The sequence below is a fragment of the Ictidomys tridecemlineatus genome, unplaced genomic scaffold (genome assembly GCF_052094955.1).
Source record: "Ictidomys tridecemlineatus isolate mIctTri1 unplaced genomic scaffold, mIctTri1.hap1 Scaffold_382, whole genome shotgun sequence".
Lineage (NCBI taxonomy): Eukaryota > Metazoa > Chordata > Mammalia > Rodentia > Sciuridae > Ictidomys > Ictidomys tridecemlineatus.
Window position 1 is genome coordinate 20,646 of NW_027522518.1, and position 288,358 is coordinate 309,003.

General features: G+C 40.5%; 2 protein-coding genes and 1 pseudogene across 8 annotated transcripts; 1 reads left to right on the forward strand and 2 right to left on the reverse strand.

The window, feature by feature from the left end:
* Positions 1–26,912: 26,912 nt before the first annotated feature.
* LOC144373393 (uncharacterized) lies at positions 26,913–86,246 on the reverse strand. Of its 7 annotated transcripts, XM_078036484.1 has the most exons (17): positions 86,121–86,246; positions 85,569–85,711; positions 65,641–65,796; positions 65,131–65,205; positions 62,606–63,509; positions 62,039–62,132; positions 50,204–50,325; positions 49,555–49,694; positions 48,933–49,102; positions 48,393–48,498; positions 38,125–38,362; positions 36,411–36,442; positions 35,826–35,930; positions 33,183–33,420; positions 31,467–31,498; positions 30,879–30,983; positions 26,913–27,076 (listed from the first exon to the last, which is right to left on the reverse strand). In XM_078036484.1, exons 5-16 carry the CDS (start codon positions 62,619–62,621, stop codon positions 30,897–30,899), a joined length of 1,380 nt encoding a protein of 459 aa, XP_077892610.1. In that variant the 5' UTR covers positions 62,622–63,509; positions 65,131–65,205; positions 65,641–65,796; positions 85,569–85,711; positions 86,121–86,246; the 3' UTR covers positions 26,913–27,076; positions 30,879–30,896. The 7 variants fall into 7 exon arrangements, with proteins under 7 accessions (XP_077892610.1, XP_077892612.1, XP_077892611.1 ...); XM_078036486.1 differs by having other exon boundaries at positions 62,606–62,939; positions 85,569–86,222; XM_078036485.1 differs by having other exon boundaries at positions 62,606–63,460; positions 85,569–86,222.
* Positions 86,247–97,805: 11,559 nt separating this feature from the next.
* LOC144373394 (uncharacterized) lies at positions 97,806–174,174 on the reverse strand. The gene is given in 8 exon segments (XM_078036489.1): positions 97,806–98,017; positions 98,122–98,314; positions 100,171–100,325; positions 103,366–103,461; positions 158,236–158,330; positions 171,786–172,294; positions 172,296–172,694; positions 174,142–174,174. Coding segments are annotated over 8 exon segments (1,692 nt in total).
* Positions 174,175–203,736: 29,562 nt separating this feature from the next.
* Positions 203,737–267,759, forward strand: LOC144373395 (growth factor receptor-bound protein 14-like; annotated as a pseudogene).
* Positions 267,760–288,358: the final 20,599 nt, after the last annotated feature.

Here is a 288,358-nt window from a genome sequence, read left to right on the forward strand (position 1 = left end):
AAAAATAGCCTCAAAAGGAAAAGTTCTTTAGCAGGAAGATCAAGCTAGAAGTGCTGCTATAATCTAGGAAAGAGATGACAGATTTAGAAGCCACTGAAGAAGCCATGGGAAAGTGCTGGATATAATTTAGGATGTGTTTATAGATACTGTAGGAGGCTGAATAACATTTATCCAAAATATCAGCTCTTAATCCTTGAAACCTGCTATATTATTTGAAAAAAAGGATCTTTTGCAGATCTGGTTGAAAATTTTGAGGAAAAAAAGATAATCTTGCTTTATTGGTGTGGGCCCTAAATGCCATCACAGTGTGATAAGAAAGGTACAGGGAGCCTCAACATGAAAACAGAAAAAGTGAAGGCAATGCCACCACCGAAGTAGAGGTTGATTCTAAGTCAGAAGTCAAGGAATGCAAGGACTCACCCGAAGAGACAAGGAACAGATTCTCCTCCAGATCATCTGGCACCTTAATTGGTCTGTTAAACTAATTTTGGACTTCTAGACTCCAGAACTGTTAGAGAATAAATTTTAAGGCAGTAATCTTTTGAGATACCTGGTAACAGCAGGCTCACAAAACTAACAAAGGCTTGATGTCACATGTGAAAGGAAAAGAAGAGCCAGAGAAAACTGGAGGCAATTTTGTTTAAGTGAAGACATGGTGTTTCCAATTCCTGAGATGGAGACCTTTGGGACAGTAACAACGTTAGAGGAGAAAAATAAAATTATAGTTTAGACATGTTATGTTTAAGATTATTATCAGCATTTAAAGGTAGCAAATCAGAAGACTGTGAGTCTGGAATTGAAAGGACGATTCAGGGCTGGAGGTGGAGATTAGAGTTATTAACAACATCAAAAAAAGAGTCATTAGCAGTGTATAAGTAGTAATTAATGTCATAGTACAGAATGAGCTCACTTAGGAAGCACTGGAGACAGGGAATGTGTTCAATGACATAGTTCAGAAACTTCCTCATTCGGACATCAAGAAAATCAGGAGGACCTAGCAAAAGACATGGAGAGTAAACTGTGATTAATCTGTGAAAAGAACCAAGAGAAGATGGTGATCTAAATTCCAAATAAAGATGATTTATCACAATGCTGGGAGCAATTCTGTCAAATGCTGTGGAAAGAATATAGGATGGGGAAGTTTAGACAGCTAATAGGAATTTTGGGGGAGTGGAGCTATAAGTGAAAGGAAATAGGGAAAATAACAGAGTATCAGGTAGGAGTATGTTTTTAAGATGAAAATTGTCCTAGCAATAACATATGGTCTTAACAGGGTCAATGATCAGAGGATGATGAGCATATGAGCTGAGTCAAAGAGGATTATGAACATAATGTTGGGAATGTATTCTGCAATAGGGAGAATCTAGTCTTTGAAATCTAAGAAGATAAATCAAGTCTTGACATGAAAACAAGTATATATATATATGCATATGAACACAATATCTTTATATTATTTATTTATTTTTATGTGGTTCTGAGGATTGAACCCAGTGCCTCACACATGCAAGGCAAGCTTTCTACTCATGAGCCACAGCTACAGCCCCTAAAAGAAGTTTTTTTTTTAAAAAAAATATATTTGAGAAGGATGACATGATAACCGGTTTAACAACAATAAAAATAAAGTTAAGAAAATATATGTTTATATAATAAATTAATTTGTAAGGTCTTTCCTATGCATTATCTTTTTCTGTTCTTACAACTTCCATGTGATGTTAAGTGGTAGTAACCACATTTGATAGAAGAGTGAACTGGTTGAAGTGATTTGCACAAGACCTAGGAAGCTAGTAAGCCATGACATGAAAATGTTTAAAGAAAAACAGTTTTGAGTTAATGTAGCACATAGGTCATTAGGAGAGAATAATAAATAGAAAAAGGAAAAGAGAACATAATAATCCAAATAGAATATATTAAAGATCCAATAAAGACAGTGGGTGCCAAAATGAGCAGAGTGTGTTTATGCATATATGTGTGCAAGTGCATGCACTTATTTTTATAGTCTTGGGCCATGGTATATTACTGGAGTGTGATTTTGCATCACCACTATCACAATAATACACTCCCTTTCAATCTACATTTTGTTCCAAATTTCTTTCATATTTATTACTTCATTTTACAGTTGTATCTAAAATGAGCTGTAGATCACTGATATCTTATTGATATGAGAATCCAATTTTCACAATGTACAACTTGACCAAAATTATGAGACTGGAATATAAATGAAAAGTTACTCAAAATTCAAATTTATAACTCTAGACCCAACCTAATGTGTTTTCTTAAATGAGGAAAATAGAAGAAGAAGGAAGAGAAGAATTAAATTAGACTGGAGAGGTCCAGGAGAATTACACAATAATGAATCTGGGATCATACTTACCAATTAGGTCAAAATATTATTGGAAATAATATCCTTAAGTAGCAACTAGATGTACTTAAGTAGATCTATCCCAGAGAAAATTCCTGGATTTTTGACATATATATCCACTGTATGTGAAATGCACTGTAGCATCTTGAAATCAGCATGCCCTAAATTCCCTTCCCAATCATGCTTATCTTTTTGGATTCCCCATTGGGATAAATGTTAATCCAACAGAAGTCTGACACAGAAATCTTAGAGTTATCTCCAGCTTTCCTTTCCTTACTCTCTGTATCTAATCAATTATGAACACCTATGAAATGTATACCTCCATTTCTCTTGTCTGAATCCTCATTGCTACTCTTTATTTATAACATCTGTCTTTCTTGCTTCCTTTCTGCAGTTTCCTCCAATTTGTTCTCTTTGCTGCTGGTCTTTTTATACTACAGTAAAATCTCCACATTGATATACTTGTAATTCTAAATTGAAAATAATATCATATCACTCTCTCAACTTAAACTTTTCAGAATATTTTTTACAATCTATGGTTCAAGCTCAAACCCATCACACAATATACATAAACTTGTTATCTTACTGCTATCTACACTTCATCTCCTTTCAATTCATGTAAACATTGCATAATGTTCAAATCAGGTTAAATATATTATCACCTCATTTATCATTTCTTTATGGTAAAAAATTCAAGTCTTTCTTCTAGTTTTTGAAATATACAGTACATTTTTGTTATCTATAGTTGCACTACTGTGCAAAAACAGCATACTAGAATTTCTTACCCTTAAGTAACTTCAACTTGGTACCCATTGATCAACCTTTCCCAAACTTCTGCTTTCTCCAGCCTCTTACAACCACCATTCTACTCTCAACTTCTATGAGATCAACTTTTTAAAAGTCTGCATATGAGTGAGATTGTGTGGTACTTGGCTTTCTGTGCATGGCTTATTTCTCTTAACATGATCACCTTCAGTTCCACTTGTATTGCTTCAAATAAAAGGATTTCATTCTTTTTATGAATACTATTCCACTGTATAGATACACCACCTTTTCTTTATCTATTCATCAGATGATGTTTAGATTTTTTCCATTTCTTGGCTATTGCAAACAGTGCTGTAATAATCATGGGAGCACAGGTGTCTCTTTAACATACAGATTTCATTTCATTTGATATAAGTACCCAGTGGTGGGATTGTAGCTCTACTTACAATTTTTTGAGACACCCTAAGATGTCTTTGATAAGGTTTGTACTAATTTACATTTTCACCAACAATGTACAAGAGTTCCCTTTTCTCCACCAGTTCTCATCACTACTTGCTATCTTTAGTGTTTTTGATGAAAGCCATTTTTACCAGAGTAAGGTAATATCTTATTGTGGTTTTTATTTGTAGTTCCCTGATGATTAGTTTTTTTTTAAAATATATACATGGCCTTTTTTATATCTTCTTTTGAGAAATGTCTATTTAGGTTTATTGCTCACTTAAAATTTTTCTTTTTTTGGCATCGAGTTTTTGTAATTCCTTACACATTGCAGATGTCAACCATTGTCAGATATAATCCCACTTGCTTAAATATAGCAACTTTTTAAATGTTCTGTTGGGTTTGCAGTTATTGTTTTTTCTTCACCATGTTATTAAACTCCTTGAGTTCAAAGGTTCTCTTATATATCTCTCTTTGTATCTCCAGTAGGCTTGGCACATTGTATGTCCTAAAAAACTAACTGATAAAGAATGGAAAATGATATATTAATGGAATGCAATGCCTGAAGAACTGAAACTCAGAAGAATGAGATCAACTCAACTTACAGCATAAATCTGGATATCTTTCTTTTATTTTTAGACCTTGGTTTTCCTATCTTTAAAATCATGCCTCTTGACTAAATACTCTCAGAGGCCCCTTCAGCTCTCCAATGTTCCAAGCATGTCTGTTTGAAATTGGGTTATGTTAATGTAGTTCTATTTTTTCTGCGAAGTCCCAAAGCATGCCAAACCCTCTAGCTACCTGAGAAAGTCAATTGTTTTCCAAACAGTGAACAATTTATTTCCTAACCATTGGCTGAAACACTGCAATCTTTTATAAAAAAGAAATCTTCCAGTAATATAAACATAATAGTTTGAACCCAGAGATTGAGATTTTGGAAAATATGAACAGCTCTCTCATCTCCTTTGGAAGATGAATATGATTTTGAGAGGTTTCATCTGAAGTCAGCTTGTACATGAAAATCACACTTTGGATGTAAATGGCACTTATGCTTGGATTCATTCTACTTAATCTCTAAAGTCCTTTGCTAAGTTAAAAAATATTTAGCAAAGTAAGGATTTTTTGATAGAATCTGTGTTTCTCTAATGGCATTTGGAACTAAAAATTCTTCTTGCTTATGCTTATGATACCCTGGGTGCTGTGGCTGTGTGGGGAGCTTCCCCGCAACACACAGGTTTGAGAGGCCTGCCCACTAGAGGGGGGAGTGCCTCTCTACCCTGGGTGCTTTGGCCATGTGGGGAACTCCCCAGACACCCAGGGGAGAGGGACCTCCCCACTCGAGGGGGGAGTGCCCCTCTACCCTGGGTAAGCTGGTGGTGTGGGAAGCTACCACCAAAACCCAGGTGAGAAGGGCCTCCCCCTGTGAGGGGGAAGTGCCCCTCGACCCTGGGTGTGGTGGCAGTGTTGGTAGCTCCCCACCTACAACCAGGTGAGAGAGGCCCCCCCTGGAGGGGGGAGTGCCCCTCTACCCTGGATGTGGTGGCAGTGTGGGGAGCTCCTCCTCACCCCTAGGTTAGAGGGACCTTTCCCTGGAGGGGGTAGTGCTCCTCTGCACTGGTGCGGTGGCGGTGTGGGGAGCTCTACCCCACCACACCCAGGTTAGAGGGGCCTCCCCGCTAGATGGGGGAGTGCCCTCTATCCTGGGTGCAGTAGTGCAGTGGGGAACTCCCCACACACACCCAGGGTAGAGGGGACCCACCCTAGAGGGAGAAGAGGCCTCCTACACTGGATGCAGAGGGCAGATCCCCCAAACACTCAGGGTAGAGGTGCCTGGACTCATAGTGGGAGGGAGTGCTCCTGTACCCGGATCGCGGTGGGGAGGTCCTCCTTGACACCCAGGGTAGAGGGGCCTGAGCCCTAGAGAGGGGAGTACCCTCCTACCCTGGGTACAGTGAGTTGTCCCCCCCCAGACACCCAGGGTAGAGGGGCCTGCCACTTAGAGGGGGGAGTGCCCCCTACCCTGAGTGCTGTGGGGAGCTCCTCCAACACCCAGGATAGAGAGGTCTCTCCCCTAGTTGGGGGAGTGCTCCTTTAACCTGGGTGCTGTGGCGGTGTGGGGAGCTCCTCCCCTCAAACCTTGGTTAGAGGGGCCTCCCCCTAGAGGGGGGGAAAGTCCCTCTTCCCTGGGTGTGGTGGCGGTGTGGGGAGCTCCCCCCACACACATTCAGGTGAGAGGGGCTTCCACCCTGGAGGGGGGAGTGCCCCTATACCAGGGGTGCAGTGGTGGTGTGGCAGTGTGGGAAGCTCCCCCCATCTCCCAAGATAGAGGGGCCTCCTCCCTGGAGGGGGGATTGCCCTTCTACCCTGGGTGCAATGGAGGTGTGGGGAGCTCCACCCCTCCACACCCAGGTTAGAGGGGCCTCCCCCCTCGAAGGGGGAGTGCCCTTTTACGCTGGGTGTGGTGGTGGTGTGGGGAGCGCCTCCCACACACACCCAGGTTTGAGAGGCCTACCCCCTCAACCAGGGAGTGCCCTCTACCCTGGGTGCAGTAGTTCTGTGGGGAGCTCTTCCCCACACCCTGGGTGTGGCGTCGGTGTGGGGAGCTCCCCCCTGACAACCAGGTGAGAGGGGCCTCTCTCTGGAGGGGGGAATCCCCCTCGATCCTGGGTGTACTGGTGGTATGGAGAGCCCCCCGCCATGCTCAGGTGAGAGTGGCCTCCCCCTGGAGGAGGAAGTGCCCCTCTACCCTGGGTGAGATGGTGGTGTGGGGAGCTACCCCCAGACACCCAGGATAGAGGGGCCTCACCCCTCAAGGGGGGAGAGCCCCTCTACCCTTGGTGGGGTAGTGGTGTGGGGAGCTCCACCCTGACACCCAGGTTAGAGGACCTTCCCCCCTAGAGGGGGGAGTGCACTCTACCCTGGGTGAGGAAGTGAGGTGGGGAGCTCCCCCCAACATCCAGGTTAGAGGGGCCTCCCTCATACAGCAGGGAGTGCCCTCTACCCTGCGTGAGATGGCGATGTGGGGAGCTCCCCCTTGACACCCAGGTGAGAGGGGCCTCCCCCCTAGAGGGGGGAGTGCCCCTCTTCCCTGGGTGCTGTGGTGGTGCAGGGAGCTCCCCCCCACACACACACACAGGTTCGAGGGGCATCCCTCTGGAGGGAGAGTGCTGCTTACCTGGGTACAGTGGTGGTGTGGGGAGCTTCCCCGGACACCCGGTTAAGGTTAAAGGGGCCTCCCCACTTGAGGGGAGAGTGCCCCTCCACCATGGGTGTGGTGGGAATCTCCCCATGCCACCCAGGTACGAGGGGCCTAGGGGCGAGTGCCCCTCTGCCTTGGATGCTGTGGTGAGCTCTACCAGACACCCAGGTTCGAAAGGGCCTCCCCTCTGGATGGGGGACTGTCCCTCTGCCCTGGGTCCGGTGGGGAGCTCTACCCAACACCCAGGTTTGAGGGGCCTCCCTCCTCTGAGGGGAGTGCCCCTCTACTTTAAGTGCTATGGTCCTGTGGGGAGCTACACCTGAAAACCAGGTTCAAAGGGCATCCCCCTCGAGGTGGGAGTGCCACTGTACCCTGGGTGCAGTGGAGAGCTTCACCTAACACCCAGGTTTGAGGGGCCTCACCCCTGTAGGTTGGAGTGCCCCTCTACCCTGGGTGCATTGGGGAGCTCCATCCTATACCCAGATTGGAGGGGCATCCCCCCTGGAGGGGGGAGTGCCCTTCTGCCTTGGGTGCCTTTTGGAGCTCCTCTGGACACCTTGGTTGGAGGCTTCTCCCCGCTGGAGGCGGGAGTGCCCCTCTGCCCTGCTTCCCCCTCGAGGGGGAAGACCCATCAAACCTGGGTGTTGGGGGGAGATCCCCACACCACCACTGTACCCAGGGTAGAGAGGCACTCCCCCCTTGAAGTGGGAGGCACCTCGAACCTGGGTGTCAGGGAGAGCTCCCCACAGCACCCAGGGCAGAGGGGCAGTCCCCCCTCCTTGGGGGAGGCTCATCTAACCTGGGTGTCGGGAGGAGCTCCCCACACCACTACAGCAACCAGGGTAGAGGCCACTCCCCCCTCCAGGGGCAGGTCCCCTCTGACATGGATGTGTTGGGGGGAGCTCCCCACATCACTACCACAAGGAAGGTAGAGGGTAGTCCCTTGCCAGTACAGAGGCCCCTGTAACCTGGGTGTCCAGAGGGAGCTCCCCACACAAGTACTGCACCCAGGCTAGAGACCACACCCTGCTGGGGGGGGAATCTCCTCTAACCTGGGTGTCAGGGGAGAGCTCCCTACCCTACTATGGCACCCCGGGTAGAGGCCACTACCCCATCTAGTGGGGAGGCCCCTCTAACCTGTGTGTGGATGGGGAGTTACCCACACCAATAGCTCACCCATGGTAGAGACTACTCTTTCCTCCGGGGGGGAGGCCCCTCTAACCTGGGTGTGGTGGGGAGATTCCCACACCACTATCCCACCCAGGGTTGAGGACACTCCCCCCCTCCCCCTCGAGGGGGTAGGTCTCTCTAACCTTGGTGTTGGGGGAATCTCCACACACCAATACTGCACCAAGTGTAGAGGCCACTCGCCAGTCTAGTGGGGAGGCCCCTCTAACTAGTGTGTGTGTGTGGGGAATTACCCACACTAATACTGCACCCATGGTAGAGACTACTCCTTCCTCCAGGGAGAGGCCTCTCTAACCTGGGTGTGGCTGGGAGCTCCCCATCCCACTATGACACAGAGGTTAGAGGCCACTCCCCAATTAGGGGGAGGCCCCTCTAACCTGGGTGTATGGAGGAGAGCTCCCTACAAAACTAGTGCACACAGGATAGAGGCCACTCCCCCCTCCAGGGGGAAGCTCCTCTAACTTGTGTGTTCGGGGAGCTCCCCACCCCACTACTGCACCCAGGGTAGAGGACATTCCCCCCTCCAGGGGGGGCCACCCCTCTAACGACTACTGCACCCAGGGTAGAGGCCACTCCCCTTCCACAGCGCAGGCCCCTCTAACCTGGGTGCTGTAGGGGAGCTCCCCACAACACTACTGCACCCAGGGTAGAGAACACTCCCCGCTCCAGGAGGGAGGCCCCTCTAACCTGTGTGTCAGCGGGAGCTTCACATACTGCTACTGCTCCCAGGGTAGAGGCCACAACCCGCTACAGGGGGAGGCCCCTCTAATCTGGGCACTGGTGGGGAGCTCCCCACCTCACCCAGGACAGAGGGGGAGTCCCCCCTCCTGGGGGGAGGCTCATCTAACCTTGGTGTCCAGGGAGCTCCCCACACCACTATCACAACCAGGGAAGAGGCCACTCCCCCCTCCAGGGGTGAGGCCCCTCTAAACTGGGTGTCATGGGGGAGTTCCCCACACCAATACTGCACCCAGGGTAGAGGACACTCTCCTCTCCAGGGTTGAGGCCCCTCTAACATGGATGTTGGTGGGGAGATCCCCAAACCCCTAAAGCACTCATGCTTTTGGCCACTCCCCCTCAAGGAGAGAGGACCCTCTAACCTAGATGTGGAGTGGAAGCTCCCCACATCACTACCTCACCCATGATAGAGACCTCTCCCCCCTCCAGGGGGGAGGCCCCTCTAACTTGGCTGTCCAGGGGGCGCTCCCCACACCACTACCACACCTAGGTTAGAGGCCACTCCAACCTCCAGAGGGGAGGCCCCTTGAACCTGGATGTCGGGGGGAGCTCCCCACAGAACTACCACACCCAGGATAGAGGCCACTCTCCCCTCCAGGTGGGAGGCCCCTCTAACCTTGGTGTTGTGGGGGAGCTCCCCACACCACTACTGCACCAAGGGTAGAGGCCCCTATAACCTGAGTGTCAGGATGAATTCCCGCAACCACTACTGCACCCAGGGTTGAGGCCACTCCCCGCTCCAGGGGTAGGCCCCTCTAACCTGGGTGTCCAGAGAGAGCTCCCCACACCACTAAGACACCCAAGGTACACACCACTCCCCCCTCCAGGGAGATGACCCCTCTAACCTGGGTCTCGGGGCGGGGAGGAGCTCCCAACATCACTACCACAACCAGTGTAGAGGGTAGTCTTCCAGCCAGTAGAGAGCCCCTCTAACCTGGGTGTCCAGGGGAAGCCTCCCACACCACTAATGCACCCAGGGTAGAGGGCACTCCCTCCTCCAGGGGAGGCCCCCCCTAACCTGATTGTGAAGTGGGAGTTCCCTGAACCAATACCACACCCAGGGTAGAGACCACTCCCCACTAAAGGGGAGAGGCCCCTCTAACCTGGGTGTCGGGGAGGAGCTCCCCAAACCACTACCTCACACAGGGTAGAGGACACTCCCACCTCCAGGGGGGAAGTGGAATCTTTTCTATGATGGAAGGCAAGTTTGACATTTAAAATCAATCAATTTAATCACATAAGCAAGCTAAATATGAATATCAAGTGATTACATAAAGTGAAACAGAAGGAGAATTTGATAAAATCCAACAATAATTCACGACTAAAACTCTTCATACATGTAAACAAATTGGGCTAGTTCATTAATTAAAGCATACCTACAATTATACTTAGTATCCCAGCTAATACCCTATCTAAAGCTGAGAGATTGTATACGTTCCCTTCAAGTATTGTTTGCACTACTCTGTTCACCTAGAAGTTCTAGTCCTTGCAGTAAAAGTAGGGAAAGAAATGCAAGGCATTATCAATTGGAAAGTAAAAATAAAATTATCCTCATTTACATATATAATTGTCTATATGAAAAATCTTAAGGATTCTATTTTCACAAAGACAGAATTTCCTTCTTTTTAAAGGCTATGTAGTTTTCATTGTACACACACATATCACATTTAAAAAATGTTTATGCATTAATTGTATGCTTTAATGGGGTTCAGTGTCATATTTTAACACCTGTATACCAGAAAAACTGATCAAATCTACTTTTCTTTATCTATGCTACCCCTACAACCTTCCCAATCTCTCATGATTACTATTGTATTTTTAAAAATCATAAAACTGTTAAGTGAGTTCAACAAAATTTCAGGGTATACAAATAAATTACAAAAATCAACTACACTTTTATGTACTAGAAATAAAATTTGAGACACAATTGACAATAGCTTAAAAACATAAAAGGAAACATTATTAAGCAAAAGTCTAATATAACAGAGGATTTGCATCCTACAAATTACAAAATGAGATTGGAAGAAATAGAGAACCTATATAGAGGAAGAGGCATAGAATGTTTATGGGGTATAGAACTCAATAAAGATGTCAATTTTCTCTGAATTTTTCTCTAGGTTTAATGCATCTCTTTAAAACAAAATGTGCATTGAAGATATACTTGACATTTAGGCAGTGTTAAGGTTTATATATAAAGTGTTCCCCCCAAAGCTCCTGTGTTAATACAGGAGTGCTTGGAGGTGAAATGATTGGATTGGGGGAGCTGTAACCTAATCAGTTTATCTTAGTTTGAATGGACTGACTGGGTGATAACTGAAGGCAAGTGGGGTGTCGCTGGAGGAGGTGAGTCACTGAGGGTGTGCCCTAGAATGATGCATCTTTCCCATGTGCAAGCTTCCCCTCTCTCCAGTTTTCTCTCCCCCTCTCCCTCCCCCACCCCTCTACCTCTCTTTCCTGACCTTGCCTTGTGTTGAGCAGCATTTCTCTGCTGGGCGTCTTCCCCCATGATGTACTGCCTCATCTTGGGTCCAGAGCAATGGTCAGCTACCAATGGACTAGATCTCTGAAACCCTGAGTCCCAAATAAACTTTTCCTCCTCTAAGTTGTTCTTATCAGGTGTTTTGGTCACAGATGAAAAAGCTGAATAAAACAGACCAGCTTATATGCTGTACTTGCATTATAGAGAGTGATAAGTACTTACCTAAGTTTTCATGGTTTAGCCTTATTACCATTTAGTAAACTTCTTTATACATCTCACACAAGTTATGTCTAAAAAATTTACTTTTTCTTAAATTCAAGGTTTTAATATAAATCATCATTTGAGTTAAAGTGTTTTTTTTTTCATTTTTGATTGATTTCCAACTTATTGAATTTCTAAAAATGTTATTTAACAATACTTTTCATGTTGTAGATTCTGATATTTATTTCTTCAGCTTTTATTTAACAATATATGACAAACAAATGGCAGAAAGCAGTGATCAATGAATGAGAGGTCTTTGGCTAGGTAAGTTGGGAAGGGTCCTTGTCTCATTCTTCTCTCCTGATAGTAGATCTGGAGTTTATTGCCTTGTGATTTTTTTCCAACAAATGGAAAAAGCATTTATCTTTAAATGTTTGGAATGACCTAGTCTTCATCTGACCTTCAACATTTATATTAAGAAATCTAGGTCTTTGAAATAAAATATGTCCAAAAAGCTGCCAACAGTAAAAGATGAAATCTGAATTTAGTTTATTTGGATTATATCTCTTTACTGGATGACTATCGTCTTTAAAATTTCCCTCTATTTAAATTTAAAATACTACTAACTTTTTGGCTTGCATGAGAAAATGGTTCCTATTTACTTAACTCAATTTATTCTTACTAATGTTCTGGAATGTGAGATAATCAGTTAAGTGAGGTAATCAATTAAAGTAACATAGCAACGTTATTACTATAATAAATTTATGTGTATTATTTTTCCAAGTCCCTGAGTTCTTGAGGGCATAAATTACATTTGAGCTAATGTCTCATTTTGTGACTCAGTAAATCAGGAGATGATTTCATATTCAAGCCCATTCCAAAAAGAAAAGGAAGTTCATTATTTCACATAAGTGTTAATTCCAGGGATCTCTATGGCTTCAGGGAATATTGAATGAATGATGCCAACAGAAGTTCATCGCAGCTCTGTTGTCTTCTGTGCTGGTTCTCTACCCTAGGAAAGTTTCACCACACCTCAGCCTCTGGCAACACTGAGTTTATATTCTATAGCTCTGCAGGCCTGACAGAGAGATTGCTCCTCTTATCAAATTAATCCAGTAAAATTTCTAGGATTGAATATTAATAATGGTGCCATTTAATGATCCCTAATCCATTTACTATAAACAGAGTATGTGGGACCCTGATAAGATATACATGTATTACCCCCACCTAAATTCCTAGATGGAGTGTGATATTAGGGCAAGGGAAATAGAGAATGTATTATTTAAAAATAAAAAAGTGTTAGGCTGGCCCAGAAAAGAGGTATCCACTGCAACCTTGCAAACATAACACTTTCAATACAAATATGTTAAATGAAATAATTAAAACAAATTATTTTAAAATTAATTAGAAAACACTGGGGTTGTATTTAAAAAATCAGTATAGGTGTTACAGTTCTGCCATGTTTAAGCCCTATAGACTTCAGTGAATGACAATATCTGTGAACTTTATTTTCTGCGTTTTTAAAATTATTTTTTAAGAATGAGCAAAAATTTTATGAGCTACTGTTGAGATAATTGTGCACAAATAAAAATCCAAACATATTTTTACAAATTAGAATTTATGTAAAAGTTCCGCAAGTTATTGGGATTTATCCAAGACAATAAAATTAAACAAAACTTTATGCTTTAGCAAGAGTTCAAGACTGGATTTTGGAAAGCATTTCATCTAAAATAACATTATTGATATCAAGCATGTAGGAATAAAACTCCCATTAGTGTGTATAAAACCTACCGACAAAGTCAGGTTTATTGGTTATAATTCAAATATGATAGAATTATTTTTTTTCTGAGTTCAGTTCTATAATTTTTAAGACATGCACACAGCCATACAAGAACTGTCAAAATTAAGAGAATAAAACTTTAAAATTTATATTTTTAGTTATACATGAATCCATTTTGGCATAATTATGAAAGCATGGAATATATCTTGTTCTAATTCAGTCCCCAGTGTCTCTCCTTCCCCATCCCTCCTCCCACCCCTGTTCCCTTCCCTCTTCTGATCTTTCTGCCACTTACCCATAGTGATTTTTTTAAAATTAATTTCTTGTGGATGTATACATAGTGAGATTCACCATGGTATTTTTCACTTATGTACATGGGAATGTTATGTCAGATTCATTCCACTCTTTCCTTTTCCCATCTCCCCTCCCTTCTCTCATTCCCCTTTGCCTACTCAACTGAATTCTATTCTTTTTTATCCCTCTACTTTTATTGTGGGTTAGCTTCCGCATATGAGAGAAAACAGAGAATGAATATTCATATCACCCCACAAATTACCACATGGTCTTTTGTAGTCAATCTACTTCCTTCACATTTAGTCCTTTGGCTAAACTGTTTTCTTATAGTTGTAACTTTTCCAGGACATAACATGAATGGAATAATACAATTTGTAGCCTTTTGAATCAGTCTTATTTTACTTAGCATGATGAATGTGCAGTTCGTCCATGAAACTGCATGAATTAGTAATTACTTGTGTTACTGCTAAACAGCATTTCAATGCATGTATTCCATAGTTTATCTAGTCAACAGTTTTTTGGCATTTGAGTTGTTTCGAGATTTTAGCCATTATAAATAAAGCTGCAATAAACTTTGCCACCCAAGTTTTTTTAAAATAAATACATACTTCATTTCTCCACTTATATCAAATTATCAACAAAATTGCAAATAACCAAACTGATTTCTTAAATGTCTATCAATTTGCATTCCATTAATAACATATACATATTCTAGTTGCTCTACACTCTCACAGGTACTTGATATTATCAGTCATTTTACTTTTAGCTATTTTAATAAATGCATAATGATAGCTCATTTGTTGATAATACATTACACACTCATTAACATACACTGCTAGATTATGTTTGCTTAACTTATTCAATATAGTTACATTTATGTAGACAAAACAAAGTTATTCTATAATTTTCTTACATTGTCCTTATTTCTTTTTAATATCAAGTTATACTAGACTTATAAAGTAAGCCAAACATTTTCCTCTATTTTGCTTCTCTGAAATATTCTGTCTAAATGATAGCAAATAATTTGATTGTATCAATTTATACTTTTATCTTTATAATATCCTTTCTTCTGTGTACTTTACAAAATAACTCTATGTGCATGCAGAAATACACCACAATGAATTCCAGCTATATGTATATCTATGAAGCCTCATTAAAAATAAATAAGTGAGTGGAAGGTAGATCAGTAGAATAGAGGAAGGGGAGGGAGAAGGGGAGAGAAAGGAGAAGCAAGCATAGGGGACAGAAATGGAGTAAAGTCAATTTCATGCATGTATGATCATATCAAAATGAACCCAACTATTATGCACAACTACAATGCACTAATAAATGCAAAGAATAAAATTTTTAAAAAGTAATAGCAAAGATTGGAAGCAAAATGTCTATTTAAAAGACTGTATGAAAAAAATATAATTTATTTCCAAAATTAGAGATAGAGTGCTAAACAATAGTTAAGCTTAATTATAGATTCCGTAAATATAATGTTGAACATAGAAATTTCCTTTTTTAAAAGGAAATGCATAGAGCAAAATAATTAAAATTTAAAACAGAGTAAACTATATTATATATTCTAAAAAGAAACATGTATATCTGGCTAAAAGGATGAAAAATTTGCCAAGTTATGATGATGTTTACTTCTGGAAGAGTAGGGAAGAGGTAAATTGTGCTGTGGTAAAAACAGAAAGGATTCTGACTTTTCCATAATCTTTAATTTTACTTTAAAAATCCATATTATGCATATGTGGGGAGCACTGATGATAATTTTATAAATTGTACAATTATAGATTATAATTATAATTATATTTATATTATAAATTTATGTTTGCATTATAAATTAGAATCTTATATAATCCTGTGCATTTCCCTGTGATTTTAAAGATTTTGAACTAAAACAATATTTTCCATTTTTGTTAAGATCAAGGTAACCTAATAAAGGTAAAACTCTTCATAAAATTGCATGCATACTAAAAACATTACAACCCTTATTCGATCAAAGTTTAAACTAATGTCATGCACCCATCTCCCACAAATGGTTGCTTGATAAATGAATGAGCTTTTAAAATGCTTCAAATCTTTTCATCATGTGTCATGTCGTTGGTAATTATTAAGTGAATAACAAGCCAATGACCAACTTCAAAGTGCCAAGAAACATGACAATACTAAAATGAAGGAACCAGATGGAGGTGGGAGGGGGAATGTGCAGAAATGAATGCCTTTCCAATATTCCACACCAGGCTTAGCACACTGTCAATATTCAATAAATGTTAAACAACAATTGTAATGATGAGTACCATCTGCATGCCAAATTTAGAGTGGTAGAAACATACAGGATTGACAGCCCAAAGGCCAGAGTCCACTTTCTGAATAGGCCCAGTGTGTACAACATTTTTCTTAGTGCAGTTAATAGCACAAATATTCTTTCAGTCACTCAGAAAAATAGTTCCAATTATCCCTAACTCTGCTCTCTGCATTTTCATTCACAAACCCTTTTTGAAAAATAACCGTCTTCATTTTGTCCCTCCTAAGTCATGCTTAACATTTCTGTCAATTGTTTCTATAAAAATTTCAAGTCTATGTATTATTTCATACTCAGAAAACCTCTGACCATGCTATTTTATCTACAATGACAAAAACTTAATTTTTTAGTTCTATTTGTAAAATTTTGTAAGGCTTTAATTCATGTTAGCAACATAATGTTACATGATGTAAGAACTCCATTTATCTATCTATCTATCTAACTGTCTGTCTTATGTCTGAACAAGGAAAAATGACAATCATATTTTTTTTCAGTCTTTGGTTCCCATGAATAGAGACTAAATAGGCCTTGGAATTCTCTAGTTATAAGCTGTTTTCCCCATGAGAATGATTAATAGCCATTTTGTGTTTCCTATCTGCAAGCTGAAGGTTGAAACTGCTCTAAAGATATTCTCAAGATGCACAAGTTCTTTGGAAGCCTAAGATCTTTGAGAATGTAAGGACAAATTATCCAGAAGGAAACCCTGGGGACTGTACAAAAAGAAGGTAGCCCTAGAATCTGGTTTGGTGTGCTTTTCCTCAAAACTAAAAAGAGCAACCATATGGAGGGGTGACATCAGCAAGACTACTGATTAGAGATGTCTGGTGCACTTCCCTCCAAAGCAGAAGAAAAACACACAAATAAAAATAACACATATTCCACTGAAGCATTTGAAGGAGAGTGCCAGAGTACACTAGGAATGTGACAGAAATGCTATGGAGAACAGAGTCCCAGGACAGCCTTGTAAAGAAGGGAATAAACCCAGAACATCTACCATCTTAACTGCCTAGTTGAGATAAACCCCCAAATACAAGAGATTTAATACAGGAATCCGTAATCAGGAGGTCCTCAGCAGCCTTCACTAACATAATGAGCAACTGACATATTTGCCGCTAGAGAGACCTAAAGTCCTCACAGCTCCTGCGTTAAAAGTTGGGGTGCTTCTAAGGAATTCAAGCTGCTACATTACCCAAGAGAAAGGGGTCAACCTATGCTGTATCCTCTCCCACTAAGTTCCTGCTACATGAACCATTTTGGAATTCTACCAACCCATGGTCCCAAGAAGCAGGCCAACCTGCCCCCCTATACATGGACCTAAAATGTACTGAGGGGGCTTTCTTTGAGTATCACAGCCCACAGAGGCCCTGAAAAACTAGAAAACAGCCTGAATTACCTACTCACAACTGAAGGAATAACCAAGAGACCTGTGAGTGGCATAACCAAAGGCAATCAGCACAAACAAAGGCAATCAACACAGTCCTCTGACACTGACAGGCTCCTTCTGAGCACACTGGTGAGGTTGGGTCCCTACGCTGTCCTCTGACAAAGACAAATACACCATCCCCACTGTTGGGGGCACTGTTTCATGCTACCCAGGGCCATGAGAGTGATCTGGCTCCATTCAGTCCTCAGACATCAGTGGGTACCCATCCCCTACTACCATACACACAGTGCCAAACCCACCTGGGCCTTCCAGAACAGCCCCTCAACCCATGGGTTTATTAGTAATCGACAATTTCTTGCTTCTGTTGTCACACCAGCCACATGGCACATGCCTAGGCCTACCAGAGTTGCCCCATTCCTACATGACCTACAGAAACTCCAAGTACCTTTCACCTACGGCTGCAGATACTGTGTCCAGAGCCACCAGAAAACCTGCCCTTCATAAGAAAGCTGAATCCCAGATCACAAAGCAATTCTGTAAACCACCCAGACATCCACAAGCATCACTAGCCTGATTCTAGCTGGAAACACTACATAGAGACCAAACTGCTGTGCCCACCTAGAATTAAAGTGACAAAAAAATATGAAAAACCAACACAATGTTATGCTTCTAAAGGACAAAATAATTCTAATGACAGATCTCAGGGAAAGGGAAATTAATAAATTACCTGAAAAATAATTTGAAATGGTGATTTAAAGGAAACTCAATGAGAATCAACACAAACTAGACATCTCTTTTTTTAAATTTTTAATATTTATTTTTTAGTTTTTGGCTGACACAACATCTTTCTTTGTATGTGGTGCTGAGGCTCGAACCCGGGCCACACGCATGCCAGACGAGTGCGCTACCACTTGAGCCACATCCCCAGCCCTAGACATCTTAACTAGAAAATCAGCTCATGCTTTCAGTAAGAAAATTCAGCAGAGATCAGATCCAAACAGAAATCTCAGAACTAAAGCAGTCAACAAATTGCATTAAAAAATGTAGTCGAATGCCTCAACAATAGACTAGATCAAGCAGAATAACAACAAAAAAATTCTCAGCTTCAAGACACTTCTTTGAAATGTCTTCAAATATCTTTTGAAATATCTTTTTTATTCAGATGAACAAGTTAAAAAAAAGTAAAAAGGAATAAGGAAAGACTATGACACTTATGGGATAATACTAAGCAAATACCTGCATTATTATGTTCCAGACAAAGAGGAGAAGAAATAGTTATAGAAAGCCTACTTAACATAATAATAACTGAAATCATCAAAATGTTAAGAAAAATGTGAAAATCTAAGCCCATGGAGTCCAAAAAAACCCAAACAGATTTTCCAAAATAAAAGTCTTCTTTGAGGCATAATATAGTCAAAGTGTTAGAAGTCTAAGAGAGAATTTTAAAAGCAGAAAGAGAAAAGCATCAGGACATATATAAATGAAAAGGTGATTTCTCAGAAGAAACTGTAAAGATAAGGAAAGATTGGGATAAGGTATTTAAAGTCAAAACATAAGGAAGGGAAGAAGGCAGGCAGGCAGGCATACTAACATTTAGAATTAAAAGAAAAATCTTTTCCAAGATAAGCAAAAATTGAGAAAACTTGCCACCAGACCAGCCTTAAAAGAAATGCTTACCACAATGTGGAGATTCCTTTGAAAACTTGGAATGAAACCACCATTTGACTCAGCTATTCCACTCCTTGGTCTATACCCAAAGGACTTAAAATCAGCATACTTTAGTGACACAGCCACAGCAATGTTTATTTATAGCAGCTCAACTCACAATAGCTAAATTGTGGAAGCAGTCTAGATGCCCTTTAATAGATGAATAGATAAAGAAACTGTGGCATATATACACAATGGAATATTGATTACTCAGCATTAAAAGAGAGTAAAATTATGGCATTTGCAGGTAAATGGATGAAGTTAAAGAATATCTTGCTAAGCGAAGTCAGCCAATCCCAAAATACCAAAGGCCAACTATTATTTCTGATAAGTGAATGCTGATCCATAATGGGAGAGGGGTGGGCATGGGGAAAATGAAAGAAATTTAGGCAAAAGGGAGGAAGTGGTGGGGAGGGGACATGGGATCAAGAAAGACAGTGAAATGAGATAGACATCATTACCCTAGGTACATGTATGATTACACATATGGTACAATGCTACATTGTGTACAACAAGATAAATGAAAAGTTGTGCTGAAATTGTGTACAATGAATCAAAATGCATTCTGCTGTCATATGTACCTAATTATAATAAATAAATAAATTCTTATCAGAGTCCTATTTCCAGATGTAAAGGCTTTGTCATTAAAACATGTAAAACTACAAAACTCACTAGGACAGCAGATATACAAAAGAGAAAAAGAATCACCTTATCCATACAGAAATCACCAAATCAAGGATAAATAAGAAAGTAAGAAACAAATGAAATAAAATGAAAGCAACCAGGAAAAAATTAATGATTTAATAGCAATATGTTCTTAACTATACAAAAGTTGAATGTAAATAAAACTACCCAATTAGAAGATTAAGACTGGCAGAATGAATAATAAAACAAAATGTACTGTTATGCTGCTACAGTTCATGTGTTTTTAACTGTGCAGTAAAAACTTGTGAATTGAGGGATGAAGGAAGCTATTTCATGCAAACAGAAATTTAGGGGGTAGAAATAGCTATACTTATATTAGATAAACAGACTTTTAAAAGTAAAAATCTATTAAAAGAGACAAAGATGGGCCTATAAAATGATTAAAGGACAATAATAATTATGAAAAATGAAAATATCAAAAGCTTTAAAATTTAGCATTTAAAACATAATCTTATCACCTGGGACATGCTGGCACAAACTGTAATCCCAGTGACTGAGAGACTGAGACAGAAGGATGGAAATTTCAAAGTCAGCCTCAGCAACTCTCATAATAAAAAATAAAAAGGGCTTTAGGAGTACCTCAGTGATAAGCACCCCTGGGTTCAGTCTCCTTTACCAAAAATACCCTGGTACAAAGAAGATTGGAGTGTAGCTGGCCATGGTGGGGCATGCCTATAAATCCAGTGACTCTGGAGGCTGAGAAAGGAGAATCACAAGTTCAAAGCCAACCTCAGTAACTTAGGTCCTCTGCAACTTAATGAGACCCTGTCTCTAATAAAAAGTAAAAAGACCTGGGGATGAAACTCAGTGGTAAAGCATCCCTAGGTTAAACCCCTAGCACACAACCTCCTCCCCAAAAAATGTCATATAGGTGATAGTCTGATGCATTATTTGGGGAGATGACCAAGACTGACCCCAACATCATGCAGGATCTCACCTTATTGAGCACATGCTCAGGAAATGAATGCAAGATACACGTCAGACTACATCTCATCAGATCATTGCAAAAATTGACAATATTGGTAATCACACGGTTGGAGAAAAGCACTCCAGACTCCATAATTTAGGCTAGGGTGGAAGAGTTTGGAAACAAAAATCGGATATTGCCACACAGAAGAGTTGAAGGTTGCTAGTAGTTTACCCTGAAATTTGGAACACTATTTTCCTAAACTAAGAATGGTTTCTTGCAGCTAACTACTATGTGTAGAAAGATTTTATATTATAAGGTGCATTCTTATGACATACCATGTAGTGAGTTTATGGAGTGATTTTCCCCCCAGTTTCTTGAATATAGTATCTTAAAGTCTTGACCCTGGTCTTAATTATTATTAAACACTAACTTGGAATAAAGCCAATTATCTAGTACACTATACATTAATAGTGAAGGAAAAACTCAACATAATCATTTGATGCAGAAAAACATTTGAAAAAATCTAATATCTTTCCATACTTCAAATACACACACAAAACAAAAACAAAAGAAAACTTCTTCAACATGATGAAGGGCATTTATGAAAAACTAACATATTTATTAAAAGTTACAGCCAAAGAAATTAGGCAAGAAAAAAATTAAATACCTGATTGGAAAAAAAAGGAGAAAAATTATCTATTGGCAGATAGCAAGATCTTACATATAGCAAATCCTAAGCCAGTTATGACACTGAATTCCTGCAAAGTCTTGGGAGGCTGTGTGGGAGGCTAAGAAAAGAGGACCACAAGTTGAAGGCCAGCCTGGTCAATTTAGTGAGACCATGTCTGAAAATAAAAAAGAGCTGGGACTGCTGTAGCTCAGTGGTACAGTGCATGCCTACCATGCAAAAGACCCTGGGTTGGATTTGATCTCCAGTACCACACATAATGACTCTTCTCTCTCTCTCTCTCTCTCTCTCTCTCACACACACACACACACACACACACACACACACTCCTAAAGAATACACACAATTAAAACTAATAATAAGTTTTATTTCTGTGTTTGAGGTACATTTGGTATTATCCTGGATGATTTGTTTTCTCTCCTCTCATCTCCAGCCCTTGCCAGGAAGCAAGCCATGTCAGTCACTGTGATTATTACTGTCGCCATATTTTAAGGATGAGAGAAATGTTAAGTGTCTTGCCCAAGGTCAAAGAGCCAGACAGTGTTGGTTCCTGAGCTTGGGTCTCCAGAGAGCTAGGATCTCCCCTTCCAGGAGGGCTCTGTCCCAGCCCCTCAGAGCCTCCCCATACCCTCAGGAAACAGGTTTCTCTGAATGTAGAATAGACAGGCAGGCCAGGGTTAAATAATATATATTATTTATGAAGGTGAAAACATCATGAGGGAGTGGGTGAGGACTCAGGACCCAGAGGCCTCCATGTGGAAAGTTGGATTGTGAGAGTTGTAGCCTACTCAAGTAGATGAATCCACTGATATGAATTAACCCAGTGATATCTGTAGAGAGATGGGTCAACTAGGGGCATGCCTTGGGGCTTGTATTTTTGTTCCTGGTGAACTGAAGTGCTTCTCTCTCTCTCTCTCTCTCTCTCTCTCTCTCTCTCTCTCTCTCTCTCTCTCTCTCTCTTTCCTGGCTGTCATGTTCTGAGCTTCTTTCTTCTGCCACCTTCTGCCCTCATGTTCTGACTCAGCTTGAGCCCAGCACTATGGAATCAGCTGACCATGGACTGAACCTCTATAAATGTGAGCTAAAATAAATTTTTCCTCCTCTAAATTGTTTCTTGTTGGGTATTTTGGTCACAGTGATGCAAAAGCTGACTAAAACAGTGAAATTATTCTTCAAAAGTGAAGCAGAAATAGAGTTTCTCACATAAACAAAAACAAAGGGTATTTATCACCAGCAACCTGCTCTGAGCCAACGTTCAAACAAGTTCTTCAAGGAGAAGAAAAATGATGTAACCTGGATCTACATAAAGAAAATGAGAGCACTGGCGAAGAAATAAATGTGAAATGCCATCTTTCTTTGTCTTATTCCTGATATAAAATATAACCATGTGTTTAGAGCGGTAACAGTAACCATATATTGGGTGATTATAGCATAGGAAAAAGTGAAATTAATGAGAGCAATATCATAGAGTACCTGCCCTACACGTGAAAGGGTGGAGTATTATTTGAGGATGTTCTTATATTCTTATGATGTACATTGCTCTGGGGCAACTACTAAACATCTGATAAAGGAGGATAGTTGATATTCTAAGAGAGGGAATAAATGAAATCATATAAAATGCTCATATAACCAGAGAAATGGGAAAATGCGTAAAGAACAAAGGCAATATAGAGAAAGAAGTTATAAATACAATAAATACTACTCCAACTCTACCAATAATCACTCTAAATGTGACTACTCTAAATATGCCAATTAAAAGAACAAAGTGTCAAACGGAATAAGAAACAAGACTCTACCATATATTGTCTGTAAAAAAAGCCACTTTGATTAGGAAGACCCAGTTACAATTAGAGCCAAATGATGGACAGAGATGCACTATACCAACTAATCAGTGGGCATCTGCAATAGCTATATTGATTTTAAATAAAGTACATTTCAGAATATGGAAAATTATCAGCAATAAAGAAGGACAAACTCCAAGAAGACATAGCAATTCTAAATATGTAAGAATTTAGCAACAGAAATCTAAATATGTGACACCAAAACTGATATAACTAAAAAAGAAATTGACAAAATTTACTACTATATAGTTGGAAACTTCCAAAAACTTCTGTCAGGGCTTGATAGATGAAGCAGGCAGAAAATCAATAAGGATATAGTTGACCAGAATGGCACTGTCAATCAACCTGATCTTATTGGAATTCTGAAATACTCTCCCCCAAAAGAATAGAGTACACATTCTTTTCAAGTTTACATAAAATTCAGAAAGGCACACTGTGTCCTGTATCATAAAATAGTCGTCAATAAATTGAAGAGATTGAAAATCAAATATATTCTTATATCACAACGAAATTAAGCTGAAAATCACCAATAGAAAAAGAACTGAAAAATCCACAAATATTTGGGAATTCAATAATACATTTGTAAATAACAAATGAGTAAAAATAGTCCCAAGGGAAATTTTTAAATATTTTTGAATTCAACAAAAGAAATTACAATTTATCAAAATTAACAATTTATCCAATGAACTCTGTAAGCATTTAGTACACTTAGTGGAATTTATAGCACTGAAGACACAGATGAGAGAAGAAGAGTGGGCTAAACTCAGTAATCTAGCTTTTAAAAGCCAAAGCCAAAAGAGCAATTTAAGCCTAAAGCAAGCAAAAAGAAAAATCAATAAAATTAAAAACTATAGAAAGTTACTACAAACCACTTTATGTCCACAAATTTGATATCTCAGCTAAAATAGATGGGTTCCTTGACAAACTAAACTACTCACACTCACACAGGGAGAAATAGACAATCTGAATAGGTCTGTTTCTATTAAGGAAAATAAATAAAAAGCCCACAACCTTCTAAAAGAGAAAACATCAGGTTTCTTTGGCTTTGCTGGTGAATTCTATGAAAAATTTGAAAAACTAAATGACCTCAGTGGTGTACTATTTCTCCATCATCTCTCCAGAATATACTGGTTCATCAATTCTAATAAGTGTGCCATATTAACAAAAGGTATAATAATAAGGACAGCTGGGTGTAGAGCATAGGAGAACTATGTCTTTATTTCCATGCAATTTTTCTTTAAATAAAAAACTATTCTAGGAATAGTTTAATTTTTTAAACAAGAGCTGAAAGGAAAAATTGTCAAACTAAAATTCTATATCAAGCCAAAAAAACCAAATAACTTCATAAACATGAATACACATAATGTGTGTATATATGTATATACTTTATATATGTATACACTTTGTATATTGAAATCAATATATAAAGTATTAAGAGAAAATGGAGACAATTCTGATAAAGAAAAGCTGGCAGAACCCATCACCAGCAGACCTGTACTCCAAGAAACACTAAATGAAGGTCTCTGGATGAAAGTAAAGTGGTACCAGTAGATGATCAGATCCTCAGAAAGATATGAGTGCCAGAAATGGTAACTATGTAAATTATGCAGGAGTATAGTTTCAAACTATCACATTTTCTCTTAATTCATTTAAAAAATATCCTACAGTTTAAAGAAAAATGACAGCATTGTATGGTGGGATTTATCAGGTATGGAACTGGAATTTTTCTCAGAACTGTGGCATATAATAGGAGGTTAAAATTAGTATGGACTGGGCGAGTGTGGTGGCACATGTCTGCAATCCCAATGACTCAGGCTGAGGCAGGAGTATCAAAGCTAGCTTCAGCAACTTAGCAAGGCCATAAAAACTGTACTGAGACCCAGTCTCTAAAAATTTAAAAAAGGGGGGCTGGAGATGTGGCTCAGTGATTAAGTGCCCCTAGGTACGCCCCTGGTACCAAAAAAATAATATAAAGTAATAGTGTATGGACTTAGAAGGTTTTTACATTTTAAATAAAGACATTAATTCTAAGTTGATGGTTAAAATTTAAGACTGCAGAAAAGTAAGAACAGAAGAGCAGAGGTCAGATGGTACAAACAGGAAACAAAGAGCAAAATATGAGGCCTAAGTCCAAATATATCAGTAGTACATTGGACAGAATGAATTAAACACCTAGTTAAAAGGCAGAGATTATCAGAATGGGTTAAAAAATCAAGACTTAATCATGGCTACAAGAGATGTGCTTAAAATCTAAAGATACAGATAGACTGAAAGTTAAAAAGTCAGGAAAATAATAATGCAAAAATAAAGAACGAAAAGTTGGAACTGCTGTATTAATATAAGATAAAATAAACTGCAAAAGTATTAGCATAAATAGAAATCCTGAAGAAAGATATGACAAAAATTAATGCTCTTGCACTAAGTAACAGAGCTTCAAAATATATAAAACAAAAATCAACAGAATGAAAGAGAGAAACAGTTACCAACCATTGAGGGAGATTTTGATACGTGCCTCTCAGTAAATACATTAAATGGGTAAATAGAAGGATGGAGGAACAGTATCAACTACCTCAGCCTAACTGATGTTATATAATACAACACCCAACAACTACAGAACTCCCGTTCCCTTTAAGGGCACTTCATAAATTAATTGAAACAGATCATATTCTGGGCCATAAAATGATATTCCTTACCAATGAATGGGATGGATTCAAACTCAGAAGCTTCTTCTCAGCAAAGGGAATGATCAACAATGTGAAGAGAGAGCCCACAGAGTAGCAGAACATCTTTACTACACACATATCAGATAGAGCACTAACTTCCAGGATATATAAAGATTTCAAAAATCTTAACATCCCCGAACCAAATAACCCAATCAATAAATGGTCTAAGGAACTGAGCAGACAATTCTCAGAAGATGTATGTTCATCAACAAATATGTGAAAAAATTTTCAACATCTCTAGCAATTCAAGAAATACAAATCAAAACTACTCTCAGATTTCATTTCACTTCAGTCAGAATGGCAATTATCAAGAAGACAAGCAAAAATAAATGTTGGTGAGGATGTAGGGGAAAAGACCCACTCATAGATTGCTGGTAGAACTGCAAATTGATGTAATCATCATGGAAAGCAGTATGGAGATTCCTCAGAAAACTTGGAATGAAACCACCAATTGACCCAGTTATCCCACTTCTCAGTCTATTTCCAATAGACTTAAAATCAGCATACTACAGTGATGCAGCCACATCAATGCTATAAAGTAGCTCAACTCACAAGAGTTTTACTATGGAACCAACCTGAGTGTCCTTCAACACAGGAACAGATAAAGAAAATGTGGTCAATATGCACAATGGAATATTATTCAGTTTTAAAGAAGAACAAAGTGATGGCATCTGCCAGTAAATGAGTGGAAGTTAAGAATATCATAGTAAGCAAAATAGGCCAATTCCAAAAACCACAGTTTAAATGTTTTCTCTGATATTTGACACTAATTCACAATAAGGAGTGTGGCTATGGAAGAATGAAGTTACTTTGGATTAGGCAGAGGAGAGGGAAAGGAGGGGAGCCAGGTATGGGGTGGGAAGAAGAGTAGACATTATTGCCCTAGGTGCATGTGTGACCACATGACTGATGTGATTCTACATCACGTACAACCAGAAACATGAGAAACTATACTCCATTTGTGTATGATGTGTGAAAGTGCCTTCTACTGCCATGTATAACTAATTAGAACAAATAAAAGAAAAGAAAAAAGAATAATGGCAGCCAGGGGTGGAGGAGGAGGAATGGGAGTTCTTACTTACATGGTGGTAGAACTTCTGTTTGGAGGGACAAAAGTGTGCTGGAAACAGAAGGTTGTACAATATTGTGAGTGTAATTAATGCCTCTGAGTTGTCCACTTAATAGGGCTAAAATGGCAAATTTAATGCTACCAGTCCTTTAAAACAATGAACCCTTTAATTATTAAAATTTTTAACATTTTCCTTTCCAGAAAATTAAAAGAGTAGGATGCCATTCATAGTTTTTTTCTTGAGAACCTCCTTGGCTCCCAAGATGTGAGGCATTAACTTGTGAGCCATTTCACCATGTTCAGGAGTGGGTACTGCAAAGAGAAAATAAAAAGTGCATAATTTAGAAGCAAAACATTTTATGTACTTTCAACTAAGGCCTGAAGACTACTTATGAATACAGTTGACTTAAACAACCCATATTTTAATACCTGCCCCAAACCTCTCTTAGTCACAACCATAACTTTTATAAGCTGTTTGGAAAACAGTTGTTTTTAATTGTTCTAAATTCTGAAAGTCAACAGTTAAACAGACCATTAATACACTTATGTCAGTATCAAAAGGACACGATATTTGATCGAACCCATGGTGGCTTTACCAGTGAACTACATCCCTAAACCTTCTTTTAAATTTTTCAGATAGGGTCTACCCCACTTCTTAAGGCTGGACTTAAACTTGTGATCCTCCTTCTTTAGGCTCCCCAGTCACTGGGATCACAGGTGTACAACCATTGAGTATAGCATTTATGACATTTATAAGGTAGCTAAACAAGTTATAATATAATTTATCAAGTTACTGGAACTATTTTGAGTGTGTGTGTGTGTGTGTGTATGTGTGTGTGTGTGTGTGTGGTGTTAGAACCAAACTCAGGGCCTTGTGCATGCTGGCAAAGCACTCTACCACTGAACAACATCTCTAGCCCCTCTGCATTCTACAAAGAAAATCACTATAAATACTACAGTGAGTAAAATGAGATTATCATTCTCTCTTCCTGCTTGAATTTTGTATCCTCCCGCCTTCCCCTTCCTTTATTGTTTCTCCTCCTCCTCTTCCTTCTCCTCCTCCTCCTCTTCTTCCTCCTCCTTCTCCTCCTTCTTCAACTTCCCTCCTTTCCTCCCTCAATTCTTTCTTCACCAACTCCCCCCACCACTGCCCTTTCTTTGTAGGAGGTGGTGCAGGAACTGAACCCAGGAATATGCTAGGCAAATAAGTGCTCTCCCACTGAGCTATACACCAGCCCTCTTTTCACTTTATTTGGAGACAGGGTATCTCTAAGTGGCCCAGGCAGGCTCCAATTTGAGATCCTCCTGCCTGAGCCTCTCCAGAAGATGAGATTACAGGTGTGTGCCCCCAAGGCCTGGCAGCTTCATCTTTTCTGGGTTAAGTATAAATACAATACATTTGCTTAAAGAAAACAAAATCAACCTGGGATGCATAAAAGTATTAAGAAAAATGATGACAATCCTTCTATCAACATGGACTATCCTGTTAAAACTTCACAAGCTTTTTAAAAGTCACATTTCAAAATGATTTGGATATACTGACACTCTCTTCCTTCAAAAGCTATATGCCAGTTACATCATTCCTAAGAACTGACCATAAAATGATTCTAATGGCTAAATTGAATAGTGCCTTAATATGGGTGTTAATAACCAATCCCCTTTATAAAATCTTTGTATTCTTTAATTTTTGATTATTACCTTTAAGTTTCTAGAAGTGAAATTATTTCTAATTAATGGATTTCTTAGTATAAATTTTAGGTTTAAAAGTGAGCAGACAATAGGGACCCTCGCTAAGTTGCCTCTGACACAGGAAGGACACTTAAGGGATCCCGCTGACCTTCTCCAAAACTGAAAAGACAACTAGATAGCCTTGCAAATGCTTTTTCCAAATGCATACTGGGTCTTAAAATGTGGATCCTGAAATTTTCCCATGTTGGCCCCTCATTTTCTTATTGATATCTTGCATTACAGTGCAGTATACTTACTACAATGATACCTATTGTGGATACATATCTATATATTAATACAATTTTGTTGATTTTTGGAGGTGCTGGGGCTTGAACCATGGGGACTCGTATATGTCGGGCAAGCACTCTACCACAAATGAACAAATACGAACTTACGTCTATTAATCCAAAGCTAACACTTGACATTAGAGTTCACTCTTTCTATTGGGTTATATAATTCAATGGGATTTGAAAAATGAATATCGTCCTGTGTATCTACCATTATAACATCATACTAAATAAATTCACTGCCCTAAAAACCTACTACTCATCCTCTTCACACCCCTGAATCCCTGCAATCAATGATTTTTTAAAACTCCTCATACTTCAGATGTCCTAAATTACATGCTAGGCAAGTACCCTACCATGGATTGAACACTTCTAGCCCACACGCTACACTTGGAATTGGAGAGCATCTAGCCCCTTTAGATGGAAGGGCAACACTAAGCACTATGCTCTTAAAGATCTTTCAGAGAATAATATGCCCACACCATAGGCATGTAGTCAATTATCCAAGTTATTTCCCTGTTATAAATAAAGAGATAAGATAAAATTCTTTCATGCCTTTTGGTGTTATGATATCTCAGTTTTAATCCATGAATACTATTCTACTGTATGGATGTAGCACATACATTGGATTTCTTTTGTTTATATTGTGGTGCTGAGGATGGAATCCAGGGCCTCAGCAGGCTAGCCATGTGCTCTACCACTGAACTGCACACACTCCTCACATTCACTTTTTGAAACACATCTTGTTCCAGATTTAGCAAATATGAATAAAGATGCTATAAAAATTTTTCACAGGTTTATGTGTGGACACATCTCAATGCATGGGGGTAAATACCTAGAAATACATTGCTGGGTTATGTGGTAAGGTCATGTTTCATTTTGTGGGAAACTGAAAAAACCCTCTTCTGGAGTGGAGCCTCCCATTAGCAATGCAGGAGCATTCCTGTTGCTCCATCTCTCATTTTTCACTTTTTTATTCTTTCTTTCCTTAGTGATTAGCTAAGACTCCATCTTATTATTGAATGTTTGCATCTTTCAATGATCACACTCGACTATCACATGACACACCATGTCACACAGAACAAGAATCTTAGGGTGGTTGTTCTTGGCCCAGATGCTCTTATTGTCATTTTACTTATGCATACCTCCTGCCTCCACTGTTACTATTTTTATTTAAATGGTTTTATCTTTTAAAGATACTTTTATAACAGACAGACAATTATTTGTTCAGGTAGGTAGAAGTACTTTTGACTTTACTTTATTTGAGGAAGCTATTATTTAGCTTTTGGGACATACATTTCTGGGCTAGTTTTTTCTATCAGAAATTCAATACACATGATGAAAACCCTTGAAACTGTCTCACAGCTTACTGATGCTATTGCATTTAAAAGTTTTCATTTCTATCTTTATGTTTCACTGTGGTAGTTTCCACTAAAATAATCTATCATTAATCAAGTCTCAAAATATTTTAACAAATATAATGCCTACCCCTCCCTTTCACTTCAAAAAGCCAGTTGTAAGGAATATAGAAAACACAGCCTTCTGTCATGAGATGGGAATCCAATGGCAGTCCTCAGAGCCACCACATCACAGTCCAGCCCCCTTACTACTTCTCTCCCTGGCTCCACCTGAGCTCATTACTGTTGAAATTCTCCTCAGCTGGGGAGGAATTTCACTCTCAAATGTCTTTCAAATGCCATCAAGGCTTTGAGAGAAATGTCAAAATGAGAAATAGAGTACATAATCTGGGGAAGAGGAAAGATCTACGTTTTAGGTAGAAGAGTTACCCACATTATGAAACAGAGAAAAAACAGAGCAATAGATGACCTCTCTGGAAAAGAGGACAAAACATAAAAAGAAAAAAGCAGTGATTAAGTATTCTAACTTTTAAAGAAGCCATCGATTTTTATTTTTCAAAAAAGTGGTTTTTGATGAGTACTCTTTAGGTGAAAACTTTAATTTAATCTTAAATTAATCTTCTCAGAGTAAAATATTTCAAACTTGAAGCTTTTTGAAATTATCTCTGAAAGTCAAATGCAAACAGCAGTTTTTTCAACACACATGCACAGATGTGCACACCAGGGTCATTAGTCACTCACTTGTCTTGTATGGCCATGTCATGGGACAGTGAAAGGCTGCACCTCTCCATCACCATCATCTTCCTCCATTACTATTGCTAATGTTTCCGGCACCTTGGTGTTCAGCTGTGTTCAGGAGCAAAGGAAGACAAGCCAGGAAAAGACAAAGATTAACATGTGACCAGGTCTCCTTTTATTAAACAAACTTTAAGAAGTTATTTTTCCATAGCTAATTTTTAAATGACTAAACCTCACTGGTTACAATATATTCAATTAAAAAATAAAGATGATTTTCTGAAATATGGAAAAGTAAATAAGCATATATGATAAATATTCTTGAGTGCTATTTAGAAACATTAAATATTTCTTTACTTCATTTTATTTTTTTAAATATTTTTTTAAAGTTGTTGATGAACCTTTATTTTATTTATTTGTATGTGGTGCTGAGAATCGAACCCAGTGCCTCATGCATGCCAGGCAAGCACACTACGACTAAGCCACAACCTCAGTCCAACCTCTTATTTTAGAAATTTTAAAAAAATTAAAAACAGGTTTCTTTTGGTAACCTTAATTAAAGCAAGAACTATAAGAAATACATCATCAACTTACTGCAGGTGTTCCAGAAGGGAAGCAATCCTTCTCTGAAAATGAAAGAGAAAGGAATGTTAACAACTTACCACAGAAAACGTTTCTATGACAAAAAGAAAAATAATATAAAAAAGGAGCATGTGAAATGTGTTAAAACCGATTTCATTTTAAGCAGAATTACTTCTCTAGAAATATGATAGTAATAGTAACTTAAAAATAAAATTTATATAAGACTCAGCTACTAACTCTTTAATCTTAATGAAACCTTAAAAACACATTTTGAAAAACCTGAATTGATCATTCAAATGACTGGATTTCATGGAATGTAAATTATACTTCAATCAAGTTATTAAAATGTAATGGAGTCCTGGCCTGGTAATTCCATGCCTATAATCCAAGGGGCTCAAGAGGCAGAGACAGGAGGATCTTGTGTTCCAAGCCAGCCTCAGCAATTTAGCTAGGTGCTTAGAAACTCAATGTGACCCTGCCTCTACATAAGATACAAAATAGAGCTGGGGATGTGGTTCAGGGATTGAGTGCCCCTGGGTTCAATCCCTGGTACCCTGCCCCCACCAAAGTGTAATGAAAACCATACCCACCCAAGTTGTATTAAAATAAAACATTTCTTGTTTAAGATACTTTCTTAAGCAGTAAACGTGATTTGATAAATATTCTTGAGTACGAAGGAGCAAGGGATATAAAGCCACCAAACATGGCAACTGGGAAAAGAATTATATTTGACATGGTTTGTTTCTTTGTAAAATGCAACTTACTAGTTGACACAGAAGTTCCAGGTAAAAGTAAGATGTTTTCCTAAGGATACCAGGTAAGTTTTTAATAGAAAAAGTCAAGATCAGTATTACTTGAAAAGAAGTCTACTTCTTTTTTAAACATAGCCTTTATCTCTGTGATGATGTAAACATATTAAATACAATTAATCCAACCACATTTGATTTTTGCATACTTAAGATTATTTTTTAAAACTATATATATATGACTTTAGAGGCGGAAAACATATTAAATAAAAATTATGAATCTTGGGGTTGTTATGGGCAAAATCTACCCAGAGAGAAATTGGAGAAATGATTTTGCATCTTTTAATGTATAGTACAAAGAAGTGAAAGCAGGAGAACCAGCGTGGAGAAGGAGAGTCTAAATAAATCTCCAAAGATATTCCAGGGATCAGTCAACCAACTGCACCACGTAGACTTCATTCTGATGCGGCCTTACACAAACTGTTTTTAAAAATCCAGTATACTTCAACTCTTACCCACTTAGATTCTATTTCTGAGGAATAAGTATTTCTTTGAGGTAAGGTATTTATTTTATGTATTTGAATGTAATTTTTGAATAGAAAATGATTTTATTTCAAGGTCTATGCATTTATAAACAAGAATTCCTTCTAGGCCAATGACAAAAAACATATCTCTAGCATAAACCATAAACATGTCTAGAAATCCACAATTTTTCTTTCTCAACTAAAAATCATTTAAACCCATGAGGAGGAAAAGAAAACCCCAAGTAAATGTAACAACATGGAACAATTGTGAATCCCACTATCATGTTGAATTATAATGTATAAGAAATATGGAGAAAAATGTAACAGATCCAATTCCATTTGTAACAAAATTATGAGATCAATGAAATCCTCAATTTCCAGATGATGTTCAAGAGCCTTTCCGAGAGTTGACAAAAAGCAGTATCTATGTAGGAGAAAGTAGGAACAATACAGTTTACCTTTTATTTTTCCAGAAATGATCTTTTTATCTATCAGTGCTTCACAAGTTTCCATGGGATTCAGTCTTTTACCACTGTCTGAGGTCTCACCAGTAGACGGAAATCTGAGATTTTTCTTCTTCAAGGTGCTGGCGTTATAATACTTGTTGACACCCCGCACAGCTAGAGGATGCTCCGTTGGCTTTCCTTTGAGGACCCTGAAGGTTTGTGGCAACTGAGCCCCCTGCTCTGGCATGCCCTAACAAAGAGAAATTGAGACATGAGTTGTGGTTTGAATTGCTCTAATACCATCAATTTTCAGACATAAATATCAACATACATAAAACAAACCCATACACATAATTTTAGATTTGACTAAATTCTAAATGGTTTCCTTTTCTAAAACTCTACTTTTCCATATTTATTTTGCAAATCAACAGGAAAGGTCCAAACAGAGGAATGGGAATGGAGTGCTGGGTTTGTTTGGGGAGAGGGACAGAACTGTCAAACCTGTATTTCCCCTGTTCATCACCCACCAGAGTAGCTCCTAATTGAAAAGCCTTAAGCCAAGAGTACAAGTCAGGGGACAGAAAACAGGAAGAAGGATGCTTGGTTATGTCTGGTTCTGCTCTAGCTTTACACAGATAGAGAACACAGGGAGGCAGCCCATTCCAACTTCAGCAATTCAGGGAATACAAATGTAGGGATTTGAAACCAAGAACCCACTTTATACAGTTTTTAGTGTTTCAGATCTTTTTAGGTGGGAGGAGGAGGAGTACCAGGGATTGAATTCAGGGGCACTCAACCACTCAGCCATACCCTCAGCCTTTTTATTTTTTGAGACAGGGTCCCACTAAATTGCTTAGTTCCTGGCTTAGTTGCTGAGTCTGGCTTTGAACTTGCAAACCTCCTAAATCAGCCTCACTAGCTTCTGCGATTACAGTCATGCTCCACTGAACCCAGCAATACATTACATCTTTTTTGTTTCCCTTAAATTCATTTGAAATAATCTAGTAGTACATTAAATGGTCATGCCATATTTTTAATTAATTTACTACTAATGATATTTGAGTTGACTTTTTGCTACATTTTGCTATCAAAATAATGGGACACAAACCATAGTCTATGCTGTTCCATGGTTTCCCTAGGACACACATGCTAAAAATTACATTTCTAGGTCAAAAGGTATGTAGGTGAAAGTAACATATTCATTTGTGATTTGCAATAGATACATGAAGGGATTTTTTTTTAAAGTGAGAGTGAGAGAGGAGAGAGAGAGAGGAGAGAGAGAGAGAGAAAGAGAGAGAAAGAGAGAGAGAGAGAGAGAGAGAGAGAGAGAGAGAGAGAGAATTTTAAATATTTATTTTTTAGTTCTCGGCGGACACAACATCTTTGTTGGTATGTGGTGCTGAGGATCGAACCCGGGCCTCACGCATGCCAGGCGAGCACGCTACTGCTTGAGCCACATCCCCAGCCCCCACATGAAAGGATTTTTAAACACATTTTTTTTATTTTTTCTTTTTTGTTGTTTGGTGGTTGGGATTAAACCAAGGCCTTAAGGTGCTTAGTGATTAGGTAACGCTCCCTCTTATTTTTGAATGTTTGCATCTTTGAATGATCACACTCCACCATCATGTGACACCCCATGTCACACAGGACAATAATCTTAGGGTTGTTGTTCTTGGCCTGGAAGCTCTAATTGTCATTTTACAAGCATATCTCCTGCCTTCACTGTTATTATTTTTAGTTAAATGGTTTTATCTTTTAAAGATACTTTTATAAGAGACAAGACATTTACTTATTCAGGTTGGTAGAGGTGCTTTTGACTTTACTTTATTTGACGAAGCTGTTAATAGCTTTTGGGAGATAGACTTTTGGGTTGTTTTTTTCTATCAGAACTTCATTACACATCATGAAAACCCTTGAAACTGTCTCACAGCTCACTGATGCTATTGCATTTAAAAGTTGTTTTCAATTGTATCTTTATGTTTCACTGTGGTAGTTTCCACTACAATAATCTATCATTAATCCAGTCTCAAAACATTTTATACAAATATATTGCCTACCTTCCCTTTCACTTCAAAGAGCCAGTTGTAAGGAATATAGAAAACACAGCCTTCTGTCATGAGATGGGAATCCAATGGCAGTCCTCAGAGCCACCACATCACAGTCCAGCCCTCTTACTATTTCTCTCCCTGGCTCCATCTGAGCTCATTATTACTGAAATTCTCCCTCATCAGGTGAGGAATTTAACTCTCAACTGTCTTTAAAATGCCATCAAGGCTTTGAGAGAAATGTCAAAATGAGAAATAGAGTACATAATCTGGGGAAGACGAAAGATCTACGTTTTAGGTAGAAGAGTTACCCACAATATGAAACACAGAAAAAACAGAGCAACAGATGATCTCTCTGGAAAACGGGACAAAACATGGAAAGAAAAAAGCAGTGAGTTAAGTATTCTAACTTTTAAAGAAGCCATCGATTTTTATTTTTCAAAAAAATGGTTTTTGATGATTATTCTTTAGGCAAAAACTTTAATATTAAATTAATCTTCTCAGAGTAAAATATTTTAAACTTGAAGCTTTTTGAAATTATCCCTGAAAGTCAAATGCAAACAGCTGTTTTTCGAACACAGATGTGCACACTAGGTCATTAGTCACTCACTGGTCTTGTGTGGCCATGTCCTGGGGCAGTGAAAGGCCGCACCTCTCCATCACCATCATTTTCCTCCATTATTATTGTTAATGTATCTGGCACCTTGGTGTTCAGCTGTGTTCAGGAGCAAAGGAAGACAAGCCAGGAAAAGACAAAGATTAACATGTGACCAGGTCTCCTTTTATTAAACAAACTTTAAGAAGTTATTTTTTCCATAGCTAATTTTTAAATGACTAAACCTCACTGGTTACAATATTTTCAATTAAAAAATAAAGATGATTTTCTGAAATATGGAAAAGTAAATAAGCATATATGATAAATATTCTTGAGTGCTATTTAGAAACATTAAATATTTCTTTACTTCATTTTATTTTTTTAAACATTTTTATAAAGTTGTTGATGAACCTTTATTTTATTTATTTGTATGTGGTGCTGAGAATCGAACCCAGTGCCTCATGCATGCCAGGCAAGCACACTACTAAGCCACAACCCCAGCCCTACCTTTTATTTTAGAAATTTAAAAAAATGAAAAACAGATTTCTTTTGGTAACCTTAATCAGAGCAAGAACTATAAGAAATACATCATCAACTTACTGCAGGTGTTCCAGAAGGGAAGCAATCCTTCTCTGAAAATGAAAGAGAAAGGAATGTTAACAATTTACCACAGAAACCATTTCTATGACAAAAAGAAAAATAATATAAAAAAGGAGCATGTGAAATGTGTTAAAACCAATTTCATTTTAAGCAGAATTACTTATCTAGAAATATGATAGTAATAGTAACTTAAAAATAAAATTTATATAAGACTCAGCTACTAACTCTTTAATCTTAATGAAACCTTAAAAACACATTTTGAAAAACCTGAGTTGATCATTCAAATAACTGGATTTCATGGTATGTAAATTATACTTCAATCAAGTTATTAAAATGTAATGAGTCCTGGCCTGGTAATTCCAAGTCTATAATCCAAGGGGCTCAAGAGGCAGAGACAGGAGGATCTTGTGTTCCAAGCCAGCCTCAGCAATTTAGCTAGGTGCTTAGAAACTCAATGTGACCCTGCCTCTACATAAGATACAAAATAGAGCTGGGGATGTGGTTCAGGGATTGAGTGCCCCTGGGTTCAATCCCCGGTACCCTGCCCCCACCAAAGTGTAATGAAAACCATACCCACCCAAGTTGTATTAAAATAAAACATTTCTTGTTTAAGATACTTTCTTAAGCAGTAAACGTGATATGATAAATATTCTTGAGTACGAAGGAGCAAGGGGATATAAAGCCACCAAACATGGCAACTGGGAAAAGAATTATATTTGACATGGTTTGTTTCTTTGTAAAATGCAACTTACTAGTTGACACAGAAGTTCCAGGTAAAAGTAAGATGTTTTCCTAAGGATACCAGGTAAGTTTTTTATAGAAAAAGTCAAGATCAGTATTACTTGAAAAGAAGTCTACTTCTTTTTTAAACATAGCCTTTATCTCTGTGATGATGTAAACACATTAAACATAATTAATCCAACCACATATGATTTTTGCATACTTAGATTATTTTTTAAAAATATATATATGACTTTAGAGATGGAAAACATATTAAATAAAAATTATGAATCTTGGGGTTGTTATGGGCAAAATCTACCCAGAGAGAAATTGGAGAAATGATTTTGCATCTTTTAATGTATAGTGCAAAGAAGTGAAAGCAGGAGAACCAGCATGGGGAAGGAGAGTCTAAATAAATCTCCAAAGACATACCAGGGATCAGTCAACCAACTGCACCATGTGGACTTCATTCCAATGCTGCCTTACACAAACTGTTTTTAAAAATCCAGTATACTTCAACTCTTACCCACTTAGATTCTATTTCTGAGGAATAAATACTTCTTTGAGGTAAGGTATTTATTTTTATGTATTTGAATGTAATTTTTGAATAGAAAATGATTTTATTTCAAGGTCTATGCATTTATAAACAAGAATTCCTTCTAGGCCAATGACAAAAAACATATCTCTAGCATAAACCATAAACATGTCTAGAAATCCACAATTTTTCTTTCTCAACTAAAAATCATTTAAACCCATGAGGAGGAAAAGAAAACCCCAAGTAAATGTAACAACATGGAACAATTGTGAATCCCACTATCATGTTGAATTATAATGTATAAGAAATATGGAGAAAAATGTAACAGATCCAATTCCATTTGTAACAAAATTATGAGATCAATGAAATCCTCAATCTCCAGATGATGTTCAAGAGCCTTCCCGAGAGTTGACAAAAAGCAGTATCTATGTAGGAGAAAGTAGGAACAATACAGTTTACCTTTTATTTTTCCAGAAATGATCTTTTTATCTATCAGTGCTTCACAAGTTTCCATGGGATTCAGTCTTTTACCACTGTCTGAGGTCTCACCAGTAGACGGAAATCTGAGATTTTTCTTCTTCAAGGTGCTGGCGTTATAATACTTGTTGACACCCCGCACAGCTAGAGGATGCTCCGTTGGCTTTCCTTTGAGGACCCTGAAGGTTTGTGGCAACTGAGCCCCCTGCTCTGGCATGCCCTAACAAAGGGAAATTCAGACATGAGTTGTGGTTTGAATTGCTCTAATACCATCAATTTTCAGACACAAATATCAACATACATAAAACAAACCCATACACATAATTTTAGATTTGACTAAATTCTAAATGGTCTCCTTTTCTAAAACTCTACTTTTCCATACTTATTTTGCAAATCAACAGGAAAGGTCCAAACAGAGGAATGGGAATGGAGTGCTGGGTTTGTTTGGGGAGAGGGACAGAACTGTCAAACCTGTATTTCCCCTTGTTCATCACGCACCAGAGTAGCTCCTAATTGAAAAGGCTTAAGCCATGAGCAAAAGTCAGGAGACAGCAGACAGAAAGAAGGATCCTTTCTTATATCTGGTTCTTCCCTAGGCTTAAACAGAGAACCTAGGACGGCATGTCCATTCCAACCTCAGCAATTCAGGGAATACAAATGTAGGGATTTGAAACCAAGAACCCACTTTATACAGTGATTACTGTTTCAGATCTTTTTTGGTGGGGAGGAGGAGGAGTACCAGGGATTGAATTCAGGGGCACTCAACCACTCAGCCATACCTTCAGCCTTTTTATTTTTTGAGACAGGGTCTCAGTAAATTGCTTAGTTCCTCGCTTAGTTGCTGAGTCTGGCTTTGAACTTGCAAACCTCCTAAATCAGTCTCACAAGCTGCTGGGATTACAATCATGCCCTACTGAACCCAGGAAAACATTACAAAATTTTTCCCCTAAATTCATTTCAAATAATCTTGTAGTACATTACATGGTCATGCCATATTTTTAACCAATTTACTACTAATGATATTTGAGTTGATTTTGAATACATTTTGCTAGCTAAATAATGGGACAAAACCATAATATGTGCTGTTCTCTGGTTCCCCAGAGACACACATGCTAAACATTCCATTTCTGAGTCAAAATGTATGTATGTGAAAAAGTACGATATTCATTTGTGATTTGGGATATACACATAAAGGATTTTTAATTTTTTTTTTTTTTTTTTTGCTGTTTGGTATTTGGGATTAAACCCAGGGCATCAAGCTGGTAAGCACCTGCTAAACATTACCACAAATTACCTGTAGTCCCAAGTTCTTAATGTTATGGAGTCAAATTGGCTTTTTTCCTCCCCCATCTGCTGGACTGGGGACTGCATCCAGGGGTGTTTTAACACTGAGCTTCATCCCCAGTCCCTCTACCCTTTTGCAAATTTGGGACAAGAGTCTTGTTAAGACACCTGCATCAAACCTGTGATCATCCTACCACTACCTGGAGCCTCTGGGATTACAAGGGTGAACCAACCAACGTGCTTGGCTACACAAGTTATTATTATGATGATTATTATTACTATTATTATTCGGGATTTACGGTCTCACCATTTTCCCCAGGCTTATCTCAAACTCATGGACTCAAGTTATCTTTTTGTATCAGTCTGCAGAGTAGCTGGAAATACAGGCATGTGCCAAAAAGCCAAGCTTTCATGTTTATTTTTAATAAAAATATTAGTTGTAGATGGACACAATACCTTTATTTTATTTATTTTTATGTAGTACTAATGCTCTAACCCAGGGCTTCATGCCTGCTGGGCAAGCACTGTAACAGTGAGCCACATCCCCAGCCATAATGTTTTTATTCTTTAATTTGCTTTTGGAAGTACTAGGTATTGAAGCCAGGAGCATTATACCACTGAGCTACATTCCCAGCCCTTTTTACTTTGAGATAGGGTCTTGCTAAAACTGCCCAGGCTGGTCTCTAACTTATGATCCTTCTCCCTAAGCCTCCTGAGCTACTGGGATGATGGGCAGACATCACTATGCCCAGTCATCTTAAATTGCTCTTTTTTATTCTGGGATTCCTATCCCATGTAAAATGTCTTATCAATATGAGATTGTACAGCCAAGTGTGGTGGCATGCACCTGTAATCCCCCCTGCTCAGAAATCAGGAGCAGGAGAGTCACTGCATCCTACAAATTTGAGACCAGTCTGAGCATCAGAGGAAGCCCCACCTCATACCACAAAAAAATGGAAAAAAAAAAAAGAGATAAAAGTGGGGTACTCTAATAACTAACAGTGAGAAAATAACCCAAATTTAAATGTAAGGTCTCTGGTGTGGCTCAATGGTAGAGCTCTTGCCTAGCATGCTCAAGGACATGAGTTTTCATGCTTATTCATACTAGCCCCAAAGCAGAAATCTAAAATCTCCTAATCCTCCTATATAATGAAATATATATATATATATATATATATATATATATATATATATATATGTGTGTGTGTGTGTGTGCGCGCGCGCGCGCGCGCGTGTGTGTATGTGTTTGTACACTTTCCCCCAGCACTGGGGGGTTGAGCCTAAGGACATCCTACCACTTGGCTTTATCCCTAGCTGTTCTTATTTTGAGATACAGTCTTGCTAATTGCAGAGGCTGGCCTAAAGCTGCCTGAGTTCCTGAGTTGCTGGAATTAGTCATGTGCCACCAAACCCAGTTTACAATCCCTTTTCTAGCCAGTCCAGTGGTACACACCTGCCTTCCAGGACTCAGCACACTTACATAGGAGGTTTGCTTGAACTCAGAAGTTCAAGACTGGCCTGGCCAACATACTGGGAACTTCACCTCAAACAAACAGAAAACCCACAAAACTGATGGTCAATTTTTCTTTCCTTTTCCACATCTGAGGATTGAATTCAGGGGTGTGTTACCATTGACCTACATCCCCAAAACTTTTTTTTTGATAAAGAACACAATTCTCTTTAAGTTACTGATCCTTGACTTGTGATCCTCCTGCCTCAGTTTCTTGAGTAGCTGAGCTTATAGATGGGCACTCCTGTGCCCAACTGTATTATCACTTTTCAAGTGTGCAGTAAATTAACTGGAACAACCTTATTGACCATTATATCTCCAAAACTTACTCATGTTTAACTGAAACTTTGTAATTTCTGACTAATCTAATAGCCTATTAGGACTCATAATAAACAAGTTCCCTTCCTATTATATGGAATCCTTTCCGGCCAAGAGTCAGGCAGTGTTGGTTCATGAGCTTGAGTCTCCAGAGAGCAAGGATCTTCCCTTCCAGGAGGGCTCTGTCCCAGCCCCTCAGAGCCTCCACCCACACTTCCCTGAACCTAGGACACATAGGCACAGCTGCCATAGGAAGCAGCACCAAACATGTGTATATAACAGACATGGGGTTCTTGGCACTCTCAACAGGGGAGTGAGGGCTCAGGAACAAGAGACCCCCACATGGGGCTCAGGAGATGAACTTCTGGTGCTTGTCCTGGCATTGCTGGGTGTGAAGGGAGAATAGGAGGCCAAGCCTCCCTTGGAAGCCTCCCAATGCACCACTGGGCTGATCAGAAGGTAAACACAGAGTCAGTACATGGGGGATCTCCCTACCCTCCACCCCACAACTCACAGTCAAGTCCCTTGGTGCCAAGAGTCAAGACAAGGGAGAGGGCTGGCACCACATTACTGCAAGAGACCATGGGGGACACTGTGGGTTACCCACCCCACTGTACACCTAATGCTCCACACAAATGTTTCACATTGTATGTCAAAAATTTCCATAAATAAAGAATCTGGAGTGCTGGGGTTGTGGCTCTGGGGTAGAGTGCTTGCCTCGCATGCATGAGGAACTAGGTTCAATCCATGGCATCACATAAAAATAAACAAATAAAATAAATATATGTGTCCATCTACAACTGATATTTATACATGTACATACATACACACATGCACACATACACCACACATACACAAACACATATAAAAGAAACAGAATTTTCTTTAAAACATAAACTACTAGATTAGTCTCAGTCCTCATTAATAGATGAGGAAACTGGGGACCAAAAAAGTAAGGACTGGCACCAAGCCAACCATAAAGTGTGTTTCAGTCTTTTCTCTTTCTCTATCCAGGGACACCTGGGTGTGCTCTGAAGCCCTGTGACCTGGACCCTGCACCCTCCAGGTCCATAATCCCACTCCTTATGCTCCAAGTGCTTCAGCTTCAGGGCCAGCCCTACATCCGGGGCTTCCCCCAACACATGTGCAACCACAGATCCTCATGATTCAAAGCACACCCGATACTCCTTTCCTTCTGTACAGGTGCAGCCTTGTCACTCCTTGGGGGGGCCTGAGTGGTGCACCTGGGCCAAAGGAGGTCTTTAAGGTGTTCTTTTGGCCCCCAGTTGGTCCCCTGGTCCACCTGAATGCAGACCGCCTCGGACATGTACCTGGGAAGCAACAGGCCAAATGCAAGGAGTCACTACCCACCTTGGCCTGGACTCCCTGACCACTCTCACCCTCAGCTGGGAAAGCACAGAGCCCAGGAGCCTTATCCAGGCTGCCATTCCCCTCAAGCACATTTCTTGGGGCAAGAACCTACAACACCAAGGAAGAGTGAAATTCCCAGAAACTCCCAGAGTGCCCTGGAGAAAACCCCAAAGGAAAGGAACAGGAGTGTTAAGGCTGGGAGCTGAGGACAGGGACCAGGGAACTAGACCAAGCTTCACTCCCCCCACCAGCCCCAGGGTCCACCACTTGAGCCCTTGGTTTACCAACTTAGGTCCCAAGGGTGCACAGAGTGCGATGTAACAGTTTGTTGGGCAGCCCACATTGAATGCCTTGTCATACTGGAGGGAGATGAGGAAGGGAAGAGGAGCTCAGAATCAGCAGGACTGGGTACGGCCATCTCCCAGGGACACTTGCTAAGTTGGTCAGTCAATCCAGGGCTCAACCTGGGCCTGTGGCCAGGCTCTAGGTACAGGAGTGCCCTAGAGTGACCCAGGGCCTCCTGTCTTCCCAAGCTCCCAGGAAGCGTGACCTCCCTTGACCCACTTGTGAGCAGCTGTCCCCAGACAGTGCTGACCGAGCACCCACCTCTCCTGCCTTCTCAGGGCTCTCAACCCCTAGTGCTTCCCTTTGCAGGATCCTTGCTCTGTCTCCATTGGCCTCACCTGTCCTCTCACCTCATCCTTCCAGGTACCTTTTAAGGTCTGTCTCCTGGTGTTCTGCTCAACTGATCCAAAGATCATGTCACCACCCCACTCCCACTTGACTGTCTTACCACTCGATTTTTCTAAAAATCTACCTTCATTGAGTTTCACTATCTGGGAGACCAGTGGCAGCAGGGGATGCCCAGACATATTTCCCTAGTCAAAAATCAGATTTTCCAAGAAAATCTGAGCTGAAGACCTTCAGTACACAAAGCAGGAAAGGCCAAGCTCAAAGATCATGTCCTTCCCAGGACTCTGACTGGCTTCTCCTCTCCCTTATTCTACTTTCTCTTTCCCCTGAGTCCATCCATCAGCCTCGACCACTCCTCCTTTCAGAACAGGTTGAGTTTCACCCCAACTTCATGAGCTTTAGGTAGAAAATACTCTGTTATAGTAGAAAGTGGTCCAGCAGCACCTCTATCCACCCCAAGTCTCCAATGGCCTACACATGAAGACTTTCATCTTCAACACTCTCCTCTGCCAAAGGAAAGATGATTCCACATCAGAACAGCTCTGGAATATGTCCAAAAAAGCAACTCGAATCAATGTCCTCTATGAGGTTCTGCTTCCTTTAAGGTGTTCACAGCACATAAGAAATGAGTATACCACCAGGTACAGTGGCACACACCTGTAACCCCAGGGAATTGGGATTTTGAGGCTGGAGGATCACAAGTTCAAGGCCAGCCTCAACAACTTAGCAAGGCCCTCAACAATTTAGTGACACCCTATCTCAAAACAAAATAGAGCAAGGATTAGGGATGCAGCTTTGGTGGTAAAGCACCTGTGGGTTCAATCCCTAGTACCAGAAGAAATAAACTAATAGCAGAGCATTAAAAAATTACAGAATCTTTAAACTTTGAGAAAGAATATTTGATTAGATATATATCATGTGTAGAAAATATTGATTGTACATAAAGTATAGAAAATGTTTAAGGAATGATAGTAAATTTGTAAGAACTGAGTAGTAAATGTGAATACCGTCCTCCCCCCACATGGGACCCTATCACACACAACTGGAATCCAACAGCTCTGAGGCACCCAGACAAGCCTCTCTCACTGGCTCCACTCTTGGGGCTCCTGTTCCAATTCTGTGTCTCAAACACCCTCACACTCCACAGGACCAAAATTCAGCAGCATCTTCTTCTTGCCCCATCTTCTGCCCAACTTCCTGTTGTCTCTCCTTCTTCTCCTTATCCTGGGGGGTCAGGACACAATTCTTCTCTCTGTTCCTTTCCTCTTTCCTTCTATCCCCAAATGTTGGTTCTTCTGTTTGATGGTTCACTCATTGATTCAGATGTCTTTTCTCTGTGTGCTGGGGACTGAAGAATTCAGGGCCTTGCACATGCTAAGCACACACTCTACCACGGAGATGCACCCCCATCAGAAATATTTCAGGGCATCAAAAATGCTTGGGTCCAACCAGGAAGGGTGGCACACACCTGTAATCCCAGTGATTTGGGAAACTAAGGCAGGTTTGAGACCAGCCTCAGCAACTTAGTGAGACCCTGATTCATAATAAAAAGTAGCAGGGACTGGGAATGTAGCTCAGTGGTAAAGTGCCCCTGGGTTTAATACCGAGTAGCAAAAAAACAAAGCCCCGTCACTGCACTGGGGATGGAAAGCACACCGCAAACAGCATGGCCAGGCTACTTTCAGTGGGTGAGGGCAGCTGCAACCTGAGGCCCTGTGCACCAAGGGGAGTGGAAAGGGTAGAGCATAGAGAGAGTATCATGGGAACCATGTAGGCAACCCAGCTCACACCACCCAGGTACATGCAGAGGAGAAGCCCAGAGAGTTAAGTGCTGAGACAGCGACTTCTGGTTTCAGAGGCTGTGTCTAGACCAGAAAGAGTAGTCTGAAGATGTCTGCTGAATTTGGCCATTAATGAGAGCATCATCCTGACAGCAAGGGCTGGGCTGAGCTGGGCCAGAAAGTGAAGGGGGAGCTAGTGAACAAGATCAACTCTTTCAGGAAATAAGGCCCAGAAGGTACAACAGGTGGAGTGGAGGCCTGGGATGTTAAGGCTGGGACTTGTATGACTTTTAAGATGAGCACAAACATGTGTAGATGACCATGGGAAGGAATGGTAGTGATGTAACAGCAGCACACAGGGCACTCTCTGGTGCCATCCACTCTTCTATGAGGTTTACATGAATTAACCCACAATTCCCTGTTTTACAGATAGGGAAATTGAGTGACCAGGAGCTGAGTAGCATACCCCAGGTCTCCCTGCTGCTCAGTTCTAGAGCTCCGATTTGAACTTATGTGGTCTTCACCAGAGTCTTTGCCACCAACCACCAAGCAAGTGAGTCTAGGAGGAGTTGCAGTCAGGGAATGGAGTATGCTGGGAGTGAAAGCTGGAGCATGAAATCAGTGCCTGAAATTAGTGCTGCCATTAATAGAAAGGAGCCCTGTCTAGTGAATCTTAGAGGGCAGACCACATTTAGGTCCCTTGAGACTTGGGGATCCTGGACATGGAAGGCCTCACTCTGAGCAGAGGAGGAAGAGCAATGGACTAAGGCCTGACCTAGGGCAGGAAAAACCACAGGATGGAGGAATGGAACAGGCTGCCAGGAAAAGTCAATGATGATACTAGAAGCTGGAGAGAGGAGAAGACAGGCAGACCACAGGGCTGAGGAATAAGGGCCAAGCACAGGAGTCACAGCTGGGAGGGAACCACATATGGCAGTGGTGGATGGGAGGTGATGAGCAGACAGGCTCCTCTGTCTGTTCAGCTATCTCAGGGTCTGAAGCTTCCCCTCCCCCACTGATGCCGCCCACCAGTCTTCCTGAAAGAGCCTTTAGTTAAGAGATTGCCATACTAAAGGAATCCCAGGGCAAAGATGCCCACTATATCATTCCTAGTGGATGCTCAAAGAAAAAGCAATAAAGACACAGATGGGGAAGAAAGCAAAGAAACTGCTCCACAGGACATGAGGTTCCTTTTAGAGTGAACAACAACGAATGCTGGGGAAGAAGCTCAGTGATCGAGCACCCCTGGTAAGATCCTCAGTGCTGGAAAAACATCAACACTAAGGACTCCTGCTCTTTGGAAGATGCGATGAAGAAAATAAAATGTCAAGCCATGAATTGCAAGAAAAGATTTGCAACACATACATCTGAATCCAGTATAGAGAACTCCTGAAACTCAATAAGAAAACAACACAGTTTTTTTAAAAATGGGCAAAGTTTGGAGCAAACACTTCACCATCAATATACCCATGGCTTATAAGACACAAAAATATGCTCAACACCATTAGTCATTAGGAAAATACAGAGTGGAGCCCTAGTGATATACCACTACTCATTTATTAGACAGGCTACAATTTGAAAACAAAAAAGAATAGTGACCAATGACAGTATCAAATGCTAGTGAGGATGTGGAGCAACTGGAATTCTCATTCATTGCTGGTACAAAATAGAAACATTAGAGTTGTTTTCTAAAATGTCCCATAAGTTTATCTCATGACTCAGCAATGCCACCCTTAACAATTTACCCAACAGAAATGAAAACTTATGTCCACATGTCTATGCATCAATGGTTGTTGTATCAGCTTTATTTATAACTGCCTGAAACTGGCTGGGCACAGTTCCCCATGACTTTAATGGCTTGGGAGGCTAAGGCAAGTGGGTGACAAGTTCAAAGCCTCAGTAACTTAGGAAGGCTTTAAGCAACTTAGTAAGACCCTTTCTCAAAATTTTAAAAATTTTTCAAAAAGAAAACATAAGGGTGCTGGTTGTGGGGTGGGTGAGGCTGGGATTGTTGCTCAGTGGTTAAGCACCTCTGGGTTCAATCCCTGGTACAAAAACAAAACAAAAATTCTGCCAAAACCTAGATGCAAAGAAAAAATACTTCAATTGGTGAATGTACAAATAGTCTGTAGGGAAATACATACTACAAGAAACAAAAGAAAATAAACTACTGATATGAGCAACTACATAGATGAATCTCAAATGCATCGTGCTCAGTGAATGAAGCCAGACTAGAAAGCCCAAAACACCATTGATGCATGATTCTGGAAAGAGAAAAACCACAAGGACTCAGGGAGAGAAAATGACAACAAGAGATGAAAGGATTTTCTGGGGTAGTGAAACTGGTTAACCTTGATCTTGATGGAGAGTACACAATGTCATTTGTCAAAATCCCTAACTATAGATGAAAAAGGGTGAATTTACTGTTTCTAATTACCCCTCAATGAATGACATTTTCACAAAATTTTTCATGGCTCCCAGGTTTCCAGTTCTTCCAAACAAAATTCCAAGCTTGGCTTTCTGGGCCTTTCTAATCTTGACCCCCATAGGGTCAACCTCATTGCCCATGTCACCTTGTCCTTGAACTAGGATCCATTTCTTCATCATTCTGTTAACACCCTACTTTCAGATTTCTGTGCCTTTCTACAAAATTGTACCTCTCACAGTCAATGCCCTCCTGTCTGCCTCTCCAAAAGCACACCTAGGACACAAAGAGTGGCATGTTCTCCTCTACAGCCTGGGCTTCGCCAAACTCCCAGTCTCTTCCAGTTGGCTACACCACTCAGGACTGACCCCTTGCTCAGAGTGTTCCTGGTGTCTCCCAGTGTTATTCTGATGGCAGGTTGCTTATCAACACAAGGGCATGATGTACTTACTCACCCCTACACCCATCCCTCAAATAACTACCACCTAGAACACCCAGCACACAGTAGGCTTTCTTTTTTTTAAGAATTTTTTAATATTTACTTTTTAGTTCTTGGCAGACACAACATCTTTGTTTGTATGTGGTGCTGAGGATTGAACCCTGGCCGCACGCATGCTAGGCGAGCGCACTACCACTTAAGCCACATCCCCAGCCCACACAGTAGGCTTTCAATGCAATGCACCCAGGAGGCAAAATGGCCCCAAGCTCCAGGGTATAGAAATATCTGAGCTGCATCTTCAGAGGTGGGTCTGGAAGGACTCATGAGGCATCATCAAGGCCAAGGGCAGTGGAGAAAGTGCACAAAGTGTCTAATTGAAGAGGTGCAAGATGCCTCACACAGCCAAGGGCACACACACTCACCACTTACCTTCTCCTCATAGGGTCGCCTTGCGGTGCCCACCGCCACTGCCTTGATGAACAATTGCAGGATGAGCGGGACCAGGAGGGCCCCAGTGGGTACAGCCACTAGGATGCTGTGCACAGGCTAAGAATGGAAGCCATGGAAGAGCTCCTCCCTGGTCCGCTTTCGACCCCACTGCTCCCTCCTTACCTCCCACTCCAGGTAGCACTGCCCATGGCTCTCCCTCCATGGACTGGACAGTTAGTCCAGTACAACCAAGGGAAACCTCCCTCCACCACACTGTCCTCCCACCTGTCCCTTTTCAACTTTCATTACCCTACTCTGAGGGCCCCTAGATTCTTAACTCCACAGGCATCCTATCTCGTCCATGTTCCTGACTCCACTGGCCTTCCAAATGTCCTTCACAGGTCCTGCCAAGTGACTTCTCCCTCTAGCCCCGCCCACATCAGCCCCTCCCCTGTCACCCTGACCCTACTGGGCTGTTTGCCCCTCCCTCCCCACCACATCAGCACTTCCCAGTGTGCGCCCTTGGGAGTGTGTGGATACGTCATGATTTTGTCCAAAAACGCCACGTTCCTCCTGCATATGATGAAAACCACGCAGGTGGCCAGCACGGTACCCAGATAGAGGCACAGGGACACGAGGAGTAGCAGGTAGAGCCGGATGTTTCGGCGCCCCACGCAGTTATTCACCCACCTGCAATGGTGGTCGAACTCCTAGGGGAGAGGAGACAGGTCTGAGGGTCCTTCTGGAATGGCTTCCATCACTCCCTAATCCTGGGGCCTCCCCTAACGCAGCCCTCTAGGCCGCCTGCTGTTGACCTTACATAAGGGTTCCCATCTCAGTGAGAGCACAGTTAGGACCCCATGGCTCATCAAGTCACCTGTCCTGAGTGAGGTCTTTAGAGACAAGACCTGCCTGGTGTCACGTGGACCAGGACATGAAAACTCTGGGCCTCCATTTCCTCAAGTACTGGAAAAGGATGAAAAAAATGCCCTTCCACTACCGGCTGTCTGCTCTTGTGAACCATGTTCCCAGAGTGCCACATGAAGCACTCTGGGAATATGGTCTGATACCCCCACCTGGCCCACTCATGATGTGAGGTTCCTGGTCCTGGCCAGGTGCAAGGAGATAGGTTGGTGAGTGGACAGGGAGGAGGAGCACTCACCTCCACACAGATGTCACACCTTTTGCAGTGGAAGGTTCGGGGCAGGCGGTGAAAATAACACGTGGGACACCACGGCATGTGGTACAACCTGCCATTCACTCGTGCCATGTATACAGTCTCAGGGTCCTGCTTGAAGGCGCCTGGCAGGGAGAGAGGTGTGGGAATGGAGGAGGCCCTTGTATTACTCTGATGCTCAGGGCAGCCCCATAGCATCACTGGGCATCAAGAAGGTGGGGAGGAGGAGGGCAGGGGAACCCCAGTGCCTGTTGAGCAAGCTGACCACTCAGATGGGTGGCAGTCAGAGAGAAGGGCTGTCCAGCACAGGAGCTCTACATGGAGCTCCCCCTGTGGAATAGTGATCAGTGCTTGGAGTTGGATGTGAAATGGGAAGGAGGAAGGGGGAACTGCGTGGTTGGAAGAGCCTGCTGCCTCTCTTGGCCCGTCCTCCCTTCTAAAGCAACTGGAAAACCTCCAGGATTCTGTTTTTCACACTTCAGTGGCTTGGGAAATGAAGTGCCAGGGCCCAAGTAATAGTGACAGGGTAAGAAGGGATCCTGAGGCCACAGGTGGGGTCAGCCCTTTACAAATGACCCCTGTAGGCACCAGCCTTGGGGTGCCACCTCCCTCTCCCAGGAGTCCGAGGCCTTACCTCTGTTCAAGATTCCTGGGTCTGAAAAATTCATGCCAATGAGGCTATACAAACTCAGGAGGCAGAAAAGTCCGGAGACCACTGGGTAGGCCCACTCTCCATTTTGCGCCAGTGCTCGGCCTCTGAAATCAGAGCCAGACTCCGTTCTAGTCGGGGGCAACCCAGAGCCCCCATGAGGCCCGGCTCACCTGAGGTCAGACCCACACACCTTAAGGACAGATCTGAATATCCAGGCTAGAGACAGACCCCATTCCCTCCACCAAATGTCACCAGCATTACCAGCCTCCAACAGTCCCCCCAAATCCTCAGGCTCCCCACATCTCTGTGCTTCCCACTAAATATCCTCCTTCCCCTCTTGGCCTCCCTCCACCTCCCTGCCTCTGCACTCTCACTGTCTATTTCCCTTCTGTCTCTTTTTGAGAACCCACAGCTGGCCCGGAGACTCACGGAAATATAAAGAACACAGCACTTAGATACACCAGGGCTGCCACAGTGAAACAAGCCCAGAGGCTTGAGAATAGCCAGGATCTGGCTGGGGGTCGGGGTGGGGACAATAAATCGTTTGATACAGTCATGCTGCGATGCCTGCTCTCAAACAAATGAGAGCCAACTGCTCCTTCTCCTGGCTTGGCACCCAGAGTACCATGACTACAAATGTGACATCAGAGAGGTTCCGGAATGGGGGCTCTGGCTGCTTCCTGTGCCCACTGATATCAACCTTCCCCTGGCCTCAGATACACACTTCTGGACGGGGACATCCTGCTCTTACAATGTGGCTTTGTTGGAGCTTGTGAGGATGGATGTAGTTTATCCCCCAAAGGTTCTTAGGCTGGAGGCTAGGTCCTCGGTGTGGCAGTGTTGAGGGGGTAGAACCTGCAAGAGGTAAGGCCTAGTGGGAGGTAATTTGGCCACTGGGGATGAGGCCCTTGGAAGGGAGTAATGAACTTCTCATGGGTCCCTGTTAGTTCCTGTGAGAGGGGGTGTTATAAAATGAACAAGACTCATCCTCCCCAGTTTCTGGCCATTCAGTCTCGACCCCTTGCATGTCTTCCCACCATGATGCCATTCACCATGTTGTAATCACTCTCACCAAAGATCAGTCTCAGGGGCTACCAAATGTTGCATTCTGTGCTAAATAAACCTCATCTCTTTATAAAGTACCCATTCTTGGGTATTTTGTTAGAGCAACAGAAAGCATCTAATACAGAGACCATGTCATATGGTTTATGGGGAGAAGTTTGGTGATGGTTAGTTATCCCCCTTTCAGGCCCAGTGCTAATGGAAGTAGGCATAAGTGCTCCTCGCTTATCCTAGTGCCACTTCTTCCTTTCTGTTGTAACAAAGCTCCATTTTGGGGAGGAGGTAGCAAGCTACCAACTAAATATCTTCCCAGTTTCCTTCACTTCCAGGGTGGGTTTTATGACATACTTCTGTCTCAACATAAAACATAAAATGGGCTGGGGACGTGACTCAATGGTTAAGCAACCCTCCGTACAATCCCTGATGATGATGATGATGATAACATAATGATAATAATTTGTACATATTTATGGCATAAAACATATTTTGAAACATGTATACATATACATTATTTCATATTCTTTTTTGTGTTGAGAACCCTTGAAATCTATTCTCTGAGTCATTTTCCAGTATATATAACATTATCAACTGTACTCATTCTGTTATATGTTATTATTAACTGTAGTCATCTTATTGTACAATAGATCCCTTAAACTCATCCCCCTCATCTAAGTGCAATTTGGCTTCCTGGGACCAGCATCTCCCCCATCCACAGCCCAGCCACTCCTGGGCCCCTGGCAGTCACCATTCTGCTCTCTGTTTCTATGAGTTCAACTTTTATAGATTCCACATGTAGGTGAGATCATGTGATAGTTGTCCTATGCCTGGCTTATTTCCCCCAGTAAAATGTCCTTTGGCCTCCCTCATTCAATGCCACAAGTGACAGGACTTCCTAATTTTATTTAAAGACTAAATAGTGTCCCCTTATATTACTAAACCACATTTTTTATATCAACTCACCCACTGATAGACACAGCTTTTCCCATTTCTAGGTTCTGAGAATATTACTGCAATGAACATGGGGTGCAGATATCTATTAATACACTGATGCCATTTCCTTTGGATATATACCAAGTAGTTGGATGTCTGGACTGTAGGGTAATTTTTTTTTTTTTTTTTTTTTTTTTGGTGCTGGGGATTGAACCCAGGGCCTTGTCCATGCATGGCAAGCACTCTACCAACTGAGCTCTATTTTCGATTTTTAAAGAAACTTCCCATATTGATTTTCCTAATGACTAGACTAATTTAAATTCCACCAAACATTCTACAAGAATTCTAGTTTCTCCCTATCCAGACCAGTACTTAATATCTTTTGTCTTTCTTTTTCTTTTATTTATACTCAAGTTGAACCCAGGGGTACATTACCCAGATACACAACTGCAGACCTTTTTAAGTTTTATTCTGAGATCAGGTCTCACTAAGTTGCTGAGGTTTACCTTGAATTTATAATCCTCCCACCTCAGCCTCTTGAGTTACTGGTATTAAGGCATGTGCCGCTGGTTCTTTGGTCTTTTTGATAATAGTCATTCTAATAGGTGTGGGAGGGTATCTCATTATGATTCTAACTTGCATTTCTCTAAGGATTAGTAATGTTGAACATTTTTTTCAGCTTTCTCTTGGTCAATTGTGTTTCTACTGAGAATGCAATGATGTTTGAGTCACAGTCTACCTTCAAATTTTATGTCGATTTCTGTTTTAGCACAAGAAGGGATGACATGCATTGGGTCATGGAAAAAGGTCAGGAGTGGTTCTAGAATCATAAATACCAGGTCTATTGAGCTTTGTAGCAGACCATGCTAGCCTTAGGTTTTCTTTTTTTGTTTGTTTTTTGGTTTTTTAAATTAGTTATATATAACAGCACAATGCATTTTATTTCATTGTACACAACTGTAGCGCAACTTTACATTTCTATGCTTGTACCTGATGTAGCATCACACCATATGTGCATTCATACATGTACTTAGGGTAATGATGTCCATCTCATTCCACCAACTTTCCTATCCCCATGCCCCATCCTCACCTCTGCCTCCCCTTTGCCTCATCAAACTTCCTCCATTTTTTTCTTATCAGAGAGAACATTCAGCCTTTGGTTTTTGAGGATTGGCTTACTTCAATTAGCATGATATTCTCTAACTCCATTCATTTACCTGCACATAATTTTATTTTCTTTTAATGCTGAGTAGTAATATTCCATTAGGTATATATATACCACAGTTTCTCTATCCATTCATCTATTCACAGGCATCCAGGCTGTTTCCACAGTTTAGTTATTGTGTACTGAGCTTCTATAAACATGGATGTGGCTGTGTCTCTGTAATATGCTGATTTTAAGTCATTTGGAAATAGACCTAGGAGAGAGATAGTTGGGTCAAATGGTGGTTCCATTTAAAGTTTTCTAAGGAATCTCCATACTGCTTTCCAGATTGGTTACACCAATTTGCAGTCCCACCAGCAGTGTATGAGTGTACCTTTCCCCCCACATCCTCATCCACCAACATTTATTGTGGTCTGTATTCAACACACAGGGCACTTTCTGGTACAGCCACTGTTCTATGTGGTTTACATGAATTATACCACAATCTCTGTTTTACAGATAGGGAAGTTGACTGACCAGGGGCTAAGTAGTTACCTAAGGTCTCCCTGCTGGTTAGTTCTAGAGCTGTGATTTGGACTTATGAGGTCTGGCTCGAGAGACCTTGCCACCAACCACCAAGCAAGGGACTCCAGGAGGAGTTGCAGTCAGGGGGCAGAGTAGAAAGGGAGTGAAGTTGGAGCATGGGATCAATGCCTGAGATGGGTGCTTCCAATAATAGAAAGGAACCCTGACTGGGGAATCCCAGAGGGCAGACCACATTTAGGTCCCTTGAGAATAGTGATCCTGGACATGGAGGGCCTCATTCTGAGCAGAGGAGGAAGGGCCTATGGCCTGACCTGGGGCTGGAAGAACCACAGGATGGAGGAAGGGAAAAGGCTGCCAGGCAAACTCAATGATGGAGTGAAGCTGGACAGAGGAGAAGACAGGCAGACCACAGGGCTGAGGAAAAAGGGCCAAGCTCAAGAGTCACAGGTGGGAGGGAACCACATATGGCAGTGGTGGGGTGCTGAATAAAAGGATGGGAGGTGATGAGCAGACAGGATCCTCTGTCTTTTCAGTTGTCTCAGAGTCTGCAGCTTCACCTCCCCCCACTGATGCTACCCACCAGTCTTCCTGAAAGAGCCTTTAATCAAGCGATTGCCATACTAAAGGAATCTCATGGCAGAGATGCCCACTCCTATCATTCCTAGTCAACACTAAGAAGAAAAAAAAATAAAAACACACATGTTGGAAAGAAGAAAATAAAACTGTTCCTCACAGAGGACATGATTTTCCAAGTAGAATAAATAACAACACTCAGTGGCAGAGCACCTCGATTCAAACTCCAGAACTGGAAAAACAACACCACTAAGAACTTCTGTTCTTCGAAAGATGCTATGAAGAAAACTGAATGAAAAGCCACAGATTGCAAGAAAAATTTGGAAAACATAGATCTCAACCCAGTGTACACAACCCTTATAACTTAGTAAGGAAAGAAAACAATATTTTTTAAAAGAGAAGTAGATTGGAGCCAACACTTTGCCAAAGACCTACCAATGGACAAGAAGACATAAAAATAAGCTCAACATCATTGCTCATTAGGAAAACATAACCTGGAGCTTAAATGAGATGCCACTACTCATTTATTAGAAAGGCTTCAATAAAAAGAGAAAACAAAACAAGAACAAATGACAGTGTGAAATGTTGGTAAGGATGTGGAGCAACTGGAATTTTCATACTTTGCTGGTAGAAATTAGGAATGGTACAGTGATTTTGAAAGAAAAATGGCCATTTTCTACAGAGTTCCACCTACAGTTACCTTATGACTCAGCAATACCACCCTTAAGAATTGACCCAACAGAAATGAAAACTTAGGTTCGCATGCCTGTACACCAATGTTTGTAGCAGCTTTCTTTATAGCTGTGAAAAACTAGCTAGGCACAGTGGCGTGTGCCTAAGTTCTAGCCACTTGGGAGGCTAAGACTGAAGGATTGCAAGTTCAAAGCCAGCCTCAGCAAATTAGCAAGGTTCTAAGCAATTCAATGAGACCCTGACTCAAAAGAAAAAAAAAACTTTAAGAAAAATAAAGGGGGCAGATGGATCAGAGATGCAGCTCAGTGGTTAAGCACCCCTGGGTTCAATCCCTGGTACAAACAAAAGAAAACTAAAACACTGTGGAAAAACTAGATACAATGAACAATCCTTCAATTGGTGAATGTATAAATACTCTATAGGAATGCTATTCCCAGTGTGGGCCCTTGGGACTGTGTGGCTAGCAATGGCTTTGTCCAAGGATAATGACATCACTGTGGTGGCCACAAGGAAGACGATGCACATCACCAGAAGGGCACCCAGGTACAGGCAAAGGGACACAAGTAGCAGCAGGAAATGCCAGATGTTCAGATACCTCAAGCTGTTGCTCACCTGCCCACAGTGGTGGTCCAACTCCTAGGGGAGAGGAGGCAGACCTCAAGGGTCTATCTGACCTGACTTCCATCACCCCCAAATGCTCAGGTCTTCCCCAACTCAGCCCCCTAGGCTTCCTGCTCTTGGCCCTACACACAGGTTTTCATCTCAAGGACAACCTGGCATTTCCATGGTTAGGGCACAGTTAGCCCCATAGCACATCAGGTCACCTGTTCTGAGCGAGATTTTTAGAGACAAGATCCGCCTGGTGTCACTTGGAGCAGGACATAAAAACTCTGGGCCTCTGTTTTCTCAGATACTGGATGAGGATGAAAAAACACCCTTGCCCAACCAGCCGTCTGCACTTGTGAACCAGAGTAGGGTGGGCACATCAGACAAACACACTCAGAACCAGGAAACCCTACAACTAGGACACCCAGACCAAGGCATGCAATGATCCCCAGGACCAGGCAGCAGTCAGCAAAAAAGGCTGGGAATCTAGTATCAGCAAGCCAGGGGAGGGCACAGTCACTGCCTTTCCTCCCCCTGACTCCACCAGGCTCAGCACAGAGGGGATGCCCTTTGCATGTCAGCACCTGTGCAAGCAAGGCCAGCCTCCCAGGACAGGTGCAGAACTGGAGGCAATAACAGATGGAAGTGAGCAAGAGTAGCAGGGAGCCACTTTTAGCAGACTGGGAAGATGGTCTCATACCCACCTGTGGCCCACTTATGCTGTGAGTTTCCTGGTCCTGACCAGGTGTCCAGGGATGGGTTGGTGAGCGGACAGGGAGGTGGAACACTATGTCCACAAAGATGTTACAACAGGGACAGTGGAAGGTCTTGGGTAGGCAGTGGGAGGAGCAATGTGGGCGCCAGGGCATTTGAAAGGTCCTTCGATACATCCAGGCCACATATGATGCCCTCAGGGTTCTGTTTGATGGAGCCTGGCATGGGAAAAGTTTTGGGCAATGACAAGATCCCCTTCTATCACTCTGCCGCTCAGGGCAGCACCATAGCTGGAATGCAGGCATTATCTTCTTCTAGGATTATCTTCTATGTTGATAATATATATATATATATATATATATATATATATATATATATATATATATATATATTGTTAGAGAGGGACCTACCTTTGCTACTGAAATTTATTTCTTCATACTGTGCCTGGTCTTACCATGAAACCATGATATTAGTAGCAGGAAGAACTCTGGTAGCTCTTGTGCTATTTAGCTCCAACATAAGTGTAAAGAGTTTTGAGAACATTTGATTTTTAATTGATATTCTTCCCAGGGTAAATAAACCCTTTCTAGTCAGTGCCACAGAGATGTTGTCAAGAGTAAAATTATACAATTTGATGTTGTCTGGGATGGACTGTTGAAATATATATATTTACATTGCTATAAAGAAGCTCAAATGAAAACAATGAAATAATAAAATTGAGGGAAGAATTCACAACCCTGGGTACTGGCCTCCAAATACTTCACCACTTTGAAGATGGAAGAAAATATTCTTAGTAACATACTGACTTTTCCAGGTGAAACTGGACTATACAAACAAAATTTGAATGTGTGATTTCACTTAAAATGTTTGTCCTGTCTCAGAGACCTGATACAAAACCAACCAATTCAATCAAATGCATAATCCTTCTCTTGGATTGCTTTACGAATAAGAGAGGACAGATTTTTTTAATAGAACAAGAATTTTATGCAAAATCTGAGCTTTACTATTCTTCATTGAGTGGGAGGAAAGGAGTGGAGGGAGTTTAGAAGGCTCTTTGAAGGAGAAGCCAAGTTATTAGAGCAAGCTCCAGGTTCTTTGAGACTCGTCTTCCTGTCTTTCACTGGGCACAGTCAGTACTTCCACAGCCTGTGCACCTGGGAGGAAGGCAAAGCATGGAGAGATGGCAGAGGGGGGAGACAGGCAACTGAGCATTTGAACATATGTGCTTGCTCTGAGTGGAGTGCATGGGTGTATGATTGGCAAATGGGGAATAGACTGATAACATTTGACTTTGAAAATGACTTTGAGCCCTGCTACACTAAAACTTGCTTTACCAGCTTGGAAGACAAATATGCCCGCATCTGTTTGTAAAGTTCTAACTAATCACTGTGCCACCCCACAAGCAAGTTCACAGGAAATGTTGTTTCCTTCAGGACTTCCCACTGGGTTTGCCCAAGAATTCTCTCCAGCTCTCTTTGCCTTTAGGAGCTTGGTGCTGGCAAAAGAGGGGAAGGAAGAAACCCATAGGGTCCTGCCTGAGGAGACTCCCTGCTTCCCCTCAGTCTTTCACACCAACCAGTGCAGGGAGCCCACACTTGGGGAAGAATGGGGTCCTTTTGTTTTCTGACTGCATATGCTGCTTCTCCTGGCCTCTCCATGGGAGCTTGTAGGGAGGTGGAAGGAGCTACTTGGAGTGCTTTCCTGCCAGCTGACCCCACACTTGGTCATCTCAGCCCACCAGAGAACTTCCAACATGTGAATTTTCAAAAGGAAGAAATCAGGATTGCTTTTGACCTCCCTGACTTCTGCAAATTTGCCAGCCCTGTCCCTCAGGTAGGGCAGTGGGGTGCAGGAGGGACACACACCTGGCTAAGAAAATCTCCATGTGGTAAACAATCCTAGGTGTAACTCTTCTCCTTGGCTATGGAGAATTCTGTCTGTGGTACAAAGCTTCCACAAGACATAGTGGACCTGTGATGTTTCACTGTTTTACTTCCCAAAGATTTTTGAGGCTTGAGGCAAGGGCTAGTAAGAGGCAAAGCAATTTACCTTGACCTCAGAGCACTGCCCCAAGTAGAAGAGCCATCTGGTAGAAGCAAAGTTAGTTTTAGAATGTGTGCTTAGGTAGGTGCAACTAACTCAGACTATGTAGAACTTTGTCTAACACTGTTTTTTTTTCCCATTAAAATGCTATTTTAAAATGTTTAATCCTATAGGAAAGTTTCAAGAACAGTAAAATAATGTGCACCATAATCTGTATACTTTTCTATATGTAAATGAGGTTAAGCAAAAATGAAGATTAGCATGACACCAATATGTATTCAGCTAAATTCATCAATTTTAATATTTTGGTATGTATAGGAAAATTTTCTTGTACCACCATACTAATATCACTTTGAGGAAATTTGATATTGATATGAAACTACTATCAAGGTATATATTCCATATTCAAATTTTCCTAAATCCATTATAGCTGGATTTTTTAAATATACAGGATATGATCAAGGATCACATGTTGCATTTTGTTGTCATTTTTCTTTAGAATCCTGTAATCTATAATGGTTTTCTGACATTTTTTATACAGCACTGACATTGTGGAAGTGTCCTGAACAGTTGTTCTGCAGAATTTGAATGTTTCTGATTGCCTCCTCATGATCTGTTTTAGGCAAAACATTTCTACAAGAATTGGACAGATGATACTTATTTCATGGAGTAGGGGGTGGGAAACTTAACATCTGTTGTCAAGTACAGTTAATGTTGAACTTTGATCATTCAGCATGATGCTGTTTGATTGAGAAGGTAAAGTGTTGTCATTCTGGTTTCTCCTAACTTACTGCATATGCAAAAATAAATGTTGGTGAGGATGTGGGGGAAAAGACACACTCATAGATTGCTGGTTGGACTGCAAATTGATGTAATCATCATGGAAAGCAGTATGGAGATTCCTCAGAAAACTTGGAATGAAACCATCAGTTGACCCAGCTATCCCACTTCTCAGTCTATTTCCAATAGACTTAAAATCAGCAAACTACAGTGATGCAGCCACATCAATGCTATAAAGTAGCTCAACTCACAAAAGAGTTTTACTATGGAACCAACCTAGGTGTCCTTCAACAGACGAACAGATAAAGAAAATGTGGTCAATATGCACAATGGAATATTACTCAGTTTTAAAGAAGAACAAAGTGATGACATATGCCAGTAAATGAGTGGAAGTTAAGAATATCAGACAAAAACAACTGATAATTAAATTTCCATGAAGCTTGAGTAAGACACACTGGACAAAATACACATCAAAGTATTTCAGAATGAAATACTTTGCACAGCAAAAAGGGAAATGCCAATGGATGAGTAATTGTACTTACTGGGAAATAGTGAACTAAAAAGCAAAGTAAATGAGGACTTACAAAAATGGTTTCCATAAAAATGATTGATTTAAAATATGAAAGTCATTGATATATAAACAATGAATCATTACAAATCACCTAATTGTAATAAAATAAAAGGTACAAGAAAAACACATAAATTATATGTACAGAATGTAGAGAATAGACTTACACTGAAAACTTGTAATTTACTCTTTTGGGGGGACAAACAAAAGAAAACACTGGCAGATAAAGTTTAGAACACAGCTTTTAAAATGATACACCATATGCACAACTTTAAAAATGATACATGCATACTCCCATTTAAACCAGGTGTTCCTCTTTCTCCCTTCAACATCCCCCCATTCAGGTTAGCCCCCAACCAAAGTTTCCCTTCACACTTACTCCCCCAACAAGGCCCCACTATTGAAGCCAGGTACCAGCCCTAAAACCTCTACCACACAAACTCAGCTGCCTCCAGGAGCACCCAGGAACAGCACCCAAGTGCCTCTGCCCCACTGCCCTGCAACCTCTGCCACACCCACTCAGCTCATGTCAAGAGCACCCAGGAACAGCACACTAACTCCTATGCCACACTTCCCCACCTCAACAGGCCTTAGCACTAATGCCCCCTCCAGGCACTCACTCAGAGCAGGCAGCCACTACCCCACATAGCTGCCAGTCCCTCTGCACCTCTCCAGCCAGGGTGGCGCCCCCAGAGGCCTCACCACCTGTGTCTGCTCCAGTCATCACCTTGCAGCCACAGGCACTGAGTGCCCCCTCCCCACACACTAACCCACCTAGCCTCTGGTCCCAGGACACCTCTCCTGCAAGGGTCCAACCCCCACAGGCCTCAGAAAGAGGCCCCTCTCAAGGGGCCAGCACAGCATGCCCCCTCCACACACACTACCCCACCCAGCTCTAACTCATCTAGCTCCAATCCCCAATGCCTCTCCAGCCAGGGCTGTGCGCCCCCTCCAGACCTCAGCATGAGCGCCCCCTCAAGTAACTGCCTCGCAGAGACAGGCACAGTGTGCCCCATCACCACACATTACCCACCAAACTCCTTCACCACCCAGCTCCGGTCCCCTAAAACCTCTCCACCCAGGGCCATATGCCACATACCACTGGGGACACTGGAGTCCTCACTACCTGAGACTGTCCTCATAAGTCCACAAGGACCAACAGGAGGTGGTGGTGAGGGCCATGCTGCCCCTGTGGGAGGCCCAACATCCTCACCAGGAACCATAAATGAGAAAGGACGGCAAGGACACCTTCCCAGAGGGTGACATAGTCTAGGGGCAAGACTGGAGCAGCCCAGGCAGCCATCAGTAGAAAGGATCTCTGTGATTTGAAGGCCCTAGCTTCTCCACAATCTGCAGTATACTTTTAGGCTGCCCAGAAATCCACTGTGCAGATGCAGTTTGGAATAAGTTCCTGCATGAATCAGTGAATGTGTGCAAACTGCATGCACATGTGTGTCAATGGCGGGAATATGTGCTGGGATGTTCCCAGGCCCTACCTCACAGTTATAAAAACAGTTCAGCCCTCCCAAGGTACTACCTCACCCAGCTCTGGTCCCCTAAGACCTCTCCAGCCAGGGTTGTGCCCCTACAAACCTCAGGAAAACTGCCCCCTCCAGCTAACCCCTAGCAAGAACAGGCACAGTGCACCTCTCCCCACAAAAGTTCCTACCCCACCAAGCTCCACCCCATTCACTCTGGTCTCCCAATAACTCTCCAGCCAGGACTGCACCCCCACAAGCCTCAGCACAAGCACCCACTGTAGGCATTGCATTGCAGTGACAGGCTCAGCAAGTACCCTCCCCATGTACTACCCCATCCAGTTCCTGGTGCCCTAACACCTCCCCAGTGAGGGCCTTGTACCCACAGGCCTCAGCAAGAGCGCCCCCTCCAGGCATCTCCTCACAGATACAAACACAGTGTGCCCCTCCCCACCAACTACCTCACCCAGCTCCGTTCCCCTGAAGCCTCTTCAGCCAGGGCGGTGCCCCCAAAGGCCTCAGCATGAGCTTCCTCTCCAGGCAACACTTTACAGAAACAGTGTGCCCCCTCGTCACACACTACCACACCTAGCACCTACCCCATCCAGTCTGGTCCCCCAACACCTCTCCAGCCAGGGCCATACACAACACATTGCTGAGGACACTGGAGGTCTCCCTACCTTGGCTCTGCTCCCAGTTTCAGCAGGAAGGATCTCAGGTACTTGAGGAACATGCTTCTCCACTGTCTACTGGCCACTTCTGGATGCCTGGAAACTCAGAGCACAGAAACAGCTTGCAATATGCCCGCCCAAGCTTGTGTGCCTCACGCACTCGCCTGTGTGTTGAGGGTGGGACTTTGCCCAGGAATGTTACAAGGTAATGTCTAGCAACAACAGGCACAGTGCGCCTTCTCCCCAGACACTACCCCACCCAGCTCGGGTCCCCTAAGATCTCCAGCCAGGACCCTTCCCCCACAAGCCTCAGCATGGTCACCCCTTCAGTCACTGCCTCCCATGGATAGCACAGAGCACACCCTCCCCTGCACTATCCCACCCAGCTCCTACCCCACGGAGCTCCTACCTCACCCACCTCTACCCCTCCCACCTCGTACCCCACCCTGCTTCTGGTTCCCTAAGAACTATCCAGCAAGGTTCCTATCCCATATAGGACTCAGCAGGGTCCGCGCATCCATGAACCACCTTACAGGGAGAGAGACACACTCTGCCTCCTCCTCATGCATTACTTACCCAGCTCTGGTCCCATGACGCCGCTCCAGCCAGTGCTGCACCCCACAAACTGCTGGACACACTGGTGCCCTCTCTACCTGAGGCTCTCCACTGGGATGCACAATGTCCAACAGGAGCACAGTGGTGAGTGCCAGGCTGCCTTTGTGGGAAGCCTCACATCCTCACCAGGAACCGCAAAGTTGAAAGCTAGAAGGGACTTCATCCCAGAGGGCGACAAAGCTTCTTGGCCAGGAGCAGAGCAGGCCAGGCAGCCTTGCAAAGGTAGGTCCTCAGCTACTTGAAGACACGCGCTTCTCCACCATCTGCCTGAAACTTCTAGGCCGCAGGAAACCCACTGCACAGAAGTAGTTAGCAGTGCGTCTGTGCATGCGTGCGTGCGTGTGTGTGTGCATGCATGTGCGCGTGGAGCATGACCGCGTCTTGCATTCGTTCGTGTGCGCATCATGCATTCACTTATGAGTTGAGGGCAGGGCTGTGCCCAACAATATAGGGGTGGGGCCACATGATGTGCAGGGAGGGCGAGCGGGAAGTAGAGTTCCCGGGAAGATGGGGAGGATGGCTTGTGTTGCAGGAGGGGGCGCTGCAGAACTTGCCCAGGAGGTGGCGTAGGGTGCCGGTTCCTTGTCTGGGCCACAGTATAGGAGGCAGTGCAGGAATGTTGTGTCGTACCCCCGCTCCCCTGCAGTAGCGCTTGAGGTTGGGGTCCATGCACAACTTTTGCTGTTTGGAGCCAAGGTAGTTCTCACAGCCCTCCTGGCTTCAACTTCTGGGAGGACTGGAGTTCTGGCCAATGCGGTGCTCAGCACTAAATAACTCTGGCCAAACATGGAAACCTGCCGGTGCCAATCCAGGGACCTGGTAGTGATGATGCAATTGCTTGGCTGCACAAGACTGCTGAGGTCTCCTGTCAGATATATATATGTATATATACATACACACACGTACATATCTGAACCAGTAAGCACAGCTAGCACTCACAGGTACATATACACCTGATCACATGGATTTATGTAAAATTGGTTAATATGTAGAGGTAAGGTTAGGGTTAATATGAAATTTTGGTTTGAGTTAGTGGTAGGGTTAAAGATTAACATGTGTATGTGAAAATATGAACAGTCCTAAGTATTTACATTAAAAATGTACTGAAACATATATAAATATACATGTTATAACACAGAGAAGAATACAATATGAGTAATGTGATTATACATGTTGTATATAAGTGGAGGTGAGGATATAACCTATAAATTACATATATTAGTATAGATGCATATTTATCATTAAACAATTAAAATAGAAGTCAAAATACAATTTAAAATTTATTGGAAAACATGGATTCAAGTCAAACTGGATTTAGATAGAAAGGTAATGTAAAGATAATAAAAAATTTGGTTTGAGTTAGGATTAGGGTTAAAGAATGGACATGTATACTGGGAAATATCTGTATTCATAAGATGAATGTGTGAAAATATGTTAAAAATACATAAAAAACATGCATGGTATGACATTAGGGAGACTGTTATATGAATCATATGATGAGACATTTTGTAAATAGGGAGTTTCAAGGATATACCCTATAAATTATATACAGTGATATGTATGTGAATTTAATATTGATCATTGAAAATAAAAGTCAAAATACACTTTAAAATTCTTATTGGTGTACAAGGATTGAAGTAAAATTTGCCTTTCTTATAGAAGTAACATAAAGGTCAATATAAAATTTTGGATTGTGTTAGGGTTTTAGTGTAAGAATGAATATGTGAATTGGGAAATATCAATATTCATAAGAATATACTGTGAAATTATGTATGAAAGCATATATAAAACCACATGTTGATACAGGCATAAGTAAAATGTGAGTCATGTGATTACAAATTTGGTAAACATGGGGATGAAGAATATATCCTATAAACAATATATACCAGTATATATGCAAATTTAATATTGATAATTGAACATATAAGTCAAAATGCACATAAAATTTTATCATAGTGCACATGCTTTTAATAAAATTTAGTTCAGTTACTTATTTGAGGAGAACTGATAATGCAAGTTATATAATAGAAAGTATTTTCAGGGTAACAAATTTTTACCATGACAGTAGGATACCTGGTCATTGAATCTATACCTAGAAGCATTGCTTAAAAAACTATGCTTATATTTTAATGTAAATTTTTTTCCCAAAACATACTAAACGTTTCTAACTATGATGTGTCAGTACTCTTGGGAAGGAGGTTAACAAATGTCAACCTGACATTGAATAAGGAAAAACAAGAGACCAAACAGGGAAAGTCCTCCAGGTATAATTCCAGAACTGAAATGTTGATTTTGTGCCAGTTTTAGACTCTAATCCCTACTCCTGGGGGGAGTAAGGGAAGGAGAATTCATTTCATGAAATAAATTTGGGAAATGAGGTCAAAGAATCTGATCTCTTTCATAGAGCATTCTAATTAAATCTATTCCTCAACTGTCATGGAAATTCTTTTTCAGTACTGACACAGAGTGGAGTCAAGGTGTCATACCTGGGCTGGATGGCCCCTCAGGAGAGCTTGTTTCCAAAGCACTGTCTGGAGGAATCCCATCTACTAACTGCAGGGCTGAAAGGAACAACACAATTTATAAACAAGCCTCATACATAAAGCACCTTTACAGCTTCACTGTAGCTTTTTTATATATAATCCAGAAAGAATTGAGCCTTGACCTTGCTAAAAGTCATTTTACTACCCAACTGTGAAATGACAAAATTCCACTTAGATTCATTTCTCTCACTATATAAGTCAATCCTGGAGTGGCAATGTTTTCTAAATAAGTTTACAAATTACAATCTGCTCATTTTCGGATAATGAAGCCATATAATTTTGTCATTTTATTTTGTGTTGCAGATTCATAGAAAGTAGTCAAGTGAGAATAATCAGGGACTATTTATAAATCCTAAATATCATTATTTAATAAAAAGACAAACATATCATTTCTGTTTGTATTAAGCAGAACATAATACAAATGAAAGTGTTAATGTGGAAAAGTAACATTACCAGTCACTTGGCCATTTCCATCACTTGAATGCTGAGCTGCTTTGGAGGGTGGGGAAGGTGCTTTTCACTTTGTTCTCCTCAAAGATGAAGTTCCCCAATGGAGGAGCTACTGAGCCGCAGTGAGCCTGTTCTCACTATGCTTGCTTCACAGGGCCTCTGTAAAAAACAAAACCACCAAACACAATCCTATGAATAGAAATTAATTGCAAACCTTATGAAGACACTGATCTTTAAAACAAATCCATCATCTACCAAAATGAAGCACAATAGTAATTTATTAAAAAAAATAGTTTTGGAACAAAGAAAATCTGTGCAGAAGTAAGGTAAAATATAAGGAAAAATAAAATATATCCCTCCCCAATTAACTTAGACTAGGACAGGGGACAAATATGAAAATAACAAATTGAAATTTAAAAGGCTTTTGAGAAATACAGTTAAAAACTAACTTTTACAGAAGAATCAGAGAAATTATTGAATGTAAAGTAAGGTTTTAAAAGGAGAAGAGTACTGGTACACTAATAGCTGTCTTAGTTAATCTATCTCTTTTTAGCACCAGTGTATCAGTGGAAAATGTTTCAAGAATTTATATTTGCCCAAGATAAGGTCCTTGAGGTCACAGACTACAAGTGGCTACTGCTCACATTCCTGGCAGGTGAATGTCTGCAGAACCTAGGACTATCCTGCCTCCTCAGGCAGATTGATGCCTCCTGGCCAACTGCCACACCATCTTTGCTCTTTGACTTATAACAAAACTTAGAATTGTTCATACTTTATTTCTGCAATTTCTCTTTTCCCACTTGAGTTTCCCAATTAAATTTTTACCAACCCTTGACCCATTAACACTTTTCCTATCAAAATCACCAATGACCTTGACCACAAATAAATCAGTGGTCATTTCTCTCAGAACTCTTTTTTTTTGGACCTGTTAGCAGCAATAAACACACATGACCTCCCTTCTGCAGTGCTTTTTCTTACCCAGAACACCACATTTCTCACTCTCAACAGATCCATACTCTGGTTGCTCTGCTTTTTTGGTGCATTAGTTTTCATCTTCTGACCAACATTGGTGTCACCAGAACTCTGGCCATATTCTTGTTAATATCTATACTCACACTTTCTTGATGATTTGTTACCTGTAAGTTTTATATACATGCTGATGATTGTAAACTCATGTCTACTCCATCTGATGACCTGTTTTGGTCTCCACGGCAAGGCCACTTCAACTTAGCACGTCTAAACCTGAAATCTTAGCAGTCATTCCTTTTCTTCCTTCTACCCAAACCCTGTACTTCTCATGGTCTTTATCTCAGCAAAGAGCAAGTCATTTTTCTATTTGCTGTCATTTCCTCTCTCATCATCCATAACAAATCTACCCTGTTGGCTCCTCCCTTAAAAGACACTGAGCATCAGCTTGACTTCTACCATAGAGTCTGAATCATTGACAACACTCTAACAGGGCTCTGCTTGTACACTGAATGTCTACTGTCTTTCCTCAACATAGCAGGAAGAAAAGATCCTGTTAAAGTGTGTAAGTTACTTTAGGATGTTTTGTTCAAAACCTTCTAGTATTTTCCCAATTGGCACAGAAAATCTAAGTCCTTTTAATTGATGTCCTGGTTCCTATATGTCTCTGACCATCTGCAAGGACAGAATAGCTCACTCCAGTCACAATGGCTTTTTTGCTGCCTCTCATGGTGCCTGGAGAGTTCCTGGGATGGCTACCCTGGCTGTTCCTATACCTAGAACATTCTTCCTTCTGATAGCTTAATGTTTCTCTCCCTCATTTCCTTCTGGTTATTTCTCACATGTCACCTTTCAATGCCTTCCTCCCTGACTCCAAAATTTTCTATCCCATTTCCAAGCTTTACTTTTTTACTATAAGCCTTTAACAGCTTTTGGCTTATTTACTGGTTTATTATCTGCTTCCACTGAAATTGGCTATAAGGGCAGGAACTTGTTTTTCTATTTTGCTCATTGCTGTAATTCTGGAACAATTGTTTGGCATACAGAAGTTTCTCAATAAATATTTAAGTGAGTGGAAAATGAATTCTGTATTTTCTTCTTCATGGGTAAGAAGTCTTGATAAACGTGGACTAGATGTTTGTGTAAATTTGGGTCATTCCACTCTTACAGGACCATGTATGTACATCCAAGCAAAATAGTCCAATACATAAGAAGTTCCCTGTCTTTGTGCTTTGCTACACATCCAGAAAAAAGTGACGAATTTACTATTTCATAACTTTCTAATACTTCTGCCAGAGGAAAAAAACCTGCCCCAAAAGAAAAAAAATGATTTAAAAACTATCATCATTGCCAACTGTGTGAGATACTAAAGACAACGATGGATCACTACAGAGACAGAAACACAAGCCTACATGGCAGATTCTATACTATACAAACCCCTCATTCATAATTCCTCTTAAGGAAGGAGAGATAAGGTGGCTGGTGATCTCATCATCCCCCCAAATATTAAACTTCTACCATATCAGTTGATATATAGTTATAGCTAGCCCTTGCCATCATATTACGCTGTTCCTTCTTTCAGAACTCAAACCTCTAATAATCTAGCAAGAAAAGAAAACCTGCCACTCAAACTCATATTTTGATTCTGAACCACTAAAGTCAATTCTAATTAACTATCGTGATCATCCCCCACTGGGAGGTCATGGGATGGATCCCCAACAGACCTCTAAAATAATTCAAGAGAAGGATCCTCAGTAATAAAGAGATGATATAGAACATAGTGAGGAATTAGCAGTAAATACTGATTTGAGTAGATTATAATGCCTCTGTGGTCTGAAACTTTCACTTGATCTCTCATAGTATTAGCAAATTCAGAGAAACTCAAGGAGTGGTTAAATGCTAAAAGAACATTTTAAAATATTTCTCTAAAAATCTAAAGATGTTATTTCTTGAGAAACTGACTTCAGTTTAGCCTTATTCAAGCATCACTATCACTGCAGACCTGGTTTATTAGTAACAATGCAGTAAAAGCACACCAAGGAATGACATCTTTGATCTTCCTCCTTAGTTTCATCTTTCTCATGTTTTGACTGATTGCTTTCATGAGGTATATAATAAAAATACTTCCACCTTAGGCCATATTCTCAATCACTGTCACTTATGAATCTCACCTATTACATGCTAAAAGCAGTCATGATATGAACTTCACAGACAATAGTGTTTAAGAGCTAAAGACTTTCATAATACAGTAAAGCAGACAGCATAGAAATTTTAAAAATAGAGGAATTTTTATACTCACAAATTCATGTAAACATATCCATAACTCAAATACAGAATACCCACATATTCATATATTTATCAGTCTAGAGATCCTAAAATAAGCTAGCATTTTTGTACAGAATATGTATATTTCTATGAACAAGGAATTTAAAACTTGTCAGAATAAATAAATAGCATTTATGAAGACAATTGAGGGAATGCAAAGCTATGGATACCTTGGGAAGCATATATGTTATAGTCATTCTACAAAACACTGGTATAAATTGGCGTACATTTCTAGAGTTGCAGTTTGAACCACAGACCCTCAGAACAAGGACATTAGGAGAGACATGATTCTTACTAATTGATATGAGGTAGAACTTGTGCCTGTCATAACTAGATTCCATCTTATAATTAATAGTGAAAACTTGCTAAATAAAGAGACAAAATATAAATGTAACAATTAGTATAAGATGATCCAAAAGCAGGAGTTCTGAATTAATAAGAATTGTGAGATTAGTTAATCAACACAAGATTAATAATAGAAATGTAAATTTTGAGATGTAACACCAGTAATAGCATTTAAAAATAGCTTTATATTTTCAGTCGTCCTATGGGATACAGAAGAGGTTAGTTGTTTTTATAAAAAGAGACTCTCAGAAAAGAGCTTCAGTCAGCCAAGGTAACAGCCAAACAAAGTTACTAAAAGTCAAATTTGAAGTTTTTTGAGGTTGACTAAAATATCACTACTAAGAAAACCTGGAGGAGTACTTGGTCTTGAGGAAAAGATGGTCTGTATCTACTGAACATATCCTCTTCTTGGGTGAAAGTCTGCAGGAAAAATGGAGTATTTACATTAAAACCCTTTAGTACTTCTTGGTTAGATTGTAGCCAAGAAAGTAGACTTCCTAAATTACGACAGTTCTTTAAGTAATACACAAGTTTCCATTTAGAATATATTCTCCTGTGTCCTTCAGGATGTGCTTCCAATAGTCTCCAAGTAACTGTACTTTTGCACTGATCAGAATTCAATCACCTAGTGTGAACCAGAGGGAGGTTCATAGAAGTTTTTTTTTTTTTTTATGTTGGAAGATAGCTCACCATAATGGTGATCCCCAAAATGGACTATGGGGTCAACACTAGGGGGAGAACCAAGAAATGTGTCATTTACTGTCTCTGTGACCTTCAGTCTCCTCATCTATAAAAAGTAACCATATCTATGTTAAAAGGTGCTGTGATCCTTAAATGATCTCAGCATATATAAAATGGTGCCTAGTACACAGTACATGTTCCATATTTATCAGCTGTTATTACATGACATGTGAATGTATTCCGTAAACAAAATAAAAACATGATAGTTATTAAGGTTAAAGTGAAAAGTATGGATATTTAAAAAAGGAAATATTTATGACTGCCTTTCTCTTTGGTGAAAGTGAAATTGGGGGTCCTATTGGAATCAATCTCAGTTATGATCAACTTTAAAACCCAACAGTGTTCAATATTCAGGAACCTGTGCTTAGTCTGCTGCATAAGCCGAATTCGCTGTTCTAAAATTCTCCACCTTTAATCACCTCAAGTTATTTCATCATACCATGAAGGACTTTAATAAAAGTTAAATAATTAACACTAGTTTGTTAAATGCTGGTGATGAGTACGTGAATATGCATTAGAGTATATAAATCTGAACAATCTAACAGGTGAAGTTTACATGAAGAATTAATTAAAGAATAATTTATAAATGTTTACCTTTTATAACCAGGATACATTTCCTTTGGTCAAATTATATATGTGTGTGTGTATATATATATATATATATATATATATATATATATATATACACACATACATACACACATATATATTTAACAGTGGTTAAAATTTAATTATTTTAAGTCTAAAGGGTTTACAATATGAGAAAATAGGTTTCTATTTACCAGGAGAAACTGTTATGGTTAATCATTAGAGATATTCAATTATTTAATTTAGTTAAAGCTACTGATAAGTCTGTCTGCCATTAGTGACCACTGCACCTGTAATAGAAACACACATCACCAAACCGTGTGCTCTGTGAAAAGGGAAACACTACAAGGAAAAAACAGAATCCTCTAGCAAAAAGGGCAACGTCAGGTTGAAAACCAGGCCAGATCGTTAATGTCCCACAATTCTCATCCAAATCAAAATTCACTGGTTCAAATGAAACTAAATAAAAGTTGAAAACAGAATTAAATAATGTTCAAAAGACTGATGACTAGCTGAGGACTAGCTTTGCACTAGTTACTAGGTCACTTATTAATCATTAGGTGAATCATAAGATGTGGGTCACTGGAATCAATGCATTCTAGAAAAGAACACAAAAAGAAAAAAATCAATTAAGGCATATAAACAGTAGCCTAATTTTAATAATGTTATTTAATGTATCTATTAGGAGTTTTTTTATTATCTGTTTACAATATTATTTTCACATGTGGGGAGGATCGGGGTAAATAGAGAGAACCTAAGAAATCCTGTAAAATTATTATAAATTATATATATATATATTTTAAGGTACAGATCAACATTATTCTTTGCCAGCTATATATTCCTTGTAAATACTATGAGATAGTATGAAATATTAAAGTTCATTAACTTGAATATCTAAGCAACTTCATTAACTTGAACACATCTTCATGAAACTAAGTCTTTGAGCACTTTTTAGTGATACCCACGTGGTCCTTCAGGAGTCCAGGGAGAAAGATGTCCATTATTCAATGTCTTAAGTTGTTTCTGTAGTTTAGGTTTCATAAATCCTCACAGAGTTGAAGTAGGCATCACCATCTCATTACCACTGATCAAAGCTTCCCACAACAAAGCCCTTTCATCCAATTTTAAAAGACAATAAAAGGATCAAAATAATTTTACAATACTAGAGCTGGAAGACACTTTGATGAACACAGTTACAAAACCTTATTCTACAGAGAAGAAAACCAAGCCACAGAGAAATTCAATGAAGATGATGATGGAAAAGAAAATGACAAGGACAAAAAAAAAAATCATAGGCCCAAGAATAGAATGTAACCATACTCCAAACCACGACAATTCCTGTTCTGCCACAATATACTTCTTTTTTCCAGCCCTTCTCTATGCAAAGAAGAAATAAATTACAAATTTTTCAACTTGTGTTATGACCTGAAAATGTTTTTACACTTCTCTTGAACAACATGCACTTTCATTTCATAAGCCCTACAATTTTGTGTGATAGCATACAACCAATTCTTGTTATTGAGAAACCTTTGCTTATTACATTTTGTTAAAGACCAAAGATGAGGGCCTCTCTCAATAGTATATCTTGTGGGGAAAAGACAGGATGAACCAGAAGAGCGCAGAACCCATGATCAAGCTTAAAGATAGGGAATGGTGTTAACTCTAGTCTTCTGTTATCATTTTAGCAGAAGTCTTTCTAGGGACAGGGTAGGGGAATATGCAACACCAACAGGTAAACAAACTGGGGCCAATTCAGTTGATTCCAAAAAATGCACCAAAGATGTATAGCTGGCTTCATTCCAGACAGTGCCCCACCTCTATAAGCTTATCACCATCATTCTAGGAAAGATGCCCACTTCTCTCTGCCCTGGCCTCTGTTATCACAAACCAATTACCACTGAAAGGTGAATCTCTCCCATGGCAGACAGGCTAAGCGAACTTTGAACCATAAGGATTGGTCAAGAAAGCCTCCTAACACTGATGGTTTTCAATATGGTTTTATGAATATCTTGTGCAATTTTAGAGAGAAACAACTTTTTTGCATATTAATAGATAAGGAAGAGAAATCCACATTAATCCCACAACCCATTGTTCTTTGAATAATATTTTTATCTAAAATTTAAATTTATAATAAGCATAGTTTTTTTTTTTACATTTCGGTCAGAAGTAAACTGGGCAGAAAACTAAAAAGTAGTGATACAGAGGGTTATTGTGGACATTAACTGGGTAATATTCTTTAAACTTGATATGTAATATTAATAGTCAATAATATAAGCATTCACCATTGCTTTTGTTATTCTGACCCTTGAAATGAACCTTATGAAAACCACAATAACAAAATATGCTTTATATCTGGGAAAGATTAAATATATTGTGCCAGTGCATTTCTCTACTGAAACCAGTCATATTTTTGGAAGTACAGACAGCTGTATTTGATGTATCAAACTGCAAATGCCATGGTAACCACTGTTCCTAGGCAATTGTAGAATGATGTGTGTGGTCCACTTTCCATATGATAAGAGGAGAGTGGAGGGGAAAATAAAATGTTACCCGATGATCTGGATTAAAAAACAGTATATTTCTTAAAGACTACAAATACAAACTTTATATATAGAAGAGTACAACCTTAATTACTCTGTTGAAAAGTAGGATTAAAATCAATTAAGTAAAATGAAAACAAATATATACCTACTCATACAAGCAGATACATCATCTGCTTGTAAGCCATTGATATAAAAGTGAGTAAAAGATGAAGACAGCACATATTTTGAAAAAATTAAGTTACTTATTAAAAATGAATACTCTAGGTATTAAATTTCACTTGCATAATACTAGATGTCAAAAGTCTCAATTGCTCAATCTTTGAGTGTTTGTAGCAGAATGCAAAAGGAGACAAAATGAAATATCCACTAGAGATTATTCTGACTGTGTTTTCAGTCACAACTCAATATCCCAAGAAAATGGCATATCATGTTAGTGGTCAGTGGAAAAGCTGGTGGGTGTTGTGTACACATAGCTCTAAGCCGCAAAGACACACCAAATATGTCAAATGAAAAATTCTCCCAAAGGTTCTATGAATTCTGAGTCAAGATTATCCACAAATTCAACTTTTTTACCTCTTCTTCTAATGTAATAAATCTAGTTTCTGCACATACAGTGCAGAAACTAGATTTCTGAACTTAGTTTTAGTTCCAGAATTATAAGTCACTTTCAATTTAAGTCAAGTCACTGCATTTCTGACTTCCTGTTTCACACATGTTGGTCTTACTATATACAACTGTATATATTTTCTATACTAATGCATGGGATATGGTTTGCATAAATAAGAGAATGAGTCAAATATTTTATATTTTGTCACAGAATTGACATTTTGAATCATTAGAAGCACAAAATGCCCCAAAAGTTCCATTAAAAACTGCCAGAAAAATTCTAATTGGAAAGTTTTTCTTTTCAAATGAACATTTTTGTAGATAGGAATATCTCCACCTTTATAGGGAAAATGACATGAAGCCTGAAATAATGGGAAAAAAGTACAGAAAAATTTAAGGACATGAAATTGACAGTGAAATATATATTCTATAAAATACAGTCTTAAATGGGGAAAATTTTAGGTACAGACCTATTCCAAGAAAAATTTAGACTATTTTACTAATTTTAAACTTTTATGAATTCTTTTTGGAAACTGCACAATCAGTTTCCAAAATCAGCTCAGAAAATCAACAGCCTGTAATGTGAATAATTTCAGTATAATTTCTAAAAACACAATCCAAATATCTTAATTTGTCGATATTGAGAAATGTCTTAGAGGAATTAGGCAAATTATTAAATACGGGCAGCCAAAAAAATATATAAGAGATATGTTTGACAATTTTTTTCAAGATACAGTTGAACTAACTTATTGGTAAGCCTTGATTGTGGGAAACATAGTATTAGTGACTTTAAAAGAACACTAAAATGAACTCAAAGCTCAAAATGGATAAAACTGCTAATTATAAATCACTGTCAGACATTACTGGTATTTATCTCTCTTACTTATTTTCTGTCACTTTACTCATACAAAGTAAGCATTTGTATTTCTAATATCACATAAATATTTCCAATATTTGCTTTCTGCTTTAGTATAGTTTGGAAGAAAAAAAATGGAAAAGATTGCAACACTGTACTTCTGTTAAACAGTGCACCCTTGTAGCTTATTTTGCATCACAGACAATGAAAATCATAGGACATAAGTGTATCTAAAATTCTCTGCATACTTAAGAACAGATTTGTACAAATATTTTTTCTTCCAGTTACATTTTCCCCAACATGCCTGTACTTTCAATCACATAAAATAGTGACTTGTTAAAATTCAAAGTTCAGCCAGGAGTGGTGGCATCTGTAATCCTAGTAACTCAGGGGGCTGAGGCAGGAGAATTGCAAGTTCAAGACCAGCCTCAGCAAGTAATCAGTAAACTAAGTAATTGATATGCTTTGCTGAATTTTCTGAATGTCTGTATATAAGTAATGTCAATCCAATGGTTAATTATATTTATATGCACAGTGTAATATATAATATAATGTTTTAGGTGTTCATCCTTGATTTTAAAATATAAGGTTGTCAAAATTCTGGATTTTCTATAAAAGCCTAAGAAAACATTTCTAAAAGCCACGTGGTCCAGTTACCATAAAACTAAATATAAGCAACCTATGTTACCCAAGTGTTTCAGAAAATTCAACAAATACAAAACTGAAATAAATACTAAAATTTTGTGATATGACAAATTCTCATTGTATATAATATACTTGGATATGTGGAAGCTCTACTTATTAATGTTTGTCAATTCTCTGTACTATACCACCAATTCTCTTGAATACCTACAGTGTTTTAGGATTTTGCTGGAGAATACAATTCCTGCCCTATAGCTGGAAGAGGACAAAAGGAAAATTTAACAGAGCTTTACGCTTTAAACAATAACAATTTAACCCTAATATTTATCTTTAGATGACAGGGTAAGTAAATCCTGTTATATCCATCAATGTAATATTATTCAATCTTTAAACAAGGGAAGCCCTCTATGTTCTAATAAGGATATCCAAAATGAATCATTAAGTACCAAAAGTGAGGAATAACATGGTATAGGTAGCACATGACCAAGGGAAAAGAACAATAGGTAGTATGAGTATTGACTTGAATTTGCATACATTCATTAGCTCTTGAAAGGGACTTGAACTGTCAATATTGGTTGCCTTGGGCAGAAGAATTTAGTTGAGGACAAAGCAGAAAATGATGATTCTCACTGTATTCCCCTTTTTATCTTTAGCATTATGTAATATATGAACATGCTACCTAAACATATACATAAAAAAATAAAAAGGCACAGGGAGACATGTTAAGAGAAAGTAAAAAGTATTCTATGATAAAATCTGAAAAAAAAATTCTTCATTAAGTTAAAAAAAAAAAAAACAGGATCCACTGAATGGGATAGTAGGAATGAATGTAAGGAAAAGACACTGAGATGCCTAGGCAACCAAGAATTCATGTGTGTGCATACATGCACTTTTGTACCTGCAATCGGGCCATTCAATTATGAAAGGAAAGGAAGCAGGATTTCACATGAGAGATAGTAAGTCAAATCTTGTGGTCAGAGTTAAAAGCATCCTGAAAATGATGAGGATTAAAAGTTTAAAAGTTATGATCAGTCTGTAAAGAAACTTGAGACCCAGAAAATCAATCACAGCAAACTGAGGTTTCTGAACTGGGAAATGATAATTAACAAATAGAAATGTGGCAGCTTGCTCCATTTAGAGCATCCTGAGGATAAGTTCAATACTATTTCTCACCTTACTCTGCCTGTATTTTCCTAGGAATTACTTCAGCAAAGGAAATGGAGGACATTATGAAGGGTGACTATGTGAAGAATTGGTTTCTAAGTAGATGTGAAAGAATAAGGAAAAAACTAAAAAATGATCTTTAGCTTTTCAGTCTAGGAGGGAAAAAATGATTTTGGTTTTAAATATGTTGATTTATTCGTGTAATGAGTCACTAAGTAACAGTGAGGTCAAGGTACAACCAGAAGAATACCAGGATTGGAGTTACAATTGGAGTTACTGATATATTGGTTTCCTATAACTGCTATAACAAATTACCATGACTGAGTAGCTTAGATCAACCCAAAGTTCTTCTTTCATGGTTTCTAAGGCCAGAAATCTGAAATCAAGGAAATCAAGGAGTTGGAAAGGCCATGATCCCATGGCTTCTGCTGGCTGCTGGTGCTCCTTAGCTGCATGCAGCAGCATGACATCACCTTTGCTTTGTCTTCACCTTATGTGCCCTCTCTGTGGACTCATCATTGGCATACTCACCTGTGGATTTGGGTCTAACTTAAAATTAAGATGCTCTCATCTCTACACCCATAAGTACATCCACAAAACACTAGTTTAAATATGACTTCATTTATTTAAGACCTGGACCTAGGGGGACACTATTAAAATCACATAGTGAAAATTATCAGCCCATGGATTTAACAAAAGAACAGATGTGCTGCCTCTTAAAGAGTAGAGTGAACATAGTGAATCATGAATTCAGGTATCTCCAATTCAGACAATGGGTAAAAGAGTGACAACAAGGAAAATAAAAATGGGATGTGGTTAAAGTATAAGAAGTTGGTTCCTAGCAGGGTACCATGGTATACACCTGTAATCCCAGGGACTCAGGCAGGAAGACTGCAAGTCCAAAGCCAGCCTCAACAACTTAGCGAGACTCTGTCTCAAAATTAAAAATAAAAGACCTTTTGATGTTGCTCAGTGATAAAGCATCACTGGTTCAATCCCCATCTAAAAAAAAACAACAACAACAAAAACTGACTCCTCCTGGATCTGTGCAAGGTACGGAGGTACACAGTGAGATGCAGCAGAAGATAAAAAATCAGGACCAAAGGGTGACTATTCACATCAAATATGGCCAGGAATGTAAGGAAAAGGCACTAAGATGCCTAGGCAAACCAAGAATTCACGTGTGTGCATACATGCACTTTTGTAATGAATAAATAAAAAATGGTTCTTCAGCTTCTCTAGGGAAAAACAAATAAAATTCTGGGTTCTGCTGAACAATACACCAAAGAACTATCCAGATGTCCAGATCAAAAGAAAAAATAATCAAAAATTGTATAAAGATGTGTAGTTTGCCAAAGGCAACATACTAAAAAAAGATTACTTAACAGAGGGCACCAAGTGGTCATAGAGCAGAGGGCGAGAATCAAAAGAAATAGCTTTCAGTAAGGTCACTGGTAGCACAGTCCAGAATTTTAAGAGACAACCTAGACCTCCTGGGGATCCAAGTACAAAGGAACTTCACTGGAATGGATTAAATGAGGAAATCCAGAAGAAAGATTTATAAGCAGGGGCTATGATGATTTCTATATACAGAAAAAGATGCTTTGGTAACTACTTGAGAGTATAATAACTTACACACTTAGGATGTAATTTTAGGGTAAATACAAGTATAAAAAAACCCTGAAAATGCTTTTGCTATGAAGAAATGCAAAGAAGCTACAAGCACAAAATGAAGTCTCTGACCCTAACTTGGTTCTAGATTTCCTTGCTGGTTCAATCTGATCCTTGCACACACCCAGGCAAGCTATTGTATTCAGGAACTGAATCTCTGGACAGGGTCCTCCACCTGACCGATGGACTCCCACACTCATTTCAAGACTGAACTCAATGATCACCTTTTTTGCAAAGCTTCACTCAACTACCAAGCAGTAACTCTGGAAAAGTTTGTCAGAAAAATGACTCCATCACAGAAAAAAATTCTTGATTTATGAGATTTTACACCACAAACATTAAATTAGACGTCTTAATAGAAATAAGAGAGTTGATTTTCTAAGTAACAACTTCATTAAGCATTTCTTTAAAGATGTGTTTCTATTCAAATTGCTATGTTCTAAAGACACACATGATAGTTTACAAAAAAAAAACTATAATCAAGTTGCTGGGTTTTTTTTTTAAATTAAGAAAGTACCCAAATGCATATTAGGTGATGGGAAGAGTTCATTTCTTGAGGCTAGAATTTACTAAATTTCTGAGGAGGAAATAAAATCCTTCAACCATATATGAGAAGACCACCTGTTGTATTGAATACTTCAAAATAAAAATTGCTCTCAAAGTCATTAAAATCATTGTGTGATTACAAGCAACATAATACATCATCTTATGTTCAATCACATTTACTTGAAAAATCATCTACCTTCCACATGAATAAAGCAAGAATGTTCAGATTGCTTAGTCATAAAAAGCTGTTTGCTAATAGATTCCCAAATTTAGGATTAAAGGGAACCAATAATAATTGGGGGAGTAAAAATAAGACAATAAAGAAAAAGAATAAAAATAAAATTTAAAGGAAAAGGTACACATAGAACAATGCTTTGAACATAAGAACACATAAAGGTAATCACAATATGTTCTATTAAAAGGCTCATTTTAAAAAATAGAGTATTGATTTTAGGTACACACCAGTATTTCCTCTGCAGAATCTCAAAATTAGGTAAAGAAGACATACAAATTAGAAGCCCATGAATTAGCACAAAGACTGTTGTTTAAAAACATTTTCATTTGAAAATAAGCATTTTCATCTGTAATATATGCATTAAGTAAGACTTAATGTTTATAGACCAGCTATTTGCTTGAAAAAAAAAAGCTCCTTAAAATAGCAACTTATTCTTCATTGCATCAAACTACATATAATCTTTTCCCAGTACCAATTTTAGTTAAGTACTTATTAATAACTGTTACTAACTTTCTTGGGGGTCTAAGTTACGTAACCTTGTCTCATCCTGTAAAACAAAACAAATCTACCCACCTTATCAGTCTCCTCCACACTTGTGGATTTCAGCACACAAGAAGCTGGCCTCTCCTGTATGTTTGTAAGATCCTGAGGGGCACTCTGAGATGCTGCCATTGGAGGCAGTGGAGCACACCTCCTCTTGGGTGCATCCGATGGCAGGATGTTTGAAACATGTGGTTTGGAAATAGCATTGGACCTCAAAAAAGTTGGGTGGTGCTTATTTATTAGAGGGGTTGCAGGAGCACTTGCAGTCTTATAAGAAAAAGACAGTGTCTATATGCAATTTCAAAATAAAAACCACTTATTTTATACAAGAATAGAAAGGATCAATTAAACTAAAAGGTGGTTCTTTGAAAAGATAAACAAAATTGAGAAATACTTAGCTACTAAAAAACCAAAAAAAAAAAACCAAACAAATAAAGAGATGAAAAAAGGATAATATGACACATATCACTGAAATTCATAGGATCATTAGCAATATTGAGTAAAACTATATACCAATACACTGGAAATTCTAGAAAAAATTAACAAATTTCTGGGCCCAGATGACCTACCATAATCGAACCAATAGGACATTAAAAAATCTAAATAGATCAATAATAAGCAATGAGATTGAAGCAGTAATAAATAGTTTCCCAACAAAAAAGTTTAAGAACCAGACAGATTCATTGATGAATTTTTACCAGATTTTTAAAGAACGACCACCAATGCTCCTCAAACTATTCCATGAATTAAAATGGAAAGAAACCCTTTCAAACTCATTCTGCAATATATCACCCAGTTACCAAAACTTGATGAGGATACAACAACAACAACAAAAAACTATAGACCAATGTCCCTGATGAACATAGATAATATATATCCTCAATAAAATACTTTCAAATGGAATTCAACAGCCCATTAAAAAGAGCATATATCATGATCAAGTTGGTTTCATTCCTAGGATGCAATGATGGCTCAATATATATGAATCAATAAATGTAATACAGCATACAGCACATAAATAGAATCAAGAATAAACATCACATGATCATCTCAATAGATGCAGAAAAAGTCCTTGGTAAAATTCAACAGTCCTTCATGATTAAGTTCTGAATAATTAGATATAGAAAGAAGATACCTTATTATGATAAAAGCTATATATGATAAAACTATATCCATCATCATTCTGAATGGGGAAAAACTGAAAGCATTTCCTCTAAAATCAGGAAATAGAGTATCTATTCTCAACCTTTTCATTCAGTACATTGCTTGAAATTTTAGCCAGAGCAATTAGGTAAGAAAAATATTTAAAGTGACATAAATATGAGAGGAGGAAGTTGAATTATCTCTATTTGCAGATAATACAATTATATTCTGAGAAAATCCTGAAGATTCCACCAAAGGACTCAAAACTGATAAATAAATTCAGCAAAGTAGTAGGGATACAATATCAATATACAAAAATCAATAGCTTTTCTATATATCAGTAATGAATGGACTGAGAAAGAAATCAGTGTTTCTTGAACAAGGAGTCGAAAGATTACTACAGTGAAAATTGGAAAGTAGTGAAGAAAGAGATTAGAGAGTAGAAGATGTAAAGATCCTCCATGTTCATGGATTGGAAGAATTAATATTGTTAAGACAGCCATAGTACTGAAAGTGATCTATGGATTCAATGCAATCACAATCAAAATACCAATGACATCTTTCACAGTTCTTCACAGAAATAGAAAAAAAATCCTAAAATTCATCTGGAATGAACAAAGACCACAAATAATCAAAATCATTCTGAGCAAAAGGACTAAGGATGTAGGCATTGTAATCCTTTATTTTAAAATATACTATAGAGACCCTCATCAGTATACAAAATATGAGATGTGAATTTGGTGTCAACATACCTTATATACAATCAAAAATATGATAAATTATGGTATAAAGGTGTATTAAGAATTGTAATGCTAAAATTAAATAAACAAATGACTAAACAAGCAAATAAATAAAGTATACTACAGAGCTATTTAATTAAAAAAAACCTGGTATAGACATAAAAACAGATATCCATGGATACAAAAAAAAAGAATATAAAGGGGCTGGAGTTATGGCTTAGCAGCAAAGTACTTGCCTAGCACAAATGTGAGGCCCTGGGTTTGATCCTCACTACCACATTAAAATAAAGGTATTATGTAAAACTACAACTAAAAAAATAAATATTAAAAAAAGAATATAAACATAAATAAGATATATCTCCCTATTTACAGATAATACAATTTTCATTACAATCTCTCTCTCTCTCTCTCTCTCTCTCTCTCTCTCTCTCTATATATATATATATATATATATATATATATATATATATATATATATATAAATGAATTGAGGACCCAGAAATAAACCCATGTATCTTCAGACAGCTGATCTCAATAAAGTTCCAAAAGTCATATACTGGAGAAAAGCCTTTTCAACAAATGGTACTAAGACAACTGGATATCCACATGCAGATGACTGAAACTAGATTTCAATCACCCTGAAGAAAAATCAACTCAAAATGGATCAAAATCTTAATTTAAGACTTTGAAACTACTGGAAGAAAACATATAGGAAACACTTCAAAATACTGGAACATGCAATGATTTCCTGAATAGTACTTTGATATCTCAGGAAACAAAAGCAACAATTGACAAATAGGATTACAATAAATCAAAACTCTGCTGCACAGCAAAGTAAACCACCAAGAGAGTGAAGAGAAAATCTATAGAATGGGGAAAAATCTTTGCCAGCTATTCATCTGACAGAGAATTAATCTTCAGAAAGAACAAATATTCCAATCAGTAACTGGACCAATGATCTGAACAGACATTTCTCAAAAGAATACAAATACAAGACAACAAATATATGTAAAAATAATATCTTTAGCCTTAATAAATCACAAAAAACTACATGGAGATTCCTGTCACCCTATTCAGAATGGCTCTTGTCATATAAATAAACAAACCAAAGCAAAAGCAAAAAATAAAATAACAAATGCTAGTTGAAATGTGGAAAAAATATGAATCTGTATAAACTGTTGATGAAAATGTAAATTAGTATAGCTGGTATGGAAAACCGTTTACAGATTCTTCAAAAAACTAAAAATAGATTTACCATAAAATCCAACTAGAGCTGGGCATAGTGGTGCATACCTGTAATCCCAGCAGTTTGGGAGGCTGAAGTAGGAGCACCAAAAGTTCAAGGCCAGCCTCAGCAACTAAGCAAGGCCCTATCAACTGAGTGAGACCCTGTCTCAAAGTAAAAATAAATAGGGGATGTCAATGGCTAAGTACCCCTGGCTTCAATCCCTAGTTCCCCCCTCCCCACCACCACCACAAAAAAAAAAATCCAAATAGACCATTCCTTAGTGTTTTTTCAAAGGGTAAAAAGTGGGAAGGAGATGAATTGAAGTAGAAAAAAAATTATTGGGAAGGGGGAAGGATACTGGGGGGTGGGCAAAGAGCAAGAGAAAGTAGAATGGAGGGTAGACATGATCAAAATATGATACATGTATATATGGAAATGTCAGAGTAAAACCCAATACTTTTATAATATATATTGATAATAATAATAGTAATAAAAATGCACAAGATGATCTTGAAACAATTAAGAAAACTATGAAAATATATTGGAGTTTATGTTAGAAGGACTCAGGATGGTTTCTAATGCAAAAATCTGAACAAATTTGGTGTCATGATTCCATAATTGAAACAATCACATAAGTTTCATTCTGTGCTTTCATAATGATACTAAGAAAAGAACGCTTCATCATGTTCATGCTAGAGAACAAGTCCATTATTTAAAAAAAAAAACATCCAGTAAAGAGAAAGAAATTATCCCATTTTCATATGACCTCTTCTGACTGAATTTGATCTGGGGAGTCAAATTGCTGATATGAGTGCGTTTGTTTTATAGAAATATCTCAACAAACAGTTAAAAGTAATGTTTACATACACTCTTGTCCTTTATCAATTACTGTTTAAGATGCAGACAATAATTGTTGATGGCTAACATTAGAAAAGATGATAACATGTTACTGTCAGTTAATGGTAACACAAAAATAATACCTATGAAGTTTTCTTTCTTTTTTCTCTATTTTTTTGGAGGCAGAGTCTCCCTGTGTTGTACAGGCTGACTCCTGGGCTCAACCAATCCTCGTACCTCAGCGTCCAGCATAGCTGAAACTACAGGCAAGTTACACCATGCCTGGCTACTATATTCTTGCCAGAGATGTGTCACTAAAACCTGATTAAGGCTCTAGATTTAATAGTCAAATTTCAGGAAATAGAGGGGACAAAGAAACATGTGACAAGGATACATTACCAAAATTTTGAGTAAGACAAACTATAAAACAAATGACCTGGTTTTGTCAACAAACCAATTGCAAATTAAAAAAAAATAGGACAGGAATAAATTTCAAAAGCATTCTTTTACAAAAAACAAGGGTTTTATAGCAAATCACAATGTAATTTCAATGACATTGAAAACAAAGCACTGTGTGTCAAAATTTGATATAGCTAAAGCAGAGCATAGCAAATATACATTCTTAAATGTTTATTTAAAATAAATGTTCAATAAATTAAATAAATCATGATAATGTAGGGACTTCTCTAGGAAGGGAAAGATAGTACCAATAAATATTAATGCAATATGTCTTGATAGCATTAAAGAAAAACTATATTCCACAAATTAAAACTCATATCTGATAATCCAAATATTAATTAAGTAGCATGCATTCTACATGAAAAGCCTAACAATAGTAACAATTAATAATGATGAACAGGTGGATAGGACTTTATGTTTAAAGAATTTTTCATAGGCACATTTTACTTCTTGGAACATCTTTTTGAAGGAGTTATCAACAGTTATAATTCTAAGCCCTTCTTATTTGAGTAATGCCAGAATTTACTCTATAGATATAAAGAAATATAAGCAATGTTATCACTCGAATTCACATCCAAGGAGCCAGGTGATCAGAGATTTGAATAAATTGCACAAAGATACACAGGTTATACATGGTAAAACTAAAACCAATATCTATTTAAAGACTTTCTGTAATACTTGTGGTTTTTCCTTTTTATGCCGCTATTTCATTTTAAGATAGAATCCCCTAATAGATAAATATATAAACATACACACAATTAAGTTTAGTTAGAAGAACAGGTGGAAAATTCATATGGCAGCACAATAAATAATATAACCAGAGTGCCAAGCATGGTGGCACATGCCTGCAATCCTAGCTATGGAGGAGGCTGAGGCAGGAGGATCACAAATTCAAGGCCAACTTGGGCAATGTAGCAAGACCATGCCTCAAAATAAAGCAATTCTTACAAGGGCTGGGGATGTAGCTCAGTGAAGAGCACCCTTAAGTTCAATCCCTAATACTGGGAGAATATTTATTTATTTATCTGGAGAGTATTTCAAATAATGATTTTTCCAGACATCTTGTCATCCTCTGCACTAGTTAACCCATCTTCCCTAAAGTTCTAAGTAGGTATCACTACAAGTCAAAGTGAAACACTAAGACAAGTGAAAATTTGAGCCTATTTTAAAAAACAACTCCATACTATAGTTTTCAATGATACCAAACAACCTAAGAGCTGAGGACACTTACAGCACTTTGGATTGACCTGTAGACACTGTAAAAAAAAAAAAAAAAAAGCTTTCTTAATCTTATTCAGAGCATTCAGTCATCTGTAAAATCACATACTTCCACTGCTGGAAGGTGTAGTAGCAATCTATACATTCAACACCTTTAAAATGAGGTACAGGGGCTGGGGATGTGGCTCAAGCGGTAGCGCGCTCGCCTAGCATGCGTGCGGCCCGGGGTTCGATCCTCAGCAGCACCACATACCAACAAAGATGTTGTGTCCGCCAAGAACTAAGAAAAAAATAAATAAATGTTAAAATTCTCTCTCTCTCTCTGTCCCCCTCTCTCACTCTCTCTTTAAAAAAAAATAAAATAAAATGAGGTACAAAAGATTATGAAGTTTGCTTAGGGTTAAATACATACAGAGTAGCAAAGTTAGGAGCAGAAGCCAAGTGCAAGTAACAGTGCTGTTTCTGGAAGGAACACAGAAACCATTTTTTTCCAATTTTTGTGCGTAAAGGCAGACGTGGGGGAGGGGGCGCTTACCTCCAGCCCTTCAAAAGGGACAAAGCTGGTCCTGGCAAACCCATTGATGATGTCCTCTTTGGCCAAGGTGGACTCGCTCCGCTTCCTCCGCGGGGGTCTGGGCAGGACCAGGCGGAGGACAGGGGCTTCCCATTGTCTTCCTCCTAGGAGCCCGACGACAAAGCCAGCGAGGGCGCCGGAGTCCAGCCGGCCCCACCGCCCGACGAGCCAACCCCCAGACGGACCCGGGAGCGCATCTCCCGGTCTCGCTGCGACTGTGACCGCAGCTTTTTGCAGAGTCCAAGGCCCCGATCCGGTCCATCCATGGCTCTGCCACGCTGGGGTCCCCGCGCTCACCGCCCACGCGCCACAGACTCCGGCCGCGGTTGGTGCCAGAAAAAAATTGACACGGAGCTCTCCCTCCCGCAGCACGGCGTCCCTCCGCCCCGCGCAGACGCTTACCGCCCGCACCCGCCGGCGAGCCCGCAAAGGTCGCAGCAAAGTGGGGGCGCGGAACGTCGCCCGCCCCTGCGCGGGAGAACGCCCCCGCCGCTGCTCACGCAGGAAACTCACCGCCCGGCCGCAAGAGGTCCAAGCGGTGCAGCCAGTGGCGGCTGGGACCTGACAGCAGCCAACAGGATCACAGGGGCGGCTGGGGGCCAGCAGCGCTCCCGAGCCCAGGGCATGCGCGCTGGGGCGGCCGGGCCTGCGCAATGGGGGTAGCGGGGCGCCCGCGGGGGGGGGGTGCGGGGGCCGCGAGGGAGGGGCGGGGGGAGCGGGGGGGGGGCGAGGGCCGCGGGGGGGGGGGCCCGAGGGCCGCGCGGGGGGGGGGCGGGGGGGGCGGGGGAGGGGCGAGGGCCGCGCGGAGGGGGGGTGAGGGCGCGGGGGGGGGGGTGAGGGCGCGGGGGGCGGGGGCCAGGGCCACGCGGGGCCTGCCCTCCGGAGCGCCCCGCCACGCGCCCCGACCCTCCGCACTAACCGTGGGTCTTCCTGGGACCCTTGCTCCTCCACCCGCCTGAGGAACCCCAAGGTGTTTCCCCCAGGCGACCCTTGGGGTCGGAGGAGGAGGCTCGGGGCCAGGACGCCGCCGGGCGCTCTGGCCTGGGCATGACCAGGCGCCGCAGAGGGAGCGGGCGTCAGGTCGCGCGAGGCCCCGCAGCGCTCCTGCAAACTTTTCCTCTCATGGCGCCACTGAGCGAGGCCGAGCCTCCACTTACAAATTAATCATACTCTTTCATGGGCTCCAGATGCTTTCTAAGTGTTGGCTTTGCTAAATACCCAATGAACTTAGCCTTTAGGATATTTACAATGGCTCTTAATGAACTTGTATTCCAAGTAAGCCTTTTCTCTATTTTTTTTCTTTTGAAGCGACAGCACATTCACAGAAAAGTTGCATAAATAACACATAAACTCCTATATATTTGGTCAGTAATTTGTTTTTAACATTTTGCCACAAACTTCATCATTCTTGTGCACCATTTTACTCCTTTTAAGAGTAGTTTTTGACACTTTCCAGTTCCTTGGAGAAGAACAGGAAATATTTCTGATTGCTTTTGAGATCATTTTTGGAATACATGAAAAAATCAAATGTATCACAAATTTTCAAATATTTGATATTTGATATTGACTCCTTTAATATTTCAGTGGTATATTTTAGAATAAGTATTTTCTTTCTTTCTTTTCTTCCTTCCTTACTTTCTTTTATCTTTTTTTTTGCAGAAGCTCAGTACAGTGATACATTTCAGGAAATTAGATATTGATAAAATCTATTACCTAATCTACATTTCATATTCCAGTTCTGTCAGTATTCCCAGTAACATTTTTAGGATATTTTTCCCCATTATAAGATCTAGTCAGAATTTTACTACATTCTCCCATTTCAATTTGCAATATAAATAGTTCTTCAGTATTTATCTTTCATGACTTATTCAAATAACTAAGGTCAAACACACTTAACTAGGTAAATCATTATTCATCCAACAAATTCACATGAATTTTTATCTGATTGCTCTATGCAGATTTAGTGAGATCTACCATGGTGGTCTCATAATATTACTTGTATTAACCACTTATATTGTAATTCAGTGTTCTTCATTAAAATGTAAACACCTTAAAATATAGTTTTTCTATTGATTTTTACTAGAGTTCCTACACATGGGAAGTACCCCCCCAAAAAAAACCTGGCAGAATTTACTAAAATAAATGACATATTTTATAAACACTTAAAAATTAGATATTAAACCAAAGAAAGATTACTATTTTGTATTTCTCTGTCCATGTTCTCTCATGTATTATCTTATTAATCTTTATTACATCCCTGTAAGATAAGCCTTTTTATCATAAACATGGCACAAATAAAGGAAGTAAAGCACAGAGAAGTGAAGAATGTGCCTAAAAGGTTTAGGAGGTGTAACAATACACCTTCCCCTGAAGCTTTAAACTAGAGACCTCCTAAAAAAAGGAAACAATACTTTCTCTAAATTTGCTGAAGTCAGAGAGTACATATGTCTTTAGCAATGAAGGACAGAATGATATTTTCATGTGAATGTAAAATTATATCATAAAGAATTTGTGAATTGGGAAATGAGATTATTTTCTTCTTCCTATTAATGATTGAAGAATGTTTTAAAAACTAAAATTCATCTTTATAAAGAGTAGTTCATATGAATTAATATGAGGAAAAAATGAAAAACAAGATTTATAATCAACCATGTGAGGGGACCGATTTGTAAAGTGCAAAAAAGAAAAATGTTTTCTACAAAAAGAACTTTAAAATACTGCTATCACTAACAGCAATTCAGCAATATATTTGAAAATAAATTTTAGGCAACTGTGTATGTATGATATCTAACAATTTCTCATTATATAAATGTTTTTCCATCTGACCATATAATGTATGTGCTTTGGGGAAACAAAATTCAAAAACTATTTAAATACTAAGTTCACAAATAGATTTTTCTTGTCACTGAAGTAGATAGCCACTTTAAATTAAAACAGCGGCTTAAATCTACTCTGATATTGTGTTTTATATTCCTAAAGAAAGTGATAACCTTAAGTCACACTAGTCCAGCCTTATTTCTTATGATTCTCATTCCAAAGTATCAGGAAACTGAACTTATTTTGAATGAGTACTAATTAGTATTAAAATACTAAATAGTATCATGGAAATCATGTCTCCAATACATGTCCTGAATGTATAAAGAATTTCTATTTATAAATTATTTAAAAATTCTGGTTAGAGAATGGGCACAGGACTTACATAGATATTTTTTCAAAAAAAGGGCCAAAAAGGTACTTAACACCACTAATCCTTAGGGAATGAGATGTGCAAGGTAGCCAAAAGGTGGAAGGAATCCCAAGAATTCGTCAATAGATGAGCAGATAAACAAAATGTGGTACATATATAAAAAAGAATATTGTCATCTCTCAAAGTTATGTATGTAAGCATCACTGATAATGGTGTTTGTTGTACTAAATTTTCTTCCAGTTTTCTGCATAAGACGTAATTTATTTTTTTATGGTTGAATTTTTTTTTTGCTTTTATTATATTTTATTTTTATGTGGTGCTGAGGATCAAACCCAGAGCCTCACACTTGCTAGGTGAGAACTCTACAAGTGAGCCACAACCCCAGCCCAACAATGTTTTTCTATTACTGATAAAACTTGCTATTATGAACATTCTTTTGTGTAAATTATTTTAACAATATTTATTGAACACCTACTATGTGCCAGGTACTGTGGGTTTTTTTTTTGTCCTAACTGGTTTTACATGACAGTAAAGCAGAATTCATTTTGACACAATGTACACAAATGGAGCATACATTCTCATTCCTCTGGTTGTACATGGTGCTGAGTCACACCAGTACTGTAATTATACATGTATATAAGCTAATAGTATCTGTTTAATTGTAATGTCCTTCCCATCCTCAATGCCTCACCCTCCCCTCACTCTCCTTTGCACTATCCAAAGGCCCTTCATTCTTCCCTACCCCCACTCCCACTGTGGATCAGCATCCATTTATCAGAGAATACATTCAGCCTTTGGTTTCTTGGAATTGGTTTATATCATTTAGCATGATATTTTCTAGTTCCAACATTACACTTGCAAATGACATAATTTTATTCTTGTGCATGTCTCTTGGTACACTTATGCAGTTAATTACTCTGTAGTACATATTCAGGGATAAAAATGTTTTGTCATCAAGTATGTATATCTTCAAGTTTAAGAAATAATACTAAGCAGTTTTCCAAACTAGTACAGATTTCACTGCTACTAGAATACATAAAAGATCATGTTGCTCTTTATACATATTTTCAATTATTAAGTTCTGTCATATGTGTGTATGTAATGGTATCTTGTGGTTTTAATTTGTATTTCCTTGAGTAGTAATAATGAGCTTGAATATATGTTCACTGGCCATTTGGATAATCTTTTGTGGAGTTATTAAAATTTTTCCCGTTTTAAGTATTTTCTCTTGGCTTATCCTTCCATTTTACACTTCTATTTGTTTTTCAAATCTGCCATGCTTGAATTAAAACTAATGATATTCCATATTTATGCCAAGGATTACAGTTTTGTTGATTACACATGGGTGGTTTCCTTGTAAAAATTATTTAAAACTTTAAAGTACCTAGTAAGAGAGAGTAACTGCTCTTTGCATCTGCCTTTGGAACTGGTTCACCCGGGTGTGGATGCCACTGCACTGCAACACAGGACCTGGGACTGCCGTTGGTCCTCATTCCCACTTGCCACACATACCCTTTAGGCCAGTTCCCACGGGGAGTCTCAGGACGGGAGAGTTAAGAGGTGCTGCTGGGTATGGCACCAGAGTCCTCCCACTTCTGAAGGTCAGGCTTAGTTCCAGGGACAGTTGTCACTTGGAAAGGTTCCACAATGCCTGGGACAACTCACCACCTAGAAAATACACATTCCCATAAAAACAAAACTCCAAACTGTCATTATGCTATTATTCAACTATTGCAAAACTGGATTTTTATCTAGCTCAAATGATGTGTTATAATTTGATAAATTTTTATCTTTACATATTGAACAATTTCTTATTAAAGGAAAGTTGAAAATATGATAGATATAATCTAATTATAATATCTAATTACAGGATGAAATAAATCACTAAAACCAGCTTAATGAGTCTTAAATACTAATTAATATTCAGACAAGAAGCAGGAATTGTGACATTGCTGTCAGCGGAGGAAACACAGGCGCACCTGAGCGAGCAGGTCGTCTGTCATGTGGATCTGAAGTGCCCACTCCCTCTGCATCATGCCAGGGACACCAGAGTCAGGAAGCTCCTGCTAATGACAGGCGGCCATGAGCGCCACTCATCAGGCGGACATGCTGAGGGGAGACCGTCTTGCTAAAATCAGCTGGGGAGTCTGGACGGGAGCTGACCAGTCATGTTGCAAAGAGCGACAGTTTCCAGAATGAGTAGGAGTGCGGGTCTGCTAGAGGCAGGTGGCTGTGACAGGTGTGCAGGCAAAGTGGGTTACAGTGTGCACACTGGCACGCTCTTCAACACAAAGGGGCAAACCGGGTAGACCTGGCCAGACTGCCCCACTTGAGTGCCCGTCCCACCACCAGCAGGAATCTGGGGACTCGGCCACCTCTCCCTACAGTGCTGTCCTCTCGCACAGGGTCATCCACTTGTGTGTGAGGTCAGCTGGGCTCTCTCCAGGTAGCGCAAAGGGTTCCTGGGTGTGTTCAGTGCCCATTAGTCCCTTGTCCAGCTGCACTCTCCCAGCTCAGGAGGCCCAGGCTCTCCCTTCAGGGCTCTGTCGGCCCAACTCTGACATGGGTGACACCATTGCATTCCAGGTCCACAGAGAAGAGAGCCAGCACCAAGCACAGTGACAGCGCACAGAGCCAGCACTGAGTGCAGTGACAGATAGGGAGCCAGCACCAAGTGCAGTGGCAGAGTAGGGAGCCAGCACCAAGCACAGTGGCAGTGGAGGGAGCCAGCACCAAGTACAGTGGCAGTGGAGGGAGCCAGCACAGAGCGCAGTGACAGAGTAGAGAGCCAGCACTGAGTGCAGTGGCAGTGTAGGGAGCCAGCACTGAGTGCAGTGGCAGAGTAGGGAGCCAGCATTGAGTGCAGTGATAGAGTAGGGAGCCAGCACTGAGTGCAGTGACAGCAGCACGGGGAACAGCAGAACAGGGAGCGCAGCACCTCCTCGTCACCCCCTGGCCATGATGGGATTCAGGCAGCAGGGGGTGACAGGGCAGCCGCCACCACCTCCAAGCCACACCACCCTGGCTGACCTGCCAGGAGAGAGTGCTCCGTGCTCCTCGAGCTTATCAAGAACGTCAGAGAGCAGCTCCTTGGACTCTTGTCCCCATGGCAAAACAGCTGCACTCCCATGGCCCCCATGTGCTGTCTTCAACAGCCCCTCCAGACCAAGACTGCACAGAGAGTGTCCCTGTACCAGTGCCACCTGCAGCAAGCTGAGGCACCACGGCCTAGGCTGACCCTCTGGAGGGCATCTGTACCAAAAGAACCTCTCACGTGACAGGTGACTCGTCCACCTTGATGAGGTCTGTGAAGGGCCACAGTCTAAGGGCATGAGTGTGGAAGGAGCTTCAGAGAGCAGGGACAGCCCCCTGTGGCTTCCTGGGCATCTCTCCAGGTGCTGTCCAGAGGAGCTGCCGGGCCCTCATGGAGCTCCACTTCTGGGATGCACGCTCCTCTTCAGAGCCCAGAGCAGGACCGCAGACCCCTTCTAACTCTCCATCCCGCTTGCCGACCTTGTCCTTAAGGAATGTCAAGTCATGGCTCCTGGCCATCACTTCCAGAGCTACCCTCCAGGCCACGGGCCTCACATCCTGGGAGGAGCCGGTGGGCTGCCCCTGCTCCCAGGGCTGCCTCTGCTGGCTCCCTCTTTGCTGGCTGTCTCCATTCCATTCCAGACTCTCCTCTGGGGGGTCTTCTCCCCATCCCCTCTCCCTTCCCTAGGTTCTCAGGTTTGCCCAGCACTTCAAGCCCCACTCACAGGCTGCACACCTCAGCGTTCATCTCTGTTCCAGAGGCTGTCACAGTTCCAGACCCTCTGAGCATCCTCAAGGAGCTCCACCTGAGCAGCCCAAGCCTTCAGACACGTGGGTTGGAAGTCACTGCACTCCTGACTCTGACCTCCTGCATGCACACAGGAACACGCTGCTGAACGCACCCTCAGATCAGAGACCAGGAGCCAGGCCTCAGCCTCTGCCTTCCTCCTGTGCAATGATGCACAGAGCCTTGATCCTTCAGTCCTGGGGGCCACGCTGCCAAGGGGCACACTTCTTTGCCTTGGGGTCTTGCTGCTGAGGCCCCTTCCTGGACCTGAGCACCCCCCTGCACAGGGGCTCCTTAGAGGGGTCCCCACCCCTGCTCCCTCTCCCCCCCAGTGGCCCTCCACAGAGCAGCGAAGGAAACTCAGGACGCTCCCACCTGACTACAGAGCTCCATCCTGCACCTTCCTCTACACCTTCCAGGAGAACGCGAGGACTGCGCATGGAGGCTCCAGGACAGTCCCCGGCATGACCCCTGCCCTGCTCCTGCCGCTGTCTCAGTGACCAGCCCCTCCTGCCACCTGGGCTCCCTGAGCCAGATCCTTCCCTGCCCCCTGCAGGGTCCAGGAGCCTGCACTCATCCCCTGCCAAGGACCCATGGAAGGTCATCAGCAAGGGACAAAGGAACACAAGGATAAAACAGGGCGTTTTAGAAAAAGAACGAATGGGCCTCACTCATTCACAACGGTGTTGAGGCCTGTTGTGTGTCACACGCTGTGAAAGTAGGCCCAGGCACAGGGTGACTCTGTCCTCCTGGAGGTCCCGTTCTGAGGGGATAGAGGACAGGGAAAAGGCAGGTGGAGACAGAAATGAGTTACATGGTCTGTTTGACGCTGAAACTGCTACCGGAAAAAAAAAGTTGGGCAAAAGTGGATTAGGAACATTGAGAAAGGATTCGAGCGTCTGAGTGGTCAGGGCAACCCTCGTCTAGAAGGTGACATCTGAGGATCTGGGAGCCCAAGTGACGATGTGGTACAGGAGGAGGAGCTACCTGGCAGAGATGCCTGGAGGAGGCCATGTCCACTCCAAAGGCTGAGGGCGGAGACCCTGGTCAGGGGCCTGAAGAGTGCAGGGCCAGCCTGGGGCTGTGGGGCATCGTCCAGAGCTGCCATGAGATGGGTGGAACACGGAGCCCACTGGCCAGGAACTGGCCAGATTCCAGAGCGTGGAAGGAAGCAGCGATGACAGAGCATGCTCAGTGACAGAAGAGAAGGGCTAATCCACAGACACCGAGGATCCCAGAGTGAACGCAGGAGCAGGTCAGAAACTGGAAAGAGACAACTTAAAATTGACGTGATGCCCAGTGTTGGAAACCACTTGCAGAAATGAATTCTGGCATATTTGTAAGATCAAATCCTCATAAGCAGTGACCAGGCACACTGTAAAAGAAAATCTAGCCCAAGAGCAAGGTTCACCATGTGACCTGAAGTGGCTAAGTGGGGCTCTTCAGCACTCACAGCAATGCCAGTGTCCAGCTGAAGTGGAGCACACACGCATTACAGACACCAGGCATCATGAACAGATGCCAGTTTCTGGTTTTCTTAGGTACTTTGTTATATTTTGCAAATTTGTGAAAATATGTGTAAGTTTAATATCAAAAATGATAACAATGACATTTTTAAGAGACAGAAATCTGAAACAGAATGCAACATATATTTTTTTAAAAAATCGTTTCACGTATAATTGGGTAAAAATTCATTGTTCAATAATTTCTCCTGTTGAAATTGGAATTATTTGAAATAAAACAAATGAATAAGATGCAGCTCCTCCCTCACACCACATGTTGAGGCCACAAAACAAACAAACAAACAAAACACCTAAAGAAAAACAGTTTAAAATCCCTGACTGAGGGCATAGCTCAGTGATAAAGCCTGAGCTCAAATGCCCACACCAGAAAACTGTATATCCACACTGAAGAATAACTAGAACACTCTCTCTCAGCCTCCACACAGATCAACTCAAGTGGGTCAATGATCTCAGAACCACAACAGAAGCTTTGCACGAAACCAGAGGTCGACCCTCCAACACGTAGGGGTGGGCAATGACCTCCTGGATAACACTCCTAGAACTCAGGAAATAATCAATAAATTATTGGGATTAATGAATTGTTGGGGTTAATTTATTATGAACTAATAAAAGAGATATCATCAAATTTAAAAACTTCAGCCCAGCCAAGAAAAGTACAATCTATTCCCTATCTGTGTCTTCAAAGGACTTACTAAAGACTTCCTTAGAGACAGATGAAAAAGTTTAATTTTTATACAAAAGATAAAAAATTTAAGATCAGAATGGAAGAAAGCTTTGCTAGCTTCTCTTCCAACTGAGGATTAACATCCAGTATATATAAAGAAGTCCACAACAACACTAAAGAAAAAAAAAAACAAGTGAGCAAGTGAACTAACAGACATTTCTGAAAAGGAGAATTAAAAACGGCCAACCAATAAATTTTAAAACATCCAACATCGTTAGTTGTCAGAAAAATGCAAATCAAAACTACATTTTGATGTCATCTCCCTGCATTGAGAATGGAAATCATCAAAAATACAAATAACAGTAATTGCTGATGAGGACGTGGGGGAAAGTTACACTGATACACGATTGGTGGGGCTGTCATTTATATGATCACAGTGGAAAAGACGGTGGGGGTTCCTCGCACATCCAGGAATGCAGCCACCACATGACCCAGCTCTACCATTCCTCAGGATTTCCCCGAGAGACTTAAAGTTGCCAAACTGCAGCCACGAATGTCCACCCCTGGCTATAGCAGCACAGTGCACAAGGGTCACAGTATGAAGCCAGGCCTGGCACCTATAAACAGCTAAAGAGAATGTGGTATTTGTATACACAATGGAGTTTTATTCAGCCTTAAAGAAAAACAAAGTATGTCGCAGGCAGGAAAACAGATGGAACTTTTTATGTTAAGTGGAAAAGGCCAAATGCAGAGCAGGAGGAGGGGAATGAATGGAAGTGATGGGGAATAAAATGAACTGAGTCATGTTGTGGGCATGTACGAATCTATAACAAGGAACCCCTCCAACACATATTATCACAGTGAACCAATAGAAAGGAAACAGATACTTCACATTGAAAAATGAAACAGAATAATAATGCGATTGTCTTCTGGTTGACGCTGGGGACTGACAACATACCTTTGCACTTTATGCTTCCTAAAATAGTGGGAGATTTAAAAGTCTATAAATCCATAACAACGAATGATAAATGGGACCTGTGTATGAAGAAGTCATGATTTATTAACAGAGAAGGCAATATAAGGAAAATATCTGCATAGGGTGATATGAAAGAGAGTCTGCCAAACAGCTCCGGTGAAGCTTGAAGAAATCATTGGAATCATTAATAATGCTGGGTAATGAGAAAAACAGGTGCATTGCCTCATGCAGAAGGCGCATAACTGCCATAATCACATTCCCAGAGGCCTGTCCACAATCTAGAGCATAGACATGGGTTTATGTCATGATATTACAAGGAGGCGAGATGAGAGGCTGAGAACAAGGTTGTCTTTGAATATGATATTATGACAGCTCATAAGACGATTAACTATTCAGTTCCTAGGATCCCTGTACCGAGCAGAAGCTGGAGTGTTAATCTCTGTGAAACTACATCATCCCAATTTCACCCTTGGGCATTCAAGGTCCTGAGATGAAATGGCTGCTCAGCCTGACCAATCTGTAATAACGTCCAGCCATCTACCCAGCTCACCCACACACTGTGAGCTCCCAGTCTGTGTGCTCCCACATCGTTCACACATATAAATAGGGGTCACTTAACATCGGAAAGGAAAAATGTAATTGAGACAAATAAAAGAATTGAGTATGGAGGAAAGGGAGATACTGCAAAAAGGGAAAGAAAATCAGAATTCTAAAACTTATATCATACCTATAAAATAAGAGCAGGATGCTCTGCACAGGACCATTCATATGACCGTAAAATGCCACTAAAACTAGGAAAATAAAAATGAAAATTAAAAATATATTCCCTATCTGTGTCTACTAAGGACTTACTAAAGACTTCCTAAGAGACAGATGAAAAAGTTCAAAAAAAAACCTGATCCAGTATGAGTGGTGTCTTTACAAAATCAGAGAAAACAAAGACACAGAAAGAAAACAACCTGTAATGACACACATAGGGACCAGTGTTGTGAAACACCAGACCACCAGAACCTTGTGAGAGGCAAAGATCTTAAAATCCTGTGCACTTGGAGGGAGCACGGCCCTGCAGACCCCAACTTTGGGCCTCCGGCATGCAGACTGAGTTAACAGATGCCACGTAGTCTGCGGCACTTTGTCACAACAGCCCTGGGACACCAACACATAATGTAGTCACTATTTATTAATTTAAAGAATCATTGTTGTAGCTGGGTTAGTAGGGAGACCGGGGACAGCAATATAAAACCTCTACTTGTTTATCAAGAACAACATAAATTTGCAATGACCAAATTTAATAAACTAAGAATTAGCAGTCTAATCATATTAAAGAGCCCTTATGGAGCATCCACAAAGTATATGTACCATATTTATGTGGAGACATGCTAACTCATGCATTGATTTAGTAACTTATGAAGCATTCTTCATGTTAAGAAACTAAGAAGTGTTAAAAACTAAGTGACAGCTTGCACACTCGGGGCCAGTGTCCCTGCTGGTGACCCCACAGCAGCTTGCCTCCCGGGTCCTTGGTGAGCGTGTGCAACAAATGGGACGTACATCTCCTTCAAAGCAGGTGGTATGGCTCTGGGTCGGTGGAGGCTCTCACGAGTCGAAGGTTGTGTGGCTGCTGCAGGAAACCACGGGCATTGCCGATTACTTTCATGTGTGCACGAGAAGTGGGCACGCAGGGGCACCAGACTCAGAAAGCACAGTGGACAGATAAGCAGGGGCCTTCATAACATGCCACACTACACAGCAGATGGAGTAAGTGCTACAACCCTGCTGGGACAATCAGAACACACGTTGGAAAGCCTGCAGTATGCACAGGGAACTATGCACCTACGAACTCAGCAAATTCTCAGAACCAGGCACCGGCTCCCACAGGAAGGAGGAGAGTAGTCATAAGAGAACTGAACTTATTAGAACAAAATTGCACTCCACCACCCTCCTTCCAAAGTAGAAGAGGTAGACCTGGCTGGGGTCACTCTACAGCTAACTGCCGCGGAGGGGGACACACAGGGACTAGGAGGAATGTCACAATGAGATGTTCACAGTGAAGCAGCGAGAGGGGCAGCGGCGCCGACCCAGGACTTCCTGTTCACAGATGTGTATTAAGGGCTCTGTTCTTTCAGAAATGGGCCTGGCGGCTGCCTTCAAACCAAAAGAAGCCACAGGAAATGTGCAGGGCGAGTGGGTGGCTGGGGGCTGCTTGGATTCTCTTTCTTGACCCTGGTGCTGCCGGCTTCCTGGGTGGAATAATCGAGCATTATTCCTTGAACTTTGTGCAAAGACTCTTGGGGTTTATACATGTACACTAAGCTGCAGCTTGAGAATGGACGGCGAGCACTACCTTCCCAGGCACCCAGAGGAGAGCTCGCGCAGGGCAGAAACAGGCGCTGGGAGAAGGCCCTGGAGATGGCCGTTGCGGTTGAAGATGGAGGCAGAGGCGGGACTGAGTCCTCACCCCACATCGCCTCCTGCACGAGGTTCATGGCCTCAGTTTCCTCATCCACCTGGGGTGGGGGCACCACGTCATGGGGTTTCTGGGAGCATCAGAAGAGGCATCGAGTGCCACATGGCCATCAGGGACCTCTGCAGAGCAGGTACTCAGAATGGCCCGAGGATTCGGGGACAAAAGCCTGCAGCCCAAGGCAGAGAGCTCCCAGCTGGAGAGTGCACCAAGGGTGAGACGTGGCAGCAGCCAGCTTTCAGGAAGAGCCTGCTCCTGGGCAGCCTCAGGGTTTCATTTCCCACCAGGAGAGAGTCACTGGGTGGCAGCCAGGGAGAGAGGGCAGGACAGCGGTGCCCACTCACAGGTCTAGCTGTTTCTGTTCCATGGTAGTGTGGATGCTGTTCCTGATGGCTGAAGCTGAGCTATTGCACTCTTGTCAGAAGAAGGCAGGCTCAACTCTGGCAGCTTCTGAACAACTCCAGCAGTCAGAAAGGTCAGGGCAGGAACAGGCGAAGGGAGGAGTCTAGGTGGCAGCCACACTGGTAACTGGCTTGGCCCCTGGACACAGGACTCAGTCAAGGCCAGCTCCATGCCACTCACAGGTTGTCCCCCAAGGCTGGGCTCATCCTTGTTTCTGAGGTGTCACTCTGGGCTATCTACCCAGCGTCCTGCCCTCGTCTTCCTGGTTTTGCTAGCTGTGTCTGTCCACCCTGATTTAAGCCATCCCTGGTCTTCTCAGTCCCCTCTACTGAAGGGCCCAGGCTGGGCATCTGGGCGGTCCTGGGCAAGCAGATCCAAGAGGAGGCCGATGGATGTGGTTGCACAGGCTCTGGCCTCCTTCTGGCTTAGGGGTCAGCACGCCTGGGCCCTCCTTCCTGCCCAGATGCAGTGTCTGGAGTGACTGTCATCATGAGCCATGATGTGGCCAGTGAGTGGACACACAGCAGTGGGGGAGGGCCTCCCTGAACTGGAAGCACTGGGGCCCCAAGCCAAGTGTTCACCCTAGTGTGGGGAGCTCATCTGAGAACAGGCTTGCACTGCTGTGAGCTGGGATTCAGTACTCGTCCTGCACGGAGCTTTACCCGCAGCCTGGCCTTTTGGGTCAATGAGTGACAAGCCGTCCCTGTCACACTTCATCACAATCCTCCATCAAGGATCACACCCAACCCAACGTGCGTTCCAACATCCTCATCAATGTGACCCTTAGATGGGAAGAGCTGGAAAAACAAATGGTCAGTCCTGAAACTTGACACACGTGTACTAGGTGTTAATAGCATCTTCATCACTTGTGGCTCACATTTGTACGCTGTTTTAGAAATTATAGATTAATTTCATATCAATTTGAAAATTTTAATCAGATTAATTTATACACAGCACTGTGCCAGATGCTAAGGGAATTTAAGAAAAATACGAAATTGGCCTATTTGAAATAAAGCCAAACACGAGTTTTATTGAAAAGTTTTACTCAGAGTCAAGCACCGGCAGTGTCAGGGCCTACTCCAGCCTCTCTCCACAGGCGCCCTGGCTGGCGCACGGGGGCCAGGGGCGCCTGGTTTTATGTGTAGCTTCGCAGCATGATTCCCAGTCTCCCACTTGCCTGAGGTGTCACTGTCAAGCAAAAATTAGACACATTTAGGATGTTCACGTGGAATTTTCCCACATGCGTACTGTGTGAAATGATCACCTGTGGCAGCTGGGCAGAAACTCCATTAGACTAGCATATTAGATTTTTAGTAAACAATTTTACATTTTTTTTCCCAAAGACATCAGTTGAGAAAATGATCTGCCATAGGAGAAAACAGAACCCTTGGGAGACCATGGGATACACAACATGCTGATCCTGATTTAGAATCTGCAGTGGCATCAAGCAAATGTGTCCCCTGAACTTGGCATGTTCCAGAGAGTGGTCATGTGGAACATGGGCTCCAGTCAGGCCGCCGTTCCCACCTGTGACACACCGGGCTGGGATGACCTCCTCTCGTCCCACTTGTGCCGATTTGTAAGGTGAAAACAAACGCTGTCTGCACTATGGAGTGAAAATCCTTCACAGCCAACCAAGGCAGAACACGCTAAAGGCTCGTGCCCAACCACCATGTGGGATCCTGGGACACAAGACAGTCTCAACACGCGTACACATAACGCTCTAATGCATCCTATCAATAGAGCAAAGGACACGTGAGACGTGCTTACAAAACAGATGGGAAGTATAACAAAATGCTCCCCCTCCGTGACAGAGGACTTACCCAGGGGCTTGGCAGGGACTTGCTCAAACTTGGTGAAGGCATGTGTGAAAGCGCTCAACTAGCATCATTCGTGGTAACAAACAACTGCTTTTTAGTAAATCAGGAGTCACTCGAGTTCCTACATGGCAGCTGTCAAGGTCACAGGGACGGCGTGATGTAAGGCAGACTGCTTTCTTCCAACATCAGGAGGGTCTCAAGGGGGCAAGGGGAAAGAGTTTCTGAGGGCGCCAAGGGCCAGATCCTTAGTTATGAAGACTGAGCCTCTGCTGACTCACGACTAGCCTCCCACGTCATTATGAAAGCCTGAGTTCCTTCCACGGATACCAGGAGCCAGTGAAATAGGGAATACCAAGAGCCCCCTGGCAGCCTCACTCCTAATGATGCAGGACAAGTGCTCCTTCTCACACCAGCAGCCACACACCTTGGAGAAGCAACCCTGCGATATCTCAGACTAGCACTGTACACAGGTCAGAGAGACTGAGCACTGTCTGGTAACTTCAGGAACAGCTTAGCCTGGTCATGGGCATTTCTAAAAGGTGACAACACCCATCTTAGCTAATTACGGAACAGTACTTTCTGCTAACATCAGATACAACTCATGGTGGTAAAGGGCATCTGTAAAGGTTCTCAGGAACCTGGCATAATCGTGAGACTGAGTATTTTCTTGAAACCTCAGGAGCAGCTGACTTGGTGAAGAACATCTGTGAAGCTTATCACTAGCACCTTCTTAAGTATGAAGGATCGAGTCCTTCCTACTAACATCAGGAATCACTCAACTTGGTAAAGGGTATCTGTCCAAACTCACAACTAACATAATACTTAATTATGAAAAGCTGAGTAGGTTCTGCGGAAATCAGGAGCAACTCAACTGGGTAAAGGGCATCTGTAACAGCTCACGACTAGCATCACACATAATTATGATATACTGAGTACTTGCTACCTACGCCAGGAACAAAGCCATTTGTTAACTGTCCTGGGTAAGAGCTCACAACTAGCATTGTACTTCATTATGTACCTCATGTGCAGGTCAACTTTGTAATGGGCATCTGTAAAGGTAGACAATTAGCGTCATGCTTAAATATAAAATCGTGTGTGCTTTCTACCTACATCAGGAATGACTTCAGTGCATCTGGGCTTCCCAGCTCCTATCACCTTGTACTGGAGGTCTGGCCAAGGTCACCTGACAGTACAGGAAAATCTGGACGAGAAGGGGGTACAGTAGCAGTCTATCTATTTTTACCTTGCTTAATTATATGTATGTAATCCCAAGAAAACAGCTAAAAATTCATCAGAATAAAGATGTTTGATGAAATCAACATACAAAATCAATTATATTTCTACACACATCAACAAAAATCAAGAAATTAAGAAAACAATTCTATTCACACTACTATTGAAAAGAACAAAATCATTAAAAATAAACTTAACAAAATAATTATAAAACTTATACTCTGAAGATTATAACTGTTGAATTAATTTGAGGAAGCCTTTATGAATGAAAATGTCATTTGATCATAGATCAGAAGACTCAGCATCGTTAAGATGACAATATGTCCAAAATGGACCCGCATAGTCAACACAATACCTATTAATATCCCAGATCCCATTTTTTGCAGAAATTGCCAAAATGATTCTAAAATTTGCATGAAAATTCAAGGAATACAAAATATTTAAAGCAGCCTTTAAAGAAAAACAAAACAAGCCAGATGCATTGGCACATGCCTATAATCCTGAGGCAGGAGGATTGCTACTTTGAGGCCAGGAAGACCTTAAGAAACATAGTGAGACTCTGTCTCAAAAAGTAAAAATGGTTGGGAATGTGGTTCAGTGGTTAAGCACCCCTGGTTCAATCCTCTGTAAAAAAAAAAAATGAATAAACAAATAAAAACAAACTTTAAGGACTCATGTTTATCATTCCAAAATATGCTATATGCTAAGTAATTAAGACTAATAACTGAGTCAGCTGGAAAATAGAGACACTAATAAAAAGAGAAATAAAATAGAAAGAAAAATACAAATATTAAGTGTTAATCATAAAAGGTTCACAGTCGCTGGCATTCCACTGTGGCCGCAGCCAGTCCAGAGTGGGAGCAGCCTGGGACAGCCACTCTGGACCCATTTTATGTGATTTATTTCGTCGATATTTTCTGGTTAAATGAAAAACTGTGTGAGTCATCTTAACCTATCCCGTGTCAAGGCTGTAGCAACTGTCACCGCGGAGACATGGGAAGAGGGCGATTTAGGTCAGACAGACACCCTGAGCTGCAGTGTGGTGGGAGGGGGAGGGGGAGATTCAGTGTTGGAGGACTGCAGAGAGAAAGTAGTTCTTCTGCGGAAAAATAGAGGCCAAAGGTCTCGTCCTAGTGAGGGAAGGGAGAAAGCTCTTCCTAGTAGCTCTGGAGGGCAGGAGGAGGGAGACAGACTGGGCTCAGTATTCAGGGGGAGGGCACGGTCCTCACTGTTCCCCAGGACTGGCCCTCAGGAGTGTGCACCAGAGGCCCCTATTCCAGGATGGCCTCGGTTCAAAATGACTCCAGCTGCACTGCCTCTTTTCCCAACAGGGTCACATCCTGAGGAAGAGGGGCTGGGGTGGGAGGGGCCTTTCAAGCCCCCGCCCACTCCCTGGCCTTTAGTCCAAGAGCAGGAACTGGGCTACATCCTGTTCCTAACTGTCCAAAGTCACGCTTTCCCTTTAAAAATGACACACCTGTCTTAAATGAGTCTCAAGATCACTTGCAGATCTGAAATGTCAGTTTTCTACCATGAACTGTTTTCGTGCCAGAATTAAATCCGTCAGATACTCTGGTGCCTTAGCTTGTAATCCCTGCAGAACAGGATGGAAACCTGAGGTCAGCAGCTGTCCTGTGCAGCAGGATTCCCAGGCTCCCAACCTACCTACCTTCGAAGAGGCACAGAGGAGACAGAAAAGTGATTAGCACATGAGCCGGAGGGGGCGAGAACAGGACGGGCTTCAGGAGGAACCTGACCAAGAACCCTGAAAGACGGCACCAGACCTGAGCGTTTATCAGCGTTCAATGAACATCTGCTGTGATTGTTCAAACCAACAAAGAAATGCTAATTTAAGGAAAGATGAGTTGGGAAAAGAGAAAGAAACTAGTGAAGGTTCAGAAATACAAGTCCCGAGTCCCTCCAAAAAGACCGCAGCCCCCACCCAGGTAGGCAAGGGCGAAGCACATCAGACAGGGAGACTCCTGCGTGGAGCCAGCTCCTCCCAGGAGAGTAGAACCCAGAGCTTCACGGTGTACAGACCCTAGCTCACCACAGGCCATCACTGCATCATGGATAGAAAGGAAATAATTATCAGAAAGTGTGCTCCTCCTTAAGGAAAGGGTGCTCCAGCGACACCCAGGATGCCCGTCTGCCTCCGATGCCACCTGCGCCCTCCCCAGTGCAGTCGAGCTACTGACAGCGCTAACCCTGTCCTCAACTCCCAGTCTTTCTCCTTGCCCTCCTGCAAAAGGCACGTGTGGGGCGGCATTCAAGGGAGGTCCCGGAGCACCCTTCCACAGGAGCGTGGAGTGGCGTCCTAGGTTGGTACTAAGCACCCTTTTACAGGAGTGCAGGACCATCCAGAGCACCCTTCCACAGGAGTGTGGGGCAGTGCCCGAGGGTGGTCCTGAGCACCCTTCCACAGGAGTGCAGGACCACCCAGAGCACCCTTTTACAGGAGCGTGGGGTGGCATCTGAGGGTGGTCCTGAGCACCCTTCAGCAGATGCTGGCTTTGTTGTCCAGCAAAGGCCAGCCCTGCTCAGCCAGGAGTTCCCAGAGACTTCAGCTTTGACTCCATTCCTGTCCTCAAAGGAATCGGTGGCCTGTGGTCGTGCCGTGTGTCTTCAGTACTGTGGTGTTTTCCAGGGCTCCTTAGGACTCCATTTATCTGCTCCCTCCTTGGGGGCTCCCTGCGTCAGTGAACACAATCCATCACACAGAAGGGAAGCGGTCAGCCTGGAGTGTGCTGACTGGTTTTCCCAGGACTTTGGACCTAGCTTAAGCCTCCCTTGGATGCTGCTGCTCTTGATAACAGCATGTGGGACAGAGGGTCCTGGTGGCTGTTGGTGGCCCACACGCCCACCCTGGCTTGGGGGTGAGGGTTCTACAGTAAGTGCACTCTAAAGGCTCAGCTCCCCTCTAATCCAGAGCCTGAGTTTGGGGAGGGTCACACAGTGACTGACCTGGCCAGGACATGTCTGTCCTACAGACCTTTATCAGGCTCACAGAAGACCCAGACCCGTATGGCGCCCAGGCAGACAGCAGGGGTCTATATACAATTGAATACACAGCCTGATTCAATCTAGCATCATCCAGTCACAGCAATTATAGACAGCTTAACTTAATTATCATCATCTTAATGGCTCTCCTCTCAACCATTACTTCTGACAAGCTGGGGGGCGGGTTGAAAACCCTCATGAGGCTTGAGACAAGAACTCTGGTGTGTGCGGCTTTGGGCGAGTGGGGTTTTGCAAAAGCAGCGTAGTCGTAGTCGAGATTCAAGTCCCAAAACAACATGTCGTTGACCCATGTAGAGTGCAGTTCAGTGGGCTTTGGCATTCCATGGTGATGCACAACCCACAGCACTGCCAGTTTTAGAATCTAATTTCCTCAGGAAGAAATCCCATCCACTTTGTCATCACTTCCAGTGGGGCAGAGTGCCCACACCCCACTCTGGCAGCCACCACAGTGCTTCATGTCTCTATAACACCTGCTCCAGGGGTTTCTCTGAACCACAGCGTACTGTGCTACAGGCTCTTATAACTGGCTTCTCCTGCTTAACGTGTTCTCAGAGCTCATCCACATCGAGGCAGATGTCAGTTCTTCATTTCATTTTGTAGCCAAATGAGATCCCACTGCCTGGTATGATACATTCTTTATTCACCTGTCAAATAACAAACTTTTGGTCGTTTCCACCTTTTGGAATAATGGTGCTATAAACATCCGTGTGGCAGTGTGTGTGCATGTGTTTTCACTCCTCATGGAACGTGTCTGGGAGAACTTCTGGGTCACACAGTAGCTAACTTCGTGTTCATAAGTGAGGAAATGCACAGGTGTGTTCCAAAGCAGCTGTACCCTGTGCACTCCCTCCCGCACATGAGGTTCCTGACCTTCCAGGAACTGACAGTTCATCCAGCCCTTCAGGTCTAGCCATCCTGCTGGGTGGAAGTGCTGCTCACTGTGCTGTGCTTGAACCTGACTTGTGAGTAACAACGTCCAGAGTCCTTATCTATATGCTGACTGTGGGATCTGGGTTGTGGACCTCAGCAGAGCCCCCAGCACCAGTTTCAAAGGAGGAGGCCCATGGAGCAGGGACTGAACCTGACGCTGGGCAGCAGGCTGCTCTCCGGTGCCAGGACCACCTGGTTTAAAGGGAGTGTACGTAGACACTGGGCCTGCAAATCTGTGGAGCTCTGGACAGACGGCACGTCTCTGCTTCTTCTCTCTGTAACCCCTGGAGTTAACAGGTTGTGCTCCTGGTGAGGGAGAGTAGAAGTTGTGATGTGACACACCGCTAAGCCAAGTTCACAATAATGCACCATTTTTTACTCCAGAACTCATAATGCAGTATGTTTTTTGGTACTGAGAATTGAATCCAGGAGTGCTGGACCACTGAGCCACATCACCACCCTTTTAATTTTTTATTTTGAAGCAGGGTCTTGCTAAGTTGCTGAGGCTGGCCTTCAACTTGCAGCCCTGGGCCTCAGCATCCTGAGTTGCTGGGCTTACAGGGGGCACCCTCACATCTGACTTATACTGTGATTTCTAATATGGTATTTCATGTCACGGTGGCAGTGACCTCTCCAGGTTGGTATTCCATCTTCTTTCAAGTGGAACTGACGTAATAGGAGATGACTCAGTCTCCCCAAACTGCTGGTGTTGGATGAACTGAAATGACAGGTTCTGGGTATTCTCTCACCTTGGTCTCCCCAGGAGCCAGGGTGTGCCCTTGGGGAGTCCACAGGTGGTAGAAATGAAGTGGACATGCCACTCTCCTGTCCCTGAGGCTGTCTGACTGGAGATGGACCTGGGGAGCTAGCACCTGGCATTGTCAGCAGAGCTAAGTGTGTTCCAAGAGCAACGTGAAGTGGGGCAGGAGCAAGCCCTTGGTCAGACCCTGCAGTAGACCCACACCCTGTTGGATAGGAGTGTGACCTCTCCTCTGTGTGTTGAAGCAGAATCACTAGCTGTGTCTTGTGTAGCTTGCACAGGTCACGTACACCACTGTGTCCCAAAACTAGTTTCACAAAGTCTAGTGCTTAGACTTAACAAAGCAACTGCCCAGTGAATTAGCATCCATTTCCCTTGGCTGGTGGTAGATTAATTAAGCCTAGTGAACTGGCTTGGCATCAGACTGATGAGGATTCCAACTCTCCATTTATCTGTCTACATCTATTCAAGAAGGTTTGATCTATGCAGGCCACAGTTTTCACAACTGACATGCACAGGCCATTGTGACATGGAGACAAGGACTCCTTCTGGATGAAACATCTAATAAGGTGTCTGGCAAGGTCAGTTCTTGGTAAGGACAGACAAAATACTAGTATAAAGTAAGTGCTTCCCAGCCTGAGTGTGCAGGAGGTCAGCTTGGCAGAGCTCACACTTGGCACCTGAAGGAGAGTAACCATGTCTAAACAGAAAAGGAATCCAGTGATGGGGGGACTGATATGTAAGACCATCTTCCAACCATCGCCGAAGTCACCAGAGCAAAGCCCAGGTTGTCAAACTCATCAAATATATATCATGTTGGTCCCCTGAAGGAATGAGAAAGAAATAATCAATAGTTATGGCAAATGGGTTGATTTTGGATAGGAGACCATCCAAAAGTAAGACTGTCTTTAGTTAGGTGTTAGATTATAGCAGTGATCATATCCGCTATATAGAAGCTTAGTGCCCCTAATCCCCAGAGTGTGGATAATTCGTGTGTGCGCATGCTGACAGTTTGTCTCACTAGTCACTTTTCAAAAGTTAAGAGGGCATCTACATACATGTATTCTTCTATCCATCAACCCAGCTATGTTTTCATTTACCTATCTACATATCATCCATCCATCCATCCATCTATCCATCCATCCATCTATCCCACCAACCATTTTTTTCCATCATTCCATCCATCTTACATTCATCCACTAATCCATCAGTATACCCTCTCATTCATGTACCCTTCTATCCATGCATACACTCATCCAACCAATTCACCCAGCCCAATGTTTATTAAGCACCTACCTATGCCAAGGCAGATATTAGGCATGAACAGTCCTGACCCTGTACAATCCCCCTTGTAATCAAATAGGCAGATGTCAAAAAACAATTACAATAATCAAGCACACATAGAATCTGTCAACAAGGAAATAAGTACCTACAAAGAGTGGGTCTGACAATCTACCCTCAGGATAACAATAACTATTTTGTGTGTGTACCAAGGATTGAAACCAGGAGTGTTTAACCGCTGAGTCACATCCCCAACCCCTTTTTAATTTTTTTTTTATTTTAGACAGGATCTCATTAAGTTGCTGAGGCTGCTTTGAACTTGTGATCCTCCTGCCTCAGCCTCCTGAGTTGCTGGGATTACAGGCGTGTGCCACCATGCCCAGCAGCAATAAGTTTTGAATTCCCAATAAAACCAACGTTTCTGAGCCACGTTCTTACCTAGGTGGTCTGGGGCATGTGATGGCTGTTCAGTTCTCCCACGATGAGAGGTGTGGATGATATTCTCATTATTGAAGGCTTGCTCCAAATCCTAATTGCTGACTGATTGCCCTATCCTTCACTCTTAGGTTGTTTCCTTGAAGCCACCTCAAGTTGTGAAGCTTGAATTTTCTCATGCAGGTTAATAATCTTTTTTCATTTCATTTTGGCACATTCAAGAGAATCATTTTTTTCAGCCCTCATGCATCAAAACTGCCTGTCATAGGCAGAGGGAGTGGCAGAAGTGGAGGAGGGCTGTGGCTGCAGGATGCACTCGACTACAGCAGGCCCAAGGGTCAGAAGGCAGGCCGAGCGCTGTTGGCACCTCTAGCCACCGTGTGCAGGTTCAGAGATCTGCAGGGCTGTGGTCCCTCGGCAAGCTGCCCATGAGCTGCACAGGGAGTCGCTATGAGGAGGGGGAAGGGAGTCCAGGGAGCACTGAGTCCAGCCTTCCTGTTGTTCCTCAAGGCAAGGAAGGCCCTGTGTACCAAAGAGAACAGAGGACCAGAGTGTCCCTTGCAGAGGAGCCCCTGGCCTAGTGCCATGGAGAGGGTGGCCTGGGAGCAGTGGTATCAGGGTCAGCACTGTGAGGAGTGCAGTCAGTGGCCAACAAAGCTCCAGACCGGACAGCAGATGTCCTGGGTTGCTCTGGAGGCAAGGGAGCTGAGCCCTGATAGCCCTGCAGTGGCCAGCCGTTGCTGAGGATGTCCCATGAAGGGCAGTGAGGTGGGAAAGAGCTCTCTGCAACCAGGGCACTGCCCAGGAGGGACTCAGGCTGCAGCAACAGGTGGCTGGGTGGAGGGGTGGGTGGCTCCCAGACACGGCCTCTCTTCACCTGTTAAGAACAGGTGAGTGCAGTTCAGGAGCATCCTGACCTCAGCTCCACCTGGCTGCCCCTCCGCCCCGCCCCACGAAGGTGTGCCTTCTGGGAGAGCTCTTCCCACTCCCCTGGGTTTTTTCCAGGCTGGTCTCTGTCCCCCTGACCCAGTCACCACTCTTCCAAGCTGAAGGACGGCTCTTGGGTACTCACCACAGTGGAGAACCCTAGTCCTCAGCAGACAAAGCCAGCCATGTCCTCAGCAGACACCCTCCCTCGTGCTCCTGTGGCTCCCCAGTCCTTCCCACACTATCCCCGGTCCCTTGGAAAGTGTCCTGGCCAGGCTCCCCAGACTTGTGCCCTGTGGGTCTGTTCTCTGTCTCTTGGTGGTGCTGCTGGTGACATTTCCCCTTGGTCCATGAGATTATTTAATTCAAACCTGACATTCCCCTTCTGCTGGGAGCTCTGTGTGTAAAGGCAGTCCAGACCCAGAGCTTGGTAAATACTGCTGGGGTGGGTAGATGGAGGGTGGGTGAACTCTTAACTAAATCCACGGAGAGGCAGAACACAGACTCAGGAGCCAACGCACAGCTTTCAGGACCAGGGTTCACTTTGGTGTTGAAGGCGTGGAGCTTGAGAAGTCTCCCGACAACCCTGACCACATGCTTGAGTAGGTGGCCGAGAGGTCTGGAGAGGGCACGAGTGGGCAGAGAGGAGAGCCGGGATGGGACCCAGAGTGCCACCAGGCAGGGAAGCAGGTCTCACAAAGGAGCCTGACAGTGCTGGGCTGAGTTGTGTCTCCCCCAGAGCATATGTTTAAGCAGCAGCCCCAGCACCCCAGAATGTGAAAAGAGAACATTTATAGAGACTATGAAGCTGAAATATTCTGGGGGGAAGATGTGTCCCCCTGGCCAGAACCTCCAGATTTTCCTCTCAGCCTCTGGCCTTCCCTGGCCTCCCAGTCTGCTCTGGGTCCTGCTCGCTGGCTTCCTCTGGGAAGGCCACTCAGGACCCGGTGGCCTGGAGCCCCTTCATCGGGGGTTGTTGGACCCCAGCAGCACCGCGGGAAGTCCTGATTCCCAGGCCGTGGTCAGCCTCCCGGGAGCTCCCAGGGATGCTCCTGCTCCTCAAGGAGTCCTGCCCTGGCCTGGCGGGCCCTGCAGAGCCTGCTGCTACCCGGCAGAAGTCCTCTTTCCCCTCTTTGAAAACGTCGCTGAGCAGACATGCTCTCTGCTCACAGGAAATCTCTCAACTCAGTGCTTTCCTGCTGACTTGGTGAAACCCCTGGAGATGTGGAGGGCAGGCCCTGGGCAGGCTGGTGGGCCGGGCTCCGCAGCTGGCGACCTCCCGGGCTGCGACCTGCGGGCTGCTGAGTGGGGTGCTGCCCACCCGAGTCTCATAAAGAGGGTGCAGGGGTGGGTGCCAGGGAGCTAGCCACCAATTGGAGACCCAGCTGCCATTCCCATGGAGATTCTGCACTGAGCCCTTGCCCTCCACACTTACCTTCTCCCATGCACCGTAACCTCCATTAAGCAGAAACAAAAGATTAATACGGCAGAAGCCATTTAATGAGCTCGTGCTGGCAGAGGATGGCTCTTTCCTGCAGTGGATTCCTGGAACAGCAAAGCAGAGGCCTCCCGCCTCTTCCAGGAGAGCACCAGGCCTTCCCGGGCCTGATACGCCCTGCAGCAGATGCACAGCTGGCCTCTGGCCTGGGGAGACCCTCTCCTTTTCCTCTGTGTAAGGTCAGAGCAGATGACGATGAAGGAGACCTTCCTCCAACAGGGCCGGGGCAGGTGGGGAGCCAGCACCTGTAGGTCTCCGGCAGGAGATCAGACCCCAGGGACCCAGGGATCTCATCCTCTGGACGTGGCACGAGGAGATGGAGTGAGCTTCTCATGCTGCCCACTGGGACACAGAGTGACGTCTGACCTCTGAGCCACAGGGAGGGGTCCAGGGATGCTGCAGAGTCCCTTCACAGAGGCAGGTTGAGGGGAACCGGGGAGATCTGCACCTGCTTCCTGTGTCTCTCCAACCCTTTCTCCTTTCATGTCCCCCACACTCAGCAGCATGGGGTGGCCTCTCTGGAGGTCCTCCGAGTGCTCAGCGCTCCTTCTGCTTCCCGAGCACGTGCCCACCCAGCAGTGGATCTCTGAGGATCTCTGGATGCCTTGCTCTTCTGGAAGATGTAGCCCAGCCTCAGGCGATGGAGCTGGCATAGAAATCTGTGGCTCTGGGGCACAGGCCCCGGTGATGCAGCACTGAGAACCTCCTTTCTGGACAACTCAGAGGCTCTGCGGGGCCCTTCTCAGCGGAGCACAACACAATGAGCAGGGCTCCTCTCAGGGGTACTGCAGAGACTGAGCTGGAGGCCAGTTAGGACCTGGAGCACACAGCGCTGCCTCTCAGCCGATTTACCAAGAGTCTCCCTCATTAGAAGTACAGGGTCCCACCTCACCCCTGGCCTGTGCGGGCCCTAGGAAGTGGGATTTCTTCGAATTCCCTGTATTTGGGATGTGAGGCCCTCGGGGCATTGCCAGGTTATTAGGTCAGGTCTCTGCCCTGTCTCAGCCTCGGCCCTTGATTCCACTGGGCCTGGCAAAGCCATGGCCTCTCTCATGGCCCTACCACTTTTCTCTGCAGGAGCCCTGGATGTGGGCAGCACCAGGGCTGCCTGAACACCTAGTCACTTGTGGGCTGCTTCCCAGGGCACCAACACCAGCATCTCTCCAGCTACAGCCCTGGGTGGTGGCTGGTCAGACAGTGGGGGACAGCATCCAAACAAGCCAAGTGTGGCCAGGAGGAGGGCAAGGGTGAGCTCAGGCCCTGATCCCGAGAGGCAGGCTCCTCCCCGAGACCCTTGCTTGCTGGTTGGGCTACCAGGTGAGCCCAGGGGTCTCAGCAGGGCTCAGAGGAGAAGAGGAAGGAGGCCTTGCCCCCCCTCCCCCCAGGTGGCCGTGGTCCAGTGCTTCCAGTGCAAACTCAACTCCCTATGAGCACTTTAAGTCACATAAGAGCTTCACATTTTTTCATGGAACATGGCTGTTTGTTGAGTTAAGAGTGTTGGGCTGAGAGGAGGGTGGCCCTGACAGGGTTGGGGGCTCTTGTCCCCACAGCTACATGCAGACACTTTGGTAAGTTGCTGGTCATCTGAGCAGTGGGCCTGTAGCTGCTCAGCTCTGACAATTGGGAAGTCCCCACGGAAGGACTCCACACAGGCGATGCAGGGGATATGAAAGTAGGGTAGCACACACTCGCAGACTCCCAGGAAGTTGGACAAAGACAATTAAAGCAAAATTTTGGTATTTTCCTTGAAATTTGAATTAAAACCAGATATGGTTTCCCAAAGAATGCAGAAAGTAAGAAAGAGAGGAAAGAAGAATAAAAAGACCTCGTTCTGGCAGCAAGTGTCTGGTCACCAGGTGTGGGGCCCTCTCAAGGTGGACACTCTTTGGTTTAGGTTAGTGCATTTGCCTTTCAACCTGACCTCACCAATGCCAGGTAGTTCAGGTCTGGCCAGGTTTGGTTGAAGAACCCCAGGGCTCTCCTCTGGGACCCTCAGGCCGTGCTCTCTCTGGCGGCAGTATGGGGAGATACTGGGCCCAGGGGGTCTCTTCAGGTCCCTTCAGTTTTAGTCCTTTCTTGGTCCACACTGACTGTGCACCAGAACTGGAGGAGGAGGGTGCTGAACTCGCAGGTGCAGGCCAAGAGGGGACCCCAGGCCTGGTAAGGGGCTGGTGGGCCCTGCAAGGCCAGAGTCCCCTCTGGTCTCCGAAGTCTGCCCCAGCCCTGCCCTGGGAGCCCTGCCCTGGGATCCCTGCCCTTCACCCTGAGGTCAGTGTGCTGCCTGACCTTTCTGCTGAAACCGAGATGCTGAGGACCGAGGAGGTCTGCGTGCCCCACCCTGAGCTCCCAGCTGTGTGCTGCTAAAGGGGCAGAGTGGGCCGGTGGCTTTCCAGACCAGAGGCTGAGATGGCATCAGATTCCAGGGAGACCTCATTAGTCTTTCCAGGATTTAGTCCACTGCAGATGAGGTTCCTTGGTCCCAATTCCAGACCCGTAGTCTAGTCTCTGATTGGATTTTCAATCTTTTGAGAGATCTGATCATTTTCCCACAGTGGATACACACATTAAAGTTAATCAATGGACACAGATTAAAGCTGAAGCTGACCTGGAATAAACTGTTTTCTTTCTGAGAGAAACCCACCTAGAGTGATGGTCTGCACCTGCCAAGTCTGAGGCCTGCCTCCAGCTCCTCCAGGAAGGTGAGACGTGCCCCCCGCCACCGCTGGGCACCTGTGAAGTGGGCAATGCTTCCTTCTCCCTTGGTTGTGTCAAAGCCACTATGTGCGTGCCCTGAGGCCTCATGTGCAGGGTGGGGAGAAAACCCTGACCCTCTGAGTGGGGGTTTGGGTTCAGCCTCCAGGCCAGGGAAGGGCTGTGGACATGACCCCCAGCGGCAGACTCAGGAGAAGGCTCTCAGCGGTTCTCAGTGAGTGGGAGGTGAGGGCCACAGTCCAGAGTGTGACCAGGGACGATGGCCACAGTCCAGAGTGTGCCACAACATGGAGTGGAAGGGAGTGAACGGCCCCTTTCCCCTAGCAAGGCAGGGCAGCTTCCCGTCCAAGGGGCCGCTCTGAGAGCCGCTGGACAGAGTGTGAAATCTTGTCATAGAGACTGCACAACCTGCCTCCTGGCTGAGCCTCAAGAGGGCTGGAGAGCAACAGGGCCAGGGCCACCAGGCAGGGTGCACCTCACTGGCCTCCTGTGTCACTGACCTCCTGTGTCACTGGGCCTTCTGTGCTGTGCGCGGCAAGGACCAGGAGTGGAACAGGCCAACTCACGCAACAGGGTCTTGAGAAGCCTGGGATTTGAGTTTGGAAACGTAGCAGTGTGACAAGGGCTGTGTTCCAAGGCAAGCCCTTGTCACTTGGTCACTCTGGGCAAAGAAAGATCTCTGTGCCTACATTTCTTCCACTGTATTATTAAAATTTTAAGTCAATCTCACAAGCCGTTTTTGAAAACTAGAGACAATACCTGTGCAGGAGCTTGACGCCGAGAAGCACTGGATTACTAAGGAATACCTTTTATCATCAAAACCTGAAAACCCACATCTCTGATCCAGCCTGAAGACCTGCCCCCTAGAATAGCATCCTGGGAGCCAGATGCAGCCCCACACACCCTAGGGGAAAAGTAGACCTCTCCTCTCTGCCTTCTGGGGAAATGATGAGAGGCTCAGGTCAGAGTGCAGCACCAAGGGTCCTGGGCCCCATTACCCCTCCTGGCCCCAAAGGCCAGGGCTCAGGGCGGTCATGTACCATGCCCCAGCTCCTGCCACTCAGAATATTCCCACCACTCAGCCCACAGCCCCATTCTCCTCTCCACCCCAGCACAGCCAGGCCCTGCTGCTGACCAGGCCAGCCAGGAACCTGACCTCAGGACCTAGTGGGGACATCTCTGCCAGTGTACTCACTGGTGCTTGCAAACGTGCCACACTCTTGAGGACGTGGATGTGTGTTCATGTGCACATTCACGTGTGTGTGCTTCTGTGTTCACGCACAGAGACATGCACACACATAACCTTGTCTCATTATCATCTCGCATTATTCACCCACTTGCCTGACCTCTGCATCTGTCATTAAAATTCTGTTACTCCACACCTCACATAAGTATCATCTCCTCTGCAGGTGCCTTAGAATGACCCTCTCTGACCCCTCCTCTGGTGCCTGCTGGACCACAGAGTGGGCAACTGCACAATGCCTGTCCTTATCTGCCTACTGACTGCAAAGTGCTTCAAGGACAGGGCCCAGGTCTGAGCCACTTTTGCTTCCACAGCGATTGTTGCATTATCTGGGCCACAGTAAACTTTTATATAATGGATAAAATAATGGACAAATGAAGTTAATAAAATTCCTATATAAATAATTCATGGGAAGATGAACATTGCTGTAAACCATTAACTCGTGTGTATGAATGTAATTAACCCCAAGAGGTCACTGCTAAGCGTGACTATGGGACCAGTCTCCCAGACTGGGGCACAGACAGTCTCTGGCTGCACACACCACAGGAAACCTGCGACATCTATCTGCAGCCATTCGACCACTTCCCTGAGACACCATTGACCTGTGGTGGAAAATGAACCTGCGAATCTAGGTGGTGGATTTTCCTGTGTGTACATGCAGCCACCTCATGTCACCTCCTGACAGTGTGCAGAACCCATCCACCTCCTGAAACAATGTCCCTGTGTGTCCTTCAAAGTCAGCCACCCAGAGCAACATCCCCAGGCCACATGGGCTGTCCCTCAGGGAGGTGACATGTCAATTGTGGTCTGAATGCCTCTCTAGGGGTTGCAAAGGTACAGAGGATGTCCCTGCCCAAATTCACTTAGTGACAAAGCCAGAGACTCCTCCCCCAGAGCCAGCTCTTTGTTGAAATGGTTTGGGGAGGGAAGGACACTAGGTGGGTCCTGCAGTTCCCAGAATTTCTATTCTCTGGTGCCTTATGGTGGAGCTGGCTCAGGGCATTTGCTGAGTGATGAAATATCAGTAAATGCAGTCCCTCTGGGCTCCTGTCTGTGCCTGTCTCCTGTACAGGACCGTCACACCCACCTCAGTCACAATTGTTGCTTTTGTGTTATTTCCTCACATCTGAAACCCAAAGAAAAAGTACACAAATGAAGTCATTTGGTTTCACAGATTCAGTAAGTACCAGGAGTCCTTCTAAAACTTGAATAAATTCTTGGAAATTGGTGTTGTTGAATATTAGTCCCCAGGAAACTTCTAGGCTTGGCAAGAATTCAGAAGTGATGGGAACATTTGTTGACATTAACCACTTAACAGTGACTCATCAGTGTTATGGTAGGAAGGTCCAGTGTCAAAGTCAACGTTGTAGCCCCTAATGAGCCTAATTCCCAGTCACATATCTGGATCACCAAGTTGTAGGGCATGTACATCCTGCAGGATTGCACCCAACAGGAAGACAAGATGTGCACTAGGTGGTGATGCGATGGCTCTGCACATGCAGGGTCAATCGTTCTGAGCCACAGCACTGCATTGTTGGACAGGAATTGGGTGCATACGAAGAAACCTCACCACCTGAGCACAGACAGGGCTCTGCTATGCTCAGGGAAGGCTGTTCCTGGTCAGCCTTTTCTTTCTGAACTCCCTTCTCTTAAGAAAGATCTCCAGTCTTGATCTGCACCTGCTCAGACTTGGCATGTACTGAACCCTGTGATCGACTCTCTGTACCACCTTCTCAGTTTGAGCTCCTGTGGAAGACTGGACCCCGTGTCCAAGGGGTGTCATAGGCCACTTTCTCCAGGAGCATCTCTGCACAGGGAGGGGACCTGCCCCCACTCAGCAGATGCATGGGTCAGGCTGTCCAGCACTCTTCACTGCCCCATGGTCACTTTCACTGTGCTGGAACCACAATAAGCACCCGCCACATCGGCCTATGAGGAAAACTGTGGTGGGTCCAGTCTGTTATCAGGTGGCCACTGGCCTCGAGGCCCGGGTGGCATGACACACCAAGGCTGCAGCAGGTGGCAGAGAGCCACACCCTCCTGGCAAGGAAGAGAGAGAGTGAGAAGGGTCTGGGGTCTGTGACCCTTCAGAGGCAGGCCCCAGGACCAAAGGCTGGCACCTCCCAATGGCATGCTGTAGGGACAGGATCCAAAGCCTAGCATGGAGAAGTCAACGGTGGGTGAGGGTGTGATGTCACAGGGCAAAATGCAAAGGCTTTTGAAATGCAATGTTTTTGTCGTTGTTGTATTTTTTACTTATTTATGAAGTAAAAACAAGCATTTTGACCACACCAGGGAAGAACAAATTCGAATGTCAACCTAGAAGTCATGTGTGGTCACACCTGGTGGAGTGCGTTGTGGGTCCTTCACTTGGGCACCAGCCACCAGTAGAGTGGGCAGTGCTTGGGCCCACAGTCGCCGTGCCCTGAATTATAGGCAACATATAAAACACTCGGCAGTGACCGAGACCCTCAACCCCACAGGTCTTCCAGGGTCTCTGGACCTAGCACAGCGCACGGGGGTGGGGTGGGCATGAGTGGGTACCTGGGTGTGTGTTCACAATTTGGGGAGCAAAAATAGACAGGATTCACCAAATTTTAAGACAATGTACCCAAAGTGACAGAAGCTCTAATCATGGAGGCCTTCAGGGCGATTTGGTCTCTGATGGGGAAATGCGTGTGATTTTCTCAGGGATGGCTTGGACAAAACAGCTGACTATGAATCAGGCCAGAAGAAACCCTGGAGAAGCAGGACAGTGGCCCCAGTGGCTGGGGCATTTCTGGGGTGGAGAGGGATGTCCTCCCCACTCCCTGACTCACCGGGGCCAGATGTCCTGGCGTGGAGGACCCTGATGCTGTCCCTGCCCATAGGATTCCTGGGTTGACATTTCTGCTCCCTGCACCTCCACGCTCTTCCCTCTAAGACTGCCCACCACAGCTCTGTGAGGACTCAGTGTCACATGTCCCTCCCCAAGGTGCCAGTCACCAGGCTGTGCTATGCACCCTGGCCGTCCCTCCAGGACTACTAACCATGCTCCCTGTCCTGAGTGAACCCCCACTCTGAACTGCCCTCCAGGATCTGCCCTAAGCTTTTTCTTGCAACCCTCAAAGGCCATGCTTGTTGGTCCCTCTTGATGTCTAACCAGATGAGATGAACCCCAGAGAGCAGCCCCACAAGCCTGCTGCAGAGAGAATGGCCATCACTCACTGCTCTCATCCAATAAAGGGTCTTTTTCCCACTTCTATTTTGAAGTCGAGACTTTTCTCCTTAAGCAATTTAGTGAGGCCCTGCCTCAAATACTACAAATCAAAAGGGTGAGGATATGGCTCAATGGTGATGCATTTCTAATGAAAAAAAAAAAGATAGTGAACACAAGCCAGATGATGTTTAGTTTATTGTGTCCAAAACAAAACAAAGCTCCTTCTTAAGTTGTATTGATATAATGAAATAAATAATCATACCTATGGAAATCTCATTGACCAAAACCATGCACTTCAAGTAAAGATTGCAAGAAAGAAGAATAATGTGTGATTTTTACAATTGCTCTGAGATAGTGAAGTGAAACTTAGAGAATGGTATAGTTAACACAAGAAATCAGTGAACCAAGTAGGAAATAAAAGAAGGCGTCACACAGAGTCTAGCTATACCAAATTGGAACAAGTAGTCTTAGTAGCAAAGCTCTGCTTTTCCCCATTTTTAAAAATGAGAGATGCTGTGTATAGACACAATAGATTACATTTGCATACTCCAGAAATATTATTTCCTCCCTTATTATTTATTAATTTATTTATTTTGTCCTGGGGTTTGAGCCCAGTACCTCACACATGTTAAGCTCACCTTCTACCATTCTTCTGCATCCCAAGCCCCTAGGATTTTTTTTCTTTAATGCCAGAGGCAGAAATTTCTGATCCAGAATTAATAGGAATAAGATTGAGTCAAGAAGTATGAATACACAAAGAAAGCTTTAATGGGTAGTAGATATGAGATTATCTCAAGGAAAGGGAAGACAGCTCTGATAGACAGATAAGGCTGCTCCCCAAAGGAAGGTGTCAATTCTTATTGAGTTGCTCATGTGGGCTTGTGTCTGGGAATTCTCTACTGAGTGTAAGTGTGGTATTTTTCAAGGAATATCTTCCACGTGGACATTAGAAATCACTAATTGTTTATTTATCATTTTCGTTTCTTGGAAAAGTCATGGTAACAATATTTTGTTTTTTTTATGGTGTACCTGCTCTGCTATAAGATTGTTGGAAAATGTGACAGAAAAGGAGATAAGAAAAAGGAAAAAAAATGTATGCCAGTTTTAAGGAATGGATAGTTAGGGACTTAAGCCCTCTGGTGTTTCCCCATCATTTCTGCATACCTTTCTTTTAATGGATGAGCAGTCAGAGGCTAAGACCTTGAAATTTTTTGTCTTCTGTTCCCATGGTGGTTCCGAATGTTCATCATCACCTTTATTCTGTATGTTTTAAATTTCACCTAAGATAGAATATGTTAATATAATCATTACCATATTATCCCAAATGAGAGAGCAAAAGGGAAATCAATAATAAATTAAAAATTTTCCAATACTGAAAAAATTGTAGTGCCTGTATTTTTTTTGTCATGTTCTTCTTAAACAGGAAAGAAATTGAAGAGATTTATTGCCCATTTATCTTTGGAAAGTGTCCAAGGATAGTTTTTGTTTCCTGTATGGAGAAAGGAGAATAACTGTAATTTTCCTAATTATGTAAGGTGCCACAAGTAAAAAGGTAGCAAGCATCAGCTCATTTCCCTGTGGGAACATCAGCATCTGTGAGAGTTTGCACAGTTCTTATATTAGTATGCTTCTCGACATGGGGGAGCAAGCTTGATATTCTATTTTGGATCTGAGAGAATGTTTCAAATTTATTAGTGGAATTCTGAAAATGCCTCTCAATCACCTAAGCATTGTTTAGTACTTTTAAGAAATCTAAAAGAATGCCCACAAGATAGATTTTAGAAAAGTAGATTTGACAAAGGAATTCAAAGTAGAGGAATTCAAAGTTTCTCTTCTTCTTTACTGTATCATGATATTTTTAGATGTTTGCAAGAGGGTGATATTAACTCCATATATTGCATTTGAAAATGTATTGTGGAGATTGCAGGTAATTTTTTAAAATAACACATAGTAGTGAAAAAGAAAAAAAAGATATAATTTATATTCTGTTCTCAGAAGATGAACTATGTTTCTATGTCGTGTTTGAAACTGAAAGGGAAGGACTTAGAAATTTGGAGAAGCCTATCTTCATTTCAAACTAAAAAAGAGAATATATAACTTGCAGAGAGAGTCAAGCATTTATCCCCATTATTGTAAAACTGCAACAAATGAAGAATTCTACTTTAAATTTTAGACAATACTTAGAGAAATAGGTAAATATATCTCTCATATGTAGATGTATATATTTGGGTGTGCTATTTTACTTTATATGTGCATATATAATTATCCCACAGTGAATTTCACCTTTATGTGTATTTACAAAACTCTAATCAAAAACTTCTATAAATAAATAGAAGAAAGATCAGAAGAATAGAGGACAGGAATCAAAGAGAGGTAGGAGGATATAAATACTGGAAAATAAAATGTAGCAAATTATATTCCATGGTACTGGGAAATGAAATATAGCCCATTATATTCCATGCATGAGCTTGTCATAATGAACCCTAATAGTAATGCAAACTATAATGTACTAATAAAACACTACATATATTTATATATTTGTATTTATAATATTTATACTATATATTTTATATATTCATATATTTATATAATTTTATATTTATATCTCTTATATACCTACTTTTATGAGAATCTATATCTTTATAGACTAGATATATGTGAGTGTGTATACATATGTATATGTGTGTGTCTCTCTGTGTGTGTGTGTGTGTGTGTGTGTGTGTGTAGGAAAAATTGGAGGAAGTATACAGGTTTAGGAAAATTAGTCTATAGGGGGAATGACTGAAAATTGTGTAGAATTAAGTGAACACTGATGGGCCATAGACTCTGAAGAGATAGAGAAGAAAGATATATCAGGTAAATTGTTTTTGCTGCAAGAAATATAAAACATAACTACAATGAGTTAAATAAATAGAGATTCATCTATCTTATACAGCAAGAATTCAAGCAGATTACAGATTCTGTTTAGTGGTTCAGTAATAGAAGGTTCTATTCTGACAACAAGAATTCTGTTGAATCTCCTGCCATTATTTTACTATTGAAAGGGGGAAGGAGGAGACTACCACATCTGCATCCCTGTAATTTTATTTGGGTAGTTCAATAAACTCTCCTGGAGATTTCTCCAGTAGACAGCAAATGATAGTGATCAGAAATGGTAATATAAATATGTAAATATAGATCCTGAATAAAGAGGCTAATGATAGTGAAATATGGCATTGTAGAGAATAATCTTAAGCAATTATGGTCATAAACACAAAAATTGAGGCTATATTACCAGGAAAGGCAGAAGGAAGAATAATGAGTTGAAAAAAATTAGCTAAATATCTTAGAAGATGTTGTAATGTTAGAATAAATATGGAAATAGATAAACTGGATTAAGTGGTAGGAAGGTCTTCTTCCAAGATAGGAAGTGAACAGAAATGGAGGGTGAAAATTATGATCTATTTATTGGTGAAAGGTTAGGTTTAAAGATAATTAATGTCAACTTCTCTTTGATTTCCAAGAATTTAAAAGGAATTACAGTAATTGGAAAGATATAAAAAAAGATAACGAAGACATTTTGTTTGGAAGAAATGTGTGCAACGTAATCTTAAGGTTAGCGTTAAATTATTTGATGAGAAGAGTAGATTTTCTTTAGTAATCACACATATATTAGAGTTGACAACATTTTGTCCCTCCTATGGCTCTGCAATCCTCTTCCCACCAAGTGAAAGAAAAGGAGATATCTTTGTGGAAAACATTTCAAATATTTGCGTCCAAATATTTTATTTTCTGCAAATAATATGATTTTTAGTGCAGGGTTTTTAACACTACTGAGTTTTTGGTTGAATAAATCTGTGTTGTGGGGACTAGAATCCTGTGCATTATAGAACATTTAATATCATCCCTGGCCTCTGATAGCAATTGTTGACCTGTATTAACTGGATGGACATAGTAACTTTCACAATCAGAAATGTCTTTAGATATTGCTAATGCCTGGGAGAAGGCAAAAAGTCCTTTGTTGAGAACCAGTTTTTGCATGTTTCTCTCTAAATGGGCTCATATGATTTATATTCAGTCTCTGTGTGTACATATTTGTGTGTGTGTGTGTGTATATGTGTGTGTGTATATATATATATATATATATATATATATATACACACACATATACACACACATATGCATTTATATAATATACAATATATGCTAATGTGTGTTATTATAATATTTTAAGCAAATTAATGTTCTCTGGACCAGCAACAAAGCAAGAACCAGGATGTTTGATATACAAAGAGATTTTAGGGCTCCACTCTGATTTACTGCATAAGAATATGAATTTTAACAAGATCTAGAAGGAATTTATAAGCACATAACAGTCTGAAAGGCACTGATCTATAGTATAGCAACAGACATGCAACCATTCTATCCCCAACCCATCTATAGCATGTCTAGTGCACTTGACAGACAGCTGCTAGATTAATCCACTGGTAATTCCTCAGTGCCCACAGAATAAAAGTTGAATGGTTTAATCTACCTAATTTTTGAAGCTTTCCATGATCTGCATTCTCAGTAAGTTTAATCTGATTCCATAAATATCTCATTTGAAATGCCACATTCCAATCAAATTCTATTTGTTTATGTCTTGTGTGTGCTATGATGTTCTATTAAAATAGCATCCATAATTGCAGGCATTCTAATAAAAATCCTACCTTTTCCAAAAACTCTCCACTTACTGTACACCTAAACTCTTCTTCCTTTACTTCACGTATTTATTTTGTTAATTTGTGTAGTAGAAGATAAAGCAGAGTGTTCTGGTCAAAAGGGAAGTGTTAAAATGTAACTTTGCCACTGGACGAGATCCTGGCAAGGTAATTAATTTCTCTTAGACTCAGGTGTCATATTTATCAATTGGGTTTACTATAAGTACTTTCATCAAGAGTTGTTTTGACAATTAAATGAGAAATGGATATAAGTACTGACATAATGAAATCACAGAACAAATAACAGTCATTGCCATTATTGATAGTAATGATAAAAGTAAAAAAAATAATTCATATGCTTCATTAAAAATTAATACATAAGCATGAAAAGTAAAAAGTAATACATTTTATATTGTCCAGTGATTTCATTCAATAACGGAAACTACTATTAAATATTAATATTAACTACAATTTATATATTACTTTAGAAGTATCTAATTCATTTTTGTATCCACATGTATTATTTATACTGGTATTTCCAGCAAACATTATAAGCAATTAAAAATATTTGGTGCTGAATGAATTTAAGTATATGCCTTAATTTTACTACCATATAATGAGAATCTAAAACTCAAAATCTATGTCCAAAACCTTTTGGTATCTTTAGAGCAGCAAAAATAGTGTTTGACTATAACAGAAGAAATATTTGCTTTATATATGCAGGATTGACAAATCAGTTAAATGTGGAGAGCTATTTAAATTAATAGGTGTTTGAAACCCCAAGGACAAACTCTACCCCAGAAATATCAGTCTATTTGTGTTTATTTCTCACTCTTTACTCCTTCCAATGATGAAAAACATGTTATCCCTACAACTAGGTAGCTTATACTACAAACTTAACAAAATATTTTTCTTTAGCCATCTGCTTTTACATTTACCACAAATGGAAACTTAATATTACAGAATAAACAGTCATCTTAGAAGAGAGCTATTTGCATCCCCAAATGTTCTCTGGTTATGGATCCCAAGTAAATCAACTTCCTTTAAGAATGCACACATTATTGATAATATGTCATAATTATTTTCATCACAAGAATCATTTGCTATTTTCCAGTTGACAGGATACTATTTAACTTTTCTCAGTTTGAAATGTCAATTAGCACTTGCTCTAGCATTATGTGAAACTACAGAATGACTTTCTATTAAAGACAGATAATTTTGAGGTCTGCTTCAAAGTGTGTTATTATTTTCATTTTAAAAAAGCTAACTACATTGTTGTTTTCAAGAATCAGAGATGGAACCTGCATTTTAGATGTAAAAAAAATGTCCATAATTATTCCACTTATCTTAGGAAATGAGCTATTTCCTTTAGTCCTGTTTAGTACCTGTACTCAAAGCATTATGTTCTGTCTGGGCATTAAATAAATTATATTCACAGAGCTAAAGAGTTTTAGCTTCACCAGAACAGATGGTTTCTAAAGGGAAACACATAGCAACTTCTTAGCTTAATCTCTGAGAAAGTGGCTTTTTTCTCTTCAGGAGGTAATACCTAAGACCATTTGTGTAGGAGAAAGATGAAATAGAAGAATTTTCTTCCCCTTTGCCCACATCAATTCCAAACCTAATTCTGCCAATCATAATCATTTTTGCTTCTGCTTGTCTTTCAACTTGGCATATATAAGACTGTTTTTACTGTTCAGGATACTTTGAAACACTTCTTTTGTCTCCAAAGATAGAACTGCTCCTGAGCTCTGCTTACATCACTGGACAATTTTAGAGCTTCCTTTCCACTTTGCACCCCCACCTCCAGCTCCTCACCATCTTTTCATTCTGGGGCTTAGTTCTTAGATCCCGTCTTTTTTTTTTTTTTTTCTGTTAACAAACAGGAATACTGTTGACTCTAAGTTTATACCTGGACCTCTATTTTGAACTCTATTTACTTAAGTATAATTTCCTATTTTCTATCCCTAAGTGAATGGCCAAGTGTATCAAAGTGTAGTACATAATTAAATTGATCTTCTGATCTCCCTCACTATTTTTTCAACTCTCACAGTCTTATCAGTCTCAGTTCATGTCAAATCCATTCAACTTTCTAGAGATCATTGTCTCTCTCATATCCAATCCAATCATTTCTTAATCTGATGCTTCCACCTTTAAAATATATCTTGCCACCTCTACTCTGCCATGATTTAACTAGAAACTCAGTTTTCCCCTTAGTGCAAACTTCATCATTATTGCGAATGCTATTTTTACAATAGCTACCCTGCCATTCTCTTTTCTGTGACTCCTTTTACTGCCACTTACTCTCAATGAGACAGCTAGAGTAATTCTGTTTAAAGAGAAGAGTTCATGCAAGATAATCACATTTCTGCTTATACTCCACAGAAACGTCTCATCTCACATTAAGGAACTGTGTCAAATAATCTTTCCCATATATTTTGTGCATACGTGGGTCTGTTGTTCCCCAAAACACTCTCCAAAGAACTCTGCTGATCATATAGTTGGATAGGACAAACCACTTTCAGCCTTCTGACTTATTACTCCCATGGCACTTACTGCTATCTGGTTGACTATTCTTGGTTTTCAAAATATGATGGTCAGACTAATAATGACATCTTCTCCTGAGAACTTATTAAAAATAAAAATCATAAGTCTTCAATCACTGAGTATAGAATCAAAAGTGCAGGGGTTGGAGGCCAACTATCTTTTTTCAACAAGCCTTTCAAACTATTCTGATACATGCTGAAGTTTAAAATGACTGTACTATATATTTTATTCATATACATTATTATATTTATTTTAACATATTTCTATCTTATATTAAAAGTGATATATTTATAGAATTTTATATATATATAAAGTGTCATTATAAATGACATAAAACCTTATATAAGTAAAAAGTAAAGTCGCTATTAATGATTGAGTTCCAGAAAGAAATTGTGCATATATGTGTGTGTGTGTGTGTGTGTGTGTGTGTGTGTGTGTGTGTATGTATGCATATATGAGCATGGCTATAGACACATATCTACATATATTTAAATATATTTGTGTTCATTTATATATTAAATAAATAATGTGTATGCCTTCATCTCCAAAATGTCAATATTATGAAAGATAGATTTCCTATTATTTTTCTTTACTACTGCTCCCAGAGCATCTGGAATAGTGGCTTGCATATTATGTGTGCTGTACAAAACTTGTTCAATGAGTGAGTGAATCTAGGACGTCTCATCTCCTTGTCTTTCCTCCTATGATTTTTTTCTTGCCTATATTGTACTTATTTCATTCCTTGGCTGATTAATCCTGGCTTTTTCCTACACTTAACTCTAGTATTATGTAGATTCTTTTTGAAACTATCCTATTTCCTTTTGCAGGTCAGTCTTTAATAAGGATACTGCTATTTGCCTATAGAAGACTTCATGTCATTATGAAATACCGTGTAAATGGGATTTGTATATCAGAATATGCACTTTTTCCATTCCAAAATGAGTTCTTCAAAGGTATATTTTCTGCATCTGTACATAAAATTTGTTATAGTTCCCAATACAGAATCAGTCCTCAATCAATATTCTTGATTTTATTGAATATAATTTGGAAGACATTATCAAGGCAGCAGAATAGATGAATACCACAAATTAACTTAAGAAAAATATCTTGATTGTTGGCAGAATATATGGCATCAGTAATCTCAAAGGCAGGAAGGAAGCTGTTTCATGAGGGTCTAGGTTCAAAAGCTAGAAAGCCTCTCAAAAATAAGGCAATTACTTTCTTGATATTGATCAATACATGTTTGCATGGTTTAACAGACAGGCGTTCAGTCTTTTCTGTCTGAGTGATAACAAATGGGAAACCAGGCCAATGAATTCCCTATTTCAAGAGCAAAATGAAGACTGACTAGTGTCACTGTATCTCTTTTTCAGTATTCAAGTGACAGAATCTTACAGATTTGATTCAGTGAGGGGCTATCTCTTAAACAAATAACTGTATGCTTAGAGTTTATTCTCTGACAATGGATAGGAGAAAGGCAGGTAACCTAATAAGTCCTTTGTATACACACATACACATACACACAAACACACACACACAAAAGCACAGACATGATTAAATATGATATGCCTTTATATACTATTTAATAAGTTTATATTTGAGATAAAATTTTATGCCACTGTTATTATTATTAGATTCATTATAATTAATAAATCTAATGATTTTAAAAATTAATTTTACCATGAATGGAGGCATTTTTCAATATACAAATTAAAGCTTAAATCTTTACAAAAATTACATAAGGGAAAATATGCACTATTTTGAATTTTCTTATAGCTGGATAAGACTAATTTGATTCTGATCTATCCAATATGACTAAAAATAAAAAGTAAGTTGTTTCCTTTTTTTCTGCATCTAATAAATGACATTTAGGAAAGGTGACCCCAAAATGTCCTCACTTGTTGATTGTTGACAATTTCTGCTATATCAAGCAAAGGACAGAGTTTCTGCTCTCAAATAGCTTTCATCTTGTACCCAAGAAATAAAATAAAGGAAATGCTACTATGACATGTGGTTGTTAAGGCTGTATAGATCGAAAATCAGTTGAAGATGAGATATAGGTCAGAAAATTCTAATAAGCTTTAGGGTAAAGGAAAAAAAACAAATCTCACACCACCTGCATATTTCATAATCATTCATATGTAATAAAAATGACCCTCTAATCTTCATGAATTTTGTAGATAAGAAGAAACAACCAGCAGCTATGGAGAATTTTCCTGGAGCATTTTGTATTGAAATGCTCCATGTAATTTAACGTTTTGATGTTTGTGTTAAATCTGGTCAATTATTACTCTCTGTACAAGCACCTTCACTAGACAATGAAGGCTCTTCTAAATTCTTCTTTAAAATACTAGCACCTACCAAATCAGGTGTGAATAAAGCAGGTCAGTAATTAATGCCTCTGCTCACTCTCCTTGTACAAGCCATGCCATTTTTGTCAAAGATGAAGAGCAGATTTAGAACCATGATTTTTTGTCTGAATGTTTATGGCAATATCATGCTAGCAGCCTCCCTGACACAGAGAAAAAGATCAAGCAAACTATTTCAAAATGAATCTCAACTACTAAATCATTTTCAAGATTCAATTGTGAGAATAATAAATACATTTGGGAAACTAAATATTTACTAGCCTTCCAGTTTGGCCCTGCATGGTGTAATCTAAATAAACAATACTGAGCATGGACATCTGGAACAGAGCATGCTGACTGAATAATTATATCTTGTCCTGGATTAAGTAGGTTTAATTATATTTGAGCTTCCTGAGACCAGGAGATGTGTTGTAATTTAACTTCCATGTAGAGTCTCACCCAAAGCCTGGTATGCAATAGATCCTTGGTGAATGTCATTTGAATGGTGCCTTCTATTGCCTTATTGATTTGCACTTACAAAATTGATTTCTTAAAAGAAATCAATTTCTTTCCACATGATAAAATATAGCAGAATACAATTTGTGGTTCTCCTGGAAAGGGCTTAAAGATGGCTTTTGCCCTGCTTTTATTTTTCAAGAAGAGAATGATAAAAAAAAATAATGATAGACTACTCATTTGCCTGTCAATTCCTCTGACACTTTTGTGAGATCATTTAGATCTAATGCAGTTCTTTTATTTTCTTTATAGATGTTGATGTTTTTAATAGGAGGGGGAAAAGGCTCTCTTGAAGTCTATTTGGAGTTTTCTGCTTTCTCTCAGACTTTGATGTATTTCAAGAAACATAGCACTTAAAAAGTGCATTGTCTCCTCAACCACATTCCTCCCCCAATCCGTCTTGTCAAAGGAAAGAAAAAAAGACAAGTGTGGAGCTGATATATTTAGTTCTTATTTTTCCTTTTCACAGCCTCTCTGATGTAGTCACTCGTCCGTCTCACTCATACTAGAACTCTCTAGGCCTCTGAAAATTGTTCTCACTCCAGCAAAATCGCTGACAAAACATGCTTCACGACTGATGAATTCTCTTTGTGATTGTAAATATACCTTATTCACTCACTAATTTTCTAGGAGAAAACAGCAAAATATATGATACATTAAAAAATTAGTGAGTAGTTTTCATGGAGGTGATATAAAATGTAGCTTTCATTGTAAACCTAATGTTAAACATTTTTACAAGAGGGTAAAAGCCAGAGATGGCTCTGCATATCCTCTCTAAGTTCATTGTCATAAGATTCTGAAATTTCTGGAATTGCCTATACATCTGAGCATTCTTAATATAGGTACTGTCATATTTTTTTTCTTTCTTCTTCTGTTTTCTCTTTGATTACTACTTGTTTGCTTTATTTTGGGTTAGAGTTTCACCTTCCATAAGATCTCTAGCTACAAATACAAAAAAAAATAAAACCAACAAAACTTTACTTGGAATATGTTGCATTCAACTTAGTTAGAGAGTATTGTAAGAAACAGAAACAAAGGAATATAAAAGGTAAACACCACTTTCAAATATATATTGGATACAAGAAAACTAATAATTTCTACATAGGAAGCACTGGATGTAAATTTGTGTGACCAGAAAAAAAAGAATAAAGGCATATTGTGTAAGTAATGACAATAAACACTAAAACATGATATGGCACCATGGCAAATTTGTATAATGAAGTTCATGCTGGTGACTGATAGCCTAGTAAGCAGCAGAAAAGAAGAAGAGAGGCCACAAAAGCCGCTGAGATTTGAAAAGTATTTTCTTATAAATGTGCTTTGCCATTATCTAAAAATCTATTTACATTTGCATTCAGTGACTTGATAAATTTTCTCAACACTTTGCCCAAATAAAAAGCTTAGTACTGCTTATGTTATGCTGTACTGAAAGGAAGTATAGAGACTAGGGAGAAACCACACCTGTGCTAACAAGATGTGGAAGGGAAAAGAAGTCATTAAGAAACTCATGTATGCAAATGATCAATTGCCATAATTTAGATTTCATTTTGATATATTTATTTCCTTAAAAGGACTAATTTACCCCATGTTTTTGTAGACCACACAATTCTTGGGTTTTACAAAGTGGGATAATATTAATAATAATAAACTATCTTTTTCTGATTTCTATTTGACATTTGTTTTAGTCAACTTTTGTTGTTGCAACCAGAAGACCTGACAAGGGCAATTAGAGGGGGGAAAGTTTATTTAGGGGCTCATGGTTACCGCTGTCTCCATCCGAAGAAGGCTGTCTCCATTTACTGGGGCTCAAGGTGAGGCAGAACAATATGGCCGAAGAGTGTGGTAGAAGAGAGTGGCTTAGGATACTGCAACAAGAAGGAGAGAGATAGAGAGAGAGAGAGAGAGAGAGAGAGAGAGAGAGAGAGAGAGAGAGAGAGAGAGAGAGAGAGAGAGCGAGCGAGCACTCTTTACCACCACAAAATGTAAAAGCCAAAGGCAGGCTCCCATGACCTAACTCCTCCAGCCACATCTTAATCTTTTTTCAGATATTACTCATTTAATCCCTATCAGGGGATTAATTCACTGATTTGGTTAAGGCTGTCATAACTCAATTGTTTTACCTTTAAGCCTTCTTGCATTCTGTCACACATGTGCTTTTGAGAGACAACAAAATACCATATATCTGAACCATAACACTATTTCCTACCCTTATTCTAACTTGTATTATAGCATATTAATTTCTAATTACTTGAAGAAAAAATAATGTTCATTTTCAGGTACTAAAAGTGAATACTAATGTAAGGGCTTTTGGCTACACGCATTTATGTTTCTTGCTTGTGAAGACTGTGATGGCACCCTTACTGTTCCTACATCTACCTGATCCCTAACCTGTAATACAAGAAATGAGTCTTTCTCTCTAGACCTCAGATGGAGCACACCACTCCTCTCAGGTGTTCTGTATTTGCATGCCCTGAGAATTCTCATCTTCAATGTCTTTTTGCTAACATTATGTAAGGTGTCAAGTTATATGAATGCAGCCAATGCATTGGACTCTTCCAACAGGTAAACATTTTGCATGTTTACTCCCTTTTGATATTTTAAAACCATATCAATGAAATCAGCCAAAACATTGATAGAGGCTGCTGCCCTGAGGGTGCCAGACCCCCCATTTTACTTGGCTATCTCTCAAAGTCATAGTGAACTTGACCTGTAATGTAATTCTCCAACCTTTGGAATAATCTATGTAATATTTGTTCTCAAGTCCCAAGAAGATAGTTCTTTATGAAATAATATTCCAAATGTTTCCCATGACATCATTCTTTATTCTAAAACCCCAATTACTTTCCCATTGACACAATGTCCCTGGAAACTGAACTAGATATATTCTAAAATCTCAATCTTTTATGTTTCCCTTTAACACAATTATCATTTCCAGTCAATTCTCTATCTTGATGATCAGTTCTAAACAATACTGTGAGCATGCCATACACACTTATGCCAAAGATGGGAAGGAATGACCATTAATATATTGTTTCCTATGAATGCAAATGATATCTGAGAAAGAAGCAACATAATTGATTTTTACTCAGTTTCAGGGGTTAGTGTGACTGATATCAATGCATCCTCAGAATAAATATGTAAGGAGATTCTTTACTCTGTGATTGTTTAAATCTTTTTATATGCTTTAGCTGGTGGGTCCTATTTTAGTCTTTAAAATCAAGGAAAAATGAAATATTGTTCATATCATTCATCCACTGACTGTGCACCTGGCAGGCAATAAAAGTTTAAAAACCTTAAATTAGCATCATTCTTGAAGCTGGAAGTCAGAATTTTTGTTTTGCTTTCCTCTTTATGTCCCTTTGTTTGCAAGGAAGATAAATGGTTCTTTAATGACTAATCCAGAAAAGTTTTATTTTTATTCCAAAATTTACATATTTTGGTATAAGAGTATACTTGAGCAATGAATACCAGACTAATGGTATTTAAAATATTTATATATTTGTGTAATAGGTATGTATCTTAGATCAGAATATAGCCACATAGCATTTAAATTCATTGTATCTATAGAAAATTTAGAAAAAGTAAAAATTAAAGAAAGACAAATTAGGAATTCACAAAAAGTAATGACCACATGTGGTTTTAGATCAGGTGATTATTTAAAGATTGAAACTACTCCATAATTATCAGGATCTACATACTTAATATTACATATTTCAATTTAAATTATTTTTATTAATGCATTAATGCTATGAAATTTAATAGTAAGAGTCCTGTCTGATATTCCAAATAGTACTTTGAAAAAAAAGAATATATCAGCTCATTACATATTTTATGGAAACCATCATCTGGTGAAATACCATAAATGTTCAATGGTACAGCTGTCATATTCATAAAGCCCCATTGGTGTAAGGGAAGTGTTTTAAATCTTGAGGTATCTATATCACTCAAGTCCCTTCCTCAATAACTATCTTCCTATATTTTTAGACTATACAGCATTTTCTATTTTCATTGGCAACAGGAGAGAAGTGGATTAGCCAATTTTAGAGTTAACTAGTTAGAGATCAACTGATTCTTTGAGTACATCATCAACAAAATTAGCATAAAAGAATTAGAAAGAACCACCCTCTTTTTATGGAGACAGATGGGTAAGGCAGTATCACTCCTTCATTCTGCCCTGCACAATGTGGGATGGCAGCCTAAAGTGATATATAAATGGCAGAGAAATTTTCTTTAATAGTTGTAATGGTTAATTTTAGGTCTAACTTGACAAAGTTCCCAGTTTTGGATCAAACACCAATCTAGATGTTGTGGTGAAGGTATACTTTAGATATAATTAACAGTTAAATTATGAGAGTTTGAGTGAAGTATATCAACTTCCTTAAAGTAGATGTACCTCATCAAGTCAATTGAAGGTCCTGAGAGGATAAAGAGAGGTCACCATAGGTAAAAGAACTTCTGCCTCTGGATTCCTTCATACTCAAGAATGAAATACCTCTCTTTCTTTTTCTCTCTAAAAATAGAGTGTATATATATACACTCTATTTATACACACACACACACACACACACACACACACACACACACAGACACACACACATTTTATTGCTTTTCTAGAAAACCCTGACTAATATAATTGTTCTTATTTGGGGACTACTAAACAAATAACAAAAATATTATAGATTTGGTATAATTTTTAGAGAAAAAAGATATATTAGTATATATCACTAAATATCTTTTTAAAGAAATGTTTCTTATTTACCTATGTGCTTCAGATGCTCACTAAGTTTATCCTCAGTAGTCTCATCTTTCTATAACCCCCTCTGCTTGAGTGTGACTAGGATTATGTTAGACTGAAAAAGTGATGGAGCAGTCACAACCACAGCTAAGTGCCTAATGTAAGATTTATCTTAGTAGAATATAGGCAGAAATTTTTTTGTTGGCCTGGAAGAAGGGGAGGTACCATGTTTTAGAGAGGGCTTGTGCAATTGCCATGTAGCATGAAACTAAGAGTGACCTCTAGGAGCCAAGAGCAGCATACAGATGACAACCATCAACAAAATATGATCACATTCTGTCAAGTGCAGAAATAGTTAATTCTGCTAACAAGTTCATGCCCCAAAATGAGAACACCTATCTTCTGAATTACATGCTTCTTGGTCGACCTATGTCTCTTACTTTTAAGATTTTCAGCATGGAACCCCTTTATGCAAGGCCCAAACTCCTGACAGAAACTTAAAAATAATAAATTTATGTGGTTTTTAAGCTCCTAGACTTCTTCCCCTCTTTCTCCATATTTGAGCAACTTGATATAAAAGTCTTGTACTCCATTTTGTTTGGCACTGGCCAAATCCCACCATTCTTGGCTTATACATGTACACAGGGAGTTTCTCCACATAACACTAACCCTGACTACAATAAAAGAAAAAAACCACATAATCTCCAATTCTAGCTGTCTCAAGCCATTTAAGGAACTGCTTAGGATTCTGCCCTATTCTCCCCATAAATCCTCATTATGTTAGTAATTTACTTTATAATTTTACTCCTGATGTGTAGGTGGGGAGGATGCACATGTGTCTCAGAGAGAGAGAGAGAGAATATGAATCAGTTCTCCCAACATACAAAACAGTTTTAGGTGGAGTGGTCCATAAGACTTCTATGGGCAGACACAGTAGATGACGTCTACCCAAGAGGGAAATATCTGATGGAGAGGCTGTATTTGGGTACACAGACCATTTTTTTTTTCCAAATCACATATCACATAAATTACTCTTCCAGCTTAGAAAGTGGTGGCAGTAGGTGGAGTGGTGAGAAAAGCAGAAACTATTGTGATGTGATACTCTGTATGGAAGGAAACATTGAGAATGGAGAAAAGAAGCATTTCCTCTCTTCCCCAAATGTTAACCTTCCTTCCTTCCTTCCTTTCTTCCTTTCTTCTTTCTTCTTTTCTTCTCTTCTCTCTCTCTCTCTCTCTCTCTCTCTCTCTTTCTTTCTTTTTCTTTCTTCTTTTCTTCTCTTCTCTTCTCTTCTCTCTCTCTTTCTTTCTTTCTTTCATACCAGGAATTTAATTCAAGGGTAGTTAACTACTGAGCCACATCTTCAGGCCTTTTTTTATTTTTTTAAATTTTCAGGCAGGGTCTCATAAGGTTGCTTACAGTTGCAAAGTTGCTGAAGCTGGGTTTGAAATTCCTATCTTCCTGTATCAGCCTGCAAGCTGCTGGGATTACAGTGCCATTTAGCCTAGCTACATTACTCCTATTTTTTAACCATTTGGATGCCATTTCCTGCTCCTGTGTTCCTGACACACACACACACGTTTCTCTTGGAATTCTGGATTTACATTCACACATCCTTAGTTTCCTAGTTTTTTGATTATTCTTGTCTTTATTTTTCCCAAGAATTCTTTCATTTTAATTATTTGGATGAACAAAATATTTAAATACGAAACTATATGATTGATTGATATAAATTACATTCTTGCTGATAAATTAAGACATTAAAGTTTCTCCAGTATTCATGCATTTCAGGTCCATTTCCTGAAGATCTTATCTATGTCCAGGCAAGAGACTACCATGATAAGGGTTTTATGCACTCTACTTAATCAGTGAAAAGATCTCTCACTATTATTCTACTCAAATCCTAAAAAAGGATTTGTTCTTACCAGAGAAATGTATTTTCTAAGCTCTGGGATATGTTCACAGAGATAAATCAAAAGCAATTGGTTTCTAAAGTTACTCTTGAAATGAATATCATAGCTATTTGTTAGCAGTTTAGCAGAGCAAAAAATAAGATACCAAATAAAGTGTGAAAAGTAGTTTTGAAACTCACATTATACCAGATTTAGCGTTTTCTGTTAAATATTCCCAAAGGAAGTTTATATAAAATCCTAATATATTTTAACTGTAATTTTGTAATATTGGGCATGATGAAGCTTAAATATAACACTTTACATGCTCATGATAGAGATTTACATATATCCTTCACAGGCAAATACATAAAATTTCTTTTAATGTCACCATTTGTGTGTGTGTGTGTGTGTGTGTGTGTGTGTGTGTGTGTTAAAAATGTGAGTTATCCCAGAAGTCATGATTCACACAGTTTTTGGTTTGGCATATATGTCATGCATGGCGGTCCTAAGCTAAAATCTGTCATTTTTTTTCTAAAAAACATAATATATTGTGTCACTACATAAAACATGGACCCAAGTATGGCTCCTCTAACTCTGATTTTAAAGTATGAGTGCACATATTGACTGAAGGCTGGCCTGCCAATTGATGATCATTGTCTTATCTGACAATGTTTACCTAGCAGCTGTAAAAGGCATAAAGTTCAGTAAAAATGACTAAAGTTTTATAAGTCACCTTGGCTACACATTAGGGTTCCATACTTCTGAAATTTCATTTACTACCCTCAAAACCAAAAATCATATCCTTAAGCCTGTACCAAATAATTTCTGTTGCAAACCTCATTTTCTTACTTTATCTTTAAAATGTTGATTTTTTTTAAAAAAAAATTTAAAGTAAAAAAAAATATATGGTATCTCCTGGAGATCTCATTCTCAAACCAAATTTTCAAACCACATAAATTTGTGGCCACACTGCAAAAAAAATGAGCATTCCAGACTTCTCTCCCAAATTTTCCCCTATTAATCAAAAAGATGAAGTCTGTTAAGAGCTATTTTCAACAAAAGTAAAATAAAACTTTTATGTGGGATCATCAGAACCCTAATATAAAGTGAACGTTATGACAACATACTGTGGATGATCAGAAGTCTTTGTATTAGAGTTCCTGTTTGGAATTGTGTTCTAAAAGCATGGAGAATTTCAAAGCTTATATTCAAGTAAATGGAGTTAATTGTTTTGAATTTTTTATGTAGAACTTGAGTCATTTGGATTAAAGGTTTTTCTAGTATGCCTATACAACAATTTACAAGAAATATGTGCAAACATATAGAACACTTATACAATATAATGAAAATCATATTAAAGTGAACAATTATGTCATTTTATTTTTTTTTTAATTTTCATATTTTTGATACTGGGGAATGAATACAGGGGTATTCAAATACTGAGCCACATCCCCTGTTCTATTTTGTATTTTATTTAGAGACAAGGTTCTCACTGAGTTGCTTAGTGCCTCACCATAGCTGAGGCTGGCTTTGAAATCAAGATCCTCCTGCCTCAACCTCCTGAGCCTCTGGGACCACAGGCATTACCCACCACACCCAGCATGTCATTTCTCTTAACAATAAGATATGGGATTAATCAGACCTTTACTTATTCAATTTAATATATATATTTTACCCATTCCAATATTCTTTCCTCACCTTTGGATGTTATAAGGTTTTTTTCTACTTCCTTTCTATTCAGAGTTTTAGTTAGCAATCCATAAGAGTGGATTTTTCTAGCTACAAATTTTTTTAGGTTTGCTTGGAGAATTGTCTCTACTTCCTATTTTATCTTCATTACTTATAAATATTTCTAGGAATTCATGAATGGTTTTAATTCAGATACATACATACACATATACATGTATATATGTATTTTTTTCTTTCAGAATTTGAAAATGAGTTTGCTGCTGCCTTCCAGAAGACAAGAAGTCTGCTGTCTTTAGAAGTGGTGGTTTCCCACAAGAGCCACATCTTTTCTGCCTGCTTTGGAACTATCTTCTTTGTCTGGTCTTTCAGAAGTTTAATTAGAATGTATTCTCCAATTAATTTTATTAAGATCTGTCCCATTTGTTTCTTACTTGGTTTTTTGAATTGTTATATTGTGTTTTCTACAAGTTTGGAAAGTTTTCAGCAATTATTTCTTCACTCTGCCATTCTCATTCTTTCTCTTCTTTTAGTTCCTGGAATTCAATATTACAAACATATCTCTATCTCTTTTGTTATTGTTCACATGCTTGAGACTATTATTTATTTATTTATTTGATCTATTTTTTTCCTTTGTTCAGAATGGGAAAATATGAAGAAATCCCCAAAGCTTCATGATTGCAATACTCTAACATCTCTACTATTTAGCCCATTCAGCAACAGATATCGCATTATTAGATTATGAATCTTTGCATATTCTTTCATAGAAGGTGGTATCCCTGAGCAGGTATAGCAAACTGGGGCAGGATTTGTGTGAAAAATTAGCTTCCTTTCAAACCTAGGTATACAATTTCAGAAAAATGACCAGTTGAGTCAGACTGCCTTAGGGAGGGGGGTTCAGATTGTTATTTTCTAGTAAGAGTAGAACACCAGTACACAGTTTACTTTTGACTCTGAGTGGGTTTGCAAGCTCAGTTCCCTAGTGCATCCTTCTGATTACATGAGAGAAGTGGATGAAAACAGGTTACTGACCCGCTTTTCCCTGTGGGATGGGGCAGAGACTTAGCATGTAGAGCACAACTCCTTGCCATACAGGAGCATTGTGAAGCATTGTCACTGCCTTGAGAGAGAAAGGGAGCACAGTCTTCCTCCATTGAGCTGAGGATGGAAGGTCTGTAGTGCTGCTTCCCGCTTTTACACAGGGGTTGGGAGAAGGGATGATCATCTTCTCATGCCAGTGCTGAAACTGGAAGGCAAGTGACATTCCACTTGAGTTTAGCTGAGGTAAGGTAGTTGTTGCCAGAAAAGTTTTCTGTTGTCAGGCCACATTTTCCCAGCTCCTTTGGCAAGAAGGAAAAGTCTTCTTTTGATTTTTTTTTATTTTGTTTAGGTCACTTGGAAAATCTAGGCTAGAGACTTAGGGCTCCCTGAGAAATATGGGAAGATATGGAAATCAAGGATATTCTGCTATGTTGCTAAAGTACAGAGAATCCCAGGCATTGTGGTATACCTTTTTCTTTCTACCTTTTAAAATTTTCTTGTTTGTTGTGGTATTTTAAGAATGGGATATTGAAAAATGGGCATAATCCCTCCATGGAGTCCTATTTTTTATCCTCTCCTAGCATGTCACTCCATCTGCCTCTCAAATCTTTTTGCAAGGTTGCAAGGGGTATTCTTTACACCACCAGGTACTTTCAGTAATCAGGGAGTAGAGGTCATCTTGCCTTTCTTTGTGCCTTCCTTCCATCTGTGATATTATCCATGAAGCCCTGTGAAAGTGCATCTTCCTGCTTCCCCTAATTTTGAGGTGGATTCTCAGAATCACACAGTGGTTGTTCACTATTGACCAAAGGCATTGCACAAAGATGTGGAAAATTCTCAACCCTCAAGTTTGCACTTGTGCAAGAGGTGCTAGAATTATTTCTAATGTCAGAAGAGTTCACTGGAATTTCTAATAGCTAACATTTTTGTATGCCACTTCCTGGTTTGAATGGATCTTATAAAAATTCATCCCCACCAAGAACCTAGAAAATATTATGTAGATATAATCAAATTAAGATGAGATCATAGTAGGTGAGAATGGGCCCTAAATACAATATGACTGAGGTATTTATAATAAGAGGGAAATTTGAACAGAGGTACAAGAAGAATACCTGCATAAATGAATCATAAATGAAGTATGTTTTGTTAGTTTCTAAATTGTGTGTGGGGAAACTGAGTTCTCATTCCAGAGAGTTCTCATTTAAAAAAACAGAAAACAAAACATAGAATATAGTAAACTGTTTGTGATAGATATTTTTTTCTTTAGGTTTACCTTAGCTTCAGGAGGTGTGTAATTTCACTGAGAGTAATGTGTCTTTAATCTGGGTTATTTAAATCAAATGTCAAATTCCTGAACATTTTCTTACTCCTTTTTTTGATGTTGTCAACATCTATAGTTTTTCCCTTGCTTATAATATCTCCTTTATCATTCATTTCTGAGTAACCAAAAAGGAAAACACATGATAACACTTAGCACCTTAGTTTGCTGACTTTCTTTAGTTATGTTAATTGAAAGTTCCAAATGAAATCCAAGATAGTTTATGTCTAACACTATAGGTAATCTTATCAACATTGCCTCAACCCTCTCATTTATCAGTTTATGAATTAAATATTTTCAAAAACAGCACACATTGCAGAGCAAGATTAACAGTTTTCTTTGGTTTGAGGACATGTAGCTGTTTTTTTCTTCCTGACAAGCCTGTCCTTGGCTAGGGTCATGAATAAAAATCAAGGCTGCATATAAGAATTAACTTGGGCTCTGATGTAAGAACTACTTGGGAAAAGCAAACAGGGTATCCCAGAGAAGTGAGGGATACTAGTGTGTCCCCAAGATAATAAGAGGGCATCATGTAGATAAAGGTACATATCTAAACTGATATATCTATGATCATGCCATAAATTAATATTTTGTAGGTCAATTTATAGTAGAAGTCTTTTTTTTTCATACAGTATATTATGAAGATATATTTAGGGATACAGAATCATTGTAAGGCAAGCAGCATGATTCAGGACTCATGCCTTGTGCTTCACTTAAACATGGGATATAAATGCAAAAGTGTGGAGCACAATTTCAGAAGTGCTAGCTTTGGAGATTCCTGCTGTGTTCAACATAAGATTGAATTGTTTGAAAGCAAATCAAAATTACCCTGAGATTCCATCTCAATCCAGTCAGAATGTCAGTGATCAAGAACATAGATAACAATAAATACTGGCAAGGATGTAGAGGGGAAAAAAACTCTGGTACACCACTGCTGGAAATATAAATTACTATAGCCACTATGGAAATCAGTATGGAGGTTCCTTAAAAAATGAAAAATACAATTACAATATGATCCATCTATACAACTTATTGGTATTTTCCCAGAGTTAAACTCAATATTCTCTAATGATACATGCATACCACGTTTATTGTAGCATGATTTGCAATAACAAAGTTGTAGAATCAGCCTGGATGTCCATAAATAGATGGATAAAGAAAATGTGGTATATATATACACAATGGAGTTTTACCAATCCATAAAGAAGAATGAAATTGTCATTTGCAAGAAAATGCATGGAACTGAAGAACACGATATAATATTAAGCAAAGTGAGTCAGTTCCAGAGAAGTATCAAATAGTTTCTCTCATAAGTGGATGCTAATGTGAAAAAAAAATGATTTAAGTTTTGCCTAAAGTTGACCATACATAGCAAGGTATAACCTCACTTAGTATGTAGAAAACTGAAACTTAATAGTACATTCCCATAAAAATTACTGATTTTCTGTATAAGCTACCAGGAAATAACAAGCTATATACTAATTAGACACATCCCCATAAGATGAACTCTAAGCTGTAACCAATCAGACTATTTCTGTCTGCAAGTTATCTTTCTATCTATAAATACTGCCTGTCAATATTGCTGGATGGAGGTGTCTTTACCTTTAGTAGCCCATCCTGCACTAGATTCTTGAATCTGGTCTCTGTTCAAATGTGTTCTGCTATATTTGGTTTGTCTGAAGTTTTTCTTTTAAGATAACATCAAGAGGATGGGGCTAAGTTATCATAAGAAATCCAGGTAGCTTTGAGAGAAAATCTCATTTTTTGTACAATGGGAAATAAAGGCGTTGTCTGAATCCTTTTTAGTAGAAGGTGGTTGAGTCCTAAAATCCAAACAGTGATGATCCCACAGCATCCTAAGTTATGTCAAATCTTACTTGTCAAACAGAGAACAATCAAACCCCTGAAAAAACTAATCATCAAGGTTGTCAGGAAAAATGGACAAGGCTGCCAGAGGTCTCCTAACATATATTATTCAAGTCCCATCAAGAACACAACAGAATTCGTTTTCTGAAAATACTGACAAAAAAAAACTCTCCATGAAATGTAGACAAGAAGAAGAAACAGCTCACAAACACATATACACACAGTATCCATGCAAATAATAGTTTCTGGCATGCATGCTTCTTTCAAATTGTATTTGTTTTCCTGCCTGGATTCTAAAGAATATGAGAGATAAAACATAAAGATGATGTAGAACTCCTCTGTTACAGATAAAGGCCAAGTTGGACAACATGTCCACGTGCATTAGTCAAGTGGATTGAATTAAAATGTACAGCAGAATTTAGCACATTACACATCTGGATCTGAAAGTGCTAGCATTGCGGAAAATGAAAGTTAATCTTTTGGAGAAGCAAAGGGGATCTCTGAAACCTATGATACCCCTATGTCAGGAAAAGGGAGCAGAGCTAAGCAGAGTATGACCAGGTATTCTTCCCAAATTTATCAATCACAGATGTTCTACATACACTTGGGAGAAAGGATAAGCTCAACAAAATCCTACAATCTACAGAGATTCAGAAACATAAAAAAAACATAAAAATGAGGACATCCCCTCAACAAATCATTCTTTACTATCTCTATATCTATCTGTCTAGCTACCTAGCTATCATCTATCTCTGGTTCTCTGTGTTATGCTTAGGTGCATTCCTAAGAGTTGTATTATTCTAAATCACCATTCTTCCATCCATACTTTATAAGATATATTAAATTTAACAAACTTAATACTGCATTTTTTTATTTCAAATATTTCTAATTATTTTTATGTCCAGCTACATAGAAATATTTTCTTATTCCATTTTATTTATAATTTGCTGATTTTCTATGTAAATTTCCCCCCCTCCTTTCTCTAAAGCCATTATTACAGTGCTGTCTTTTATTTTCCTTTTTACTTAGAGTGAAAAAATGCACTTAATGTTTTCCTGGTTCCTTCTAAGTTTTTCCCCCCCTCTGGGGTTTAGAGTTTTAATACACAGACTCATCTAGGATGTTGAGAAATTTGTTTTATTTTGTTCTGCTTTTTCTTGTTTTAAATTCTCTAGTGGTTTGCATGTTTGTCTCTTTTCATCACACATGGACTCTCATTCATAATTGCTGAGGTAAACACTAGTCAGTGCCTAGGCGAGCTTGTTCATGAAAGAGAAATAAAAAGGATTCTAAAGAAGGTGATAACGAAGGAAATAGAGATGGAAAACTGGCCACTTCCCTTGCCTCCAGTCTTTAGGTGAGGACCAAAATGGGGTGACTCTAGTTGTAAATTTAAAAATAGAAAAATATGCTTTTAAAATATTCAAAGAAATTTGTCTGCACACGAGGCACACAACATATCCTCTATGTTGCCTGGCCTGTAGGCATGGGGAAGCCCTCTGTTACATCCCGACCTGACACTGCCAAAAATAACAAATTTGCCAAAAGGCTTATAAATAATAAACTGTTGAAATCTTCTCATTTGAGTCCTCTAATTTATTTCTTTGGAATTAGAATATAGTATGCTAGGGGTTTTGCAACCCTGGAGTGAAATGCTATTCGACTCTTTTGGGTGGCTGGATTCCTGCCCTTATTTTATAGGAGTTTGGACAAAGTCCCTATTTCTGACTCAAGAGTTGGCTGGCCTAAGGACATTTCCTGCCTAGGGTCACTGGATCCACTTTCTTTGAGCAACAAAGACCTGCTATGAGGTGCACTCTGCCTTCAAATGACCATGTTCAAAGTTTCAACATGGATGCAGTTTTTTTGGGAGCTGATATAAATTTCTGTCAACAGTAATTCTTACCTGACATTGGGCTTAAAGTTTGAAAATAAAACAGGTAAACAGAAGCAGAGTAAAAGTCATATCAAAGACTTTCAGTTTTCTTATCCTCAGAAGCACCAAAATGAGTGCTCTAAAAACATGGCTGGTAGGCTCATCCTTCTCCTTGTCCCCTTCCTGAGGCAGGCAGCAGCTGGGAGCTTGCTGGGGGGACCGGCTGAGGGGAAGTTCTGCATGGGTGTTCCAGAGATTTAGATTTGGGTTCCTTCTATTGCCCATGTCTTCCTTCTCATTTATAGCCAGAGGGCTTTTACCATATCTGCAATGGATTGGTTTCTTTGTCTGACAAATTAGGTTGTTAGAACAATTCTATTTCTTATAAGAAATTTAACACTTTCTCTCCCTTTCCTATGGAAAGGGACAGAAGTGCATGTTCTGGCTTACAGGTGCCTATCTCCCACCTCCTCAGCTTTCTCCTGGCTCCTACCAACAGCTGCTCTGTAAGACCTGCGAAGTCTAAGGAACACACTTTGAAAAACCACTGGAAAACTGAAGAGTTCTAAAATTCCCTTCAGCTTGAATAATCAATAATTGCTGCAGCTACACTTTCATTTCTAGGGAAATTCATTTATTATAAATAAATAAAAATATAAATAAAAGTAGACATCTGCTTTTTCTAAGAGATGACAATCTTCCAAGTAAATCAAATGAATTATTTTGCTTTGGTAAAATAAAGTTAGAGGTATTAGATTCAGGTGGGAAGAGGCATATATACCTTCTAAAATTATTATTTGAATGACAAAGAATGCTAAATAGCGGGCCTATCCACGAAGTTATTGTATTTTGTAACTACAGTTTGAAAAGTCTAGCAATAGATGTATGCAAACAGCTGATTATTTTAGTAAGTGGATCTAGAATGGTAGCCAAAATCTTTATCCTGTAGCCAGCCACGTCAACCCAGCACTACTATTATGTTAATACATTTTACAGAAACTCAGATCTCAGAGCTGATTTCATTCCAACAGATTTATGTAGACCAGGAAGCCAGGCCTAGCCAGCTAGTGGCACCCCTGCTCCACCATCATGTGTGTATCCCAAGTGTTTGCATTACATGCAATCTATATAATTATACAGGCATTATGATCCTAGCCTGTTCAGTTCCAGGAGGCATCAGAACAGACACACGCAAGATACAAAGCACAAAGACTGCTAATGGGTTGGCCAAAAGGTATCACTTCTTTATCCATAGGTGGTGAAACTCCGGTAGGGGGTGACCTGCCACCCTCATGGCCTGTAAGGTCATCATGTTCAGGGAGGGCAGAGAACTGGGCTACTGCCAAGAACTGGACTACTCTTCAGCAAAGCCAATATTTGTTTTTATTCTTGGTTTTACTATTAATGCACTTGCCTTGCTTGTTAGTCATGAAGTGAATGGAGGTAGGAAGGAGGAAAAGCAGCAAGGATCAGCAGAGACAAAGGTGGATGATTGGGAAATTGAGGAGAGAGAGTAAGACATCATTTCCTGTGGGTTTGGCCTGGCCAAGAGCACCTAACCATTCTAGAGTTAAATTAATTCAAGGAACTATTTTAATTAAGATCCTGAGAGGAATGTGAAAATTAAAATTTTAATTTTGATTTATAACTATAACATGCATATAGATACATATACCCTATTGGTATGAAAATATGTAATACTGTCTGATTATTGAGTATTACATCCTCAACACTCTGCTGAATACTTTATGAACAAAATAATTAGGTTGAATTGTATTTGGAGACTGAACCTAGTGGTGCTCTATCACTGAGTTACATCTCTAGTCCTTTTAATTTATTTTTTATTTTGAGTCAGGATCTTGCTAAGTCACTAAGGCTGGCCTTAAACTTGCTATCCTCCTGCCTCAGCCTCCCAAGTAGCTGGGATTACAGGCATGTGCTGCTGTACCTGGCCGAAATTATTAAACATTCACAACAACACTATAAAGTTATTATTCTGTCCATTTCATGTATAATAATACATGTTTGGATATAATAGATCCTAGTCTAAAGTACACACCATTGGACAGCAGAACTAGCAGTGATGTAGGCCATGTTTAATGATAAACTCTAGGCACTTTCTCCCACATCATTCTGCCTGTCAGCTGGGGATATTAGAACATTATGGGGGAAATCTGCCAACTTGTGATGCCCATTTGCTTATCATACTGGTTTTTGTATTTAAGTCTCAAACATCTTAAACTTTGTATTGAAAAGTGAACTCTCACAACATTGATTGTTGTGATAAAGGGGATTTGCATCAATTCTGTGAGCTACAGATAAAATTAATCACTGGCTGGAAATTAGCTAGCATTGCTAAACTCACTCTGTCTATCATGAACCTCCCTGGATCAGAATGTCACCACTGGTCACTTGGGCATGTAAGGCTTGCCTTAATATAGTAGGAACAAAAGCCCTACTGATCCCTCAGCCAGCCACTTTGGTTAAGGGAGCTGAAAATACTAAGTGGGCAGATGTGTTTACCCAATTATTTCAGTGCAACAGACCCAACCTTGGTATCCAACACACTGAAATGACCCCACACTTGTTTGGAAGCCAGTGTCTATGGACAACTTTCTGATTGAAAGTTTGACAAGAACATTCTTGTTAATGAGAGTCTATATATATTTTAAAAAAATGCTGAAAGTTGCGATTGCTGGGAATCCAAGTACCAAGTCCCAGATTCACAGCCACGGGTAGATTTGTTTTCATCTGTCCTGTGTGGTTAGCGGGAGCTGCCCCAAGCCCGACCCAACTCATTCCACACTCATCCCCTCACATCCAGACTTCTGTGATCTGAGTTCATGGCATAAATCTTCTTGGATTTCCCCCTCCCACTCCCTGCCATTTTTTATAAACACTGGTACCACCCACCATCAGCCTCCTCCTTCCAGGAGAGAGCTGAAGAGCAGCCACCTTTGACATTGTAGCAGATGCGAGGCTGGGGTGAGGCTGCGTCGAGTGACCAAGGACCTCAGAAACTCACTTGTGAAGCTGTCTAATCCAACCCAAGGCTGGGAGATCTTCCCTAGCTGCCCCTTTATTGAAGGCTCAGTACAGGTTGGACATTACACAAAATCCAGGTCATACACGGACTCATTTAATCCTTTTGATTTCCCTATGAGGAGGGCTCTGTAAGTCTCCTAATAAAGACACCAAAGGTAACACAAGTTAAAATAACTTGCTCTAGGTGGAGCCAAGACTTTGCCTGACTGAAAGCATGTGTCCTTCCCACATTCTATGACCTTAGATTATGAAGTCAATCAGACGAGTTCCCCTTGTGTGCCTACCATCCTTAGAATCTTCCATCAACCTTTCCCTATCAAAGTTCCAAACTATTATTAGAGAAGATGTATGAATAGTTTATTTTAAAACAGAACACCCAACCACAAAATGCATTCCACATTCCATCAGAAATATTACATCTTTTTCTGGGCCGTCAGGCCAGAGTGGTTCACAATATTATGCTGTGGTGGGCACCAACAGTCATTGTAGGAAAACAAATTAAGAATTTGAGAGTGTATATTTGAATTGAAACAGGTACCCCATTGTTTTACTAGAGGCATTTTAATAAATGGCATTTTGGGTTTTTTTTTAATATTTAATACAATGATTATTATACTGCTTGTGATAAGGCAAATGTGGTGTATGTACACTTTTAAATACTATGAAAGGCAGGATCAACAGAGTAGATGTGACACATGGATCAATTTCAAAACACAGCAGAAAAAAAATACATATGTATAAATATAAATGCATATAAAATTGAAAAATGTAATATTACAAGATGAAAAAGATTCTAAATAAAAGGAAATGAGCTGTGTGGAATGGTGTCATTTGTGTAAACCCCAAAAATAGAATAATGCCATGTTTTTCAATTTATACATCATCAATGACATGTAATGGACACACGTTACTCAATGTGTCATACAGGGAATGAGCCTGGGAAAGGAGAAAATGAGAGGGGCTTTCCTCGGCTGGTTGCCTATGAGAATGTGGAGCTGAGGATTGGGAATACTTTACCCTTCTATGCTGAAGGGCTAAGGTGAGAAGGAGGGAAGATGGACAGGTACCGAGATCATCAGAAGATGGACACATGTTACCAACCCCGCTCAGAGCTCTGATCCCACACATTTGTTTTTATCTTTTGGTTTTATTTTTACTTGATAGTGGCACATTATAATCATCAGTTTCAGAAACTTCTTTAACCACGTGCCTGTGCATACACAGAAACTCCTCTCAAGCCCTGCTCAGAAGCCCAGGTTGTCCCGTGAGCACTAACACAGCACTGAAAATAGTTACCTGCTGGCCACTAAAATGAACCTTGGATTTAATCCTACAAAAAAATTGTTCCATTTTCTTTTCACAAATATATAAACTGGCAGAAAATATAGAGGACACAGAGGTGAAGAAAAAGAAAAGCACAGTGGTGTGCTAGTGGATTTACACATGACCCTTCCTCTCCCCACTCCTGCACCTACTGAGTCCAAGGGGTGGCAGTGATCTCAAACTTCCCTCCCTTAGACCCCCACCTCTGTCCCTGAGCCTCAGGCCAGCTGGGGAGGCACTGTGGTGCTTGGGGAAAAGACCTTCAGGAGCCAGGGCTGGTGAACCAACTCCTAAACAAACTCTCCACTGACACATCACTAAAAATAAGTATGCTTACATGCATAACACATTTTTGGAACAGTAAACCGAACTCTCCCCTTTATCCTCTCTAGAGACTTAGGTGCCATTCTTAATCAACTTTATACGAAATACATGCAACAACTCCGAGCATTATAACTTTTGATGTGATAAGTACACATCTGCCAAGACGCGAAGGAATGGCAGAGCCACTGGATAGGCACTGGGTATCAGCTGCTAGCCCGGATTCTGGTCAAATGCTGATAAGGCTCACTTGGGCATTGCCTTATTTAGTCAGACTTCTCTGTCCAAACACCAGCGCATGGTGACAACTGTGCATGCTATTACAAGTCTTTCTCCTTTCAGTCATCTGCTGACACACCAATTAAATAAAGTGTCACCACTATTGAAGCAGCCTATTGCCTTGCCTACTAGTGATTTGCCTGCAGAGAATAATGATAATATATTACAAATAAACCTGAATATGTTATTTTAGCAAAGTGCTAAATTTTTTTCCTTCTCATAAGGAATACAAATTAAGTTAAAGGCTCCCCCCATAACAATGAACAAATTAATATTGCATAGTATTACTACTGGCTCAGGTAAATTGCACAATTTCCCCCATAGTTTCAGTAGAGAAACTATATCTGAAAATATTTTTTTCCAGCACACATTATGGTATTAATGAGCCTTATATTAGAAATCAGTGACTTGATCTAGATATGTGACGCTATTAAAAGGACCAATATGAGTCATACAGATACATAAAAAATAGTTGAAATACATATGGTGATTTAACAAGTCTAGCATGTCAGTTAGTTTTAACTGCTTATAGAATAGGGAAGCTCTTTGTGTGAGAACATGGGATGAATTCCAATATATATTGTTAAACAACGACAACAAAAACCAAGCAAAAAAGCCCACAAAAAAAAGTAACAAAAATCTAGGGTGTAGATGGTGCATATTACAAACTATGATCCTTTATCTGCATTTAATTTCAAAATCTAAAAAGCTTTAAAAATACCCAAATCTCTCTTTTTTATAAGTTTAGTGTGAAAACTTGACAGTAACACCTGGATGCAACTGACAGGCATTTATGGTTCATTATTTTTTATTCTTAGTGTGAGTATTCAGTTTCCCTGGAGAAATAATGTGTTTGATTACCAGGTGCTGCTCAGACCCCCTGAGGATATCATATAATTTATGCTATATGCACTATATTCCTTTTCTAAAATCCAGTAAGTTCTGAATTCTAAAACATATCTGGACCCAAAAGGTTTTGGAAAGTAACTAAATATGTGGTATGTGAACATCTGCATCAAGGGGGATAAACTTACATTTGGATATATAAATATTAGGAAAAAATTTATAACAATACTAATAACATTTGCTGCCTTCAGGAAAGGTTCCTGGTTAGCTGGAGTTAGGAGTGGAGGAGAGATTTAAACTTGGTCTAAACCATCTTGTAATTTTCAAATTTTGAACAACTGAACATGAATCATCAATAAATAAAATTAAAATTAAAAAAATTACAAGTTGTAAACATATGGCCAGAGCCTGATCTATTTAAAATACATCCTGTTAACAAGTTTTCAGAAGGCAATGCTGCACTCCCACAGTTGGTGGGTGGGTACCTTTGACCAACCCTTCCTGGTCATAAGTTCCAGTTTCTCTTGACTCTCGTTTTAAGCATGCCAAGTCTTTCCAAGGCAGCCCCCTCTTCTTCTAAAACACTGTTTACAATTCATTTCTTAAATGAAACCTCTCTCTCTCTAATCCACCTGTGCTTACTTCAACTATGTAACCCTATAAAACAAACATACTTACTTAGTTCTATTTTCTCTATAACACTAGAAGTTCATGGAAACAGGGATGAAATAATTTGCTTTTGAAATTTTTACTGGGCAATTTTCTTACATTGATGGTTAATTTACACTGTGTGCATATTTGGTCTTCCTAATAAGCCTTCCAGGGACTGCCCAAAGACTAAGTGATAAATATTTGCCAAACTGAATTATGCTTATAAAACAAGACTTTCCCATTAAGTGTTTATAATGAAAATCAAATGGAAAATATAATCGAGTTAAAAGACTCAAAAAGTGTCTGGAATAACAAGTGCATGTGTGTGGGACAGAGCCCTGGGTGGGCAGAATGCTGCTCTGAATTTACCACCCGACTATTGATACATGCACTTATGGTGGAGAGACCCCAGTTACATTCCAGAGTGCTTACTTATATATGTGAAATGACCTACTAAGAAATACTGAGGGTTAAAAACTCTATTTGTTCCCCATAATGTTAAAGAAAAAAATTACGTACAGATGTTATTAATAGACACCCGGAATAAAAAAAATACTTAAAAAACATGGGCTACTAAATTTAGAGACAACTCAAGTGCTTATCTTTCTTACAATCCTTGAAATCACTTCAAAATGATCACTAAATTGTACTGGTATACATTGGCAGCTTAACAATTAGTTGACATGGTATTCACGTGCAATTTAACAATCAGTTAACTATTTTTGCCTAGTATACTAATTGAACAACAAACTATTGAGTCAGTTTCTTTTTATTTTTTTTCCTTTCTTTTTTAAAGGCAAACATCAGAGACTTTTGAAGAAGGGTAAATTCCATCCAGCAATATAAATTTTCCCTCTGACTATACATTTCATTCAAATCCACTGTTTTGGTGTTGGCATTCGAAAAGGGGGAATTGGGCAAAGAAAGACAAATGAGGAACTGGGAGGCAGATATAAGTAGAGAGCAAATAAAACAAGAGGATAGTTAAGGAGCACACAAAAAGCCAAGGACACACTGCACTACAAAGGTGAAACCCAAAGAATGTTAAGCCCTTAGTCTCTCCAGAGATGAATGGGTGCACCATCTTTAGAGGGCACAAAACTATAGATTCACATAATTTTAATGATAGCCTTAAGTGATTTGGAGAATCTTTTGTTCACATATTTCAGACAAAAGCTAGTCAGTATTTGAACTGTGTAGAGCTGACTCACTTTATGATGACTCTCAAACTACACACTCCTTTTGGGCACGGAATGAAGATTTTACTGGAGAGTTTATGGCTGGGCAACCACAGGCTCATCCACACGTGAAGCCAAAGGCATGGGAGAGCTGCTGTGTAAACTGAGGGACACCAGCAAACTAGTCCAAAGAAATACATCTACACGAAAAACTCAGGACCCACTAAACCAAGCAAACTTTAATAATGGGGAAAAAACTTTTTCTATAGAAATCGTCCTGAGAAAATGGAGCAATAGTTCACTTGGGTCTGATTTTCATTTCTTTACATAGGATTGAAAGGAAATGACCAAGGTGGCCTAACTTAACTGCAGGAGCAGCAATGACGATATCCATCACAGACATGCCACTAGCTGCTGAGAAAGATGATAATGCAAATCTGCTTAGCAAGAACAGCAGGATGGTCTAACAGATTAATAATGGTAATTAAAGCTTTAGATGCTAAAAAAGAGAGTGACAATCCCAAGGATATTTAATTGAAAAATGCACGATAATCATAACCCGTCCACCGCACACCAGGAGCTGGGTATGTTCCAAGAAGGCCCTCAGATACCCACTGTGCTGCCCTTGCCACCCACAGCCACTTGGAACCCTTTTTTCCACACTCTGTGTAGAACAAACCCTTCTCATGGTTCAGGATCCAACTCTAACCATCTTTCCTCCTATGAGGCCTTTCCTGAAGCTTCCACATGGATAAATCCCTCTGCTCCTCTAAGCTTTAGCCAGCACTTAAAAGATTCTGAAAAACACAGTGGATTCTGTCATGTCCCCTACTCTTCTTCTTATGTCACAGTGAGGGAACACACAGCTCCCTCCAGAACTCCTTCTATACCCCGAAGTGTTTGCTCACAGTCACGTTGACAAGCACGTGTTAATAAAGGAGAGTGGTCTAAGTTTTCATGCCACAAAAACCAGGGTGACTGGGTCTGGAGGACTGACTTATAGGCTCCCATTTTAAATTAATTCTTCCAGTGTCATTTTATAGACTACAAATCTACCCTACTGTATATACAGAGAGAAACTGCTTTTCACTTATTTCCCCAAAGCCTACACAGACACACTTAGATAAGGATAAAATGAAGATGTTCTAATAAGCTTAAGACAGACATTTCACACTGTGAAATGCAGACTAGTCTAACCTCATATTTTAAAATCTGGCTGTTTCTTCTGAACAGGCTGACTAAAGTAATGCAGGTAGCAACACAAAAACGCAGGTGTGTAGGTTGGTAGTTGTGTTGAGAAGTCCAATCAAGTCCTGCTCAGCAAGGTGAGACCCAGGACAAAGCAGCCTGTGTTCAGCCCGCAGCTGTTTAAACTTTTGTAGCAGACGCACCCAGTGGAGAATCATGTCAGACTGAGTTTCAGAAGGGAAACCTGCAGTACAAGTATCTATCTCTATAGCCACAGTTTGCATACACCCTGGATCAGCTTCAGGAACTTAAACAGAGGTGCAGCCTGGGCTTTCTTCTTCTTCTTTTTATTTTTTTTTCAGATGTGTATGCAGTGTACTTAAAACTATTTACCCTAAACTGGAATTTGGATGAGAATTTCTGCAGTGAGACTTATGAGCACCAACAGTCCCACTGGGTACAGTGTCTCAGAAGCAGTATCCTATGTCCAGTGTGACAGCAGAACAACTCTTGATGTGCTCCATTAAGGGGTAAGAGAGCTCACAGATGCTGAGCAGCATTTCAAATGCTTACGGCATAGCAACTCATCGAGCGTGCACACTAACCCTGTGGGTTCTATCAACAATCACCCTCACTTTACAGATGAGGGAAACAAGGCATGGAGATGCAAAGTCAATTGCTTGTAAGGCCACTCAAAGCAACAGAGCCAGTTTTCTGGTTCTCAAGTCTGTGTTCTTAACCACTACCCCATACTGCAGAAATAACTCAAAATAATTCCCTAAAACTCTCTGAGGAAAAAAGAAAATCAGGCCCTCATGTTAAAGATGAATCATTTCGCCTTTCTCCCCTCTGAATTTCTTGGTGATGTAGCTCACGCTCACTTCTTTTCTGATTTTAGGAATCACAATCGAAATGAGAGCCAGCTTGAGCTGGCTAATTGCCTCTCCTTCCCAGGACCACACTGACTAAAATTAGGGAGGGTCCTTTATCAGAGGTGAAACTACAGAGCAGTGCCAGGATAGGCTGGAGACCTGTGTTAGAAGACCTGGGGACCAAGACGCCCATCTCTCACCTGCAGTTCCTGGAGAGGAAGGACTATCCTACTGCATGAAGACCAGGGTTCCTCAGTATTGCCTTCATCTCAGACTCACCTTCCAAATTATAGCACAGGCTCATTCTGGTCTGTCTTGTGGGATGGAATTGGGGTGACAACCCTGCAAATCTGAGTGAGCTTCTTTGAAGGAGGGAGCTGGTGGAGCCATGCAACCTGCAGCCACTAAACACAAGCGGCCCAAGGGGCGTGAAGGGGAATCCTGTGAATGAGCTCCTGCACCCAGGGCCTAGGGACTTCTCTGTAACTTGACTTCTCCCTGCTGAAAATCAACTTTCCCAGCTCCTGCTCTCTGTGCACCTCTCTCAGCCTATTGAGTGATTAACCTGACCACAGACCTATCTCATTCATGTCTCCAGTCTCAGTTCTAATGGAGGCCTGTGAACACTGTAAGGAAGACAGAAAAGCCAAGGCAATGTCAGTTACCTCGACTCAGACAGGCCAACAAATGGCAGGCCGGGATAGATCTGCCCCGAGTCACACAGGCCAAGGCACAGTAGGCTAAAACCAGCACTGGGTACCAATTCTATACCCAATTCTCTTTTCCTAGGAATTCCTTCTCTTCCTTCTAACAACTGTTTTGGGTGTTGCTCCCACACGTTGCCCGGCTTCCATGTAGCTATTGCATTGCTAGTTGTTTCCATATCCACCTCTGTCACTTGGTCATACAACTTCCTGGATGACAGGGACATCTTTTTCATCCTGATTTCTCCCAAGGTACCAACTGTGCTTGGTTTACTTGGAGTAGGCATTTGAGACGTGTTGGTTAAAATGGTTACAAAATTCACTCTAACATAAATATTTGGTGTTTACCTGCCAATTCAAGTTTAATGCACATAACAGTCTGCCAAGCATCTACCACTCTTCTACTCTGCAGATGAAGGACTGTGAGATATGCCAAGGTTAAGCCAGGTGTCCCACTCCCATAGCCAGCAGCACAGAGTCTGAACCGACTCTCCAGCTGCAGAGTAAGTCTTGTTAACCAGTATCCACACACACCGCCTCTCTGAGCCCTGGAACCACACAGGTATAAATGACAACAGCATGTTCATTTTTTCAGGGAAGAAATAATGAAATCTCTTAATCCTCCAGGATTTTGCCCATGCAGATCCCTGTGCTTGGAAAGTTATTCCTTCCCTTTCTACCTTATGAAATTCCATGTTCCCTCAAGACCCTGCTCAAGATGAACTCTTGAAAGTCTCTTAGTGTCTCCAAGTGGTTAGGGACCCTCTGCTGGGCTCTTACATATATTGTCCTTTGCTCTGTCACTGCTTACAAGATCTTAGATGACCTGTGCGAGATTTCTTCTCAATCTCTTGCCTCAGACTATGAGATCTCTGAGGGCAAGGGCTGCCTTTCATGATACTTGGCATGGAAACATTTAATAATTGTTGGTTGTAAGGATTTATTAAGCACCTATTAAATATTCACCTGATCTTATTTAATTCTTCCAATCTCCTACAAGTAGGTGCCAAATTGTCATGTTTTTTGGATAAGAAAGCTAAGGTGTCATAGGTCTCAGATTCTACCTGAATAAAATATCCTACCTCAGCTCAGTCTAAGGTCCCAGAGTCTTTCTGGCATCCTTGTACCAAAACACAGGTTGGAGCCAGTACCCTGGGCAGAGCAGGATGTTCTCATGAAGTTTGCCTGCAGGTGGATTTCTTGGGTTCTTGTTCCTGGGACCTGATCTGAGACCTGTGAAAAGAGTAGGTACAGTCTCCAAGTCATGGGCCAGTGGGACCTCTAAAGCTGCAACTCCTTCATTTGCTCATCTCATTTCATTTATGTGTACTTCAGCTGAGCCCAAGGAAATCGGTGTCACTAGCCACAAAAGAACTTCATGTCTACTTAACTGAACAACTTGTATGCAACAACCTCGGTAAGACTTAAAAAATGCATATGTAATATAGCAGTGTCGAGTTGAAATATGAACTGTCAGAAACCTGATTAAACCTTAGCCTGTACTGCATATTCTAAATCTCTAAAGAACACCTCTAATTCAAAGAAGATAAACCAATCACAACCAACTATTTAGAGTACCTACAGTGTCTTGACATCTGTGTTAAGTTCCATGCAAAGTATAAAAACTGAATTTTTATTATCTATGTGGTATAGATTAATAAACATGAAGTAGGCCCCTAAAGTCTAAAAATAACCTACTCACAGTTATCACTTTCCTTCCCGGTACCGTATGAGTAAACATTTTATTCTGGTACAGACCCCAGAGTTACTTCTTATTAAAAGCCATCATATCTTGCTTTAGATTTATGTTTAATTATTAGGAGAATCTTTTAGTAATTCTATCTGACTTTATAGCTCATTAGTTATTATTTATTAATTAAGACTTATGAAAGTTATTTAGAATTCAAGTGAGAATTTCATACTAATAAAGATGCAAAGGGTGCGGGGGGAAATTCCTGAAAATGTCATGAGAAAATCCAGTAATAGAGCTATTTTCTTTTTTTAATTTATTTTTCAATTTTCAATAATATCTTTAGTTTTATTTTTTATGTGGTGCTGAGGATTGAACCCAGTGCCCTGCACATGCCAGGCAAGCACTTTACCACTTGAGCCACATCCCCAGCCCCGAGAGCCTATTTTCAATTCCCAAAGTTCTTTATACCTATTTGGTGCATCTCCTGCAAAGATAGCAACTTGCCTAAAAATTCCATTTAACCCATCAGAAAATGCCTTTCCTAACCACCCTTACAGTCTTATTAAAGTATAATTGATAAGTAAAACTCACATATGTTTACAGCATATAATTTTCATATATGAATGTTTTCATATATGAATAAATTCTGGAATTATTAAATTGAGCTAATTAACATATCCAAGCAATCCCTTCTTCTCTTCTGTGGATTGAAAACAAACATTTTATGTTTCTTGCTAACTCAAAATCCTCATACAGACCAGGAGTATAAAGAACCACTTAATGCAATCCATGATTGTGCAAGAGCAACGAGCACAGCTCTGGCTGCAGTGTGTGCCCTGGAACACCAGGAGTATGAATCACAACAGCATTTTCATTTTAACAGGGAAAAAACAAACAAATCTCTCATTCCTCCAGGCTTTTTTAGCCATGTTGGCACATGTGAAAAGTTCTTCTTCCCCTGTCTACTTCTTGAAGCTGGAAGAATTTATGAAGTGTTTGTGATGCAAACAATTATATTTTGACTCATTTATTAATAAGAGTAAAAATATTTTTTTTCATAATTTCCTGTTTTATAACCCTTAAGGAATACTGTTAGTGAACTAGAGTAGAATATTCTGTAATGACATTTTCCTAATAGAGAAATGAGACTGCCTGTCAGGGACCCCTTCACTTTGCTGACCCCACCACACCTTCCTGCTTCCCTTCAGAGGGGTAGCAGACTGAGATGAGCTGGGGGCCTGCTCAAGTAAGGACTTGACCACCACCAAGAAGGCTGGACTATGCTCCAGGATAGATCTCAGGCCCTCCATGGATTCTTCATCCTGATCCAGAGACGAAGGTCAAACAAAGCAACCCTACCAGAAGGCAGAGTAGGGACCAGGGAAAGAAAAGATATAGATGGTACTGGGTCATGAACAAAGAACAGGCCCTCAGCTCCCCTTAATTTTGTTCCTACTCTGAACTCAAAGTGTTCTTTGCAGAACTCCTAACTCACTCTTCATCCTACCTCCTTCATGTAGTTAAACTATCTGGCAATATCAAACATTAGCCACTGCAAGTTTTCACACTCTAACTGATAAGACAAATATCTTTACACAAGACACTGTGCTTATCCTTTTGTTGTGTTTTGCACACAAAGAACTAATAAAAAATGAAAAATGCCTTTTGTGAGGCAAAGAAAGTCACAGGTATTAATTTCATCCTTTTATACAGACTAAGTCAAAGACAACTAGCAGCATGAAGAGTTAGCTAAAGCTTATGATAGCATCACGGTGGACTAGTTAGTGTGAAAACTACTATATGGATTATGTCTTCACAAATTTGATTAGATTTTAGATGATGGAATTACGCTAGTGTATTACATATCAAACCTTGTTTGGTATCTTATTATAAAATCATCTCTGCTTTTTCCTTAGAGATCTCTCTTCCCTAAGCCCCTTCTTAACAACTGTTTATGATAAATGTCAATCAATCTTTTATTTTTTTCATTTCCTCAGGAAGTCCTTAAACATTCAAGGATCTATAGCTCCAAACATGAGACTCATGTATCTTATTCCACCTTGATTGCTCAAGCAAGATTCCTTCTTGTCTTCCCCCAAGTGTCTCGACAATACTCACAGTTCCACAGGTGCTTTTAGCTAACTGTATTAGTATCTTTAGAGTTCTAGCTGCCTCATACACAACTAGCTGCATCTGAGATGATTTTCCCTTTATAAAGTTCAAGGGTCTAGTTTTCTTTGCCTGAATTGATTTATTCATGTCCTTGATGTCTTCTTTCCTGTCCCCAACTTCTGTGGCTTGCAATCTGCTGTGTGCACAGCAGCTAAGATCACCCTCCTCAGATGTTGTTTTGCTCATGTTACTAACTTCCTCGGAACTTGGAGATGGTTTCCATTTGTACGTTGCATAATACCTGATTAGTGCTTTTAAGAGTCTTTCATAGTCAGGCACCTCATATCTAATTGTCCTCTGCTCTTTCCATGACCCAGCTGTGCTCTACACCACAGCAATCCAATGGGTCTCTTGGATTATACACACGACAGGGTGGTGCAGAATTCAGAAGGGTTTTTGAGTACATTTTTTGTACTCACATTTGTGACTAAGACTCCTCAGAGGATGAAGCTCCAGAGTCTAAATATGACAGCAGGGTTGTATTGAGCTTCTCCAGCCTCCTACTTTCCTGTTTTTTTTTTCTTTCTTCTTCTTTTAAATTCTTTGCTACCAGAAACACTAATTTTCAGGAATTTTGGGAGTAGCACCACTACTGCTCTCCATAAGTTTATGAACTTTCTGGATTGCATTTTTCCTAGTGGTAGGATGAAGACAAGAGGAAGCTGTCTGCATGGGGAAAATCCTTGTCTTCTAGTTCTAGTGACCACAAGAGTCATGCAGGAACATCAACACAGAATGTCAAGAGGTCAATGAGGCCCAGATCAGACCTTCTCCAGCAGACTCTGGAATGGCACTGCCCACAGACAAGGAGCACTGGTGGTCTTTACTGCCAGAGTGGGCTTCCTTCTCCTCAAGTTGTTCAGTCATGAGACACACTATCCTTCCCCACCTGGCAATACCTCCACTCACCTCTGCCAATCATGTCTCAGCCTCCTTTGAAAACATTTCTCACTGATCAAATTCAAGTCACTCCAGACCAACTCTACCTGGCACCCAATGTGAAAATTATATCAGATCTCCTTTATTCATGCCATCTAATTTTTCTGCCTTTGGTTGTTAACTCATTGCCTCTTAATGATCAGCATGTACTCACACATACACTCACGTGTTTACGTCAACACTGTGGGGAGTGGGAGGCCCATTTTCTTTTCTTTGTTGGCTTATTCCTTCTGTTTCCCTTGAAGCACCTTTAAAGATCTTATTATTGGGCACTGAATGCAGTGGTGGCTCTGTAACTGTGACCAATATGGCAACTGCAATTTAAACTTTCAAATACAATAATATTTAGTAAATTTGACACTGCAAAAATAACACATCACTGAAGATTTAGGGTAAAAAAAAAGAAAAAGAAAAACCCATTTACATACGCTTTTCTTACCCTTGTTTTAATTTGTGGAATTAAACATTAGCAACTGTCTGTTTGCTAATCAGATTTCAAGAATTCCAATGGGCTGAAAGTTATTGTGAACTAGTGAAGTGTAAGAAGGATAACTTTCAAAATTCTTTTAATGTCTAATTCATACGGTAATATGAGGGGAAAAGAAAACATTACCAGGATATGAGGCCAAATTAAAAACAGTCATTGGAACTGCTTTATGAATAAGCCAATTAATCATTTTTAATTCCTCTAAGCCCAACTATTATGACATTTACATAAACTGTCCTGAAACCTTCGTGGAATGAACAGGGCGGTATTCAACAGTGCTGGCTGAATTGTTTTTGCACTATTTTTTAACTACTTCCTGCCTGTATGTGTTACCTCTGTCAGACTCTAAGCCAGTGATGGGGTCAGGCCCACACTCCTCTTTGTCCTTTGGATCCAGCATGGTATGAAGTGTGTATTTGATAATACTTCTGAGATGAACAAAAGAATGATCAGCATTCAAGTAATGATCCTGGGTACTTCTAAAAAGTTTCTAATTTTGATCTTCCTAATTATACTTTCATTCCTAATGGTTTACACCATAGGAATGTTTCCCTTTCAATCCACCAATCCTCTGACCGAGGACAAATGTGGAGTTGGAAAAGTGAAAATGTCAGTGATATCTGTTTTCTGAGTAATTTCTATAAGAAGCATCGCTGGTTTTGGTATGTAAAGTCAGGTCCAAAAACAGGCAGAAAAGGGAAAATTCACACAGTAATGAGATCCCAGGCTCAGGTTTTCTGTAATAATTTGGAAAAGTTTCCCACTTCTTGCATCCACTTTATTGATTGAGACTCATAAAGAAGGGTTTCTTTATATGTTTGAAATAAATCATCCATATTCTGGGAATGAATGAACCTTTCCGTTAACCTCATGGGCAACACACAACATCTTACACTTGCTTCTGCTCCTCACCCACTATTTCCAGTACACCAAGTCCTGCTGATTTTTTCCCATGGCTCCTGCCCTTGACCAGAATCTTTACCAAAATCTCCTCCCAGACCAGGCCTCCAGTCTTGGTCCCCCTGAATGCCTTCTCCATGAAGACATCAGACCTCCCATCTCAAAGGCAGATGGCTCTCTGTTCAAATCCCTTTGAAGACCTCCTAAAGCCAACAGTCAAAAATGCAGCTTCCAAATCTAGATCTTGTTGCCTATCATGTCCCAGTCTCTACCTACCAAACCTCAGAATACACTCTGGGAAGCTTGTAAAATGCAAATGTCTGGGCCTCATCCTAAGAAATGTTAAATTCGATACTGGATAGAAAAGCAGGAACCTTTTTTTTTAAAAAAAATATTTTTTAGTTGTTGATGGACCTTTATTATATTTATTAATATGTGTGGTACTGAGAATCGAACCCAGTGCCTCCCACATGCTAGGCAAGTGCTCTGCCACTGAGCTATAGCTCCAGCCCCAAGAGCAGGAACTTTTGAGCATTCCTTGTGATTGCCATGGGTGGATAAATGGTGTCCATCCTGGAGGGCACCACTTGCCCTAGAGAAACATTGTTCTTCCAGGCCCATCTGCTTGCACGAACTTAGGCTGTACATACACTTTCATTTCATTGTGTCTCTGCTCTGATGCTTCCTTCCTTCTGTAACATCCCTGCCATTTGCTTCTGGCCTAAACTCCCCTCCTTTTCACAGCTCAAGCTCAGCCTCATTCCATTAAGCCCTATGTGCCTTCAGGGTCCTTCTTCTTTTGCATTTGCATAGCATTTTTTCTTAGAATTTACTCTATTATACTGACATTATCTGTTCATGCTTGGCCTGCAAATTTTGTGGCAGTTGAAGAATAACATCTTTTCAATGACACAATGATAAATCAAAGTTTGTGAATAAATAATACCATCCCCTGACAGCTTGACCTTTATGAACTGAAGAAAAGTACATGGGTTCAAGAAAACATTCCTATCCCAATTCTCTAAACCCAGAGATGAAAAGCCTGTTATGCTACCTGAGACTCAGACTAGAGCCATCAATTTTCTACAGACACACAGGGTCGTGATGAAGATTAGAGGAGATAATAATGTCAAGGTCACACCACAAATCCAGGCACCAGATAACCACTCAAAGAGCTGTTGGCTGTCTACGTGGCCCAAAGGTTTCACCCAACTCAGTATCCTCAGACCAAAATGGGAAGGGCACAGGTACTAGCATATGATTCCCTTACGAAAATGTTGAGCAATGTCTACATGACTTCCTTATCTGGAAACACTGCCAAAAAAAATTAATTCACTACCAAACAACATTGATGTCTCTGGATCGAAATATTGCTAACCGCATTCCTCTATCACACCTAATCATATTTCTACAGACTCTACGCAGGAATCATTTGATTCTCTAAACTTTTAAAAAGAAACCACTAATCACTTTCCCTTTTGCATTATGAAATTTGTAGACATTTTATGTATTTCCTGTTCAAAGTGTTCCTATTATCAGGGGCAAGATTGCTTATTTGAAGAGACATTTTCTGAGACTGAGTCATTGAGCCTGCTATGGACCTTAAACATAATCACAACTAAGAGAAGTTAGACAAAGTGAGCTGGCCTGGAGTGAGGACATTGTTGACAGAGAGTGCTCCTTGTGCAGAGATCCTAGAGAAGTGTCTGTGATGAGCCTGCCCAGGCTGCCTCCTGGGGTGGAGGTCCCTCCAACCCGCAGCCCTGCAGCATCTGCCAGCTGTGTAAGACCACCACAAACTGAGCTGGGTATTTGCTTTTAACGGCAGGTTTCTTATTAATCTCTGTATTCCCGGGGCCTAGTGCCATGTCTGGACAGAGCTGGCACTAAATAAATGTTTGCCAAATGATGTTTCTTTAGAATAATAATTTATGAGAGTGGTATTTTGTTCCAGGATGTTGCCAAGGGGGAAAAATAATCCAACAGATCTTAGCTGCTCACTGGGTAGTTTCCCTAGTCAGAAATCTTAGAAAGCATAATTTTGTAAATTCAGGACAGAAATTTTGATACCTGAATTGCACTGTCATCAGTCAATGGATTCCTACTCATTTAAGGCGAGAGCTGCTGACCTTTACCTCTTAAAAAGAGTTGTGTCTAGTATCACACACACAGGATTCCTCTTCCTCTGTAAGTCCCCTAAACATCTTTGTTTCTTAGAGTTGGGATCTGAACTGAACCCTGTGGCAGATCACAAGTCCAGTGCTAATTTCTCACAGTCCCAGGCCCATGTTCTCTGTAATCATTTGGGATTGCATTTCAAAATATAAGAAGTGAAAAATCCAAATTCATCTTTCTCCGCAAGTTTCCTGTCTGAGTAAACAGGGCCACCATCCATCCAGCTGGCCAAGCCAGGAGCTCAGGATTCACTCTGACACTTCCCACACCTACTCAGTACCTGGTCAGTCCTAGTGGGTCTGCAGGGGTGGGGGGCTCTCATCCATGCATTTGCTTCTTTCCATCTCCACTGCCACTGCTTAGCTCAACCTGTGGGCTCTTACCCAGATTACTAGTTACCAGGTGACTACTTAAAATTGTCTCCAGTTTTACTGCCCCTTACCTTCTCCAATCCCTCTGCTACCTGCAGCCACAGTGGTCTTTCCGTTATTATTCATCTCTCAGACCTCCCCACCCCCCACAACTACCATTCCCTTTTCCGACGACATTCCACATTTTGTCATGCCCTCAAATATATAAGGGCTATTGTCCTTTGCACCCTCCTGTGTCTTCTGAAAAAAAAACATCCTGTGGTTGCCAGGCTGGATGCTGCCTGCAGAATCCTGCCTCCAGCCCCAGACTATGATTAAGCCCCTGCTATGTGCTACCTAAGCTCACAGCAACATTCCAATTATCTGATAGGTAACTGCTTTTTAAAATCTGCCTAACTCAAGTGGTAGCGCGCTCGCCTGGCATGCGTGCGGCCCGGGTTCGATCCTCAGCACCACATACCAACAAAGATGTTGTGTCTGCTGAGAACTAAAAAATAAATATTAAAATTCTCTCTCTCTCTCACTCTCTCTTTAAAAAAAAAATCTGCCTAACCAGACTCCATGAAGGGAAAGAACTAGGTCTTAATCATGATTTTACATTTACATGACAACCTATTAATACAATGAGAAAATCCATCCACAGCTCAAATGATTTTCAAATCACTGGGCCAAGCAGGAGTGAGGATGGAAACGAGTCACCAGGGTTGGTGGGAGGGTAGGTAACACTCCATCACCTGATGTGTCTCCATTCTTACCCCCGAACCCTAGATTTCTGGTTTCTGTGGTGTATCTCCTCAACATGTTCTGACTAACCATTCCCCTAATGCAAGAAAATACATTAAATCTAGAAATTCAAAAATCAAATTTGAAAATATCCCACATCTATGTAAAAAGTTAAACAGGAACTTTCAGACCCAAGCAACTGAGACCAAACCTTGACAGAGTAAAATCTGCCAAAAGGTTTAATCTTCTTTAGAATTTTTAAAAAATTAACAAAAAAGTATAACAGAAGTTATCTGTTGATCGTTGGCATAAAATCTATTGTTTTGCTAGAAAGTGAATAAATATATTTTAGTTGGCTTAAATAAGTTTCTTTTGGCCACATGGAAATTCTAAGAAGATTGACTTCAAAGTGTTACACTGTTTTGAAGGCAATTTTGATTCCTTACATATTAAATTTCTGAGAAAGAAGCTTATTTTTCATTTAGCATACTATACAAATAAATGTGAAACACCAATTAAAATAGAAGGGCAAAATTATGAAAAGCTGATTTTATTCTCAGGAGGCTCTTGTACTAAAGCTGAATGACTTGCATAAATACCTTTGGCATTTGCTGGACCCTGTTCCTAAACACAATGTTCATATTTCATCTATAATAAGAAAAGCATCTCAAAGATTTGCAAGGCACTAGTCTTGCAAGCATCCAGTCTAGTGTCTTGAGTAAAGTGAGATTGGCAAAGTCAGCTTAATCCATAATGGAAAATTGTGAGCAGGGTGCTTCGGCTGCCTGGCAGCTGCTGCTAGGAGCAGCCTCCCAGCTCTGTGAGCTTGTACACCAACTCTACCACTTGCCCCAAACAGAATTCTCCAGTCAATGCTGAAATCCAGAATATGAATGCTGTCACAATTTGGGGGACTTTCCAGAAATTATAATAGTAGGGTGTTTTCTGTTACAGATGAAGCTATACTAAAAACAATCTGCTGCTTTAATTCTTCAAACTTATACCACCAGGACAGTGTTATATTTCAGAGCTAAATGAGATGGAATCTGTTTAAATTTGAACGATTTAAGCAAACTCTAGAGTTAAAATAAGGTCAATATGTGTCCCCCAAACCTCGCTTGCCATCATCCTGGGTTTTTGGTTTTTTTTTTTCTCTAGTATTCCCAGCCAGTTTTCACTAAGTAGATTTCTGCACAATTAAATATTATCTCATATCCCATTCATGGCACAGAAAAGCATCTTCTCCTGCCTGGCCTTCCTTGTTCAGTAATAAAAATAGAGAGACATGCCTACAAGACTTGAGTTTTAAAATGCATGTTTTTAATAACCTAAAAGTCTGGATTACTGTGTGATCTTTCCATTCATTATGGCCTGCAACTAATTCTCATTAAATTTGTATTCAATTGAACCTACTTATTAGTCATGGAAATGCATGCCTACCTCAATGCCTCCGAGTTTGTGAATGAGCCTGGACTTGTGGGGGTGTGGGACTGGAGGAAGAGGTTTTAAAAGAAAGATATTCAGAAGCAAAGTACCCAAAGAAGGTTTTACCAAGTTCTCCTAACACAATGTGTTCCCATGTTGTGCATAATGGCCTGTTAAACTCCAGGTGTTGTAACTGCAGAGCTGAAGGAGGGGTGCCCCCACTAGAGCTCCATGTCTCCTTTACACCTCCTAGTACTACTGCATCTAAGCCTAGACCTTCCTTGGGGGCAGGACACAGCTGCCCCCTGGGAGGTCATCTTTTAGGTTCCAGTTGCTCTCTCTGAACATCCACAGAGAATCCTTGGTGCATGCTTCTGTGTCCTGGATAGAGAAGCATTAGTTTCTTTAAACAGCATGGAGACAAACGTGAGGAAGTTAGATCAGGCTCCATGCTTTCTTCCCTTTGAGACAGGAATTCTTTGGTAAAGAGGAGAAACATGCATTTAAACCCTTACTGTACAATAAAAAATTATAATATGCATAAAAGGACCATAATGACCTACAGAAACATACTTAAACAATATGAAGGTAAAAATATTTTATTATCCTATATTGTCTTCAGAATAGTAGCCCAGCATAATTCAATAGAAATACATATGCCATTTCTTTTCAGTCTTTAAAAATATGTAACTGGCTGGGATCAGTGGCATATGCCTATAATCCCAGTGGCTCAGGAGGCTGTAACAGGAGGATCACAAGTTCAAAGACAGTTTCAGCAATTTAGCAATGCCCTAAGCAACTCAGTGAGACCCTTTCTTTAAATAAAATATAAAAAAGGGCTTGGAATATGGCTCAGTGGTTAAGCATTCCTGGGTTTAATTCCTGATATCAATTAAAAAAAAACAGAAAACCATTATATGTATACATATATAGATAGCTGGATGATTGCCTATTGACAAAAAAAAAAAAATACATTGACTCCACACAGAACCCGGTGCTAGAGATGGAACCCAGAGTCATGTGCATGCTAAGTACACTCTCTGCAATCGACCCTCGGCCCTCCTCAGCAAATCTTGATATGTACTCACATCTATGTTCAGGCGGTGGGCTTGATGGGTTTTATCCCTTTTCTTTTGCTTACCGCTGCCTCCCAAGTCTTCTCTTCCTTCCCTTTTCTTCCTCACTCCATTTTACCTCCATCCCACTCTGGCTTCTTGGTCTTCTACCAACTTTTACTTTTGAAAATGGTACTATTAGGATTGAAATACTTCCCTGGACATTAACTGAATTCACTAATTGATCATTTACAAAGCCCTGTGACATTCTCTCTCATTCAATCTTCAAAACCATCCCACTGTGAAGGCAAGGTGAATATTAGCCTCTGCTTCCAGTAACTTTTGTGAGCCTCAGATGAGGGTTTTAACCAAACCTCTGGAACTTGTTCAGAGAAGTGCTGGTTATAATAGGTGGGAATGGGGTTGGGCAGCCAAGGTGCAGATATGAAATAAGACAGGCATCACCACTAAAGAAAATAATTACATAATGATCTTTTTTATTTTTAATATTGGGGGGGGTTGTAGATGGACACAGTACCTTCATTTTATTTATTTATTTTTATGTGGTGCTGAGGATCAACCCAGTGCCTCACACGTGCCAGGCAAGCTCTCCACCACTGAGCTACAACCCCAGCTCCAAGTAATGTTCTTTTTAGCTGTAAATTCCTGTAAGTTGACCTGTCAAACAGTCTCCTCAAGAAATAAGTTTCAAGGCATTAGAAGGAATTCATCTTCCTACAATAATCATTGTGCTAACTAAAAATTAATCAGAGCCCCAGTCAAAAACAAAAGAAAAACAAAAAAGCCATGGAAAAGGTAATTTAAAGTTGATTTTTAGAAATATGACCACTAATATTACAGAAGAGAAACGATTAATTATGTAAATGATTAATTTTGATTTGTGAAAGAGAAAGGGTATCCTTTTGTGCAATAGAAATTAAAAATGTTAAAGTCCTGTCCTTTCATAATAACTTGGCAAAGAATGAATCTTTCCCTAAAAATCAATAGTATTCAGTTTAATTTGGATACATAACATATACTGACTCATGGCTGACATTGGGTTTAAATTACTCATGAGTGAAGTGTGAATCAAGTCAAGCAACCTTGCACAGCACAGTTCTATCTACCCCACCCAACCTGATGTATTCAACTGATATCATATTATTTGAACTTAAGAACAATGTTCCCCTCCCCGACCCCAAATGTCAGGACAAGAAAAATTTTTCAAAAGTAGTAAGGACAGCTGAATATTCAGCAGACTTTGAGTTTTAGAAGAAAATAAACTCCCATTTCCTGACTTAGAATATACTGCCATGATGTCAAATGTATATGGGATGAAACAATATTATTAGAGTAAGTTGACTTCCTGGAGTTGCCGTGTCTTAAGAGAAACATTCATATGTACCACTGATCAGCTCAATACCTGTGAAGAATGCAGAAAAGTTTGGCTTAACTTGAAGTTCTATTCTCTGGCCATGCCTTATAATGATAATAATGAAGTTGAAAGGGTACTTAAGACCCACACTTTTGCAATTTCTGCACTTTCTGGACTATTAGTATAGTATGAATTATTGGGGGCTAAGTTTCCTTACTTCCAGCTATAGTTCATAAATGCCCAGCAAAATCAAATTAGAAGGAGCACTCATACCCTAAGCGGTAAGAATTTAATTCTTCATTCATCATTACTAGAGCACTTACCTACGTCCGTGATCTAAGCTTATGATGAATACACAAAAGGGAGCAAACTGTCCTTTGGGATCAGTCCATCTTTCCCAATCCAGTTGTGGCAAGAGATATTCAACAAATGCACTGATGTGCAACAGTAATTTAGTGTAACTGGGGGGATTTAAATCTAGAGGATGGAAGTGGAATGGGAGGATGTGGGGTCCAGGAACCTGTGAGGAAAAGACTTTACGCCTAAATCTGAATGAGGACTGTGGAGTTGACCATGTAGAGGGAAGGGCTGAGCATCAACTCTCCTCCCCAGGTAAAGAAAACTGTCACAGCTGAGTCACTTTGAGGGGAGTGTGGCATGAAACTGTATCTTTTAAATAGAAAGTATGGGAAAGAGTTGGTTTTTTTTAATCCTACAGGAAGAGCATGTATCATTTTTATTTTTAAGTCTAAAATTGGCAAACATGGAATCCAACCTCTAGTTCTGAGGACAGATGGAGTAGCAAGCTCACCCAGACTGGAGGCCCTTCACATTCTATCCAACTGATTCCATGCCTCATACAGCCACACCTGTGACAACCCCACACCTAGGGTTGGGGCTGAGGCTGGGCAGCAGGGAGAACAGTCTCCTTCCTAACATGACCTGTCTAGGTCATGACCTGTCTAGGTGCCACTGTTATCACCTGAAGTGGCACTAATGGTCGGAGAGAGGTTGGTGACAGCAGCAGCACAGTCCCACATGATTGGTGGGCCTGTCCCACTTACTGACCCTTCAGGGAAATGCTGGGAGATCAGCCAGCTATGTACCAGTGAGCTCCACTAGCTTGAGTGAAGCTGTCAGGTGAGGTGGGCAGAATGGAGTAGTTCTAACTACCTTTCTAACCCCCCACACACCTTCTGGTTTCTTCTCACAGGTCTGATATGGCCCGCTAGCATAAGCCAACACTTGGGGTTCTTGATTGCTTTAGGCAGCTGTCTCCCATCAGTCTTCCTGTGTATCTTCTATCCTCTAGCATGGCAACTACTTCCCCCACAGCTCAGAGCACACAAAGCACTGCTTCTGACTATACCCCTTCCTAAATGATCGAATTATCTATTTTTTTCCCTGTTTATGGTGCTGGGGATGAAACCCAGGGCCCTGCACATATTGGGCAAGTGCCCTACCACTGAGCTATACTCCAGTCCATACTCATTTCCACAGAAGTGCAGTTCCCCAAGGGTCATTTCTCATTTGCTCTCTTAATCAAATGCCTTCCCTTAAAGTTATTCCTTTAATCATCTTACTCAAGCAGCAGTAACTTCTTTAAAACATCTTTTTTTAAAAAAGTTGATTGGAATCAACAATAACCAGATGAAAAATGTGACTGAAGTGACAGGGATGGCAAGGAATTACTGCAGGTAAGAGGTGAGGAAATTCCAATGAACACCCAAGGAACTGTACGAAACTGGAATGATCAGTCTCTGCCTTGGAAATTAAGGTCCTTGGACCAGACAAGATTTCATGACTCTTCCAGATTGGAGATTAGGGGCTTTCAGTCTTCTCTACCAAAACACAGTCTGTCCATTATATTTTCTAGAAAGTATCAGGAGACCCATTTTAGTTACAATGCTCTAAACAGAATTCCAGTGATTCAAAAGGGTCCAACAAAACAGTCTGGGTAAATGTGGATGAAGGAAAGACTGAGAGGCCTGGGTGTGGATGCTGGCTCTCCCTGTCCTAAAGTCCCCCAGGGTAGTGTGTGCTTCTACAAAACAGGACAGGTGGCATTACAGGCAAAGAGTTGGCGTGTCAGCTACTGGCATAGAGCAGCTTCAGTAAAAGCCAGGCATGCTTAATTCTCCATATATTCCAAGTTGCTCTACCACCTCTTGAACATTTCTTTAAAAACAATGTTGAGATTTTTTTTAGTTAAGGGTAGTGATTTTTACTCTCAACCAAGACAAAAGGGGAAAATTTTTTGGTTAAATCTCATCAACACAGTACTTTTTGCATCGCAGCAGAAACCTAAAGAAATTTTCTAGGACTCAGCAAGTAATGAACATTCCTTCAGTTTTGACTCGCTAGTAAAGTACCTAGTCTACTGTGTGATGTCTTCTACCCACCATTATGTCATGCCCATCATGAGAATTATGCAGGGTGCACAACAATCCTGCAGAAACAGGCCTCCTACCTCCTATGTGTTGACTGGGAGAAACAGCACCCCCTCTCCCTTCACAGAAACAAAACAAAGTCTATAGATCCCAAAGGTAGTTGGTTCTATGTCTCCTATCTCCCTTAGGGAACACTGTTAAAGGCTACAACTATTGTCCCTAAAAGTCAACTTTTATCTTCTGCTTAAGATAAAATGGGATGAGATAACATGGGGTAAAGGTACAAAGGCAGACATATTTTCTGGGATGTAAGAAACAAACAAAATCCTCTAACACATAAAAATAACAGAATCAAGATCAATACCATCTGGGTGGACAAACTGAATGGCTGTTAACTATTAAGTGGTCATCTTCCTGTATTGCTACTGGTGAACTAGTGATTTCCATAGCAGTAAGCTCCAGAAGTCTTAGTTTCTAGTTCTTATTCTGACATGATTGGGCCGAGCTGGGGACAGGACAACCCATCATTTTATGTTCTTAATTTTTCAATATTTTTAAAAGCTAAAATATTGGACTGGCAGTGGAATTCAATGATAAAGTGTGTTCCTAGCATGAAGGAGGCACTGGATTCCATCCCAGCATTGGGGGGGAGCGGGACTCAAAACTCAACAGTAACAGCAACTGCAGAAGGACCAGGAAGGACTCTGCAAATATTTTGGCATTATAAAGAGCCACAGTTATTAATAACATAGCTAGAAGTTCCTCCTTCCAGGCAGCAATCTCTAAAACCTTAAGAAAATCTTCCATTAAAAAAAATTTAAAAAGACAGTAGAATTCTAATCTCAAGAGCTAATACATGGGGAATGTTAGTCCTTCAGCTACCCACTCCAAGAACAAGTTGCAAAACTCTATATCTGTAGTAGTAATTATAGCAAGAAATCTGAAAAGGACTAAAAAATTGAAATAAGCAAAATATAAAAGTTTAGTTTAATCTTTCTATTATGTCACCCAAATAGCAGTATTTTTTAAACTGGGGTAACACTTAACATGAGTCCTGCCCTCACCAAATTTTAAGTGCACAATCTGGTACTGTTAACTACGGGCACGGTGATGTATGGCAGATCTCTAGAATTATTCAACTTGCATAACTAACTTTCTATTCATCAGCAATAATTGCCCATTTCCCCCCTCCACTCCCTGACAACTACTGCTGTATTCAGTTTCTGAGTTTGACCATTCTGGATACCTCATGTATGTGGGATCATGCAGTATTTGTCCTTCCATGGCTGGTTTATTGCATTTAGCATGATGAGTTGAGTGTTTTTTAAATAGTTAAGTAAAATCTGCAGTAGTTAGCTGTCTGAAAGATTTTTAGGCTAAAGTTCTCCAGGTTATAACTATAAAATATAGTACTCACAAAGTATATGATCCTACCCTTAAAAGTCTTTCAAAAGAGAAAATGTGAATAGGACTTGGGTAAATGGGTTTTCATGAGACTAACATAATCAGAGATCATCTCTGTATCACAAGTAGCCCGCTTGTATCATGTAGTTTCCTCCAATTTAAACTAGTCATAAAAGTCAATAATAAGTCATTTGCTAGATTGTCTGTACCGGTTTATCATCTGTCAAGAATGAACTTGCCTTTAGTATACACTAGGTTGTAATGTGAAAATAAAATGGAAGAATCCAGGAATGCATTTAAAATTAGAGGCTTGGGCCTAGAAAAATGTATAAAGTTGCTCTGAAAATTAGCTGAGGGCCAGGGAAACCAGCAAGATTAGATGTGCCAAGTAGCCCAGCTGACAAGTAAACTGAAAGTAGACTTGCTGACCAGAGAGAACCATGATCTACAATAAAAGATGTTCGGGCTGGGATTCTGGCTCAGTGGTAGAGCAGTTGCCTCTCATGCAGGAGGCCCTGGGTTCGATTCTCAGCACCACATAAAAACAAATTAAAAAATAAAGATATTGTGTCCATCTACAACTAAAAAAAGTAATTTATATAAAAAGATGCTCTGTGGAGAAAATGGAAAAAATCCTTCATGAAAGTTTGTGTTGGTGAACAGGAAACATTCACTTTAAAATAGGATTCAGTTTGGGATGAAGAGGAAAACCTTGAGGAGTTTCAACATAATATCTATCTAAAAATAGTGAAAAAAAAAAAGATGGCCTCTTTCACTTTCCAATTAGTGTTTGGGATGCTCAGAAGTAAATAGTGACCCTAAGATAGCATTAAAAATAAAATAGCAGCAGCAACAACAAACTCTCTAAGTCCAGAAGTATTAAGTTGAATCATATAAAACTGCCCATTTTTTTGTACACAAAAAGTTAAGATATCAGAAATTTCATAAGGTTCAATTGAAAAGGGGGAGTTGTCCATTAACTCAATGCTAAGAATAAAAAGTTGAAGACATGCTAATACTTTGCAGTTTCAAAAAGAGGTAGAAGAGTTACTACTGAGGCAGAAACAGAATTTTTAACATTCTATGCCAAACTGATGCTTCAAGTCACACAAAACTACAGCCAGTAGGTATCTATCTAAATATACATCAAAATCTCCACATATAACCAACTTTTTCCTTTCTTTTTGTCTAACCTATGATACTCATACATAATAAAATTTTATTCCCAACATATTCCTCCAGCCCTCTTGCTGAATCCCCAAATCTAGATATTAATGGTAAACTTCAAGTACAAAGTCCTCCTGACCCTACCTCCCCATTATCAATCTATTATTCACTCTCAATCTCCCACTCCAGCCCTTCTCTACTGCTTTTTCTTCCAACCTTGGCACAGTGAGTGTCCCATCTGTCCATGTCAAGTTTCCCAGACCCCTTACCTTTTAATATACCAATGATCTAATCTTTCCTGCACAGAATGTGGACATTCTTACAAGCCTGAGTCTCTTTGCCTTTCTCATTCAGAGGAGCTCTGTTGTTTAAAACTAAACACACTAGATCTTATCTTAACTTTCTACTTTTGCCATATCTAGCAGATCTTCATGGCTTTCTTAAAACCAATTTCACCTATTAAGACTTCAATGAAGTTTGAATTAATGATAATTTTACAGATCTGTTCAACTCAAACATTAGAATAAAGGTACACATTAATACTGGGTATATTTCTATGTGGAGAGAGATTGTCTCTATTGCACACAAAACAGAGCTCTCTCTAGCAGTATTTCAGAGGTTTGTTCTTTTAAATAGGTAACTTCCTGAATGAAGGAAGAGGTGCAAAGGTTCTGAGTGAACATCATCACGCTGTTAAATAAGTTAGAACAGGAAAGGAAGTATGATGAATCTTCAACATTTTGGGGTGATGTAAATTTTCAGAAAAGTGCAAGTACATCAACTCTGACTTTTATTCTACTGGGCTCATTTTTGGCAAGTGAAGAAACCTATTTGTGATGTCACCAGCAGACTGACAGACAAAATATTTTGAATGACCCTACTCAGCAAAACCACCCACCTTGCATTTACATACCTTGAATTAGCAATTTCCACTTTGGTTCTCGCCATGGCGGCTGCCCTTTGTGCGCCTTCTATTGCTCTGTCCACCTTCTCCCTAGTTTTTGTATTTCTTATTGGTATAAGCTGCTTCCTTATTCCACGGACCAGAATATTATTTTTGTATTTTCCCTCTTCTTTGGAGCGATCAGGGAACACGGTACAGCCATATCCATGCCTCTTGTTATTTGCCCACTCGCCTTCATACTTCATGCCGTCGGAGCGCTCGCTGATGCCGAAACCATTGCGCTTGTCGTTCTTCCACTCGCCCATGTAGGTTTCAGTGGTGGTGGCGTCCACGTGGTCTTCCACGGAGCAGAAATCACAATCGACGTCGCCAAAGCTGATGGTGGAGTTGGCATCACTGGAACTAATTCTGCTCATGGCTGCGTCGCTGGGGACGGAGCTCCGCTTGCTAGAGATGGAAGACTTGGACTCAGACTTGCGAAGTTTCATGCTTCCGAGAAGGGAGGGAGCCCCTGCGGAAGAGGCCGCCCTTTTTCTTGCCTCCAAGCTCGGCATCAGCGTGGAAGTTGAGCACGAAGCCTCCACGGGTGCCTGCCGGGCTGTCAGCTGCAGCCGCTGCATCGTGGAGCACGCTGCCATTGCTCTGCTCGCTGCGCAGGGAGGCCAGCAAGGTGCGCAGGGGTGAGCAGATCACCGTGGCCATGCCATAGGGCACATTCTGGCGCACACTGTAGCCGTGCCGCATGCCTCCAGCCCACTGGCCCTGGTAGGTACCTTGGAGAGATCGCAAGAAAGCACAGCATGAGTCAGGGGTACATGGGTGCGACGCCTGTGAGCACTGGGATAACTCAGAGCACAGGGCAGGTAGGCCCAAGGTCAGATAGGACACACTTCCAAGTCCACTCTAGGATATACTTTTCATCCAGTTATAAATTTCGGCCCTGCAATTTTGGCCTTATGACTTCAACTGTATAGGATTTTTCTAAAAGTTGGATAATTTTTGCTTCTAAATTTCATTAAATTTTTCTGAGTGAAAACCATTCCCTTCTAATACAAACAGAGCAAACATTAGGAAACAACTTTTCCTCTTTGAAATTAATATTTTAAAAATTCCTTAGGAAGGCAGTGCAACAGGAGATGAAATGAACTATTTGTAAATCTTATTCTAAATTATTAATTTAGCTGAAAATTTCTAAAAATGACTTATGTCTATGTTAGTATAATATTCCAACAAGCACAAAGGCTTAAAATGACTAGCAGTGATCTGAATGCCTGGGACATGGGTTGTCAAATGAATGGTCTTAGATTTTCTGTCACACTCAGCATCTTATTTTTAGGTTAGGGAAAACCATTTAATATATAAAATATACAATTTGGATTTGGGTGAACCTTTCTGAGCTGAGTGACTTGACAAATACAATATCCATCCTGAATATATCGAACCATCATGGGAAAAAAATGAGCAATTTGCTTAACATTTTGCCCTTCAAGTGAAAAGATGAAGTTTTGTACCATATTGTTTGCTAAACCTGTTTCTCCTGGCCTTTCTCTTTATAGATTTATCCAGCCTTTACCAGTGCAGTGTAAATCACATTACAGACTGGAAGCACCTTGAGGGAAGAAATTACTTCAAAAAGGATCACGAAATCCCCAAATTCTGGCTTATGTGTCCTGTGGAAGCTGGATGTTTGGTGACTATACAGCTACGGTGACTGAAAAGAATACTCTCATTAGCACTGGAAAAACTGAGATAAGGCCAGGCCAGAGGAAACCTATCTTGAGAAAAGATGTACTTGAGAGTATCCATTAAAACTGTTAGTACCAGATCAGTTTTTCAATGAATATTCGCTTTTTCAGAGAGAGAATAATCTGAAGTGTTTTCTACAGAATAATCTGAAGTGTTTTTCTACTAAATAAGTACAAATGTCTAAATAACTTGGTACAGGTTTTTAAATAATTTTTTGAGGAAATGAAGGTTAAATTAAGGAATTTAGAATTCCCTTTTCAGTGCCAAGCCCATTTTCTTTAAACAAAGCAAAATTTTACACTATAGTATCCCCAAAAGCAGCTATCTGGAATTTTAAAATGTAATTACTTCTATGTTAATCATGACAATTTATGATGTCAGAAAATAAATCCTGGTTATGGTCTGTCTGCACCTTATTCTGTTTGAGTATGGAGATTTTTATCTTGCCCTTTGCATTTTATATTACCATGCACAGGTTTCTAATAGATAGGATACATGTTTTTAAATATACTGAGCAATAATGATATTGGTTTGTGTAAACAAAGGCTGATTATTTCATTGCATGTAAAAGCTAAAACTGTAATGATGCCAATTCCAAGACTACCTTCACTTTCTGACCATTCTGACATATTTCCATCATATAAACAGATAAACAGTAGAACAACAATGGAATACAAAGTGGGTCTGGTACTATGAATATTATATTCTTCATAGATGTGCTCTTAACCTGACATCTATGAACTTCTAAAGGGATGGGTGAACCATAGCTTTCTCAAAAGGATAAACCCAAAAGGATAGCTGTATAATAACATTTTAGGGTAAGAAGCTTCCTACTGAATATTTGCAATCACCAAACACTGCCACAACATGAAAGGGAACAGAATTATTAGAAAAGTTCAACTTTGACTTTGCCTATATAGATAAAATCTAAATTCTAGGATAAAAGTTATATAATCTGATACATGTACAGTAAAACAAACCACCTTATTTTAGTATTTAAAATCGCTATAATAATATTCTTTTAACTTTTCTACATGATGTTTGTTTTGCCAGGACAGTTTATAAAAATATTGTTTGATATCAATACATATTTACACTTCTTAAAACATAATCATCTTGGTAAATGTTTAACATTGATGGAAAATTAATAGCTAGTTTCCTCAAGTTAGTATCTCCAAAATAAGATCAGTATATGGAATTTCTAAAGAAGTATTCCTTGAAAATCTAGGCTGTTTAAAGCAAGAGCAATAATTAGAAAGTTTAAATCTTTGCTTAACTGTCAAATAGGGAGGGGGGCAGGAATAGCAGCATTGGCCACAATCCCCCCCCCTATTTTGTAAAATCACAGTAGGAAAGAATTCCTCCATGGCATTGCTAGAAACCATTTTACGGTCAAATTGCAAGTAGTTCATCTGAAATTTAAAATAGATTTAGTTTAGTCAATTAACCTAGAAAAAAGGGCCTATTTCTTTATAAAGCAGGTGGGTTCCAATTTCTTCCTGCTGCTCAAATAAAGTTGTAATTAGTTTCTCCTGATTCCTAAAATAGAGATGCAAATTTCACAAGCAAAAAAAATTATTTTTATGGGTTTTGTTTTAAATCCTGTTCACTTTGGAACTGATTTTTTAGATCTAGCTGTTTTTACTGCACACTCTTGTAGTGGAAAGCATCCAGTTCAGAACAAAATTCAGTCAAATTTGGACTGCTCCGTGCCAAACTTAAGTTTATATGCTACAAAGATAGTTAACAAAATAATGGTTATTCCTAAATATTTTCAATAGTCTTATGACAGGTGAAAAAAACAGTACAGTAGATCAGAATATGCACAAAAAATTCCATGTACCTTAGATTTGGATTTCTGGAGTATGCTAATTTATTCTTAATTAACACTCAAGGGGTTTCTAGCTCAGCAATACTTCACACACAAATCACTAATAAATTGATAACTTTCAGATGGAATCACTACTTCCTTCTTAACCTTTAGTGCAATGTTACCATAAAATACATGGAATTAAATTTTCCCTAAATCTATAAGAAGATGTACAGGAATGAATATGTGGTGGTACAGAGAATGGAGGCAAAAATAACTCTTTAGAAGAATAGGGAAAGTGATAATTCCTACTTTGACCAAAAATAAGTTATAGCAATATGCTTCCATTTAGACCATTTTATTATTAAAGGATTTTTCTAATGAAGTGACATCTGAGGGAAAAAACAGTCAACAGCAGAGTGTTGTTGACATTCAAAAGTGATTTTTTAAGTTTTTTTTATTTTAATTTCTATTTGTAGCACATTAGGATTTTGGTGTTTTAGGTAGAAAACTACAGTACTATGGCAATATCAAATTTTAAGGCTAAATTAATAAACAGAAGACAGATTCACAAAGTCATTCTGAAGACTTATTTGGTTTCTATAACACATACATAGATAGAACACATACTGTGCTACATATATTTTGATTACCAGGTATAATGAATACTCTAAACCAAGAGATTTTGTTTAATGACTAGTAACTTAAAAAGGAGACTATTTTTAACCTAAAACTGAAGTGAGAGAACTATTCACAGTCTTCTAAAAGGGTTATAAAATAATGTCCACTTTTAAAAAGTAAATTTGGCAATCCACTTTTGAGCATGGAATTCAGTTATGAGCTAGGGCTTCCAATAAAAATCTAGTCACAAATTAACAAATATAGGGCTGTCAACCAAGGCATGTTATGTCCATTGAGAACATTTAAGGGGCCCCGATTAACTACTATGGAATTCAGGACTCATACAGCCCACAGAAAAGTATTAAAGTTTTTTGTTTTTTTTAAATCCATGAGAACCATATCTTTTATTTATACTGTAGGATGAAAAGATGTCCTTTTTAGCCAATCCTACCATTCTGCTGTTTTGCATTTGAAACACAGCCCAAGTATTCTGAGTAAGTGAAGTGTACAAATTGTATAAGCTTTTATATAAGCAATGGCATAACTGGAGTTGCAGTGGGCTGGAGAAACTTTTAATTGGATCCCTTTAATATCCTTTAACTCTGAGGGGCTTAATTCCAAAAGGTGATCGCCTCCACACAATCCTTTTCAATTAAATATGATCATGTTTATTATCAGAAAGTGTACCTTGCCAATGCATGACATTCATCTTTCTCAGTTTTGCATACAAATTCAACTTTTGACACCTGTTTCAATAATGTACACTTTTCCCAATTTAAAAAAGGAACTTCTGTCCTACTGTATACAAAATTTCTTTCCCAAATATTGTTAAATATTAAAATAAGGTGATTTTGATTCACAGTCAGGAATACTATTTAGGTCAACACCTTAATGCAAATCAGTTTTTAGTAATGACATTCTGAGAAGCAAAATTGTTGCTAACTTTGCAGCTATAGGAACACATCTTTCAATTTTTTTTTAAATGGAAACTTCACTGCCCATTTCTAAACTATTTTCCCATTAATTTGTCCAATGGTCTGCAAAGATTACTTTTAAGGAAGCAAAAGAAATCTAGAAAGAAAAACATACACCACTTGAATCCCACCTGCATCAGGTGGCCTCTTTGCTCCCTTGATCAGGACGTTCCCAAATGCACCCTAAATAAGGTTCAATTCCCCAACATCCTAGTTATGGGGTTCTGGCTTCTATCTTTAGGCGACTAGAGGACCAAATGCGAAATACGAGACTCCAGGTGAAACCAATCCGAGGAGCCGTTAGCACAGACTCGCAGCCTCACAAGCTCAGGGCCTTCGCTCTAACTCCAAGGGAGTGGTGATTTCAAACCCGGCCAGGAGAGGGAGGGATCAGGAACTTAATGAGACGGGCTCAAGTGACAGCGTCCTCTCTCCAGCCCAACCTTCCCGGGCGGCGCTCCCTCCTGGTGTCAGTGCAGTGTCGGCACCCGCCAGGTATATTCACGCCTCACTCCCCCGGGTGTGGACACATCACCTGCTTCAAGAAGGGGGTCAGACTAACCCCTCACGCACCAGTCCCAACCCAAAGCACCCTCCCGGGGGAGGGAGGGCGCGGGAAGTGGGTGGGAGGCTTCCCCAGGTGTTTTGGCGGGTTTCTGGACATGTGCACTTCGCGTCCTCCCCGCTTCCCCGCAGCCTGGGCAATGCCCACCGCACCGTCTCCTGGAGCAGCTGAGCCGCCCGCGACGCCGCTCACCTCTGTCCCCGTAGGTCTCCACGCTGTACCCGTCCTGCAGCCCGTTACTCCAGGTACCCTCGTAGCGAGTGGGGGTGCCCGTGCCGCTTGCCCTGAGCCCAGTAGCCCTGGTAGGTGTTGCCGCTGGGCCAGGTGTAGCCTCCGACCACCTCGAAGCCGTGGGACCAGGAGCCCGAGTACAAGCCCTGGCCCTTGGGCCCCGTGCAGATGCCATGCCCGTGCGCCTTGCCCTCCTCCCAGCTGCCGCAGTTAGGTGCCGCCATCGTCGAAGTCGAACCTTCCGCCCGTCATTGGGGGGGCAGCCCCGGCGCGCTCCCCGCGGGGGCACGGACACGGGCAGAGCTAGGCACCAGGGGCACGGACACGGGCAGAGCTAGGCACCGCAGGGTGTAGCTCGGGGGTGAGGGCCCGGCGGGCGAGCTCCCGACTGCGCTTCGGGCAGCTAGCGCAGCTGCTTGGCTCCAGTCCGATGCCGCCCCCGTCCTCCCCTCCTCTTTCGCTGCCGCCACAGCCGCCCTTCTCCTCCTTCTCCGCCGCCGGCCAGGCCAGCGCCTCGCGCGAGAGGACAGCCCAGGCTCCCGAGCGGACCTTCAGCTGCTCCCGCCCGCCCACGTGAGCCGGGCGCCGCCCCGCGCCACCCCCCTGTCCCCTCTCCAGTCCCCTCTCCAGGCGCAGAGGCCGGGCCCCGCGGCGATCCCGCCCCACGGGGCCCTGCCCCCAGCCCCCGAGAGCCGCCGCTTCCCTGGCGGGCGGGCGCGCATGTGTTCGCGCAGTGGGATGCAGGTGGGAGGGCAATTGTACCCGGGGACGCGCGACAATCACGCCTCTAGATGAAGGCGCGGCTCCCTGTGTGGGGGCAGCTAGCGGCGCCGGAGCCGCCCGTGTTTGGGGTTTTTCAATTGTGCTTAAGCTCCTTGTAAGTGCGGCCAAGTGTGTGATGAGGGAAAACTCATTGTATGTGTTTGTCTGCATGGGGTTTGTAGTTGCATTTTTTCTAGCATTCCAACTTGTGTACTGTTGCATTTGTCATGCTCAGCTGTCATTGTGAATTAATGTCCTCCAAATATCTGTATGCATGTGATATAAATCTGAGGCAGCCTAGATATAATTGTGCAGAATGTTTTTTCACACCTACCCATTTCAAAGCACATGTGTTTGCGTTTCTTTAATGAAGATACTGAGGGAGAGCAGTGCAGTTTGAAAAAGCACAGGATAAATTGGTTAGTTTTTATTTGTAATAAAGAAGAGGTTTTAAAGCTGTCTTTGGAGGGGCACAGGATGCTTTCTTTTCCATTAGAGCCTGCTTACGTTAATGCCTCATTTGTTGTTCTTCACAACCTTAGAAATCCTTGATCCTGGAGCTGTGTATCCAACAGGCAGAAGACTCAGTCTGTATGTATTGTATATGTGCCTGAAATGTACACTTGACACATCTCCACTGGTATGCTCGATTTAAGAAAGTAAATAGAAGTTTTCAAGGATGAAAGGTAAGTAAAACAGTGCTCTAAACTAACAAAGAAGCTGTGACCTACAAAACCAGGGACAGGTGTCAGCTGATCCACTTTCCAGCTACAACACTGCCTTGTTGAATTCACTTTAGATACCTCTTCTAAACTTTCTGTGTGTATGTGTTTGAGGTGTGAGTGTGTGTAGGGGGTAGGGCTGGAACTCCAGGGCCTCATGTATATGAGGCAATGCTTTACCAATGAGCTGTCCCTCTAGCCCCCAAACTTTTAAAACGGTTTCATTATTTTCTGAATAGAAATAACTAGATTTGCTTTTTTAATGTTAGATAATAACTGGGTATACTGTGAGAGCAGTGCCCAGCCAAGAATTAGGGATTTGGTACTGGACAAGTTGAAGCAGTCAGTATTGCCTCTTTTAAGGAGACACTGATCTCAACCTCACCCTTAAAATACTCAGATTCACAGCCAAGGGTCTTAGGTTGGCCTCTCAGGAAAACTGCCTTGCAGGAAACTCTTGTTATTCCTTAGACTGAGAGGCTTTTGTCGGAGGACCAGAACACAGTCTGCCAAATACCTCTCACTAGGTATTTGATAAGCAGATAAAAAATGTAAGGACAGGTGTTGGGAAGCCAGCAGGGCAAAAGTAGACTTTCCTGCACAGAAAAGGAACTGAAATTGACCTTGATTGTGTCTCTCTTAGGACTGGAGCTGATCTTCCCTGCTTATCTGTCTGAAAGACTGAAAGAAAAATCTCAGTTTACACTGAGCCAAATCACCAAAGAGAATTAGAAACCCTCATCCATGGCACTGCCTGCAGAGTTGCCAGGAATAGTGCTTACCCTAGTGGCCTAAAATAATTAGGCATCTCGCTCAGCATCTTGTCCTGGACTGGGGATTGATTTAGGCCACTGGGAAAAAGAGGGCCCAGAGCTTTGCAGCTGAGCCATAATTTTATTTCCTGTTATGGCATACACCAGAATTGGGAGCTGGACACATTCCCATCTATTCTGAGGTTCTGTTTGATAGGAGAAACAGTGTGGTTGCTCAAGCTAATACATCTTTTTCCTCCCCTTTTTGAATGGGCTTTCTTCACAGTAGCTTTTGCCCTTTTGCTTTTTTGCCTGTTTGCTTTTGGCTCCACTCATGTGTGTTAGTAGGTTCTCTTTAGTTCTCACAGAAATGAGAATTCTTCTGGCATACATGGCATAGAGTAGGTTTCTGGCTTCTGAATGGATAACTCGTCCAGTTGTGGTAGAAGGGCAAAGGATGGCATTGCACACGCATCTGGGTAGAGCATGGAGATTTCAGTAGGATAATGGACCTGGTCATTCATTGGTTTCTTCCCATGGAAGGAACCTTAATTAAAAATGAGAACCTTCCACTGCATGTGTGCTATTAAATTTCAATTCTAACCTGACTCTGCCATTGAGTTTCTTCATGAAGGAAAGTTTTGGTATCCTGAACAATTTTTGGCAAAGTAACCATATAAGCCATGCTTCCATTCACCTACTACCACCACAGATGAAGTTTCTCCTGTCACACAGGTGTATTTGTTAACCCTAGTGTTCAGGTTCCATATCTTTGCTTGTAGAAGATTGGCAATGAGAACTAGGAAGAGGAAGCATTGAGAAAGACTGTGTAGCAGTAGAATAACGCTGCAGTTCAGTACTCAGGGTTAGTAATGTCCTTATTTTCCCTCTCATGCTGAACCTTTGCCCTGGATAAGGGGGAGTTGAATTTAGCTTTAAGAAGAGATTAGTAAAAAGAGAATGTGAATGTTGGTGTGACAGGTGGGATGGGGGAGGTCATTAAAGCCCAGGGGCCAACAACCACTCTAACAGTTTGTTTTCCTCCATGCTTAAAACCTAGCTGTTATGTTTTTACTCTAAAAACTTTTATAACAAATGGTGAGCCACTTAGAGTATAAATACGTGGAGTTAACAAAATGTTGAGAAAGGTGTTTTGCTTAGAATTTAATGATGTTTTATTTTTTAAATGAAGGTACATTGAAAAATTTGATTTTAATTTATATATTAGAACTAATTATTGATAATTTTAATAAAAAAATTACAAAGCAGATAATCTGTAGGTGTTTATTACCTTAAGGAGATGAATTAAAGTATAAAACACATACAGTTGAAATCACTTGATGTATTCAAAATTAATACTACTAGCTTGATTTATAAAATCAAATAAAAATATGTTGATTATTTGTAATCATCTAAGCATTTATAAAAATTCAAGAAATTTTTAATGAATTTAAAATTTAATGTTTAATAAATACAATAATTAAGAAATATGGCCATAAGCTTTGCAGGCAGAATGAGATCAGAAGAACAAACAGTATTCTAAAATTAGTGATCTTCAGATTGTTTTTTGTGGTGTTGGGGTTTGAACCCAGGGCCTTATGCATATGAGGCAAGCACTACTACCAACTGAGCTATATCCCCAGGTCCAGCTTTAGGTCTTTAATCCCTTCTTAAAGGCAACTGTTTGTCAGATATTATACTAAGTTCTTCACATGTATTAATTCATGTAAGTCTCATATTGGGTGCAGTGGTTCACACCTATTATCCCAGCATTTTGGGAAGCTGAGGCAGGAGGATCAGAGGTTCAAAGCCATCTTCAGCAACTTTGGAAAACCCTGTCTCAAAAAATAAGCCAGGTGTCATGGCACATGCTTGTAATCCCAGCAGCTTGGGAAAATCTGGAGTTCAAAGCCTCATGCAGCAATGGCGAGGTGCTAAGCAACTCAGTGAGACCCCTCTCTCTAAATAAAATACAAACTAGGGCTGGGGGTGTGACTTGGTGGTTGAGTACCTCTCTGTTCAATTCCTGGTACCAAAATAAATAAATAAATAAATAAATAAATAAATAAAAAGGGGCTGAAGATGATGTAGCTCAGTAGTAGAACACACTTGGGTTCAATCTCCACTCCAAAAAATATCTCATAATAACTAAGAGAAAATAAGAAGACAAAGGGGTTAGGACATTTGTGTGCGTTGGATTATTCAAAGTGTAAATGATCAAACCTGAACCAGGAGCCTATGTACCCTGCAGGTGGTTCTTTGTTAGTCTTTTATTCTATTGGATGGAGGCTGAGAGCATGTTGCAAGCCTTAAGAGCAGGGAGGAGGAGCCTGGGTGGGAAGTGAGAAGGGGTGGTAAGGATGACTTTTATTTCTTAGGTTTTTCCAATAGCTGACTGGGCAAATGTCAATACTCCTGTCTAGAATTTTAAAAACAAAATGAAGATAGAAGAGGAATTACAGGGGTTGGAGAAGATGTATTTTTTTAGTAGAGGATGATTCCAAAATATTCACCAGGGCTGGGGTTATAGCTCAGTGGTAGAGCGCTTGCCTAGCATATGTAAGCCCTGGGTTTGATTCCCCCGTACTGAAGAAAAAGAAGAAGAAGAAGAAGAAGAAAGAAAACCCGGAAATATACACTTGAAGAGATGTTAAGTAGGCAACTGAATACTAGAGATCAAAAACTAAATAATAATAAGATACTAAATAAATAACTCTCATTTTTTCCCTTCTCAGTAGCACCTCCTTTTGCCACTTGAACTATGCACTCATGCCATTGGTGCCCTACTCTGATCAGCATCTTCTTTAGGCCATTCTCCCATGTTCTTCTATGATTCATTCTTTGTCCACTTGCCTTGCCTTGTCCTGGACAGCTTCATCTTGACTTCAGAACCACTGCCTTTTGCAGCTTCATGACCTTCAGCTTTAAAGTTCACTTCCCAGACCCAGCCTGGATCTTACTTTGACCCAGACATAGGGCAGTTCTGAGAATTGGAAGGTTATAATTCCACCCTTTGACAGCCTTCTCTTGTCTTTCCCACTGAACAAACACCATCGACTCTTATCAAAGCCTCCACTGTTTTTATGTCCTTGCTCCTCTCCTGGCTCTTCCCTTCCTTACTCTGCTTGGAGGCTCTTATGAGTCACTTCTGCCACACCACCCCTGGCACTCAGTTTCCTTTTCATAGTGGCCTTCTGGTGCATCTGTCTTCCCAGTCCCTAACCTTTAATTTTTTCCTTTTTAGTTATACATGACAGTAAAGTAGGACTGAGGCTGTAGCTCAGTGACAGAGCTCTTGCCTCACATGATAGAAGAGTAATTTTGACATATTTGTAAAAACATGAAGTGTGTCTTATTCTAATTAAGATCCCAGTCTTGTGGATGTACGTGTTGTGGAGATTCACTGTGGTGTATTCATATATGTACATACGTAAGTCATGTTAGATTCATTTTCCATCTCCTGCTCCTTGGAAGCCCTTCGGAGGTAAGTACATCATTTACCAGTTGCCACTGCAAACTGTGGTTGCAAGCATTGAGCACCTCCATCCTCCGTGGGAGATCTTTTCCTAGATGTTTAGTTTCCTAAACTTACAGATGTTTAACACTGTCCTGGAGACCCCCTCAGCCCCAGGCCTCTTACTGAGCATGAGACCTTATCTTTTCCTTACAGAGGAGGAAACATATAGGGAACACCCTTGCTTGCTTTCTTTTCAAAACTTAATGTCTATGTTGATCAACTTTTCTTCACTGTGTGACAGATTACCTGAGAAAATCATCTTCTATGTTTGGGGCTCACAGTTTCACAGGTTTCAGTACATGATTGCTTGGCCCTATTGTTTTTCTTCCCTTCTAGCCAGCAAGTGTGCTTTTGTGTCCTCCATATTAAAATAGCTCTAATTTCTTGGTCCCACTTGGTCCTTGTGTCCTTTGTCTAGTCTTGAAGCTGCAGACCTTCTTTACATTCCAGTGTTTACTTCTCCCCCTCTGATTCTTCCACCACTTGATTTGCATTATGTTATCGCTAGTCTAGTGAAGCTTCTCTAGCCTTTGGGGACCTCCTATTTGACAGATGCGGTGACGTCTCATCCGTTCCCATCCTGCTGGTGGCAGCTATGAATTTCATACTTGAGAGCGCTTATCTCTCAGGCTTCTGTGAAATCTTTGTCTCTTGCTTCTCTCCCTCTTCCTCTCCCACCACTTCAGGTGTTTCATTCCTATTTTTCTTTTTTGTATCCCTTTCTAGCTTTCTTAATTCTAGGCTACATACAGTGTTACAGCCAGGATGGTTCATGGTACCAGAATTTTATGTGATTGCTGGATACTTGTTGCCTGGTACAACAAGGCAATCCTGCTTTAGAGGCCAAGAGTCTAATTTAGAAATGGTCTAATTCCTATATAAAACACCAGCTGAGCCTTACTTAAATCTCAAGGGTAGTACTTTGGTTTCTTCCCATGACTAGTCCCCTGTGGCTCTCTGCCTATTCTCCCTAGTAGGGAAAGCTCCATGTAGACCTACATAGTATCCGTGTCTTGTGATGAAATTTACAGAGGGTTTCAGGAAAGTTCCAATAATTAAAAAAGTATTGACAGATTAAAGGGATACTTAATAAAGAGTAGTGAACTTGAGGATACAGTTTGGGCTGCAAATCTACTTTGAAGACCTAGTACCTGAAAAAAATCATAAAATGTATAAGTATGTGTGTATGTGTACACATGTGTGTATATATGATACATATTTTAGGTTGGGAGACACAGAAGTAAGGCATAGTCCTTGCTCTTTCTTTCTATCTCTACAGAGACAGGAGATTAAAAAGAAAAAAATAATAGAATTACAAGGGACTGCTATGGTTGATTGATTTTGGGGGAATCATGGGCATATTGCTTAGCCTTTAGATATAATGAAGGCGTATCCTTCCAGACATCATTATGCGATGATCTTGAGCCGAGACACCCGAGGGAGGGAAGGAATGAGGGGACCCCCATATAAAAGTGTGAGAATAGAAGAGACCCTCTGGAAAAGGTGTGCCTGGTATCTGAGGGACAATACGATGAGTTCATCTCCCTCATGCTGCATTTAAAAATCACAGTGCTTTGTTCTGAAGATATGGCTGAAAGGCAAGTCGGTATTTGAAATAGCGCAAATGGGGGATGGCAAGGGAATAGATAGCATATTTGGGAATGTCAGTATTAAGATATTAAAAGTTGTGAAAATTAATCTGATAACCTTTTCATAAGGCAGCTGAATAAAGAGGGAAGACACAATATTGTTGAAAGTATGGCTATGGAGTAAATCAGCTAAGTGACTCATAGTGAAGGAAAGGGAAAAAATTAACTATTAGGCAGTTAAAGAAATGTAAATTATAATTGAGGAATGATGGGGTTCTTAGAGCTCTGGAACTGGAATTGAAACAATTGCCAACAGTAGTGAAGGCTTTCTTGTAACTACCTGATGGGGGGGGGGGGTGTTCTGTTTGTGCCGAGTGTTGCAGCCTCAGTCTGTATAGCACCTCAGCACGCACATCTCAAAGCCCTTGTGGGATTCTTTGGATACTGATTGCATTCTATGTTCAGCCTACATTCCTCTTCCTTTCCTTCATCATGCTGTAGCATTTTTGTCACCGCTTGCATTTCACTTATTACTTGCACATGGCAAGCACTTTTTAAAGCCTGCTGAGACATTAGAACCCTCCATGGGGAGGTCATGGAGGTACTAGATCTCCCTTCCAGAGAACCTGGAGTGAAGATGGAGCCTGACAAACAGCGTCCAGCTGCTGTGACTTCAGCTGTGCAGCAGTGCTCACATGAGGTCATGCTCTGCCCAGGACATACCCGCCCAAGTTTAAGAGGCAAATACTGCATCCTGTGACTCGTAAGTGCCAAAAAAAGAAGGAAGCAGAGCACCTGGTAAAGTTCTTGGGTTCTGGAAGCAACATGTGGCACCCTTCAAAACGGCTCCAGCCTTTATTGCTGGGTGACAGAAGAAAAGCTACCAGCTTTGAGAAGGCTTAGAGAAGGACAGGGTTTGCTTAGAGGTTCAAGCTGTGATGCAAGTATCCCTGCTTCTTAGGTCCTGTATGATCAAGCAGGTACTATGGTGTTGGAGGTTTGAGTGGTAAGAAAGACATGTGAAGATATGGCAAGCCCCAGTGGAAGAACTACAACATAGGTCTATGAGAACCTAAAGCAAGACAGTATTAACTGCAATAGAGAATTAAGTGTCTTTCTTTCTTGTTTTTTTTTTTTGTGGTGTTGAGGATTGAACCCAGGGCCTCACGCCTGTGAGGCAAGCACTCTACAAACTGAGCTATATCCCCAGCCCCGCGGGGGAAAAAAATACTTCTTGGTAAGTTACTTGGCTTTGGAAGAAAAGAAATATTTGACAATGAGACCAAGTGCTATTTGTCCAATATTTCCCATTATAAACTGGATATGTTGAACCTGCCAAGACAAAGTTGAACAGATCTGAAGCAATCTAAGTTAGACATGGTACATCCAGGACTAGACTGGGCAGGACCAGAGGGCACAAGAATTCCAAGAACAGGTTGCCTAGTCCTCCGTGTCCTCCACCAGGGTTGCATTCCAGCTCTCTGGGCAGATTGGGATTCTATACAACCAGCTAAAGAAAGAGGAAAGACCATATATAGTTTCTGGATAGAAGCTTGGGGTATGAATTAGCTGGAAATGAGTTGGGATTGCATTACACCCACACTCAGGGAAAGCCTGTAGACAGGGAAAATCTTTCCAATGGGTACAGCTGTGAGCTGTGAACCATGACATATATTTTATGTGAAAGGAAAAATGGCCCAGTGTCTGAATATATGTATATTTCTGAGCAATGACCAACATCCTGGTCATCATGTCAGAGACCTCTAAAGAAGAGAACTGGAAGAATGGAGACATAAAGGTCCAGGTAGAGGCATGTGGATGAAAGTATAGAAGTAGACAGAATGTGAAGGGTTCTGTTCTGAAGGCTAATGGCCTTCATGGAGGAGGCACTGAAAACCCAAGTAGACTACAGGGTTGTGCTACTTGATTTTAGTCAACTTCTTCATCGGCCATCCCACATCTGGAACCAGGGACACATAAATTTAGCAGCCTCAGTGACAAAGGTTCCGGTTAAACATGGGCAACAAGGACTCCCACCTATCAAGGCCAGTTTAGTGGCTGCTGCCTCTGACTATCTAAACTGCCAGCAGCAGAGACTATTCTATGAGGATACTAGTTACCTACTTGGTGGCAGGTTGACTGTATTGGGCTCCTTCCAGCCTGGAGGAGCAAGTGGTTCATCCTTACTAGGGATAGACAACTACTCTGGGTATAGATTGGCTTTTCTGTCCAGAGCCTCAGCCTCTGCCACCACAATCCAGGAGCTAATGGAGTGCCAGATCCATAGACATGGAATATCATACAACAAATGTCTGACCAGGTGACTCACTTCATAGTGAAGAATGTGCTGGAGTGGGCTCTGATCATGAGACCCACCCCTTATCCTATCACATACCACATTACCCCATATGTGTATTATCTATGAAGAGCTAACCTCATGGAATGGTAGAATGATCTCCTTAGAGGTACAGCAAAGTTGCAGTTTTCTGGTATAATCTGCAAAGATGCAGTTGCGTCTTTTGGGGTGCAATATATGCACTAAATAAGACTGCTCTATGACATTATCTCTAATAGGAAGAATATGTACACTAGGGAACTAAGAGATGGAAGCATCAGTACCTAGTTGGTCTTATCCAGTGACTTACTCAGGCTTTTTTATCTTTTCTGTGCCCGAAAAGGCAACATCTTCAAGAGTCCCATCTCCACCTGGCCACCTAGACTTCTGATAACCCATAGTGCTCATACAGGGCCAGGGCCCCAGAAGAAGCCTCACCAAACCCTGCCTGCAGCCAAGCAGAGGCAACTGGGCTTTTCTGGGTTCCCTAGAGAAGAATTTAGAGTAAAAAGCAGGAATTCATTTGAACCACAACCTATGTCTGCTGCCTGGCAGACTTCAGTGACTTATGCCCAGAGACCATCAGATGAAAAGAATAATCACCATACTGACAAGGATGATTTTTATATGATGGGGACAGAAGGGAGTATGTGCAGATCCCAACTAATGCACTAGATTGCTTCTTGGCTCTCTGCTGGTTCCTTGTTACTATGGATACACATATGAGAAGGGTGTGACGTACAAAGGGTTCATTCTTTCCTGAAATGAAGGTTTGGGTCACACCACCAGAGAAACCACCAGAACCTGCTGATGTCATACTTGGGGGTGAGAGGAATTTAGAATGGAGATGAGGGAGAAGATGAGAACCATTTGTAGCCTGAAAATCAACTACAGCAACAGGGGCTGCTATTGGCCTGTTAATTTCCCTTTTCAAAGCTTCTTTTCAGGAAGAGAGGCTCACGGGAGCTGCTTCCAAATATGTGGAGATGATCTTTGCAATGGTTTGGGGACCATGTGGTGGTCATGGATATGCACCATTTAGAGATCCTCCTCCAAGAGAATTTGCTGCAAGGAGTGAGGTTGATGAACAGTCTCAAGCTGCTGCAGGTTTGGATCCCCCACAGTATTCTTGGCAAGGCCACAGGCTACCCAAGCTGTTTTCAGCCAATAACTCGGCACAGTGGGATAACAGAAGTTGGGTCACTCCTTCTCAGCTCATGCCTCCTCTGATGGGTAATACTTTCTGATCTCCCTATTGAACTAGCTGAAACTTTCTTAGGGCTATTGCAGTCTGAGGCTCCTTGGCACAATTCTTCCTTCTCTCTTTCCCTTTCACCAGTTTCAGACCTGTATTATGACCCAGAGGCTTTCCCTATCTATCCATGTTTTCTATGGGTTCTGCCCTTCACATGTGTTCCCCCTGGTAAATCTCTTATCTTCCTAAATCTGTCCTGGTATTTGTTTCTTGGAGGTCTGAATTGATATGCCAATTAAAGATCTTAACTGATCTTTAAGAAACAAACACATAAGGGTCCTAGTCAGGAAGAGATGAAAAGTCTAATCCAGGACTTCATAGAATTTGAATTGAAATTTAGATTTCATGGTCTTTGAAGAAGAATGAGGAAATTTCCTATGTACCAATATGGAAAAATCCCCAAGATCTACTGGGTAGAAAAAAGCAAGGTACAAAACAAGGTATGTGTAATGCAATATTTTGCTGTATTGGTATGTGGTATTTAAACCTGTAAAGATACAAAGAAAAAGGGGATGGGAGTGGAAAACTTCACTAAAGAGTAATTTGCTTTGCTTTTATTTTGCACCTTGAAATTATACTGCTTATTGCTAATTAAATTGAAATCCGAAAAAATAAATTGAAATATAAATCTTTAGCTTCTGAGCATTTTATTATATTTCATGATTTAAAAATGATCCTGTATATGTGATTGATTAGCACTGTCAGTTAGCTGATGATGCAATAACAGGTGTGAAGCAATGCAGAGACAGACCCAGTGAATTTTAGGACCTTCCAAAACTTACTGTCCCAAATGAAAAAAGAATCCTTGCCTTCATGGGACTGAGATAATACGGGGCAGAGAAATAGGAAACAGGTAATGTTCCTTAATAAGCCAGTTCATCTGGGTGTGGGGTGCATACTTGTAACCCCAGTGACTCAGGAGGCTGAAGCAAAAGAATCAAAAACTGGAGGCTAGCCTCAGCAAGTTAGTAAGGTCCTAAGCAATTTAGTGAGACCTTGTCTCAATAAATAAATAAATAAATAAAAGGGCTGGTGATGTGGCTCAGTGGTTAAGCATCCCTGGGTTCAATGTAAGGGTTGATGGCAGGAAGCAAGGCCAGGTGTCTCTGGGTCATGCCAGCTTCTCTCCTCTCGAGCATTGCTCTCAGAGGGGAGCCCCTCTGCCCTTCCCTCACAAAAGCCCCTGTGCCCACATTAGGCCAGCCAATCCCTGCGTCTGGGTCCTGGAAGGAAAGATGGCCACTTTCAGAACTGGGGACACGTCTCTTCCCTGCCCATGGTGCTCTACCTGTTTGGAAGAGAGGTGTTGCCCTGGGAGGTGGCTCTGGGCAGGCCCTCATGTTGGTCCTGTGCTCTTTACCAACTTTCCTGGTCACAGAGCGACTGAGCTGCTAGGGGCCCTGATGCCAGAGAGACATGTGGGAAGACTGTGAATGAGGGGTCAGATGAGCCAACTCTAACCCCTGCCTGCCATTCACTCCCCAGCACACAAGGGGCAGGAGATGGATCACTATTGACATTGGTTGTCAGGAAAAGGGCGAATGCAATGATGGAGGAGAGACAACTTTGCAAATGGCAACTCTTCCAAACATTAGCATCTATTAGAGTCTGTCCTTGCATTTTCCCAGGTTCTTCCTTAAAGTGGGACTTGAGTAATTCTCTGTGGACTGAGTCCTTACTTTATGCAACACCCCTCTGGGTTCCTTGGCCCAGAGCACCTGGGTTCCCAATGCAGCTGGAGTGCAGACAGTCCAAAGCAGTGGGTGTTTCTCTGCAGACTTGACCCTTTCTTTGGATCTGCCATTTGCCTAGTTGTATGTCCTTGGCCACAAGTTTTTTTGGCTTCCTGAAGCTCAAGAAATATACAGCAATTTTTGTCCTCCCTCAAGATTTAATTGGGACAATTATTCCCAAGGCCAGATTCAGGAAGGATCTGGCAAAACAGGAAGGGGATTTCCCCAAAAGAGCCAGGCCTGGAGCCACCTGCCAACCATCCATTCTGTCGCGGCTCAGCATGGCCCCCAGATATGGGTTGAAATTCCCGAAAGTGTCACTGGAGCATGTTCCAGATATCCCTGCTCACTCCAAGGAGAGGCGAGATGAGGGTCATTCTCAGCCCTCACAGGGAGCACGAAGAGCAAGGGAGGGCAACTTGGAGAGGAGGCCAGATCCAGAGCTCAAGAGAGAAGAAGCCCCAGCCACTGAGAGACAGAGAAAGTCAAGAAATGGGGGGTGGATGTGGGGAGAAAAAAATGGCATGAGGTGTAAAGACAAGCAGAGACTGGGGGAGTTGGGAGACTGAGCAAGGGATCAAGGCAAGAGAAGGATAATATACTGATACGTGTGAGACAGAGAGATGGAGAGATGGGAACTCTGTGAGTCATTTGTCCCATGGGGAGTGAGCATGAGTGTGAATGTTCCTATAAACCAAAGGCTGAGCTCGGCACAGCTCTGCTCACCTGTAACCCCAGTGACTTGGGAGGTGGAGGCAGGAGGATCAAGAATTCCAGTCCGGCTTCCAGCCTGTGTCAAAATGAGAAAATAAAAGGGCAGGGGATGTAGCTTAGTGGCAAAGTGTCCCTGGGTTCCATTTCTTAGAAAAGACAAAACAAAACAAAGAGACAATGGAGTTAGAAAGCCATGATGATGATTCCTTTTGCCTGCCTCTCAGCGCAGGCCGGGAGCACAAGTTCTGGGAAGCAGGCCTGGACTGCACAGGGCAGGGCCAGGTGGTGTGAGGAGTTAGATGTGGCATGTTGAACACTCCAAAATGTCAGACTCCCTGGTCAAGAGAAGCCCCTGGGACATGGGGCTGCATCGGACCAATGCAGTGAAAGATGGAGAGGGTGCTGGAAGGAAAACAGAGGTTTAAAGTGGAAGAGCGTGTAGTTTGGCACAGGGAGAGGCCTCTGCAGGGTCAATTGCAGAGGTCCCTACCCCTCTGCTTGCAGGATGTTTTGCAGGGAATGGGACAATGGAGATTGAACCCATGGGTGCTTTACAATCAGACTGCATCCTTAATTCTTTTTTTTTTTTGAGACAGGATGTCAGTAAGGGTTGCACTAAAATGCTGAGGCTGGCCTCAAACATGTGATCCTCCTGCCTTAGCCTCCCCAGTGCCTGATTACGAGCTAGAGTCAGAGTGCCTGGTTCTGCTTGCAAGCTTTTTCAAGGTTGCTGGAAAGGGGTTGGGATCTGCTGCCAGTGAACCTGCAGCCCCTTTGGACAAGCTGAGGCTTCTTCTAGGCTTAGGGCTTAGCTTCTGTGGGGCACGGTTTCACCCCCTGATTGACCACTTGTCCTAGCCAAACTGACGTCAGTCACCAGGATCAGGGAAGATGTTTAGAGTTGGTGGTGATTGGCAGAGTGGGCCAGGTGGGAGAAGCCGACAGCTAAATCCAAGTCCTGTTGTCCTGCTGCCAAGGAGGCCTGGAGGATACCCCAGCAGCTGTCCCTGAGTGCTCCTGACCCAGGACAGAGGATCCAACACTCTTACTTTCCAGGTTCAGAAACGGAGGCCACAGAGAGATCCAGCCCCACTCTCGTCCTTGTCTTCATTTGGCAGGAGAAGGTAGTTATGGTTGGCCTGGGGCCCCACTCAAAGCATGCTTGTCCCCAGAGGCTTTGTTTCTAGATGGGTGCCGGCTCCTTCACCTTGGTTCTCCATCTCCCTTGAGGATCCAAAAGAAAAGTTGGTTCTGCAGCCAAGACCAAGACATATGGTAGTGCAGTGCCCAGCACGCAGGTGCAAACACTGCGTCTCAGGGCCCGGGGTGACTTGTGCACAGTCACACAGCCAGTGAGAGCTACAGCTGGGACAGAACCTCTGCGTGTGTCACTCCGCATCTGCCAGTTTTCTTGGTTGGTTGCTTTCTTTTGTTTCTTCATTTTTTTTTTGAGGGACAGAGGAAATTTTAAAAGTAATGCACACTTTCTATAGAGATTACAAAACCACACACAAGAAAATAGAATCCAGAGTCCTACTAACCAGGGAAAGCCATTGGTGACTTTATATTCTTTTTATTGGTCTGGGTACTCAAGAGTGCACTACCATTGAGCCACATCCCCAGACCTTTTCATGTTGAGACAGGACTGTGCCAAGTCGCCCATATTGACCTTGGATTGGTGTTCCTCATGCCTCTGGAGTAGCTGTCATAACAGGCATGTGGCAATGCACCCAGCTTAACTTTTTTTTTTTTTGTACTGCGGATGGAACCCAGGGGCACTTGACCACTGAGCCACATCCCCAGCCCTATTTTGTATTTTATTTAGAGACAGGGTGTCACTGAGTTGCTTAGGGCCTGGCTGTTGCTGAGGCTGGCTTTGAACTTGTGATCCTCCTGCCTCAGCCTCTAGAGCTGCTGGGATGACAGGCATGTGTCACTGCACCTGGCTAAAATCTTCCATCTTGCAGGACTGAAACTCTCTACCCATTACACAGCAGCTCTGCATTCTCCCTCTCTGCCAGTCCCAGCAGCCATCCTGTTCTCTGATTCTATGAATCTGACTATTTCACGTTCCTCATGTGAGTGGGATCCTGCAGGATTTGTACTGTGTGTGTGGCTTGTGAAACTATGTCCTCAAGGTTCACCCATGTTGGAGCATGTGACAGGATTTCCATCTATTTTAAAGTTGAATAAAATAATGTTGCATTGTGAATGTGTGTATGAGAGAGAGAGAGAGAGAGAGAGAGAGAGAGAGAGAGAGAGAGAGAGAGAGAGAGAGAGAGAGAGATTGATTCTGTTTCCACATCTAGGGTGTCAATATGTTTGGAGAAATCTCCAGAAGCAGGCTTGCTGGATCACCTGGTCATTGTATTTTTGTTTATGGAACCTCCATGCTGTTTCTGGGTGACTGCATCCTTGGATGTTCCCAGCCACAGCTCACCAGCCCTCACTTTTCTCCCCGTCCTCCCCAGCACTGGCCATCTTTTGCTCATTTTGAAGGTGGCCCTTGGAACAGGGGCAGGGTGGAATCTGATGGTGGTTTTCAATTATATTTCTCTTCCCATAGACCTGCAGGCCATTCGTTTCTTTTCTTTTGGACACCCCCTTTTGTAACCTGGTGTTCCCATATGCCATCCACCACAAACATTTCTCCACATATTCTTTGCTCTGTGGCCGGGCGCAGTGGTGCATGCTGGTGATCCCTGCAGCAGCTCGGGAGGCTGAGGCAGGAGGACAGCAAGTTTGAGACCAGCCTCAGCACCTTAGAGAGACTCTTTGTCTAAACAAAATATTTTAAAAAGGTGGAGCTGTGTATGGCTTAGTGCTTAAGCACCCCTGGGTACCAAAACACAAAACAAAACAAAAAACTAATACTGGTTCTATACAACCCTTTCCAGGAAATAGAAGAGGAAAGAACATTTCCCAATTCATTTTTGAAACTAAAATCCTGATTCTAAGATCAGACATACACAGAACAAAAAAATTGAAAAATAAAGAACAAAAATGCTGCCGGACACAGTGGTGCACACCTGTAATCCCAGCGGCTCAGGAGCCTGAGGCAGGAGGATTGCAGGTTTGAAGCCAGCCTCAGCAACTCAGTGAGGCTATAAGCAACCTAGTGAGATCCTGTCTCTAAATAACATTTAAAAAGGGCTTGGGATGAGGCTCAGTGGCTGAGTGCTCCTGGGTTTGATTCTCAGTACAAAAAAAAAAAAACCACATATTTTTTCTTTGCCCCTTCCTTCACCCTGAAGGCAGGGATGTGAACTTCGCGGCCTAGAAGCCCTGCAATGCCTCTGTCAGTTTTGGCACATGGGCAGTGGTGTCAGGCTGCCAGGGTAGAGGTGGGAATCAATCCAAGGCAGTCTCTGGAGCACTCAAGCTGGGAGGATCAACCTTGGTGGCAGACAATCCGAGGTTCAAGTCCAGATTTTGCCACTTGCAGGCTGCCCGGCTTTGGGCCACTGAGTCTGCCTGTGACCCCTGGTTTCTCCATCTATAAGACAGAGACAGTGGTGCCCTCCGGTTCCTGGCCCCTGTGTGTGGCCTTGCTTTAGCTGGTGCATGCCACAACCTCGCCCACGGGGAGGCCCCGTGGAAGTCAGCTGTTCTCACTGTGGGAATGTCACGGCCTGGCCAGTGCCCACAGCTCTCTCGCCTCCTTTTCTTCACTCCTGCTGTTGTCATGAATGCGGTCTTTGAGGCCTGGTGTTCTCGAAATCTCCATGAACAGAGGCAGGAGGAGGACAGTTGCTGTGGACAGGGTGTTTCTGCCTGTCTCCCCAATCTGGGTGTTGAAACCTTCACTTCCAGTGTCATGAGGACAGTGTAACCCTCCTAAGAAGGGACCCCACACTAAGGAGCTGGCTTCCTCTCTGACATTGTCCATGCAAGGACACAATAAGAAGGCCATCTCCAGACCAGGAGGCAGGTTCTCAGCACACTGGGGCTGTCAGCTCCATGATCCTAGAGTCCCCAGCTTCCAGAACTGGAAGACATCAGTCCATTGATGGGAGAGAGCCATGGGCAGAAATGGAGGTGTGAGGCACACAGGGACCACCAGCTCCTCCTTCTCCTTGTGGGTCAGCCTTGCCTCCAGCAGCCCTTGACCCTGGGGTAGAGGCTCATCTAGGCTGTCATCCAGCTGGGACGTGGTGGGGCCTCTGGCCAGAGAAGGGCTAGGCTGAGCTACACTGCTCTAGAGAGCCATGCTGTGGGTCTGGGTCCCATCCATCAACACCCCGGGGAATGCAAGCATTGGAGTGTGGCACCTGTAGGGAGAGTTACAGGAAAGGAAGAGGCCGGGGCCCCTGAGGCTGGGATCAAGCAGAACTGAGTTGGCCTCACCCCATTTTAGAACCAGTTGCTGAACTTAGCTTTATAATGATAGAGGCAACATCTCGTAAGGGATTACTGCCAGCTCTGCTCATTATAGATGACAAAACTGAGCTCAGAGATGGCAAAACACTTCCCTAAGGTCACACAGCTAGTCAGTATCCACAAAGCTGCAGACAACCATCACAGTACTTCCAGGCAACAGGGTCATCCTCTTTGAGCTCACCTCTGTGAAGATCTTTCTGTTGTAACTGTGCCAAGGTCAGTCTTTGAAACTGGCCCTCCTCTGGCTTGCAAGAAGAACTTAAACATGGGAGAGTGTTTGGAATATGTTGAATCTAATTCTTCCCATTGTACAGTTAGAGACACTGAGGCCAGGAGAGGAGAAAGGATACGTGTACATTGACCATCACTTCCATGTCACCAGGTAGGGCGCAAAGGTGAGTACTGGCCTAGCTTCTATGGAGATCACAGGTAGAACTAAAAGGTACATGGGATATAGGTCAGGTAAGAGGATGAACTTCCCTGCTAGTCTCTATGATCATACAACCTTAGCATGTCCCCGCAGAAAGGAACCAGAGGAAGATTCTAAGCCATAGGTTTGAAAACAAGTTGCAGTCACTGCATAACTTGAACCCTATGCAGGGAACCCCACTCCAGCATCATTATCAAATAGCCTGTCATGCACAGAAACTTAGAGCTATGGCTCTGAGTCCATGTCCCACAGGAAGCACTGATTAGCCCCTTTGGGTATCCTTCCTAAGTGCACTATGCCCTTTAGTTGATCCCCTTGGGTCTCCCCGCTGCTGACCTGCCAGCTCTCTGAGAAAAACTCTCCCACTGTCTTTAGCGTCTCCCTCTAGTCCCTGCATCTCCGCATCCATTGCCAGAGTCTGCATGGACCATAGGTGGCCGGCCAGCGGGCAGGGGACAGGGAGGGCGCAGGCAGAGCCATGGCCAGGGTTTTGGCAGCTGTGGCCATCTGGAGACACAGATGGCTCCCCCTGCAGTCTGGTACTGTGCCCGGGGAACTGCCCTTTGTCTTTAGGCAATAAGATACACTAAGGCGGGGCATGTCAGTCCACACAGCCGCCACCTCTGGGGCTAGCGGACTCCTGCAGTCCCTGCACGTGGTGCTGGGAATTGTGACATGAACAGTGCAAGCAGAAGGCTGTTCATTCCTCATCAAGTTCATTCAATGGCTTTCCCTCCACCCCCCCCAGGGCATCGAACCTAGGACCCCACCTAGGGGACCATTTTGCATCACTCATTCTTGAGGCCCAAGAGTTCCTGGGCCCCTTTCTCTGGGTCACATTCCAAGCAGAGAAGGAGACTAAATTGGACAAACTGAGCACCTAGTATGTGCCGGGTTTTAGGTCAGGTGCTTCTCTTCTATGTTTCTCTTTCATCCTCAAACCCATGAGGCAGGTGTGATGTGATTTTCCCCTTTTACAGATGAATGACCCAAAGCCTACAGGGGTTGGACAGTATTGTCTAAGGGCACTTGGAGCACACAGCTGTCCTCAAGCCTTCCCCGACCTCCACCGCCCCCACCAAGCGGGAAGACCCAGCCAGCTGCCAGGGAGAAAGGGGAGTAGGAGGAACAGGCTGGGAAGATGCAGAGAGCTGCCCCCAGCCCCGAAACGGCCAGCTCGGCCTCCTGCCCAGAGGGGGATGGCTCTAGAGGGACCTTGTGGGAACAGAGAGAAATTCATTAGCATATGTGCATGTCCCCAAGTGATTAAAGATCGATACTCTGGGCTCCATCAGCCGGGGGTTTGTGTTTATTATCCGACTTGGCCCAAGGCCCCCCAGTCCCACCTCTCCATACTTCTTTCCCCTCCTTCTGAGATGCTCGGGCCCACTCCATCTGCCTCCTCCCAGGCCTCTCTTCAATCCACACAGCCTAGGCCAGTTCCCAGGACAGACACACTGGGGATGGAAGTGGTGGGGAAGGACAAGTGGCAGGGTGCCAGGATTACCTCCTGAACAGTAGGCTCATTTGCTAACCTGAGCTTTGTTCACTTCAGGGACAAAAGAGGACTTCATTTCCATTTTGGGATAGGGCAGAAGGAAAGAGAGTGTGGTACTACAGCAGGAAAGATAAAGGATGGATAATAAGAGGAACGTTCAGTTGCCATCGAACTTTGATTCCTGGCCTGGGGTACACGTCCTTCTTGGCTGTGGGAAAAGGGCTGAAATGGAAATGACACAGGCTGGGCCTGTAGCCAATGGGACCTTCCCCATAGAATATGCCACTTAAAAGTGTCATTAAACCCTCAGGACTCTTAAAGTGGAGAATAAGGAAACTAGGAACACCCTGTAAAGTGATATGGAGAGTTCCCAAGAGACAGCCTTGTCTTTCTCGCTTCCCCTGCCTTGGGATGGAGACAGGTGGCTCCTGCGATGTCCCCCTCCCACCAGTTTCTTCTCTGTCTTCCAGCCCAGCCCTACCCACCCTGGGGCCTTGAGCCAACAAGTCCACGTTAATTCAGGGGCTTCTCTGGCTCCATCTGCCTTGGTTGGATTCTACCCATTGAGTGGTTTTGGGGGAAGAAAATAAAGCAGTAGGGACCATGGTCTTCCACCTCCAATCGGCAACTTCAACCTTGGGCTGGGAACATTCATGGGTTCCATTCTCTCCAGACGAGTAGATTGGAAATTAGGTGCACTGCTACTCCCACCATCTTTGGAGCCAAAGGAGAAATGTCACCCCAGCCTCTCCTCACCTAGCTCTGATGTTACTTCCCCATCCATGGGGCATCGGGCTCTTCAGTCCAGGAGACTTAGCTACCTGCCTCGGTGGTGAGTCCCACATTCTGGAAGTCTTTTTTGATGTTTGACCTGAAGCCTTCTTGCTGCAACCAGCTCATTTTTTTCTCCTCATTCTGTCTACAGAAGTGTCAGAGGGAGACTTCTTGTTGAAGGTCACCTGTGAATGGAACTGAGAAGACTGGGAAGCATAGGCTGGACTAGGAAGCCTAAAGAACTCAAGAGTCAGACTGGGGCTGTCGCTCAGTGGTAAAGCACTTGCCTAGCACGTGTGACGCAGTGAGTTCTGTCTTCAGGACCACATAACAATAAATAAAATAAAAGGATCGTGTCCATCTACAACTAAAAATAAAAGTTTAAAAAAATGAAGAGCAGAGTCTGCTAGAGTGGGAGCCTCTCCTTAGGTTAGTGACTTTGAACAATGCTACGCCTACGGTCTTCGGCATTGGCTCCCGGTTCATCATGCTGTCCCTCAACAGTCTCTCCTGCTACCATTAGTCCTGCCTGTTAGTCAATTATTCAGCCAAGGGCTGTGTGCTCCTCCCAACCCGTGGCACTACTGGGGGTAGGGTTGGCACTGTCAAGGAGGGGACCCATGCGGCCAGGCTGTACCCTTCAGGGGCTCCCAGCCTCACGGTCCTTGCTGGCCTCACCTCTTCCTCAACCCAGGCTGGAGGTGGGGGCGAGAGGTGCTTCCAGTGCAGCAGAATTGAATCATTAAAATCACTCCTCTACCCCTGACAGATGACTTCCAAGGTCTGTTCCAGTCCTATGATTCCAGGATCCCAGCTGGGGGGATCCAGTTAACCCTTGTGATGCTTGGCTGGCGACATGGGCTACAGACTGGGAAGGGGTGGGGTGGACGAGGCCTGAGGAAGGCCACTCTCAGCACACACTAGCACACACTGTCCCCTTTCTCCCGTCCCTCCTCTTCTGCACCAGGCCCTGCCAGGGTGCTGTCCTGGAAATTCAAGTGCCAGTGGAAGGAAGGACAGCACTATCAGTGGTTGTGGGTCCAGGCCAGCTCTGGCCATGTGTGGGCTGGACCAGGCCTTTGGATCAGGCTCAGGCAGAGGGTTTCCCCAAAGCTTTGAAGAACAGAGATAGGAGGAGGTGTGGGCTTTGGAAGGAAAAGAGAGAGCAAGACCCCTGGCCAGTAAACAGGCCATCCAGGGGCCTGGCATTTTGGACCATGTGTCGCCACCCAAGAAGTGCGGGTGCCAGGTGGCTTTCTCCTGGTGGAACATTTGGCCAGTTCTCCAAAGGCATGACATTGGGCAAGTTTTGGACTCTGCTCAGGATGCTTATGGAGCTATCCGTGTGCCAATGGTCAGAGGTGAGGTGGGCCCCAGAGACGGCCATAAACAGGCACCTGGGCCACTTAGAACCTTCTGAGTGTCTCCTTTGGCTCCCATCATGCCTACATCAAGAACAAATGATGTGCCATCATTGAAAGGAGTTTTCTGCATAAAAATCCAGATTTATAACTTTGAAAATAAACTCTAACAATCTAGTAATCCTGGGCTCACACTCATAAGGCCATAGACAGCTGGGGCTGAGTGGCAGCTGTCCCTGGAGCCAGGGCACATACTCTCAGCTTCTCCATGGCCTTCACCTGCCTGAGTTGGCTTTTCCTGGGGATAATGGGGAGATCAAGGCCCACAGAGAAAGGAGGGCCCTCCCTGGAGATTACCCAGAGTTAGGGACAACATTACCCCTTCACCTTCCTCCCCAGAGCTTGGCCAGAGGCTACCAGGTCCCTCTGCCACCACCATCCCCCTCTGCTCTGGAGGACCGGCAGCCTCTGTGGCCAGGCTTTGCTGGCTGCCTTCCTGCATAGCCCCCTCAGCTGTCCGGGCCCCAGCCCAGGCCCCGGCCACCTGTGGGTGGAAGCAGAGGCGCTGCTGGGCCTCCACATCCCGACCTCCTCTCTCACAGCTTGGAACAAGAATGTCATGAAGTGCAGGGGGCGCCGCTGCCAGGCCTGGGGAGCCTGACCACAGAGCTGGGGCTTCCTTCTGCAAACAGCCCTGACTGGCCAAGCTGGGCAGCCCTGTGTCTGTGAGCCCAAGGGGCACTGCGGCCACCCATCCTGGCCCCACAGGCCTCTCTTGCTACCTCTGATTTCCTTGGCCCCTTCTTTCCTGTGGCCACCCCAGTCCTGTTTCTCTGTCTCTCTTCCCTCTGCTGCTCCTCCTTCTCTCTCTCAGCCAGGCTTGCTTTCTGCCTCTTTCTGTCTTGGTTTGGCCGTCCTCTCTGGCATGGCCCTTGCTCTTCTCAGGGTCCTGCCTGCTTGCTTGGTCTGTCTACTGCAACGCCATCTTGCTGACCTACAGGGGTGCCTGCCCGGCGTCTGTCTCTTGATCTCCATCTCTGAGCTGCACCGTTTCTCTCCAGCTCTGCTGTCTCTCTCCTGCACTGTGGGCCTCTGAGTCATCCATCTCTCCCTCACTCCAGCTCTCTGGCCTCCCTCAGTCTGTGTTCCTGAGGCCACCACAAGGAGGGCTTCTGGGGGGTTGGCTGTGCTGGATCAACATGGCCCCAGCAGCAGGATAGAAGGGATTCTGTTGATGGAGCTTTCCTCTGGGGCTGAGGAGGGGTAGTGTGAGCCAGCACCCAGGGGCCCAAGGAGAGGGCAGTGTCCTTTCCATGCCTGTGTCCCTTGCCCTAGCCAGCTCAGGGCATGTCCCCAGCTGAAGAGAAGGAACTGCCTCCATGGGGCTGCTCCCCACCATTGCTTCCTCACCACTGATGCCCCCCAGAATAGACACAGTGCACACACTCCACCAGCACCTTAGGTCCAGCACCAACAGGATGGAGTTCAGGGGTGTGTGGCTCCTGGCCTGGCCTGCCTTGGCCTCGATGGCAGGGGCTCTGGGGAAAGGAAACCACCCAGGGGCCCCTGAAGCAGACCATGGGCTACAAAGAACTCATGGCAGCTGACCCTCCTCTCCCAGATGACACCTGATCTTCACCACTCTTCTAGATTGAAAGGCTCTGCTCCTGAGGAGGAAAAGTGTGTGACTTCCCCTCTCACCTATATCTGAGGCCTGATCCTACTGTGGGGCAGCAGGTGCCTGAGCCACACTGAAATCCTTCCTGCTGAGGTTCAGGTGAACAGGGTGTGTGTGTGTGTGTGTGTGTGTGTGTGTGTGTGTGTGTGTGTGTGTGAGATGGGGGTGAGTCCATGTGCTTAGACAGTGTGAAAAAGCAATGGTCAGTGTGTGGGTGTGCAGCAGGGACACAGGGAACTCCGAGAAGAGACGATGGGTCCTGTGCACTGGGACTGAAGGGACAAGGCCTAGAATGGCAGGAACACCTGTGGACACAAATGCAGAGAGAGGAAGAGGATGGAGAAGAAGATGCCCAGTGACATAAGGCCAGGAAGTTTCCTGAAGAAGAATCAGGGAGATTTGTGGGGGGAGTCTTCTACACAGCAAAACACTGTAGGAGTCATGTGGGTGGGAGGGAGTCTTCAGAGACACACAGTGGAGCCTACTATTTGCATGACCAGTGTGTCCCAGTTTTCCAGAGACTGTCCAGATTGGAGAACTGAAGCTCTTATTTCCCAAGAAACCCCTCAGGCCCCAGTGACCTAGAATGACTGAGTCGCCCAAATCCCTGCCCACCCTACCCACCAGGCAGTGCACCCTAATGACAGCTCCTTTCCACCTCCACACAGCCCTGGGCCACGGCTCACAGTAGGCAGGCCCCGTTTGACAAAAAAGACCATGTGAGGACCTGGCTCTAACGTCATGTGGAGAGTGGCCAGTGTGAAGTCAAGGTCTGCTGTCTGTCTGCCTTGGACTTTTTATCATAGTCTTGGAGACCTTCAGGGACAAACTTAGGAACCTCCCTCCTCCCCCCCCACACACATCCCAACCTCAGCAGTTTCCAAGTCCTTCCATGAGGCACTGTCATCTGGACCCACTGCCCACGTTCCCCTGGGCTGGGGCTGGGAAGGGGGTTGAGCTGGGACAAGGGGAGCCTGGGTCCCCTTCAGCCTGAGGCCTACAGGGCTTCACTGTGGACTCCACCTGTTGATTTTTTGGCTTCTCCCCCAGCTGCGGCAGGACCCGCTGCTGGGGAAGGGGTGAGTGTAGGAGGGGAAACTGGGGGGAGTGCTGAGGGGGGTGTCTCCAGGGTCTTGCTGGTTCCTGTGCTCCAGGTGGTGGGTTTGGGGAGGGCTGGCCAACCTCTGAGAGCAAACTGAGGGCTGGCCCCTGGAGTCCCATGCTGTTGTTCAGTGCCTCCGGTGTGCTGGGGTGTGAGGAAGGGGCTACAGAGCCAACAAACAGAGCCTGTGAGCACAGGAAGCCATCACGGAGCACCTGGCCTAGGCTGCTGAGGGGCCTGGAGTGGGGGCAGGCTGAGGCCAGCCTAGGAGGCCAGCTAGGGGTGGCCTGGGGCAAGGCCAGCAGAGCACGGGGACTAGGCTCGAAGCTGTTGAGAGTCTGGGGAGGCCGTAGCAGGTGTCCCCTGCTTGGGGACAAATCCCTTCTCCTTTGAAGCAACTCCAAGTAAGGGACAACCTTGGTGAACTTGGGATACTGGTTTCCTGTCAGGAGGCCTTGGTCCTAGGTCTACCATGGCATTCATGAGCTTTGGGGATTATCTGTTCTGCCCTCTGAGTCTTAGTGTGGCCAACTATATAATGAGATGATTGGAATAAACAATCCTGAACAATTCTTCCAGAGTTTATAGTCCATAATACCATAACGTTGCTGAGAGCTAAGGATTGTTTTTTGGCTACAGAGAATTTCTTGAGTGTTAGTTGGATGTATTCTCTGGCTTGACTCGCAGCATCAATAGAGGGAATTATTTATCTATTTATTGACTTATGTATTTATTGGCAGTGGGGGTTTAATCCAGGGATGCTCTACCACTGAGCTACATCCCCATCCCTTTTTATTTTTTCATTTTGAGATAGGGTCTCACTGTAGAGCCTTGATAAATTGATGAGACTGGCCTCAAACTTGCGATCCTCCTGTCTCAGCCTCCTGAGATGCTGGGATTATAGGCATGGGAATCTACCTTCCTATAGGTATAGGACACAGGCTCTCTCCTTAAAGAATAATGTTATCTTAAAAAAATACTATATATTAGGCCAGGCACAGTGGTGCATATCTGTAATCCCAGCTGCTCAGAAGACTGAGGCAGAAGGATCCCAAGTTCAAGACTGGCCTGGGCAAAGCAGTGAGACTGTGGTGGTACAGTGCTTGTCTAGCATGTATAAGGCCCTTGGTTCCATCCACAGAATGGAAAAAGAAGCCATTAGCTACACAGTAACTATTTACATGGGCTAGAAGTTTCACTGATGTGGTCTCATTGGGGAATTTTCTTCCAAATTCTATAAAATGAGTATGATTATTATTGCTATTCTAGAGACAAAGAAACTGTCACTAACGGGTGTTGAGTGACTTGCCTAGGTGTGCTGGTTGAGGAAGTGGAAACCACAATTGTACCTACCTCAACCAGACTCCAAAGGCAGCACTGTGAATCATGACTCCAAATGGCTTCTCTGGCCGATGAGGAAGCAGTAACTATCCACATTCGCTATGGTGGACTTTCCCACTCAGTAGCTCTGTTCAGCTTTACAATAGGCCTGTGCACCTGCCAAGATTATCCCCACTTTCCAGATGCGGACACTGAGGAGCAGCGAGTGAAAAGCCCAGCTGCCCTCTCCCTATGTCTCCTGTGCATCGGGATACTGCTATATTCCCTCCACCCCACCGTGCCCACGTGGCTCACACAGAAAGCCAGAAGCACTCCTAAAGTACCTGGGAAGTGCTTGTCTTGTCACCTACCCCCTAGGCTACAGGTGGCCCAGAGCATTTCATGCTTCACTCTGGACTGAGGGTCCACAGTCTTCCCTTTTCTTCCTACCCCAGGGGTTTATTGAGCACCTACTATATTCCAGGCATTGTGGTGGTGTTTCCATGAGTTATTCCCTTAAGTTCCACAGTCACTCTGTGATGTCATTCAGACCTTAATTTTGTGGATGAGAGACCTGAGGCTCAGGAGCTTCTGTGGATCCCCTAAGTCTCCTGGCCTCCTTCTGTCCCAGGCCCTAGGGCAGGAGCTAAAGAGCCCTTGGGGGCCTGTTCTTATAGCTCTGTCCCCTTAAGAGGACTCATTCCAGGAAGTGACTGGCCAGAGTCAGATCTTCCTTTCAGCTCCTGGAAGTGAGTCCGGGGTGAGCGGTCTCACAGTGACCTCTGTCCCTGTCTCTATCACCCACAGCTCCCGTTCCCCATTCTCCTGGAGCTGGGCTCAGGTCTCGGGTGGAGGGCCCTTTGGGACACTGATCTTCAAGTGCTCATGTGCCACCAGGGCCTCATCTCATAGGTACTGTTCTAAGCTCTTGACCCAAATTACCTGATTTCCTATTCTGTGTAACGCAGCAAAGCAGATGCTGTTATTATCATCATTCCCATTTTCCAGATAAGGAAGTTGAGAGGCAGCCAGGTTCTCTGGATTGCCAGAGGCTACACAACCAGCAAGTGGTAGAAGCAGGATTCACACAGTGAGGGAGCCTGCTGCGCACAGGCCCTGGCCTCATCCAGTCACATTTGTACTCATAGTTAAAGGTCCTTAAGAGCCATCCTCAAGGAGTGTGCCCTTGACTGGAGGCAAGAGGAAGTGATTGAGGGGCTTACCTAGGAGGGACATAGTCTACTTTGCTTGTGACATCAATCCACCTGGCTACAGGGAGAAGGGGGCCTTGGAGGTACCAATGAGAAGCAGGAACGCTGGTGGGAAGACTGGGGCTGCTGCAGTCTCTGGGAGGAAGCCTGGTTCAAGGCAGTGATGATGGTGGTGGACATACAGGGCAGAGATGGAGACATTGTGGCCATGACAGCAAGGTCCCTGGTGTTCCTCACACTTCCCTAGAGGAAAGGAGCATCCACCCTCAAGAACAGGAACCCTCTGCTCAATTATGTGCCTAGAGGGACATGCTTTTCCAGTTGGCACTAGGCACCTTGTGGGCCAGCTTGGTGGTTTGACTGGACAGCCAACTGAGGCAGAGGACAGTCGCCTAGGAGGGCCTAGGGAAGGGAGGGTCCCAATGTGGACCTCCTCTCCTCCTTCCTGCTCCCCACTGTTTCCTGGTGTCCCACCAAAGTGAGTCACCAGGGATGCAACAGTGTCCCCATGTGACAATAGGGGACATGCAACAGACCTAAAGGTGTGGGGAAAGAGAAGTCTAGAAGGTTGGACAAGATACTCTCCCCAGTGGCTATGGCTGGGTATTGGTAGAGTGGAGGAAGAGAAGTAGATTTTGGCCTTATGCCCTGAGGCATTCTGTGGGCATTCTTACAAAGAATGTGTCTCATTGAAAGAAAAATAGAAATGTTTTGAAAAGGAATAAACCTCTCTCTTTGGTGGGGAGTGTGGATTTCAGTTAAGATTTCAGACAGCAAATTGAGGGGCTGGGATAATGGATGAGTGACATTTCCACCCCCTCTCGTGAAAAAGGCCAAGGCCATGTCCTCAGGCTGGCTATCCCCACAGCTCAGCTTCCTAACTGACCTGAGCCCTGGGAGGTGACCAAACTCAGCTTCCCTGGGCTCCTCAATTTACCCTGATCCCATCAGCCTCCTGGAGCCAAGCAGAGTGTGCACAAAAGGGATCTCAAGGTGTAGGCCTTTGCTGAGGCTCTGAGAATCAGTGACAAGTTGAATGGTATGATAAGTTAATTGAAGCTATCCCTTATGTATGTGATACTAGGGCAGAGGAAGAGGAAATTACATGGGACCAGGAAATTACATGGGACACCTTGACCTCCTTGAAGAAACAGGCCAGTTGCTCCCTGTGCCTGCCTCAGTTTCCCCATCTAAGGAGGCCGGAAGACATGGTCTCTTTAGGCAGTGCCAGCACTAACATTCCAGGAGTATCTGATTAAAATACTATTAATATTAAAATATTAATACATCCCCTGTGTATTAATCTTCTTGTCAAGTTTTAATTAATGGCTGATGGAGTCAGAGCAGGCACCAGCTGCCCCTCCCCTGCTGGGAGGCAGGGGACACCCACAGGATGCTTGACCTGATTATCACCCCTATGTGGCCTTTATCCCATACCCCCACCTCTCCACCTCAGACCTCTCCTCAAAGCTCAATGTTTTTTTCTACTATGCTATATCACCTAGGGTTTGAGGGATTGTGTGTGTGTGTGTGTGTGCGCGCACTTGGTTTGTGGAAAAGGGTATAACCTTCATCTCAACTCAAGCTACTAACTAGTTCTATGATCTTTTTTTATAACTTAACTTCCCTGAGCTTTAATTTCCTCTCCCATCAAATGGGAAGAGCATTTGGCCTCAAGTAAATAAAATAAAAGGCTTACATAATAAGCTCATTAACTATCCCACAGAAGAAGTCCTCCATGAGGGTGTTTCAATAGTTGGTTTATTCAGAACCCAGGAGGCCAGTTACCTCCATCATTCTGTTCTTGACTTCTGTGCTCAAGCCTGTCTCCTCATACTCATAAGGTGGCTAATCCGCTCCCAGGATGGCACTCTCATTCAATAAGACCCCAAGAGAGGAAGAAGTCATGGATTTGCTTTGGGTCACTTTTTCAGAACAAAGTGACCTTGCCCAGTACATTCCAGCAGCTTTCTGTTAATGCCTCTCACTGTACAGAATTGTCACATGCCAAACTGAAGCCAACCACGTGACAAAGAATTTACAATTATCATGGCTGACTCAAATCAGTACTACCCATTAGAATTTCCTGGTATGCTTTTAAAAACAATACCAGTGCTCAGACTGCTCTCCTGGACCAATTTAATCTCTGGAAATAAGGCCCAATTACTACTATTTTAAAAACCTTTGCAAGTGAGTCAAATATGCAGCCAGGGGAATGAACCACTGGCTGAGACTTACCAAGATCAAGCCCCCATAGTGCAGCCTCCCACATGCTGGCTGCTCAGAAGTGGATGAACAGATTGGGGTCTGAAAGGGAAGAGGAAGTGGTGATGAATGGTTAGCTAGTCCATATCCACACAGCTCATGCTCCCATGTTATCACCAGAAGTAGGGTTGAAATTTGTGGAAATAGGTATCCTCCAGAGGTATCTCTTCCCAGGACTGGCCCTGCCTTTGAAATGGAAGACTCTGGCTACCCTAAGCAGTTATTTCTAAATTTGGCCACATGTCATATTCTCCTGACGTGCTTGTTAAAGTCATGGTCCCTGGGCTAGGGTGTGGTTCAGTGGAAGAGCACTTGCCTGGCATGCATGAGGCTCAGGGTTCCATCCCCAGAACTCCCAATGAAACAAAAAAATATTAGTTCTTTCTGGCCTACATATCATAGAGCCCCAAAACACACACACACACACACACACACACACACACACACACAAATTGTTCAAGTGGGTCTTAGGCAGCCGACACATAGTGATGTTTTGAATTCACTGCTTCACAAATGTCCCTCATGGCCTTGAAATGGCCCTGGAACTCCATCATCAGGTCTGCTTTCCTAAGTCAGCATTTCTATTACCAACTCCCTGCCCCTAATTAACTTGCCACATTCTTAATTTTTAAGGAAAGATAGTTGGAAAGATGCTGTGCCTCTCTTGCCTTTAGTTCTTTTTCTTAAAACGAGGGTAATAATGGTTGCTTCATTTGTAATTGCAAAGGGCCCATGAAACAGCGGAAAGTAGTTTGTCACCAGAACATGCAAAGGGCAGGTGAGAAAATACCTGTGTACTGGGAGACTGGAGGTCCATACTCCAGTTTTGTCTCCAGGTCACCTGGGGTCAGACCTGTCTGTTCTCCCAACCCCTAATCCCCTATGGAAATTTTACTGACTCATGAAGGGCTTGGTCTGTGGGTGGAGTCTTCTCTTTTGTGGCATTCTTAGTGACAAGAAGCCCCTCCTCTGCAGAAATCTCTTGGCACTTTAGCAAGTCGCCTTGCCCTGATGGGTAGGACAGAAGTCATCCGGGTTTCACAAGCAAGGGCAGAGGGGAAAGGCTGGACTGGGGAGTTCTTCTCAGGGGAGAAAGGCTGGGAAGGTGGTGGGGTCCAGGATGAGGGCTATTTCCAAAGACCCACGTCCCACACCTCGGGATTTCTGCTAAGAGTCTGCAGGACCCTTAGCTTCATCCACTGGCATTCCCAATGACCCTGCTCCAGAGGAAGAGTTTTTTCTCCTTGTCTCCATGTGATCTATTGAACACCTACTATGTGCCAAGTTTTTGAGGGGTTCACTAGGTCTATGGACCCCAGCCATAGCCCCCAGGCACTGCAGCCCCCCTCAAGTCCCTGGATCTCCCATTTTCCCACTTCTCTTTGCTCTACATCTGGCTCTGGGTCAAATGTGGATCTCTTTTCAGCCTGAGAGCATCCATCTGTAGAGCCAGAGCCGGAGCCAGAGGCAGTCCAACAAGGAGCTCATCCACCAGCTGAGTCCAGGCAGGGGCTGGAAAAGACCACAGGATGTCAGAACACCCAGGATGCTGAATGAAGAGAGGAGCTTCTGGATCTTCTGGCCAGGAGGTTGGTTCTGGCCCAAACATCCAAGGAGTGGGAGGATCCAAGATGGAGCATGAGGACCCCTGAGTCTAGTTTTCAGAGGACCAATAACGCTTTGTGTGACCTCAAACATTCCCTGCGTCTCTCTGGGCCTCAGTTTCCTCATCTGTAGCATGAGTAAGTTGAATTCAAATGCCAGAGTCATGGAATCTCAGGGTCGAAAGTACCTTTCGAGGTCATCTAGCTGCAGCCTCCACCCAGGGGTCAGTGGAGCTCTGCTGGCACACCTTTACTGATGGGAGGCTCCTTCCTTCCACTGTCATTCGGAGATCAGTCATTCCAAGTGGTCTTCCTGTGGCTTCCACCAACAGGTTCAAACTAGTTCTGTCTCCTGTGGCTACACATGGCCTGTGCCCTGTGACAGCCCTTCAGATGGCTCCATCCCAAGTTGACTTTATTCCAAGCCAAATGGTCCCTTCTGCCCAGACTGTTCTCACAGAGCCTGCTCTGTGGTCCCTCACTGGTTGAGGCCTGTCACTGGACAAAGTCTCCCAGGTATGGTCTTGGCAAGGACTCAGGGGGCCAGAACATCACCTTGCTCCTTCCAGACACAATAGGTCTTACAGCTTGTCACCTTTTAGTTTCTAGTTGTAGTTGGACACAATACCTTTATTTTTATTTATTTACTTTTATGTGGTGCTGAGATTGGACCCAGCGCCTCGCACGTGCTAGGCGAGTGCTCTACCGCTGAGCCACAACCCCAGCCCCAGCTTGTCATCTTTTGGGGGGGTCTCTTTGGGGTTCTCTTCTAGCTTAATAGTTCCACAGAGAATGGTTTTCTGATTTCTGTCTGTTATCCCAGTGCCTGGTTTAGGTATTTGTTCAGACCTGTATTTGGAATGTAAGTAACTCCTGGTTCAAACCCTGGCACAACAACAACAATAACAACAAAAAGACACCTATGAGAGATGGAGACCTGTAGGTGCATGTGTGAGCACACGTGTACGTGTGCATATGCTTGCCCCCAGAGGCAGCCTGAACTGCACGTGTGTACTGGGCCATGGAAGGCCCCAGACTACCCAGATACATCCAGGCAGGTCCAATACCTGCATTCCTGCTATATTTGTCACACAGTGAGGACCTGGAATAGGGGCCTGGTAACACTGGTGCTCATCAGTTCCCAAGTCCTGAAGAGGCTGGTATCTATATATGCAGCCTGGGGACCCAGAGTGTCCCTTGCAATTCTATGTGAGACTTGCCCATGTTGTTTATGTCTTGAAGAGGTGGCTGTGTCCCATCTGTTGGCAGGAGTGACATGGAGATGTGTCTGAAGCTGTAGGGAATGACTGTGCCCGTCAATCAGCAGGCGTGTTCCTGGCTGGGAAGAGGAGCTTCCCGCACCCACAATACAGCTGTCTGTATTGTGGGTGCGGGAAGCTGCCCTGGCAGGCGACTGTGGGATCCTGTCCATGCCTGCTGTGATGTGGCTCATTGATGTGTGTCTGTGTATGTGTGTCCTTGTGCCACTTAGCTGTCATCAGCCCCAGTCACAAGGGAAGTCAGCCTTGCCAGAACTCAAGGTCATAAGTAGGACACTTCAATTATTCCTATGTCATTGGTCTGGGTCCCAGTGGAGAGGACAGACACAGGCTTCAGGGCTGGCTGTAGATAGTGTGTGCCAGAGAAGAATAGGGCAGATGGAGGGGAGAAGAGGGAGGGCCATCTTGAGCAGAGGGAGCCAACCGAGGCTGTCCAGGCACACAGTCACAGATGGGGCATTCTCAGAGCCAAGTGACACAGTTGCTGGAGTGGCAGGTGCAAGTGTGGGTCTAGGAGTCAGATAGTCCTGGTTCTGCTGCTTCCTGGCAACTTGGCGCTTTTCTCATCTGTGAAATGGGGTGCCTGGGCAAAAGTGTGGCCTGTGGTACATGTCAAGAAATCCAAAGCTCCTTCCTGCCTGTCCCTTTCTCTGTGGCTCTCTGAGAGTGGCAGAGGCTGGCTGGCCACTCTTTTGGGGACCGCTACCATGCTTGTCTGCATTCTAGTCCAGAGTTTTTATTCTCCTGGCTTGGTCCCCTTCACTGGGAAGCCTCATTGACATAGAATGAAGGAAGGGACCAGAGTCTCTGTGACCCCTTTGTCATTTGGCTCACACTTGGGGATCACTGTCATTCCCCACATGTAAGATCTTTCTAGAAACCCAGCCAAGAAAGGCTCTTTCTTCTTCCATCCCTTCCCCAGAGGGGAGAATTAGTGTTAGAACCAATGAAGAAAATGAGGCTGTGTTCAGTGACTTCTCTCAGGTCACACAGCTGTGGGACAGACACAGGATTCGAATCCACCTGCCCACACCCATTGTCCCTGGCCACGACACACTGACTACTTAGGATTCCCAAAACACTCCCAGTGTTTTCCTGCTACTGTTTTTTCCTCACTCCAATTCTTTAGCCTGGAAAGTTTGTTCACCCAGTGCTGCCCTGAACCCCCCACTTCCACCCCTTCTCACCTCCTGGGCCTGTGCAGATCCTCCTTATTCTTCAGAGCTGCAACACCTCTTCTGATTCCCGGAATCTGGGGGGCTTTCTGGGCTCCCAGAGAGCTTCGCTCCTCTCTTGTGGCACTAGACGCCATGCCCACAGAACAAGATGAATCTTGAAGATCACTGAGTCAAACTGTTTGTGCTCAGAAAAGAAACCCAGGAGAGCCAGGGAAAAGATGGGGCTCATGTACACACTTGCTCTTCTCCCCAACCCTCTGACCACTGTTTCAGTCTCTTCCAAAGACTGTTGAAGGCCCTCAGGCCTCTAGGACCCCCTCCCTCCTCTGCCTCTCTTCCCCCACCTCCCCTTCTCTCACCTCTTCAGCTCTCCTTTTCTTTTCCTACCCCTTCCTTTCTTCTTTCTCTCCTCATTGGAAGTTCATCTATGACCAAGGCCTTAAGGAAAGTATTTCAAGGGTTGGGGGTACTAGGGATGAAACCCAGAGTTTCTGTACATCTGAGCTATATCTCCAGTTCTTTTTACTATTTATTTATTGATTTATTTGTTTGTTTGTTTGTTTATTTATTTATTTATTTATTTATTTATATCTGGGGATGGGGACTCTCTAAATTGCTGAGGCTGGCCTCAAACTTGTGATCCTCCTGCCTAAGCCTCCTGAGTTGCTAATGAGATTTTGAAGCCCACCAACATTTGGCCTCCAGCCAAGATAAATTAGAACAGAGCTTCTGGGCCTAGGGCCCAGGTAATGACATTTTTATAAGCTCTCCAGGTGATTCCAATGTGAAGCCAGGATTGAGAATCTCCTCTTTGGGGAAACTTTATAAGGATAGACCCTGAAGGTATGTTCAAGTCACCTACCATAGCTTTTGCCTTAAATGTCTGTCCCCCTATCAAGCTTTGGGGCTTGCTGATCATCTTTAAAAGTCTGGCTGATGAGTGTATGGGGTACCTCCCAGCCCTGAGAGGTCAGCTTTGCCCCCCTCTTCCCTCCCTTCCTTCCACCTGCCCCTCTTTGAAGGAGGCCGGATGCTGATGCAGAAGAGGCGAAGGGGCTGAGAGCACAGCTGGGATTCCAATCACCTCCAACCACAAAAATCCATGACAAGCCATCTCTTCCCCCCTCCCCCCAAGCAAGGCTGTACAGAAGCACCCCACTTCCTGAAAGCAGCCCAGAGTCCCCAAGTTGATACAGGGAAAGGGGCTCTGCATGTGGATATTAAGGAGAAGAGGAGGGAACCCCCAGCTGTCCCTTGTTTGGGGGATGTGTGGGAAGCTCTCTGTGTCCCTTGAATCTGATCAGCCCCTAAGTTCACACAGCCTCTATGGCCAAGGAAAGGAAGGCATATGGGGCCATGAGGGAAGGTGGGTTTCTTCACTGTGGGACAATGTCACCCTTCCATCTAAAACAGGACTTCCTGAGAGCAGATCCAGTTGAACCGGTTCCCTTCCTCTTGCCAAGATGGAACTGGGTATCTATCATGAGTGCAGGCTTTCTCTTCCAGGAACATTCCTCCACCAGCCTCCTTTCCTTACCTTGGCTAGGCAAATCCAGATGGAAAACTAGAAAGTTCCATCTGATGCTGCTGGGTCAACAAGTGTGGAGAGCAAGGAAGGCCTGAGAAATGAGGATCACCCTTTGACGTGACTCTTGGCCCAGGAAGATCTTGCAAAGCCAAGGGCTGCCTGGATTGGAGACTGGAGAAACCCCAGTTTATCCAGGGTCTGCTCAGAGCCTGGAAGGAAATGCACAGGCCAGGCCTGATCTGGGCTTTAGGAAGATTCCTGGGGCCTCAATGGGCAAGCTGTGGCCAGAGGGATGAAGCAGGGGCAACAGAAGGTGACAGGCAGATTCATATCTTTATCCTGAAAGCCGCTGGGAGGTACGGACGTGTAGGTGCTCCTGGACTTACAAAGGCCAGGTCCCAATAAACACACTGTAAGTGGAAAAGAATCCTAAGGCAAATATGCACTCACTGTGCCTCCAGAACATTGTGGCTTAGCAACACAGCACACTGTAGAGCATCAGTTGTTTCCTCTCATGATCGTGTGACTGAGAGAGGCTTCTGTTCACTGGCCCTGCCCAGCATCATGAAGGTTATTGTATTGCATACCACCATCCCAGAAAAGATCATAATTTGAAGTGCAGTTTCTACCAAATATGTATCAGGTTTGCACCATCATAAAGCCAAAATATGCATTAGTTGAATCATTATAAGTTGGGAACTATCTGAACCTGAAGGATAGTACGTAACTATCCTTCAGGTTAGGATAGTTACGTACTATCCTAACCTGAGATGACAAATTGGAGATATATGTCTGGGTGTGGTGGTGCCCATCTGTAATCTCAGTGACATGGAAGGCTGATGTAGGTGGATTGCAAGTTTAAACCCAGTCTCAGCAACTTAGTGAGACCTGGTCTCTAAATATAAAAAATAAAAAGGGGTCAGGGATGTGGTTCAATCCCTGGTCCCATATTATCTATCTATCTATACCAATCTATCTATCTATATCTATCTATCTATCTTTCTTTCTATCTATCTATCTATCTATATCTATCTCTCTCTCTCTCTCTCTCTATATATATATATATATATAGATAGATAGATAGATAGATAGATAGATAGATAGATAGATATAGATATATGTATGTATGCATATATATATATATATATACATACATACACACACACATTATTTTTGCCTTCATGGTTTTCTTGGTTGGAGGCTGGCTTGGGGTATGAAGAGTTGAAGACCCGAAGATGAAGGACTATCTTCAGACTAGCAGAAAGGTCTCAGTTCATAAGGTTGGTGAGACAGCCATGAAAGAACTAGAATTTTTTTTTTTTTTTGTAGCAGAGATTGTACCCAGGGGTTCTTAACCACTGAACCACATCCCCAAAACTTATTTTTTTTTATTTTTAAATTTTGAGACAGTTTCACTAAGTTGATGAAGTTGCCCTTGAACTTTAGATCTTCCTGCCTCAGCCTCCTGAGCCATTGCACCTGGCTTAATGAACCAGTTTGAATGTCAAGGTGAGGAAGACTTGGCAATCTTTTGAATATTTATGGCACAGTTTCACTTGCTCACTTAACATGTTCTAATGGCTCCCAGCATTCTTAGGATGCAGGCGAAATTCCTTCCAATAGCCAGTAAGGCCTAGGTGCTCAGGTGCCTAGTGATTTCTGCAGGCTCATCTCTTACCAGGTAAGACCCTATCCCCCAATTTATAGCTTTGCCTCTCCATATCCAGAGCATGATGTGATCAAGTTTCTCAATTGCTGAATGTTCTCTTTTACTTCTGGCCTTTGTACATACTCTCAGCTCTGTGAGAGGACTTCACTGATCCACATACAGGATTTGATTAATGGCTTCCTTCCTTCCATTCCTTAATTCCTTCCTTTCCTCTTTTCTTTTTGGTAATGGGAATTGAACTCAGGGATACTCTACCACTAAACTACATCCCAAGTCCTTTGTATTTTGTATTTTAAGACAAGAGTCTCACTAAGTTGCTGAGGCTGGTCTCAAACTTGCAATCCTCCTGACTCAGCCTCCTGAGTCACTGAGATTACATACATTAACCATTGTGCCTGGCCTGATACTCCTCTTCTGGGTTCCCTCAGCCCCTGGGATTACACCCATCTCAACTTCTTGTCAACTGATCAGTGATTTTTCTGCTTACTTATTAGATGAGACTATAAACTGAAGTGGGTGCAGGGATTGTGACTTGCTCACTGCTGTCCCCCATCTCCTCAGGCAGTACCTGGTACCACCTGTTCATATATGTTGAAGGGACAAAGTAAGGCGAGGGATATCAAATATGATGTCCAGCTGTTGGGTGGTGACATTATTCCTAGAGTCCAAGAATGAATTGTGTTTTAGGAGTGTGGCTGTGGGGAAGGGGAAAGAAGAGCTTTGCTTTAGAACCAGTTGAGCTGGAGATTTCTGAGGGTCACCCTGGAGGACACGTGCAGGAGGCTGTCCACTCTGTGGGCCAGGAGCTCAAAAGGAGCAGTTTGGACTGGAAAGGTCTGCCGAGAGGTGTAAGCTAAAACTGTGGGAATGAATTTGAAACTTGGTGTTTTTGATTCCTAAGTCAACATCCAGCCAAGAACCAGTGTATTTAGAAACACTGGTGGCCAAGGACGTGACAGGAAGAGATGGAGGGAGGAAGTGGGAGGTGGTGCCTTCTTTGTGTGGGGTTCAGGGGGATCCTTCCTCTGGAACTGCCCCAGCTGTCACACATCTCTGTGGAGAGAGAGGCCCCGGCTGGGGAGGTGGCTTGGGAAGGAAGGCTGGACAAAGTAGAGGTCCTGCTGGCCTCTCTCTGTAGTCCCCACCCCTCCAGGTGCTCCCAGTTCTCCCTGGGGCCTTCCCCTGGCTGGAGACATGGAACCTGGTTGGCGTTGTGCTCCCCCATCTCCACGGGTTCCTAACACCCCTTTCCCTCCTGCCTCTCCCCTGCCCTAAGCCAGCCTTGGTAACGCAATGCACCTTCTTTTTTCTCAGGCTGGCCAGGGACCATGCCAAGCGCTGTGCTTCCTGGCCTGGGGTGACTCAGGCTTCCCTCCCCAGATCCCCCACCCTCAGCCCTGGAGTCACGCCATATGCTGAGCAACAGAGGAGCTGAGGGCCGTGCAGACCCACAAGCTGGAGCGCCATGGAGGCAAGCCCAGGCCCCAACTCCTGATGCCAGTCAGGTGGCATCCAGTGAGGGGTCCAAGGAGCAGGGTCAGAGCTAGAGGTACTGCGGACAAACTGTCAAGACTGGGGACTGCTAGGAGCCCTGGCAGGCTAACATCAGCACAACATGACCATGCCTCACAAACCAAGGAGTCCATAAGTACGTATTATTTTGCAAGGTCAAGGTCATTTTGCAGCAGGCCAAGTCTTCTCCTGTCCAGACTCCGAGTTCTCCACTGCAGATGAAGGAGACATTTGAGATCCATGGGCTAACATCAAGTCCTGGTGCCACCTCTCCCTTGCTGGACAACTTGGAGCAAGGAAGTCACTTTGCTTGTGGAAACCTCAGTTTGCTCATCTGTACAATGGGGACAAGAATAATCCCTTCCTCCCAGGGTTGTTGGGAAGATGAGATGAAGAAGCACATGGGGAGTGCTTTGGAAACAGTCAGGGGCTGTCATAGGAGGGTGTTATATTTATCTACATAGCTTGGATGGAGAAGAAACAGGTGGCTTTTTGCTTCTCTGTCATCTGAGGGCCCATTCCCCAGTTTCTTCCACTTGATACAGTGGGATTTCTTGAGGCCTTGGCCCATGGAGGGTCAGGACTCAGAACACTGGGTTCCTGTGTGGCTGGAGGATTTTCTGCAAGCAGCTGGACTCTTTGGAGCCCCAGAGATGTGTACAAGGAGGGGCAGAGAAAGTGCAATCTTGCTCCTCCACTTCCCCTCCAAACTGCTGTCCGTACTTGTGGCTGACATGATCAAAGCAGAGGTTCACACAAAGGAGAGGCCCAAAGGCCCAGCAAGGCCCTTCCCAGATGTGGCATGGGGAGGGGGTTGCAGAACAAATGTGGCCACAAGGAGGGCTGGTGCGTGTGTGATGGAGAACAGGGCTGGGTGGGAAGGTGCTGGAGTGAGTTCCTTGGTTGCTGAGGGTTTGCTCTTTTCTCTCAGTTGCTGGGAGGCCTTGGTCTTCACCCCTTCCCCTGTGCTCCCTGCAGAGCTGTGCCCGTGGCCCCCACTCAGGCCCAGTAGGAAAGAAGAGCAGGCCACCTACCTGGCTGGCCACAGAGTGCATTAGCAGGCCACCCCCTGAGCAGCTGGCAACACTCCGCCTCCCGAGTGCCCCCTTGCCTCTCGGTGGGATGTGCACCCACAGGGCCCCTCGATTCCTGGGCTGAAAATTGGAGAAGTCTTCTGCTGCCCCTGATGGCACAAGTGTCTGACGTGTCCCATGCCTGGGTTTTGCCGCCCCTTGTGTGCATAAAATGCGGCCTGTGCTAGGGGGCAGGGGTGTCATCCTCCTGGACCAGGACAGGGACTCCTGTGTGGCAGGAGGGCTGTGCCCTGGCCTGGGCTGGCTGGAGAAGAAGGGCTCAGCTCTGCAGCTCTAAGGCCTCCTGCAAGGTAAGATGGGAACAGAAACAGTCGCTTTGTTTTAGAGAAGAGGAAGAAAGATGCTGTCTCTCCTGGGTTCACTCCAGTATCCCAGGAGCTTGTCTGCCAACTCGACCAGTAAATGTGCCTTCCAAACCATGCCCAGTCCAGCCCACCCTATGCCCCACTTCCCATCCTTGGTGGAGATCTTGGGGAGATGCCTCTGACCATTGTTTCCAGAGACGGCTCCCTCGGGTCAGGCCTAGGACAGGCTGGGGTCCTCAGCCCCCACACCCTATAGGGAGGCACATGCTGTCCCAGAGAAACAGTTCTTCCAGCCTTTGTTCTTGGCTGGGCAGGAAACCACAAGGACACCAGGGCTGGGTGAAAGGCAAGCATTGGGTAGACAGTTTCCTTTTGATTTCCCTTGGGAAGGGTTTTGAATGAGAGGAGACCGAGGTAAGGAGCAGATACTTGGCTCAGGATCATGGCAGAGTTAGAATGGTACCATAACATAGAAGGGACCCTAGAGTTGATTTAGTTACCCTCTTGAATTTTAGGGAATTGGTTTGTCTTGATCAGGGTTGTGTCCTGAAAAATGAGATCTATGCCTGGCACAAAGTAAGTGTTCAATAAATATTTGTTGGGTGTATGACTCTCTCTGCGTTCCAATCTGATTTTCCACTCACATCACCAAAAGCTGACAATTCTCCTGGTGCTCTGGACTGGGAGTTCTGTTATATCCCTCCCTCTGCCCTTCCTTCCTTCCTTCTTCCCCTCCTTCCCTCCCTCTTTTCTTTTCTGTTTCTTGCTCTTTCTTTCTTTCAGCACTGGGGATTGAGCCCAGGGGTGCTCTTCCACTGAGCCACATCCCCAGCACTCTTTATTTTTTATTTTGAGACAGGGCCTCAAAAAAGGTGGCTGAGGCTGTTCTCCAACTTGCAATCCTGCAATCCCCTGTCACAGGCCTATGTTACTATGTCCGACTAGCCACATTACTCTAGCCACATTGCTTTTTAGCTAAAGGATGGCAGGACTTGGTTTCTTTCTTTACAAAATGGAGATGGTTGTTTCCATCTCTAAGTGGTTGAGAGTCATTTTCCTGAGGTACATTTGGGAGTTGTCCTGGTGCATAGTTTAAATATTGTTCTTTCCCCTTTCTTTTCTCTGAGTCTTCTGTTCCATCAGCCTTAGACATTCCTTATTATTTCCTGTAATCCTCACAACAAGCACTATCAGACGTGGTGTTGGCAAGATCCTCATTTTATAGATGTTGAAACTGAGGCCAGATGAGAGCCATTGTGGTCACACAGAATGGGCGAGTCAGGGTCTGAACAGCATTCTGTCTGGTTCCTCGTGTTTTTCTCTGATGTGATACTTGTCCCTTCCCACAGATGATAGCTTCTGTCTGACTCTAGCTTTGGGATGTCAGGCTCTTCTCTATATTTCTAAAGGCCTTGCTTTTTTCAGCTATCTCATGGGAACAATTATCCCACATGCCCCACACTTGATGACAACCAGATTGGATTGACCACTGGTTGCCATCTCTCTGAGTGACTCTTAGACCATGTGCCTTGGACTGCCATCCTCCAGGCATTCTTGGGAAGGTAGCTGAAACCCCCACCCTTTTGTGCTCTTTCCAGGAAATATATCTGAAAGCAAGGGAGTGAGAGGGACATTATTAGAGGGATAACGTTGGGTCAACTGTTGTTTATTAAAACAGCAGTAAATCATTTTAAAAAACTATCAGTAACAAATGACTTTTGACACTGTACAACGGATGAGGACACCCCAGTGCACTGCGGCTCCTGAGGGAGAACTGCTGGTGTTTCTGATTGCTCTTTTGGGAATGTGTAAAGTCCCATGCAAATGGGAGCAATGACTAGCATTGTTCTTATAATTAGGATTGTTATAATTGATTTTAATCTGGGAGGGAGGGTGTCCTGTAAAGATCAACACCAGAGGCTCAGAAGCCAAACCACTTGGGTTAAAATGCCGGCTCAGCCACTTCCTGGCTTTATAACAGCAAGCCAGTTACTTGTTAGCTTGAGAACTCAGTTTATCCACCTGATAAATGGGAATAATAGCAGTATCTACTTACCAGGGTTGTGTGAGAATCAAATGAGATAAGTTAAAAGTGCTTAGCACAGTGGCTAGTTCAATGGTCCACAAACTACAACTGCCGGGCAAGTCTGTTTTGCTGCCTGTGTTTATAAATAAAGTTTTATTGGAAACAGCCATTATTGATTAGCTTACCCATGATCCATGGCTGGTTTGTGCTACAAAAAGAGAGATGAGCGGTTGCAACATTAACTCCAGCCTGCGAAGCATAAGATGTTCATTTTCTGGTCCCAGGCAGAAAGAAAGTCTGCCAACCCTTGTGCTAGTTTATAGGTGAATTACCCAGTAAATATTAGCTGCTGTTACTACACTTTATTTAATTCTTCCAACAGCTCATTCATTGTGAACATGAAGATCCAACTCCAGAGAGGGGAAGTGACTTGTCCAAGGCCACACAGCTAGGATGGTTCAGGACTGGGAGTTGAACTTTCAGCTCCAGGAACTTTCTAGAATGTGATACTGACTGCTGCAGTCTGGCTGGGCATAATAACTGAGCTGCCACAAAGCCTTATAGATTCAAACAGTAACTCTTTATTCCCCAACTCTCACCGGCACTGCACACACCACACAGGAACACACTCCCTACACTTGGCTCTGTCTAATCTCCGTGAACCCCTGGGGGGGGGGACAGGGACTCACAGGAACTCCAAAGTAGTGGGGCCTGACACAGCAAGAGCCACCCTATCGCCCACAGTAAAGGTCAAATATACAATTCAATCAACCTAGCATCATAGCAATTATATACAGCTTAACTCAAATCATCATCTCAATGGTTCGATGTCATCTTTCAACCATTCCCTCTGGCAAGTCATTCTGACTGGGCTGTGGCTCTCAACAACTGACCAGGGATTCTCCCATGCTTGGAGTCCTTTGGCTTTGAGTTCTTCCCAAATTAGTACTTAGGAGGAACTGTCTTAGCTCCCTAGGCAAGGACGGCCCACTCCAAGCCCAGGAACACCTCCTCCCTCTCTCTGACCAAGGCTCTCCCCAGCCAGCAGGCACAGAACAGCTTTTTGCCCCATTTAGGCCTATCAACAGCCTGGTCTGTCTTCCTCTCCTTGGGCCCATGGCCTTGCTAGGCTGGACTGCATTGGACAACTCCCTGGTGATTGACATTTTTGTTCCCCCCTCAGGACTCTGTGGTCTGCTTATTGGCCTTGCCCTTGTCCTTGTAATGGACTGGTCTGAAGCCATTTCCATTTCCTTGGTGTGTTCTCCTGTCCCATAGCAACTATGACATGATTATGTTGTTCTCCCTTATCCTTAATCCTCTCAAACTACCTAGTTATCTTTAATTTCCTGTCCATTTCCCATACCGGGAAGTTAAGTGGAGCTGAGTCAGGCCCGCAGTGATGGAGTAGCGTGGGAAAGCTCAGAGATTCTCACCCTGGGTCCCTGGAGCCCAGAGAGGTAGCTTGGGCCCTGGAGCCTGTGGAGGCTGGCGGGATACACCACCCCAAGGCTGGACCCTCTCTGCTCCAAACCAGAAATCATGAGCAGACAGCAGCGCTGGGTTTCTGGGGCCTTCCTCCCACTTGGGCAGTCTAGGTTCTTTTGAACTAGTAGGATCAATAACCTCCAAAGTTTCCACCTCCCCCAGCCACCTATATCAAATAATGCACTCTCAGATACCTGTCCCAGTGTTCCTAAGTCTCATGGACCCAGCAGTGATAGCCCAGGACAAATTCTACCTAGACTGTTCTCTCTCTCTCTGTGTGTGTGTGTGTGTGTGTGTGTGTGTGTGTGTGTGTGTGTATGTACGCATGCATATATGTGCAGTCTTGCACACGTCCCCATGACCACAGACTTCCTTTGGCATAGAGTCTGGCATATGCTAGACACTCAGGATGTGGCATTTCCTGCCTCTCTTTGGTGACCATTGTGCCTAAGGTTCAGCAGAACTAGTCAGATCAGCACACAGTAGACATTTATTAAATGACTAGATTGACGAAGTGTGTTCTTCCTAAAAGTGTCCTCTGTGCATTTCTACACGTGCACGTGTGTGCGTGTGTGTGAAATGGCTGCACCTTGGGCATGGAGTGTGTGTAGAGTATGTGTTATATGTGGGCAACAGTGTGCATGACATGCTGCTCTGTTTGTCCCCAGGGGGTTGGGTGCAGGCAGGAAAGCACAGTCATTCAGAATCTGGGGTGCATACTCAGAAGTCAGAATGACCCAGACGTGAGTCCCCGCTCTGCACTTTCTCATGGTATCACCTTGGTCCATCAATCTATGGAAGTCCTAGCTTTGCTTCCTGTCAAAAAGGGAAACACATTTCAAATAGCAAACTCACAGGGATGTAGGGAGCTTAAATGCTCCAGTGTAGATCAAACTCCTACTATGTGAACGACACATTAACCTAGGTGTAATTATACCATTAATAGACAAATGTGTATTTTGGATAAATATCAGCATTAAATAGAATTTTAAAAAATAAGGGTTTGAAATGGAGTTCAAACAAAAGTCTTAAGTTTTTCTCTCAGTAGACGTTATTTATTTTAAAAATGAATATTGGTGCTTATGCCAGAAGTTTAAGTTGGCCTACACCCTCTAAATTTGTGTCTTTCAATTCTCAGCAATTTTTTTGCATATTTTCAGTAACATAATCTGAACAAAACAATGGCATTTCCCGATTGGTTAGTTAAATTTCTCACTTTCCCCAATTTTACCTCCTGCTCTGTTCTTTCCCTCTTTTCTATTCTGGCTGAGGCTTCAGAATGCCCTAGTTTTACATTTTCTTAGCCTCTTTAATGTAGAAGACAGAGCATGTAAAATAAGAGGCATGCTTCTATGATCACAGGTGATGAGTGTTTCCTGCAAGAAAATACATGGGAATAGTGAGGAAGTGAAGGGAACCTTTGCAGTAGCCACTGCTCATTCTCCCCATTTCTGGCCTGATATGTGTAACAAGGAGCTGCAGCAGTGACACACCATTGCTCCACCTAAAGGAGCAGTCCAGAGTGGCAGCCTATTGTCCTCTCAGAAGTGGGCATTTTTACATTGCTTTTGCCAGAAGCACCCACCATGCTTGGTCCAATCAGTTTGACTACAACAGCGTGAATGTATAGTGGGAGCATCCTTTAGAATGCCACCAGTTTTTTAGCACAGATGCAATACTTGCACATATAGTCTACCCAGGTGCAAACCTGGGCTATGCTGAGACTACAGAAAGATCCCAGCATCTTAGTGAACTGCATGTGTTAGGTAACAAAGTAAATGTAGATTTGTAGACAATCATAACTGGCTTCAAAACATATTTCCATGATCTTGTTCAGATGACTTTATGGCCATCTCAAAGATTAAAACTCAGATTTGCAACCTGGAGTCAATTCTTACCTAAAATTTTTTTATGATGAAAAATTGCCTGTTTCTACTGAAAAGAATTTTAATTTTCTAAGCATAGAAATTTCAAGTAAAAATCGCATACTTCATGACAGAAAATATTTCTAAAGTAAATGTTATAAATAGGTTTTGAGTACTTGTTATGAGCAAAATGCTGACAGGTTTACAGTGAGTCCAAAGTTCACTAACTTTGAAGACTTTTATTAAGCCAGCATTGCCCGGGCTAGTTCCTCCTGATACAGTCATACATGGTGAATAAATGGAGATTTTCCTTAAAAGAGCTTGTTAGCATGCCTGAGGAGAAATACACATAGACAGATAATTTTAAAAATCACGTGAAAGGGCATATTACAAAGCCTTGGGTAGTTAGGGTAGACTTTCTGGAGACAGTTCTATTGGAACTGTGGTCAAATTTATGTAGGAATTGGCCAAAGAAAACATGTTATTGGTGATTTAAACTTTAAAATATATTCCAGGTGGAGGATATCACATGTGCAATCAAGAAAGAATGGATTGCAAGTGTTTATCACAGAGTGACCAATTCCATAAGACACTAATCCCATAGAGGAGGGCTCTGCCCTCATGACTACATCACTCCCAAAGGTCCCACCTGCAAATACTTTCACTTTGGGATTAGAGTTTCAACATAAGAATTTGGGTTGAAACAAGCATTTAAATTTTTTCAGTATGATTTATATACCAACAATGATTAATAGTCACAGCTTCAGCCTACTGTCTTTCCAGGTTTAAGCCCAGTAGAGAAGAGGGTGTCTTCTACGGTAATGGAATAGCAATTTGCATTGGCTCTGGCTCTGAGTAAGTCATTTGCCTCTGTTAAATAATAACTGCTGTCAGGGGCATCTGGATACTGATTGGTCAAACTAGGAAATACCTTCCACCTTGGAACAGAGGTTGGAGTGGAGGCCGTTATGCACTTATAAATTGGCTTTAAAAATTAGAAAGAAAAAAAAGGCTTTTTAAAAGCCTTAGTATTTATGGCATTTATTAGTTTCTTTAGTATAAATACTTCCATCATGGCTAATTTGAAGATGCCTGACTTGCATGATTTCTGAATGTTTAACAGTCAGCTCCTGTAGGTAAGTTGCAGCAGCTCCAGCACACCATCTTTGGGCTGAAGAAAGAGCTGCCAGAATCACAAGGATTGCAAGTGAGGGAGAGCATGGTGCTTTAAAAGAAAATCAAACTGGTGCCATAAAGAGGAGTGGTGCCAGGTATCCAAAGCCAACAAGTAAATATGTACTATTCTATTTAAGAATTTGTACACATTCTTAGGTAGTTTATTTGGATAACAGTTTTAAGGACCATATAATATTCCATTCAATGAAAGTTTACCTTTCTTTTACTGTTGAATGTTTAAGTTGGCAGAATTCTAAATAATACTTCATTGGGCATGTCAATGCCCAAAGCCATTTTGTACCCTTAGCACAAGTTTGTTGAGATAGTTTGCTTATGTGCAATTACTATGTTCAAGGAATAGACCTTTTAATGCTTTTAATAAATATTCTCCAATAGATGTACAAAATAGTTTTACCATTTTATATCACTCCCATCTTTGTAGGAAAGTAATTATTTCATTATGTTGTCATTAAGTATAATTAAAAAATCATTGATAGGACAAAATTGAATATCATTTTGTTTAGCATTTGTTCAAATTTCTAAAAATGCAGACATTTCAATGATGTTCTTACAATAGGCATACTTCTTATATTGAATTTTCCTCTCATTTCCCAGTTGTGTGTTTATATGTGATTTTACCATACTATTGTCATAGAAATTTATCTTCTTTTACTTAATTAACACATCAAATAGATAATATTGGAAATTCTAGTCCAAAGCACAGCTTCATAAATGTTGATGGGTATTTTATATAAAACTCTGATTCTATATGATTGAAGATAACATTGGCTTACCTAATAGATAAATCCTCATATACAGTGAATCAGCACAATATAAATTTATCTCTTGCTCATGTTAGTGTTTCATAATGACTTTTCTCAGTTAAACATCTTCCTCGAAATCATTTAAGGACAAAACCTCATTCTGTCCCATGATTTTCCTTTTTTCTTGGGCAATCCACACAGCTGTTTCCATTCAGTGGGAGGGGGGATAAAAAAGGGTTGAAATTTGGGAGAATTTTATGGCATCCTGGAAGTGCAGCAGTCCTTACACACACATTCCACTGACTCAAACTCAATCAGCTGGCAACATTAATTGCAAGGGAGTAAAAAAAAAGGATGTGGTGAGCATCTATCCAGTATTTGCCCAAACTTCTATACCTGAAATGGAAAAATGTTTTCAAACAGTCTGATTTTGTTCCATACTACATAAGTGTACCTGGGAATAAATCACTAACATTGCTGGGATTATGTACAAGATTTAAATATGGAATGTGAAACTTAAAGTATTGATAAGAGATATATAGATTTTTAAATAGAGCAAAGTGGTGGGGAAAATTTTTTGAATACTCATTGAATGGCTTTTAGTTTAGACAATGTAAAAAAAATGGAGTTTGTTGGACAAAGTGACCTTGACAAATAACTTTTGGTTAGGTAGCATTCAATGTAAAGAAAATTAGTATAATCAGCTCAACTAGTAAACTGGCTTATTATAATGTCATTTTAATTCAATATTTTAGTGAAAAAGTTGTTTATGGATTGAAGAAAATCTTTGCAAATAACATATCTGATGAAGGTTAATATATAAAGGAAAAATCCTTACAACCTGATAGCAGAAAATGTAGACCCACTATGAAATATCACCAAAAAGTCCTTAGGATGGCTTTTTTGAAGATTAGGGAAGTATTGGTAAGGATATAAAGAAAGGGAAATGTTAGTGGGAATTTAGATTAGTTCAGGCATTTTGGAAAATGGTTTGGAAGTTTCTAGAGAAATTAAATACAGGATGATCATATGACCCAGATATCCCTCTTCTGGGTACACCCAAAGGAAATTAAATCACTACTTCTTGAAGATATTTGCACTGCCATGTTTATTGCAACATTATCAATAATAATAGCCAAGATATGGAAACAATCTAAATGTTCCATAAAAGGATGAATAGATAAAAAGAACCGTGGATGTGTGTATATACTCAGTTGTATATACACGTAAAAATACACAATGGAATATTTAGTAAGCTTTAAAAAAGGGAGATCCTGTCATTCACTACAACATGTCTAGCCTGGTGGAAATTATGTTAAGTGAAATAGCCAGACATAGAAAGAAAAATATTGCATGATTTCAGTTGCATATGGTATCTTCTTTTATTAAGAAATTAAAATACAGAAATAGGGACAGAGTGAGGAGAAGGGGAATGGGAGACATAGATCAAAAATACAAACTAACAGATATATAGGACTGACATTTCCAAAGGTCTAATGTATATAATGAGGACTAAGTTAGTCATTGTTTTTGGAATTTTTACCAAATGAGTAGATTTAAATTGTTCTTGCCATACACAATAGGTAACCATGTGAGATGATGGATATGTTAATTCACTTCACTATAATAACTAATTAGCTATATTTTATCTTAAAACATCATGTTGTATACCTTTAATGTATGCAATAAAATTTATTTTAAAAAAACAAACAAGAATATTTTAGCTCTCTTTTTTTCTCCTTACACAGGTGATTAAAGTGTACAGTGAAGATGAAACCAGCAGGGCTTTAGAGGTACCCAGTGACATAACAGCTCAAGATGTTAGCCAGCTGTTGATCCTGAAGAATCATTTCATTGATGACCACAGTTGGACCCTTTTTGAACACCTGCTTCATATAAGTCTAGGTAAGGATATAGAATCATAATGTTGCATCATTTTTTGTGTCCTGTAGGTCATGTGACAAGGATTTTCTTCAGATATATAAAAATAAACAAAAGGAATATGATCAGATCTTTTCTTTACTTTTTATTTTTCATTGTTGGTGATTAGTCAAGAATATAGCACCAAATGGAAACAAGAATAGAAATATTATAAATTTAGCATTGTTCCTTGTTTAAATAATAACATCAGAATTTTAGAACTAAAACATAGAGTTTAAATTGTATTCTTCTTCTTCTTCTTCTTCTTCTTCTTCTTCTTCTTCTTCTTCTTCTTCTTCTTCTTCTTCTTCTTCTTCTTCTTCTTCTTCTTCTTCTTCTTCTTCTTCTTCTTCTTCTTCTTCTTCTTCTTCTTCTTCTTCTTCTTCTTTTTTGGAAGTGGGATTGCACTATGTTGCTCAGGCTGATCTTGATTTCCTGAGCTCAAGGGATTCTCCTGCCTCAACTTCAAGAGTATAGGTTCACAGAGCCATACCAGCTCTGAGTTCAAATTGAAGGAAAGATAAATTTCATAATAATCTTTGGAAACACAATTAAACTTTTTTTGAGAAGTTGACAAAGCAGAATGTTATTTGGACTATTTTTTATGTTGATGGCAGTATGGGCAATTATAAGTATCCATAGTAGTTCTCTCTGTCCACCTCATCATCCCCCCTTTCTTTTTTGTTTTACTCTTTTTGTGGTGCTGGGGATCAAACTTAGGGCCTTGCATGCTGTCTACCAATGAGCTACACCCTCAATTCCCAATGGTCATTCTTTTTTTGGGGGGAGTGGAGGGTACTGGGGATAGAACTCAGGAGCACTTAACCACTGATCCGCATACCCGAGCCGTATTTTGTATTTTTTTAGATACAACATCTCACTGAGTCACTTAGTGCTTTGCTTTTAATGAGGCTGACTTTTAACTCATGATTCTCCCTCAGCCTCCCCAGCCAGTTGGATTATAGGCGTGCACCACTGTGCCCAGCTTGTCATTCTCTTAATAGTGTTGTGCACCGTAGATTTTACTTGAAAATTATAAAGAACTCCTTTATATTTTGAAGATATAAAGATTAACCTTTTCAATTTTTTAAAAAAATTATTTGTTCTTTTAAATTGTACATGACAGTAGAGTCTATTTTGCCATATTTATACCAACATGGAGTATGTCTTATTCTGCTTCAGTTGCTAGTCTTGTGAATGTACACAATGTTGAGTTTCACTGTGTTCTATTCATATATGTACATAGGAAAGTTTCATCAGATTTAAACCACTTGTCTTTCCTATTTCTATCCTCTCTCCCTTTCCTTCATTCCCCTTTGTCTAATCCAATGAACTTCTGTTTTTTAATTGGAAATGAGGTTTTGTATTATGAACTCTGGAGAGTTTTTAAAGCTTCTTTTAATAAGTTATAAAGAATTCATTACTCAAGGGATACAGGGTTCGACAATAGTTTTATTCCCTGTTTATTTTTAATGGCATTTATTTTATTTTATTTTATTTTATTTTTTTTATTTTTGGTTGTTCAAAACATTACATAGTTCTTGATATATCATATTTCACACTTTGATTCAAGTGGGTTATGAACTCCCATTTTTACCCCATATACAGATTGCAGAATCACATCAGTTACTCTTCCATTGATTTACATATTGACATACTCATGTCTGTTGTATTCTGCTGCCTTTCCTATCCTCTGCTATCCCCCCTCCCCTCCCCTCCCCTCCCCTTCCCTCTTCTCTCTCTCTACCCCCTGTACTGTAATTCATTCCTCCCCCTTGTGTTATTTTTTCCTTTCCCCTCACTTCCTCTTATATATCATTTTGTATAACCCTGAGGGTCTCCTTCCATTTCCATGCAATTTCCCTTCTCTCTCCCTTTCCCTCCCACCTCTCATCCTTGTTTAATGTTGGTCTTCTTCTCATGCTCTTCTTCCCTAGTCTATTCTTAGATACTCTCCTTATATCAAAGAAGACATTTGGCATTTGTTTTTTAGGGATTGGCTAGCTTCACTTAGCATAATCTGCTCTAATGCCATCCATTTCTTTCCAAATTCTATGATTTTGTCATATTTTAATGCAGAGTAATACTCCATTGTGTATAAATGCCACATTTTTTTATCCATTCGTCTATTGAAGAGCATCTAGGTTGGTTCCACAGTCTTGCTATTGTGAATTGTGCTGCTATGAACATCGATGTAGCAGTGTCCCTGTAGCATGCTCTTTTTAGGTCTTTAGGGAATAGTCCGAGAAGGGCAATAGCTGGGTCAAATGGTGGTTCCATTCCCAGCTTTCCAAGAAATCTCCATACTGCTTTCCAAATTGGATGCACCAATTTGCAGTCCCACCAACAATGAACAAGTGTACCCTTTTCCCCACATCCTCACCACCACTTGTTGTTTTTTGACTTCATAATGGCTGCTAATCTTACTGGAGTGAGATGGTATCTTAGGGTGGTTTTGATTTGCATTTCTCTGACTGTTAGTAATGGTGAGCATTTTTTTCATGTACTTGTTGATTGATCGTATGTCCTCTTCTGAGAAGTGTCTGTTCAGGTCCTTGGCCATTTGTTGATTGGGTTATTTGTTATCTTATTGTCTAATTTTTTGAGTTCTTTGTATACTTTGGATATTAGGGCTCTATCTGAAGTGTGAGGAGTAAAGAGTTGTTCCCAGGATATAGGCTCCCTAATTACCTCTCTTATTGTTTCTTTTGCTGAGAAAAAACTTTTTAGTTTGAGTAAGTCCCATTTGTTGATTCTAGTTATTAATTCTTGTGCTATGGGTGTCCTATTGAGGAATTTGGAGCCTGACCCCACAGTATGTAGATTGTAGCCAACTTTTTCTTCTATCAAACGCCATGTCTCTGATTTGATATCAAGCTCCTTGATGCATTTTGAGTTAACTTTTGTGCATGGCGAGAGAAAGGGATTCAGTTTTATTTTGTTGCATATGGATTTCAAGTTTTCCCTACACCATTTGTTGAAGATGCTATCCTTCCTCCATTGCATGCTTTTAGCCCTTTTATCAAATATAAGATAGTTGTAGTTTTGTGGATTGGTTTCTGTGTCCTCTATCCTGTACCATTGGTCCACCCGCCTGTTTTGGTACCAGTACCATGCTGTTTTGTTACTATTGCTCTGTAGTATGATCATCTTGATAGAATCGGAAAAAGCATTCAACGAAGTACAGCATCCCTTTGTGTTCAAAACTCTAGAAAAACTAGGGATAACAGGAACATACCTCAACATTCTAAAAGCAATCTATGCTAAGCCTCAGGCTAGCATTATTCTGAATGGAGAAAAATTGAAGGCATTCTCTCTAAAATCTGGAACAAGACAGGGATGCCCTCTCTCACCACTTCTGTTCAACATAGTTCTCGAAACACTGGCCAGAGCAATTAGACAGACGAAAGAAATTAAAGGCATAAAAATAGGAAAAGAATAACTTAAATTATCACTATTTGCAGATGACATGATTCTATACCTATATTTGATTCTATACCTTGATTTCTATACCCCAAAAGGGTCTACAAAGAAAATATTAGAGCTAATAAATGAATTCAGTAAAGTGGCAGGATATAAAATCAACACGCATAAATCAAAGGCATTCCTGTATATCAGCAACAAATTCTCTGAAATGGCATTGATTTTAAAAAATGTTTATAGATAAGTAGATGAGAATGAAATGAGTTTGTTATGCCAATTCCATTCAACTCTTTGAACTCTATATTAGTTTCCTGTGGTTGCTGTAACAATTTATCACAAACTTTGTTGCTTAAAATAACAGAAAATTTTATTTTAGACCTCTAGAGATCTGAAATCAGTAATAGTGGGTTGAAATCAAGGTGTCAGCAGCTATGTACTCTGGGGAAGATACATTCCTTGCCTCTTACAGATTCTGGAGGCTGTCAGCATTCCTTGGCTCATGGCTGCCTTACACTAATCTCTGTCTGTGTGCCTCCTCCTCTTCTGTCTGCACCAAATATAATCCCTCTTTCTTATAAGGTCCCTCCTAGATAGTCCATGAAAATCTCATTTTGAAGATCTTTAATTTGATCACATCTGCAGTCTTTTTCTTCTTCTTCTTCTTCATAGAAGATGACATTCACAGGAATTCAGATGGAGTTATTTTGGGGGTCTATTATTCAGCCTAGTGCAAATTTCTTCTAATTATACATTAAAAAATTTTAGTAATACATCATCAAAGTCATTTTAAATAACTTATCATTCACAGCTCAATTAATGCCTTCAATTTTTTTTGAAGAATTGTGAAAGAATTTTATAACTAGTCATTAGAGTCATTCGCTTTCTCATCTGACTGCCAGTATACAAAATTGTCCCTTTGTTTGATAGGTTCCAGAGTTTACACCTCAGAGAAGTATTTCCAAAGAAAGGTTCTAGTCAGATGTGAGATTTGCCATTCTCTGATAAAACAGAATTTTAAAAAATGATATTGGCAGAAATGTGCTCTTAGGAGGATTCATATTGAAGAGACCCTTGTGAAGTGGATGTACCTCATGATGCCTGCATTCCCGTAACCCTTAAAAAGTGTTGATAGACTTCGGGTTTTATGACGGCTGTCCTGGGACATGTCAGAAACCCCAGGAGAGGAAAGAGTGAAACCTGTGAAAAAGAAGTTAAAATAGTTCCACAGTCTCCATTGGGATTTGGAACCTGAGCACCTCTGCAGTTGACAGCTGATGAGTTGCAGCAGGGCCAGCTGATCGTGACAGCTGAGTGAGGATGGTTACGTACCTGCCAGGGAGCCTGCGTTCTGAAGCAGTCTGCAGTGGCCAGCTCGGCTCCCTGTATCCTAGGACAGAGAAAGCTCACTATGTATTTTCCTCATTGTCCTTTCTGACTAATTTAACTTCTCTTTGTGATAATCAATCTCACAAAATATGGTGCTCTCAAAAGATATCTGCCATATCCCAAATTATTTAATTTACGTATACTGACAAGAATATAGCTTTTATTTAGCATCACATATAGCCATAGTATCTCATCCTCCTTTCTTTGGAGGGGAACTTTAAAATTATTCTTTTTGTTATAATCACTACAATTTATCCCTAGCAAATAGCTTTGGAGTTCAATAACATAGATCTGCTATGCAAATCGAGTAGCAGTTTTCACTGAGAACACTGAAAATTATTTATACTAAAGAATGAAATATACAAGTCTTTTATTGGAAAAACTTAAAATGGAACATTGCAAAATTAATTTGAGCTACATACCTAATTTAAACATATAATAATATCAATGTATTTTTCCATTACTATGTTTTCTAGAAGTTTCTGAAATAAAATCAAAGATTTGAGCATAATATCTCCTGGTTTCATTAACAATGCTTTAGACCAAACAATGAGAAGGAATTTTAGTTCTGGCATTTTCTTCTTTTTTTTTGCATTCATATTATATATTTAAGCAAAACAGTTGCAAACATAAATTCTACCCAAATGCTAACATATATAATATTACACAGCCTCCAGTTCTTTGTCTAACAGTGTAATAGGAAAATAAACATTATGGAGGTGCTGCGGTTTTCCTGAACACCAAATATAAACAAATATGACTTTAAAATGTTTTTGTTTCTGTTATTGTTTGTGCTTTTGACAAACCTATAAATACTCTTACAATATATATTTAATCAAGTAATGGAATTAAGAAACATTTTTTGCATTTGCATATTAAAATGAATAAAAAGAAGTAGAATGAGGTTATTTTTTCTTCCTTAAATATGATATGCAGTGACAGATATCCTTTGTCAATAGAATGTCTCCTGATACCTCCCTATAAGTCTTTAATGGGTGCCCTTGATATAAAAAACCAAAGGACGAACTCTTTGCCAAAAGTTTTTTGACTAGCTAGTTAGCTCTGCATGTTATTCAGGAGACAACCTTGACCTCTTTTGGACCAGAGTGATAAGTTTTCCATTGATAAAATTTATGATGCTGGAGACCAAACGCAAGGCCTTGTGCAAAACAGAGAAGTACTCTACCTCTGGCTACATCCTCAACCCTAAAAAATATTTTCAAATACAAAAATAAATCAGTTCACTATAAATAACTGAGAAATAAACAATAATTAAACATAATTATCCATAATTTCACAACACTGAAATAACTTATGTTAGCATTAAAAATGTCTTTAAATAGTTTTCCTATTTTAACAAACTCTCTTTTTGTTCTCACTTTCGTAGACTGCTTTCTTTTTTGTGTATGTGTGCATAAAAAAACCTTGAGTGTTCTCCCCCCACCCCATTTTACTTTATAGATTCCACATAATGTAGGAACATAGGAACTTCCCCAGCTTCCCTTGGCTGTCCTCCATAAACAGGTTAGCAAATATTTACAGACAGGTTTATACTGACTTTTGTATAATTTTGTAGATCCTGGAGACAGTATGTCATAGGGAAAGAAAGATAAGAACATTAATATTTGTTATCTCTTAGGTGTCAGTAAACTCCAGGGAAGGAAGATTGGGTAAAGAACATCAAGTGGAGGTGGATGGGAGAGATGTGTTTTAAATAGAGGCATGAGAAGACCTCCCAGAGAAAATGGTGCTAGAGTGCATACCTGAAGCACACATCAAGCAGGCCAGAGTGAGATTGTTGTGGATCTAGGATACGGGAAAGGGAAAGGGCCCAAAGTGGCAATGTGCTTGTATGCAGGAAGCAGCCCAGAGACCAGTGTGCCTTGAGTAGTGTCACTAAAGTGGAATGCTATGGCCACCAGAGGACCAGATCCTATAGGATCTCATAGGCATGGAGTGGCCTGGATTTTATCCTGAGAGAGAAAGCAATTAGGGGTGTGTGAGCCCAGAGAGCAATATGATCTGATTTAATTTAATATATACTTCTGAGCTGGAAATGTAGCTTAGTGACAGAACACTTGCCTAGCATGTGTGAGATTCTGGGCTGGATCCACAAAAGAGGCCAGAATTAAAGTTTTGACGCTTGGTGGATAAGCAACTTATCTTTGCTTTTACAGCAAACTGCCTATGGCTAATGGAAATTATCCCTGCCTCTCTTTATTATTTGTGCTAGTTGTGCATGACCCATTCTGCTCCATTTTCATGTATTCTGCATATTTATGAAATTTAGTGATTTTGAGAGATCTTGAGACCTCATAAGGAAGAACATTTAGATTTTCAGAATAGAAGAGAGTTGAGAGTTTTTCTCTCACTCCAGTTGGTCAAAGCTCATGTTCCTAGGATTATGTGGTGGGTTTGTTTCTGTATCATTCTACATCTCTGTCACTCAGGCATACTGTAATTTAAATCTTGAATTCCAAGAACATTTTCATATAGCCTTTCTTTCCAAGGTGGTACTGAAGTTCCTAAGATCAAACTGAGCCAATCCGGTTCACTTAAAAAAAGGCTAATAACTTATTTTATCTGAACAACACAAGAAATCATGTTGGAAAGCACCTGCTCTTGAATTTGTATAACTTAGTAGAAATATTATGTTTGGAACTTTGAATGTAATAGCGACCTGTCATATCTTCTGGTCATAATTATTAATATATGCTTCTGAGAATTTTTTTTTTTGGTGCTAGTGCTCAGAACCCAGAGCCTCATGTATGCTAAACTCACACTGTGCTATTGAGTATCCCCCATTCTGATCTTTAGAATTTTAATAGGCAGAATAAATCATTGAAAGCAACTAAATACCCTGATTTTGTTCTCTGAATTGCCTAATTTGAGTGTATGTTATACTGTGACTCTAGATGTACACAGTATTTTATAGACATTGAATTTGTTGGCTTCTCACTATTTGTTTATGACAAATATTCCACATCCACAGTTCTCTCCAGTCAAAAATAGCCATCAAATTTTTAATGTCACTGTATCAGCAAATATTTTCCCTTCTTTTATATTGTAATATACCAGATTTTGTAACTGGTGTGCTTTGCTCAATAACCACTGGACGTCACTATAGCTCCTCAGATGGAGTACTCTTTTTTTTTTTTTTTATAATCACTGTAAGAGGAACTTGGTGGGGTAGTCGACTTCAGCTTCAAGTCCTATGAAACTTAATGGGATCCATGTTTGTCTTGCTCCCATTTTGATTCCTAATTGAAGCCATGGTACGAAGCAGTGGCAATTAGTACATACCTCCAGCACATACCTGTAGACTCTTTGGGAAAAGGAATTAATTGCATTTTAGTATTATTGCTAGAAAAGCTGAGATTTCCATTGTGGATATCATTGTGGAGTGGCTTTAATAAGCAAAATGAATGACTGGAGGCTTTTAATGAAACTGTTTTTATGTGTGCAGCCATGTCCACATGATCTGTTTAAGACAAAAGCAATGTACAGTGCAGGGAAGGGACAGTTCACTGCTGCCTGCTTTCAAGTTGATTCTTCACATTTTTTTTCTTCTTAACAAAATAGGCAGTGTTTTCTTGTTTTCTGGGGCTGATAGGTTACTGTGCTTTCTGTGTTGTGTATAACTTACCAACTCTCAGATTTGTGATCACCGTTATCACCAGCAAAAAAAAGTCCTGAAGCCTTTGGGACATGTGGCATATGGCTCCTGTATAGTGAACTATGTGCCCTGATCTTTCAGCTTTTAAAAGACCATGATGTCCTGGTAGCACATGTAAGGCTGGAAATGAAAAAAATTCTTAAGCAACAAGAATTTGAAGTGCTCTGCCTGCATGCACCTCCTGATTCAGCCAATTTTCCTTCTACGTGTTCTCATAGCTTCTGCTGCTTGAGTTCAGATCCCACCAGTTCTCTCCTCAGGATTCTGTTCCTGGTTCTCATGCTTCTAGTAGTATCAAGGTTATCTCTCTGAATGCAGATCTGATTCTCATGCCATATGGAACCAAGTTCCTCTGTGGGCCTTATAGTACCTTGTGACCTGCCTGCCCCTTGTAACTGCAGCCCATGTCACATCTAGCCTCACTGTTTGTAGTTCAAGAACTGCCTACAAATTTCTGATGCATTGCAGTTTCTTCTCAGTGTCCTTTCTCCTGCTGTTGTGATTCCCAGGAATCCCTTTTCTGCCCAAGTTTATCTGACTTACTGCTATGCATTTTCCATGGCTTAGTTATTTTAGCTAGCCCTTTCTTTAAAATACCTATGAAAACAAAGTAAAAATGAAACCTTCAGCTGTTCGGGGTGAGTGACAGCTAACATAGCACGACAGTCTGAGGAGGTTCAAAAGAAAAAAGCAGTTGGGAGCCTCTTACACTCAACCTATCATAGTCACCTTTTCCATCTGAGAGCAAGTAGGGAGACACATCTACCTCATTCACAGATGTGTCTCCCCCTAGATGCACACTACAGATGCTCTGAAGCTATTTCTTGAGATGATCAGCACATTTGCTGGAACCACTTTTTCTCATACATCACTTGGGAAATTGCAAATCCTGAAAAGCAGAAAGAGGTATAGAAGGCATTAGGAGTATTGGCAATATTTTGTGTCCTGGGAGGTGCTGCTCCCACAAGTACATGCTGTCTGCAGGAGTGGGAAACAAGTACTTTGGATAGGAATTAGACATTAGGCTATTCAAAGAAAATTATTTACAATATCAATTAACCAGGAAAGTGAAGCTTAATGGTATATATAACAGAAGAATGTTATAAATTATTGTATATTCATGAGCTACAACATTTTTTATCATATAGCTTTTGGTTATTTTTTTGAAGTTATTATTTAAACACTGATGTGGGAAAATATACAATTTGTAATGATGATTAAATAAAAATATCATATAAAGTGTATAATGTTTTCTAAATTTTATGAAAAATGTACACACATACCCTCTTGTAGAACCAGAGAAAAAGACAAGAGGCGGTTATTCCTGATTGATATATTTAAACATGAATTGTGACTACCACTTTTCTTTTCTCTAATAAAAATGTATTCTTTTAGTAATAAAAAAATAAGAAAAATAAGAAACAGAGACAATTTTAAAATAAAGAAATTTAAAAAGACTTAGCTAAGTTATCTTCCTGAAGCCCCAAATTGGGCCAAATTCTATACCATTTCCTACAATGATCTTAATAATAATCATATTATTAAAATTAAATAGTAATTCCATGGGAACAAGGACTCTGCATTGCATACATCTTTGAAATTCATGGTCAAAACTAATAAGTTTGTTTTGAACTAAGTTGTATTAAATTGTAAAATATTTATATCAAATAATTTAAAGAGTCAGGTGCAGTGGCACACACCTGTAATCCCAGAGGCTCAGGAGACTAAGAAAGAGAATCACAAATTCAAAGCCAGTCTCAGCAAAGCAACTCAGTGAGACCATGTCCCTAAATAAAATAGAAGATAGGACTGGGGATGTGACTCTGTGGTTGAGTGCCCCTGAGTTAAATCCCTGGTATCAATAATAATAATAGTAATTATTGTTATTATTTAAAGAATAGATTGCAAAAATACAGAAATGGAAGAGGCTTAGAAAGGAGGCCAAAGAAACCACATAGCATGCCCTGCTGGAAATTTACTCTGAAGTAAATTTACATCCTTAAAGGTAAGGATGCACTGGATAGCTTGGAATATATGGAAGCTCTTTATAGAGCTTCTGATATTTACCCAGTCATCTTCAGATAACATATATGCAAACATTTTGTGGAGAATAAGGCTTTCTATGAATATAAGTGGTGACTTTGGGGTCTGAGTTAACACAAAGTGCATTTCAATTCACTGGAGAACCAACTACAGGGCTTTTATAGTCATCAAGCCAAAGTGTCACAATTTTCCCATTATCACACTTGGGGAGATGCATCTGGCAGTGGCAATTTTCTGGGAGATCCAGGTGGTATTAAGTAGTATTCTTAGGTTAAAGAACCTTTTAGAAATTGAGCCCTGTTTTATTCTTTGCTTCTTCAGTTTTTGTTTTGCTTCATCAGAGGCTGTTCATTTTTATCTGAAAATAAGATTGACAAAAACGTTTGTAGTTTCTACCCAGTGCAGAGAAGTACAAGGACCATTTGTCTCCTGGAGTTTCCAAAAGTTACAAAAGAATTGTTTTCTGGGAAAATTAGAGGCAAAAGACACTTTTTTTCTTCTCTTATCAAGTGATGAGAAGACTAGGGACTCAGGTTTCTATTTGAGCCCCATGCTGTACTTTCAGTAGATTCAGCAAACCAATCCAGGCAGAAGGTCACAAGTGAGCACTTTCCATTCTTGGAGGATGGAAGTTTTTTTAAAAGACTTTAAAGTTAAATCAACAGTTTCAGAAAAACTTTTCTTTATTCTTCTTTATCTTCTTTTCTTTTTTAGAAATAAAGCTCCTGAAAATTAAACAGAATTACACATAATTATTATTATTTGGTACAGTTTTTTTTTCAATTGCCATTAGACCTCACTGATATATTTGAAACAAAACTAAAATTTAAAAACAGTATGAAGCTTTTGTTTTTGTTTTAAAGAAGTTGTTTGAAGCTTTTCTTTCCTTTTCTGCCACTATAGTTGATATTTTCACGTATTTTAAGAAGACTTTCTTCCTATTTTTCTGTCTACATATATGTAATATTTGATAATTATAATTCACTTTACAATGTCTGGAAAATAATTTCAGAAAAATGTTTAAAAATAGAATTAATTAATTATTGATCAGGTAGTTGGGGGTAGGAAATATGAGGTTAGGATTTAAATGATTAAAAATGTGGCTTTAAAGTTTTAATAATGTTTAAATATGGTATTTTAAGTGAACTTCATGAAGTTTTCAAAAAATAAAGTATTTAAAACAATTATGTTGAATTTGTGTGAAACTTACCTTTTCTCAAATGCTAATAACTCCATGTTTGAGTTCATCTTGGTTTTGAACTTTGCAGTAAAGAGCCTCTGGTTGTAGGATTAATTTGTTTCTTTTTGGTATTTAGAAAAATACATTGTAAGTTTCTTAGTAGGATTACTTGATAGGTTAAAATTTGTTTGCATTTATGATAATACTAAAGGATGGTCAAGAGAAAGCTTATTGATTAGAAGCTGGCTGGTCCAGCACTTTCCTTAGTTCTTAGTAATGATATTTTATAGCCAGGCCTAGGCAAGATAAAGCTGGTGACTAGCAACTTTTCACTTTCCCTTTAAGTGTTTTCCTTTTCTGGTAAAGCAATCCACCTTATCATCTTGTACATTCCTATTGAACTTTCTGCCTATAAAGGCCTGTATTTAGATAACTGTCTTTGTTAAATAACAAATACTATTTTTAATGTAGAATGTGATTTACTGATAATCAATTATGCCACCTGGGTTTATTGGGTTATTATACTCTTAATACTTAATGTCATGAGATTGCTTGGGGGACAGTATGTGACAATGCATCCAAATTGAGATAATAATGTATACATTTAAAAAGAATATTTAATGTAATGTGACTTTAAAAGCCAGATTCTGTAGCAGGAAAATTTTATTTTCAATACCAGGCTGATATATGAGGCAAATGTCCTAATTGCGTTCAACCCTCTGTTGAACAATTCCTCTATCTGTTATCTGAATTTTCAGTAGGATGGTACCAGAAATTTTCTTTGAAGGAATGGAAAGTACATCTTTTACTTTTTTACATGTATTCTAGTTTATGACATTTTTGAAGACTTTTTTTCTTCTTAATATTATGAGAATATTTTCTTGATGCTAGTAATGGCATTAAACATTCAATGAAGTTTTCTTAAAGATTTTATTCCTTATTTTTTCTTTCTAGACTAGAATTCTGACCTTTATTTCCATGTGGTCAACAGCAACAACAAAAAAAACCCTGGATATTAGATTTCACTTTTTGGTGTCCATGGGCATTTTACTATTATTATTATTATTATTATTATTATTAGTAGTAGTAGTAGTAGTAGTAGTAGTATTTTGGTTACACATCTGTTATAGCTGTTTACACATCTGTTATAGCTTGATTTTTGAATCCTTTTTGTATTTACTTTTTTATCTTTTTTTAAACTAGAGGATTATAGTTCTACATGGTAGTTGGAGACATTTTGACAAGTTGCATGGTGCATGAAATTTGACTTCAATCCCTGCTCCCTTTCCTTACACTCCTCTCTTCACTCCCCTTTTGCTCTTTCCTCTATTACACTGACCTTCATTTTGCACATTTATTTATTTATTTATATTTGATTGGTGTTTTTAAAAAGGTGAAATTCCCTGTGGTATAGTCATATGTGGATATAATATGAATTTATTAAATTCATTTCATCCTTCTCCCCTTTCTCATTCCTCCTCCCTCCCTCTCAATGTTATTCTTGTACTCCACTGATCCTCCCTATTTTTCCCTTATTTTGCTACAGCTTCAACATATGAGAGAAAACATTCAACACTGATTTTCTGAGTTTGGCATTTTTCACTTAGCATGATTTTTTTTTTCATTTCTGTCCATTTACTGGGAAACCTCATGATTTTATTTTTCTTTATAGCTGAGTAAAACCCCATTGTATATATTTACCACATTTTCTTGATCCATTTGTCTATCAATGGACACCGAGGTGAATCTAGAATTTGGCTATTGTGAATAAATATAGACGTATGCTGCTTTTAGGGTTTTTTTTTTTTTGATAATTCTCAAGGAGGGGAATATTTGGGTCATGTAGCAGTTCCACTCCTAATATTTTGAGGTTACTGTATACTGCTTTCCAGAGTGATTATACTAATATGCATCACAATTTACAATGTATGAGTGTACATTCTCCACATTCTTGCCAGCATTTATTATTGTTTCTGTTCGTGAAAATTGTCATGCTGACTGGAGGGAGATGAAAGTGTAGTTGTATTTACCTTTTAATGCAGTCCAAAGTGAAAGGATTTATAATTACTTTCATGGAAGATGAAGATTGATGTAATTTGAAATGTTGCCCATTATTTTTACCTTACAATTTAAATATGTTTGTTTATTTTTAATTAATTAGCAAATATTTTTTGAATTTGTTTCAAAATAAAAAAATTGAGGTAATGGAAACATGAAAACTGCAGCTGATACAGAAAGAATGCCTGTGATATAAATAGACACAGTGTAGGTGGCAGAGAATGTCTCTTGGTTGGGAAACTCTAGGCGGGTAGCAGTAATTCTGTGCAGGGGAGAGAGCATCATGTGGAATCAGATATGTTGCTACTTTTCAACCTTGAGGAAAATTGGCTATTCTAAACCTCAGTTATTATCAGTAAAATGGAAATACAGCTTGCTCATTAGATTATTGTATTAATTTCCTAAGAGTGCTATAACTAATTACCACAAACTTGGTAACATAAACAATAGGGATGTTTAGTTTCACAAATCTGGAGGGTTATTTCCTGCTGGGAATTCTAAGGGGAATCTGTTCCTTGCTCCATCCAGACTCTGGTGGCTGTTTGCATTCTTTGGCTTGTGGTCACACCTCTTGAATGTCTGCTTCTGTGATCCCATTGCATTTTCTTTTTTGTCTGCATTTATTCTCCTCTGCCCGTGCCTTAAAAGGATGCTTCTGGTTCAATTTAGGGCCCACTTGATTGATCTAGAATATTCTCCCTAATTCAAAGCCCTGAATAACATCTGCAAAAGCTTTGCCATGTAGGGTAACAATTACAGGTTCCATGAATTAGGATGTGATATCTTTAGGGCCACTATTCATCTACTTAAAGGTGTTATAAGAATCAAATATAGCAGTAAAACAGCTCTCAGAGTGAGACATGCCAAAATGCAACTTTTATTTCACAAAATGGAACTAATTTTGCACTCTGATTCTTCTGCCCTTGCAGACAATTTAGTTTTCTATTGTTTGCTTACTCTCTAGACTTGTTGGGATAAATAATAAATATCAGTGAGTTGTATACAGGTCTAAAATGTTCTGAGTTGAACATTGAGACGCACCTTCACATTTCTGACATTGTGGTGGGGCATGTAAGTCCCGAAGGAGGTACTTGTCTGATTGTTATCCAATTCTTTTTTGTTCTGGAAACTCTTGCTCCTTCCAAGATTACTGCCTGAAGCATAAAGACCCTTATATTCATGGCCTTTTCTTCGTTCTCTGTGTTCCTCCTCTCTGGGGCATTTCAGATGTCCATACTTTTTGATTAGACTTAACATTGACTCAGCAATTGCTTCTCGCTGTGCTAGATGCAGGGCTTCTTGAGGAGAGTTGTTTTGTTTTGTTCTGTGCTGGTGTACATTGAACCCACCAGGCTTCACATGTGCTAGGTAAACCCTCTACCACTGAGCTACATCCCCAGCCCTTTGAGAATATATTCTTTAGACTATGGTTTGAGCCACATCACATGTTTAAATCTATTGGACTTTTAACAACAAAAAATCATTCTAGTGCTGGAAAGGGGCAGGATATAGAGTCACTTGAGACCAGCACCATACAGGTCCTGTCTCTCTCTATTTTTTTCTTTCACTCCATCCCCTGTCAATTCCTTTATCCTAGTTTCTTTCCCAGGAAGCAGAGGGTGCATCTCTGTAAGAGAAAACAGAGGACTGGAATTGCTCTGATTCTCCCTAAGCAGTTGCATTTGCCAAATATCAATAAAGTCTACTTTGAAGCTCAAAAACCAATAAAATTTCTTTTTGTCATTTTTTCCTTTCTTTAAAGTGTATGTTGAAGACAGAACATAGCTATTACCTTGGTGGGAGAGAAATGGATGCAAAGAAACAGGTTTGCAAAGCAAACAAGCCAGCATGTTGATTCCTTCCTGAACATTATCTCAGTGTAGTTGCAAGGATCATAGATACAGTTTCCAGCACTTACAGAACTTACTAGTGCATACCTGTTTCATAAACTTTAAAATCCCAGCAGGGTTTGCATAAGAAATAGAGTCAAGTGGGGATTGGAAGATTGTTAAGGATGCAACTTCCCATTTGATATCTCCTTAATACAGCCCTTCAGAGTGCTTATACCCAGAACCTGGTGTCTTCTTTAAGTACACATTTTTCACTCCTATTTTATTTTCCAGCAAATTCTGTTGGCTCCATCTTCAAAATCCAGAGTCTGCCTATTTTTTTTGTTGTTATTTGTTTGTTTTTTACAAAATTTACTGTTGTTATGTTCATCTAAGCCACACCCTCACTCTGGGTTCATTGAAGTAGCCTATGAAATAGACTTTATTTTTCAACCCTTACAACTTTTAAAGTCACTTCTTCACTCAGTAGCGAGTATAATCCAGTTAAAACATGTCAGCTAAGGTTTTCCCTGAGTTCAGCATGATTTTCACATAATTCAGAGGAAAAGCTGAGTCCTTACTAAGGTCTGCAGGGCCCTATACAGCCTCCCATCTTATCTCCATTATTTCTCTGGCCTCTCTTCCTGGTAATGTCTCATGTGCTTACTCAGCATTAACCTCCTTGTCAAGCTCCAGAAATACCAGCCTTGGTTTCATCTCAGTGGCTTTGTTCTTCTTCCTCTAAGTATCCCCTGGGCTCATGCTCTCTTCTCCTTGGGTCTTGTTTAAAGACCCCCTTCTCAATAAGCCCTTCTGTTGTGAGTTATTGGGAATGGATTCCTTTCACCATTTTCTAGTTAGCACTAGTACTTTCTTTCTTCCATGCTCCATTTTTTTTTTGGTAGGGTTTATTGCCACCTTTTAAGATTTACCTTTTATTTATCATCAGTATCTTTCCCAAAGCCTCATGAAGGCAGTTATTTTTTACTGATTTATCCACTAAAAAACTCTCAGCTCTAAGAGGAGTTCCAGATAAATTGCAGGCCTTTAGTAAATCTTTGTTCATTGAATGGATGAATAACTTACAGTTGCCAAACTACGTTGGTTTATCTTGTAAGAAGTAGAAGTAGACAAATTTTTTAAGCAGGATTCACATTCAAACAACTATCTGGAGAGACAGGAAGTTGCTGTGATAACAGTGTTCAGGTTGGATTGGAAGAAATTTGGAGATAAGAGGCTTTACAAGAAAAAAATGATGGTCCAACAATAGTAGTGATGGAAAAGCTTGTGTGTGTGTGTGTGTGTGTGTGTGTGTGTGTTTGTGTGTGTAGGAGTTGTTGGTTATGAGTGACACTTGGAGTAAGAACACCTGATAGCTTGCAATATCAGGAGTAAAGGATTATTGGAGAGGAGGTTGAGAAAAATGAAAGTGTGACTTAATTCTACATTTCTTTGAGAGAATGTGGTAAAAATAACACTTATCATAGTGGAGAAAAATCTAAAATATAAAAATAAAGATGAATTTATTTTGCTTTAAGGTGTTTTTAAAAATTATGGAATATGTATCACATAAAATTTACCATTTTAACTATTTTTAAATGTGCAGTTCAGCACCATTAAATTCATTTGTGTTGTCATGCAATGATCACCACTATTATCTTTAGAACATTTTATCTTCCCATAATGAAACTCTATACCAAGTCAACAATAACTCCTTGGCCCCCTCACCCCCAGTTCCTGGCAACTTCCATTCTACTTTCTGTCCCTGTGACTTTGGCTGTTCTAGGCGTCTTGTATAAATGGTAGCATTACAGTATTTGACCATTTCTGATTGTAGTTTTTCACTTATCATAGTAACTTTGAGGTTCATTCATGATGTAGCATATGTCAGAACTTCACCCCTTTTTTTAAAGTGACTGTTCCATTGTGTTTATGCATTCATCCCTTGATGAACATTGGGTTGCTTTAGCCTTTTGGCTCTTATAGATTGTGTTTCTGTGAACATTGTTGTACGAATATCTTTAAATCTCTGCTTTTACTTCTTTAGGGTACTCACCCAGGACTGGAATTGCTGTATCCTATGGTAATTCCATGTTTACTATTTTGAAGAACCACTATACTGACTTTCATTTCAGGTGAATTGTGCTTGAGTTGGTGGAGAGTGTCAGAAGGTAGGACTGGACCTTAGCTGAAGGTACTTCTAGGCAGAGATTCCAGTTGAAGGAGCCTCCCGGATGTGATGAAAAAGGGGAGGTGGTGAATTAGTTTGAGGAAGGATAAAGGAAGGTATTGAGTGAAGGACTAAGTCAAGTCATAGGAAAGAGAAGCAGTGAAGGGAGCCAGTCAATGAGACAGAAAAGGAGCAATCAGTGTTAAGAACAGAACCAAGAATGTTGATATACACTTAACTCAAACTCATCCATATTTATTGAGTACTCTTTCAAGAATTTCTTTTCAGATGAATAAGCTTCTATTTAAGGATGGCATTACTTTCAAGGGTTCAGGTCCAGTAGGTCACAGATCACTACTGAGTGTTGAATTTCTGAGGCATAGATACTTTTCAAAAAGGTCCTAGAAATACTAAAAAAGCAGAGAATCTCTTATTCTTTTGTTGGCTGTTCTCCGTTTCCTTTTTTGCATTAATAATTTTACAGTTACATTTTTCCCCCAATGTTTTATGGAATTATGACACACATAAAGAAAAGTGAGCAAGCCAACGTGGATAACTCTGTGACTTCTCAGAGAGTGCCATGTAGCTAGGTAATCAACACCCAGATCAAGAAATACAGCACTGACCTTACCCCAGTGGTTCCCTGCATGCCTCATTTATCCTGTATTGGCATTGTTCACATTTCCGGCACCATAGAATAATTTTTCCTGTTTTGAATCTATGTAAGTGGAATCATGCAGCATATACTATTTGAGCCTGACTTCTTTCACTTAATGTTTCTTAAATTAATCCACGTTTCTGGGAATGCTTTTATACAACTTATTTATTTTCACGTCATATTCATATGCAAATAACTAGACTTTCAGGTAACTTCCAGTTTGAGGCTATTATAAATAATAATATATGAACACCATTACAATTTCTTATTGAAATAGGAATTTGGTATTATGTTTTACCTATTTAAGTTGCCATTGCTTCAATCATTCAAGTGTCTTTTCTACCCAGTGCTTTCCCCCCTTACCTAATTATCTTTATTGTTAATACAAGATATGTTTTCCTTAATATTAGTTTTGAAAGTACAAAGTATCATAAGAAATTGAGGTTCTTAAAAAAATCTGTATTTACTTTCATTAACATTTTATTTTTAAAGCATCTATTTTAATTTTTTTCTCATCTATCCAGATTATGCCTCTTAAATGTGTGTTGAATCTGTCAAAATTTTTCATCCCTTAATGAGGTGAATTGTTCAACCCTGAAACAAATATTTTAATTTTGGCACCATGATGAGTTGGAGGAAGAATAGCTCTTGTATCTTAATGCAGTTTATTATTAAATTTATATCATAATTTGCATAGCAATAAAAGGAAATTGAGAATTAGCAAAATGTACATTGTGATATGAAATTTTTCTTTTCAGATGACTGTTTTGGTATAAAAATTGAATTACTAATTCAAAATTGATGAGGAATTTTTATCAATCTGGATATTTAGGAATTGAGTTGAAATTTTCTATGCATATGAGACATGTATACAAAATCTATTCTAAATGTTTGTATAGTTATTTGTGTGTGTGTCTGTTTATCTGTTAACATATTCACTGAAGCATTCTTCACAGAAAGAACACTAGAAGACCATGAGTGGGTGACTGAAGTTCTGTCTAACTGGGGAATGGAAGAAGAAAATAAGCTGTACTTTAGGAAAAAATTATGAATTCTTTAAAAAGCCAATGGAAAGTGAAATCTCCATTAACAGTCAGTGAAAATCAAATGAATCAGTTAAATTTTACATGAAGAATATGGTCACTATCAATAAAATACAGTTCCATTTAGTGATTCTGGCCCTTTAAAATTATACTCACATTTCTTATTCTAAAAATGATTAGTCACCATGATACAAGAATTTCAGACACATATAAAACATTTCTTTAGCCTTACTTGCAGAATCTCAATTGAGATGCATTTAGTCATTTAACTTAAAAAATATAGGTAAACCTACTTTGGAGGCATTATTGCTTTTTTCTTGCCTTAGAGGAAAACTAGACAAAGCAACTGTACATTTGACTTTGAGATAAATTATTATATGTCCTCAAATGTATTCCAAAATGTAGTTTTAAGTTCTTTTCACAATATTTAGGAAACTTAAGTAAGAAATTTTCTAAAACAAAAATAGATTGGTAATTATTGGGAATGTATAGCTTAGCCAGAAATTTAAGTTTGACATAAATCTTGATGCTTCAAATTATTTTGTTTTTAGTGAAATAATTTTTGACCTAAATAGAAATGAGATAAAGAGTAGCATATTATATAGCAAATACTACTTTCATTGTAATTCTCTTTAAAAGAAAATAAATGTATGTCACATTCTAATGAAGACTAGGAATCTAGAGAAGTCAGAATAGCCTCTGGGCTCATTAGTTTAAATTGTTTTTGTCTCTGCAGCAGTAGCATATTTTTACATGAAGTTTTGGATAATTGGATTGAAATGATCCTTTATGAAAAATATATGATACACACCATAATAGAATATTTTCAAACCCTGAAAGATCTTTTACATTCTCTTTTATTTTAACCTATTAATAGAAACATAATGGGATGATCTTTGACAAAGAAAATAAGAGTTCTAACAAAAATTAAATAGATTTGAAGGAAAAGTGTTTTCTTGTTGCAAATCTTTATTAAAAGCTAGAATTTAAAAGTTGTATTTAAAGAAATATGGTTTGGTGCTCATTTCTGTTTTATTATTATTATTATTATTATTATTATTATTGTTATTTGTAATTTAAATAAGATGAGACATTCACTTTGTATAGTTGGAGCCAATGGTTCGACTGGGTGATCTGACAATATCTGGATACAGTTTTGGTTGTAGGACTGGGGGTGGGGTGGGGGTCAGCAGGAGCAGTGCCAAAGTGGGCAAAGTTTGAATTCTGCTGAACATCCTCTAAGGCTCAGGACAGCCCCACAACACAGGATTATTAGATAAAATGTTAATAGAACTGCTGTTGAAAACCCCTGTCCTAGAGGAAATATAGTAGAATATATTTTTTCAAACTTGTCTGTTCATAAAATTTACCTAAAGGAGTCCCAGTACTTATTAAAAACACAGACTCCAAGACCTGGCCAGACCTATGGAATCAGAAACTCCAGGAATGACGTCTGGGAATTTCTATTTTAAACAACTGCTGTGGGTGAATTTTATGATTAAACAAGTTTGGAAAAACAGTAGGTGGAAAGAATTGAACTTTTAGTTCCCACACTGAGTCCTGGTTTCCCTATGTTCTTGACTGTGAACCTGGGTACAGCTTTTGCCCTTGACTTTTGTGAGCCTTGATTTTGTAAAATGGGTCAGTAGTCTTTTCGTACCTGGTAGAGTAGTTGGAGGGTTTGGGGAAAAGATGTGGGAACAAGCTCATTGTCAACTTGAGGGCTGTGTCCTATGACTCCAGGTCGGAGCATCTCTCTGCATCATTGTCATCTGGGCCCAACTCTACCTGGGAAGATGCCTGAGGACCAAGGACCAGCATTTTCAGAAGCACTTAATGTGGATTTTAGATACATTGGCTTAAGGATCTTCTGCTTTAGATTCTATACTGGTCATAATTCAAACTTTTCTAGCATAGGTTTAGCGATAATTTATCCTTTATTTTTTGCCAGTATTTTTTTTCCAGAGCATATGGTGTCTTTTGCAACTGAAACCAATGGTGAAATATCACCAACACAAATTTTACAAGTAAATATATATTTTCATTAAAATATGTAAGAAATCACATAATAATGGGAAAATTTTAGGTCCTTATTAGCATGCTCATATTTTGACATGTTGAATGTTTAATTTTTTTGAGGGGAGTGCAAAAAGCTAACCAACCAACCAAACAAAGAAACAAACAAAGAACCAACCAAACAAAAAGCGGGGTAAAGAATGCCCTAAATCAATACATCCTCCTAAAAATATTTTTCTTCCCACTTCTGGCCAGTTGTCAAATGATTTTAAACATTTAAAAATGTACGTTATGAAAGGAAACTTTAGAGTTTTGCTTTTTGATGTGTGTATAGGTTATGTTATTCTTTTGAAAAATCAAAATTCTCAGTAAATTGAAGACATTTTATCAATAGATACATAGTATTAGCATTCATAATAAACACCTTCAATTCTATTTGTGATAAAAAATACTTAGCAATTAAATGAATGGAGGGATATTCAGATATATTTGTTTCATATACCAACATCTGTAATAGCTGTGACAGAAATACTGACATAGAATTGTAAGATATTCTTAGCTGAATCATGAATGTTGATTATCTAATTAAAAATCTCCTTACTTTTGTGTCTGTTAGATTCATTTCTTCCAAACTAGCAGTTATTTGGGGGGGACATTTTCCTAATATATTGTCATTAAAATAAATGAACAGTTTATTTTAATTTTGATAGATTGGTAGATTTGGTATCAGAAGCTCTGCAGTTGTTTTTCACAGGTTAATGTTGAGCTATGTCTTCCTAAGGATTGAAGTTAAGCTCTAGGCATTCCTGAACTCACTCAGTATTCTCTGGTATTTCATAAAGATCACTTTTAGTATTTCCAATACAATATGATTTTAATCTATTAGTCAGGCATATCTACCATAGATTTGTTTCCTGTGGGCTTTTCAATATGAGCATGCTTTATTTTCATACTTCAGAATATTTTAGAAATATGATTAATCCCCAGATGTTTTTCTGAAGGCTGCTTCTATGCCACTGGGTTACACAGAGCCCCCCTGCATCTGAATGTTAGGGTAAATGACAACCTCAGGACTCCCAACTCTCAGCTCCCTGTAGGCTTCACCATTGTATTGTGATTCAGTGGTGAGGTGGAGGTTTTCTTCTATCTCCTTTCCCAAATTCTCCTCTAACATAGTTATATTGCTTTGATGCTAAATTATAAAAACAAGAAAAATTGTAGGCTTTGGAATTAGATAGTCCTGCATATGCCCCTGACCTCTTCTCTCCACTGAGGCAATGTCTTCCCTTTTTAAAAGGTTTCTTCTTTGTCTAGTGTGACCTCCATGACTCTCTTTTTAAAATTTAAATGGCAATATGTAAATCAATGGAAGGGTAACTGATGTGATACAGCAATCTGTATACGGGGTAAAATTGGGAGTTCATAACCCAATTGAATCAAACTGTGAAATATGATATATTAAGAACTATGTAATGTTTTGAATGACCAACAATAAAAAAATTAATTGGTTTGGTTTAATAACTTGGAAAGCACTCAAACTAAAAAAAACTACTTGCCTGTTTTACATGTCAATTAATTAATATCTGTAGCTGATTAAATTAAAAAAACATTTAGTAAATTACTTTAAAAATGTAAATATGTACTATTGGTCTTTCCCTGAATAGACTTTAAAAATAAAGTACATTTTTGTAGTTAATAATTTCTCTTAATTTCAGTTCTTCCATTTGTTTAGTCATAGGAATTTCTATTTTCTTCTTTTAATGAGACACTAATGCACTTCCAGTGTCTTATTAAGGACACTGAGCATGGCCACACACACAGAGTGACTCCCTTTCATTCTCCTTTCTGTGACCAATGTGTGCCCCCATCTCAGTTAATTACTGCTGTATAACCCAGTCTTACAAACCTTAATGGTTTAAAGGACCCACCTGCATTTTGCCAACCATTTTGAGGGGCAGGGATTTAAGAAGAGTTTGCTTCATCTCTTTGACTCAGTGGTTAGAGAAGATTCAAGGTCCCCTTCTAAGCTGTCCCTTTTACCACACATTCTGTGACACTCAACTCCTGTCCTCTCTTTCTCCTTCTGTGAGGCGTTTCATCTTCCAGAGTTTTTCCAGTTTCACTGGGCTTCTCACCCATAGGGATTTCCAGATAATCACATTTCCTGTGTGGAATCTGACTTGCAGAAGTCAAGTTGGTTTGAAAGCCATCAGGATAGGATATATCTAGAACTGGCAAAGGGTTACTTCTACAATTTTATTTTGGTCCAAGCAGTGATAGGCTTACACTGATTCAGGGTGGAAGGAGAAACAAAATCCGCCTTTTCATGGTTTAAAGCCAAGATGCAATTGCAGAAGGACACATGGGATGGGAAATATGGTTGCAGTCCTCTTTGGAAAAAACCCAGCCTACCATACTGCCCCATGACAGAACTATGGAAGATAAGAGGTTGTGTATTCTCATCAGCAAAGTGAAGTTGGCTCAAATTCTTGTCTTTAATAATAGAATCAGGATTGTAATCTTCTATGGTATAACACAAGGAAATCAATAGGTAAACCTGTCAACTCACACACACACACAAAAAAAAAAAAAAAAAACATGGGAAAGGATGAGAAGTATAGGACTTCACTCTATAGATGATATCCAGCTTTACAAATAGACAATCAACTAGTTTATAATTTTGATGTTTGATATTGATATTGTTTAGTTTTTCATACTTACATTTGATTGCTAAAAGGCTACAAAATCATTGTTTCCATAATATTAGGGGAGAGTCTAATTTTTTCTTCCAGATATTTCTAAGTTCAAGCACATATACTGAAATCCATGGCTTCTTACATGCAGAAGAACAGGGAAAGAAATCCTGGAAAAAATTTACATCCTTCTATGAAGATATGGTTTATATTTTTCTACTAAAGGAACATCAAAGGTAAATTAAGTATCTGTAACATGTTATGTAAGATTATTAGCTGTAAATTAAAACAGACTTTTTACTTTGTTATATTTATGATTTTATTACCTGATATCAGGAGGTGGTGACATTTTTTGTATTCTAAAGATTTATCATGATATGTTTAAAAATTGTTCAGTTTTATTTCAAACTTGTTTCTATACATCTTTGAGGATATCCGGATGCTCTTATTTCTGTATCACGTATGTTGTTAATTTTTCCCCACCCTGAATTTACTCCTTTCTCTCTATCCAAGACTGAAGGTTTTGAGGCCCAACATAGATTATACCTTTAATTTTCTCCCTGCACCTCCACCTTTTTTTCTTTCTTTTTGGAACTAAAGATTGGATGTTCAATGTTTAGTACCACTGAGCTATATCCACAGTCAGTTTCATATTTTGTTGTGGGGGATAGGGTCTTGCTAAGTTCTTAGGGTCTTGCTAAGTTGTTGAAGGTGGTCTTGAATTTGGAATTTTCCTGCCTCAGCCTCCCAAATTGCTGGGATTCCAGGAGTGTGACATTGTGCCCAGCTACAACTTTTCCACATATCCCAGTCATAAGACTGGTCTTGCTCACTTCTGACCTTCTCTTCATCAACATCAACAGAACAGTTAGTACACCCATCTGAGTCATTTATTACTATTTAGTTATTTTATGTGTGCTGTTGTCTTTCCTTACGGAGATGATAAATTCCTAGAAGAATTTATGATGTTATGATCAGGGAATAATGGATGTGTTGGTTTGTTGGTATGTTAAACCTATACACACCATTACATAGGTATACATGTGAAGATAGTCACACCCACACATATGGTCTCTTAGACATGTGTATATTCCATAGCTTTTAGTACTGTCTATTCTATGTTTCTATGTATAGTCTATGACCACTAATAGTCTGTGGTTTATAAGTGTTGATATTTTGTGCAATCCATTGAGATTTTTCAAGTAATATTCCTTTGAAGATTTTCATAAGAGGGTATTTTAATTTTGTATTCATGAATTTGTTATTGTCAGTGACAACACTGTTCCTTCTTTATGAATGAACTTTCATTTCTCTGAAATAATTATACTTATAATTATTTGTGTTTGGCAATTTCCCCTGTTGCATTTCTAGGTATGTTGAAATAAGTCTGTTAAATCTTGCCTGATTGCCTGCATATACATGCAATCTGCAAACTCATATTCTTCTTTTGTGCTGGAGATGTTCATTTATTGTTTATTTGACAATATTTCCCCATTCTCATCATTTGACCTTTTAAATTCTTAGTCTTGACCAGTGGTAACTCCAGGTATACCTTGGCTTGTGGCTAACTCTAATCTCTGCCTTTGTCTTTACTTGGACTTCTCTTTAATTTTTTGTATCTCTTATAAGGATACTAGTTATGTTTAAAGCCCACCTGAATCATCTAGAATGATCTTATCTCGAGATCCTTATCTTAACCGCATCTCCAAAGACTATTTATTTTTTATTTTTTCCCCAAATAAGGTCCCATTCAAAGTTTCCAGGGTTAGGATATGGACATTTCTTTTGGGGCAGGAGAGCCACCATTCAACCCACCACAGAAAGCCATTGAAATAGCATTAACAAGGGAGAGAAATGGTCAAATGAGTATCTTAAGAAAATTAAGATAGGCACAGAGAGGAGTTTAAGATATCAAGAAGAGAAAGTGATAGAGGGAGAGAGAAAAACAGGGGTCAGAAATAGGGGAGGCAATGAGGAAATACTGGAGGAAAGAGGAAGAGAGAAATTGACCAGAGGTATGGATACTAATTAGAAGATCATTTCAGTAATCCAGAGTGGAGGTAGTGGAATCTGACCTGGAATGGACAGCATTGGGGAGAAGAGAGGAATGGCTACCATATTAAATGGCACATGGCCAGGCTGATATAAAAGAAGAGGAAGCAGTTAATAATGTTCTTAGAGAAATATTCCTGGAGAAAGAAATAAAGAAAGGAATAAAATCAATTAAAAAATCATTAGAAGTCACTCTCTAAGAAACAGTAATCTTAGTTCAAGAAGGATGAAGCCATTATTCTCTGGTTATCTTTTCTTGGGCATTTTAAACTAGTTTACAAATTTTTACATTAAAATGTTAGAATGAATAACTGTCTACTTTTATTATTAAGGTTTTAAGCTCTATCTTAACCATTTCAATGAGGCTGCTCTTTTCCTAAATGTTTCTATTATATACAGTAACATAATAGGTATATTTTAAACAAATGTGTGCTGGGATTAACATTTTACTTTAAACTTATGAGAAAAAAATGGCTTCTAGAGCTGGACCTGTAGCTCAGGGGAAGAGCACTTGCTTAACATGCATGAGAAACTGGGTTCAATCTACAGTATTGCAAAAGAGGAAGAATGGAAGACTGAGAGAAATGGCTTCTCAATCCAGTCAATCATGTTTATCTCATTCTTACCCCAGTGATTCTTGACTGGAAGATGTGATAATGTCTCTTTAATTCCTATATTCTTACTTCTTCAACAGGTCTCTCATTAAAATCCACAGCCCATTTTATTTTCACTTTACTCTTCATTTCCTTTCCCTCCCACTCATTAATTATATAACAGAACAGGCCTGTTCCTTCTACAAGATTCAGAGTCTGACTTTGCTATCCATCAGTGCATAATATTCTTTTAATTAGCTCATGTTTCAGTTGATATATGGAAATGATGTTATGTTTTCTGCCAAAGGAAAAATGTGAGGATGTTAGATCTCTTCAGTGACTGTGATACAAAATGTGCAGATTATCTAAAGTCAAATATAACATTTTTACCTGGCATGGAGGCTGTGTCCTGTCCTTCTTGAGGAGGAGGTTTGATTGATTTCACTTTGTAAAGATGTAACAGCTGTTTGGGAGTTAAAAACCTCTACTGTAAGTGTTGAAGATGTGTCTGTAACTTAGATTTGCAGAGAAATCTCTACCTATCTTTCCATCTCTTCCCTTATACCCTCACATACATGTTTAGGTTCTGCTAACCATGCCAACCCAGGCTTGTAGTGTTATGCCTTAAATAGAAGAACAAAAATTGGTCAAGACAAAAGACTCATCATGCTTCTTACTGCCTTCCAGTGTTTCTCAAGCTTTGTTTTCCTTTCATTTGAATGATCGAGTTATATTGACTTCTACAGCATCACTGGACAGGGATGGTTTTATCCCATGTTCATATAAATCAGACATTTAATTATCAAATCAGTGTCTATCAAGGAATACATTTTTAAAAAAACATAACAGTAAGAGTACATTTTTCCTTCCTTCCCCATTTTTCCATTGGCCCTATGCTAGATCTTTGTTATTTTCTTTTCTGCCTTATTCATCAATGGTCTTAAGAACTATGGTCATTGATTAGATTAAAATGCTTAAGAACAGAGACATACAGATAAATTTTTGCTCTATTAGTTGTCATAGTTGTGAAAGCCTATTTATAAATTACAATGAAATTTCTTTGTCTTTGGATAAGGTTGCTAATATTGCTGAATATTTTTTCTCTCATTCTGTGTGCGTGTGTGCGCACGCCCACACACACACTGCTACAAAAATTTAGTGCATATGAGATCAGTGAGATCTTGTTAAAATGCAGATATTGATTCACTAGGTCTGGGGTGGGGCCTGATATGCATTTTCAAAAAGATCCTAGAGGATAAATATTTTCCTGATCTGAGACCATACTGCTATGGCAAAGTTTTAGAGAACAGATGCATTTTGTCCAATTTTGATTATACATTGAACCTCAGAATTAAGTACTTCTCCAAGTTATTAACCTATCACAGAATAATATGACCCAGTGATTTCCCATGACTAGCATTAACTCTCAGAGATTTCCCAGAAAAGAAATAGCTGTTCATGTTACCACTTTGCCTTGAAAATCAGACACATTCCACTGCCAGATAATTTCCCTGAGCTCAGCCATAGGAGCTTCCTTTTTGTAAAGCAAGATAGTCACACAGCCCTTCTGGTTGTTTCCTGCAGTGTATTACATAGTACACAACTATGAGGCATGGTTATAGTCTAATGAAGCAGGAAACATGGTCCCCTTTACCTTTTTCCTAACTGCTACAGAAGCTCAAACCAACCTACTTCCCTTTATGGAGATACCATAATTTGAAACCTGGATTAGGAAAACATGTTCAAAAGTCATTGTTTTCTATCTTCTCTCTCTGAATCCTGGAAATGATGAATAAAGAGAATAGAGAGTTTAAAATAGAATGTGTGTGTGTGTATATTGAAATTGTATTTAGGTAATTTTTGCCCAAGGAATACATTATGTAACATTATAAACATACAAAAAGAAATATTGCAAAACATTTATCCATTTCAACACTCCTATGTATTTTTTTAGGAACCATGACCTTTGCAATTTTTCAGCGAATTTGGCACTAGTGATATTTATGTGTCACTGGTGGGAAAAAAAAAAACACGGAGCACAAACTAACTATGGATTCTGCTTTAAGGTACAGGCTTAATATTTTGATAGCTCAATAAAGCAAGCCTCAGCCTTTTAGGTAAGCTTCAGTTTAAAGAGACAGTTTTCTATTATATATAGGAGAATTTTAGTGGCTTTTATTTCAACAGGTGTTACCTTCAAGATATGCATTAAAGATAAACAGTGTGCTGTGGCCCTTCTAGCCTAACAAAGCAGGAGGGCCCCGAGACCTGAAAATGCTCTGTGCAGAAGAAGAGCAGAGTAGGATGTACTGGGTGATCATGATTAGATTGTTTAAGGTAACTGACTGGAGGCATGAATTTCTATTAAATTCTGTGAGTACCATAAAAGTTTGAAAATATCTGTAGTTGAAAATGCAAAGAAGAGTGAATCCTAATATGAATCTTTGTGGCTGAATGAGAAAGAAGAAAAATAGCCACCACCAAATGCATGTATTTTTTAATCTAAAAGATAAACATTTGCGGAGTAAAGTGGAATGGGCTAATACTTTATCTTTTGTTTATGAAGTAATATTCCGTTTCTAGAAATTCTCTGATTTTTATTTTTTATTTTTGCAAGAGTATTATATCCATAGCCAGTATAACTTAATGGATTTCTCTCATATAAAACTTAGTCTACGTTTATACAACATTGCTTACAATTCAGTGTGAAGTGTATTTAAAATGTGTCTGCCTGGATATGTTTCATGTGATTGTTCCATTAAATGGAACAATGAGAAATCACTGGCTTAAGATGACCCATTCTTACTACTACTACTAGAAGTAAGTTGTAATTCTTAAGCTAGGGAAGATGATTAATATGACCCATTAAAGTGTTTTATAAATTACATTCTAGCTTAAGAATTACAACTTACTTCTAGCAGAACATCAAAAAAAATTGTATGATTCTCCTATTAGCATATATTTAAATCATCCACTTGGGTGTTAAATGGAAATTACAACTTCCATAAGCATAATTTGTTGAATTTTTTTTGTTTTTGTTTTTAAAAAAGTAAAATACAAAGAGTATGTCTGGGCACTTTATTTAGTATCATTTACTGCCAAAGTTGACAAAATATACAAATTACTATTTTTCTTAATCCTTTGTTTAAATTAGAAGTTTCAGCATTTACCCAGATATTCTTTATAATTTATGCCTGATCACTAATATAATTTATTAACTTATAGATTTCATATTCTATGCATAGCATATATGATTCACTTATTACTACATAAAGATTTAGATTATTAACAGTGTGTGTGTCCTAAAACTAGCTTTTTGATATATTTAGATGTTAACATCAGAGAAATGGAGTCTTGTAGAATCCCTGGGTTCTGCCCTTTCGTTAGGCTGAAGAGTGTACACTTCACTTAACATAATCAAGTTCTCAGCTTATGTATTTTCTAGGTCCACTTTGGACCTAGAAGTTTTTCTGCTGCCATTTCCATATTTGCCACTCAGTAGCTCTTCAAAACATTACTAGCATCCTGGGTAAGAGAGAGATCAGGGTAAAGAAGGATAGAACAATCATAATCAGATAAGTGATCAGACTAGCTTTGGAGAAAATTTTTATTTTTATTTAAAAAAAATTAAGTTGAGGTAAAATTCTGATATTAATAATTAATAAAACTATTTTAATGTGAACATTTCATTGACATTTAGTGCATTCAAAGTGTGCAACCATCACCTTCCATCTAATTCCAAAACATTTCATCACCACAAAATGTACCCATTAAGCAGTATCTCAGAGAATCTCAGGTGCCATTGATTTTACAAGGATACACTTTGTGATATTATAAAAATTTTTTTAAAAAAAGATGCCAATATAATTATGACAGGTGACTTTCACATCACTTTTGCCATTTGTTTTACTTTTATTTAAATAGTTATTATAGACTTATTTGGACTTAGCTAGAAATTTGCCATATTTCACCTTTGCATGCATAGATTACTTATATATACATGTACATATGTCTATATATGTAAACATTGATATATGTATATGTGTATATGTATATATGAAATTATAAATGAAATAAATTAGTCAAGATATCTGTAAAACTTCTTCCTGTTCCAAGTCTGGCTTTCCTGAATCATTTTCATCTCAGAGTCATGGATACCTGTTACTTTCCACATAATGTCTGGCTTTGTGCCATCTTTGAAGAGACAAATGTTGTATTTTGAAATGCAATTGCAAGAATCAATGAAATATGCCAAAAATTTCCTTTAATTCTTCCATGTTGGCGATGCTTAGTTTCTGGAAGATTGTTCCCTTCTTGCTTTCTCCCCTCATCTGATTATTCTCTAAGACCCTTTCAAGTCAGATTTCCAGTTCAAAGATGGTTCATTGTGTTAGATTTTTATAGCTGGTATAGTAAATTATCCCCAATTTAGAGACTTAAAATAACACAAACTTAGTATCCTATATTCTTTTTTTCTTTTTGACAGTATTGGGGAATGAACTTGAGAATCTACCACTAAGCTATAACCCCACATTTTTATGTTTTATTTTGGTCAAGCATTTTGCTAAGTTGCTCAGGCTGGCCTCAAACTTGTGATCCTCCTGTCTCAGCCTTCCTAGTTACTGGGATTGTAGGCATGTGACACTCCTCCCAGCTATCCTGTACTCTTTTAGTTCAAGTCCAGAATGAGTCTTACTGGTTCACAGTCAAGACTTGGCAGGGCTGCTTGCCCTTTGGAGTCTTCAGGGGAGAAACCACTTCCCTTGTCCTTTCCAGCCTTGTGAGGCCACACATATACCTTGGCTGGTGGCTATTCCTCCACTTTCAAAGACAGTAGTATTACACCAAGTCCTTCTCTTGCTACCAACTCTCTAGCTCTGTCCCTTGTGCCTTTTCCTTCCACTTATAAGCTCCTGGTGATTGCATTGGGTGCGCGTGGAGAAGCCAGGATAATCCTCATCCCACAGTCAGCTGGCTAGCAACCTCAGTTTCCTTTTGCCATGTAGCCTAACATATTCACAGGTTCCAGGGATTAGGATGTGGACATCTTTCTGGGATGGTTATTCTACCTATCATCAGTGTTCCCTTTTATTTCAATGACAAAACTTTTCCAGATGATGCCAGAAAAGGAGGCGAACATCCAGGAGTACCTTTAGCCTTTAGCCAATGAGAAAGCAGACATGAAAGTGACACAGTCTGTATTACATTTGAATATTAACAGATCTGGCCTCTCTTTGGAGAAATTCTAGTTACATATAGAATTGTAGAACATCAAAGACAGAAAAGTGGATTGCTCACATAGAATGTCACAGTTACATATTCTCTCTTTCTCTCTCTTCAGTTAGAACTCTGACAGCTTCTCTGTTATGGTATTTCATTCTTTTATCTGGCCCTCCATAGGACAGAGAAATGTTAAAGTTGGCCCATGACTACCCTTGACATGAGTTAAATGCCTACTAAAGTTCTTCAATGGCACCTAGATACCCACCTAACACTGCAGGTGTCAGGAACAATACATCTAGGAAGATAACCATCTTATTTGTAGGTAGCAGGTTTTTCAATGAAGAAGGTAGCCAATCCTCATTTTCCTTGTGAAAGTGTTGGTTTGAGATTATTATCTATACTTCATAATGAACTTGACTAGGAATTAAGCTCTTCTTTCTTCTTTTTAAAGTTGTTGTAGGCTTAGAGTTGATTTAAAGTGAATTTCATTAGGTCCCTTGACATCAATGTCCTTCAAACCTTGAATTAAATAATTTTTAAAAGTTGGGAAACAATTGAATAAAGAAGTCAGCACAGAGAATTTAAAATGAGTGTGGGTTTGTATTCATGTTAGAAGAATAATCTTGAAACAATGACTCTCTCAATCCCCTCCCTCCATTTTTTTTTGTTTGTTTGCCTAATTACCAAATATATCCACTTTGTTAGAATTAGTTTCAAGGAAACTACTAGTAGAGTAGAGAAATAGCACTCTTGAACTATTTATATAAAATTTATCCTATGGGTAAGATTTGATTTCATGGTGTCATTCAATATTTTCTATACAGTACTCTGTGTGTGTGTGTGTGTGTGTGTGTGTGTGCTCATTCATGTCTGTGAGTGTGTGTGTCTGTGCACCTGTGTGGGTACATGAAGGAAGCCCATTTAAGGTGGACACTCAAGTACTGGGCAGAGTAGGTGTTGCTCAGAAGTTGTGTAGACAGATATGTGGGTCACAGTCCCATACCTGTTGCCAGAGGGGATGCAGGTCAATAGGGGCTGGCCCAGGTGGGACAAAGGGAGGTGCCAGAAGGGTGGCATGGGCAGGCAAACCCACCAGGAAACCTTGAGCTAGTTGGTGGTGCTTAGGCTAGAGCTTGACCCAGGAAGCAGTGTTGTGGCCTGATTGGGGTTTTGAAGAACCTAAGGGCTGGCACCTTTAGGGGGGCCTTTTAGACCTGCCACTGAATTGTGATCTTACCTATCATTTGGACTCTGGAAGCCCCTGGAGGCAGGCATGGAGATGGTCATTATCCTCTAAGTGATAAGATTAGTTCATGAGGGCCAACATGGAATCAACAGCAGCACATTCTTCTTCAAAGTCATCCTCCACACCTTCCATGTATGCTTCCACTGTCAGGCCCATTTGAGACCCAGCACCTGCTGGCTCAGGTGCTGCTGGGGCCACGAGGTGACAGAACACAATGACCACCCTGCCAAAAGCAAACATCATGCAGGTGGAAGCAGTAGATGGAACAGGGCTGCTGAGACCTAACATGAAGTTCATTATATCTTCATGAAATGGAAAGAATTATGGAGTGTAGCCAAAATGTAAATAAATATGTATAAATATAAATAATTTAAAATCATAAAAATTTAAAAGCTGCCAATATAATTGCTCCCCCCCTCAACAAAATAGCTTAAATCTAAAGAAGTACTTTCCAGATTCAGATGAGGATTCCTTCAGGACAAGTTTGCTCATGACAGTTAGCAGTCTTAATTTTTCTCAAACTAATAATCCCATTAGAATCCAGACCTCCTACTTTCCCATTATGGCCAGCTGGCTCAGTCTGTCATATTCTTCTTCATACAAGTGAAGACCCCACATTTCTAATCTGCTACATTGTATTTTGAAACTCTGAAATCAGCTGGACTCCTCAGTGTTTTGTTTTTCTGAATGTGAAGCCCAAAAGTATTATGAGAATAATTATTCTTGGTTATAAGAATATTTAACCAATAATGATATAGAGCCAAGAATTTTCCAGATAGGGCCCAATTTATAGTTTTACCAAAGAGACAAATTAATTCATCAATCATCAGAATGACAGTGAATTTTACAGTGTTGCTTAGGACATATGTGAGGTTTTTTAAATTTTTGGAATGTACAGCATGACACCTTTCCAAGGTGAGCTTTCTTTTCATGAGACAAGGTACCAGTCCAAATGATTTTGCTGTAAACTATGTAAATATGTAAGTAGAAATGTAAGTATCAGTATAAAGTAATACCAGTATAAAGTAATACTAGTGAGCAAGACCTTAATTTGGGAGCCTCAGTAAAACAAACAAAGTAAAAAACATTACATACAAGAGGAAGTGAGGGGAAAGGGAAAAATAATACAAGGGGGAGAATTGAATTACAGTAGAGGGGGTAGAGAGAGAAAAGGGAAGGGGAGGGGAGGGGGATAGTAGAGGATAGGAAAGGCAGCAGAATACAACAGACACAAGTATGGCAATATGTAAATCAATGGAAGTGTAACTGATGTGATTCTGCAATCTGTATACGGGGTAAAAATGGGAGTTCATAACCCACTTGAATCAAAGTGTGAAATATGATATATCAAGAACTATGTAATGTTTTGAACAACCAACAACAAAAATAATTAATTAATTAATTAATTAATTAATTAAAAAAAATAAATGTATTGTTTAAGGTCATTAAAAGATTTTCTGTCAAAATTTTGGTTGCTTGTCTGTTTGAAGGAAAATCACAAAATTATTTTTTATACTGATAACAAATGATTAATGAAAGAATATTTTAATTGAATTACCAGTGTAGTAAAGTAAAAATTGTAACATTGTGTTTTGTTTATTTATTTTGCAGTATGGCATGCAGCTGTACCAGAATTATATGCCTCCATATCAAGGCAGAAGTGGCTGCAGTTCTCAGAGTATATTACCCATAGTAAGGATCGATTTTTGGAACGTACATTTTATTTTATATTTATACTATTTTATTTTGCTATTACATTACAATTATATACTACAATATATTTACCATTTCCTTTTGTTAAGTAAAGTTATAATTTGTATGTATGATGTTATATTGAATTTTTTATACTTGGATAGCATATGTGTATGGTCTATGATAAAAATCATAGGACATATATGAAATATTCAATTATAATAAATAATTTTATATGTTAGTAAAATATTTTAAATATTTGAAGGAATGTATATTCTATGTCATTACATCATTTGAGGATTAGATTCTTAATAAGATAATTTCATTGGCATTGTGTTTTTTAATTAATTTTCTTTGATTGTGGGTTTGCTTATTTATTTTAATACTGATTCTGAGATTGTTGTAGCCTATTATAGAGACGCCAATGATTTCAAATTTTAAAAACTGTAATATACCCATGTGTATGTTTTTACATTCTGGCTTTCTAGCAGTAATTTTTTTTTAAGTTCCAGGTCCTTAAAAAGCAGACTGCTTTCCAGGAAATGCAAAAACTACAAGTCAAAATATAGGTCATGTATTACATTAACAATGCAGTGCTTCTCAGAGTTTTACCAAATTTAACTTGCATATGTATTTGCAGACACACACAGGTACATCTTTTACCTTCTTTAGCACCTAATTATAATTTCCTGTGCATTAACACAGAAATTTATTTCTGAACTTAAAGTTTATGTTCTGCAATTCTTGCTGCACTCCTTAATATTGAGTATATTAGAAATTCAGATGTATGTTCCTGTATTACAGATCAGTTAATGCACATTTCTTAAAACTGTGTTTCCACTTAGGCTAAAAATGTGTTCTTCCTGACTGTGACCAAGGGAGGTACATTTACCCACACGTAATGTGCCAGATGAAATGCTCAGTTCCAGGAATGTGGCATGAAATAATGTTGATTATGAAGCCCAATAGATGATATAGAAAAAGAGCCCCTATTTTGTAGTTATGTTGCTTTAAATTATGGAAGAATAACTTTTCATCTTTGTATCATATTACTTTTAAGCCCCAAATAAGAAACTAAAGAATGCAATGAATTTTTATAATAGAAATCACTTTAAGGTGAATATTTTCTGCAGTTTGTCAGCTTACTCTTATCTTTCAATCCATCTGTATATAAAAAATAATGAATTTTATTATCTTAATCCTTTCCTAAATCCCTCCAAATTTTCTTTTAGAATCTAGAGTTATTAGCATGGATGTGTTAATAGCAGCCAAACGTTTGGAAGCAATTATTATTTAGTGTCCTTTTAATCATAGGAAAAAAAAATGTTATAAATAAAATCCTTTCTATTTTCATTACTTTTGTTAGCATACAAGTGTGATATTATTCTTACTTTTTCCCACTGAAAGTCATTCTGCCGTTGATCATGGCATATCTGAGTTTGCTTAGCCGGTTTTTGCTTATTCAACCCCATCTGTAAAAGGAAATGCTCCTTAAGTGAATCTGACTGGAATCAGGTGTGATAGGGGAAAGAAGTTCCAATGCCTCATGGTAAGGGCTTGTTCTACACAGGAGTTGTGATCATAGAAAGTAGCACCTGAGAACTATATCTATGCTATTCTTAATGTCTGTGAAGGAGACCTAGATGTTTGGGGAGGTATTTGTGTTTACTTTTGTGTGTATGGAGAGACCCACTTTTCTAGATGATTACAGAGGGATCAGTGACTTGAATGGTGCTGGTGCCCCTCATCTGTCTCTGCTGCTTTCTACTCAGGAACTATTTTCAGTGAGTTACATAGAAAAGTTAGAATAATTTAGTTACCTTTCTCAAGTAACAGTATTCTCTTTTAAACTTGTCCATATTTTGAAAAGAGAAACAAAACAACAGTTCTCATACCAAAGGGAGCACCTAGCCATAATACTATGTGACAGCCACTCATATCAATTTTTGAAATGAGAATCATCAGCAGATATTTTAGGAAGCCAGATAGATTTGGTTCATTTAAGGGTAAAGGAGGAATTTATTTAAAGGACTGTCTGTTAATATGTTCCTGGCTGGAGTGAGGAGATCCAGAGAAAATGTCTGCTTAGTTCTTTTAAGTCTTTATTTTTGACCCTGGGATAGACATGCTAAGCTGCAATTTCTTTCCTTTACCTCCCACTATGTGGCAATAGAAATAACCCTAGATGGGACATATTGGTTGCTATTTTTACCATAAGGTGTGTGATCTTGGTTGGATCTCTGGTGTCCTGCAGTGTAAAAGAAGGGGGTAGTTGCATATATCCTGACTCTTACATCTGGGGTTGCCTTTGGCTCTGTATGAAGCAGATGAGAGAACGATACCTGGAGGAATTCTTTGTCCTCTTGTTCAGTCATTCTGAGCTGCAGGTTTATCAAGATCCTTAAAATAGAGTGACAGAGAAAGAATGGCTAGTTGCCATGTAATTATATTGCCTAATATTGGATTTGGTTTGGATTTTGCCAGTAAATAATAATCATATATTCAGTGGACACCAAGTGTTTTTAATTTTGCTTATCATAACACAGAAATGACTTTGTTCTGTAAGAGTGGCTATCACTGAATTCTAGCAATATCTGTATAATACCCGGTACACAGAGTGTGTTTAGTATTTGTATAAATTAACAGAGAAGAGAATAGTATTCTTTGTTCTTGACTAGGAGCACTAATGTTATCCATTCTGTGCCAATTCTAGCATTTTAGATATTAATTCATGAGAGGAAAAAAACTAACCTTGTTTTTGGGTATCAATGTTTCAATTTGAACAAGTAATTAATATGATTCTAAAATATGATTTACATTATGATGTTATCCTATACATTGTAATTCTTTTTAGGTATAATTCAGGGTATATTAAGTAGAATTTTTTCTGATGTTTTCAATGTTTGCTTTTATTTCTGTTTACATCCCTATTGCTTTTTCTCTAAACATTTACAGCTTAAAAATATGAATCTATTAAAAGAGTACTTTTTGATGATTTTTTTGTGTTATCTTTTAATGAGATACCATGGAGTAAACAAAAGAAGCATAAAATATTTTATGAGAGATTTATAATCTGAAGGATTTTCTTCTCACATTACTCAGTTTCAGGTACTTTAACACTGCTAAGTTCCTTTCCAAATGCAGTACAATGAGAACATTTTATTGAGGATTGGATGAGAAATGAAACCATTGTCAGTTTAAACAACTGGAGAAAGAATCTTTTATCTTCAAAGGTTGACTTAAGATGATGACAAGGGTTTGAGGAGATTTAATACTGACATTTGGGTAAAAATGAATCTTCACATGGAAGATTATTAATAACAAGTCAACATTTCATCAGAGTCTAAATAAGAAAGGATTTTAATATACTTCTCTGCTTAGAGCATGGTCAATTTTTGGATATAAATTTGAACAGTGATCAGAGTTACAATCTAGTGATGTCAGGAAAAGAAAAAAACAAGAAATAATGATTTAAATGTTTTAGAAGATTATAATTCCCTTTATTTATGAATTTGTAACCCAGAGAAAATAGTTTTACAGGGTAATCATGCCTGTTTCCATTATTTTGGTATTCCTTTGGAAATTTGTGAAGGTGTCAGGTGGTCCATCAGGTGGTAGTGGTGATCTGCTTGAGAGGAGGAAGACTTACTGCTTAATTTTTCCGTGAAATGCCCTTTGTCCTGTCTCCCAATGATGTAATGTCAGAGTCTCACAAATAAAATGGATAATTTCATCAGACATCTGTGATGCCTCAGATTTGGCTGCCTCTTTGCCCTGGCACAGTGAGATTAGTATTGAAGTCACCAGTGGGGACCACTTACACAGTGTTTTGCCAGTAATTAATACAAAACTGGCTTTTCACTGAATTGACAGTAAATAAGAATCCATACCCGACAGCCTTTTTCTCTGAGACCATTAGACCACGTCTTCTTTTTGTAACCTGACATTAATAGAGGTTTTCCCACTGCATTCTTCAAGGTTAAAGTGCACGTTGGGTACATTTTTTTTAACTTGAAACATTTTTACTTAAACATTTAATAAACAATTTTAAAGATGGATTTTAAGGATATAGCATTTCTTATTTTCTGTCGTATAACAGTAGAATCCAGAATCAAAAGAAGAAAGCAGACCAAGTGTAGAAAAGAGGGTAAAATGATTTTACTCTAAGTCATTATGTCTTACACACACACACACACACACACACACACACACACACACACTCATCCGTTATTCGTTCTCATCCCTTATTCTTTCTGGTAGTTACATGGGAATACCCAATTTCCCAGTGGAAAAAGGACAACATGAATTGTTGATGCCAACGAAATGTTTTGCTGGGTATTGTAAGCAAACAATGTCACAAATAGACTGTGTATTTATCATATTAAAATTACATTAGCACTGATGACAGTTTTGTAGTATGAGATTATGTTGTAACATATCATTCACCACGTTGAATAATCATACCCACTGAATACACAGTTAAGGTGATCCCAGCTACAGTTTTATGAGTACACATCCTGGGTTTGTTACATGCTACATTTCTATGAAATCTGTGAGTAAATGTAGAAACATATTGAAATTCTTCCTCTCTCTTTTTATAGTTTTCTTGGTAAGGGGTAGTCAGGGTAACCCCAAAACTTTCGTCCTGTCAATGAGTCATAGACAAAAAATAAAAGACTTTCAAATTATACCACTAAGTAATTTGTGATTTCATATTCGTATTTTAGATATGATCTTAATGCATAAGCTTTTGGAAACTTTGTTTTTCTATTGTTCCTTTTATTAAATATAATGTTAGGTGCTTGTGCTTTGACCAGAGTTAACTTTGGCAGAAATGGTTTTATGAGTCTGAATTAATATAAGAAATACAAGAATTGTAAAAATTAAATTTATCTTTTTTTCCACGAAATAAGATTTAGCAATATTGTAGAGACCTCATGACACCTATTGTTAAAAGGCCACTAAAGATTCTTTTTTTCTTGGGGCTGAGGATATGGCTCAAGCGGTAGTGCGCTCGCCTGGCATGCATGCGGCCCAGGTTCGATCCTCAGCACCACATACCAACAAAGATGTTGTGTCCCGAGAACTAAAAAATAAATATTAAAAATTCTATCTCTCTCTCTCTCTCTCTCTCTCTCTCTCTCTCTCTCTCTCTCTCTTTAAAAAAAAGATTCTTTTTTTCTGAGTTCTAAACACTCCTTTAAAAAACATTATTTTAAAACCTTTTCTCTTCTCTCAAAGACATTTTTTGCTATTATTGTTAGTAGTTCATTTATATAGAAACACAGAAACTGTGAAATTGGTGGACTTTAAATAATCCTGGGAAAATGTTTAAAATATCTGTGACTCTGATTTTGGCTGACAAAACTTGCTTTGGGTTTTTGTTTTTGTTTTTGTTTTTTGCTTCTGCTGTTGTGTGTCAGCATGTGCACATAGGTACATACATATGTGACGTGCACATTGGAATCAGGCAGAGTAAAACAGATTGAATCTACTTTCAGGAATGTCTTATTTAAATTACTAATGCTTTCCTTTGAATTGCCTCTTTTTTAAATCATCCAGAGGCCATATAGAGTACCAACCCTGCTTCTTTGATTATTTGATCAGTGTCCCCAGCAAGTATGAGCTTTTAATGCTAGAAGACTTCACCACCAAAAAAAAAAGTCAACTGACATTCCATTAGCATAATATTTTATTGCTTCAGAATGAATTTGCTGAAAAAAAATATATGACTACTCATTTTTAATATACTGAGGCATTAAGTAGACAATGTTTAGAAATAGAAATTAATTTCTGTACATGGAAGCATTAAAATCTCCTGTCTACTTTTGCACTGAATAGTACAGATTTCTCTCTGTTCATTGACTCAAAATTGTTAAACTATCCTAACTAAACAGAACTCTGGGAGAATTAGATGCAGAGAAAGTGGAGGCATGTTTCTTATCCAAGGATCATATGATACTTCTTTTAAATGTAAGTGAAATTAAAAAAGTGGGCATGCCATGCTGTTCTCCGCACTGTACTTAGTTTAATAAACTTGTCAATTTTGGCATGAAGACATAGCTTGCAGTGGAACAACCATCATCCTTCTGGATTCTTTACCCTCTTTACCAGCTTGTTGCTTTTCCTATTGCAGGTGGAAGATGATGGTGAAATGTTCCACATGCTAGATGATGGCCACACTAGATTTATGAATATAATCCAGCTAGTGGAGTTGTACCAACTCAAGAAGGGTGAATTTCCTTGCAAATTGAAACATTATTGTTCTAGGATTTCTCTATAGCTGAACCAAAAGTGACGTGTTAAACTGTTGAAGAAAAAAGACTCAAGGGGGAAAAATATTAAAAAGAGAGAATAAATAAGGGTAAAAAACACTGTGGTGAAAGGACTATTTCACCTGCAAGTTATAAGAAATATTTCGTGCATTGCAAATAAGCAAAAACTTGGATTGGCATTACAATCGTCATTTAAAATTCGTAATTAAACCTTAGGAAAAAATGATTTGGAGTGTTCTTTTGATAGTTTCACATATTACTATATTTTCTTCAAATATGAATACTTCAAACATATATCTGCTCCTTTTTAAAACATGACAGCCCTAGAATTCTCAAACACCAAATATGAAGAAGAAATCAGGTTTCAGAACGACCTTTTTGCAAACTGAATTCCAGTTATACTACTTTTTTAATATTAAGAAACGTGACAAAATCTTTAGCTATTAATTAAAAGAAACTATACATGACTTGTTAATAAAACTAAAAATATTTTTCAATTGTATGTTCTCTGGTTTTATTATAGCCAAAGGATCAAATCATACTTTGTGGTAGCAGCTTAAAATCGTTTTGAAGTAAATTGATTTTTTGTCTATAAAACTTTCATTAAAGTCATTGAATTACTAATTGTACCATAAAATCTATACTAGTATCGAACATATTAGTGGCACATTGTTAATTGCACTTTTTTTCATTTCTTAATAATTGGCTGAGATTATCTATTTTTAAGAAAATGATCAAATTATTAAAAAAATTTTGATAATTTGCACATACTTTATGATATATAAACTATGATAACATAACACTGTCACCTTAATATTTCATGTTTAACTCATGCTTTTTCAGAACATTCGTTAGATCCTTTCAATAATAAGTCAGTAAACCAATTAAAATAGGTAAAAAGAAAGATTCAAGACCTATGAGGATCCTAATAGGTAAATCTTTGTTCTTCTCTTTGTGCCCTTTTTAGTTTTTTTAGCATGGTAACATCAATATGGAAGCCAAAGATTTTGAAAACTTGAGACAGTAACCTGCCTGTTACAACTTCAAGACAATCTGGGATGTTTTTACTTTTTAGTTTTGTTTGTTTGACTGGGTTTTGACGTTGTTGTTTTTGTTGTTGTTGTTCTATGATTCTTGTTCCCAGTTTGGTGGGAAGAATAATCATTGTTCTTTAAAAAAAGAGGGGAAGCAAAACATCAAGTAAACCTCAATGTTATACAAAATATTGCCCATCCCCTCTAACTGAGCCTTGTAACAAGCTTGTGGGAAAGATAATTTTTTAATCAATATTTCAAAATTGCATAATTCACTTTTAGATTTAAAACTATACATTTTTGTTAACAAAGCATAGAACACATTCATGAAATGTGAATAAAATCAATATCACTGAAAAATAATTACTTATTGGATTTTTAATATTCACTTTACTTCTCAGTGCAAATCTAACTCCTAAAACAATAAAACTTAGAACAGTAGTCTACTATTATAAATTACTGGTCATGGGGATGGGGTTGTGGCTCAGTGGTAAAGCGCTTGCCTAGCATGTGTAAGGCACTGGGTTTGATTCTCATCATCACATATAAAAAAATAAAAAAGTCCACCAATAACTAATAAAAAATTAAAAATAAATACATAAATTACTGGTCAGGTGTCCACAAACCCTGAAAGACACAGGACTTGCTGGTGGAATAGTGGGAGGTAATCACACTTGCCCCTTTCAAACTTTCATCATGGGCCTGGGTATTTCTGATTTATTTCCAATTTATAGAAACACACTGTGTTATGAATTGGAATGCACTTTCTCGTGATATCTCCATTTCAAACAAATATAAAATGTAATACTTTATATATTAAATGCTTATAATTTGATTAATTTGTGTTTGTATTTGTTATTTGTGTTTCTAACTTCATTGCTAATCTATAGTTACTATTGGGAAGCTCAGATTTTATATGAAATTGCTTACTTTAATTTTAAATCAAAAGTCAAAATTACTGAGGAAAGAATCATGGAGTGTTTTAGTCAGCTTTTTTACTGCTGAAACCAAAAGACCTGACAAGAACCATTAGAGGAGGAAAAGTGTATCTGGGGGCTCACAGTTTCAGAGGTCTCAGTCCATAGACAGCTGACTCCATTCTTTGGTGTCTGAGATGAGGCACAACACCATGGCAGAAGTGTGTGGTTTAGGAAAGCCATGGCCACCAGGAAGCGGAGAGAGAGCAAGCTCTCCTCACCAGGAATAAAATATAAACCCCAAAGACACATTCCCAGGTACCCACCTCCTCCAACCACACCTTACCTGACTATGGATAATCCCTGTCAGTGGATTGTTGCAGTAGATTAGTTGAAGACTCTCATAACCCAATCATTTCACTCTAAATTTCTTGCATTGTTTCACACATGAGCCTTTGGGAGACACCTAATATCTAAAACATAACACAGAGCGAGGGAAAGTATTGTTTTTTTAAATTTCTTTTAAAAAGGGGTACTTGCCTCTGTGTGGCTGTGTATGTGTGTATGTGTGTGTAAATTTATTATGATGTTAAATCTGAGAATGTCAGACAAATTCACAGGCACTCCAGTGTTGAAATGCATTCCCCAGAACATGTAAATTACCTTTGGAATCCTTTCCATTGTGATTTAGCCATGTTATATTATTTTGCCCCAGTCTGGATGGGAATGATGACAGATTAGCTCGGTTTTCTTCTATTTCTGTTCATATGTGAGTGTTGGCATGCCTCACTCTCTCAGAAAGAAGAGAGTGCCGCAGCCATCCAATCCTTGATGTTCTTTTTTATTTCCATATATTGAAGGAATAGGTAATTATTTTGAAACATTTGGAAGAACTAATAAAACAAGACTAAAATAATTAGGGTGCTTTAATTTGGAATAATTACTTGTTTCACCTATATTAGGAAAGTCCTGATTTATATGAGTAGACTTTTATTTCACTCTGTTTCAGTGTGTTCAGCATCAATTAATTCATGTGGTCTCTGTCTTTTGAATACCAACAAGGATAACTCTACTCGTGGTGGTAGTATTCTGGTCGGCAGATCAGACTGTTCCCTGGATCCTAATTATCCTGAGGGGGAATGATTGTCATTGGCAAACATTACAGCTTGGCATTCCAAGCTGGCTTTACTGGTTTAAAGCTGTTCCATTGCCAGGAGTTATCATGCTTTGTGGTGAGTTGGTTCCATTTGGTGATCTAGTAAAGCCTATGGACCCCTTTGATTGAATATTTTTAAATATGTAAAGTAAAGTAGATAGAATTTCAAAGCACATGAACTATATAGAGACATAACTATCAATGTGGTGGAGACCCTTCTGTGCTGTGCCTTGCTGTGTCTACTTCTGGTTGTATTGACTCTTGTCCATATATGACTTACAATTTTCTGTCCTATATTAATTTGGGAATAGGTGGGTGATTCACAGTGTTACTCATAATACTAATGGGGCACAGAGTAGTTTTTTGAAATGTAGGGTTATTGTAACATTCACTGAACATTCCCTCAGCCAAACCTCCATGTTTACCTCTTGTAGAGTGTGTTACCTTGTGCCAGTCTTGGATCTCACACTTAGACCTTCTGGGACCTTTAGGAATGCTCATAATTGGGGTACTGCTTAGAATGTCTCTAACTGCATATTCCTCAGGTCACAAATTAGAGGGATTTTTTATACATTATTAAAAAGGATTTTAGTGATGGCCTAAAGAAAGTCTAACCTTTTGGAGGAGCACAATCACAATAATGACCTAAAAGCTCATAGCAGAAATCCCCCAAATGAATTTCTCACTGTCATGAATATTTGTTTCTCAGTTGGAGTATCAAGTGTTTAGTTTTTTTGTCATGCCAATATCCTTTGTAAGTATAAATAATTTACCTCCTTCTAATTCAGAGCCACACAATACACAAGGTTCCAGGAACCAAGTTGAGATGATAGCTCTGCTATCACACTTTATAGATTTGAATTCTAGCACATTCTGAGTAGCTTCATAGTTTAGTCAAGGAGTGTTTTGGTTTTTTTTTCCCCTAGAGGGGACTACCCCCACCACTAAGCATTATTATTTTCATCATCACCACCACTTTTGAAGATGTCTTGGAAATTAAATGAAATCATTCAAATAAAACACTTAGCACATTGTCTAGAATTCTAATGTATATTATTATTGCATTAGTCGTTTTATGTTTAGGTCCTCCACCTTGCAATATTCTTCTTTCCATGCAGTGCAGTTTTTATGCTACCTCTCATCTACCCTTCCTACAGGAGCAACACTGTACTTTCCATGTTGTGCCTCTGTCCTTGTTTCAGTCATTGTGATGAGTCTGCTTTGATGAAAGTGCCCATGAGCACTGCAACAGGGTCCTGCCATTCATTTGTGGGACTGAGTAGACAATCAAAGTGTGCCTACCTATACTAGATCCCACATATGGCCATGTTTTTTTTTTGTTTTGTTTTTTTTACCTGTGGTTAAAGGATAAAAGTATGATTTGGGATTCTTATATATTGTCTTACTTCCTCTCTCTAAATATAGTGGTTGATATGATGGGAAGTAGAGAAGGTTGAAGACTTTCTTTAGAGTAATTGCCTGGACAGTGTAGGGAAGCTGAAAGAACACTTTCTAGGTGATTGGTTCATCTTGGAGGAATTAGCAAACTTTTATGTGAATGTGACCTTCTCTGATTTTTTTAAACTCTTATTTTTTATTTGTTCTTATTAGTTATAAATGACAGTATAATACATTTTTATACATCATGCATAAATGTATAATGTCTGATTCTTCTGGTTATACATGACTACACTGGTTGTGTAGTCATGTATGCATATAGGGTAATAATGTCTGATTTATTCTACTATCCTTCCAACCCCTATTACCCCTCCTGTCCCTTCACATCCCTCTGCCTAGTGCAAAGTACCTCTAGTCTCTCTCTGCCCCCATTGTGAATTAGCATTCTCATATCAGAAAAAAAATATTCAACCTTGGTTTTTAGGAATTGACTTATTTCACTTAGCATGATATTCTCTAGCTCCATCCATTTACCTGTAAATGCTATAATTTCATTCTTCTTTAAGGCTGAGTAATACTCCATTGCATATATATGCCACCTTTCCTTATCTATTCATCTGTTGAAGGGCACCTAGTTTGTTTTTATAGCTTAGCTAATGTGAGCTACTATAAACATTGATGTGGCTGCATCACTGTAGTATGCTGATTTTAAGTCATTTGGATATAAACCAAGGAGTGGGATAGCTGGGTCAAATGGTAGCTCCATTTCAAGTTTTCTGAAGAATCTCCATACTGATTTCAATACTGGCTGCACCAATTTACAGTCCCAACAGAAGTGTATATTTTTTCCCTACATCCTCACCAACATTTATTGTTGCTTGTATTCTTGATGATTGCCATTCTGAATGGAGTGAGATGAAATCTCAGTGTAGTTTTGATTTGTATTTCTCTAATTGCTAGAGATGTTGGATATTTTTTCATATATTTGTTGATCAGTTGTATTTTTTCTTCTGTGAAGTGTCTGTTCAATTCCTTAGCCCATTTATTGATTAGGTTATTTTATTTATTTATTTATTTATTTTTTGGTGTTAAGATTTTTTTCCTAGAGATTAATGCTATATCTGAGGTTCCTTGGTAAAGATTTTTTTCCAGTCTGTACGCTCTATTCATATTGATAGTTTCCTTTGCTGTGAACAAGTTTTTAGTTTGAACCCATCCTGTTTATTGATTCTTGATTCTACTTCTTGTGTTTTAGGAGTCTTGTGAAGGAAGTCAGTTCTTAAAAAGATATGGTGAAGATCTGGGCCTATTTTTTCTTCTGTTAGGCACAGGTCTCTGTTCTTGTGTCTAAGTCTTTGATACACTTTGAATTAAGTTTTGTACAGAGCGAGAGATTGGGGTTATATTTCATTTTGTTACAGTGGATTTCCAGTTTTCCCAGCACCATTTGTTGAAGAGGCTGTCTTTTCTCCAATAAATGTTTTTGGCGTCTTTGTCTAGTAAGAGATAACTGTATAATGTGGGTTTGTCTCTATGTCTTCTATTCTGTATGATTGGTCTACACATCTCTTTTGGTGCCAACACCATGCTATTCTTGTTACTATTGCTCTGTAGTATAGTTTAAGGTCTGGTATTGTGATGCCTCTTGCTTCACTCTTCTTGGTAAGGATTGCTTTGGCTATTTGAATCTCTTAGTTTCCCAAATGAATTTCATGATTGTTTTTTCTATTACTATGAAAAATATCATTGGTATTTTAACAGGAATTGCATTAAATTTGTATAGTGCTTTTTGTAGTATGGGCATTTTGAAGATACTAATTCTGCTTTTCCAGGAGCATGGGAGATCTTCCCATCTTCCAGGGTCTTTAATTTTTTTCTTTAGTGTTCAGTAGTTTTCATTGTAAAGGTCTTTCACCACTTTTATTAGATTGATTCCCAATTATTTTATTTTTTGAGGCTATTGTGAATGGGGTAGTAATTTCTAACTTCGTAATTTCTCTTTCAGTAGATTCATCATTTATGTATATTTATGCATTTGATTTGTGGGTATTGGTTTTATATCCTGCTACTTTGCTGAAATCATTTACTAGTTCTATAATGTTGTGCTGTATTTTGTCAAGTGATTTTTCTGCATTTATTGACATGATAATATGATTCTTATCTTTAAGTCTATTGATGTGATGAATTACATTTATTGATTCCAAATGTTGAACCAACATTGCATCCCTGGGATGAAATCCACTTGATTGTGGGGCACTGTTTTTTAAATATGTTTTTGTATGCAATTAGTCAGAATTTTATTGAAAAATTTGGCATCTCTGTTCATTAGAGATATTGTTCTGAAATTTTTTTTCCTTGATGTGTCTTTGTCTGGTTTTGTTATATCAGGATGATACTAATATCAAAGAATGAGTTTGGAAGAGTTCCCTCCTTTTCTTCTTGGAATAATTTGAGAAGTAGTGGTGTTAATTCTTAATTGAAGGTCTTGTAGAACTCGGCTGAGAATCCATCTAGTCCTGGGCTTTTCTTTATTGGTAGACTTTTTGATGGATTTTCTATTTCATTACTTGAAATTGACCTGTTTAAATTGTGTATGTCCTCCTGATTCAGTTTGGGTAGGTCATATGTCTCTAGACATGTGTCAAATCTTCGAGACTTTCTATTTTATTGGAGTATAAGTTTTCAAAATAATTTCTAACTATCTTTTGTATTTCAATAATATCTGTCATGATATTTCCTATTTCATCACAAATTTTAGTAATTTGAGTTTTCTTTTTCTTTCTCTTTGTTTGCATTGCTAGGAGTTTATCAGTTTTATTTATTTTTTTCAAAACAACAACTTTCTGTTTTGTCAGTTTTTTGAATTGTTTCTTCTGTTTCAATTTCTTTGATTTCAGCTCTGATTTTAATTACTTTTTGTCTTCTACTGCTTTCAGTATTGATTGATTCATCTTTTTCTAGGGCTTTGAAATGTAATGTCAGGTAATTTATTCATTGACTTTCTATTCTTTTAATGAATGAGCTCAATGCAATGAACTTTCCTCTTAATACTCCATTAATAGTGTCCCAAAGATTTTGCTATGTTGTATCAGTGTTCTTATTTACCTCTAAGTATTTTATTTCATCTCTGATTTCTTCTACTATCCATTCATCATTCAGCAGTGTATTATTTAGTCTCTCTAGCTTATTTTTTACTCACAGTAGATCCAGATCCCTTTGCAGGCTCCTTTAATGTTAGCAATATGATTATGAGCTGAAAATGATGTTCTTGCCTTGTGTGTTTTTTATGTTCACTTCAGCATGTATTGAGTGCCTGTTATGTGAAAGACACTTTTAGAGATGCAAAATTGAATAACAGTACAGATGTACAAGTGCCTATTCTAGAAGGCGGGCTGGGTAAGTGTTCTACTATAAACACAAATCGAGAGGGACATTGGTTACACGTGCTGAAAGATGGGAGGAGGGAAGTGGCTTTCTGGAAGGCTGCAGGAGTTAGATTTACAAAGCACTGGAGAAAGGACTGTGCAGTGTCATCAAAAGGAGGGAGCAGTGCCAGCCAGAATGGAAAGGACAGAGATTCAATTTAAGAGTTTTTCAGCAAATGATAACTTCATTGTAACTGAAGTGTGTGGAACAGTATAACAGAAAAAAAAGTCAAGGCAAATAGAACACAGGCAAGCTCCTGCTGCATTAGGGGGAGTTCCAATGATAGGCAAAGCAGTTGATACTCCAGTTAAGTAAAACCATAGCCAGGCACTTCAGTATTTTGCCCTGAACACTTCACCTGCTTTAAATTATGGAGAGGCTTTATTTAAATTTTTATCTCTTCCCTGCACATCAGAAATTCTCAAAATTATGAATGAATGTGTAAATTGATTATGTCTTAGAAGGAGTCCTTTGATCTGGAGTGAGAAGGGCAACCATGGTCTGATGAGTAAGGTGAAGAAGGAAAGCACAGGAGGAGAACCCAGCAGAGAGTTATTGAATATTCTTGGCAATAACCAGAAGAGTCTGCTCCAGAGTCTGGGCATGGAGAGATATTTTGTATAGGAGAACTTGTCAGTGATATCACATGCCACTTGATGAGAGGCACGGGGAGGCAGCAAGGGAGGTATAGAAAACAGTTAGTACCTTTAGGGTCTAGGAGACTAGGAGAATGAATATTCATGTAGGTGAAAATTTGATTTTAACATCATGAGAATTCTTTGAGAAAGAATTGTTTTTACTTAGAACTTCTTTATATAAGAAGGTGAAGCCTTAAGGCAGATGCTGAAGGGAATAGTTAAGACCTGATACCTTGTTTTACATAGGAAGTTATAACTGGGGCATAAAGATGAAGAATGGAGACAGAAACAAAGAGCCCAAAAACAGATAGAAGGTTGAACCTGAGGAGAAAGATGGAACGATGAACACTGAGAGGTTAAAGACAGCTCTGGGTGAAGAGCTTGCTTTCTTTATGGTACTGGGGACTGACCCCAGGGATACTTTATTATTGAGCTATATCCCCAGTTCTTTTTGGGAGGGACAGAGCCTAGCTAAATTGCTGAAGCTGGCCTTGAACTTAAAATCCTCCTGAATCAATCTCCCAAGGCAAAGAGCTTTCTAAGCAGTGGAAAGAGCATGTGTAAATAGCCCCAAGGCAAAAAATAACATGGCACATTTGAGGAACAAATAAAGATCAGCATCAGTGGGCATGGTGGGTTTAGATGATAGTGAAGATACAGGAAACATTCTAATCTTTTAGGCCATGGAAAGAAGTGTGAGCCTAATTATAATGGTGATGGAATTCCATGAATGGCCTTTAAACAAACAAATTAAAAAGATAAAATAAGATTTCTATTCCTATAAGATTCTTTGTGGGTCATGGATTGGAACTAGATAAGAGTAGATGTTTCCCATAATACCATTTATAATAATGAAAAATTTCAAACCAAATACTTATTAACAGGGATCATAATGAATTGATCATCTGTCTGCTTACACTTATTAGGAAAAATTTCTACTACAATGAGAAAAAACATGTGTGGGTGTGTGCATGTAAAACTCTTTGCCTTGGGAGGTTGATTCAGGAGAATTTTAAGTTCAAGGCCAGCTTGTATGTTTGTGTGTGTCCATGCTAGAAAAATCTGAACAAAATGATAGAAGTAGTTGGTCTGGCTCTCCCTATCACATAAAATTAGTGGGTTGTGGAGGTGACTACAAATTGGTTTATCTTTTCTTTCCATGTAGCTTTCCTATGAATGGCCATGCTGTTTTTAATTAGAAAAAAAAAACAAATAACCTTTAATTTTAGGAAGAAAGACAAACTTGCCTATCCAGGATGGAATTATTTAAATTGTTTATTTTCTCGCCCTACTTTTCTAAATTTGACCACATTTGTTAGTAGGCTCTTAATGTGACCTGACAATCTTTTTGGGTAAAATACACATTTGTATTATTGATATCTTATCCTAACAATCCAGAGTTTGAGCCTGAGCATGTTACTTTTCTGCCAAAATATGGAGATTCACTAGTTTCCATTAATTCTCTATGGATGATGAACATGCATCTTGGCAGGTGCCTGCCAATTCCTTAAGGAAAATAATCTAAATTTAGACTCTCTCCCTAGTCTGTGATCCTGGTAACTCAAAGGAGCCTAATAATTTTTATGCAAAGAGACCTATTTTTAACTTCTGAAGCCAGGCTTTTCCCAGCTTTTCACCTGGGAGGCTTGGTGAAAATTACAAATTGGCTTTAGCATCAAACTCCCCAGTTGTCTTCCAGCACCATTACCCTAGATGCACATGCATCCTACACAGGTACTGGGGATGCTGAGGGTTATTTGAACATGTTTTAAGAAAGGATATTACTTTATTCTTCCTAAACATTGTAATTTTTAACACTTTTCTATAGGAGGAGGAAGTTTCTTATCTGGAATTGCAATCTACTTGGTTAATTTTTATTCCCTTTAGAAAAAAAAAAAACAATTGTTTTCCTCCCCTCTAAGTTCTAGATGCTGTCCCTTCAGTTTTTGTCATCTTATAGCTCCATCCCTTTAATACCTTTTCCTTAGTTTCTCTTTGAAAATAGCTTAGCCTTTGTGATTTCTTGCCCTTGTGTCTCTTACCTTCTCAGTGCTTTTCAGAATTTTCTTTACTCCATGTCACAATTATTAACTGAAAGTTTATTAAAACAGCTTTGGAGTAAGTACCAAAATTCATTGTGAAATAACTCGAATCATCCATGAAGCTTCTGGTAATTGTAGCTTTGTTGTGAGATTTAGAGGGATGATGATGGTGATGGTGATGATGATGATGATTGCATAAATATTGCAAGAATGCTGAATGCAGCATTGAGTCCTCACTGACATCCACAATTTTTCCCAAAACATGTAGGATATGTTTTCTTAAAATAAATCACATACATAGTACATCTTTATTACAGAAAAATTAGGCAACATTGGGAAAAACATCAACTGTAGTTTCATCACCAGCAGATAATGTGATATTGCTAACATATTAAAATATACAGTGAAAATATATTCTGTACTGTCATTGAACATTTCATGCTAGTTATCCCCCATTTATTTAATCTCATCTTTGGGGTGCACCTGATTTTTACTTGTAAGCAATGATAAACTATTCCTGTTTTCTATGCACTGCCTGGAAAATCTGTGGAAATATTATTGTAAGTTTTAATTGATTAGATTATGAAATATTAGTAAGTGGCATAGTATAAAATGCAGTATTTCTGAAGAGTTTGTCCCCCTGATAAACTTGAACCTGTTCTCTAGGTTGTCAGTAATAAGGAATTCAAAACATCATTCGATCTGCATTGTGCATGAGATTCCAATATTGGAACACTGAAGATAATAGGGACTATCAGTGCTGTGTTCCTCAAAATGTGGTTTGCCGACCAAATGAACCAAAATTGTCTCTTGAAGATTCTTCTACAGATATACAAAGGGGCTCAGAAATCTGCATTTGTGTAAGCATTCCAGCTTCTCCCTGGTAAAGATTCAAATGATGATTAAATTCCAAGTAGCAGAATAAGAGAGCAATAGGAACCCTACAACATCAAGAAACAGGTAAAACTAGGGCAAAACCTTAGGGAGACCTCATCCACACTCAGGGTAGGAATGGAGAGACAATCAGATAACCTTTCTAGAAGGTTCATAGTTAGAACCATAGAAAATTAGGAGAAACAAGAAAGCTCTAGCTATAAATTCCCAGCTTGTTGGTAAGAATTTGAATGGGTCATGAAGATCAGGTGGGTAGATTACAGCCCTACCCACACCAAAAGCATATAGGTTTTGAAGTTGAACTGTGTTTTGCTGGAATTTCAGCTCTACTTATTATTGCCACTGAACCTTTTGCAGCTTATGTACTCTTTATGATTCATGTTCTTTCATCTGTTAAATGAAGAGGAAAATAGGGCAGAGTTTGTCACTCTCTACATTGCTGACATGTTGGATTGGATTTCTTTGTTGTGGGAGCTGTCCAGTACATTGAAGGATGTTCAGCAGCATCCCTGACCTACGCCTCATATGCCAATAGCACCACCATTCCACAAAGTTCTGACAACCAGAATGGTTCCAGACATTGGTGAATGTCCCTGGAAGCAAAATGATGCTAGAATAAAACCGCTACAAAAAATTGTTTTAGTAGGAATACTGAGGTCTACATAAAGAGTTCAGAATTGTATCTGACATGCAATTATCAATAGATAATTAGATATTACTTTTGTGCTTTGATAAAAATCTGAGTAGTATTTTCATTATATATTAAGTAATGTAGACATGAGAAGATTGCAATCACTCTCTCAGTTATGTGTGAATATTCTTAGTTCAGAGTTTCAACTGGCTCTGCTATTTTTTCTTTGAACGGGGGAATCAGGTTAAAAACAGACATTGGTTTTTTTGTGTGTGTTATCATTCTTAGTTCATGCACTGTATGCAGATACACTCACAGTTCACCTGGTAGAGGATTGCATGATAACAGCTGCATGATTAATTGATTACACACTGAAGTGTTGTTAGCATATTCTGGAAGAACAATTACAAGCTCCCCAATGTAACAGATGTCTTGATGTTGCTTAGCTGTCCACGATACTCTTATTTAGAAAGATATTTGTGACATTTATATGTGGGCTTCCATTAAAAATCCTCTAAACTTGCTTCTTCACCATATAATTACTTACTTGTTTTGTTGACATAATCTAAATAAGAAGTATGGTGTTCATTTCTGTTTATTATATACATTAATGTCTTTATCTTGTTTGTTATTACTTGATAGCATATACAATCATATAATCATTCAAAATGCAATTCTGGCTTCTCCTTGAATTCAGCGATTAAAAACAAACCACACAACATGATCCACTGAGTTTGGCTTCACATCAAACTCCCACCAGTTCTTTGGTAAAGGAAAACTGCAGGCTACTAATAAGAATAGGCATGACTAACCAAGCTAATTTCTTCTTGCGTTAATCTTAAAGTCTATAAGAGTCACCAAGGTTTTATTTCTATGGCTCCAGATTGAATTGTTGAATTTTGCAGAAAGCATTAAAAGTTACACAAGGGAGATTAAATTGAAACAAAAGACACATCTGCCATTAAGGTAATATTAAAGAGAATGGAGGAAAATTTATAGTTTAAGCTCTAAAAATGTAAAAAAAATGTGTGTGTACAAATCTCTCTCTCTCTCTCTCTCTCTCTCTCTCTCTCTCTGTGTGTGTGTGTGTGTGTGTGTGTGTGTGTGTGTGTGTGTTAAAGATTTTGGCTAAGAATAGCTACCTTTCAACTTGCACTGGAAATATTTGGGTTTGAAAATCTCGTTGAATATGTTTATGTTTAGAGTAAAATTGGGAGAGCAACTTTTAAACATCTATCTGACAGGTATGTTAGGCAAGCACTTTAGGCAAATGGTATTAAAAATATCATTGGGGCATAATGTATTAGATTAGATTTTTTTCCAAAATGTAAAGTAATTTGAAGAACCAAATAAAAACAAAGTTTTTTTATTCCATTAAAATCTGTATCATATGACCTTCAAAGCCACTGGAAGTTGCTATTCACCAGCTTTTCCATTCTTAATTTCTCTATACGTTTATTAGTTTCAAATATAAATTTTCATGCCTTCCTCCTTGTTACGGTTTGGTTGTGAAGGGTCCCCCAAAAGCTCATGTGTGAGACAATGTAAGAAGGTTTGCCAGAGAAATGATTGGGTCATAGCCTTCACCTGATTATTGAATCAATCCCTAATGGGATTAACTAATAACTCGAGGCAGATGGGATGTGGCTGGAGGAAGTGGGTCATTGGAGGCGTGGTTATAGGATACATATTTTGTATCTGGAGCATAGAGTCTCTCTCTCTGCTTTCTAATCTTCATATGAATTGCTTCCCTATACCACATTCTTCCACCATGTTGTTCAGCCTCAACTTGATTCCCAAGAAATGGAGTCAACCTTCTTTGGACTAAGACCTCTGAAACCGTGAGCCCCTAAATAAACCTTTTCTCCTTTACAATGTGGTTATCAGTTCCTTTAGTCACAGAAGCAGAAAACCTGACCAAAACTTTCCCTTTCTCTTCAACCATTCATTTTTATCACTTTTTTGATGTTCTAGATGAAAACCCATCCTTCCAATCCTCTTTCTTTATCATGCCTATGCATGTTGCTAAGTCTTTATTTCATGTTCTCTGCTTTCATATTATATTATTTTGTACTGGTTTATAAATAGCTTATGAATTTTATGCTGAAAGCATGTGTTTTGTATTATTTGAATGTTAATAATTATATATGAAATTTAACATTTTATAAGCCATGCAAGTAGATTGTTGTATCATGGAAAGAACAAACTCTTTTTAACTTTTATTTTTCTCAAAGTACCTACCAAGGTGTTTTTACTATATAGAAAGTATGTGTTGGATGAATTAATGCATATTATATTTAACTACTTTAAAGTTAAATTTTATGAAGAATTTTTCACTTAAATGTTTAAAATTATATGATGAATTTGCATAACAACCAATAACACCACCAAAAATATCACTTCTGTAGAATGGTGGCCTTCTTTAATCTAGTTTAATTTTCATTTAGTAGGTAGACAATCTGAATTGATAAATTATGGTATAATCTCAGTGATCAAGCCAGAAGAATATTTGATATACCCCTTCCCTCCATTTGTGTTACACCTCCCTCATTAGTTAGATATTGTCAATAAAATACACTAATCTAATACAAACATTGTGGTAAATGGTTGCCCTTGATTTTCAAAGAGGGTCAATATATAGCATGTTGGAGTTAAGCTCATGTTTTGGAGGTTTGCACATGGGCATTAGAGTCTGACTTTATTGTTCCTTAACTGGGAGAATTCAGATTAGTAACAAACCTCAGTTTTGTTTATTTCTTAATTGAGATTAATAATTGTATCTGTGTAAAAGCACTTAACTCATTTGACATATTTTCTATGGCACATAAAAATTGCTAGTAAATATTATCTATAATTGCTAGCATTCTTGAGCCTTTAAAGGAATTCTAGTAAATTTAACATATAAATTTACCAAATTTATATTATCCAAATTTATATTAATTCATATATACCAATGATTGAACCCAGGGTCATTTACCCCCTGAGCCACATTCCCAGGCTGTTTTTGTATTTTATTTAGAGACAGTGTCTCACTAAATTGCTCAGAACCTTGCTGTTGCTAAGGATGGCTTTGAACTCACAATTCTCCTACCTTAGCCTTCCAAGCCAACAAGATTACAGGCATGGGCCACCATTCCCATCTGCACCCATTTATTTTATTGTACACTGTAAAGAAATGTATGTATATCCTTCTATTCTACCTTGTCATATCCCTCCCCACCATGGCCCTGACACCAGTCTCTTTAATCACATTTTTTTTCTAAATAGAGAAGAAAATTCTTTTGAGTTTTCAGTTTGGATAATTTTGATGTCATAGATATTTTGTTTTTATTTCCAGAAAAGCTCTAATGATCCTCAGTTTGAACATAACTCTCAACATCCTTAAAAATTACTTATGATTTTAGTCGTACACCTCCTAAAATAACATTTTTTTTCTTTCAGAAAGTGAAATGGTGAAAAATAATACTGAGGAGAAACTGCTTATTTTATTCTTACATAACACAATGCCATTTTCATAGATATTTCTTCTTAAATCATAAACATTAAATTCACATGAAGACCAAATTGGAGATTTCTTTAATTTGTTCTTGTTTTTATTTTAACTTAGAATCATAGCCTCTGGGACAGGAATCCCCTGTGTTTCTCCTTTGTTAGCAAAGAAATAAAACTTTGTCCCTTTTCTCAAAACCATGTCCTCGTTATTGGATTGGCATTGGGGACCAGGATGGTATCAGCATCAGATCAACATTGGCACCAGATCTGCCATTTTAGGTCGGAGCCATTTTATCTAGAGATCCTGAGGCAAGGCTGCTTACCCTCCCGTAAGAACAGGTTCCTGCTAAAGGGTCAACCCCACCCCAGCCATGGTGTAACCCCTAAGTAGCTTGTGAGGTTCTCTTGTGGGCTATAGAGCTGCTCAGTGAGTGCCAACAGGCTGTTGCTCTCCTCGGAAGGACCGCCTTACCGATTTGCTTCATGCTACTGACAATAAATCTCCCGCGTAGGATTCCGAATGTGGTGTGGTCCTCAGACTTTGCCTGGACTCTGCGAGTGATATTTCAGATGGAGCTTTTGGTAACAATACTTTTGGACACAGCAGACAATGACCCTGTTGTGTCAGGTCAAGCCACAGGACCAAAAACTAGAAACTGGACTCTATGAAGGACAGGGAGAAAAGACAGCTAGAACTATGTTAGGTGATGGAGGTGGTGGAGGAGCAAAGCACCATGCAACCCGTGCACATGCCCAAGCAGGACAGAACCACCAATCAGGTGCTTACACAATGGCCTGTCAATCTGCGGGGTCTCCTGGCCAATCCTGGATCTTAGCCAGCTCCCCCAACCAACCCCAGTGTGACAAGGGACTCTAAAAATCCCTTTTCCAGTCCCAAGTCCTCCCTTTCTGCTCTAAGCCCAATAAAAATTCCAGTCTGGTCAGCCCTCTGCACTTCTCAGACTCATCCTTTCAGTCTCAGGGTCTCGACCAGGAGCGAAATCTCAATAAAGCTTCGTCCAACAGCCTTTTAAAATCTGCCTCCTTTTGGTCGCTGCTGCCTAACCTTACAAACTACATGAAAGGACATTTGCAGAGTCCACGTCAAGTTCGAAGACCAAACTACTCTCACGGAAGTGATTTATTGTCAGTAGCGCAAGGCAAATCAACTAGCTATCCCTCCAAGGAGAGCAGCAGCCTGTGGGCACTCACAGAGCAGCTTTATAGCCTGCAAGAGAAATTTCATAAGCTGCTTAGGAGTTGCCTCCTAAACTGTGGTGGGGTGGGTCCTAGGCTGGGGTGGGGTGGATCCTTTAGCAGGCACGTGTTCTTAGGGGAAGTTAAGAAACATTGTCTCAGAATTGGTACCTCTAGATAAAATGGCTCCTAACCTACCATGGCAAATCTGGTGCCAATATTGATCTGATGACAATACTATATATGATTTAAGTTCAATCTGGCAGGAAGAATTTGGAGTGCAGAGGAAACAGCAGCAGGTACTAGTGGTAGTTCAGGAAGACAACTTGTTCAGGGATGGAGGGTTGAGAGGCAACTGGCAGCCTGGAGCATGGGAACCATAAATGCAGGAACAAGAAAAGGTTATCCTGACTGGCAGGTGGGCTTGAAGGAACCAAGGTGACCTCAGCCTGGGGTGAGCATCAGGACCCTTGCTGCTAAAGAAAAGCATAAGCATAACCCCAGAGGTACTTGGACAGAAAGAAAATAGCTAAACTGTGACCAGACCCTAGAAACCTACTTGATAGAATGAAGTTCAGGGTGAGTGGTGGCCCACACTCAAGTCACTCTGTGATCAGAACCAGGGCACAAAGTCCAAGTAAGGTGCAGACATAGGACAGTCTTCTAAATACTGGGAGTCTAGGCCATAGTCATTTCTTCTTCCAATGAAGATTAGTTCCAAAGCCTGGGACAGGCCTGGAATGAGCTCAATGCTTAGATCCCCCTAAAATCACTTGTTGAACTCCTAATTCCTTCTACTGGGAGACTGGCTGCTAGGGATGATTAAGTCCAGAGAGCAGAGCCCTCAGGGGTGAGACTGGTGTCCTTATAATAGCCCTGAGACCTGGTCTCTTCCACCACATGAAGACCCAGTGGGAAGACATCAATGATGGATCCACAGCAGGCTCTCATAGACACCAGTGCCCCCAGAGTCTCCAGAGCTGTGAGATATAAATTTCTGTATATAAACCACCCAGTTTATGGTATTTTGTTGGAGGAGCTTAAATGAACTAAGACAGGCTAATCCTATGGGTGGAGTCGGGAGATCCCAGACATGGGAGGAGATGGGAGAAAAGAAGAAAACCCAGGCCAAGCCTAACATCCGCTTTCTGTAGAGCTCATGGTTTATGACCGTGGACACTACTCTGACAACCTTACCAAGCAAAACACGTGATGCAGACACTGTCACAAGAAAGCAATTAGTTTTTATCTACCATTGAGCTACAAGAATAGCTTCAATTCTCAAAATGTAAGTGTTGGATGAATGGACATTCATCTGCTTAAAATAGATATGTAGGCGTTTCATGTTCTAAGAGTCATTTCCACATTTTCACACATGACTAAAAACTCTTAAAAAGTAATTATAAATATAGAGATATCAAAAAGTTGCCTATTTTATGATTTGGATTATATAACATTTTTAAAAATTAAGATTTCAGAGATATAGAACAGATCAGTGGTTTCCAGGGGGTAAAGATGAGCAATCTCCTAGCTAGCAAGGAGATCCCACCTAGGTGACAGTATTTCTGTGTCTTTTCTGAAATGGAGGTTATATGAAGTATATATGGAATTAAAAAAACTGTAGAATTATACACAAGACATACAAGAAAGATGACAATGCATAAAACCAGTAAAATCTGCTCTCTAGCTAATTGCATTGTGTCTATATCAATTCTTGGTTTTGATCATGTATTCTGGTTACACACAATGTACCCATGGGCAAAGCTGGGTGATAGGGACATAGGACCTCTCTGTATTATTTTTACACATTTTTGTGAGTATATATTTATTTCAAATTAAAAAGTTAGGCAAAACAGTCTATTCATGGTCATATTGGATGATATTAAGAAATTAATTTTACTTTTTATATAATAATAATAGTTTTGAGGAATTTTAGGACTCTTTGTCCTTTTTTTAGATACATGTGAAATATTTATGACTGAAATGATGTAATGTCTGTGGTGGCTTCAAATAATATGGGAAGGGAGATGAACCCACAGGAAAGAAACAAGAATGACCCTGAATTGGTAATTGTTGAAACTAAGAAAACATTTTTGTGCTATTCTTTTTACTTTAGCATGTATTTGGAGAATTCTAGAGTAAGAAAATTTTTAAACAATACTACTTTGTTAGAGTCTATAAACAAGTCAGGATGGCGCCTGGCAAATGTTAGAGTCTGTAAACAAGTCAGTCTGGATGGCGCCTGGCATTTTGCCAGAGGGAGTGGTTTGTGAAGTAACTTCAGCGAGTCATTAAGTGTGGAGATTCCTTATTGGTTAACTGCTGTATCTAGGTTATGTTAATTAAGATAAGCTGTGTGGAATGTATAAATACCTCTGTTGTCCTACAATAAATGGCTCCTACTCCTGCTGTATCAATCTACACAAGTTGCTCGTCACCACCCAGTTATTTTGCTGCAGCCGGACTGCGGCACTACTTCAATCCAAAAATGACTTTAAAATACAAAGAATCACACTCAAAAACTCCTACCACTTGTTGCTTACTAGCAGGTTCCCATCATAGAGTGTAATATACCTATTGGAATATATGCCTTATTATTAGATCACACTGGAGCAAATTCTACCTGGCTGATCATGAAGGAAGTTTTCATAAAGACCACTGCATAGAGGAAAATGATCAGTTTGACATAGAAATTCTCTTGGTCACAGTATTTTGGGAGGTGTAAAAGCCATCACTAACTTTTTGTCACTCTTCTTCCCTTGCTTCAGTGACTTTATTGCCTGATTTTCTCCAGCAAATATTTCTTTCATCAATCTTTATAATCATTTATCCCCTTTAGCTTTACCTCTAATTCACTATTTTGAAAGATTTAAACAGAAAAATAGAGATGAGTGTAAATTGTTCCAAGAAGCTTGCTTGTTTTTTTATTTGTATTTTTCCATATCCAACTCACTAGGGAGATCCTGAAAGATTGCTACATAGTTTTCTTTCATAAGCATTTATTAATGCCTCTGGGTTGCCGTTTTCTCATTTATTCCTACAACCACCCACTATGATAGTAATATTGGCCCACTGCACACGAGGAATCTGAAATGTAGAGGTTTCCCCTGAAAGTCGCAAAGCTTGTATAGGATAAAGTGAAATTGAAATTTATTAAAGAATAAAACAATTCAGAACTCATTTTCTTCATTCAGCCACTCTAAATTTTAATTTGAGAGCCTTAAACCCTTTGAAGAATAATTTGCAGAAACTTTCTTACAGATCCTCCATCTCACACTCATGCAATTGTAGTGAGCTGCAAGAATAATAAAGAGTAAATCTTTCTACACACTGTTGATACCATGGACTCTCCCCATCAAACCTCAACAGATAATCTCGGCTCTAGAATATCCTGAACCATTCACATGAGATTACTACAGAGAGAGGTTTTCAGAACAGAACTAACATTAAAAGGGTTAAATCATCTTTTATTTTTCAACTTGCTAAGTGTTTAATAATTAAAAGAGCCATAGTTGTCTCCATGAGGATTGCTGAATTCACAGCCAAACTGCCCCAGAGGACCCACCTTTTTGCTATCCATGAGCACCATAGCCCACCTTCCTTGAAGAGAGGCCACCCACTTGCTTTCCTCCTTAAGATAGAAGTCTTGGAGTATTTCACTTTATCTCTTTCCTTTTTTGCCCTCTCTCCTTTCCAGTGGTCAATTCAGTCCTTCCCCTACAACCAAATATT

What these genes read in the sequence shown, in the direction of transcription:
- LOC144373393 (XM_078036484.1), bottom strand. An exon ending in GGCGACCCTATGAGGAGAAG is followed by an intron (nt 38,363 to 48,392) that starts GTAAGTGGTGAG and finishes TCCCTTTGTTAG; the next exon opens with GGCATGCCAGAGCAGGGGGC. An exon ending in TCCCTTCTGGAACACCTGCA is followed by an intron (nt 30,984 to 31,466) that starts GTAAGTTGATGA and finishes TCCTGAACACAG; the next exon opens with CTGAACACCAAGGTGCCGGA.